The 266196-nt window shown below is 36.7% G+C and overlaps 3 protein-coding genes and 1 non-coding gene across 10 annotated transcripts; 2 read left to right on the forward strand and 2 right to left on the reverse strand.

Annotated features, from left to right (window-relative positions):
• Positions 1 to 8288: 8288 nt before the first annotated feature.
• Positions 8289 to 137709, forward strand: HERC4 (HECT and RLD domain containing E3 ubiquitin protein ligase 4). 4 transcript variants are annotated; one of them, XM_045842334.1, is made up of 26 exons: positions 8289 to 8646; positions 9969 to 9999; positions 10463 to 10767; positions 30595 to 30754; positions 34603 to 34679; positions 38000 to 38221; positions 39303 to 39394; positions 48433 to 48563; positions 61333 to 61493; positions 73124 to 73200; positions 73518 to 73642; positions 74509 to 74568; positions 74678 to 74789; positions 75548 to 75737; positions 77178 to 77350; positions 87606 to 87725; positions 99983 to 100006; positions 102131 to 102229; positions 105840 to 106007; positions 106233 to 106376; positions 120125 to 120291; positions 120929 to 120995; positions 123445 to 123527; positions 127488 to 127671; positions 135614 to 135716; positions 137036 to 137709. In XM_045842334.1, the coding sequence occupies exons 3-26, from the start codon at positions 10542 to 10544 to the stop codon at positions 137242 to 137244; spliced, it is 3174 nt and encodes a 1057-aa protein (XP_045698290.1). In that variant the 5' UTR covers positions 8289 to 8646; positions 9969 to 9999; positions 10463 to 10541; the 3' UTR covers positions 137245 to 137709. The 4 variants fall into 4 exon arrangements, with proteins under 4 accessions (XP_045698290.1, XP_045698289.1, XP_045698291.1 ...); XM_045842333.1 differs by having other exon boundaries at positions 8289 to 8453; XM_045842335.1 differs by lacking the exon at positions 99983 to 100006 and having other exon boundaries at positions 8289 to 8453.
• A 3390-nt stretch (positions 137710 to 141099) lies between these two features.
• Positions 141100 to 172689, reverse strand: SIRT1 (sirtuin 1). 2 transcript variants are annotated; one of them, XM_045842337.1, is made up of 9 exons: positions 172229 to 172689; positions 170812 to 170925; positions 168585 to 168826; positions 167133 to 167285; positions 157837 to 157984; positions 156760 to 156839; positions 155453 to 155639; positions 148331 to 148894; positions 141100 to 143200 (listed from the first exon to the last, which is right to left on the reverse strand). In XM_045842337.1, exons 1-9 carry the CDS (start codon positions 172605 to 172607, stop codon positions 142872 to 142874), a joined length of 2196 nt encoding a protein of 731 aa, XP_045698293.1. In that variant the 5' UTR covers positions 172608 to 172689; the 3' UTR covers positions 141100 to 142871. The 2 variants fall into 2 exon arrangements, with proteins under 2 accessions (XP_045698293.1, XP_045698294.1); XM_045842338.1 differs by lacking the exons at positions 168585 to 168826; positions 170812 to 170925; positions 172229 to 172689 and adding an exon at positions 158518 to 158642 and having other exon boundaries at positions 167133 to 167228.
• A 25197-nt stretch (positions 172690 to 197886) lies between these two features.
• Positions 197887 to 241852, forward strand: DNAJC12 (DnaJ heat shock protein family (Hsp40) member C12). 3 transcript variants are annotated; one of them, XM_045842063.1, is made up of 6 exons: positions 197887 to 197912; positions 198061 to 198167; positions 208893 to 208971; positions 220656 to 220795; positions 234726 to 234930; positions 241285 to 241852. In XM_045842063.1, the coding sequence occupies exons 2-6, from the start codon at positions 198090 to 198092 to the stop codon at positions 241377 to 241379; spliced, it is 597 nt and encodes a 198-aa protein (XP_045698019.1). In that variant the 5' UTR covers positions 197887 to 197912; positions 198061 to 198089; the 3' UTR covers positions 241380 to 241852. The 3 variants fall into 3 exon arrangements, with proteins under 3 accessions (XP_045698019.1, XP_045698018.1, XP_045698020.1); XM_045842062.1 differs by having other exon boundaries at positions 197901 to 197972; XM_045842064.1 differs by having other exon boundaries at positions 197901 to 197925.
• A 22639-nt stretch (positions 241853 to 264491) lies between these two features.
• On the reverse strand, positions 264492 to 264573 carry TRNAS-UGA. Its single transcript has one exon. It is a non-coding gene; the product is annotated as a tRNA-Ser (tRNA).
• Between the last annotated feature and the right edge of the window lie 1623 nt (positions 264574 to 266196).

Below are 266196 nucleotides of genomic sequence, written 5' to 3' on the forward strand. Positions count from 1 at the left end.
TTTTAAAATATATTTTATTGATTATGCTATTACAGTTGTCCCATTTCTCCTCTTTATTCCCCTCCACCCTGCACACCTCCTCCCACCCACATTCCCCCCACTTTAGTTCATGTCCATGGGTCAAACATATAAGTTCTTTGGCTTCTACATTTCCTATATTATTCTTCACCTCCCCCTGTCTATTTTCTACCTACCATTTATGCTACTTATTCTCTGTACCTTTTCCCCCTCTCTCCCCCTCTCCCTCCCTTGTTGATAACCCTCCAAGTGATCTCCATTTCTGTGGTTCTGTTCCTTTCTAGGTGTTTGCTTAGTTTGCTTTTGTTTTTGTTTTAGGTATGGTTGTTAATAATTATGAGTTTGCTTTTATTTTACTGTACAGATTTGTTATCTTTTTCTTAGATAACTCCCTTTAACATTTCATATAATAAGGGTTTGGTGATGATGAACTCCTTTCACTTGACCTTATGTGGGAAGCACTGTATCTGCCCTTCCATTCTAAAGGATAGCTTTGCTGGATAGAGTAATCTTGGATGTAGGTTCTTGCCTTTCATGACTTGGAATACTACTTGTCAGCCCCTTCTTGCCTGCAAAGTTTCTTTGGAGAAATCAGCTGATTGCCTTATGGGCACTCCTTTGTATGTAACTGTCTCCTTTTCTCTTGCTGCTTTTAAGATTCTTTGTCTATCTTTAATTTCAGGTAATGTAATTATGATGTGCCTTAGTATGTTCCTTCTTGGGCCCAACTTCTTTGGAAGTCTCTGGGCTCTCTGAGTTTCCTGGACTTCCTGAAAGTATATTTCCTTCACCGGATTGGGGAAATTCTCTTTCATTATTTGGGGAAGTTTCTTGGTCTTCCTTCTCTCTTTCTGGAACCTCTATGTTTCAGATGTTGGAATGTTTAAAGATGTCCTGGAGGTCCCTAAGCTTTTCACTTTTTTCAATTCTTGTTTCTTCATTCTGTTCTGGTTGAATGTTTCTTTCTTCCTTCTGCTCCAAACCATTGATTTGAGTTTCCTTTACTGTTGGTTCCCTGTAGATTTTTCTTTATTTCACATAATGCAACCTTCATTACTGCCCAGGTCTTTTTTATGCTGTTGAAGTGAGTTCCTGGAGCATCCTGATAACCAGTGCTTTGAACTCTGCATCTGATAGGTTGGCTATCTCTTTGTTGCTTAGTTGTATTTTTTTTTGTGGAGCTTTGATCTGTTCTTCCTTTTTTTCTGGTCTTGGTGTGCCTATTACTAGTAAGGGGTGGAGCCTTATGTGTTCACCAGGGCGGGGCAACCCACATCACAGTTCTGTGACACTGTCTGAGGGGGAGGGGTCAGTGAGGGAACAGTGCTGCTTGCTCCACTCTCTGCTGGCTTTCAGTCACTTCCCCTGCTTCCCACAAGCACACTGGGCCCTCCTGGTGCTGATTCCCATGTGGGTGGGTTTGTGTGCATTCTAGGACCCTGTTGGTCTCTCCAACAAATTGTCCTGTGAGGCTGGGAGTTTCTCCCGCTGCTGCCTCAACCTGCACAGGTGTTTTCAGTCCGAGGTTTGAGGCTTTATTTCCCCGCACTGGAGCCCTGGGTTGTGAGGTCTATCTCGCTCCCCAGGTGTTCCTCCCAGTTTATCTGCATGCGAATGTGGGACTGCCTGGTCTGCCAGTCTTCCTCTTGCCATGAGTCCTCTCTGCCCAGCTGCCCATCTCCTCCCTTCCTACTGGTCTGGATGAATGTGTCTTCTTTAACTCCTTGGTTGTTGGACTTCCATACCATTCGATTTTCTGTCAGTTCTGTTTTTTTTTGTTGTTGTTGTTGTTGTCTTTAAATTTGTTGTTGTCCTTCTTTTGGTTGTGTGAGGAAGCACAGAGTGTCTACCTATGCCTCCATCTTGGCTGGAAGTCCCCCCGATTTCATATTTCTGACAGCTAACTTAGAGCTTTCCAACCTCAGATATCTTTGTAAGACCCTTCAAAATCAGCAGCAACAAAATAATTTTCTACCCAAATGTTTGACTATTAAACTCCATAGTTGAAATTCCTCCTCTTTATTGCTATTTTAATTTTTTCCTTTAAAAGAAAGACACAGACTTAAAACAGATTCATATAAATATAGATCCCACACTTCATACTGCATTATTTTGGTAATGCTCTCATTATCAATTAGAACTTGCAGGATATTCCTCTTATTATTGCTGTGGGATAAAATGAATGTTAAAGCATAGTTTATGATACAGTTGAGTGTTTTGTTTTTTAAACCAATTTTTATTCTTTACTGACACACGCACACACACACACACACACATACAAAACAGGGCATCTCGAGCACTTTCTCTGTTCAGAAAGTATAGTAACACGAGTACTCACACTGTTATTTCAAAGACATGAACACATCCCCACATACTGGTCAAGGGACACATTACATGTGATTTTTCAGACGTATGCCTGTTTCAATGCCAGTTGAATTTCTAATAATTAGGGGATGAAAAACAAACACAAAGAAGTTATAAAGAGTTATAAAAAGAGCATTTAAAAGTTTCAGTAATTCATTATATGAACATTACTACTGTTTCATACTGAGATGCTGAGAAGGAAATTGCAGCTAAGAAGTAAATTTGGAGCAGGAAAGGAAGTTAATATAATTGTGTGAATGAAAGTTGAGAAGGATTCTATAATAGATATTCACTATTATTATTCTTTATGTGACACATTAAGTGGCATATATCATAACAGATAACATCAGGTCAGTAAACTACCAGTGACCCAGAATTCTTGCCATTCTCTGATTCCCTAGAAACCATCCATAACAACCCCGTTAACCCCATCCCCACAGTGTGTCTTAAATCTCCTTTCTTCACTTTATCTCTATCACAACCACTTTAGTTCTCACCACTATTCTCTATTTGGGTTGTTGAAAAGCCTGCTAAATACATCTTCCATTTTGACCCTCCTGTAATTCAGCAATCCTATCTAACTCAGCAGCAAACACATATCATTGTTGCCCTTACTCCTAGCATAAAACTCTTGAATAGTATGTAGAATAAAACTCCTTACTGTGCCCTCCTGGATCTGGACTCCGACTGCCTATCAATGCCCCTGTGCTCCGTCTATATTAATTTTTCTTTCAGTTCCTGGAAATGCCAAGTTCTTTCTTCTCTCAAGGGTTTTGCTTTGCTCCCTCCACCTAGACTGTTTTCTCACCCCTCTCTTCACAGGGCTTGATCCTTCTCTTTGTTCTCATTTTTAGAATGCCACTCTAAGTTATTGATTTAAGCCATCTCCTATCATAAGCACAGAGACAGAAGATTAGTGTACTCCAGTCATCATTTGCTGCTAGAAAAGAAGGTCAGCTTAAGGTCTCATACACTTCTGGCCCACATGCAGAGTAATGGTCCAAACCAGTGCTGTGTGCCCCTGGGTAATGGTCCAGCTTTTCTTTATTCATCTTCATAGCTGGTTGGAAGCAGATTCATATAAAGATTGTGAAATAGGGTATGGTTATTATCTCCCCAGGGAAAAGGGCTTGGACCTGATGAGGAGATGGGGTAGGTGACAAACTCTACTGCTCTCTGTGGTATTCTTAGTTTTAATAGCAATTCCTCTTTGAGGCCTTCACTCTATTCAATTTCAAGGACTTTCTCTATTATTCTCTATCTCTACCCCTTGTCTGTACCCTTAGTATTTATTAAAATTTGAAATACTTTTATTTCCCTGCCTAGTTATTTTTTTCAAGAATTGGAAAGGCAGCACAGAGTAAGTGCTCAGTAAAGACATATTGAAGCATCTCACAAAAGATCTGCCTTGCATACATTTCTTAATGCTGAAGCCATAATGCTAGCTCAAAAGCCAAGGAGAAATGACAATGGGGCCCATAAGACAGGGGATGAAAAGAGCAGGACTCCTTAGTTCTTAGGGATTAAGTGAGGGACTAAGAAAGTGAGGCCATGCAACTGCTTGGTGAAATGGGGGCTCTCACCTCAGATAGCAGGAGTGGGCAAAATGATTAGAGGAGACTTTTCCAGTTGTCTAGTCAAGGTGAAACCCATGATTTGTGGCGACTGGTGACAAATTATTTTGGACAATACCATTCTGTCCTTTCAAAGTTAAGAATAAAAGGATTAACCTTGCCACTCATCCCATTTCCCCATTGTTGGAACCAAGATTCTTTTAAATGTTTGCTATTAGAAATAACATTACAATGAAAATCTTTGTTCATACTTTTATTTTCCTGCTTCTGTTTTTATCTATCCCTCTTAGTAGAATTGGGAGAGTGGCACACAGTAGGTGCTTAATAACTATTTTTAAAATATATCTTGTAAATTCCAATAAAATATATCTTGTAGAGTCCAAGAAGTGATATACTGTATTTTTTGGACTATAAGACACACTTTTCTTTCCCCAAATTTGGAAGGAATAATGGTTGTTAATGCTGCTGTTGAGTTCTGTTTACATTTACATTGGTGAAATATTATGTTATTTATGTTATTAAATATTTTATCACATTTTTTCCTTCAAAAATTTTTTTCCTATTTTCCTCCTGTAAAACCTAGGTGTGTCTTATGGTCTGAAAAATATGGTAATACAGATAGCTTAGTACAATATATCACAATAAATATTATTAGTATTATGAACTCTTAAGTGAAATTAACTGTTTCCTGAAATGTATTGTCAAATATATTTATTAAAGGACTGGTAAATTACAATGCTGCCAGCACCATTAATTAATAATTCAATAAATATTTTTTTTGGCACATGCTGTAGACCAGAAATTATATATATATGTTTGGTTATCTGTTTTTATTTATTTTTACATATGTAATATATATTTATTAATTATACATTAAAATACCAGGTAATGTAAATGTATATAAAAGAAAAAAAAGTAGTACAAGATTATAGAGAGTGAGGGGAGAGTTTTTGGATAGGTTAGGGAAGACTGGAGAGATGATACAAGAAGAGAACTGAATAAAGGAAGTGAGATGAGGTCCAGCACAAACAATATAGCTAGATGGAAGGGAGCAGCAAAGGTAAGAGTGGGTCAGAATGAATACCTACTTTAGCGGTGTCTCAACAGTCTGAATGCTACCTTTTGTGATAATGTAGTAGGTAAAAAAGTATTTTATTTTGTTCTAAATTAAAATTATGTCATTATTGGTGATACAGAATACTTTCCCAAATGTTCTTTTATTCTTGTAGTTCACAAGAGATGATATTAGTAATAATGACAGCTATCATTTATAAAACACTTGCCAGGTTTGAGGCACTGTACATGTTATCTTACTAAATCCCCATAACAACCCTGTGAGATCTGAATTAACATCCCCCATTTATAGAAATTGTACTGAGAAGAAATTTTCTGTAAAACAGATCATTAGCAAATGTCTGTGGTTGTATTCGAGAGAATAGGAGAGAGGTCTGTGGTTGTCTGTAGACTCAGGTTCTGAATCCAGACAAACTAGTACCAGAGGCCACACTCCTTATCAATCTCATGCTGCTTTTATGTAGCAAATTTCCACCCCTCTTATCTTACAGTCATCTCATTTTAAAAATAATCACAGGCTATTTTTTAAGATCTTACACCACCGTTTCATAGATTTATAAGGTTAAAAGGGACATCTAGAAACATCCATTTCACTTTCTATAAGTAAGACCTATCTCTAAAAATATTCCAGAGGGAAAAGCATTTGAGATCTTGCTTTTGGAATAAGTTGTCAGTTTTACTCAAATGAACTCATAAAAATTCTCTACCCCTCAAAAAAAAAAAATTCCAGAGAAAGATGCACCCAGATGGCAGAGACAGTTGTCCACCAATTCAGGCTCTCTCTTCCATAGTATAAAGTAGTACCTGGGAACTCATAGATTGTGTCTCTGTTCCCTTGCCTCTAGGTATATAGTACTTGCTAATGTTATATGTGAAGAAGTAATATGTGGCACCTTCCAGATAAGGGTTTTAAAAAGCATCCTCTGCTCTCCTCTCCTCAGGTTCCTGGAAATCACCTTTCACTCAGTAGGAACATCCACTTGACCTATTAAGAAGGTAAAAAAAAATAGCTTTACTATGTTAAGTCACTCAATTTTTAGTATTGATTTGTTGCACCATCAAGTATATATCTCAAATCCCGTAACTTCCTCTTTAATAATATATGAGGTCTACCTGGAAAAAGTCTAACCATTGTTAGTATAACAAGAATGGTTTGTGCTGCTACATCCATGTAACCTGGCAGCCAAGGAGAGTGGATTGGAATGCCCACATGAACTAACATCCTCACTGTACTAGTCAGTGGTGGGGGTGGAGGTGGGAGGTGCCCTTTGAGTGAGCATGTGTACTGTGTGGCTGTCACATTGAAAATGACTGAGGGAGTAGAGCAATGAATCTGCATCAAATTTTGCATTAAGTTTAAACATTGCTCTGCAGAAACTATTCAGATAATTCAGAAGGTTGCAGCTATGGGCAGCTGGTGATTGGCAGCTTCATCACATCACGCCCACTCATACATGTCTTTTCGTGTAGAGTGCTTTCATGAAACATCCAATCACCCAAGTGACTCAGTCCCCCTAAAGCCCAGATTTGGTGCACTGTGACTTTTGGCTTTTCCCAAAACTAAAATCACCTCTGAAAGGGAAGAGATTTCAGATTGTAGGTGAGATTCGGGAATATACAACTGGGCATCTGATGGTGATTGGGAGAACGGTGTGAGGTTCCAAAGAGCCTACTTTGAAAGGGTTTGACGCTTCACTGTCCCATGTACAATGTTTCTTGTATCTTGTATTTTTTTCAATAAATGTCTCTATTTTTCATATTACATGACTGAATAACTTCTGGACAGACCTCATGTTTTGAGGCATCACGTACTTAACATTAAAAGAGAACAAAAGTCCTATAAGGGCAATGAAGCTATCGAAATAGGAATAAAGTATGTTTTGTGAGTATTCTCACCACTCCCGATGTTGAAATTATACTTTCTTTCCTTAAGCATCTTGTAATTTTTACACTTATTTCTGAAACATACTGTTGTTGATTGAATTGGGTCCCCCCAAAGAGATTTGTTGAAGTCCTTATCTACACTATCTGAGAATCTGAGAATGTTACCTTGTTTGGAAATCGGGTCTTTACAGATACAGTCCAGTTAAAAAGAGGTCATAAATGGATTAGAGTGGGCCTTAATTCAATGACTGGTTTCCTTTGAAGAGGGAAATTTGGACACTAGATAATGCTCAGACTTGTTGAGACAAACAGGGAAGAAAGAACACCATGTGGAGATGGAGGCAGAGATTATAGTGAATGCCAAGGACTGTCAACAACCACTGGAAACTAGGACAGAAGAATGGAAAAAAAAATTCTCTGAGAGCCCAAGAGGGAACCAGTACTGCTGCTACCTTGATTTCAGACTTCTGGCTCCCATAACTGAGACAATAAATTGCTATTGTTTTAAGCCATCCCCTTTGTGGTATTTTGTTAATGGCAGTCCTAGGAAACTAATACACATACTTATATACATTCTAGCACATACTAATATGAAATATACTTTTCAATGAGATAAAGAAATATGACCTATTGTGGAATTCTTTCTAAGGTTTCAGCATTCATTTTGAAGTCACAGGTTCTAACAAAGTCTAACATATATAACCAAAAGCGCCTTCTTTTAAGTTTATTCTTTTTTATGAGATTATGTTAAGTAGACTGGCCTAGGAAATCCAAACTTTGTTTTTATAAAGCACGGGCTGTAGTCATACACACTACTTAGTTTTCTCTGAATGAAGATTTTGTAATGTTAAATTTATCTTCCAGGGAGAGAGCAGAAAGTGTTGGCAGCCCTCGCTATATCAGAAGCCTAACTGCTGGTGTTGACATTTAATGCCATTGCTATGAATATACCTGTCATACTCAGATTAACTCCAGCTGAGGCAAAGGGATAAAATAAAAGGCTTCACCCGCCTCATTACTATATTTATATTTCACCTGCTACTTAAAATTCTCTTTGGAAAAAGGCAGAACAAGATAATAGACTGGAACCTATGAGTAGAAAGACAAACCGAAAAACCACGAGATTTTCTTCACTAAAAGGACGCGTTTTTACAAAACACGCCCGCACCATCCTTGGTCTACATAACCTCCAATTTAGGTATTTCGCTCTTGCCTCTCAAGGGAACGCAAAGGAGCACACCACGCAGGCGCCCGAGGCGGTGAGCCCAGGCGGGATTCCGGCGCAGTCGCGCGGCCGGGAAGTGGGCGGGCTTGTGCGCTTGCTCTGTGGCTCACTTCCGGCCGACCCCTCTCCGCTCCCCCACCCCCGCCTAGGCACCTCCCCCTCTCCCTTCTCCCCAGTCTCTCCCCAACTCTACTCTCCCTTCGCGCGGTCCTACCCGGTCGGCTCCTGTCCTTCCCCTCCTGCTCAATCCAGGTCGCTGACGGCTGTCTCTGGACTGGACAGTGGTGGCCGCCGCTTTTCTCAGAAGGAACCCGGTAAAGTTTAACAGAAGCCGGGGAGGGGAGCAGTGAGCAGCGGCACCGACGCCAGAGGAGCCCTGCCTGGTGTTAGCCGCCCCTGGTTAAAGGAGGGAATCCGAGCACTGGAGACCTGCCTGTGCTGCCGCGCTGCGTCGCTTTCTGGGGAGGCACCTCCGTCTCCCAGGGCTTTCCAGCCTTGAGGGGCCGGGTGAGTCCTTGCCCCAGTGGCTTCGGGGGCGTGTGACGGCTTTAGGGATGGGGCAGGCCAGGCTGGGCGGATACAGGCCAGCCAGGCGCAGGGTGCTTTCTCAGCGCTTCCTCGTGGTGGGGGGCAGGGGACCAGGCAGTGTCGGGGTTCCCTGGCTGGGGGTTGGAATGTCGCACATCCCTAGGGGAAGGGCTCCCTAGGACTAGGGGCCACGGACGTGCCGAGCCTCAGTCACTAGTCTCCGCGACTTGAGAGAACTGGCGGCTGCGGTAGTTGACTGGTCGACCCGCGAGATTGGGTGTGTGTAGAGTTTTTCTCTCCTCTGGTCCTCCTGAGCTGATCTGTGTGGTTGTTCGGGGAATATAATGAGAATAAAAACTGCTCCTCATTCCCCTACCTGTTGCTGGTGTGTGAACGCGTTTCTTATACCCCTTCCGACTTTCTAAAGAAGAGATTGGTTAAACCTCGTGCGCTCAAATAGAAGGGTATTTTCCTGTCCTCTTAAAAAACGAAACAAAAACAAAAACAAAAAAAACAACAAAAAAACAGAGACAATGCAAAGCTCTCGGGAACTATCAAGTTCTGATGTTCCAAAAGACTGAAATCAAACTTCTGTGACTGGATGGGGTCATGGAATGGGGCAGCTTCACCACTTGCTAGCCCGAATGTAGGAAAGTTGGGTTTCGAAACTTCTCAGGCTCTGAGTAAGGAATGTGGGTAACTGCTACGGGAATAAGTTTGACTTCCTGTAATTGTATTATTTAGTAACACTTTGTGTTTAAAGATCTGTGTAGATTTAAATGAAGTGGACTCTTGTTATCTGTGCCTTTACAAACGAAGAAATACTCTGTACTGGAAAGTTCTACGCATTTCGCCACCAAACTACCAATGGCCCAGCCCCCATCCCTATTCTTGAAAAATCGGCAGTGCTGGGTTACTTGCAGTTTTTTTCCATCTTCAAATAATTGTCTCAGAGGTATAGATAGATATTGATTGCCCAGGGGAAATAGTTTTCAGTCACAGTTACCACTCGTAAAAGAAAATGTTGAATTTTGGGAGAATCTTCGTATTAAACTGCATGCTTGCTTTTGTGAATATTGTAATTACATACATTGATTTAGTTTTAAAATTAAACTAAATTTTAGTGAGGTCGGAGGTGTACTATTTTTTTAAAAAATATGTATGGTCTTCGGAGGTGATTGTCTTAAGATCAAGGCTTGACAAGAGAAGTTTTTTCTAGGGTCTCAATATTGTCTTGAATAATTGGAAGTCATTTTAATTGTGGGAAATTTAAAGTTTCTATTATTGGTTTTCTATTACAGATAAGAACGTCAGTTTTCTGTTGATGTGGAGGTAGGTATTATTAGAAGGTTTAATTATGTTGTGACTTCAGAGAGATTTCAGGGTTTTTATGTTTCTGTAGGTTAAAATTTTTCACTGTAATTATTTGACTGTTGAAGCAGTGAACAGATGTCTTATTTCTTCCATTGAAATTGTTTAAAGCAAAAAGAAAAAGATTAATTTCACGGAGGTACTTAATATTTGTAGTAAATTATTACAAGATAACAAAACGTAAAAACTTAAATTTTACAAAGAATAATGGAGAATGATATATTTTCCCTAAATATTTCTATATTTTAAATTTTTTAAAAATGAAGCTGATTGTTTTTTGAAACCGAATGATACTTAAATGTAGCATATTATAAAATAGATTTGATGTTTAGTCCATAGTGATGATTGTAACCTGGCTCTTGAAAGAACAACAATACATCATCTTTCCTTGTAAGTTATCTTAACTTTTTTTCTGTCTCCTCAGACATAGGGATACCTCCAACTTTCCGGTGTTTCAGAAGGGAGTTTTTTATTGAAACTGGAAGACCTAAAGAATTATAAACATGTTGTGTTGGGGAAATGCATCTTTTGGACAGCTAGGTTTGGGTGGAATTGATGAAGAAATTGTATTAGAGCCCAGAAAAAGTGACTTTTTTATAAACAAAAAGGTCCGAGATGTAGGATGTGGACTCAGACATACTGTGTTTGTTCTGGATGATGGGACGGTATACACATGTGGATGTAATGATCTAGGACAGCTGGGTCATGAAAAATCCAGAAAAAAACCAGGTAAGTTGAACATTTTTTTGTTTGGTATTTCTAATAATTACATCATTTAATTTTGAAATGTCAAATAATTTCTCTAGTCCTAAAACCCGTGTTTGTTTTTTTTTTATCAAGTTTTAAAAGCAAACCAGGATTTAAATACATCCTTTACATTTGCATACCTCTAAGTACTTTAAATAGTTTGTGGTTTCCTATTTTAACTACTGCTATTTTAAATTCTTATTGTATGAAGCTTTGGTTTCAGAACATAATTATGGTGATGTAAAACAAATAGAGAAAACCATTCTGCATTGTTTAGATTTTGGAACAGAGAATATAGAATATATAGTATGTAGGTCTTTTTTTTTTTTTAAGAGTTTATTTATTTAGTTTTAGAGAGAGGGGAAGGGAAGGAGAGAGAGGGAGAGAAACATCAATGTGTGGTTGCCTCTCATGTGCCCCCTGCTGGGGACATGGCCTGCAAGCCAGGCATGCTTCCTGACTGGGAATTGAACTGAGACCCTTTGGTTCACAGGCCCATGCTCAATCCACTGAGCTACACCAGCTGGGGCTGTAGGTCTTTAACAAGTACTGTTCAGTCACCCTGGGCAGATTTTAAATACATAATTTGTTGTTTTCCATACATTAGAAAGAAAAAAATTAATGTGAAAGCATTTTACTTTTCTAAAATATATCCTAATTTTTCTATTTTTCTCCTTGTGGTAATATTTTAAATATATAATTTTATTTGGCTTAGTTTGAAGTATTTTTTATTACCCCAATCATCTAGTTTCAAGTAGCATCATTGGCTGTTAAAAGTTTTGTGATTATGAGATGTCCTTATTTTGTAGTAGTAGCTGTACAAACCAAACTGAAAATAATTTGTGGGGTAATGAGAATTTTGGGGAATATAGTCACATTTTATGCTTTCCTGGCTATACATATTTTACTTTATTTTTTAATTTTTACTTAACTGATTTTAGAAACAGGAATGGGGAGCAAGAGAGAAAAAGAGAAAGAGAAACAGAAACATCTACCCATTGCTCTACTTACTGTGTATTCATTGGTTGATTCTTGTATGTGCCCTGACTGGGGATCATCCCACAACCTTGCTGTATTGGGACAAAGATCTACTCAACTGAGCTACCCAGCCAGGACCAGGCTATACATATTTAAAAATCAAATATTACTGCATTTACCAATATAATTATTATGTGAATTTTACTTTAATTTTAACAATTAAAAATTAACTGTTAAGGTATAAATTCAGATAAGAATGCAGCTGTATTGATTTACAGCTTCTTTTAACTTCAACCTATGGCACTTAAGTCTTTTCTGTGGCAGTTATTTTTCTTTACAATGTCATTATTTAATAGGTTTCTAGTGTTAGTTTACTTTTGAGAGGTTAATGTAGGTATAAAATATTAAGGTGTTAAATTAAGGTATGTTATTCATCTTTTAAGTGGTGATACCACTTACCGCTATGCCAGACTTCACTCTTCTATCTTGTAAAAATACATCCTTTCTTGTTGTCTTAATCTCTTTTCTTCTGCCTTAATTTGTAATATATTTTTTTTGGTAATGATGCTTAACACAGTAGGTTTAGTTATTGCAGAACTCAAGGTAGATGTCAGCTTTCTTGTACTTTAGCTCACTAAGAATAGTTTATGGGATCTTACCAGATTTTCATAATCTTAGGCATGAAGGTTATGGTGGCAGGTGGGTATGGATAGTAATTTACTAATAAGTATTTGTTAATCATTGCTAGAGACAGGTGAATCCTTTACCTTTTTTTGCTTAGGTTGGAATGCTGCCTCAGGTTGAGATTTATGGGACTGTTACTATTCTTATATTTAACATGTCCCATAGAAATAACTGAACATATCTGTGTATTACTTTAGTAATTCTGAGAGGCTTCAGGGTAAGTAGAAAGTACAAAGCCAGCATACAGAAATTGCCAGTATAGTTACTGAAATTTACTAAGCTTTAACATTTTTAAATCTTACTAGACACCTATTCTATGTCTAGGACAGAGGTAGACACTGAACAAATAGTAGAATTATTGTGTGCCTGGAACAGCTTTTAACTCTACAGGTGAGATCCTGAGAAATTTAACTAGCTAGAAGAAGCTTCTTTGTGGTCATGGTGACATTGTGATGATTGCATTGTGACATTTAAGTCACCCTGTTGCTTCATCCTGGAAGCATTATTTGGTAATACAAGATTGGGAGGGTGGGTTTACCGAATTTATGATACCTCATTAGGATTGTCACATTTTGCAGGGTACATCACAGTCTATGATACAGAGAAATGAAAAGCATGGACTTTGTGAAAAATTTAGAGCCTGGGCTGGGAGTTAAGGCACACATAATTGAAATAATTGGAGAGAATTGAAATTTGACATGATGTTATACGTAACTTGAGTCTAGGAAATTTAAATGATGGGAAATGTCATTGTGGGATAGAATTGAAAGATTTCTGGGAAAAAATGAAATCTTAAGTTTAATTTGATCATTAATCACATAAATAGCCAGAAAATAAATCTGAGGCTGGAATAACTTAGTGTTTTAGAAGAGGATCCTGATTCTGAGAAAAGCTTTTTATTACCAGAAGTCCAGGTTCAGTGGTATATTGAAGTGTACCTAGGTTACAGAGGTAGGAGAAAGTAAAAGTTCAAAGAGAGGTAGCTACTCTGATACAGACTTTTAACTTCAGATTTGAGGTGCTTTAGTAGAAAATTTTACTAAAATTTACTAAATGCTTTTAACCATAATCATTTCCCTTTGAAATAATTTCTTAATGGTTTAAATGTATTCCTTCATACCCTTTTTAAAAATTGTGAGTTTGAGGACTGAATCAGAAGATAAGTTCTTATTTCGTTGGTTTTAAGGTCCTCTGGTAATTGAATGAGTCATTGAATTTTTGGGCTCATGTTACAAACGGTAATTTATTTCATCAGCTTTAAACTTGTATGGAGGGAGCTAAGAATTATTTTCTTACAGAGATTGGCTTTCTAACCATAATAAGTATTCAAAAATAAAGAGAAAGGAGGCCTCAAACATTAAGAATTGAGATGTTTTTGAGAATCATCATAACCTACTGGAGGACTTGGCCTTACAGTGTAGTTAAATCGCTTTGACCTATTACCTTTTTGGAGAGGTTTCCATTTGAACTTTTTAGAAACCACATAGGAATTTTCCTTACTATACCAAGAGTGCAGATTATGTCCATGTTCAACTCTGTTCTCTCGTATATGTTCTTGCTATCACTACCAGCTCTTCCTCAATTACTTCCAGAGAAGTGAATGAACATCAACTGGTATTTCACTTTCATGTATGTATTTTTTCTTCATAAAAATTTTTTTAACTTTTTTTTTAGCTAGTGGCTCTCAGTTTCTTAATTCATAATTAACAGGTAACTATATTAAATCTTCAGTATGCTAGGCCAGTACAGCTAAATTAGTAGTTTTATTTTCATACTTCCAAATTCATTTCTAAAGATTTTAAGATAACATAGGAAGTATACTTCCTTTAACTAGATCATTTACCCACTATATATCAAATTGTAGGTATAATGTGACCATGGTCCTAAATGTGTTTTGCACATGTGTTTTCCATGTTCCATGTAAGAAACAATACTAAATTATTTCATGACCATAGTTTATAAATAATGTGATATAGTTATATTAAAAATTACTCTTGATAGCTTTTTATGGCTTGGAAAATTCAAGTAGATTATCTCATTTAATCCTCATGACAGTTTTATTTGGAAACTGGGGCAGGTTTTATGGTCCCCATTATACAGATGAGGAAACTGAAGTTAAGAGATTAAGTGACTAACCATTACTAGATTAGCAAATAGGCCACTCTAAATTCTATGGTTTTACCTTGATCCCATAGAGTTTTCCCTCTGCCATATTTAGAAGATAGAGAATACATATTCACCTAGGGAAAAAACTAGTCTCTATCAGTATTTTAATATAATTCTGAGAGTTAAAAATTTTTTTAAAAGTTATTTTATAACTAAGGTTATATACAGTGAAGATAATATTATCTTCCTCATATACCCCCATGTGTAAATTCAAAGAGAAGCCATTTTAGGAACCATATAAGAAGGTTGAGGGTTCTATTTTAAATATGTAATATTACACCAACACCAACTAAGAATTTAAATATGTATATTTTATTTTTGAACCAAAGGCTAACTTGATTAGCAAAACCAGCAATAGAATTTGGAATAGTTATCATAAATCTTACTGTAGTTTATGCTCAACTCTTCTATAGAAGATGTAAAGGTTATGAGCATCAATTCTGTTTCCTGTATAGCCCAGAATGGTAATTTATACTGTTGGGTTGTTCCAATAAAGTATTTTGATCACATTACTTGCTTGCCTTTCTTGCTTCATTTTCTCACCTGCTCTCCTTGTTCACAAAACATAAATCTATTAGTGAACTCCTTAAAAACCTATGGAATTTAAAAAAAATATAGGAAAATAAATATAAATATGGAAAATAAAATTATTCACTTAAGAGTGTATTAAAAATACCAAATTATTCCACGTATTTCTTATTGAATCAAAAAGCATGTAATACCAGAGAAGCTCACTATGTTTTATAAATCTTAATTTTAACTGTACCTTCTAAGGAAGAGAAAGATATGGATGATATATGAAGACTAGAGAAAAGTAATTACCTGAGTCAGGAATGGAGGCTTGCTTTGGACACTTTGAGGAAGGTTAGTGCCCAAGAACCACAGTGTCAAGGGTAGGAACAACAATCATGATACAAACAGAATACTACTGTTAGATATATAATAATACTTTACTTTGTGTAGGACCCTACATCTGAGGAATTTCAAGAGCATTACACAATAACTCATGGTTCCTTTCAAAATGCTTGTGACTCAATTTGCAAGAATTATCCTTACCTTAGGGGATAAATTTACGGAGAAATGGCAGCACAAGTTGGTAAGTAACTTGTCAAAGCAGCAGATGACTGGTGAACAGCTATAAATTAAATCAGAATTTAAGTCTACCAGTCTCCTACCTTATTCATTAAATTGTGCTTATGTTTATAATTATTTACAGTAATATCTTATATTTGAGGCAGAACAAATATTAATGCACAGATTGTTTCTTTGCCATTTTATTTGATGGCTTATTGGAATCGGTATTTTAAAATACCAAGATCTTGCATTGTGATACCACTTTGATACTTCATTATACCCTTGTATGGTATGAAGAACAAAAAGCCTTTTATGTTAACACCCAGTATTTTCACTTTTCTCTTTTATATGTCATATTCTGTATCCCTTTATTATCTAATGGTGTGCTGTGCTACTGTCCAAGGTCCAGAGTAAACTGCCAGACATGATTGATTTGGTGGCTAACTTTGGACCTTGGATTACTTATGTTATATCAAGTCTGCCTTGTATCTCTGTGTGGAATGCATTGGTTTGGTGAATGCTTTATAAAACCTTTAACCCACAGAGAAAACAGTAATAGCAGTAGTTGTCTAATCTGAGCAGTTTTATGAATAGAGGCTTTTTAAAAGGATTTGGAAGCAATGATTTTTCTCTTTGTGTTTGGTATATTGGTATTTGTATCTGATTGGAAGTGAGCCATATGCTTTCCTTGAAACAACCAGGAGTATGGTAGATTTTAGTTTCACAGTTTGGGCATTATTAAGGATTCTTGTTGCACATGACAGCCTCGGTGGTCTAGTTTCTGCCATCTCCTTAGTAAGTATTTTTAGGGTTCTATGTCCCTGATATTCTATACAAATGTAGCACTGTTGAAGATCATTTGTCACAAACCCCATGTATTTTTAAAATTGCTTTGAATAAATAAATTAAGTCTCACTTCATAGATATTTAGTTTTCCTAGGCTACTATAAAGCATATCAGGTACTAAGGGATACCTATTAAAGAAAACCTAATGGAGAAAATGTATTCAGCTATTGTTACAGGTTGTTTTTGGATTAGGATTGTGTTAGTAGGTAGAAAAGTGGGGAAGCATTAATGCAGAGACTATCAAAGAGCCCATGGTTTAATTCTTTTCAGCTTCTATGTATTTTTTTTCCAAGCTGATGGAATGTAAAAGATAATAATTATTTTTATATTGAAACAAATTGGGTTAATTACATGCAGGAAAAGTCTGTGCTGTGTACAATTGTATTGTTGGAGTTATTTTTGTTAAAAGGGAAATTTCTTGAATTTTGGTGGCTTTAGACTCTAAACTATAATACTTTATTTACATGAGATTCCTTTATTTTTCTTTCATTATAGCATGGCAGAATTTCAGTTCAGCTTTTCTTGATCATAAGTAAAACATTTTAGAATTCTTTAGTAATATATTTTTCACATTTTTAAATATTCTAATTTTTAGTATCAAAATTTAGTCTCATTTTATTCCTTTGGAAGTGTCATACTATTCTCAAATAACACATTTTTAGTTTTTTTCAAATTATAAAAGTATTACATATTTTTGGTAGAGAATTTGAGAAATAAGGAAAGTAAAAATCAACCATAATGCTATCGTGCATAAATAGATGCTGTTGTCATTTGACACTTTTTCTATACTCAGAGATGATTGATTATAGACCAGAAGTATATTCTTGTATCTCAACTTCTTTTTCAGTAACAGTTGAATAAAAATTTAGTATTTTCCCATGTTTTTAACTGTTTAGGGATGTTATTAATGATAATTTAACTTTTGCTCACTTATATATACCAAAATTTGTCCTGATCAGGTGGCTCGGTTGTAGCATCGACTCATACACAAAAAAGTTGAGGTTCAATATCCCGGGTTATGGGCTCAGTCCCCTGTTGGAGTGCATACAAGAGGCAGCCTATTGATGTTTCTTTCTTTTTCTCTTTTTCTTCCTTTCCCTCTCTCTTTCTCTCTCCCTTCCTCATATCCTCAAGTGAGGATTAAAAGAAAAAAAAGTACTAAAATTTGTGTTCTCTTTTTTGAATTTATTTCAGGATTTTTCCTATAAGTAATGTTGTATTGACCATATACATAAAATTAATCTTTATTTGCTTGTATGTTTATTTCTTTAGGAAAAAGAACATCTTCAATGTTAGCAAATGTAGAAGGAATGATAAGTAAATTTATTTAAAAAATTTGAACACAGTTGTGCCTCAATTTACAAAGTTGATAAGTTCATAAGAAGATATTTGCAAATGGAAGTTTAAGAAATGTTTTTGACAAACTTTTGAGTATCATGTGATGAGTATCATTTAAAGATTTGGAAGGGAAGATAAAACAAGTGCACAAATATAAGTGCATATAAATATAAAATGTGCTAAGTCTTATAAGATACATAAACAGTGCTGTGTAGAGATGAATATTTTAACTTTTGGGATGGAATGGATTATAGCTGAGTATAGGAAAGACAGCATACGATCTGGAAGGCTATGTAGTATTCAAGGAGGAAAGAAAGGAGAGTGCTTTATAGGTAAAGCAGCTTAAATGGCACTAGCCAAAATTGAGGCTTGTTAAGGGAATAGTAGTCCAGTTACCTGAAATGTCTGAGAATAGTGAGCAAGAATGTTTAGAAAGCTAAAATTGAGGTCACATTATAGAATTAATCAAATTAGGGAGTGAGAATTTAGTTTGTAATAGAAATTATCATGGTTTTTATAAAGCAGGGGAGAGGATTTGGAGGTTAATTATTTAGGTTATAGTAGTAGTCCTTTAAAACAAGAAGGGAGAAGGTAGATCGAGGAGAGATCAGGGAGGCAGAAAAAAATGGACGGGTTTCGGTAACCAAATGGAAGTGAACAATAAGGGTAAAGGGAGGAGCCAGGTATGATCCTAGGTTGAATTCATAGTCGGAAGAGGGAATCTAGGAAGAGGAGGGTTAACTGCTTTGTATTAGGAGAAGAGAGAAGATTGGGTGAGGTGAATTTTATTTTGAACTTGATAACAATATTTATTGACCAGTAAGAACTTCAGTACTATAAGTGGGGAGACAAATCGGGGCTAAGGGCATAAAATGTTTTTCTAGTTTTGTTTTATCTTCAAAGTAGGCTAATATTCCAACCATAAATTATTCCTTGGCCCCAACCTATCAAGTAATTAATAACCATTAACAATACCAATTTTGTACTTTTGGGAGACTTTAAAGTACCTGGTAATATAACAGCTTTATAAATTGAAGGTAACTTAAATGGTTGTCCGCTCTATTTCATCTCTTTTATAAACTTGAATTTTTTTATATAGATAAATTTAAAACATTTATTTGCCAGGTATCATCTGTTAGCCTGCTTATTTGATTTTTATGAACAGATTCATTTCATATTCTTGCTTAACTAACACAAACCTATATAGTTAGTTATGTTTGACTTTATGACTTTCATGGTTTACTGGAAGACACAGGATACAATCACATAGAAGTTGCTTTTAATCCCATTGACAGCTGAAATACTTTACTGTAAATTGTATATGTACTGGTATGTACACAAGAACTCCTGGGGAATGTGTCATCTGAGATACACATTCTGCTGTTGCTTCTTGATAAGGAAATGGGAGTGGGAAAACGGCAGGGTCAGGCTAGAAGAGGGACTAAGGAGCAGAATTAGAAGCATCTGAAAACAATTAGAGGAAAGTTGAACTGTTTTACCTGTTATTTGAAGAAGTTTGTGATTTTTTCCTATTTTTTAGTGTGATGTGATGAAAATAAAGTAGAGCTTAATTGTTTTTCACAGTTGATTCCCCGTATTTGTCAGTTAGCACAGGTAATACTTTCAGATTTCTGATTCAGGCACTCTAATAGGAATGGACCTCAGGGAACTACATTTATCTTCTGAGAAGTAATTATGGAAAAGACTGACAGATTGGTATTACCTTTGGCTAAAGTTGGGTCTTTTCCCATACACATTTGGGGAATAGCCTCTGCAACTGGGAATAGGGGGAAAAGGGACACTTAGAAGTTATTATGAAAATGTAAAGGCAGAAGAAAGATACAAATCTCATAATTTGAAAGAAAAATTTAAAAAAGAATCCTCACTGGAGGATATGCTTTTTAGAGTGAGAGGAAGGGGGAAAGAGAGAGAGAAACGTGGATGCATGAGAGAAACATCAATCTGTTGTCTTCTGTACATGTCTGGACTGGGGACTGCACCTGCAGAACCTAGGTATGTGCCCTCACCGGGGATTGAACTTACAACCTTTTGGTGTATGGGACAGACTTCAGCTAACTGAGCCACTTGGCCAGGGCAGAAAGAAATTTAATAATGAGAAATATTACTTAGAATATATTATTTAGATATGAGAGTGCCACTGTTTAAAAATAGTAACAGTACCATTTTGTGCCAGGCACTGTGCTGAATCCTTTAGGCCTTATCCAAAGGTCTTAGAATCACCCTACAAAAGTACATATTATCTTAGTTTTACAGGTGAAGGAAATACAACTTCAAGAGGTTGAATGACTTGCCCAAAGTCAAAATTCAAATATAGTGGAAACAAGAACTGATTAGGTGTCAGTAGCAAGAAAAAGATAAAATGACCTAGTAATAACTGAAGAAGTGTGCAGGACATGTGAAGAAGACTTGGAAGAACTCTGCAGAGTCACACAAAACTTGAACAAATGGAAACCACATTTGTGGATAGGAATAATCAACCTACATAAATCTGTCAGTTTTCTCTAAAAATTAATTTGTCAAAATTTCACGCAATCCTAATAAAAATACCAAATAGTGGTTTTTGGGGGAATGAGACAAATTGATTCTCTGATTCATCCAGGAAAACTGAAAAATAAAGAACAGAAATAATATATATTTTAATTTAAAGCCTTTATAGTTTAAATTACCTCACAAATAGATATAATAAACAAATAAAACAATATATAAAGCCCAGATAGAGACCCAGATCACCAGAAGTCAGTGGGGAAAAATTCAAATGGGAGGTATTCAGTAAATGATCCTGGAATAAGAGCATTATCTAGGTAATAAAAAAGTGAAGTAATACCTCACTTCAGGAATATATTTGGATACATTTCAAATGAATCAAATATTTAAATGTAATGATTAATGTGCTCAAAGACAACATAGACATACTTATTTATTATTTTGAATTGAAGAAAACCTTTCTAAATTGTGAAGAGGCATAGATAAGAAAAGCTACCTGAAAGTAAGAGTAATTTTGTTAGATAGAAATCATTGTAAACAAGGTTAAAAGACAGATGGGAAAGTGTTTGTGACTCATTACAATCAAAACATGAAACTCCCAGATATAAAAAAGTGCTCCTAAAAAATGGTGAGATAAAGAGACAACAATGAAGTAGCAAAATGGACAGAAGATATGAACAGGCATTTCACAGAGGAAGGATATAGGAATGGCTCTGAAACAAATGCATACTCTTCATGCATATACAACTTCATGCATATTAAGAGAAATGCAGAAAACTATAATGAGGTAACACTTTTTCACATACCAGGTTAACAAAAGTCCTTAATACAGTCTGTATGGTGAGACTTTTAATTAAAAAGTTTTCATAGGTTGTTAGTATAAATTGAGAAATATTTTTATGATAAATTCTTTCTCCAAAATGTCCAAGAGTATAACTCTTGCTTTGATAGCTACATTTGTATATGTACAAAGCAGCATTACTACAACATTGTTTGTAATAGCAAAACATTAGAAATAGCCATATGAGTGACTATCTGTTGGGAACTGGTAAAATAAATTATGGTCTATTCAGTCAATGTAAAATAATGCTATATAATTGTGAAAGGAATGGAGTTCTTTGTGTACTACTATGGAAAGATCTAGTAAGTAAAAAGAACAAGATGTCAAACATTGTGTAGAAACAATATTTTGTATTAAAAATATGTATATACACACATACATATATGCACACACATTTGTATTTGATTATAGATACATAAAATTACCTGTAAGGATACATACAACTAATAACAGTGGTTACTCTTGGTGCAGAGGTAGGATAAGAGATGAGAACTCCATTGCTAAGAAAGTGGGTGGTAGACTCAGATTTTTCACTGCATACGTTTTTAAAAATACATATATGACACTTTATATATATAAAATGTGTGTGCATATATAAAATATCCATATATTTAAAGGGGTAGTGTCTGGAAATAAGAGTATTTGGATATAAATCCTGCCTCTGTTACTTTTTAGCTGTGTTATCCTGGGCACATTGCTTAGTCACTCTGTGCCTGTATTTTCTCATGTAGAATTAGGATAATCATGCCAAACTCCTAGGGTGGTTATAAGGATTAAGTGAGATAACACCTGAAGTGCAAAGAACAATGCCTGGCATGTGATGAGTGCTCAGTTAATGTTTGCTTAAAAGAAAAAAGCTATTAATACTAGAATGGGAATTTAATTTTGAGTCTGCCTTATGCTGAAGTGGGTAATATGCTGTTGGTGTATTTGCCTTCAGATAGATAATACATCTTTTCATTTACAACTGAAATTCAGGTATTTAATCCAAAAAATAAGTGCTGTCCTACCATGTCCCAGACATTGTGCTTAAGCATGAAAGTATTTAACTTTAATCTTCAGTTATTCTGCCAAAATTGTTGGAGCTTGTATTTAAAAATTATGTCAAAAATGTATGTTTGTCACACTTAGAGGTAATGCTATATTGGAGCAAGATAAAAATGATTTGGGTTTCTTTAAAGATACCATGATACAGAAAAAATAAAAGAATAAAGTATGCCTTTTTTTTGTCCTGCTGAGAAGCACATAAATACTGAAGTTCAGATTCATCATTTATTTTCAGAAATATATTTAGTGATAAATAATTAGAGGATGTTTTAGTCTACTCAGGCATAACAAAATAACTATAGTCTAGGTGACTTAACTAACTAACATATTTCTCACAGTTCTTGAGGCTGCAGGGTCCAAGATCAAGGTGTTAGCAGATTTGGTGTCTGGTGAGAACCCTATTTCCTGGTTCCTAGAAGACAGTCTTTCTCATTGTGTATTTACATGGCAGAAAGGCTGAGGGTGTTGTCTGGGAAAAGGTACCCATCTCATTCACAGGGGTTCCACTCTCATGATCTAATCACCCTCAAAGCTCACCTCCTAATACTGTCACATTATGGAGTTATGAATTTTGAATTATGGGAGGGCACAGACATTTAGTCTGTATCAGGTATATTTTGTATACTGTATGTTGAGGAACATAGGTGCTTGAATCAATTCTAGTTACTCGTACTTTAAAATCCTGCCCCTCACAGAAAGATGTGTTTGGTAACATCTCATTTTACTGTTGTAGCTATTTTGACAACAGTGCCTAAATTTATTTGCTTAGCATATAAACATTGTGAATAAACAGAGCATGTACTTTGTAGATGGTGCTTGACTGGGGGAGAAATTTATACATCAAGAAAGACAGATAGCCTTGGCCAGTGTGGCTCAGTTGGTTGGAGTGTCGTCCCATGCTCTGAAAGGTTGCAGGTTTGATTTCTGGTCAGGGTGCATACCTGCATTGAGGGTTGGATCCCCAGGAGAGGCGCGTTTCGGAGGCAACCAATTGATGTTTCTATCTCACATTGATGTTTCTTTTTCTCCCTCCTTCTGTCTATAAAGCAATGAAAAAAAAAGTCCTGTGGTAAGGATTAAAAAAAAGAATGACATATTTCTGAGAGTATAAAACTGATAAAATATAGAGAACAAAAAGAACATTTTACATGGGAACCATTATACTGTAAGTTACCTATCTTAATCTCTCTAAAGTAAACTGCAGAAAGCAACTCCTTGTCCTTGTTTATTAATGCTTTTTGAATTCACTTATGTTCAGACCTTAGTTAGATTCATCTTAGAGTCCACTTTCTAGCCCATAGCACCAGCATTGCCTCAGTTGCCAAAACTTATTGGTTCTGTTCTTAGTAACTCTCACGTTTCATTTCCTTTGCAAATGGCTAAATATGTGACCATCAGCTAGTTACTTGCATTCCCTCCTTTAGTTCATGTCCATGTGTCATAAGTTCTTTAGCTTCTACATTTCCCATACTATTCTTGCCCTCCCCCTGTCTATTTTCTACCTACCATCTATGCTACTTATTCTCTGCACCTTTTTCCCCCTCTCTCTTCCTCCCACTTCCTCCGCTAATCTTCCATATGATCTCCATTTCTGTGGTTCTGTTCCTGTTCTAGTTGTTTGCTTAGTTTGTTTTGGTTTTGTTTTAGGTGTGGTTGATAATAATTGTGAGTTTGCTGTCATTAAAACTATACATGTTTTTTATCTTCTTTTTCTTAGATAAGTCCCTTTAACATTTCATATAATAAGGTTTGGTGATGATGAACTCCTTTAACTTGGCCTTATCTGTCCTTGCATTCTAAATGATAGCTTTGCTGGATAGAGTAATCTTGGACGTAGGTCCTTGCCTTTCATGACTTGGAATACTTCTTTCCAGCCCCTTCTTGCCTGCAAGGTCTCTTTTGAGAAATCAGCTCACAGTCTGATGGGAACTCCTTTGTAGGTGACTGTCCCTTTATCTCTTACTGCTTCTAGGATTCTCTCCTTCATTTTAATCTTGGGTAATGTAGTTATGATGTGCCTTGTTGTGTTCCTCCTTGGGTCCAATTTCTTTGGGACTCTGAGCTTCCTGGACTTCCTGGAAGCCTATTTCTTTTGCCAGATTGGGGAAGTTCTCCTTTATTATTTGTTCAAAAAACTTTTCCACTTGTTGCTCTTCCTCTTCTCCTTCTGGTACCCCTATAATTTGGATGTTGGGAATGTTTAAAGGTGTCCTGGAGGTTCCTAAACGTCTCCTCATTTTTTTTAATTCTCGTTTCTTCATTTTTTTCCTGTTTGGTTGTTTCTTTCTTCCTTCTGGTCCACTCCATTGATTTGGGTCCCAGTTTCCTTCCCGTCACTATTGGTTCCCTATGCATTTTCCTTTATTTCACTTAGTATAGCCTTCATTTTTTCATCAAATTTGCGACCAAATTCAACCAATTCTGTGAGCGTCCTGATCACCAGTGCTTTGAATTATGCATCTGATATGTTGGCTATCTCTTTGTGGCTTAGTTGTATTTGTTTTGGAGCTTTGATTTATTCTTTCATTTGGGCCTTTTTTTTTTTTTTTTGGTCTCGTTGTGCCTGTTATGTATGAAGGGTGTAGCCTTAGGTGTTCACTGGGGTGGGGCACCCCAGTTGCTGTGTTGTGATGCTGTATGTGAGGGAGGGATCTGCGAGGGAACAATGTGCTTGCTCTGCTCTCTGCTGGATTTCAGTCCCTTCTGCTGCTTCCACCAAGCAAACTGGGCCCTTCTGGTGCTGATTCCCATGTGAGTGGGCTTGTGCACGTTCTAGGACCCTGTGGGTCTCTCCAACAAACTCTTCTGTGAGGCTGGGAGTTTCTCCCACTGCTGCCTCAACCCCCACAGGTGTTTTTAGTCAGAGGTTTGAGGCTTTATTTCCACGCACTGGAGCCCTGGGTTGAACAGTCTGTCTTACCCCCCAGTTTCGCCTGCGCGAGAATGTGGGACCGCAGTGCCTGTGTACAGTACGTTGCCTCGCTGGGTTTGCCCGCTGCCACCTGCGCCCAGGGTCTGCCAGCTGCCGCTTTTTTTTTTTGCCACAACCCCTCTCTGCCCTGCTGCCCCACTCCGCCCTTCCCACCTCCGCCCCACCTACCAGTCTGGATGAATGTGTCTATTTTAACTCCTTGGCTGTTGGACTTCCATACAGCTCAAGTTTATCTCAGTGCTGGTTGTTTTTTTTTGTTTCTAAGTTTTTGTTGTCCTTATTTTGGTTGTGCGAGGAGGCACAGTGTGTCTACCTATGTTTCCAACTTGGCCAGAAGCCCCAGAATCATATCTTAATCTAAAATTATTTGTTTTTATTCTAGTTAGACCATGACTGATCTATGTAAAAACTGCGGCAATAACTTTCTAACTGGTCTTCCTATTCCAGTCCATCCTCCTAATTCAGGATTAATTTTTCTAAGTCATATTTCCTTTTCTGTCTTTTGAATTTGTCCAGCTGAAGTACCATATTCTCAGACCTCTGTGGTCACTGTTGTGAGAACTCAAGTCACATGTTCTGTGTAGTACCAAGTACGGTTACCTGGCATTCAGTAAATAAGTTGATTTACCATGTTATTTTATATAATTATTTGGATAGAAATCTTTTTTACAATGTTAGCTCTTGGTGGGTAGAAACCTTATATTTCTTAAGCACTGTAGTGACATCATTATGGTACACACAGAGGGAGCACAGAGGCTTTTGTTGGATGTGCATGTGGTCACTGTGTTTTATTGGCTATGCCATAGGAAGGGAAGGAAATTAAAACTCTTGTTTCAGTGAGCTTGATGGCCATCAGCTACATTGTAACCAAAAAGTTAAAATTTGAAACTGTTCTAAGAAAGTACATGCTGGATATGATATAGTAAAGTTGATGTGGTCATAAGAAAAAACAAGAATGAAGCTTAGAAGAAGTTTCCCAGAGATCCCAGGGAGAAGGGTCACCGCCTCCCATACAGGGCCACAGGGAAGGAGACTAGGGTAGTCAGGAGGCAAAAGACAGGAGTGCAGGAGAGATCTTAGCCGATGGCATTTGTTGTAGTTTCCTAGGGAAAGGCAAGACTGCGTAGAATAAGACTGGTTAGGATTGTCTAGTTTGATTAATTCCTGCAGATTTTGAGTTACAGGGTTGGTTTGTAGTTTCTTAGTACTTAACCCTGGGATGATTTAGTTAGGGGAAATACTGGCTTGGTATGTGAGAGGTAGATAAGGAGGACATAGCTGTTGGTGTAAACTCTGGATTGGTGGTTTGCATATGAAAAGTGTGCTAGTAGGCAAGTTGTTATCTTTAGGAATTTAGGTAGCCCTGGAAGAGGCCATCTCTTCTGTGCTCTGTAAGTGCTTCCCTCTCATGCCTTGAAAGTTCAGAGCATTAAGAATACAGAAAATACTATTATAATTGGCCCTGTGATGAATGAATGCCAAATATGAATAAAGAATCTTAAAAAAAACACTCAGAACAAAAACTGCTGTTAAATTGAGGGTTTATTCTTGCTGGTATTCACTAATTTCAAGAGGTTAATGTCATCTTTCAAAAGTCAGAATCATAAATACATTAATTACACATTCAGCTGTTTACATAAAGAACAAAAAAGAAGGAAAACTACTTGTAGATAGCCAGAGTTGACAATTTAGTATTTATTTTTTCAGTCTTTCTTCTGCATATATATTGTGGCTGTGTGACATTTTGAAAACAAGAATTGAGTTACATAGTACCTCTTTAATTTATAATAAAATGCTGTCTGTGAATGTTAAATTTTTAGAGATGGATAGAATGTTAAATTTTTGTATTGCTCTTGTGTGGAGTTTTTCAGAGAGGAAGAAAGAGGAAACATTTATAGCAACCAGTAAGGCATGGTAGGACAGAGGATTTTGAAACTTAAGCTCTGGCAGTATTACTAAGGAGTTGGAATGGTGCCTCTCTAAATTAGTTATTTAATAAAGTATATTTCTTCATTTCAGAATTGTTATCAACATGACTGTGTTTGTTGGTGTTCATTACAATATTGTTTTTTAGACCCTATAACTTGAATATAAAACATCAACAGAAATTTTTGTTTTCTATGTAAAATATTAAAAGTCATTCAAACTTGGTTAGAATTCATTGTTTTAAAATTAATAATATGTGTAGGACTTCATTAAACTCACAGACTGCATTAAAGGTTAAAATTGATTGTGGACTTAGATCACACCTGGTAATTGTACTGTTATATCAGATAGTTATTGATTTATGAATGAATTGTGTTTCAAAAAACTTTAATATTTTTCTTTGCTTATGAAAATATGCCTAGATATCATAAATAAATTTACAAATTTTCTTTAAAACACATCATACCTAAGTATAATATTTTATTAATAATTGTATTTAACTGACCTGTATAATATTTTTTAATAGAAAAATTAATTTGAGTTTTAAATTTGGATGTCAGAAATTTATCTGCACCTTTCACCCATCCTGGCTTGCTTAGTTCTCTTGATTTATCAGTTCCAGAAAATTGGGGATAGATGTTTGTGGGCAGCATTTAACTTTACACATCACATTTTAAAGACATACAGTACCTGACTATAGCCTCTGTTTCCTAGGTAAGGAACTCTATATCACTCCAAGTTAATTATTTCCCTAGTGTTTTGATTTTGGGGAACAGAACATTTGTTCCTGTGAGGTTCAGGGTCATTTTATAAGATGGGGGCTTTCATACCTTACAAATTTATTTTCTTCTGGTCACCAAAATAATGTATGTACTTTATATATATTTTAAAGCTATAGAAATGTGTGATCTAAAAAGCGGAAGGCACTTTCCCTTTTGCATTCTAAAGATGGCTACTAGTACTTGTTTATATTTTCATGCCCTTTACACCTGTGTTAAAAAATACAAATTTACGCACATTGACGTAAAGGTCTGTGGTTTGCTTGTTATTTGATATATTTATCTTTTCATGTTACTATGTAGACATTCTTTTTGATAGAAGCATCGATTTTTATTACATGGCTATTCCATACTTTATTTACCTCCCCATTACTGGAAATCAGGTTATTTACTGTTGTTTTTTCCAAATTACAAACTATGGTTCAGTAAACATTGTTTTACAGTGTATAATAAATTTTGAAAAACAGAGTTTCTGGGTAAAAGGACATACCTGTTTAGAATTGTAATACATGTTACAAAATTGCCCTCTAAAAAACTTTTTATTTTTTCTTAGTTTTTAAAGATTGTTTAGAGAAATGTTTCTTAGGCTATTTTTTTTTTTTTTGCCATTTTTTAACTCTTTGGTGTGGAAATAATAACGTAATTATGAACTAGAAACTTCTGAATTTCAAAATCAAGTTTATTTGTGATTGAGTTATTCAGAATAAGTTAATTCTTCTGTGGATTGCCTTTATTTTTTGTTTCATTTTTTCAGTTATAGTTGACATGCACAATATTATATCAGTCTTTTCACTGCTTTTAGTTAGTTTCTTTTGCTATAACAAATTGAATTTTCTCAAATGGGTACATGGAATCTCTTCCTTTTTTCTCATCTCAGGACTTAGCTTAAGTGTCAGTGTCTTCCAAAATTCTTCGTGGTATCTTTCAAGGCTTTAATAATTCCTATGTCCTTTTTGTATATCTTTATCTTAGCAATTTAATCAAAATCTTTATCCCACCTGTTTTTCTATAGACTAAACTTCTTGAGGGCAAGAATTCTTTTTATTTATATTTGTGTCTCTAGAGCTTGGAGCACAAGAGTTATTATTATTCTTTAGTGAAACAATATTATTTAGTGAAACAGTATTCACAAAATATTGTTTAGTATGAATGTTTCTTAGTTTTTTGGATTTTTGCTGCCTTTAATTTTATAGCCATTGTTATCTAATTTAGGTACTCTCATTTGTTATTGTTTAGCCAACCATTCTTATTCACTCCTGTTGTCATCTTGACATTTTCTGCTCTTTACTAGTTTCCCTTGAGGATTCTTTTGGAGAAACACTGACTTATTTCTGGGGCCTCTGTGAGAGAGTATAGCACTTCTGTGTTTTATTTCTTCCTTCATATTAAGATTTATTGGAATGTTTTGATGTAAACAAATGATACCATACTTCTAAGTCCTTTATCTTAATTTTTATGGGGACTATATGTTATATCTTGTTTTCATTTTTTTGTTTTTGTATGTTTCTGCAATATAATTTTATAAAAAACATACATATAAAAAGTGAGAGATGAGTATAATGAACTTCCACGTACTGTTCAACAGCTCTTGTTATTAACTCATGTAGTACTTTAAGGTAAGTACTTAAAATACCATTAGAGTTGTACAGATTCCAAGATGCTATCGAGGGCTGACCTTGCACCCCAAGATGCAGGTTAGTAATCAAGATACAATTTGAATTTCTTCATATGTAGGGATTTAAATCTCCTTGATGCAATCTGTTTCATTATTGAACATTGACATTTGTACACAGAGCTGAAATATGCTTCTGAAGAAACTCTGATTGTTTCAGTTATAACAACACTTCAACACGAGGCTTTCAGTTTATTGAAGACAGAAATTACAGCTTTCTTATTAAGCTAAAAAAGTAATTTTAAATGGCATCTTAAAAGCAATTTGAAGTGGTACTACTAAAAAAATGATAGACGTTGCACATCCTAAGACTAAGGAAACAATTTCATTTTGGTTACTCATTTGACAGTGGTTACTGTCAGTCTTATGAAAGGCCAGTATTTAGAATTAATTCCAGGTGTAAAACTTGAGCATGTTTTAACTACATGTGGAGCTTTTATATCTTTGATGTCAAAATGGCAGCCCACAACCTGAAACATATTTGTTATGGTCACACTGCCTTTCAGTTCTCTCCTCAGTATATCCAAGTAGATGGTTTATTTATGAGCTCTCTAAAATAATTGTTTCCCATCAGAAATGCCAATTCAGATTAGTATTTCATTAAGTTCAGAATCACTTCATAGTAGTATCTATATGGTAATGTATGTGTCAATTACAGTTTTATTATGAAAAACAGCCCAGGTTATTTAAGTGATTTCCTTTTCAGCTAGACCCTTTTATTGGTAATGGCTTGGATGAAGAGCCCTTTCTGAGAGAATTGTTATAAACCCTTAACATCTTCTTCCAAATTTAAAAGTCACTTAATATTCTGAGTTGATTATTCCCTATGATGTATATATGTATTTACCACAATGAAAATTTTGTATGGAACATACTTGTTAGATTTGTCAGAATAACTGAAATTATACCTAGTCTGTATTTCAGTATTTCCTTAGCTTTTTTATGCAAGGTGAAGATTGTGTTTTATTCTTATTGGTAGTTCAAAACTAGAATATAATGTCTCTCTTTCTGATTTCTGTAGAACAGGTTGTTGCCCTGGATGCCCAAAATATTGTAGCTGTTTCATGTGGAGAAGCTCATACATTAGCACTAAATGACAAGGGCCAGGTGTATGCTTGGGGTCTGGATTCTGATGGACAACTTGGCCTGCTAGGATCAGAGGAATGTGTCAGAGTACCCAGGTAACAAAGGTGACCAAAAAGAGGTCTTTAATAATCTTATGTCATAAATTTATTATTAAATTATTTTGTATACTTTGGGCCTATAAGTGTTGACAGCTAATTATCATTTTTGAGTTCTTAAGGTTACTGGTTAGATAAGAATTCAGTCATGTTCCACTTTTTTATATAGCAGTGACCATGATTTATGTTCACTATTAAATTCATCATAGAATTATTTAAAAATCAAAAAATAGACAGTGCTTTATTAATGTTGTCTTCCATATTTGCATAGGATATGACCACTGTTTTAATATTAAAAATTATAAAAGCATGAATATATCTAGGCAAAAATATAAAGATTTAAAGAAAAATATCCAATTTCTTATAGATAAATAATACACTAACTCATGCTTAGTTTTTAAAATTATACAGATTCTTACCACCTTAAACTCTTGTTTTGTCTTCCTACTAATAACTGCGGGGACAAAGAGAACTCTTCAGGGAATGAAGGAATTAAGCTAATTTTAGATTTATTTCAGGTAGCACTTTTTAAACACACTTAGATATTTTATTTTTAATTTCAAATTGATGGTGTTTGTTTCAGTTTAAGGAATACAATGTAACTACTAGGATAAAAATATGGAGCACAGTACCTACTATATTTCAGAACAGGAAATCTTATCATTGTTAGAAATGAGTTTTGTTTTTTTTTTTAAACTAGGAAAGCTAGCTCCTTTAATAAGTTTATAACCTTCCCTATGTTATAACATATTAAAGTATTTTTTAATTTAGTTTGACATTTTATATTTGTTTTAGTAAGGGACTATCTGTTGAGACTTGGCTACATCACAATCACCCACATTTTTTTATTGAACTTATAACTGAATTACACAAAACTCAACAAATTTCTTTTTCCTTATTTTTTCTTGTGATAACATATAGTACTTGGCAGGGTGGTAAAACAAACAGCATTCCCATTGTACTTTTAATATCTCTTAATGATGGTTCTGTTGGGAAAAAAATTTTCCTTAAGCTAAGTAAACTGAATTTTTTAGTCATTTCAATTTTTATTTCTTGCAGAAAATAGTAATTTGCAACCAAGTGGTTATTGGCTAGATAATACAAAGCATTCATAGAAACATAGTGACCTCACTTTGTCATATCTCTACTCATTTTATTTTCTCCCACAAGTAATTGTTGTAGAATGGGGTTTTTAATTTACGATTTTAAAAATTTTGTGATTTTAGGGTTGAAAAAGGATTTTACATGTTAGATTTTCTAAGTTAATGTTCTCAAAACCATGATTCATGGCAGAGCTTTCTGGTTTCCCTCATTTTTATTTCACTGTTCTCTTAATTCTCATATTCACATTTTTGTTTCTGTTCACTTTTGGTATAAGGGATTTCAGTCAATCAGTAGATGTTTAGTAAATGGTAAAGAAAGCTAACTTAGGAAAGAATTTTATTGTATCACAATTTATTTGAAGGTTGCCCAATAATAAATTAGGTATTTGTGACTTTACTAGTTTATGAACCTACATGGGGATCTGAAAGAGATCTTACTTGGTTTAAGTCCTTTGCTTTAAAAATCACTGTTTTTATAGTTGGTAAACATCTATATTAACTTTAAGCTGTAGTCATTTTTCCTGTTCAGGCTCATTCATTTTTCGTGGACTGATCTGATTTATTGTGACTTACAAATAGTTTTTACTAGTGTTTTCATGTTTTAAAGGTCAGTTTAGTATTTCAGTAGAAACATTTTTTTAATGAAAGACTGCTAGTAATTTCTTTTTAAATTTTAGTATCATATAATTCTTTAGATGGAAAGCTTTTTTTTAGATGCTTAGAGGTGTCAGCCAGCTTTGTAAATTTCATGTACATTTTGAATAAAATATGTATAGAAGATGAGGAAACTCAAATATATTTAAACAGGTTTTTAAAAATTACTGTTATGATTTTCCTAAGAGTGATTAGAAATGTGAAGATTTACTTTAGGCTGTACTTTCTTGAGAATAAAAATCATTTTTATACCAAAAGATAAAGAGTACATAAATTAAGGGGTATTTTAAAATTAAGGAAGACTGTAACATTAATAGTAAATAGATTACTTGAAGCTCTTAGTTTGATAATCTTTTTCTACTTGTGATTTTGTTATGTTTTGAAATCATTACTTCTTGGAGAAAGACTGAAACTATTCAATGTTATTGGTCTCTATAGACCTTAACTTTTGGCTAGTTATTTCTTTTTGTGTAGGATATTATACCTCTTTTTTAAAAAAGGTTAAGCCTGATTTTACTGTCTTAGTTTAATTTAAGTTGAAATACATACATTTCCATGCAAATTTAGAAAAAATAATTGCTTGTAATAAAGTTGTAGTTTATTAAAGTTCTATTTATTGGACATATGCAATAAATATTATGACAGGAAGGTGTGATATGATCCTTGTGAGAATAGCTGTTTTCTGTTCTATAGAAATTAAACCTCTTGGTCAAGAATAAAATTCATTTTCTTAATTTTACTCAGTTTTAAATATGTATTACAGTAGTTGTAATCCAAAAGCCTCGAAGACTGTACAGATTCACTTTTAACAGTATATTCATTGCATACTTTTTTGCAAATCACTGTGGTAGTTGCTAGGGATTCTGTGGATATAAGACACATAGTGTTTTATTTGGTCTTGCAAATTGTACTTGATTAATTCCTCTTTTTGCATTGCCAATGTTTGATTTTGCTAATTGCAGAAAAATGGTATTTTGCTACTTTTTAATATCTGAGGGTGTGTTGGATACTACTAACTTGTTGGATTCTGCTAAATTGTAGCACTACAGCTTTTAGGTTTTGTAGTTTAAGAACATAAATCCACTAAATAAAAATATTTTTAATACAATAATATGGGATTAGAGTAACTCATCTTTCTCCTGCTCAAAATTTGATTTGCTGAAGCTGCTTCCCGAAAATCATGAGTATCGACTCTCTGGTCAGAACTTGCTCCGGACTTTCATTTGGCAGAATCAGGTCAGGTGGCAGTATCAGGTAAAGGGAAATAAGAACATTATATGTTTCCTTCCCACTTTTTTTTTAAAACATTCATTCAGTAAAAACAGTAGAATGATCAGGTAAAGGGAACTACTTAATGAAGAACCTGGGATATTTGATGCAGAGTTACTTGATTTTTGTATTATTTTTAAAATTAGCCTTTAGAATCACATTGCAGTAATGGGAAAATCAGAAATGGGAGAAAAAAAGAAACTATAAAAATACAAGGGAAAAAAACATGACTGGACACATCAGTGATCCTATTAATTGTGAATTGATTAAATTTCCCTAGTAAGGAATTGAATATCAGTGATTCAGATGTAAAGAATAGCCCAAAAGGAATAGATTTCATAATGTGAGAATTGGTAGTACCACATGATAGGAATGTTCTTAAGGAACTTGATAGAAAAGAAAATATATTAAACTAGGCCAGATATCAATATTAGACAAATTAGATCATGTACAATTGTTTTATAAATATATTGCAAGTTTTATGTGCTAAGCTAAAGATATTTTAAAAATTTTGGTAATGAAAGAAAACTTCTAAATTGTAAAAGCATTCTGAGGGGTATTTGAAGTGTGTGCATAGTTTGCTTAAATGTTCTTTCAAGGTATTTTCTCATCCCACTTACTTTTTTTCATATCTAGATTTAGTTTACATATTTTAGCATAAATTTTTGGTAAATTGGGCTTGTGTAAATAACACAAACTGCTAGATTGGTAGGAAACTATACTTATGCATAGTAGGTGGTCAGTGAATAGTATATAAATAGTGTTCAGGATATATTTATTAGATGAAATTAATTAATCCTGATCTCTTTTCTTATTTTCTAGAAATATTAAAAGTTTGTCAGATATCCAGATAGTACAGGTTGCTTGCGGTTACTATCATTCACTTGCACTCTCTAAAGGTAAGCATTGTTTATCTTTCCTTTTCCCTTTTTTAGTTTTATTACTTGATACTTCAGTTGAGCAGAAAGTCCTCCAAATTTGTTTTTCTCATTTAAGATTGTTCTGGTACTTGATTGTTTTTATTTCCACATACATTTTAGAATTAGCTTGACAGTTTTTACAGACACACAGACCACTAGGATTTTGGTTCGGACTGCCTTGCCTCTTACAAATCAATTTGAGGAAAATCTTTTTTTTTTTAATATTTTATTTATTTTTAGAGAGTGAAGGGAGGGAGGGGGAGAGAGAGAGAGAGAGAGAGAGAGAGAGAGAGAGAGAGAGAGAGAGAGAGAGAGAGAGAAAGAAACATCAATGTATGGTTGCTGGGGGTTATGGCCTGCAACCCAGGCATGTACCCTGGCTGGGAATTGAACCTGCGACACTTTGGTTTGCAACCCACGCTCAATCCACTGAGCTATGCCAGCCAGGGAGGAAAGTCTTTATAATACATAGTCTTTTAGTTTTTGAATCTGCTAGAGCCCTCCATTTATTTGAATCTTGTAATTTTTCTCAATGGTATTTTGTTGTTTTCTATGGAGTTTTACATTTATTAGGTTTTTCTGCAGGTATTTGATTTTTTTGTTGTTATGAATGGTGTCATTGTCAAATTATGTATTGCTAGTATGTTGATGTGAATAAGATAGATTTTTTTTTTGTCTAATTGTTTCTTTAGTCTGTTAAATGCTATTCCTTCACAGCTGGGAAAAGCTATAACTTGCCTAATCTCATTGGATCTCACAGATAAGCTTTTTATAAATAAAAGCAGAGAAGGCCAAGATTCCTGTTAGCGTTATTGCTTTCCTTTCTTATTCATTTAATTTTTTCATCAGCCAGCTAAGGATTGTAACTTGGGTTAGTAAAGAACTTGCCATATATTTGTATTTTACCATTTAAAAAATAAGCCCCAGTGGCTTCTCAAGTAATATTGTATTATTATTTTCATTCATTAAATGTCTGGTGAGGCATCTTGTGAACAAAACATTAGACTAGAACTATAGGGAAATACCGATAAGTTAATAGACAGTGTTAGAGAGACCATAGCATCTAGTGGAAGAGGCAGATATTTAAATAAATAGCTATAGATCAAAGCAGAAAAAAATACCTACTACTCTGGTCAAGGTAAAAGTAAAATGCTAGAGGTATGAAGAAAAAAGTGTAATTAGTTCCAGCCAATAAAATTAGTAACTATTAGGAGAGGATTGATATTTGATGATAGCCTTGAAAGATGCATAGAATTTATTCTGAATTGGAGAAGTATTTAGAAATATATAGCTTGTGGAAATGTTGAGGGTTGGCTAAGGTGATAGTAAAGGTGTAGAATCAGGAAAGTATTGTCTTTATTTGAGTGCTGATGTGTATTTTCATATGGGTATTGTGAGAGAATGGGAGACATACTCGTACTTCAGCTGAAATTGAAGTAAAGACAAGTCTGTTACAAAGGGCTTTAAATGCAATATTAAGGAATTTAAACTCCTTTAGGTAGTGGGAGGCTGGCATCCCTGTAGTCATTGTTACTTTGCCAACTCCTTTTTTTGCCCCTTAATCCTTACCCAAGTACATTTTTATTGCTTTTAGAGAGAGAGTGATGTGAGAATGGAACATCAGTTGGTTGTTTCCCATATGCACCCCGAATGGGGATCAAACCCACAACCCAAGTACGTGCCCTGACCAAGAATCGAACCTGCAACCTTTTGGTGTATGGGGCAGTGTGCCAACCAATTGAGCCACCTGGCCAGGGCACTGACTCCTCTTTTGATATTTTAATAGGTAGATCCAAGATAAACTTAAACTCAGAGGTTTAACTGTTGAGGGCAGTTTTTTATCTTGACTCATAGGTAGGTATTCTTTTGCCTTGTTCAGCATTATGTTTAGCACAGTATCTTGTTCATTTAATGAATTTCTTTTTTGATTACGTGGTATGAACTAGGCACATTAGGGTGTACGGTATGAAGTGGTAAGCAAGTATACTGTCGGTGCTTGTGGTACAGTCACACAAATAGCACTGTAACTACATACTATGAAAAAGGACTGTAAAGAAAAAAGTTTAGGATATTTAGAACATGTACAGGGGAACTGAACTTAATCTTGGAGATCAGAGAGGCTTCCTGCTGGGAGAAAGTAGAAATGAACTAGACAAAGATGAGGGGAAGGTTTAGTTAGTGGGAACAGCAAGTGTGTGAGAAACAGGCATTGGAGAATGTAAAGGAAGATGAGTATGGCTAGAGTATAATGAAAGAAGAGACTGGTATGAAATGAGTTTGGAAACAGATCACACAGAACCTTATAACCCTTATTAAAAGTGTTTATACCAACAGCAGTGAGAAGGCATTGACATATTTTTTCAGATGAGCAACATTATCAAATCTGTGTTTTTATAATATTTCTATGTGTATGTACAAATGTCTGCTAGTATGTGCATAGAATATTTCATGAAGTGTACCTATCAGTAATATGTATGAGTACTTGTTTCTTTGCAGAGGAACCAGGGATCTAATTTTGGAGGGACACTTACTTTAAGTGAATACTATTTTATAGTATGACTTTTAAAACATCAGTTGTTAGTGTATTGATTATTATTGTCATTTATTTAATAAAAATAGATAAATGCCTAAAGTTGCAAAAGAGGGTGACAGTGGGGGGCATAAGTGACAAGCAGACAAAACTATTATAGGAACCAGGTGAGATGGTGGTGAGTGGATCTATTTGCTGTATTTTTCTTTAGAAAGAAAACTGTGTGTAACTTGGTGATAGGTAATAGATTGATATGAATCTCTGCATGAACTAAGAGAGTAGTATTAAGGATGACTCCCTCTGTTTATGACTTGTGCTACTGAATTAGTTATGATATCATTTACTGAGATGGGGAACACTGGGAAGAAGTGCGGGTATGGGAGGTAAGAAGAGGGTCATGAATTGAGTTTGGGCTATACCAAGCTGGAAGTGCCTTGAAATATCCAAGTGTAAGTATCAGGTAAACAATTGGATACATGGGTTTATTGCTCAGAGGAGATGTCTGGGCTAGATATTGAAAAGAGATGGTTCTTTCCTGAGGAGCATAACATTATGTAACTTAGCCATTCATCACTAAAGTTACTCAACTTAAAGGGTACTAAATACAGAATGTTCTTCTAGGTAATATATTTTGTATAAGAAATAAACAATAAAGAGGAATATGTATTTCCATCTGATGAGAGGAAGAATATCCCAAAATAACTAATGATCACAAAGTAAAACTTCGTGTTTGAGAAAAATTGTTAATTTTATGATTTTTGTTTTACAGCAAGCGAAGTCTTCTCTTGGGGACAGAATAAATATGGCCAGTTGGGTTTAGGCATTGACTGTAAAAAGCAAGCTTCACCACAGCTGATTAAGTCTTTGATTGGAATCCCTTTTATGCAAGTTGCAGCAGGAGGAGCCCATAGTTTTGTACTCACCCTTTCTGGAGCTATCTTTGGATGGGGACGCAACAAATTTGGTCAACTAGGTCTTAATGATGAAAATGGTAGGTTCTCATTTTTATAGATGTACTTTTAAAAAGAGATGATCTTTTGAGAAAGTTCAATGATTCTTAGTGTCAGAAATGTATTTAAATCTTCCCTGATAGGGAGGTGGTGACGTGAAATTAATTTAAAAATTCCATTTGATAATAGTTTCAGGGGGTGGTAGAAGGCCAAAAGATACCATTTTATCATAAAATAAACTAGAAAGTTTAACGGCACAAAAGTTTTTGCTGTTGGATGTTCATTAAAAGAAAGTTGAAAAATGTTACTTCAAGTTGGGAACCTCCTCATTGGCCAGCATTGATGGAAAGAAGCAATAAAATTATTCTTGAAAGTAACATGAAGTGTTAATCTGTTTGTGATTTTCAAGGAAATATTTAAATAATCTGAGTTGTTAAATTACTCCAGTTTGGGTTTCACTTTTAACATTGGTGCTAGAGTCTTGGAAATATTTTAAACTTAAAAGATTATAACTACTTCAAACTAGTTGGGAACTTGGAATTGATTTTTCATAACTACATTAGGTCAAACACCAGTATTTGAAATACAAAAACTAATTTCATGAAGTTAACATAATTGTAATGACTTAAATGGACAAAAGTGAGTTGTTGATCTAGTAACTGGTAATGATAAGCAAATAATACTCTCAAAAAAGAATTAAAATTTTTTTTTCTGCATAAGAAAAGTAGATTAGGGCATTATATCTCTTCTAGAAAAAAAGCAGGGAAGTATAATTTTCAAACTTTTAAGCAGCATCCTGTGAGATTAATTATCATGAAGTGAATATAAAGTATGATGTGTATGGATTAGAAGCAGTCAAATGGTTTTTAAATTTCATGGTTGCTGATTGGCATTCAAGCAGTTTAACACTTAAACTACTCTTTCAAATCCCTTCTTTATCACAGTAGAATAGAAAGGCCTGGGAACCTAACTTAGTAGGCTTGTAGTGCAAAATTCATTGAGCCTTGGTTAACATTATTTAGTCATCACTGTTCATTGAGCCTGGGAAGCTGTAGAGGAAACATACTTTAGAAGGTTTTTAATTTAAAAAGTTTTGTTAATGTCTCTTGTTGGAATTTTCAGATAGGTATGTTCCTAATTTATTGAAGTCACTAAGAACTCAGAAAATAGTTTATATTTGTTGTGGAGAAGATCATACTGCTGCACTTACCAAGGTACTGTACTCTTATAAAACCTTTTTATTATTGTGCGTAGAAGTTATTTCATAATAAGTAAATGTTTTCATAATATGTACATTAAAAGTTGAGTGTTACTGATGTCTAAAGAAGTTTATTTTGGAAAAAGTACCTAGGTTATTATTTGTTCTCAAAAACAGTTTACCTTAAATTTCAATTTGTTTTATGTTACGAGGTGTGAACTATATTATATTCTCTTAAATGTGATAATATATATTGTTGAGTTTCTTGGCTTTATGTGAAATACTGGTTAAATAATATTTTGAATTAAAGAATCCCATTTAAGTTTGTCAGGCTTGCCATGCTGTGCATATCAATCCCACTTATGTATATCTCTGCCTAATTTTAATTTAGCTCCCATTTGGCTTATAAATATTGTACAACAAGTAATAGAGGGATTATTTGTTATTATCCATAGGCTAAGTATTATGTAAGCAGCTATAATGAACTTTCATCACAGTGTTGTTAATGGCTTTAACTCTGACATCTTACTTTATTGGGTATGTGCCAGTTAAGTGTCAGTACTACGTAGTACTTTCCTAATGATTAGAAGTAAAATGAAAATAAAACATTAATCTTTACCAGGAACATTATTTATTATAGTCATGTTAACATAAAGGAAATGGCAAGTTTTCATTGGCTAAATTAGAAATTAATGTTTTTGCTTTTTCTTAATCCTGCATAGCAGATAAAATTGGCAAGAAAAATATTCTAATCTAATAAACTATAAACTCTAGTAAAATTCTAATCTTATAAACTATATAGAGTTTACAAAACTCTGTATAGTCCCACATTGGAATTTTAGGAGGATATGAATTATTCTTTGTCATTTTCAAGTACTTTAGTGTACTCATTTAAAAAATACTATAATGACAATTATTAAAGTTAATTTTTTTTAAGCAAAGTGGTTCTTTTTTTTTTTTAAGATTTTATTTTATTTTATTTTTAGAGAGGGAAGGGAGGGAGATAGAGAGAGAGAGAGAAACATCAATGTGCAGTTGCTGGGGGTTATGGCCTGCAACCCATGCATGTACCCTGGCTGGGAATCGAACCTGGGATACTTTGGTTCCCAGCCTGCGCTCAATCAAGTTAATTTTTAAAAAATTTTTATTGCCCCTTAGTAAGGAAGTTTAAAATATATACCTGCTGATCTCATTACCATAGCTTATTGATTGTTATAATTCATATTACAAATGTAACCACTAAAATCTTACTAAATTATGTTGTCAAGTTATAAGTTTTGGTCATTTTCTTTTCTCATTGGCATTTGGAAGAAATAAGACTGCGTTGAAATAATAGTAAAAAATATTTTTTCATATCATTCCTTGGGGTTAACTTTGTGGTTGAAAGGTTCACAATGTTAATGCTTTTAAAATTTAACCTTTCAAATAATTATTCATCTTATTTTCCTAGGATGTACAACCATATTTATTGAGCTTTTTAAAATGCTAATTCTGTTAATCTCCTGTATTCCTTTCTGTAAAAAGTAGCTGGTGATACTTATTCACTGGAGTTTTGGGAGGTATATTATTATTATTATTATTATTTTAAGATTTTATTTATTTATTTTTAGAGAGGGAAGGGAGGGAGAAAGAGAGAGAGAAAGAGAGAAACATCAGTGTACGGTTGCTGGGGGTCATGGCCTGCAACCCAGGCGTGTACCCTGACTGGGAATCGAACCTGCAACATGTACTTGCTTTATAGTTTTGACTTTGGAACCCAGAAACTATTATAATAAAAAAGAAATATATATATGCATTTTTATATAATTTAACATTTCTTAAAACTTTAAAATAAAAACAACTAGTGACACAACTACAGAAAGAATAATTCTTTCAGGTTATTATAAATTAAAATATTTTGTTGTATATCACTAGTGGGAAATAGCCTGAGAATAAACAATGCAGAAAGAAATGTTAAACTGCATTCTGTAGTCTTATTGTTAGTAAAATTGGTGGTATCATTTTTTAATATATAGAGTAAGATAAAGCAAATAAGTACTTATTTTACTGTCATTAGAAACTGATTTCCAGTTTCAGAGAAAAGAGATATAAAATGGTTTGAGTTAAATTAAAATCCTGTAATCTAAAGATAAGAGGTATCATTATAAACTTTTACTTTTTTCCTTTTAAGTATATGAGAGGCCATGACCATTTTAAGGTCCTAGAAGTAGTTAACAATGTACAATCTGGAAGCAGTAAACATTCCTTGATTTTTGTAGACTCCACACTCAAAGGGCTTCTAGGTAAGAATAGTCTTTGGCATTGTGCGTTGCAAAAACCCAAAAGGTCATGTCAGAAGAACAATTTGAAGACACTTTCATTGATTTACAAAAAGATATAATGACTGAAGTGAATGGAAATATACCAAATGCATAAAAACCCATTACTTTATAACTATACTCTTCCCCAAATTAGTAAAAAGCATACTTAATTGTTTATCTTTAGAGGTTTCTAGGACAACTCATTTTTCTAAAAATTAGTAGAGAAGGATTTCTTCCACCACTTACTAGCAAATTGTATTTCAGAGTAATTTAACAGTTGATGAGTTAAATTCTCTTTGGAAGAATTCCAACTAATAAATTCAGAAGAAATAAAAGTAGAAAATCTCCATTTTTATACATTAATTAAAATTAATTAATTTTTTTAAGAGAGGAGAGAAACATCAGTGTGTGGTTGCCTCTTGCTTACCCTGCACCAGGAACCCTACTCATAACCCAGGCATGTGCCCTGCCTGGGAATTGAACCAGTGACCCCCTGGTTCTCAGGCCTGTGCTCAACATACTCACCCACACTAGCCAGGGCTCCAATTATATATTTTTTATTGAAGTAATGGATCTAGGTCAAGATCAAGCAATGTTAAGCTTAACAAGGATGGATTAGGCTAAAAACACATGGACTTACTTTAAAAAAATTATAGTTGATACACAATTTTTTATTTAGACCTACTTATTATTTCAAAGTATATTTTACTGATTATGCTATTATAGATGTCCCATTTTTCCTCCCCATTATTCCTCTCTGCTCTGCACCCCCTCCCAACAGCATTCCCCCCACCCCTTAGTTCATGTTCATGGGTTGTACATACGAGATCTTCCCCATTTCATATACTATTCTTAACCTCCCCTTGTCTGTTTTGTATCTACCATTTATGCTTCTTATTCCCATACCTTCCCTCCCCATTCTTCCCTCTCCACCTCCCTGCTGATAGCCCTCCATGTGATCTCCATTTCTGTGATTCAGTTCCTTTTCTAGTAGTTTGCTTAGTTTTTGTTTTAGGTTCAGTTGTTGATAGCTGTGAGTTTGTTCTCATTTTACTGTTCATAGTTTTGATCTTCTTCTTTTTCTTGGTTAAGTCCCTTTAACATGTCATATAATAAGAACTTGGTGATGATGAAGTCCTTTAACTTGACCTTATTTGGGAGACACTTTATCTGCCATTCCATTCTAAATGATACCTTTGCTGGAGAAAGTAATCTTAGCTGTAGGTCTTTGCCTTTCATGACTTGGAATACTTTTTTCCAGCCCCTTCTTGCCTGAAAGGTCTCTCTTGAGAGATCAGCTGATAGTCTTATGACTGCCTCCTTTTGTCTTGCTGCTTTTAAGATTCTGTTCTTATCTTTAATCTTGAGTAATGTAATTATGATGTGTCTTGGTATGTGCTTCCTTGGGTCCAACCTCTTGGGGACTCTCTGAGCTTCCTGGACTCGCATGTCTGTTTCCTTTGCTGGATTGGGTCATCCTTCATCATTTTTCAAATAAGTTTTCAGTTTACTGCTCTTCCTCTTCTCCTTCTTGCACCTCTATGATTCAGATGTGGGAATGTTTGAAGTTGTTCTAGAGGTTCCTAAGCCTCTCCTCATTTTTTTGAATTCTTGTTTCTTCATTCTGTTCTGGTTGAATATTTATTTCTTCCTTCTGCTCCAAATTGTATTGAGTCTGGTTTCTTTCCTTTCACTGTTGGTTCCCTGTATATTTTTCTTTATTTCACTTTGCCTAGCCTTCACTTCTTCCTCTATTTTGTGACATACTCAACCATTTCTGTGAGCATCCTGGTTACCAGTGTTTTGAACTCTGCATCAGATAGGTTGGCTACTTCTTCATCACTTCGCTGTTTTTCTGGAGTTTTGATTTCTTCTTTCATTTGGGCCATATTTCTTGGTCTTGGCGCTCCTGTTATGTTGTAAGGTGGAGCCTTAGGTATTCCCCAGGATGGTGCAACCCACTTTGTTGGGTTTTGGTGCTGTATGTGGGGGTGGGGTCTGAGAGGGAACAGTGCCACTTGCTGGGCTCTGGACTGGCTTTCAGTCACTTCCCCCACTACCCACTAGCAAATTTGGGCCCTTGTGCTTATTCCTGGATGTATGGGTTCGTGTATGTTCTAGGACCCTGTGGGTCTCTCCAATGAACTCTTCTGTGAGGCTGGGAGTTTGTCCTGCCACCACAACCTCCACAGGTTTTTACAGATAGATTTTTGAGGCTTTCTTTTCCCATGCTGGAACACCCTGGGTTGCATGGTCTGTCTCACTCCCCAGTTGTTCCTCCTGGTTCATCTGCACGCAAATGTGGGACTGCCCAGTCTGCTGGGTCCTCCAGCTGCTACCTTGCCATGTGTCCTCTCCTCCCCAACAACCTGTCTCTGCCCCTCCTACTGGTCTGGATGAATGGTTCTTCTTTAACTCCTTGGTTGTCAGACTTCCATACAGTTAGATTTTCTGGCAGTTCTGGTTGTTTTTTGTTTATAAATTTCTTGTTCTTTTGGTTGTGTGAGGAAGCACAGTGTATCTACCTATACTTCCATCTTGGCTGGAAGTCCTAGATCTACTTCTTAACATTACCATCCAGACATGCTTTCTGATGTTATGTAATAAAATAACCAGGAAAATTTGAACATGTTTTCAGTATTAAATGATACTGAGAAATTAATAGTAAAGGCATTTATCAGGAGGATGTAGCAGTTGTACTTATATAGCACTCATCAAAGGAACATCCAATTATATTAAACAAATATTAATAGGTTTTAAGGCAGAAATAGACAGAAACACAGTAATTGTAGGGGGCTTCAGTAACCAACTTTTAGCAATGGATAGATCATCCAGACAGGAGATCAATAATGAAATATTGTATTGAACTGCACTTTATATCAAGTGGACATAACAGATATATACAGAATATTTCACCTAGCAGCAGCAGCAGCATATACATTTTTCTCAAGAACACAATGGAATGTTTTATAGTTGATACATGTTATGTTAGAAAACAAGTGTGAACAAATATAAGAAGGTTGAAATCATATCAGTTAACTTTTCTAGCCAAAATGATAGGAAACTAGGAATCAGTAACAGGAAAAAGGCCAGAATATTCGCAATGTGTGGAAATTAAAAAGCATACTCCTGAATAAGCAGTGGGTTCAAAGAAGAAATAAAGGGGTAATCAAAAACTGTCTTGAGAAATGAAATTGGAAACAGAGCATACCTAAACTTATAGGATGTAGCAAAAGCCCAGGACCTGATGGCTTCACTGGTGAATTCTACCATTTAAAAAACAATACATGCCAATTTATCTCAAACTGTTTCAAAAAATGGAAAAGTAAGTAAATATTCCAGACTCATTTTATGAGACCAGCTTTATCCTGATACTAAAGCCACACAAAAACACTATAAGAAAAGAAAATTACCAGTGTCCCTGGTAAACATAGATGCAAAACTCCTGAACAGAATAGTAGCAAAATCAAATCGAACAGCATGTTATAATGATCATATACTGTGATCAAATGTGATTGATCCCTGGGATGAAAAGATGGTTCAGTATCTGCAAATCAATTAGTGTCATAAACTCCATTAATAGAATGGAGGATAAAAATCATCATCTTAATAGATGCAGAAGAATTTGACAAAATTCAGCAACCTTTTGGTAACATTGTCAACAATTTAGGTATAGAATGAGGGTAACTCAACATGATAAAGGGCTTAAAAAACCAGAAAACTAAAAAATGGGTTCAGTAAAGTTGCAGGATACAAAATCAATATACAAAAATCAATTGTATTTCTATACAGTAAGAAAAATCTATCAGAAAGAGAAAGTAAGAAAAGCAGTATCATTTATAGTAGCATAAAAAATACTGCATTGGTTAAAACAGTGGTCCCCAACCTTTTAGGTACCAGGACTGGTTCACTCGCTCGCATGCCTGTTGCTCACCTCTTCCTCTGTGCAGCCTGGTCTGTGGCCCAGCGGTTGGGGACCTCTGGGCTAAAAGGTTTGTTAGTTTTTTTCCCAAAAGATAGCTATAGTAGTGCTTTGTCATCTTTAACTGCATTCAAAACAATTTTGTTAGATTGTATTGTGATTGCTGTCACATCAGCATGCATTTTTAAAAGATTTTATCAAAATTGGTAAATTTTTGTGTAGCCATTTTAATATTGAAAGTTGAAGAAAATAAGCAACATTTTCAGCATATTATTTTTAATTATTTCAAGAGAGGTAAAACACAACTGAATTGCAAAAAAAGATTTGTGCAGTGTATGGAGGATGTGCTGTGAGTGATCATATGTCAAAAGTGGTTTGTGAAGTTCTATGCTGGAGATTTCTCGCTGGACAATCGATGCTCCATGGTCGGTCACATAGACCAGTTGAAGTTGAAGCTGTTAAATCGAGACATCAGTTGAGAACATTCAGCGTTCTACCACATGGGAGATACCCGACATGCATATCCAAATCAAGCATTGAAAATCACTTGTACCAGCTTGGTTACGTTAATTGCTATGATGTTTGGGTTCCACATAAGTTAAGTGGGAAGAAAAAGCCTTCCTGACTATATTTCCATGTGTGATTCTCTACCCAAACGTAATGAAAGCATTCTGTTTTTAAAACAAATTGTGACTGGTGATGCAAAATGGATACTTTACAGTAATGTGGAATGAAAGAACTCATGGGACAGTCGAGATGAACCACCACCAACCACACCAGAGGCTGGCCTTCATCCAGAAAAGGTGATGTTATGTATATGGTGGGATTGGAAGTGAGTCCTCTATTATGAGCTCTTTCCGGAAAACCAAATGATTAATTCCAATAAGTACTGCTCCCAGTTAGACCAGTTGAAAGCAGCACTCCACAAAAAGCATCTGGAAGTATTCAACAGAAAATGTAGAGTCTTCCGTCAGGATAACAAAGGACTGCATGTTTCTTTGATGACCAGGCAAAAACCGTTAGAGCCTGGCTGGGAAGTTCTGATCCATCCACCATGTTCACCGGACATTGCACCTTCAGATTTCCATTTATTTTGGTCTTTATAAAATTCTCCTAAATAGAAGAAATTTCAATTGCCTGGAAGACTGCAAAAGGCATTCTTTGGAGCAGTTGCTCAAAAAGATAAGTTTTGGGAAGATGGAATTATGAAGTTGTCTGAAAGATGGCAGAAGGTAGTGGAAAAAAACGGTGAATATGTTATTCAGTGAAGTTGTTGGTGAAACTGAAAGATGTGTTTTTTGTTTTTACTTTAAAGCCAAACAAACTTTTTGGCCAGCCTAGTACATAGGAATAAATTTAACCAGTGCGGTAAAAGACCTGTGCACTGAAAACTGTGGAAGACATTAATGAAGGAAATTGAAGAAGATGCAAATAAATGGAAAGCTATCCCATGTTCTTAGATTGGAAGAATCAGTAATATTAAAATATGCATGCTACTCAAAGTGATCTACAGATTCAGTGGAACTCTTATCTTGATTACAGTGGAATTTTAAACAGAACAGACAATTTTAAAATTAATATGGTATCACAAGTGATCCAGAATAACCAAAGCAATCTTGAGAAGGAAAAAGCTGGAGACATCACACTTCCTAGTTTCAAATTATATTATGAAAAGAATAATCAGAACTGTACTGACATAAAAACAGACACATAAACTGTCAAAAAGAATAGATAGTTCACCAATAAACCCACATACATAGGGTCAACTAATCATCGACAGGACACCAAGAACACACAATGGCAAAAGATAGTCTTTAATAAATGGTACTGGCAAAACTGGATCCCTAGCTTGCACTACTCATAAGTAACTCAAAATAGAATAAAGACATAAATATAAGACCTGAAACTAAAAAACTCTTAGAAGAAAATATGACAGGGAATCCCTTAGATGTTAGTCTTGGTAATCATTTTTTGGATATGACACTAAAAGGAAAGGTATCAGAAACAAAAATGAAAATGAATGGGGGACTACATCAAACTAAAAAGGCTATTGTAAAGCAAAGAAAACAGTCAATAAAATGAAAAGGTAACCAATGGAATGGGAGAAAATATTTGTAAATCATATCTGATAAGGGTTAATAATAAATATATATTGTCTTTAATTTTGTGTATTTGAAATTTTCCTTGGTAAAAGTTTAAAAAAAATTTACTTGCATAGCAATATGTATAAATATGCTATTAAATGATAAAAGTGGGATATAAATTGTATAATAGCTAAAACTATGAAGAAAAACAATTAAAAATACTAATTGTGCTTGTGATTACTTTTATATATATAACCTCTAATCTAGTTTCATACTTTTATAATACAGGTTTTAAAGACCATTTATATTGTGTGCTAAAATAGCTATATTTGTGCACTCTGGTTGCATATATTCTTTGCACAGCTTTTATGTTAAAAATATAACTAGTTTGAAAACCGAAGATGTCATTTTAATGGTTTTGTCAGATTTTATAGGTGTGTACTTGGGATTCAACAAGAATATAATAATAATAAAAGGAAATACAAAATTGTTAGTATCTCTTTAATGATGATTTTATGTATAATGACAAGACCATAATTAAATACTTTAAAAATATGTGAAAATATTTAGCCATGAACCTGGAAGTCTTTTCGTTTTAAAACATTTTACCTTAAAAAGTCAGGTATCTGTTAAAATTGTGAAAATGATAAAAGTAAAAATTAGCTCCATTTTAAAGATTAATTTATTTTTCTGAAGATTATTTTCTTTTTTCAGACCTTCTAATGATAAAAGGTTTTGTCTTTTTTAGGAAGGTGGAGTGTTTACTTTTGGAGCTGGAGGGTATGGTCAGTTGGGTCATAACTCTACCAGTCATGAAATAAACCCAAGGAAAGTTTTTGAACTCATGGGAAGCATTGTGACTCAGATTGCTTGTGGAAGGTAAGCTGTTATGTAAGAGTATTTTGATCTCTCTAACACAATTATTTAGGTACTTAAAAAACAAACCAACCAGAGATTTTCTTTTTGACACCTGTTATATCATGAATTCATAGGGAAAATGTCCCAACAGCTCAAGCTTCTTTCCATCGATTCTCACAAAGTTTAATTCTCTGGGCAAGGAGCAGGCTGGCACTTCATTTGAACTCCCAAGTACCTTTTCCTTTGGCATACTTTTCTTTTTGAAAATTTTCCTTCACATGTTTCAGGAAGCTCTCTCAGCTCTTAGAGTACTTAATGTGTTCAGCACATACATTAATTCTCTTTGCAAGAAGAACCAAGCCCTTGTTTGTTTACAACAGTATCAACAGCATACTGGGTAACACTGTAGACTCTTCCATTTTTGCCATTGTAACATTTGTGCGACATTCCATTTTGAACAGTGCCCTTCCCTTGATGTCTACAATATCATTTTTTGGGTAAATTTCCATGTACAAAGGAACAACTTCATGTTTTCTAAGAGCCCTAGCGAACATAGGGGTGCCTCTCCTCTTTCCCTTTGTGTTGGTCGTTTTTGCAAATTAGTAGAAGATGGCAGTTACAAGTGAAAGTAAGGATTTATTTTTAATCCTCATTCAAGGACATGCTCATTGCTTCTCAGAAAGAGGGGAAAAGAGGAAGAGAGACCCCCAACCTAGGCAAGTACCTTGACTGGGATTTGAATCTACAACCTTTCAGTTTACAGGATTACACTCCAACCAAATTACTCTGGCCAAGGCAAGGATTCCTTTTCAATGAGCTGTTTAGTAGTCTAGAGATCTAAGATTTTAAAAATAATTCTCCTCTAAATGCCTGATTTTCAGCTGAGGAGTCATAGTAATAGGAGAAACATCTTCTATACGATTATTTCACCTTTCTTTACCTGAGGCAAGATATTAATGTATGTGTAATACTGTATTTATTGTCTGTAGCATCACGCTTGAAGGGAAACTATAGATTCATCTTTGTTTGTTTTCACCTCCCTTTTTTTAATGAATGAGGGAATTGACCAATTAATTATTTAACACATAGGATTAGTTAGTGGTAAAAGTTGAATTAGAATACAGAACTCCTGATTCCCAGTTGTTGGGAGTAAATAGATGAGTCAGAGCTTTGAAATTGAGCTTTACCTTCAGTTTTTTAAATTAGGTAGACCCAAAGAGGCAAAATGTGCTTTGACTAGTTAACTCAGTTTGAACATGTTGTTTAAGTTTTTTCTACCTATTAGGTGTCCTTGTGCAATATAGATTAGTTTTGCCAACTGTTAGCTTCAGATACAGGGATCACACTGTAGGTAGCCTTTAATGAGTTTTTTAACATCATGTTTACATGATTATCCATATGTGTGTAGCTATGGCTCCTCATCACTACGTATCATTGCTGCATTTTATTTTATGATATACACATAGCCCTGTCCTGTGTGGCACAGTGGATTGAGCACTGGCCTGCAAACCAAAAGATTGCTGGTTAGATTCTTGGTCATGGCTGTGTTGTGGGCCAGGTCCCTGGTTGGGGGTGTGCAAGAGGCAATGAATTGATGTTCCTCTCCCTCTCTTTCTTACTTCCTTTCCCACTCTCTAAAAACAAATAAATAAAACCTTTAAAAATAATTATATGCATATATAATTATGTACTCATTCTATTGCTAATGGACATTTGGGTGCTTCCGATTTTTGGTAATTACAAATAATGTTGCTTAGAATATTTATTGTGCGATATATATAAACCTTTGTATTTCTGAAGAATACCTGGAATAGAATTGCTGGGTTGTAGAGGATACTTAACTGGAATTTTGTGAATTAATGTCACACTGTTTACCAAAATGGTTATGCCACTTTTTTGTATATTCTCATTAGTATTATATGAGAATTCCTGACAGTATCTTTGTCACTATTTGGTATTTTTAAATTTTTGAATATGTAGTATTATTTAATCATGATTGTAATTTGCATTTTTATGATTTATAGGGATTGCATTGAATCTGTAGATCACTTTGGGAAGTATTGATATCTTAACAATATTAAGTTTCCCAGTCCATGAATACAGGATTTCTTTTCCTTTATTTATATCTTCAGTTTCTTTTAGTGATCTTTTGTAGTTTTCATTGTCTTTTACCTTTTTGTTAATTCTTGAAGTATTTATTCTTTTTGGTACTATTGTAAATGGCACTATTATTGTAATTTTCTGGATTGTTTGGTATAGTGTATAGAAATGCAACTGAATATTGCATGTTGATTTTGTATCCTGCTTTGGTGAAATTTTTATTAGTTCTAATAGTCTTTTGTGTGGAATCTTAGTTTTCTACATACGAAGTCATATAAACTGTATACAGAGGTAATTTTACTTCTTTTTTTATTTAGGTACCTTTTATTTTCTTTACTTGCCTAAGTGCCTTGGCTAGAACTTCCAGTACCAACTTTATTAGAAGTGGTCAAAGTAGGCATTTTTTTTCCTTGTTCTTGATTTTAGAGGAAAATCGTTCAGTCTTTCATTACTGAGTGTGATGTTTGCTGTATGTTTTTCATGTATGGCTTTTATTATGTTGAGTTAGTTTTCTTCTGTTCCTAGTTTGAAGAATTTTATCATGAAAGAGTGTTGAATTTTGTGTTTTTTTCTGCATTAGTTGAGGTGATCATACCTTTATTCTGTTTATGTTGTATACTACATTGATCAGTTTGTGTAGGTTGAACTATCCTTGCATTACAGGAATAAATTCTGCTTCATTATGCTGTATAGTCTTTTTAATATGCTACTGAATTCATGTTGCTAGCGTTCTGTTGAAAATTTTTGCATGGGTTAATGGTCTATAAGGGATAATGATCTTTAAGGGATAATGGTCTATAGTTTTTTGTACTGTCCTTATGTGGTTTTGATATTAGGGCTATGCTGGCCTTGTAGAATGAGTCAGAAAGTTTTCACTCCTTTAATTTTTTTGGAATAGTATGAGGAGGATTGGTGTTCTTAAATATTTGATAAAATTCACCAATGAAGCCATCTGGTATAAGGCTTTGTGGGAGATTTTTGATTATTGACTCTGTCTTTTTACTAGTTATAGGTCTATTTTGGTTTTCTTTTTCTTTTGATGTAGGATTAGTAGGTTTTGTATTTCTAGTAATTTTTTCTTTTCATCTACATATGAGATCTAATTTTGTTGGCAAATTATTGTTTATAGAATTCTTATGACCATTTGTAGTTCAGCAGCATTGGTAGTAATGTCTCTATTTTCATTTCTGATTGTAATAATTTGAATCTTTTTTTTTAGTCAATCTCTTGCTAAAGTGTTGTCAAACTTTGTTGATATTTGCTAAAGTGTTGTCAATTTTGTTTATATTTGCAAAGAGCCAACCTCTGGTTTTGTTGACTTTGGCTATGTTTCTATTCTCTTTCATTCGTTTTGGCTCTAATCTTTATTTTTTTTTAACCTGAGGAAAAATCATAGTTTAATACGTGTACGTGAGGAATTCACGTAGGTATGAAAATTCTAAAGACAGTGATCAGACATTTTGGACAAAGGGGAATGGAGTATTAGATTTCCGAAGTGGGAATGGGAGTGGAAGTGGGACACCCGAGGGAGGAAAATCCTTGCTGGGCGACTCAAACAGTGGGACATGGGGTGTTTAGCTTACAGGCACCTGCTTACCATAATTTCAAATTAAGCTAAGGCGACATCCCAAGACCTTCCTTAAGCAGATCTTGAATCTTAGATCTCTGTCTTGAATCTCTTGGGATCAGCTCTAATCTTTATTACTTCCTTTCTTCTGCTGTCTTTGGATTTAGTTTATTCATTTTTATTTTTAGGTCCTTAATGGTAAAGTTGGGTTTTTTATTTGATATCTTGTATTTTTCTTTTTTAAAGATTTTATTTATTTTTAGACAGAGGGGGAGGTGGGAAAAAAGAAAGGGAGAGAAACATCAATGTGTGATTGCCTCTCTTGTGCCCCCCACTGGGGACCTGGCCCACAACCCAGGCATGTGCCATGACTGGGAATCAAACCACTGACCCTTTGGTTTGCAGGCCAGTGCTCAATCCACTGAGCCATGCCAGCCAAGGCAAAAATCTTGTTTTTTAATGTAAGTATTTATAACTATAAATTTCCTTTTTAGAACTGCTTTCCCAGCATCTCTTTAAGTTTTGATGTGTTATATTTCCATTTTTATTCATCTCTTATATTTTTAAGTTTTCACGTGATTTCTTTGATTCATTGGTCCTTTAAGAGTGTGTTGTTTAATTCCACAAGTTAGTTTATTTTTCGGTTTCCTTATGTTATTGATTTCTCATTTTACCCTGTTTTGTTTGGTTGTAGAAGATATTTTGAAGCTATCTATCTTTTAAAATCTATGATACTTAATTTCTGACCAACATATAGTCCACCCTGGAGAATATTCTGTGTGCATTTAAGAAAAATGTGTGTATGCTGTTGTTGGGTTGAGTGTTCTGTTAGAAATAGCTGGTTTATTGTTTTGTTCAAGTTCTGTATTTCCTTACACTTACCTTCTGCCTGGTTGTTCTGTTGTTGACAATGAGGTACTAATGTCTCAAATCATTATGGTAGAACTATATTTCTTCCTTCAATTCTGTCAGTCTTTGCTTCATATATATTAGTGGTCTGTTACTAGATATATAAATGGTCTTAATTGTTTTTATCTTATTGCTGTATTGAGTCTTTATGTTAATATCTAATATCCTTCTTTGTGTCTTGTAAATCTTTTTGGACTTAAAGTTTATTTTGTTTGATAAGCGTATGGCCACCCTGTTCTCTTTTAGTTATTTGCATGGGATACCTTTTTCATCTTTTTCCTTTCAACCTGTTTGTGTTTGGATCTAAAGTGAGTCTGTTGCAGGTAGTATAATAATTTCTTTTTAATCCATTCTGCCAAACTCTTGACAGTTTATTTGCATTTTTTTAAAGATTTTATTTATTTATTTTTAGAGAGGGAAGGGAAGGAGAAAGAGAGAGAAACATCAATGTGCGGTTGCTGGGGGTCATGGCCTGCAACCCAGGCGTGTACCCTGACTGGGAATCGAACCTGCGACACTTCGGTTTGCAGTCCGTGCTCAATCCACTGAGCTACGCCAGCCAGGGCTAGTTTATTTACATTTAAAGTAATTGCTGAGATGTGTGGACTTTTGTTATTTTGCTATTTGCTTTCTGTGTGTCTTATTTTCCTCATTTCCTGAATTACTTCTTTTGTATTTAGTTTATTTTTTGCAATGAAATGTTTTAATTCCCTTCACATTTCCTTTTCTGTGTTTCAGTTCTCTTTGCATTTCGTATATTCTATAGCTATTTGTAGTTACTTAGGGATTACATTTAATATCTTGAAGTTATAATACTAATTCAAATTTATACCAGGTTAACTTCAATAATATACCAAAATTCTGTTTGTACAGTTCTTTTCCCACCCCCTTTCAGTTATTGATGTGCAAGGTAAATTATTTATACAATTATTTGGATATAGTGTACCCCCAAACAGAAAGTAATCATTTTAGGCAATAATCTCTTAAATTAAATAGAAAACAAAAGGTGGGGAAAAACAGAAAAGAAAATATGGAGTTATAAACCAAAGTTACAATAAGACTAATTTTTGTAATCACACATGTATTTACCTTTATTGAATTATTTACTTTATTTTATAGCTTCAGGAAAGGTTTTGCTGGATATCAGATTTTTGGCTGAATGTTTTTCTTTCAGTACTTTGAATACAACCCTTTATCAGATGTATTGGCAAATATGTTCTCTTATTCTGTGGGTTTTGTCTTTATTTTCTTGATGGTTTCCTTTGCTGTGCAAAAACTCTTTTATTTGATGTAGTCCAATTTGTTTATTTTTTCTTTTGTTTCCCTTGCCTGAGGAGATATATCAGGAAAATACTGCCTCAAGCACTGTCCAAGATTTTACCCCCTTTATTTTTCTTGTAGGATTTTTTGAGTCTTAACATTTAAGTTTTTTGTCCATTTTGACTCTATTTTTGTGTGTGGCATAAGAAGATAGTCTAGTTTCATTTTTCTGTATATATCTGTCCAATTTTCCCAACAACATTTATTGAATAAACTATCTTTAGACCGTTGTATGTGCTTGCTTCTTCTGTTGAATAATCATTGACTGTAAGGGTGTGGGTTTACTTCTGTGCTGTTTATTCTGTTCCACCGATCTGTGTGTCTGTTTTTATGCCAGTGCCATGCTGGTTTGAGTGCTATGGCCTTCTAGTATAATTTAATGTTAGATAGTGTGATTCCTCCAATTTTGTTCTTTCTCAGTGTCACTATTGCTATGCTAGGCTTTTTGTGGTTCTGTATACATTTTTAAAATATTTGTTCCAGTTCTGTAAAATATGCCATTGGAATTTTGACAGGAATTGAGTTGAGTCTATAGATCGCTTTGGGTAGCATGAACATTTTAATGTTGATTCTTTTAATATGCATGAACATAATAAGTGCTTCCACTAATTTGTATCTTCTTCAGGTTCTTTCTTCAGTGTCTTATAATTTTCCATGTACAGGTCTTTTACCTGCTGGTTAGGTTTATTCCTAGGTATTTTATTGTTTTTGTAGCAATTGTGAATGGAATTATTATCTTAATTTCTCTTTCTGCTAGTTTGTTATTGGCATATAAAAATGCAACTGATTTCTGGATAGTAATTTTGTATATTGCTACTTTGCTGAATTCATATATCAGTTATAGTACTTTTCTTGGTGGAATCTTTAGGGTTCTTTGTGTACAGTATTGTGTCATCTGCAAATACAGTTTCACTGCTTCCTTTTCAATTTGGGTGCTTTTTTTCCTTCTTCTTGTCTGATTGCTGTGGCTATGACTTCCAGTACTGTGTTGAATAAGGGATGAAAGCAGACATCCCTGTCTTGTTTCCGATCTTAAGTAGAACACTTGTAGATTTTGCCCATTGAGTGTGATGTTGGCAATGGGTTTGTCATTGCTTTACATATTTAGGTGCTCCTATGTTCGGCGCATAAATGCTCACTAAGTTTATATTCTGTTGTTGGATTGTTCCCTTTGTCATTATGTAGTGTCCTTCTTTGTCTCTTGGTTTTAAAGTCTAATAATTTGTTGGGTATAAGTATTGCTTCCTTTCCATTTGCAGGGAAGTATTTTTTCCATCCCTTTACTTATTGTCTGTGTGTATTTTTCACACACAGACATAGGTATGGGTCTTGTTTTCTTATCCATTCAGCTACCATTTGTCTTTTCATTGGAGCATTTATGTCATTTACATTTAAAGTGATTATTGCTTGATATGTATTTTTTGTCCTTTAATTTTTTTAACAATTGTTCTCTGTCTTTTTTCTATTTTTTAAGCAAGCCCTTTAATATTGTTGCAGTACTGGTTTGGTAGTCACAGACTCCTTCAGCTTTTTCTTGTCTGGGAAGCTTTTCATGCCTTCTTTACCCTGCTGGGAAAAGTAGCCTTGGTTGTAGTTCCTTGCTATGCCAATCCCTTGTGGCCTGAAATGTTTCCATTGAGAAATAAGATGACAGTCTAATGGGAGCTCCTTGTAGGTAACTAACTGCTTTTCTCTTGTGGCCTTTAAGATTCTCTCCTTGTTGCCCTGGCTGGTGTGGCTCAGTGAATTGAGTGCCGGCCTGTGAACCAAAGAGTCACTGGTTCGATTCCTAATCAGGGCATATGCCTGGCTTGCAGGCCAGGTCCCCAGTAGGGGGCATGTGAGAGACAGCCACACTTTGATGTTTTGTTCCCTCTCTTCTTCCCTTCCCCTCTCTAAAAGTAAATAAATAAAATCTCTAAAGAATAATATATCTTGTCTTTATCTGGATTACGAGAATACAAGTGATTTAAGGGAAAAAAAAGATTCTCTCCTTGTGTTTAAGATTTGCCATTTTAATTATGATGTGTCTTGGTGTGGGCCTGTCTGGGTCCATCTTCTTTGGGGCTCTCTGTAATTCCTAGACTTGTGTGTCTTTTTCCTTCACCATGTGAGAGAAGTTTTCAGTCATTATTTCTTTAATAGGTTATTGATCCATTGATCACTCTCTTCTCCTGATAGCCCCATGATGCAGATACTATGCTTCCTGTTGTTGCAAGGATCCTTTATTTTTCCTCATTTTTTAAAATTCGTTTTGCTGCTCTGCTTGGGTGTTTTTGGTAACTTGTCTTCCAAATTGTTTATTTGATCCTCTGTTTCATCTAACCTAATGTTTTTCCTTCCTGTGTTTTATTTATTTCAGATAGTGCATTCTTTATTTCTGACTGGTCCTTTTTTATGGTTTCTATATCTTTTTTCATAGTTTTGAGCATCCATATAATCATTACTTTAAAGTCTATATTTGATCAATTGCTTGTCTCCATTTCATTTAGTTCTTTCTCTGGAGAATTCTCTTGTTTTATCATTTGGGGCCTGTTTCTTTGTCTTCCCTATTTGGCTGCCTCTGTATTTGTTTCTGTGTATTGAGTAGATCCACAAAGACTCTGGTGCCGTCCTATGTCAGATGTTGCCTGTGACTGGGCCCTGGGTAACCTGTTTGGAGTTGTCAGTAATCCATAGCTTGTGGCTCCCTCTGTTGATTCTGGATATGTGCAGAAAGAACCAGGCTGTGCCACTTACTGTTGTGAAAGGGTCAGCTAAAGTTTCAGAGCACCCAGAGATTTACCACCCCCTGCAGGCTCTCTGTTAGGCTTAATCACTGAAGGTTCCTCCAGCTGTACTCTATAGCAGCCAGGCTTAAGCTCCACAGGGTGGAATGAGAGGGTTTCCTGCGGGTGGGGCTATTGCTTCTTCCTAGGCTGATGCCACGTGGAAGGCAGTGCTTTGCCTGAGAATGGTGGCTTCTGCAGTATGGGGAATGGGTGAGCACAGAGATCCTGGCAGCTGACCCTTCAGCTCTCCCCCTAGAGCTACCAGCCCCAGACTCTCCTCCCATGTCTCCAGTCCCCTCTGTCCTCCCTTTGCCATAGTGCAGGGCAAGTGGCTGCAGATGAAATTTTGTGCATTGGCTCTTTAAGAGGCTGTGTGTGTATTTAGCTCTCTCTCTCTGGCAGACAAAAACCCCCCTGCTTTTCATAGCTGGATGTTATTTGGGTTCCTTTCTCAGTTCTGGTGCTATAGGCTGGGGAGTCAAGTTTGGGGTTTAGGGGAACCTTCCTGTCTCCGGCTGCTGAAGTATGCCTCCAGAACTGAAGCTGCCATTTGTGGGAGCTCAGCCAGCCCTCTTGCTTTTCTGTACTTCCTACCAGTCTCTTTGTGGTGATGTGTTTTTTTCCATAAGTCTTTGGTTATAAGGTTTCTCTCTAGCCTAGTATTCAGGATGATTTGTCAGTAATTTAGTTTAAATTCCGTATCGGTCCTGGGAGGAGGTTAGTGTAGCTTCCACCTACTCTGTAGCCATTTTGGATCTTCAGAAAGATTTTCATCAGTGTTTCCAGTTGTATGTCAGTTTTCAAGCTTGTCTTTATTTCTTGGACATTAAACGACTATTAAACGTAGATGACATAGTTCTAGATTCTTGTATTTGATAGTTTCAGTATCTGAAATCTGTAGAGGTCTATTTCTATTGTTTTTTCTTTCTGCTGGATTTTGTTCATGGTACTACGTATTTTTTATGCCAGTTTTATGTGCTTGGCCATGTGTTTGAAAAATGGGAATGATTTGATAAAACCTTTCCTCTTCCCATATTGAATCAGAATCTATTATGAAAGGTAAAGAAAAGCTCAACATATAAATGAGTGGGAGTGATAGTATCAGAATCTTTTTTAGGTTATTAAAGTTATACATGAATGTATAGATCCTAAAGTTTAGCAAGTTCACTTTTTTCTTTTTTATCCACCTAATGGATACTTCATGAAAAGATTATAAAGCAATATTATTTAACTTTGTATTGGGGGAGAAATCTTGACCAGTTTGACTTTTAGGCATTTAGTACTATAACAACTATGTATTATTTCCTTATTGAATAATTGTCAGTAAACCTGAAGGAAACAGCTAGGGTACACCAGAAATGTAAATCCATCAAGAAGATGATCTAAAAGCAAAAGGTTTCAAATTCCAGTAATATAATAGAGTGTTTTTGAGCTATAACATGATAAATGAAGGCTTAAGATAGTTAAGTCTGTTCTTTGGGTCTCAATGCTAATTTCATGGGTATAATTGTTTGGAGAGATTTTTAGAAATATGAATTGTTGCGTAGGCTCACTCTTGGGTGATTCCAATATGTAGCCAAGATGAAGAACCACTCCTTTAGTAGACCAGTTTGGGGAAGAGTTTAATGAAATAATACTGGTATGTTCCTTTGAGGATGTTACACTGTCTGCTTCCTGAATGAGGCAGACTGGGCATTGTTAAGTCCTTTAGCCAGAGTAGTTTGTTTCATATGTTAGGATTCCATTTAACATTTCATTCTTCAAAAGAGTGTCCTTGGTTAAAAATATTTTGATTGACCTCAGCTGATCTGGCTCTGAGGTAAGATAGTTGGTAGATTATACTTCGTTTTCCAGTAATATGACAGAGTGGGTAACTTGAAAATCCTTTTGAATCAAAACACCTTTTAAGTAACATAGATTAGTTTGCCAAGAAGAGAATTTCACAGAGCAAAAACAGAGAAATCTGAAAACCATAGCTGTTAGTTTGAGCTGACTCTGGAGCTGCCCTGAAAGAATTTGCCAATCTAGATAATATATTAATTAGCTTATATTGTTAAACGAACCACTCCAAAATGTAGTGGCTCAAAACAATTACTTATTTAGCTAATGATTTTGTGACTCAGTATTTTGGACTGGGTTTAGCTGCGCAGTTCTCATTTTAGCTGAACTTTGTTGATCAGCTGATGATCAGCTAGAGGCTGGATAGTCTAGGGTGGCCTTAGCTAGAACAGCTTCTGTTCCAGAGTGTATATCCTCATTCATCGGTTAACCTTGGATTATTTTTATGGTGGTATAGAGCAGGGTTCCTAAAGAGAGAAGGCAAAAGTGCAAAGCTATTTGTGAGGCATAGGCTTAGATCTAATATGCTGTCATTTTTGAATGTCAGTTCAAAGCAAGCCAAAAGTCAGAGCTCAGATGTCAGGCATAGAGAAATGGATTCCCTGTCTTGGTGGGTATAGGGAAAGAAATAATCTTGGCCCTTTTTGTAAACAATAGACTACAGATGGCAAAGAGGTTTAGGTCAGGAGATGAGACCTGAGAACTAATAGAAGCAGTAGTAAGGCCTGAGAAACCATTTTCTCCCAATAAATCTACTTCATGGGGAGTTTACAATGAAATATTCCCTTGCTAGCATAAGGAGACTTTTCTGTCCTTGGCCTCCTTTCTGTTTTGGATCTCCTCTGAGAATTTGTAGCTACAGGATGACTGCCCGAAGGTAGGTGTGGGGCTTGTTGCTGTAGTCCTGAGTTGGTGTATATGTATGATATTTCACAATATATAAAGGGCTTTAAACGAAATAACAGGCTGGCAGATTTGAAAAAAAAACCTAGAAATGAGATAAAACATAGTCATTAAAATTTAAAAATTCAATTGATAGTTAAAGCAGTAGGTTGGACACACGGCTAAAGAGAAAAGCAGCGATTTGAAAAACAGGTCCAGAAGTTACCAAATGGGTGTGGATAGAAAAGAGAGTAAGAGACTAATAGGATATATTGAGAAGGTACAGCATTTGTCTAATACTATCAAGAAGAGAATTGAACGAATGGGAGAGAAGGTTTTTACAGAAATACTACTTAAGAATTTTTTCAATTCTTAAGCTACAAACCCTGAGATTGAGGAACACAAGACCTGAGCTGGGTAAATCTTGTTAACTCATTCCTAAACAGACAGTAGTGAAACAGCAGGAGTTGGATTAATGGGTTTTCTTTAGCTCCAGTTCCTTCTACTCTGCTACCTACAGAGGGTCTCAGTACACACATACAAGGATCAGTTTCTTTAGAACAGTGATTTTCAACCCTTTTTATCTCATGGCACACATAAAACTAATTACAAAAATTCTGTGGCACACAAACATGGTTTTTGCTGATCTGACCAAATAATAGCACCAGAAAGTTATTGTGTTGACTGTTGTCATTTTTTAATTTGACAATCAAAGGTAAAAGAGGTCAGTGCCCCTGACTCAATAGTTGGGTATTATATGTTTTAAACATTCTTGTGATACAGCAGTGTGCCCCTTGCCTGAACACCAGTTGAAAATTGCTGCTCTAGAAGAAAGGAAATCTTGTTTTATCATGCATTTCTTTCTCTCTCAGAAGGAAATCACATGCATACATACACACACAACAGACACACACACAGTATGCAAATCTTCTGGTTGATAACTGAATTACTTGCTGAGTCCTTATCCTCAGACTTATGAGTGGTGCCCAGATAGTGGGCTGTCATGGACCATAGCTCTAGATTAGAATGTGATAGATAGGGAAAGGAGGCAGGGGAAGGGAGGGGATAAGGAAGGGACTTCCTTGGACAACATAGTTAGATGCTATCTTCAGGGCTAAGTCATGTGTTATAAGGGATCTCAGTGTAGATCTGGACCTTTTTAAATTTGGACATTTGTGGAAATTTTCTGGACCATGCTTGTTCATTCTGCCTATATGGTACAGACTTCATGAGTGTAGGGTAAGACTAATAAATATTTTGTACAGAATATTTTAGAACTATAATGGTTTTACTAATTTATTTTTGAAAAGGAAAATTATCAGTTAACATTCGCTTTGCTTTCTAAATGTGAATTTTTTAGAAGGTAACATTAAGTCTCAGGTTTTCTATCATTTTACTCTAGGCAGCACACTTCTGCTTTTGTTCCTTCATCAGGACGAATTTATTCCTTTGGACTTGGTGGTAACGGGCAGCTAGGAACTGGTTCAACAAGCAACAGGAAAAGTCCTTTCACTGTGAAAGGGAATTGGTTCCCTTATAATGGGCAGTGTCCACCAGATGTTGGTAAGTTCTGTTATATTAAAGCTTTACTACACACATTAGAGTTACTGTTAAAATTAGAATTACTGTTGCTTAGTTTGTTTATGTTTGCTTATATGTGTAAGGGAACTTGGAATAAAAGTGGTTTCAGAGGCTTGGACATGTGGGAACTGGGTGGTGGCTAGATGCAAGTGGAGAGGAGTATTTTTGGTTTTTATTTTTAATTGTAAAAATTAAAAACATAATATATGTAACAAAAGTGTATGAACATAACTTTTTTAATTGTTCAGTTCAGTATTGTTAAGCACGCTTGCATTGTGATGCAGCCAATCTCCAGAACTCTTTTTGTTTTTGAAAATTAAAACTTACTTATTAAACAACAACTCTCCATTTATTCCTCCCACTGGCTGGCAGCCACTCTGTTCTTCATTTTGTCTCTCTGAATTTGACTTGATCTAGGTACCTCAGAGCAGTGGAATCGTGTAGTAGTTGCCTTTTTGTGACTGGCTTATTTCATAAACTTAGTATAATCTTCAGATTCATTTGTGTTGTAGCATTATGTCATATTTTCCTTTTTAAGGCTAAATAATATTATGTGTCTATACCACATTTTGTTTATTTCTTCATCCATTGATGGACAATAGGATTGTTTTCTCCTTTTAACTGTTGTGAATAATGCTGTCTTAAATACAGGTATACAAATATTGCTTTGAGACCCTGCTTTTAATACTTTTGGGTATATATGGGACTTTAGAATTGTTCACGTTTTCTGTTTCGTTTTTTTTTTTGAAATATTAATGTATTGCCTCTTTAAAATATTAAAATTTGCCTTTTATATCCCTACAGCTTTAGCCAAATATATAATTTATTTTTATTGTATTATTCTTTCAATAGAATTGGTTATTTTTCATTGTTACTAATTTATTCCTTAAAGAATTTGCAATATTGAAGGGCTATTTTCTCATTCACGTTTTTTGACACGCTACAGCCAAAATGTACTTGCATGTATATATGTGTAATATGTTTCCTTTACCATCCTAAACTATTCTTCAAAATTGTTTTCTTATTTTATCTATGTCTGGTTTTCTTTGGAATTTTTCTCTGAGTTGTGGGACTTGAGTCTGTTGAGACTTTATTTAGTGACGAGCTTACTATGAGGATTGACATTTGAAAGGTTCATAACTTTTTATTATGACTGATTTCGAGGATTCTTTTTTATTTTTGTTAACTAAAAGTCTATCTCAATTATGGTTCTATTTCGTAAGGTCAAAATATGGTACTCTTTTTGCTTGCTTTCTTTTTTTTTGTTTTGTTTTGTTTCTCTGTTTGATATTTGTATTTCAAATATGGCTTCATTTTCTCCCTGCTACTCTTAGGTTTGGACATGTATCTGTTTCAGTAGTAGTGTTCTTTTGTCCTCAGCAGCATGTTGGTGTTTCATCATACCAGTTCCTTCCATAAAAGGCACTAATAACCTAACAAAGAGATTGTATGTTTTAAAGCCACATGGATATTGTAAGGAATCACGTATTTTGTTTTAATAATTTGTCGCTTAGGAATGCATATTGTCACTTTTGAAGCTATATCTTGAAGTCATTTGCAGTGGGAAAGGAGATGGAGTTTAAAATCAATCATTTTGCTCTAATTTAGTTTTATCAAAAAATTGTTGATTTCATAGTAGTCAAAAGGTGCAAACAACTGAAGTGGCCATCTACAGATGAATGGATGAAAAATTGTGGTCAAAATCAAAAATTGAAAAATCAAATAGCAGTCAGCCATAAAAAGGAATGAAATTTTGATATGCTACAACATGGATGAACCTTGAAAACATGCTAAGTGAAAGAAGCAGACACAAAAGGACAAATACTATAATACTTCTCTTATATGACGTTCCTAGAACAGCCAAATTTATAGAAATATAAAGTAGAATAGAGGTTACCAGGCGAGAAGAAGGAGAACAAGGACTTGTTTAATGGGTGCAGAATGTCTGTTTGGGATGGTGAAACAGCTCTGGAGATGAATCATGATGATAGCTGTACAATATTGTGAATGTACTTAATATTGCCTGACTGTGTGCTTTAAAATGGTTAAATCGATACATTTTGTTATGTATCTTTTACCACTATATATTTATATATAGCATATATAGAGGTTGGGGCAAAAGTAGGTATACAGTTGTAAGTATGCAAAACAGTTTATTCTTATTATTTATTAATTATTGTATTATTTTCCATACAGTTGTAACCCTACTGGTGCCTCACCCTGTATAATAGTTGATCATTATGTTGCACTATATTAAAGCTGTGTAGCATAAACACGAGTTAAGTGTGAATTTAATTTATCAGCCCCTCCAGAGGTGAAGCCTGTGGCCTCCACCATAAATCACATTGCTGGCATTAACTTATCTGAGGTGGCCTCAAGGCCACAGGTAAACAACACTTTAAACAGGACATTCCAAAGACTTCAAGAATATTTCCTTGGAGTTAGGCAAAGGGCAAACCTTTCTTTAGCAGGTGTAAAGTTTGGGGAGCTCTATTAGTTTGCTAGGGCTGCTATAACTATATGAAATGGGTGGGTAAAACAACACGAATTTATTGACACAATTCTGGAGGCTAGAAGTCCAGGATCAAGGTATTGGCAGGGTTGCTTCCATCTGAGGGCTATAATGGAAAAATCTGTTTCATGTGTCTCTTCTAACTTCTGGGGGTTTGCTAGCAATCTTTGGCATTCCTTGACTAGTAAGTAGATCTCCGCCTTCATCTTCATATGCCATTCTTTCTATGTGCATATCTGTGTACCAGTTTCCCACTTTTATAAGGATATCAGTCATGTTGTATTAAGGGCCCACCCTACTCCAGTAGGAGCTCAACTCAACTAATTACAGTCTCCAGCAACCCTATTTCTGAATAAGGTTACATCCTGAGGTATTTGGGATTAAAACTTCAACATAAGAATTTTGGGGAGATAAATTTAACCCATGACAGTGTCTCAGAGCTCATGATGAATTAATCCTTCACTGCATTTGGGGCCTTGTAGACATTATTTTTTGAAATGACTTGTCATACCAGATTCAACAACTATCATTCAGTCAATTATGAGAGAGGTACAAACAAATTCTCAATGAATCTATGTGAATAACCATTGGAGAGCCAGTAAGAGTTTGACTTCTTATTGAGAGCTGGAGATCAGCAAGGATCAGATGTATGTCAATTAAAAAAATGATATTGTACACTGGAAACTAGTTGACTCAGTTTTGCATATATTACAAAATGATAACCACAGTAAACTAGGGTTTAACACCCATCATCTTAGGTATAATTTTTTCTTATGATGAGAATTTTTAAGATTTACTCTCTTAACCTTCAAGTATGCAGTCTAGTATCATTAACTATAGTTACTATTCTGCACATTATTTCCCCATGATTTATTTATTTTGTAACTGGAAGCTTTTACCTTTAGACTTCTTCACCCATTTTGCCCACCCCCTCCCTTCCTCTGGCGCCCACTAATCCATCAGTCTTCTCTCTGTATCTGTGAGCTTTGTATTTGTATTTTTCCCCAAGATTCCACACGTAAGTTGACATGGACTCTGGCTCACAGTGTCTGTGGCGTTATGGCTGAGAGGAGACAAATTCACACGGACTGCCAAGTACTGTGGAGGAAAAGGGATGGCATGACCACACTCGCAAGGGGAGAGCACCCCATCCTTTGCCTAGAGGGACTTTTATTGGCTTTAATTTGCATAGGAATACAGGGCGTATTTGGAAAGCTCATCAATCGTCAGGCAGTAATGATCAAATAGATAACATTCAAAGAATTCTGTGGGCCTATTTTGAGTCAGGGTCAAATAGCTAAAGGGCCATAAAACTTTGGGGACACAAACTTATTTCATTCTTGGACCCTTATCATTTAGATTGAGGATATTAGCAAAGCAGGTTTCACAGGATTTTATGCATTCTTTCTTAGGCCTCATTGCCCCAGGGAACTGCCCTTTCCAATACAGGGCCACACCTACCTCCTGCATTGTTTCAGGCTTAGGTCAAGCAGGGGAAGTAAGGCAGCCAAGAGATTAAAAGACTTCTTGCAGACAGAATGAGGACTGAGGCTATGTCAAAGCCGATGAGGGAGGGTCCATCACCCCCTTTTTCTGTAACCCCCCAAATCCTTCCCTGAGGGCCCCTTCATGACCATACCTGTCTTAGGTTGTCCCTCCCTTGAGGAATCTTACCCATTATTGGCTAACCAGTCATACACTGGGGGCCAGGCAGGGTGAAGTAAAAGGAGTAGAGGCAGTGCCCCTGCCAGGGAGATAAGCTTTGTCTTCTTAGTGGCTTATGGTCCCAAGGTCTCTCACTCAGCCTTAGCCCCATGGCTAAGGGGGGGTTACAGCTTCTGAACCCCCAGGCAGGGCGGTTCCTAACATAAGCGAGATCATATGGTACATGTTTCTCTCCATGTGATTTCACCGAGTGTAATACAAAGGTTCATTCATGTTGTCACAAATGGCACGATTTTCTTATTTATAGCTAATATACTCCGTTGTGTGTGCCTGTGCATGTGTATACATACATACATACTATATTTTGTGTATTAATTCATTGATGGACACTTAGGTTGCTTCCATAACTTGGCTATTGTAAATAATGCTGAAATGAACATGGGAGTGCATATTGTTTTGAATTAGTATTTTTCCTTTTGATAAATACTGAGAAAGAGAATTGCTGGATCATATGGTAATTCTGTTTTTAATTTCTTGGGAACTTGCACTGTGGGTATACAAATTTACATGCCCACTAACAGTGCACAAGGATTCCCTTTTCACTGTGTGTTTGCCAGTACTTGTTATTTCTCTTCAATAATAGCCAACTTAATAGGTGTGAGGTAATATCTCATTGTGGTTTTGGTTTGCATTTTTCTGCAAACCAAATAGTGATAATAGTGATGTTGGACACCTTTTCAGGTACTTGTTGGCCATCTATATGCCTTTCAATGTTTATTTAGATCCTCTGCTCATTTTTAAATCTGATCATTTGTACTTTTGCTGTGGATGTGTTTGTTTTTTATATATTTTGGATATTAACCCTGTATCACTAACTTGATTTGCAAATATTTTCTCCTTTTCCATTGGCTGCCTTTTCATTTTGTTGTTGATGCCTTTGCTTTTGCTGTCAAATGAAGAAAAAAAAGATACTTGAGCAACAATTAAATAAAAAAAAAAATCACCAAAGCCAGAGTCAAGCCACTTGTGTTTCTCCTAGGACAAGTTTTTAATCCATTTTGAGTTAGTTTTTTGTGTATGGTCTAGCTTCATTCCTTCTCATGTTGCTCTCTACTTTTCCCAACACCATTTATTGAAGAAACTCTTCTCTCTTATTAATCTTAGTTCCTTTGTTGTGAAATAACTGACCATATACTCGTGGCTTTATTTCTGGGCTGTTTTGTTCTACTGATCCATGTGCCTGTTATGTTAATACCATACTGTTTTGATTACTGTAGTATTGTAATATAGTTCAACCCTGCCTTAGCTCATGGTTGTCTCTCAAACTTTGTGATTGTCCAAGCAGTCTATTTTATTTTTAGTGGCTTCCAGTAGTTGAGGGTGTGTCAAGACCTGTCAGTACCTCAAAGTGGAGGATCTCAGTCAGCACCTAGATTCAGGCTAATTGGAAGCCAGACCTTCAGGCAACAGCTGTAAAGTATGCAAATAGTACAGTCCTGTGGGACTGCAAAGTGTAAATCCCATTGGCCACCAGAGACAGGCAATCTAGAGGTATCCCTGGGGCAGCAGCCACAAAAATCAGGGGCACTGGACAGCAGATACTCTAGCAGTATTGGGCAGATACCAGTAGACTTGGAAGGAAGGCAGGAGAGCACAAGGATGGTATCTACCAGTGTCTATCCCCAGAGATCACTTAATAGATCCCTAGATGTGTTCTAAACCGGAAGCCTGCCCCTCAGGCTGAAGCTCCAAGACAAGCAGGTAGGCCTTTTTCACAGAAAGTCTCGGTGTATGTGTCAGTCTGCTGTTTGCACTGTTCACTGGGGGTGGTAGCCAGCCAAGGACTGTCTCTAGTTGTTACAGTTCATGGGACCCAGGAATGCAAACACCACTGTCCACCAGAGCCAGGCAGTCTTGCAAGGGGTGTTCTATGCAGCAGCCACAAAAACCACAACACCAGATCTGTTATACAAGTTCCCTTCTGAGAGATACTAGTGCCCTGGAGACCAGCAGAGAGAGAGCATGGAGATAGGGCTCTGGAGAGGAGTACAGTAGGCTGTTTGATGTGTGTTTAATTAGAAGCCTGCCTCCCAGGGCACAGCTATGAAACTAAGCCAGTAGCCTTTTACAGAAAGTTTTGGGTGCCTTGGCCTGTTGCCTCTTTCTGTGTCCTGAGGGTGGTAGCCAACTAAGAATTCTTTTCTGCCTTATAGTCCTGTGGGATCTGTGAGCACTGGGCCTCAAAGCCGAGTGACCTAGAGGTGTTTCCTGAGTAGCAGTCTTAAAAGTTGGGGTGCCAGATGAGGATATAAGATCCTTTCTGGGAGATACTGGCAAGCTGAAGAGGGTAGAAAGACTTACCATTTTTTAAATGTTTCATTTCGGCTTACCAAAGCAAACTTGACAAAATTGTGAGTTAGGTAACCTTAGAAGGACAAAAAGAGTAAAAAAAAAGTATACATTATTGCAAACAGATAAGCATAATAAAATTTTCTGCATCCTTCATTCTTGTGGAATGAGTTCTTGTTCTGTTGGATATTGGGTTAGCAGTTTCATAAAACTGTTGTCTTTTTTAAAAAAGAGAAATCTTAATTGTTTTGAAATTATGTAAGCCATGTCTCCAGAAGCTTGTTCCCAAGTGTCTATTCTTTGAAGTATTAAGTGGGTTTCAAATACCTGGCCAAGTCCTTTTTCTAGGGCTCTGAGGTGGTCCTTTGAAAACACAACTCTAGCCTGTAGCTTATAGGAAAGCCTTCAGGCAAGCATCAGAGTTAAACAATCAGTAGATGACAAAAGCTTGAAATGACTATGGCTAGTCAATTTGATACTGATAATTGTCAAGTGAAAAGATCTGATGAAGGTTCATAATAATAATAATGACTGACAGGGAAATTTGGTTGTTTCTGTGGCATGCAAAAAAATATTTAAAAAGCTTTTTAAGCACAATGTTTTCTAAGGATGATGATTAAACCTATTAAAGAAGTCAGTGGCTTTGGCATCTGATTTATAAATGTGGATGAGTATAACTTTCTATAGATGAAAAACTCTTTGAAATATAACATAATAATCCTGAGACCTAATGTACCAGTAATAAATTCAGGAATATTAAGTAAAGAGATTCAGTGAGTTAGGCATCAAGCTTAGACGTCTATATTTTTATAAAACTTTGTAAGTCTGAAATACATCTCCATTTGAAAACCACTGGCTAGAAGATGTTAAATAAGAATTAAAGCAGTAAGAGAGTACTAGAAAACACTTCAAATAAATTAATAATAACTGAGATTAGGACTGAGAGCACTGTACCACTGGAACTTTGATAAAGGAAAATTTGACAGAACTGTTTCATGAGTTTTGAATAGTGTTTCCTTAATTATACATAAACATATGGAAAGTAAGGACATTGACGAATCTCCAGGAACTTCTAAAACGGCTTTGAAATAGTTATATTAATTGTATTTTACCATATAAATTTAATGTAGGGAAGGTTGAGTATCTTTTCTGATGGACAATTCTTCCATGTAACCTTTATAATAGTAAAATACCAAACAGACTTATTATTTCTTGCACTTCTTACATGTTGAAAGAAACCTTTGTGATTCTTCAAGGCCTCTGTGGGACATCCCAGAAGTAGTTTCATTAACACATGAATGTCTTGGAAAATTTATTTTTCTATATTTAGGATCTGATTTGCAGATGTATGTTAGTTTGCTAGGGCTGCCATAATAAAATACCACAGACTGTGTAGATTAAAGAACAGAAATTTTTTTTCTCACTGTTCCTGGAGGTTCAGAGTCCAAGATGAAGGTGTCAGCAGGTTTGGTTTCTTCTGAGGTCTGTCTCATGGGCTTGCAGTTGACTGCCTTTTGCTTGCCCTCACATGACTTTTCTGTGTGCACATTACTAGTGTTTCTTCCTCTTATAAGTGCCCCAGGCGTGTTGGATTAGGGCCCCACCCTAACAACTTCATTTTACCTTAATCACTTCTCTAAAGGTTCTATCTTCAAATACAGCCATATTCCAAGGAACTTGGGGTTAGGGCTCAACATAAAAATTTGGGGGGAACACAATCCATCTCATAGTGGAAAGGCAAAAATAAAAAATGTCATGAGAGGAGATTTGAACACTTTATTGAGATATAATACTTGGTTACCTATTTTATCCAGGTGGCAATAAAATATTTCAAAATAAACGTAGATAGTAATGTGATTTAAAAAAAAACTTTAGCTCTTTAATGAGTGAAGAATCTTTGTTCTTTTTTCCCCTTAAATGCAAAAATGAAGTCAACATAAAGCATAGAAAATTATTCTATTGAGACACAGAATTTTTGCTATGGCTCTGATTCCACAAAAAATACAGAGTAACATTTTATATTATAGGTGAAAGCATTAACCAGTAAGTCACAGGAGCATACCCTTAAAAAACGAGTGAACTTTGCTCAAATATTATAACACATTTTATAGCTTCTTCCAGAGTTGAGTGTAAACTGAGGCAAATAAAATTCACTTACCATGCTGTGTCTTCAGTTATGCTCTTTCATATTCTGGAACAAACTGACACTTGCTTCAGCATAGTCAAGCAAAATTACTTTATTCGTAATACTGAGATATCTGTGTTAACGTGAAGTGCATTTGTTATTGCTCATCTTGAAATAAATTAATATTTTGTCAATTTCTTTATTTTAAATTCTAACACAGTATATTGAGAAAGACTTGTAGAACACTTGGGATAGGGAAGAGTGCCAAAAGTAGTTAGTTTTGTATTATAGGTGGAAGGGTTGTAGTGCCTTTTTATAATCTTAAGACATCACTCAGCCCTGGCTGGCGTAGCTCAGTGGATTGAGCACGGGCTGTGAACCAAAGTGTCGCAGGTTCGATTCCCAGCTAGGCACATGCCTGGGTTGCAGGCCATGGCCCACAGCAACCACACATTGATGTTTCTCTCTCTCTCTCTCTCTCTCCTTCCCTTCCCTCTCTAAAAATAAATAAATAAATCTTAAAAAAAAAAAAACCACATCACTCATCTGTGGAGAAGCGAGAATTACTTAACACATGAAAGTGGGGGGTGGTGGAAGTCAGTTTAGATGCTAACCTAAAAATATACAGTAGAATAAATTATAGATGGATTAAAAAGTTAAATGTAAAAGATTAAGGTAAAATAATTCTATGATTTGAGGATGGGAAGAGCCCATTCAGCATTATGACAATGAAATTGATCATAATGAATGAGATAAATACATTTGATTAAATGGAAAAAGAAATCTTCTGTAAGACAGAATTACACAAATAATTATTTAGGAAAATATTTGTAGCAAATACAACCTAAGGTTAATAACCTGAATTTTTTTTTTTAAAGATTTTATTTATTTATTTTTAGAGAGGGAAAGGAGAGAGAGAGAGAGGGAGAGAGGGAGAGAGGGAGAGAAACATCAATGTGTGGTTGCTGGGGGTCATGGCCTGTAACCCAGGCATGTACCCTGACTGGGAATTGAACAATAACCTGAATTTTTAAAGTGTTCATAGATATTGGTGAGAAAAACCAGAAGATACTTAATAAATATGACAAACGTTAAGACACCAAATAAGTAAGTTAATGGAAATTCCCAGAGAGGAAATTTATGTTGCTAAAAAGCATGCAAAAGTTATTATTCTCTTAAGTATCAAGAAATGCAAATGCAAAAAGCAAGAGGATAATAGTAAATAAATGGAAATGATTAAACATTAATCCTTTCTTTCCTATTGCAGTGTAACAAATTGTGTAGTATATAGGAGAAAGCTAATGGTCCAGCTAGAAGATACAGAAGTAATGTTAGCATATCATCATTTTTCAACCCACAATGAATTAATGATCTTAGCATGGTGAATGACTGGTTTGCTAACATCACAAAAAGAAACCTAACCACATGTTATGTGTTCCCTGATGGAAAAACAGCCCCATCATCACTACCGTGTAATAGTTTTTTTTGAAATAACCAAACTCGAATTAAAGGCTCTCCAGATCCGACTACCAATTTATAGGAAATACAGAAGACCCCTCCAAAAAAAAAGTTAGGAGAAAACTTGTAGATACAGTCAGCAAAATCCCATCTGCAGGAAGCTGTATGGGACATATGTCTAGGTTTTACAAACTTTTTTTGAGTAGTAATTAACAGGAAATTAAGGAGAATAATTTTTGATGCCTTACTAACAGTCTCTAGAAACCCATTCATGTACTGTACATTAGTCATCTGTCCTCTTGCTAATATGGAAGGCAGAATTATATTTTAGCAGTGAAAGGATAACATCCTACTAAATGTTTTGAGGAAGTGAATGATTTCATGTAGACTTGTGAGAATAATGTAGAGAAAAGATTTTTTAAGTTGAATGATCAGTTTATTTAATATTTTAGATGTACCCTTTTAATCTGTTCTTAAAAGTTGCTTTTGGCCCCAGAACATTCTGTTACTTGTAGAAAGTTTGGTTGTATTAATGTGAACTCTTAAGCTGTTACTGTGTTCTGTGCTAGGTAAATATTTTATATGATGCATTTTAATAAATAATTATGTACCTTTATAAATAAAATGTGTGCTTGGTAGGTGAGAATAGTCAAGGAAATTAAGATGTGGCCCCTTCCTTAAAAATTTGTAATTCTATAGCGACCATGATCACAAATAATATGAGGTGAGGCATCATTAGTCAACTAAAGGGTATAGGTTGGAAATAGGATGACAGAAATGGATTATATTTGGAAATAACTAGCCTTAAGTTATAATATGGAGCTTTGGTGTATTGGTATGTGGTACTCTAAACTATCATCAGTGTTTCTGATGATATTCTTTCCATTTTGAGGAGAAGAGTCTTTGAATATCTTTTTGTAAAGGAACTTTATTGCCCCTTCTTGTACTTGTACTGAATGTACTTACTAATTTTTATATTTTTCAACCTGATTTAGGTTTATTAATAAATAGTTGCCATGAATGAGCTGTGTGTTATCTTACTTTTATACAGCTATAATCAAAGAAAATGATTTTGTATTATGAAGTATTTACTCAACTTTTAACATTTACTTGTTGTCATTCTTTTTAAAAATAAACATTCTTAATTTTTATTTTCTTCTGAACTTTCATACATTTCATTCAGTTTTTACATCCTCTTCAGTTTAAAATTGTTCAGATAATAAAGGTAGACTAGAAGACACCAAATTTTGTGTGTAGGCCAGAAAAAAGACTTGTAGATTTACCAAATGCTGCCTATACTTGTGGGATCATTTAATATTTGTCACTTGGTCAGTCTGATTTCCATAGCAATTAGAATATTACACTGCACTTATCCATTGAGTCCATGAATGGAAGGTCTAATTAAGCTAGATGAATAAGAGAAAATCCAGTAACATATTTGATACTTTGAAAAATGTGATACAAATCTTGATTCTTTTTTTTTACATTTTATTTTTATTACAGATTCTGAAGAATATTTCTGTGTAAAAAGAATTTTCTCAGGTGGAGACCAAAGCTTTTCACATTACTCTAATCCTCAGGTAATAGTAATCATATAAATAACAACTAAGCTCAGATAATTTTAAAGAAACTTTTAAACCCATATTAATGTTCCTTATATGTTATAAAGTAATTGCTGTAAATTGTTTTTCTCAAGTTTACAAAATTCTGATCCATTTAAGATTTTGTCGCAGGTGTTTAGTAGATATTTACTTCTGTTTTTTAAAAAATCAAATGCATAGTATAATTATATGTCTAGGTTTCAATGACAGGAAATCACTTTCCTTTAAAATAAATTTTTATAAATATATAGATATCTCCTCCTTCTGCTGACTAATCTACTTGTTATAAAATTTAGAACTGTGGGCCACCAGATGACTTTAGATGTCCAGATCCTTCAAAGCAGATCTGGACTGTGAATGAAGCTCTGATTCAAAAATGGCTGAGCTACCCCTCTGGAAGGTTTCCTGTGGAGATAGCTAAGTAAGAAAAGCATTTTACCTATACAAGCACAACCTCTCACACAGGCACAGCCTCTCTACTCTGGTAGAGCAACCTAAACTCAAGAGTTTTTGTTTAAATAAATATTTGATTAAATATTATATGCTGAATGGTTTATGTACAGAAGTTTAAATGTCTAGAATTTCTATAGTAATGGATATTTTAAGAGATCTTTTATCTATGTTATATTTCTTTCATATACATAATGAAATGTGAAATTACTTTAAATACTAAATAAAGCCACTTTAGATTTGGATTTGAAATATGTTTTTTTCTAGCCTCATAGTGGTGACTGTCTTAACTTTTATACTCCCTGGAAGATTTGAGTATTACTTTTTGAATATTTTGCTTCTAGACAACCTTGTACTTAAAGTTTTTCTAATTGTAGGTTGTGTTGGTGTGTTTGGTATGAGGGGCTGGCTATATGTGATAAGAAGTTTTTTTATTCTAGATTGGTTTCTTCTTAAACTAAATTCTTCTTAAAAGCCCAAAGAGTAGGCTTCAAAAAAAAATATCTTCCCAGATTGGATTTACCATAGTGTGGAATTAAAAAAATTAAATATGCATGTTTTTTGAAAAATATTTTTTAAAGGAACATCAAGATTTGTTCAGTGAGTCAGGATGAAAGTAAAGTAACATATGAGAAACTCAAGGGTATAGAAGTTACTTTTTATTTATCAGGAATTATTTAATCAATATTTAATAATTTTAAAATCCTCATTTATTTTAAGTGAGTGTTGGTTAGAACAATGCTTATAGCACTAAATAATAGGTTAAACATGGATTTGAATTTTTATTAAAAATAAGGCAAACATTTCTCATTTTGTGATCTTTACATTACTTTTTAGTGAAATAGATGGAACATTTTCGTCTTCTGGTTGTCTAAATGGGAGCTTTTTAGCTGTTAGGTAAGTGGTAATTCTTTGATATACTGAATTTTAAAATTTATTATAGTAAACAAGAAGTGAAATAACTTTAAAATTTTATTTTATTATTTTTTCTCTTTCTTTTTAATAGCAATGATGATCACTATAGAACAGGCACCAGATTCTCAGGGGTTGATATGAATGCTGCTAGGCTCTTATTCCACAAACTTATACAACCTCATCATCCTCAGATATCTCAGCAGGTTTGTTTTTAAGTTACTTTATATTTGTATTATGTACCCTGTTGAAATTTTTATTCCATGTTACTTTATGTTTATAAAGCTTAATTAACTTTACAGTTTTATACTCTTCATTATGATGCACTTTCTCTGATTTTATTAAATACATAAATACACAAGGATTAAAATAAAGTTTTATTTCAAAATTTGTAATTTACCTGTCAGGTATTTGTAAATCTTTTCAGATGTCTGGTACAGACCCTTAATGGTAATTATCAACATTATCCAACATTACCAACTTGGTTAAGTCTTTATATAACTGTAGAGGTGGAGAGTTTTTTTTTGTTTGTTTTATTTATTTACTTCTGGAGAGAGGAGAAGGCAGAAAGCGAGAAACATCAGTGTGTGAGATATACATCTATTGGTTGCCTCTCTCACACCCCCAACCACGGACTTGGCCTGTAACCCAGGCATGTGGCCTGACTGGGAATTGAACCAGCGACCTTTCAGTTCTCAGGCTAGCACCCAATCCACTGAACCATACCAGCCAAGGCTAGAGGTAGAGAGTTTAAATGAGACCTACATGTGAGAATTCTCTCAGTAATGCTTAGACATCAATTTTTATTGTACTCCAAATTACATTCACTGATTCATTGCAAGACTTTTTCTTTCACTATTTCATGTTTGCTGTAGTATAAGATTATCTTTCTTTTTGTTTCCATTTTTTGGGAAAAGTACATTTATTTTAAATGAAGTAGGTTTTACTTTTTGTCAAAATATAGGTGGCAGCTAGTTTGGAAAAGAATCTGATTCCTAAACTGACTAGCTCCTTACCTGATGTTGAAGCATTGAGGTTTTACCTTACTCTACCAGAATGTCCTCTGATGAGTGATTCCAACAATTTTACAACAATAGCAATTCCCTTTGGTACAGCTCTTGTGAACCTAGAAAAGGCACCACTGAAAGTACTTGGTAAGAATTCTAATATTTTTTTTCTTTTATAACCTTTTCTCTTTATGAAAATGCTTTGAAGTTCTTACAGTCTTGCTGTTTGAAATTTTGCTACCCTGCTTATTTGACATTGTCTTAGGGGAACAATAAACCTGTTCTTCCTTTTGTTGCTTTTTTTCTAGTCAATCTGATAGTTGTTGGAGGTAATGTTAAAATATTAATCAAACACAGTAGCAGAGACAGTATCAGGAAAGATAAAAATTGTTTTTCATATTCCCCTCCCCCATTTCCTCCAGAGTGATCATGCTATTAAAGAAGTAAAGGAGGAGGAAGAATTAAAACTGAACACACATGGGTATTAAATCCTCCTTGAACTCTGTTAACCCTTTGTCTTCTATTTCCCTCACTTGCTAATTTCCTGATGTTTATTTCTCTGCATGTAGATGAGATTCTGCTACTTATCTCATCTTAGAGTTCTTTGTGTGCTCATGATTTTTGGTCTAAACTTTTCTTACCCTAATTTTTCTAATTGTAAAGATTTCATTTCTATCTCCTGGCTGCTAAAGTTTGCTTGCTACAGTTGCCCCAGTGCTTTCCTTTCGGATAGTTTTTGTTAGGTATGTGAAGCTGAGATACATAGAAGTAATAAAATTAGTACAAGAATTTTTAGGCTGTAGGTTAGCAGAGGAAGCAATAAGTAAGGGGTAGAATCCTGGAATCCTAGAGAATTAGCTAGTAATAGAAGAGTGAACTCACAAGGTTGTTATTCCATGTTGTCAGAAGTTTTTATATTCTTTCTGTCTGCTTCATAGGATTGTGGTATTTGTAGTTAATAACAGCAAATAGTGAATGTGGGGAAGGACAGACATGTTATACTTTGTATTGTTCCGCTTCTCTATTTGATTTTCCAGAGTACCTTGCATTTTAAAGGTGGTGCTTCACAGTATTTCAACTTTGTATTGAAAGATAAAGTTTGGAAAGATCTTTAAGTATTGGAGCAATACAGTTTTAAAATGTTTTGTTTAAAAATTAAAATTCTAATTTCCAAAGCACTTTTTAATAACTGGTTTTAATATTAGGAATAATGGTGAGGTTTTTAATTCATTTAGGAAATAAAATATATAAATTCAACAGACCTTTATTTTTGCTTTCTTTTCCTTTTTATTGAATTTATTGGGGTGGCACTGGTTAACAAAATTATACAGGTTTCAGGTACATAATCCCACAACTCATCATCTATATATTTTTGTTTTTGAGAGCTTTTAGAACAGTATTCTTTAACTTGAGGGTGAGGTGAGGTCTGTAAACCCTAGAAATGTTACATAAAATACTGTGTCATGTGTATCTTCCTGGGATTTTCAAAGGGTTAAGAGCCACTGCTTTAAAAGAAAAGTCAGTATTATTTTGAAAATCATGATTCTTTAAATTCATTTTATTTGTGTGTTCACCTTTTAATAACAGAAAACTGGTGGTCAGTACTTGAACCTCCACTATTCCTCAAGATTGTAGAACTTTTTAAGGAAGTTGTGGTACATCTTTTGAAACTCTACAAGATTGGCATTCCCCCTTCTGAAAGAAGAATTTTCAACAGTTTTCTTCATACTGCATTAAAGGTTTTAGAAATATTACATAGGGTATGTCCAATAGTTTATTTTACTCTTTCCCCATTCCTACTAACAGATCAATGATGTTTCTTTTAACATTAATATATTACAGATTTAAATTGGCATAAAAGATACATAGTAGAAATTTGAAAAAGTTATCTAAATTTCTCTTTTAAAAGATATAATACATCTGTATTTTGCAGCTTTGGTCTTATTTGACTTTGTTAGGCATTTATGGATAACTTGTCTGTAGTTGGATAGAACAGTAGTGAACTGATGAATTAGAATTCTCTTTATATTTTCTTGTGAAGAACATAATGTTTAAATATGTTTTTTAATACTTATATGTGGTTATCATTTGAAAAGACTGAATTCTTTCCTGCCGTTCCTCTCAGTGTAAAGTAATAGTACATATTAAAGGATACTTGTAGCAGTTAAAGTTATATGAAGAAGTAGTCTCAGCTTTTTCATTAAAGATGGATTTGAGACATCCCTGACAGCCGGTAGGTATATCTCTATTATGCCATTTGGTGTTCTTGAGATGCGGTTTTCTTTTTGAGAGACATGACTTAAGGGAGAAGCTTATGTTTCTAGCCTCAAAAATGACTGAAAAACCATATGAACCTTTACTCTTTAGGTTCCTCCCCTTAACAACTTCTTTAATGTTTTCAGATGCTTCTTGCCTAGTACTGAGGTAAATGATAAGAGAATAAAGAAGTTCTGTTCTCTCTAAGAAAGAACCCTTATGGAGCATTTAATTTTCCTTTTTATTCTTTTAGTGAAGTTCCTGTGTATTTTCTAAATGACTTTTTGAAATTACTTTTTCTATTGTATATAGAATGTCCCAGATTCCTGGGGGTGGGGTATTTCTCTTTATAATCAGGGGGAAATGATAGCCATTTCTTTCCTAGGAAACAAGTCATTCTTACGTTTGCTCTTTCCAGAACAAGCCTTTCTTATACCATTTTAGGGTTAACTGGATTCTGCAGCAATCTGCTGTTAAGGAGATACTCAGACTTCATGGGATGATCCTCTACTTTCTATATGCCTTTTGTCTCGGATTCAAGAGATTAATTAGATTTCTCTTTCTTCTGGACTCCCTTTTCATATTCCAGTGAAACATTGTTGTCAGCCGGACCCTATTCCCAGATAATTATTTACTCTTTTCCTTCCCTGTTTATGTACTTATCTTTATTACTCCTTTAAGTAAATATATAGGATCTGGCACAAATAATGCCCCCTCTTAATCACAAAATTGTTTATTAAAAAATCATAAGCACATGATTTTGTAACATAATATCACACTCAAGCATACCATATTACATTTTAGGCGAGATGTTCAAATTAAAACTATACATTAATACACCTATATTATTACCCTACCAACCACATTCAACCACCTTACTTCTGCTGGACCCTATATATATTGCTTTAGCTGTATCTTTTACTGCAAGTAAAAGAGAAGGTAGAAGAAGAGGAAGGAATTGAATCTTTTGTCTTTTATAGTCACAGACAGAGCAAGTAATTTTTAATTTCTTTGCTTAGCCCAGAAGCTTCAATCTCCACTCAAGAATAACCCTTACAGGGTTCCATCTTCAGAGACTTTTTGATAGAGCCATGCTATATACTATAATCCTAGGTTTTCTCTAGCTAAAAGGGAAGAGAAAAGAATCTTCAGTAGCCAGGATTAGAATATCCTTTGTATATTAATTCATGTGAGCACTTTATATACATTCCTCATTTAACTTTTTAAACTCTGTATGGTTGATATTTTGCTTCTTCATCTGAATGTCAAACGTCATAAACCTGTAAGTAACAGAGTTGAAATACAAATCCAAGTCAACTTACAAAATGTTTGAGGCTTCCAATGTACTTTTGTATTGGCAGATACAGTAATATAATATGTTCAAAAGGGGGTTTGCTTTTATTTTATTCCCCTAGATCTAGTGGTTCCTATTTCCATAATAGGTGATAGTATTAAAGATCATGTTTCTCACTCCATTTGTGTTGTTCCCTATCCTCTATAATTTTGAACAAGCTTTCTCTTTATCACACATGCAAATGGAGAATTATCTATAGAATAAGGATTAAAATACTGGCCTAATAGTTTCCCATGATTGATGTATTTAAATTACAATATATGCAATTACTATACCTTCATACAGCAGTGATTTTTGTTACCACCATTACTACCACTTGGAAAGGAAACTGCTATTTTTGACTTGATTCATTGGTGTGAATAGAAACTAGATCCTTGTTTGAAATTTTATATACTTAAAAGCAGGATGATAATGATACCAATTTCTTAAGCATCTCTTACTGGAAGTTCTTAGAGCTGTCACTTACCTTTCTTCTGCTCCCTATTTTGGAGAAAACTTTCTTTGGTTCTAATCTGCCATTAGTGGATAATCTTAGAAATTAACCATTAGGGGTGATTTGTTTTCATCTTTAAGTGAAACCCACGTTGCTTATCAGAAACTTGTTTTTTCAAAAACATTTATGGCTGACAAGTATATGTATTCATTCTCTCTGCTCCATGGTTAAGAAATAGGAGAAGTTTCCTGAAATTATTTCCTTCTTGACCTGACCCTAGAGCAGGATTGAACTAGAGAACTAGATTGTGTTTCCTAACTATTTTGGGGTATATGGATGACTTGTTCCTCCCTATGCCATGTCCTTTGGAAAGTTTTCGATTAAAAATCATATCCAGTGCCCCAAATGGCATAAGAAAGAAAGTTTTGGTACCTGCTGTCAGGAATGAATGTATTACCAGATAAATGAGTTTACTGGCGAGTAATTGGGTTATTTAGTAGTTTCTGAGTTTTCACATAGTACATCATAGAGATACTGATATTCCTAACAAAAAGACTGACTTGACCTGTATAGCCTAATTGCTACATATCATGCTAATCTTCTAAATGAGTGATTTTCAAAAATTATTTTTCCAGGAACCCTTAAATCAAACAGATAAGACACACATCTCTGCTTACCATATACCTACCACCTTTGAAATGAGGTTTATAAAGTAGAATGCTAAACTGTAATTAAAATGTGAGATAAAAGTATTGTGACTAAACATATCATTTTATTTTGTCCATTGCAGTCAGTATACTGAATGTACAGGTTATTTTGAACTATCAGGTGATTTCTTCTTTAATTCATTTTACAAATATTTATTGAGTGCCTACTATGTGCTTATCATTGTATTAGACATTAGGGATACAGTGATAAGTAAAAGATGTGATTTCATTTAAGAATATAAATTTAGAGTGGTTGTATACATACAAACAAATAAGTATTTATAATATAGTATGATAAGTGCTAGATTAAGGAAAATGAAGGGTGTAATACATAGGAGAGCACGTAACTCAGACTTAAGGAAGGCTCCCTGGATAAAATAATGTCTACTATATAATAATGTCTACATCATATCTACTGTACAAATATATTTTTATATATTTTTTAAAACTCTTGATTTTTATATGTAAATCTATATACACAGGTCTGCTGGAGCGATCTGTTCAGAGTCTAATTTACCTATTTTTATAGCATTGTTAACTGATTTTCTCTTTAGTTGTTAAATCACTGTGACTGAATTAACAGCCATAATTTTTCCCCTTGTCTAAGTTTGATTGCTGTTTGTCTGTTCCTGAACCATACTTGGTTTCTGAATTGTTAATTTTTATTCTAACATAGTATTTCTTTTCAAAAACCTATATGCAGGATATACAGAATACAAACACTGGTTGCTATTGGTGAAAGAAACTGCAGTTTACATTTTTAAATCTAAAATATTTAAAATAAAGAAAAATGTGTATCAGTGGTCAGTGGGATGTGAATCATTTTCTACAAATGTCACTACATTTTAAGAGTCCAATGTGATAAAAAGTTAGTGTGTATAAAGTCATATGCTGCTTAATGAAGGGGATGCATTCTGAGAAATGCATTGTTGGGCGATTTGGTCATTGTATGAAAATCATGGATGTCACTTAACAAACCTAGATGGAATAACCTACTACATACCTAGGCTAGTTGGCATATAGTGTGCTACTTCTAGGCTGCAAGCCTGTACAGCATGTTATTGTACAAAACAGCATAAGATTAAATTAAAGCACGAGAGGCTATGGTGCAATCAAGAGATGTGGTAAGCTGGAGATGTATGAGGAGGGATGCAAAAAGTACCCCAGAATTAATTTTCTGGAGGGTGAGCCCCTTCTATTACAGGCTTTCCTTACTAGGTGAGTGTTCTAGGAACCCATCTGTACCAGTGTACCAGCTGACATTGTGAGAGGATGTGTTTGGCTTCAGTGAATTTTTTTTTGAGACTCTTTCAACACATCTGCCCATTTCATGAAGGGTGATGCACTTGCTCACACCTCACTGAGTGTTCAGCAGTTTTTGATAAAAAATGTCAAAACCTCTGTGCCCCACCTTTCTATTCATCCAGTCTCTTCCTGAGCTACTTTTTTTTTGTTTCCCCAAATGAGAAAAGTTCTCAAAGGGAAATGTTTTGCCGATGTGGAAGAGGTGAAAAAAAAAATGGCAGAAGCACCAAAAGACATCTAAATTGACAAGTTCAAAAACTGAGCAGTGGAGAAAACTGCTTCATAGGTGTATTGCATCAACTGGAGAGTACTTTGAAGGTGACTGAAGTTTAAATGTGAAGTTTAAATGAATAAGTACACTATTTTTTTATAAATAAATTCTGGGGGGGGGTTGGTGCCCCCCCCATATGAGGTTACTGCTGATATACCAGGCTTGCTGTTTACAGCCAACTTTTTCTTTTTTAATAAGTAGGTAGACTACACTGTAAAATAATGATAAAAAGTGTGGTATAGTAAATACATAAACCAGTGATATAGTCGTTTATTATCATTATCAAGTATTAACACACTATAGGAAATTGATGTGCTATACTTTTATACAACTGGCAACACAGTAGGTTTATACCAACATCACCATACACATGTGAGTAATACATGAGTAAATCAGTCACCTATGAGGGCTACCATGTCTCTAAGCAACAGGAATTTTTCAGCTGCCTATAATCTTATGGGACCATCATTGTATATGCTGTTTGTTGCTTACTGAAACATTCCTATACAGTGCATGACTGTATTTATGAACATAAATATTGGTGGAGGGAAAGCTAAGGCATTTTTTTGAGTAATTGTGTATATTTTCATTTTCAGTAGTAAGAGTTTGACTAAAGACTCTATCTAGGTCAAGGGTTTGCAAACTGTTCCTGTTAAGGTCCAGATAATAGTATTTTTACAATTTGCAAGTCATGTGGTTTCTGTACAACCATTCAATTCAACTCTGCCTCAGACAGTGTATAAATAGATGGGCTTGGCTGCTTTACAATAAACTTTATTTACCCAAAACAACCTAAGTAGGATTTTGCTCATAGGCTGTAGTTTGCTGACTCCTGCTCTAAGATCAAGGTTTTGGTTTTTTTATTCTTTTTTCTTTTTTCACAATTATATATGTATTTTTTAATTTTTAAAAATATTTTTCATTGATTATGCTATTACAGTTGTCCCATTTTCTTCTCGCCCTGTACCCCCCTCCCACCAGCATTCCCCCACCTTAGTTCATGACCATGGGTCATACATGTAAGTTCTTTAGCTTCTCCATTTTCCATACTATTCTTAACCTCCCTATTTTGTACCTACCATTTATGCTACTAATTCTCTGTATTTTTTACCCCATTTCCCCTCCTCCCCCTCCCCGCTAATAACCCTCCCTGTGATCTCTATTTCTGTGAATCTGTTCCTGTTCTAGTTGTTTGCTTAGTTCATTTTGTTTTGTTTTGGTTTTGATTTTTTATGTTTGGTGGTTGTTAGTTGTGAGTTTGTTGTCATTTTACTGTTCATATTTTTGATCAACTTCTTTTTCTTAGATAAGTCCCTTGAACATTTCATATAATAAGGGCTTGGTGATGATGAAGTCCTTTAACTTGACCTTATCTGAGAAGCACTTTATCTGCCTTCCATTCTAAATGAAAGCTTTGCTGGATAGAGTAATCTTGGATGTAGGTCCTTGCCTTTCATGACTTGGAATACTTCTTTCCAGCCCCTTGTCTGCAAGGTTTCTTTGGAGAAATCAGCTGATAGTCTAATGGGAACTCCTTTGTAAGTAGTTGTCTCCTTTCCTCTTGCTGATTTGAAGTAATTATAATGTGCCTTGGTTGTGCTTCCTTGGGTCCAACTTCTTTGGGATTCCCTGAGGTTCCTGGACTTCCTAGAAATCTTATTTCCTTGGCCAGATTAGGGAAGTTCTCCTTCATTATGTTTTCAAATAAGTTTCCAATTTCTTGATCTTTCTTTTCTCCTTCTTCACTCCTATGATATGGATGTTGGAAGGTTTAAAGTTGTCCTGGAGGTTCCTAAGCCTCTCATTTTTTTGAATTCTTGTTCCTTCATTCTGTTCTGGTCGAATGTTTGTTTCTTCCTTCTCCAAACCATCGATTTGAGTCTGATTCCTTCCCTTCACTGTTGGTTCCATGTACATTTTTCTTTATTTCACTTTTCATAGCCTTCCCTTTTTCCTCTATTTTACGACCATGCTCAATCAGTTTTGTGAGCATCCTGATTACCAGTGTTTTGAACCCTGCATCTGGTAGGTTGGCTATCTCTCCATTGCTTAGTTCTGTTTTTTCTGGAGCTTTGATCTATTCTTTCATTTGGGTCATATTTTTTGTCTCAGCGTGCCCCTTATGTAATAAGAGGTGGAGCCTTAGGTGTTCACTAGGGCGGGGCCTCCCAGGTCATTGATTTGTGTTGTAGGTGGGGGAGGGGTCCGAGAGGGAACAATGCCAGTTGCTCTGCTGTGGGCTGGCTTTCAGTCACTTGCTCCTCTACCCACTAGCAAATTGGGCTCTTCTGGTACTGATTTCCCAGTGGGTTGGCTTGTATTCATTCTTGGACCCTGTGGGTCTCTCCAACAAACTCTCCTGTGAGGCTGGGAGTTTCTTCTGCTGCCTAAAACCCCACAGGTTTTCATAGTCAGAGATTTTGAGACTTTTATTTCCCTGCACTGGAGTCCTAGGTTGCTAGTTCTGTCTTGTTTCCAAGTTGTTGCTACTGGTTTATCCACAGGTAAATGTGGGACTGTCTGGTCGAACAGCCACTGCCTTGCAGCTTGTCCTCTGCACCTCCTACCAGTCTGGATGATTAACTTTGGTTGTTGGACTTCCATACAGTTTGATTTTTTGACAGTTCTGATTACTTTTTGTTTTTAAATTTGTCGTTGTCCTTCTCTTGGTTATGTGAGGAGGCAAAGTGTATCTACCTACACCTCCATTTTGGCTGGAAGTTCTAAGAGCAAGGTTTTGATCTCCAGGTATAAACTATCTTGGAAAAGCCAAGAATAGTAGTTTTACTCTGGTCCATTCCTCTCATAGTTACAAATTAATCAGACAGTGAAAGAACAAGCTCCAAGTGCTTTTGTCAGTTTATAGAGTGAATACAAGTTTCAACTTTGAAAATGAAAGCAGTATTATTAATAAGTCCTTGTTAAACTGGGTTATTTGTATCCTCAAGAGTAAGCCACAGGATCAAGCATTGATTATACTTGATGGCATAATTTTAAACATTATTCATAAGAGGAAACATATGTTTTTACATGTGTATTCTAATATGAAGTATTCTAAATATAGCACACATATATATGTACAAATATTCACATATTTTTGTGTATGTATATATGATAGTATCTGTTTCATAGCGTTTCACAGACTAAATGAGATAATGTACATGATATCTACTTAGTAAGTGGTCCTTAGTGATAGCTATTTTTTTATTAATGCAACATAAAATCTGAGTGGATTTTAAGGTAAAATCTACAATTGAGTGAAAACTTAAAGTGCTATTAGAAGCATGAACTATATACATATCTATTACTCATTTTGCTTGCTCTTCCATTCATCTCATGTTCCTTGAGCACCTGATTGGACACAGCACTGTCTGGTAGATTCAGGTACCTTTACTAGATGATTCCTTTTGTTTCTTTTCAAACACTGCTTAGTTGGTTTAGTGTGTTTGTATGATTTTTAAAAACATTATAAACAATTTGTTTTGTTATTCTCCATAGGAAATTTAGCTCATTTAAAAAAATGTTTTAGATGAACCTACTTTATTTCTTCAGTGGTTTGTTTTCTTCTAAATGTGGCATCTAAGTGTCTGCATTTGTCTCTCTCTCTTTTTTTTTTCATTCTTTACTTGTCCCTCACCTGCCACGCACAGCTTTAGTTGTCTCCTTTAAGGAAAATGGTTTTCAATTATATGAGGCAAAAGTTTGTCTTGAGCTACCTGACAGGTTTGCCATCGTTTTAATCTAAAATAATGGTTTAATAACAAATTTCTCATCATTCCCAGCTCTCATTTCTGCCTCACCAAGGTTTCTTTTCTGCTTGTATGTATGTGCTTCCAGCATTTGTTTCCACTTACTCAGGCTTGAAAGTTTGAAATTGTCTTTGACTCTTTTCCTGTGTTCTATATCCAATTAGCTACCATAAAATAAAATTCTTATTATTTTTAGATTTACTTAATTTTAGAGAGAGGGGAAAGAAAGGAGAAAGAGAGGGAGAGAAGCATTTGTGTGCAAGAGAAACATCAATTGGTTGCCTCTCGAACACCCCCAACTGGGGACCTGGCCTGCAACCCAGGCATGTGCTCTGACTGGGAATCGAACTGAGCCATACCAGTCAGGGCTACATTCTTCCTTATTATCTAGAAACCTTGAATCTTTAATTCCTGATTCAGTTCCCTACCACTAGCTTCTTTACTCATTCTTGAATATACCTCACTCTGCCAACAGAAGAATTTGCATAAAATATCATTGATTCTATCACTTGTTGACTTTAAAACCAACCATATATCCTCAAGTATCAGCTTTTGGCACAGTAATGTTCTGCAACAAAACACACTGAAACTGATTGGCATACAGTAATAAGCGTTCTCATTCCTACCGTAATGGGCCCTTGCTTCAGCCTGAAAGTTGGCAGAGGACAACTTTCGGCTGATCTAGACAGGGTTTAGCTGGGCTTCTCTCCAGGCTACATGTTGGGTCCAGCTCTGATCCTTGTGCCTCTCCTTCTCCTTGTACCATCAATTTAGCTGAGGCAGGTGTATACAGATTTTTTCTCCTTTTGTTCATGCTGTTTTCTCTTCCAGGAGTGTTCTTCCTCACGCCTTTTTGAAGTCCTTTCCATTCACTTTACTCTCTTTAATTTTTATCATTCTCTATACAGAAGTATTGAAATACACACTCTCTAATTTTTATTGCCCTGTTTACAGAAACATTGAAATACCAATAAAATAGATACCTATGTGTCCTTCATTCTAGATCCAGCCATTGTTAACATGCTGTCACATTTGCTTTATAAATGTATGTATACTGTATACTTTTTTCTTTGAATCACTTGAAAGTAAAATCCTCATATACCCTTTAATACCTCAGAATTCATTTTCTTGGGCATTTTCCTACATAAAGGCAATACTATTTTTCTCAAAGAAATTAACTGTGATTCTGTAATATCTAACTATCTAGGCATATTTAGTTTTCTTCTGTTGTACCAAATATGTTTTTTATATCGCTGCTTTTTATAAAACTGGAATTTAGTCGTATTCATTTTTACATTTGTTGAGTCTTGTTGATCTCTTTCTGGCCTGTGAATGTAGTATATCTCTTACTTAGTTCTTTCTTTATTTATTTTCACCTGAGGACATGTTCACTGATTTTAGAGAGAGGGAATGGGAAAGAGAAAGAGGGAGGGGGAAACATCTACCAGTTATCCCTTGTGTGTGCGTTTACTGGAGACCGGACCCACAATGTAGGTATGTGCCCTAGGTATGGATCAAACCTGGGAATCAGTTTACAGGACAACACTCCAACCAACTGAGCCATACCAGCCAGGAAGCGAAACATTAGCAATTCTTATTGTTACTTAAGTCCCATTCCCAGCCAGAAGTCCTTATTGTTTCTAGTTTATATATACTATATGTATTTTAATGATACATACCTCATACTGTTTGGTGGTTATATAAAGATTTTTCATTTTTACTGGGTTTTCAGATACTGAATGCATATATCGCATATTACCAGTCTGTTTTCCATAGCATTTAACTAGTATGTTGCATGTAGTAGGCACTCAGTAAATTATTTTTAATGGGAAGAGAAAATTAGCTAAAAAACATCAAGCCTTTTTCTACTAAAACATTTTTCAGCCTGTTTCAGGTACTAGTTAAGTTTAATGTTAATGAAACTTTTTTTTTTTTTGTAGGTAAATGAGAAAACGGGGCAGATTATACAGTATGATAAATTTTATGTACATGAAGTACAAGAATTGATAGACATAAGGAATGATTATATCAATTGGGTTCAGCAGCAGGCGTATGGAATGGTATGTTTCTTGTTGCATTTTATGATTTCATTTTTATGTATCATTTGTCCTAATATAAAAAAATTGCTTGTTTTTGAAATGCTAAAGTTTTTTTAGAGCTTTAATACAGAACTTATTACCGAAATAAAAATACATTGTAAAGGAGCAGTCACATGTTATGCATATTTGTAAACATTGCAGTCTTATATCAAAGCCAAACCAAAAAGATAGATTACACTTTTCTAAGAAAAAAGCAAATTTGACATGGATTTATTTGACCTTATTTGTTTTCAGTGTGATTTCCTCTTAATTCTCAAATGTTGAGAATACTAGAATCACCAATATTAGAAATCTAAGAATATACAGTGGTGGGTAAAAGTAGGTTTACAGTTGCTTGTTTGGGAAAAGTCTTGCAGGTTATGATAATTACAATAGCTTTATTAACTCAAAAGAATGTCACTCACAATTATAACCCTACTTTTGCCCACCCCTGTATTACTGAGATCCCTGTCAGAACTAGCAGAGGAGAGTTGTAGGACTATTGATTCTGTTTTTTATTTATTTCCCCCTTTATGTGTTTAATTTTATTTTTGATTTCTTGATGTACATCCACATCTGCATATACTTATATGTGGCTAAGTCTTTATTAACTGGACATTTAATGTCCCGTGAAAATAATAGCATAGTCTTATAAAACTTGAATGAGGCATGCAAAATTTTAGAAGTGGGTAAGCAGCTAGATATAGAACAGTCAGGTTTAATACCCTGGTTTGCTAAACATTGTAGTATACTTGAGGCCATCTATTCCACCCCTTAAGCAGACCATTTAGCATTATGTCTAGCAGTTCGAAAAGGGTAAGTAGTCTTTTTATTGCTTGCTAGGCACGCGGGACAAGCTCCCTGTGGATAGTCAGTCTGTCAGTTTATTCACCAGCACCTTTAATAGTGTCTGGAATATGTCTAGTAGGCATTAAAAAAGTCTTACAGTTTTCTAATGGCAATGTGGTTAGTGCATGCTATTTTTAGGATACTCTCAGCTATAGGTATCAGGTCACTTCTAGAATATCTTTTGCTTCCCTCACTTGGGTAAGGATTGGGAGAGATTTGTTGATCCAACTCTCACTCCCTCGCCCCACCCTGCCCTGAATCACTGGGAATCCAGCTCAAGTTTATAGTTATACAGATTTACGTATACTCATTTGCTCATTCAACAAATGCTTATTAGAGATCCCATATGTAACAGGCATTTACTTAGGTGTTGGAAATACAGTGATGAACCAGGTAGTTAAGGGTCCTGTTCTCATAGAATTTATGATCTATTGGGCAAGATGGGCAGTAATCAAATAAGACAAAAAGTATTAGTTAATAATATGTACTTTATATAGAGAGAGCATTAAAGAGAGTGTAATCAAGACTGTATGATTTCATGCAGTTGGGTAATCAGAAAAGTCTTGTGTAATGAAGTATGAGCCATAATCTAAATGTTAAAAAGCAGCTGTGTAAGATAGAGTACAGAGAATTTCAGGAAAAATGAACATCTAGTAAAATACCTTGGGTGAGAAAAAGCTTGACTTGTTTAAAGGATAGAAAGAGGGCAGTATGGCTAAAATACAGAGTGGGAAGACTACTGGGAAAAGACAAAAGAAGTGGGCAGGTGCCAGATCATGGAGGTCCTGTAAATTAGGGTCAGGAACACATATTTTTTCTAGGGTGTTGTGGTAGGCCATTGGAGGGTGGTAAACAGGGGGGATTATAATGTTTTATATTTTTAAATAATTGTTCTATCAGCTCTATGGAGATTGGAGTGAGGAGAATAGATCAAAAATGAAAGAGGGGAAACTAGTTAGAAGATTGTTTTAGTTGATTGGGAAAGTAAAATGATTGGTTTGACTAGGATGGTGGTTGTGTAAATGAAAGAGAAATGGACTTGGAATACCTCTTGGAAGGGAAAGGGACAAGAATTGCTGATGGATTGAAGATGAAATGAGGAAAGGAGAGAAATCAACACAGGAGATTAAGGAGTGGTGGGTAAGGCAGGAAAACTAGGAGAGAGTTGTGGAAACCAAAGTTAAGTGCAGGAAAAACTGTTGAATGCTGTTGAGAAATAGGATAAAATCATAGAATTGTGTGATGAATTTTGTTACATGGAAGTTATTGGTAACCTGGCTAATGCTAGTCTAGGGTGAGTCATGCTTAAGGGAAATTTGGAGGTAAGGAATAGAGAACAACAACCGTAGGCAGCAGGAAATGGAGAAGCCGAAGAACTTAAATGTACTACCTATGGACAGGAACTAACGGGAGGAATGCTGCAGGGAGGAGGGGTGCAGGGAGGAGGGGTGCAGGGCGCAGGGGGATAAAAGGGAGAAGAAAATGGGACAACTGTAATAGTATAATCAATAAAATATACTTTTAAAAAAGTTCTGCATTGTAAAGGAAGGAGTAAAAATAGTGAAGTGGTAGCTGGAGTCCATAGACAATAGTTCTTTAAGAAAGAAGATACTTGACCTTGGGAAAGTTTTGAATAAATATTTCCTCTTCCCTATTTAAACTAAATCTTTCACTTAGGCAAAGCTTTTCAAACTCTTTCTCCATAGCACCTCCCCTGAAGAGCAGGGGTAAACCCTGTTTCTTGCGGTTAAAAGTCCTTAGAAAGACTTTTTTGAAGTCTTATGTTATCTTCTTAACTGACACAGATTTTTGGATATAATACAGGGATTGGCAAAAGTAGGTTTACAGTTGTTCCTATGAAAACTTATATACTACAAGCATTAATAATACAAGAATAAACTGTTTCATGTACTCACAACTATAAACCTACTTTTGTCCACTCATGTATTACAATGAAAAAGGGATTTAAATGATTTACCATTAAAGAAAATTGAAGCTTCATAAATGAACTTTGTTCCAAGTTTTGCATGGAAACCCTAACCACCACCTAGAGTAGTATAGGTCTTTGAGCAGTGCTTTTGAAACTGGAGTGATATGTGGACCCCTTTTAAAGTAAAATAATTTCTTTTTGTTGTTTTTTTTTTAAAGATTTTATTTATTTTTAGAGAAAGGGAGGGAGAAAGAGAAGGAGAGAAACATCAATGTGTGGTTGCCTCTCATGCGCCCCCAACTGGGAACCCAGGTGTGTGTTCTGACTGGGAATCAAACTGGCGACCCTTTGGTTCACAGGCGGGTACCAATCCACTAAGCCACACCAGCCAGGGCTGAAGTAAAACAATTTCTTAAGAAGCCCTGTGTTCGTTTACACTACTTGTGATTATTTTGTTTAAATACATACAAACTCTAAACTAGTTCTAAACTCCTGGTGCTTAGCTTTTAAAAGAACTCTTAAACCATAACAAATTCATAAATTATATATAACACTACAGGTTTAAAAATAAGTCTAATATTTAGTGTGGAGGAGATTATGTTCTGATGATCAGGAATCTCAGTTCACACCAAAATATGGTAAAGAAGCATTGTAAAGTAAGTGTGCCAGGGTTCGAATTCTATCTCAGCATTTATCAGTCTGTGTTCTTGGGGAAGTTACTTAATTCTTTGTCTGTAAATTAGAGATAATAGTATCTATCTTTTGTAGTTATTGAGAAGATTAATTGATGTGATCTATTGAAAGTGCTTGTGGCAGTTCCTGGGGCATAGTTAAATACCGGTAAAATGGTGGTTATTATTATTTGCTGTCTTAAACCATACCTTGTCAGTAGCTTCTGTTCTGAGGTGTCTGATAACTTCTCTTACCATCTTTCTCTGTATGAACTACAGTGAAACATTTGCTTTTAGGATGAGATGTGATGCTTATTTGGCCTTCACTCATCAAGCATACCATGTACGAAGTCCTAGACATAGAGATCATGCTTGGTACTAGTTTGATTATAATCACAACCATTGATACTGGTATTATAAATGGATTATCTGAATTTTAGATTTTTTAAATCAGTTTTTACCAAATTGTTCCTATAAAAACCTACAATTAAAAATTCTCCTGGAGCAGTCATAGAACACTAAGAATATATCCCCTAGGAATCTACAAGCCCAGTTTTAGAAACATCATCCTAGAGGGTCACATCATCTTGGATCACTGTGAATTAAATCAGATGTGCTTTGACATCTGAGTTTATATCTAGTGTATAGGTCATAAACCACTTGTATTCTTTGCATATTAAGAGAATTTCCAATCTAATGGGATTTGTTTTGTTCTGTTTTATTTTTTTAAGTTAGCAGTAATCTTGTGCTATGTGGAAAAGCTATGGTTTGATTGTTTGCTTTTAGGTTTTGCAGGCCTGTATCTAAATTCTTTTTGGTATGTAGTTTAGGTGATACCAGATTAAATTTCTTAGGAGCTATTTCAGTGCTACTGTTTCTGGTAAAGGAAGGCAGTTGGGGGACCACCTTTTTATGTCTTGGTTTTTCCTCTTTGCTTCTTATTCTCTTTGGATCTATGGTTGCTGTACTTGAGAATTGTCCTCTGTTACCCTGCTGTTTCAACCATATGCTTTTTTTTTTTTTTTCCAGATTTATAGACACTGATACTAAATAGGTGATTGTGACAGTTTCCAGTTGTTCCTTATTTACTTTGTTCAGTGGGTTTAATATCCTGTTTTACAAATCAGAATCCAGAACCCATATCCATACATGGGTTCTTCTAATCTGTCTCTGGGAATAGAAGGCTGACAGTTTACATTGAAGGTCCTTGTGCAATTCTTACACAGTTCATTAATTTTTATTATGACATAGCTTCCCTTTTTTTGAGAGAGAGAGAGACTTCAAGGCACTTTTACATTTCATATTTACATGTTAAAGAGTTTTTTTCTGGAGGCTTTTAAATAAAATTCATATTTGCATCACTAATCTTAATACTGAGTTGAATATTATGTTGACTCTATAAATAAAGTCTTAAAGAATCTATCCTAAGGGTCCTAACATGCTATTTTGTGATGATACAGATGTGTATATATGTGTTCATATATACATAAATGTGTGTATATGTATAATAAACATGCATATGTATACCATTATTGAACAGAACTTATGATCTTGAAATAATTCCATTGCTTCAGTGTGAAAGTTTAAAATATTCCTTGTTAGAACATAATTACTATGAATTATGACATATGTGTATAAGTTTTATTTATACACACATATCTTTACATTGTTGTAAACAGTGTAAGAAAATTATTTTACCTTTTATTATATTTGTCTTTATTCCATAATCTGTTGATTTTTTTTTTTCCTTCAGTTACTTTCTTTCACAGTTAAGGATTTTAAGAATCTAGCAGGCATACAGGTCCTTGATTCCTAACCAGGAAGCTAATTCTGTGTAGTTCTTTGCTTTTCATGTAATATCCTTTTGTACTAGTGAGACTTCTGACTATATCTCATCCCTTTCCATTTTCTCAATCTTTTTCACCTCTTTCCCTTTACATATTCTCATTAAGTTTTGAGTTAATCCTCCTACTCTTGCTGGTTACTATATAAGCATCTCTGTTTTAGTTGTTTGTTTACAAGACTCGGATCTTGATGTATAAAACTTATTCATTTGGATTTGTTTTGCTTTTTATCTGTTTTTCTACCTCTGCAATAATCTCTGCAATAATTTTGGCAAAACAAAAGGACACATAGGTTCTCTTTCTCCTCTTACCTTCTGCTATTTGATGATCTTTCTCTTATACTTTTTAAAAGTATGTTTTATTGATTATCTTATTACAGTTGTCCCAATTTTTTCCCCTTTGTCCCCCTCCACCTGGTACCGCCCTTCCCGCCAGCAATCACTGCCCTTAGTTCATTTCCATGAGTTGTTCATATAAGTTCTTTGGCTTCCTCATTTCCTATGTTATTATTAATATCCCCCTGTCTATTTTGTACCTACCAATTATGCTTCTTAAACTCTGCACCTTTCCCTCCATTCTCCCCCTCACCCCTTCCAACTGATAACCCTTTAAATGATCTTCATACCTATGATTCTGTTCCTGTTCTGGTGATTTGCATATGTGTGTATATATTCATTTATTTATTAGATTCAGTTGTTGGTAGTTGTGAATTTGTTGCCTTTTTAATGTTCATAGTTTTGATATTTTTCTTAAATAAGTCTCTTCGACATTTCTTGTAATAATGGCTCAGTGATGATGAACTGCTTTAGCTTTACCTTGTCTGAGAAGCACTTTATCTGTGTCTTTCCATTCTAAATTATAGCTTTGCTGGATAGAGTAATCTAGGTTGTAGGTTCTTGCTTTTCATGACTTTGAATACTTCTTGCCAGTTCCTTCATGCCTGCCAAGTTTCTTGTGAGAAATTAGCTGATAGTCTTACAGGTACTCTTTGTAGGTAACTCGTGCTTTCTCTTGCAGCTTTTAAGATTCTCTCTTTAGCCCTGGTTGATGTAGCTCAGTGGATTGAGTGCAGGCTGAGAACCAAAGGGTCGCCAGTTTGGTTCCTAGTCCGAGCACATGCCTGGGTTGTGGGGCAGGTCCCTAGTGGGGGCACGTGAGAGGCAACCACACATTGATATTTTTCTCCCTCTCTTTTTCCCTACCTTCCCCCTCTCAAAAAATAAGTAAATAAATAAAATATTTTTAAAAATAAAAAGATTCTGCCCTGGCTGGCGTAGCTCAGTGGATTGAGCGCGGGCTGGGAACCAAAGTGTCCCAGGTTCGATTCCCAGCTAGGGCACATTCCTAGGTTGCAGGCCATAATCCCCAGCAACCTCACATTGATGTTTCTCTCTCTCTCTCTCTCTCTCTCCACCCCCTCTCTTCCCTCCCTAAAAATAAATAAATAAAATCTTAAAAAAAAGAACATTTAAAAAAAATAAAAATAAAAAAAAATAAAAAGATTCTCTCTTTAACCTTTAGCATTTTAATTATGATGTGTCTTGGTATGGTCCTTTTTGAGTCCAACTTGTTTGGGACTCTCTGTGCTTCCTGGACTTGTGTATCTATTTCCTTCACCAAATTAGGGAAGTTTTCTTTGATTATTTTTTCAAATAAGTTTTCAATTTCTTGTTCTTCCTCTTCTCCTTCTGGCATTCCTATAATTCTGATGTTGGCTTTTTTTGGAGATGTCCCAGAGTCTTCCTATACTTATCCTTATTTTTTTGAACTCCTGTTTCTTCTTTCTGTTGTGGTTGAATATTTATTTCTTCCTTATGTTCCAAATCATTGATTTGAATCCTGGTTTCCTTCCCTTCACTGTTGGTTCCCTGTAGATTTTTCTTTATTTCACTTAGTGTAACTTTTACCTCTTCTTTTATGTTGTTGCTGTACTCAACGAGTTCTTTGAGCATTCTGATCACCAGTGTTTTGAACTGTGCATCTGTTAGGTTGGTTATCTCCATTTTGTTTAGTTCTTTTTCCTGGGGTTTTGTTCTGTTCTTTAATCTTGGCCATATTTCTTTATCCCCTCAATTTGTCAGCCTCCCTGTGTTTGTTTCTGTGTATTAATTAGGTAGAGCTGCTTTGACTCCCTGTCTTAGTAGCATGGCCTGTTGTTGAAAAGGCATCTATAAGTTGTGTGGGGTAGAGCATTAGGCAATGCCAGGGGGGACCAACCCTGTTCACTACTTTGTAGCTTTGTGTGGGGTGAGGGTTCAAAGAGGGGACTGTGCTGTTGTCTGACTTTTGAAGATTTGACTGGCAATCTCCCCTTTTCCAGTTACTTCACCCACTCCTCGTATATGAGTGGAGCCCTTCTAACTGTTGCCCTGGTGTTGAATCCCAGAGTGGGTGGGTTTCCATACATTTTAAGACCTGCTGACCCTATAAGTGGAGTTTTCTGAAATCCAGCAGTTTCTTCTACCACCCCAACCCCACTGGTTTTTATAGCCAGAAGTTACGGGGATTTATCTCCCCAGTGCTGGAACCCTGCACTGTGTGGTCTTGCCTGGGGATGGGATCGCTTGCTCCCAAGGTGTCCCTCCCGATTTTTATCCATTGCACATGACTGTGGAACCACCCATGCCCCTTCTGCCACCACTGCCTTGCTGCACCACACTGCACCTCTCCACCCGTCCGGATGAACGTGGTTTCTTTAAATCCTTGGTTGTCAGATTTCCGTACAATTCTATTTTCTGACAGCTCTGGGTGTTATTTGTTTTGAGATTTAGTTGTAATTCTTTTTGTGGTTGCATCAGGAGGTGAAGTGTGGCTACCTATGCCTCCATCTTGACCAGGATCTCTCATACTTTCTAGGTACTAACTCAATTGTACATTTCCTTACCCTCTTTTATTTTTGCTCTTAAATTGTTTATAAAAATAACTTAGTGGTTACTACTAAGCTCTTTTTTAATTTCCTTTCTTATACTTTGAGTTACTTATTATACATATCAATATGTATCTAGTAAAATTTACTAACTTAGGATAAAATTTAGAAAGGTTTATACTGGGTCTGTGCCTGTTTGAATTACTATAAGATTCAAGTTAGGCATTTTTTAAAATGCATGTTCATTTATTTTAAGAGCTGTGTATACCTATGGAAGACTTTTCAGATATAGGTGGGTAAATTAAGATATTTGGTAAATGGGTTAGCTTTTTTAAATGGTTTTTGATATTACATTTTTTGTCATATGTCTTACTTATTCAGTATTAACTGTACTGTGCATCTAAGTCATCAGTGTATTTGTTCTGTGGCGTTAAGTTGTTGTACTTCAGCTGTGGGCAAGTTAGTAACCTGACATATTCACCAGCAAACTAGGACTATATCTGGGGAGACCAGCTTTGGGAAGATACATCAGTACTTGATTTCTTGAGTTTGAGTTTTTCCTCATTGAATAAAAAGAAGAAATTAAAGTACATTTGTGGTCCCTTGCAGCTAAAATATTTCTCAGAAAAGTTGGTTGTTTTCAAAGCTCCCAGTTATTTCTAATGGTAATAATATTTTGCAAACTCTTGGATTGATTCCTTACACATTGGGTTACCAAATCATATTTGTGTGTTTTTTCATTTCCTTTAAGATTTAAAAGTATCTTTTTATTTCTGTTTAGCCACCAGACCTTTCATATTTATTTGAATTACTTCAATAATGTTGTTATTCTTTCTTTGTACCATCTTGGAATAATCCTGTGTTACACACTTAAATCATGATGACACCAGCAATGGTGTGGTGTTTTGCCACAAGTAATTGGTTGAAATTAAAATGTGCTGGGAAGCTGCATCATTTTTGTGTATAACCCACTGGAACCATTGTTAACCATTGGTGTTAAAGGCCTTGGTGAAATCTGCTTTAGACCATGAGACTTTTGTACATTCCTTCAGGCCTTTCTCACTCCATCTTCTAGGACATTGAATAACCTAACATTAGGCCTGCTTTGACTCAATTTCAGGGTCCCCACTCTGAAAACAGTCAAAAGTTAGTGCTTGAATATGTGGATTTGGAGCCAATAGTAGGTCACGCATTGAATGATATGTTGAATTTTTAGCAGTAGACCTTTAGTTGACTTTATATGTTTTATATTACTCTGTTCCAACTCCTCAAACCCCTTTGTTTTCCTTTTAAATTTTCCTTGGAAATACTACTTTGACTGAAATTTGCAACTAGTATAACAACTACCTCACGCTTTTGTCTAAGATACTAAACCCTTAATTGAAATTTTTAATAATGATTTTAATGTGGTTGTCTATTTGATGCCTCTCAGATAAATCATTTTGCTTAATGTCTAGTAGCCTCTCTTCTTTGCTCAAGTTTTCCACATGCCTCATTTCTCATATTCCCTCCAATTCACGTTTCTCTTTACAAACTTAGTTCTGCTTTGGTATGACTTAGCCACACTATAAATTCTAAAGTAACCTTATCAGCTTCCCGGTACATAATGATATGTATAGCACCTTTTATTTATTTATATGCAACAATAAAGAAATAGTGCATATATATATTAATGCTTTATTACTTAAGAATGAAACCCATCTCCTGAGATAAAACTGCCTTGGTACCTAGTGTAATTATCCACAGGCCTAGGTAGTCAGAAAATATTTAAGGTGTCTCTTTGCCTATTTAGACAGTCTTAGTAGTAATAGCACTTTAAAAATATCTATACTATATAGTATATACTATAAAAGGATTTCAGATATCCCTGTTAAATTGCTTTCAAATTAAACTGAGTGTAATCTAAAGGGCTTTTTTTTGCAGAACAGCTTCCAGATACGTTCTTGTTAACACTGCCAGTAGGTACTTCTGTGTAGCGATAACTTGGTACTCTGAATTCTTTGAAAGAAACTATTATCAACAATTAACTTTCTCAGGATAGTCATATTGTTGTATAGTCATATTTTGCATATGCTTATACTGCTTTGGCTTTATTTAGCACCGTGTAGTGAGCGAACCCCAAGTCTTTGCTAATATTTTAAAGCCCTTCAACGCATGTGAGGATTTAGCTAACTGCCAAGTTATAGGGAACAGTCCACACAAGACTGCTCTTACTTCTGATATCAATTGCAAGTAGGTATTAGAACCACTCACTCGCAGGTTCATTAATTTTTTACAAGTCTTCACAGAACTCACTGAAAACTATTATACTGACGTTAACAGTTTATTACAGGGAAAGGATACAGACTAAAATCATCCGTGCGAAGAAGTACATAGGGGGAGTCTGGGAAAGGTACCAAAGGCAGAACTTCTCTTTTCTTCTCTGTATGGTCATAGACAAGTCATTTTCCCAACATTTATGTGTGACAGTACTCACATTGTGGTTTCAACCATGGAAGCTCAGCAGAACCTTGGTGCCCGGAGATTTTATTGAGGCTTGATGGCATACTGCCCATGTGGCTGACCTTTAGTCTCAAGCCCTTCTGCAGGCAGCACTGATAATCACATGGCCCAGAGCCCCCAGGTAAACAGACAGTTCTATTAGGAGACATTCCAAACATCTCTACATCACTTGCAAGTAGTAGAGGTCAGAGTCAGACCTCTCTTCAGGTAAGATTAATTCTTCACTATACAAACTAAAGTCTGCAAATTTATGAACATTTTTGGAGATTCTAGCACTACTTTTGAGTCTACACCCTGAGCATATGTGTGAAAGCTTTTTACAATGAAGTGTATGTTTCTGTTCCATGAAGTGGTAAGCTTTCATGATAATTGCCATTATTATTGGTTTGGCCAAATAGTCCATATGGTTTTTTCCATAAAATAAAAAACATATTTTGCATTTTCACCAATAAGTTTACTTGGATATTCTGAGTGTGTTCCCTGTGTCTCCTGCATGGTATAATGTTGATCATTCTCAATTAATTTGCTGATTTGATCTCTGTCAACTTCACCTGGTCTACCATACCATGGAGCATCATCCAGTGTGAAAACTCCAGCACAAAACTTCAAAAACCACTTTTAACACGTTTTATCAGCCACAGCACCTATGGCACAGATCTTTTTTTTTGTTTGTTTTTTACATTTCAGTTGTGTCTTCACCTTTCTTAAAATAATAAAGCATAGTATGCGAAAATGTTGCTTATTTTCTTCCATCTTCAGTAGTGAAATGGCTATACAACACTTGACCAATTTTGATTTTTTTAATGACAGTGGTTATGACAGCTTTCACAACACAGTCTGTTGTAACAGCCATCACAACACAATCTAGCAAAATTGTTTTTCATGAAGTTAACAGCAACTAAGCACTACTACAGCCATCCTATGAAAAAATTTTTTGGACAACCCAATATTTCCTTCCTGAATATCTCTTTCTCCGTTTCTTCTTTCTACTTATCAATCCTTTTGCCCTGTCCTTTACTTTCTATTTTAAGCCAATTTAGTGTTACAGAACCCTTAATATAAGATACCTATGTTTTACTGGTTATTTCTGAAAAATAAAAACAACTTATGACTTAATTTCTCACTTTGTTACATTTTACCCTGCTAACCACGTTTCAAACATTTTATCATGATTAACCAAGTGTTAAAGTTTGAGGATTATTTTTTCCACTTGCCAGGTAGAAAAACTGAGCCCTAAAGTTATTTCTTCAGGACCAAGTTAGGCTAGGATTAGTTTCCCTGTTTTGCCTAAATTATTCATATTGGGTGCTCGGTCGCTAAAACTAAGTTTATTATGTTTCAAGCCTCAATAATTTTATGATCACAAGGTACCCGAAACAAAAGTGTTACATTTAGAGATATATAAGGTACATGTAGAAAGGGTAAGTTTTGTTGTAGGTATATTTTGTTCTACTTCATTAATTCAGTATTATTCTGTAGCAAAATATATGAAATGCTACATTGAATAGAAATAGTTAAAGCTGGACACTAACACTGCTCTTTCCTCATTATTGTTACATCCTGCACTGCTGACTTAGGATGTCAATCATGGATTAACTGAGGTAAGTTTGGTGTCACAGTCTCATGTTCAGAGTAAAATATACTTCGCTTTGTCTTAAGTGGTAGGAGAGCTATAGGTTCTTTGTGCAACTTTGAAACATATATGTAATTATTTATAAAAACGAAGGTTTAAAATTGTGCTGTGTAGCATCTCAGAGGAATTTTATGAATAAAAATAAAATCCCTGTTTTAATTTAACATTACACCTCTATCATTCCTTTCAACAATATTTACTTACAATTAGTTTGTTTTCCTGAAGTCTTCCAGCTTAAAATTGAATGTGTTCTTAGAATATTAAAAAACACACTTTTAAAATTTGACAGATGCATACACAGTAAACATTTTATGTTAGAGAAGTAAAATCTTCAATTTTTAAAGTAATAATTGATGAAATGGTCATAAAATTAAATAGATTTTTGGTATGATTCTCTTCCTCACTTTGCATTACGTAATCAGCAATCCTAAGCCTATTTTTCAACACTTAGGAATGTTAGTACTTCTTTTATACTTCTGTTATGGGCTGTTTTGTTCTTTTGGTTTGCTTTTTTCCCACTTGAACCAATGAAGCATTTGGAGTTAGCTTCAAATTATAGGCCTAGAATTGTTTCCTTGTCCTCAGATAAAATTATCCAATATAGTTGTGGACTTTGCGAAGAGAACTTTAGAATAATCACCTCAGTCTTTTGGGGTTTGAGAGTAGTGAAATGACTTTCCACCATTAACAGCTAGTTAGTGACACAAATACAGGATGGTGGTAGAAACTGTCATGAAATATAGTGAAAAATAATTTACTGTAAGGTTAAGATAATTCAGGTGTTGCTTTTAACAAAGTGTTGATACTCTGTACTGATTGGGTATTACTGCATTATTTCATTTTTGGTGGCCATAGTTTAGAGAGTGTTAGATAAATTGAAATACATTTAAAAGAAGGCAGTTGCGATGCAGAAGAGCTGGGAACCATATTTTCAGAATGGCTGAGAAAACAGAGTATTTAGTGTAGAAAAAAAGACAATTTAGGGAGAGAACATGAGGGCTTGAAGTATTTAAACCATATATACTTCCCCACAGAGGCAAAATGATGACTGAAATAAAAACAAAGTGATGCACAGTGATGTATGAAAAATGCAGATTCAGACTAACTTGAAGAGCTTTTCAAGCATTTACAGATAACTGGTCTGTTTTGTGGTGTATTAAGTTTTCACTGGAAGCCTTATAGCAGGGGTGCTGGGTCAGGGCTGGCACAAATATACTGCTTTGTTGGGTAGATGGTAGGAATACCTCCTCCTCCATCATCAACAGTCAGTGACTGGCAGTTCATAGCTCTTTGTATTTTTGTGCAAAATTCTTAGTAATCCGTCACTGCATTACCTGCAAGGATAAGTAAGTATAAGATGGCTAATGTTTGATATAATATATGTCATAATCTCCCAATTTTAAAGGTTGACAGAATATAATAATACTAGTGGTGTTTATTTTGTATGTTAAGGGAGCATATTGTTGGACTCATTAATGGTGGCACCCTAATGGCCTGCAGTAAATATCTGTTAAATGAATAAATAAGTAGGTTGCTTTATCATTGGCCTCAGTTGCTAGAGTAGCCATAGCAGATAAGAAGAACTAAGTACTTAAGATTTAATTGGGGGTCCCTAACTTTTGGATAATTTGCAATCTACTTCACTGAAACTTGGAGTTAATATGTTAAGGAAAAGATACTTGCAATTTATGATTGTATGGACTCTCAAGAATAATTTCCTCCTAACGTTGGAAATTGGGTTATTCCAGTGCCCTGATTATCACTAAATATGCTGTATAGACATACCTTATTTTATTGTACTTTATTGTGCTTCATTGATGTTTCATTTTTCACAAAATGAAGGCAAGACTCTCTGCCAGCAAAAATATGACTTGCTTTATTGTGATACTTGCTTTATTGCAGCGGTCTGAAACTGAGCCTGCAATATTTCTGAGGTATGCCTGTATTTAGAAATAAGCAACATGTTTTATTTGTAATTCCTGAACAACATACAATGAATAAATCAAGAATATGGTCAACTTTACAAGAAGTGACAGTAACTATAAAAAATGTAATCAAACCAATTTGTACTAAGTTAACTTTTTATTTCCAGTTGGCAGATATCCCTGTTACAATCTGCACATATCCATTTGTATTTGACGCCCAAGCAAAAACAACTCTGTTACAAACAGATGCAGTCTTACAGATGCAGGTAAAATATTGTATAATATTAATCTGATTTGAGAGTGGATTTTGGATGGTTTTTATGAAGTTTTTAAAAGCAGATGTTTGAAATTTGCTTATAATCACTAATCTTTGGGCTGTCTTGTACCTGTGTGGCCTGTCTTTTGCAGAGTACCATTGGTTCCTATAAAGAGGACTGTTGCATGTGACATGTATAATCTTATGAGGGCTACTTACACATATTTAAATGAAAATAGAATAATTTAGCCTTTTTCCATTATATATCTAAAAATGGTATAAGCCTCTTTCATTAAGAAAATATGCAGTCATTATAAATAATTTCACTAGTTTACTTGATTGACTGTTGGTTTGTTTCAGGTCTTGTTTCTGATGTATCCCCTATTTATATACGTGGTAAACGATGGAAGGGACTAGAGGTGAAATGATGTGAAAGTAGGATGCATTTGATCGCTTGTTAGAAGGACGATTATGAAATGTCATTAGAAAGTTTTAGTAAAAAATATTTTCCTAAGCTTGATTGTCTCTTCCTTATCCCTGTCCTTTCTTCCCCAGCTCCCTCTTTTATGTTAAGCATTCTTTTATATATAATGAGGATTTTTAAAACTAGTTTACATTATGACTTTGAAGGGCTATAGTAAGATTACTTTATCATTTCAACCTCTAAGTAAAACAGTTCTTCAATGGAGGTGTAGGTAGATATACTTTGCCTCCTTTCACAGCCAAAAGGACAACAAAAATTTAAAAACAAAAAATAACCAGAACTACCAGAAAATTGAGCTCTATGGAAGTCCAACAATCAAGGAGTTAATCATCCAGACTGGTAGGAGGGGCAGAGATGGACAGCTGGGTCCAAGAGGACTAGGTGGCGGCTGGTGGACCAGTGGTCCCACATTTGCCTGTGGATAAACCGGGAGGAACAACTAGGGGAAGAGAAACAGAACGAGCAACCCAGAGTTCCAGTGCGGGGAAATAAAGCCTCAAAACCTCTGACTATGAAAACCTGTGGGAGTTGCAGTGGCAGGAGAAACTCCCAGCCTCACAGGAGAGTTCATTGGAGAGACCCACGGGGTCCTAGAACATATACACACACACCCACCCCTGGGAATCAACACCAGAAGGGTCCATTTTGCTTGTAGGTAGTGGGGAAAGTGACTGAAAGCCAACCCAGAGCTAAGCAAGCAGCATTGTTCCCCCTCGCATCCTTCCCCCACATACAGTGCCACAACTCAATGACTTGGGTTATCCTGCCCTGGCAAATACCTAAGGCTCTGCTCCTTAGTACATAACAGGTGCTCCAAGACAAAAAAGTATGGCCCAAATGAAAGAACAGATCAAAGCTCCAGAAAAAATAGAACTAAGTAATGAAGAGATAGCCAGCCTATCAAATGCAGAGTTTAAAACACTGGTAATCAGGATACTCACAGAAATGGTTGAGTATGGTCGCAAAATAGAGGAAGAAGTGAAGGCTATGAAAAGTGAAGTAAAGGGAACCAACAGTGACAGGAAGGAAACTGGGACTCAAATCAATGATTTGGAGCAGAAAGAAGAAATAAACATTCAACCAGAACGTAAGGAAGAAATGGGAATTCAGAAAAATGAGGAGAGGCTTACGAACCTCTGGGACAACTTTAAACGTTCCAACATCCAAATCATAGGTATGCCAGAAGGAGAAGAGAAAGAGCAAGAAATTGAAAACTTATTTGAAAAAATAACGAAGAACTTGCTCATTATGGCAAAGGAATAGACTTCCAGGAATTCCAGGGAGCCCAGAGAGTCCCAAAGAAGTTGGACCCAAGGAAGCACACACTAAGGCATGTCATAATCACATTACCCAAGATTAAAGATGAGATAATTTTCAAAGCTGCAAGGAGGAGACAGTTACCAACAAAGGAGTACCCATGAGATTATCAGCCGATTTGTCAAAAGAAACCTTGCAGGCAAGAACAGGCTGGAAAGAAGTATTCAGTCTTGAAAGGCAAGGACCTACATTACTCTCTCCAGCAAAGCTATGATTTAGAATGGGAGGGCAGATAAAGTGCTTCCCAGGTAAGGTCAAGTCAAAGGAGTACATCATCACCAAGCCCTTATTGTATGAAATGTTCAAGAAACTTATCTAAGGAAAAGAAGATGATCAAAACTACGAACAGTAAAAGGACAACAAACTCACAACTATCAACAAGTGAACCTAAAAACAAAAACAGAAACAAACTGAGCAAACAACCAGAACAGGAACAGAATCACATAAATGGAGATTACCTGGAGGGTTATCAATGTGGAGAGTGGGGTAAAAATGGGTGAAAAGGTACAGGGAATAAGAAGCATTAATGGTAGGTCCAAAATAGTTGGGAGGGCTAAGAATAGTGTGGGAAATGGAGAATCCAAATAACTTATATGTACTACCCATGGACGGGAACTTAGATGGAGGAATGCTGGTGGGAGGGAAGGTGCAGGGCAGAGGGGAGTAAAGAAGAGAAAAAAAATGGGACAACTGTAATAGTATAATCAATAAAATCTATTTTAAAAAGTTTCTTGAGTTTCTCTGGTACAGAATATCTAATGTAAGACTAAGGACAAAGGAGAGGAGGAGTAGAGACCTTGGGCATTTAATATTCTAAAAATGCTTTACAAATTTAACTCCTTCCTCAAATGTTGATAGCTATTTTTATTCCTTTAAAATTAATGCATAGTTGATATTCTAAATCCCTCCAGATTTAAATAATAGGTACAGGGGGTGGTTATTTTAGAGATATAATTCTATTTTCGTCAGCAGACAAAATTAAGTAAATTAAGTGTTTTTGTAGGGTTCTTGACTAACAGCTCATAAAACTTTTTTTGGCACTCTTTATTAAAAACAGTAAGCTAATCACTTGGTGCCTATAATATAGGATATTCCATTTTAGAACAGGAACAGGGAAAACCATAGGAAAAGAAGAAAGTCTTTAAATGGTGAAGGCCAAATGCTTGCTTTCTAAGTACATATGGTGATCACTCTACCAGATGAATTTCTCTAATACCTCCTTATTTAGACAGGCTGTTTCTTACTCTCTTTAGAGTTTTGTTTTAATACTGGTTTTATTTTTTACCTCACTCTCCATCCCAGTTCTCTTTTGAGAAACAACAGTGTTCAGATTTATCAGTATTATAGTTCCATGCCTACATTTTTTTTTTAATCTTCACCCGAGGATTGGATGAAGAAGAGAGAAGAAGGGAGAGAGAAACATCAATTGATTTCCTCTCATACATGCCCTGACTGGGGGGTCAATCAGGGTCAAACCCATAATTTGGGTTTGTGCCCTGATTGGGGATCGATCCTACAACCTTTTGGTGCACAGGATGATGCTCCAACCAACTGAGCCACCCAGCCAGGCTTGCTTAATGGTATCATTAATTATATGTTGATATAAAAAATTCAAAAGGATATTTTTTATGCTCTAAACACAGTTTATTAAGCTCTTTTACTGTGGTAGATACTGTGTTAGCTGCTATATGAATTCATTAGTATAGGAATTATTATAGGGATTATAGGGTATCTGATTAATAGGTAGAGGTTGGTTTGTTTAGTCTCAAGTAGCTTCTTTGTAGCATTGCTATTACAATTTTAATTTTTTCTTTTCTAGATGGCTATTGACCAGGCCCACAGACAGAATGTCTCCTCTCTTTTTCTCCCAGTTATTGAATCTGTGAATCCCTGCTTAATTCTAGTGGTACGTAGAGAAAATATTGTAGGAGATGCAATGGAAGTCCTTAGGAAAACAAAGAATATAGACTACAAAAAACCACTCAAGGTAATTTGACTTTTTTTATTATGTAGTTGGGACTTTCATTTAGAAAATATGTTTAAAGTTTTCCTGTTTGTTTTTTGTGTATCTTTGAAACTTAATAAAATTATGTACTTTAAATTTTTAAAAAAATTAATTGCTGAACATTTATTTGTAATCAATAGCATGTTATGAGGTCTCCAGAATATAGTTTCATTCTTTACATTCATTGTTTATATTATGCTATCTTAGGTTATATTTGTTGGAGAAGATGCTGTTGATGCAGGAGGGGTACGCAAAGAATTTTTCTTGCTCATCATGAGGGAATTATTGGATCCTAAATATGGCATGTTTAGATATTATGAAGATTCCAGGCTGATTTGGTTTTCTGATAAGGTAAAAACCCCAACCATCTAAATCACCTCTATGTATATGCCTGTGTATCTATACCTATATGTATCAAGTTAACTCAGTAAATAAGAATTCTTAGCGTGGGCTGGGAACCAAAGTGTCCCAGGTTCGATTCCCAGCCAGGGTACATGCCTGGGTTGCAGGCCATAACCCCCAGCAACCGCACATGGATGTTTCTCTCTCTTTCTCCATCTCTCTCCCTTCCCTCTCTAAAAGTAAATAAATAAAATCTTAAAAAAAAAAAAAAAAAAAGAATTCTTACTGGATTCCTCACATTATTTGATTCTGAAATTGGCTGTATTACAAATCAAAAAAATCACAAGCTTTGGGCTCAGAGTCATCAAAACACATTAATACTTACAACACATTTCAAATTAGCAAAATAAAATAAGTTAGGGAATGGCCAGCCTGAAAATGGTGTTGACTTTTTCATCTACTGGTTTAGATGTGATGATTGAATAATAATTACCAGATTAACTTTTCATCTGGGAAGAATTTATCATTAGGGATTATTGATTTCTCTACTTTTATCACTTAGGGCAGTGGTAACTACTTAACAAACTACAGTCTATGACCTAAGTTCTTCCCAGCACATGTTTTTGTAAATAAGGTCATGCCCATTTATTTATCTATTTTCCATGGCTGATTTCTAGGTACAACTGCAGAGGCAGAGTTAAATAGTTACAAAAGAGACTGTATAGCCCAAAAAAGTAAAATATTTATCATCTGTCCCTTTACAGAAAGTGTTTGCTGACCGCTGATTTAGATACGATAAATGAAATGAATGATTCAGTTTGTAGAACTTGAGTTGAAAGAAATTTGAATAGAATATTTACTATTACATTTAATATTTACTGTTATTATTCATAATGCATTATTTATTCATGTGTGATACCAGCATTTGTTGAAGATTGGTGCTTATATTGGTCCTCAGCAGATTGGTTTGATTTTTGGTTTTGTTCATGGATTTAAACATTTAATATTTTTAATTAATTGCAGTTATATCTTTATTGATGCTTACATTATTCCATCTTTGTCCAGGGAGAGCTCTTCTAGTTGGCACCTGAGTCCTTTGACACAATCTTGATACTCTTTATAGCTTCCTTGCTACCTAGTGTACTTGGTATGATAAAATGTTCCAGACTTACACATTTACTGCCTAGCAGTACCAACATTATGATAGCTGAACATAGTTATTAAAAGTTGTTTTGCAGTTTCTTTTGTCTGTTGCGTATACCCCCAGGAGAAATATGCAAAGGGCAGTGTTTGGATATCACTTGAATTTTCTGTACTCTATTGTCATACCATGAAATGGATAAATACTTAGGTTAACTTGTTTAATTTTAGTTTTGATTTTTAGGGATTACTTCTTTAAATTCAATTTATTTTTATAATTACATAAAAATATTTACATAGTTCTAAAGTCAAATCTATAAAATAAAATATCTAAGAAGTCTTCTGTCTCTACACCTTCCGCCTTATTTTTCTCCTTCCTTCTATGGGTAATCTTTTTAAAAGAAATATTATGGCTTAGCCTTTTTAAAAATAAATATAAGTACATAACAGTGTGTATATCATTGTCAGTCTCCTGGTTTTAACCATGTTTATTTAAAGTTTTATCATTGGGGAAACTGAATGAAGGGTACATGAGAAATCTCTGTATTTGTGCAATTTAAAGTATTATGAAGAAGAGATTTTGAAAGTTCTTTTAGAATCATTTTTACTTTACAGTGGAATAAGATGCAAAGTCACTAGAGGGTTGGGATGAGAGAAGGAAGGGTGTTGAAAGTTCGAAGAGAAAGGAGAAGTGGCAGAATAATCACTTCAGGGAGTGGGAAAATAAGTTGACTGTGTAAATAAATATAGGATTAGACTGGGAGCGTTGGAGGACCATTTGTAACTTTCATTCATGAATTTAAAGTGAGACCAGTTAACGTGATTATGTTTCTTTCTTTAGTCATGTTTTGCTGCAAAAGGTAAGGATGAAGCAGACAGTTGATTTTATTCAGGTTGGGGTTATAGCAAGTGAATATAAACAGGAAGGGCAAGGAAGTGATCATCTTGATGGTTCATGGAATTTAAGCTTTGAAAGGAGGAAAGTGTGAGGACTTCATTGGGGGTGGTGATGGGGTTAAAAAAAATAGTGGTGGGGTCAGTGGATTGTAGCTGCTGGTGGAGTTCAGTTGTGTGAGTCAAGTTATTAGGAGACATGAGTTATAAAATAAGAAATGAGGCCCTGGCTGGCGTAGCTCAGTGGATTGAGCGCGGGCTGCAAATCAAAGTGTCACAGGTTCAATTCCCAGTCAGGGCACATGCCTGGGTTGCAGGCCATAGCCCCCAGCAACTGCCCATTGATGTTTCTCTCTCTCTCTCTCTCTCTCTCTCTCTCCCTTCCCTCTCTAAAAATAAATAAAAATAAAATCTTAAAAAAAAAAGATTCAATCACTTCATTGCTTATACAAAAAAAAGAAAGGAGAAAACTAGGAAATTTAAAAAAATATTTTAAAAAGGTAAGAAATGATGGTTAAATGGGGAATGCTTGAGATTGGAGGGTTACAGTTGAATGTAATATGTAACTGTAGGAATGGGTGTGTGAGATGTGATGGAGGACAAGATTGTTGGAAATAAGCAAGTCAAGAAGCTGAGAGGCTAGTGTGTTGCATGCCCTTTTTGACTGGATATTAAAATCAGCAATAATGGCAGGAATAGTGGTAAAGAAAGAAAGCATAAAAGGGTGCCAAAATCTGTGAGTGAGGGAACTATGGGAGGTCTTAGGTGATTGCACAAGGTACAGTAGCAGGGGATGTGGTCATGTGTTTCAGAGGAGCTGGGTGTTTTAGAAAGGCAAATAAATAGAAGGAAGTCTAGAAGGAGTGGAGAGCCAGAATACCTGCCTCTAGGCCCAATCATATGAGAGGTTGAAAGAGAAAAAAGACACCATGTCTGTGAGAGCGGAATAGGGTCCTTAGGAGACAGTGTTGTTTGTTTAGAAAAAAGGGGAAGGAAAATTGAAAGAAGTTTAGTAGGATATGGACAGTTTTCCAGTTGATAGATTGTGAGTGCCAGAGCAAACAGTGAAAGGGTTTGGTGGAGCAAGGACATCTGTAATATCATGCCAGATTTTAGGACCTATCCAGTGCCACATGGAAGTGGGATTAGGGATATCCTTTGAGTTCCGGAGCTTTTTGATAAAGAGGCGTGTAAGACATGGTGGAATAGTCCTGATGGCCTTTGAGGTAGGTGGATAATCTGTTTAAATTGTGGTCTCCTTCCTGGCACTGCTATTTTAAAGCAGTTTGTAGTTATGTAGCTGTAGCATATAGAATTTGAGAGGGTACCCAAGATGGAGTTCCATCCTGCTAGGAATACAAATTGTTCAGTGGACCTTTATTAAGTTCTGCAGAGAGGTAATGTTTTGAGACCAGGAGAGGGCAGTCTTCAACATGCATCTCTGTGAGATGAGACATTTTCAGTTATATCTTGATTTGGTCAATGGGACCGCCACAGAGTGCTTTTGTGTACATTTGACATGTCCCCATTGTTCTTTAAGTATTCTTTACATTTGGTACAATGAAATGTTCCCAGTTTATCTTATGTTTTCTTCAGCCTTGGCATTAGCCATTTCTCTTAAGAGCTGTGATTTCTCCCAGTGGAAAATGGTATTTAGGAATCACCTCTGGATGCGAGGTATAATTTTACTGCCAGGGAATTGTTGCTTTCAGTTTCTCACAACAGACAGAAATAGGAACTTTGTATGTATGTGTACACACATACATACCTGTCATGGTTTTCAACCTGCATGGCTGTATCTATGTATGTTGAAAGTCATGAGGTATATACTGTTAGCTCTAATTCTGTGCAAACACCACAGAGTTTATGCTAGCTTTTCTCCTTTTCCATTCTGTGTGGCAAATTACCAATGAGAAACCTAACAGCTATCATCTTTAAGATATTTGCTCAATATACCCTGTATGTAGCCAGTGTTGTGGCTACACTGGCCAAAATGCTAATCCCTGACAAGGGGAGGGAGAAAGGCAGAGAGGGCTGTATGTTCTTTCTTTTCAAAAATATTTATTTATTTTTAGATAGAGGGAGAAGGAGGGAGAAAGAGAGAAAGAAACATCAATGTGTCGTTGCCTTTCTGTACCCCCTATTGGGGACCTGGCACACAACCCAGGCATATGCTCTGACTAGGAATCGAACGAGTGACCCTTTGGTTCACACAGGCCACCACTCAAGCTGTCACAGGTTGGCTGGTGAGCCACACCAGCCAGGGTTATATGTTCTTTTTTATTCTAATTTTTTAAATAAGGTAAAATGCATATAACATTAAATTCACCATTTTATGAATTTTAACATACACAATTTGGTGGCATTTAGTACATTCTCAGTGTTGTGCAACCGTAATGCATCATGAAATGTGCTAGAACATTTCATCATCTCAAAGAGAAACATTAAGCAGTTACCCCCCATTTCCTTCACCTTCCAGTCCCCGACTACCACTCCTTTACTGTGTATGGATTTGTCTATTCTTGATATTTGCTGCAACTGTAATGAAACAACAGTGTGCCCTTTTTTTCTCTGGCTTCCTTGTTTCTTTTAATAGCTGAATAATATTCTAGTGTCTGGATATACCACATTTTGTTTATCTATTTACAACATTAACTGATGAGTATTTGGGTTGTTTACCTCTTTTGGTAAAATATTGTGAATACTGTTGTTTTGACCACTCGTGTATTGTACAAGTTTTTGTTTATACACTGCTTTGCAATTATTTTGGTTATATACCAAGCAGTGGGATTGCTGGGTTATATGAAAATTCTGTTTGAGGGAGCACCAAACCTTTCCACAATGGCTGTACCATTTTGTATCTCATTCAGCAATATATGAGGATTCCAGTCTCTCCACATTCCTGGCACCAATGTTTGCTGTTTCCCTTTTATTAATATATATTTTAAAATATATTTGTTTATATAATATATATTCTTAATAATATAGTGGGTGTGAAGTGATATCTCATTGTGGTTTTGATTTGCATTTTAGTAATGGCTAATGATGTACTTGCCTGGTCATTGTATATCTTCTACAGCAAAATAACTTTTTATTTAAAAAAATATTTTATTTATTTATTTTTAAAGAGGAGGAAGGAAGAGAGAAAGAGAGGGGGAGAGAAACATCAGTGTGTGGTTGCCTCTTGCACGTCCCCTATTGGGGACCTGGCACACAACCCAGGCGTGTGCCCTGACTTGGGATTGAACCGGCAACCCTTTGGTTTGCGGGCCAGCCACTTGTCCACTGAGCCACACCAACCAGGGCAGCAAAATGTCTTTTTAATTGGATAATTTTCTTTTAAGCATTTTTTTATGTATTCTGGGTACTACACCCTTATCAAATACATGACTTACAAAAATTTTTTGCCATTCTGTGGGTTATATTATTACTTTCTTGATAGTGTCCTTTATACACTAAGGTTTTAAATTTTAGTAAAGACTTAGTTGTTTTTTTCTTTTGTTGCTTGTGCTTTTGGTATCATAATAAAGAAACCATTGACAAATTTAAGGTCATGAAGATTTAACACTGGGTTCTCATCTAAGAGTGTTCTAGTTTCAGTGATTATATTTAGATCTTTGATCTATTTTGAGTTAATATTTGTGTATGGTGTGAGGTAAGAGTTCAAATTCATTCTTTCCATGTGGATCCCTGATTGTTCTATTGTTTGTTTAAAAAAAACTATTCTTTCCCCTATTGAATACTCTAGGCACAATTGTTGAAAATTAGTTGACCATTATGATTTATTTCTGAACTCTTCAGTTTTATTCCAGTGATGTATATTGTCTAAGCATTTGCCAGCACCTCACTATCTTGTTCAATGTGCTTTGTGGTAGGTTTTCAAATCGGAATGTGTGTCTTCTCACTTTGTTCTCATTCAATATTGTTTTGACTATTAGGGGTCTCTTGCAATTCTCTATGAATTTTAGCTTTTCCATTTTTGCTAAAGAAAGACCATTGAGGTTTTGATAAAGAATATGTTGAATCTCTAGATCACTTTGGGAAGTATTACCATCCTAACAATATTGCCTTTGAGTATGTGAACATGAGATGTCTTTGTATTTATGTAAATCTTCGATTTTTTTCAGCAGTATTTTGTAGTTTTCAGTGTATAAATTTTGCACTTCCTTGGTTAAATTAATTTGTATGTATTTTGTCCTTTTTGATGCTCTTATAATGGGATTGTTTGTTACTTTTACTTTTGGTTTGTTTATTGCTAGTGTACAGATATACAGCTGATTTTTGTGTATTGATCTTGTATTGTGTAACTTCGCTGAATTCATTTATTAGCTCTAACAATTTTTTTGTTGCTTCTTTAGGGTTTTCTGTATTTAGGATCATGTCATCTACAAATCCAGGAGATTTCATTTTACTTCTTTCTCTCCAATTTTGATACCTTTATTTCTTTCTATTTCTTTCTATTGAGTAGAACTTTGAATACATTGTTGAATACAAGTGGTAATAGTGAGCATGCTTCTCTCTTGTTCCTGATCTGAGTGGGATGTTAGCTATGGATTTTTTCATAAAACCCTTTCATCGTGTTAACACAGTTCCCTTCTATGCCTAGTTTGTTGAATGTATATATATATATATTTTTTTTTTTTTTTAAGATTTTATTTATTTATTTTTAGAGAGGGAAGGGAGGGAGATAAAGGGAGAGAAAAAAACATCAATGTGCGGTTGCTGGGGGTCGTGGCCTGCAACCCAGGTATGTGACCTGACTGGGAACTGAACCTGCGACACTTTGGTTCGCAGCCTGTGCTCAGTCCACTGAGCTACGCCAGCCAGTTGTTGAATATATTTATCATGAAAGTGTTGCATTTTATCATATGCTTTTTCTGCGTTAGTTGAGATGATCATATAGTTTCCTTCCTTCCATTAATGTGATATATTACATTGGTTGATTTTCATATGTTCAATGACTTTGCATTCCTGGAATAAAGCTCACTTGATTATGATGTGTAATCCTTTTCATATGCTGCTGGATTAGGTTTGCTACTATTCTGTTGATGATAAATATTTCCATCCTTATTTGTAAAGGATACTGGTCTGTAGTTTTCTTCTTTATGTATGTGATGTTTTTGGTTTTGGTATCATGATAGTGCTGACTTCATAGAATAAATTAGGAACAGTTGACGCCTCTTTCATTTCTTGGAAGAGTGTGAGAAGGGTTGGTGTTAATTCCTACTTAAAGGTTTGGTGGAATCTGGCCCCAGTCTTTACTTTTTTTTTGGAAGGTTTTTGATGAGTAGTCAGTTTCTTTTCTTGTAATAGGATTTTTTTCTTTTTTAATTATTCTCTTTTATTTACTGATTTTAGAGAGAGGGAAGGGCAAAGAGAGGGAAACATTCATTTTTTCAGTTCCATTTATTGATTGCTTCTGGTATGTTCCCTGGCTGGAGATGGAACCCCCAACCTTGGTTTATCAGGATAATGCTCTAACCAGCTGCAGAGCTATCTGGCCAGGGCTTTGGGGTTTTTTGTTTAGTTGTCTTTCTTTTTTCTTTCCTTTTCCTTTCCCTCTCCCTCCCTCCCTCCCTTCCTTCTTTCCTTCCTTGATTTCTCTAATTCTTCTAGCATCTGTTTGGTAGTTTATGTGTTTCTGGGAATTTGTGTATTTCATCTAGATTACCTATTTTGTTGGCGTGCAATTATTCATAGTATTCTCTTACTGTTCATTTTATTTCTGTAGGTTGATAGTAATGTCTCCACCTCCAATTCTGATTTTAGTAAAGTGAGTCATCTTTTTTTTTTTTGGTCATTCTAGCTAAAAGATTTGTTACTTTTGTTGCTCTTTTAAAAGAATTTGTTTTTGGTTTTAATTGCTTCTGTGTATTGTTTTTATTCTCTATTTAATTTTTCTACACTTTATTTTTGGATTTTATTTATGTTTAGTGAGAGGGAAAGACATGGAGAGAAACATTGATGTGTGAGAGATTTGCCTCTCACACGCTCCCAACTGGGGACCTGGCCCTCAACCCAGGCATGTGCCCTGACCGGGAATCGAGCCTGCGACCTTTCAGTTCACAGGCCAGCACACATCCACTGAGCTACACCAGCCATTTATCTTCACTTTAATCTTTATTATAGTTATCCCTTGGTATCCAAGAAAGATTGGTTCCAGGACCTCTGTGGGTGCCACGATGTGTGGACACTCAAGTCCCTTATATAAAATGGTGTAGACCAATTCATATAGCTTAGCCCTCTATATCCGCAGATCCTTAATCACCGATCAAAAACACTGTTTCAATCTGTGGTTAGATGGAAAGCCCTCAGATACAGAGAGCCACCTATATTTTCTCCCTCTGCTACCTTTGGGCTTAATTTGCTCTTCTTTTTGTGGTTCCTTGGATAAATTTTTCTTGAAACACAGTGCTTTCCCTCCATCCCATAAGTTTGTGTGTGTTGTGATTTCACTTTCATTAGTCTCTAAGTATTTTCTGATTTTCCTTGTAATACCTTTTTGACCCATTTGTTGTTTAAGAGTGTTGTGTAGTTTCCACATCTTTGTGAATTCTCTGTGAGTTTTCCATATTTCCTTCTGTTAACTGATTTCTAATTGCATTTCATTGTAGTCTAAGAAGATATTTTTAGTGATTTAAGTCTTCTTTTTTTTTTTAGGGGGGGGTATACCAGTTTGTTGTTTTACTTATTTATGTTTTCATTGGTTGATTCTTATATGTGCCTTGACCTTGGATTGAACCCACAACCTTGTTGTATCAGGACTGTGCTCTAACCAGCTGAACTACCCAGCCAGGGCCTAATGATTTTAGTCTTTATAAATTTATTGAGATTTATTGCTACTTAACATGTGATCTGTCCTGGAAAGTGTTCTGTCTAGTTGTTAGGTCTAATTGATTTATAGTGTTAAGTCCTTTATTTTCTTACTGATCTTGTGATTGTACCCATTACTGGAAGTGGCGTATTAAAGCTTTCTGTTACTTTAGAACTGTATTTTTCTTCAGTTTTTTTTCCGTTTTCTTCATTTTTGCTTTATAAATTTGATGCTGTATTGTTACGTATATTTTGTATGTAAGTGTTATATCTTGATGAATTGACACTTTTATCAATTTGTTGTTTTTTTCCCTCTTGTGACAATATTTGACTTAAAGTCTTTTTTCACTCAATTCTCTTTGGTTATTATTTACATGGAATATATTTTTACCAAACTTTTACTTTCAACCTAGTTGTGCCTGTCACAAGGTGAGGCTTGTAAACAACATATAGTTGAGTCATGATTTGTTTTCTTTTGTAAAACCATTTTGCCAATCTGTGCCTTTTTCTTTTTAAGATTTTATTTATTTATTTTTAGAGAGAGGGGAATGAAGGGAGAAAGAGAGAGAGAAACATCAATGTGTAGTTGCCTCTCACATGTCCCCTACTGGGTACCTGGCCTGCAACCCAGGCATGTGCCCTGACTGGGAATCAAACCAAGCGACCCTTTGGTTCACAGGCTGGCACTGAGTCCACTGAGCCACATGAGCCAGGGCCCAGTCTCTACTTTTTGATTGCAGAATTTAATTCATTTACATTTAAAGTCATTGGTGATAAGGAAGCACTTCTGCCATTTGCTATGTCATATTTCTTTGTTCTTCAATACCTCCATTACTGCCTCTTTTTTGGTGTTTGATGTTTTTTCTAGTGTATTGGTTTGATTTCCTTTTCATTTTCTTTTCTGTATATATATGTTACTTTCTCAGTGGTTGCTCTGAGGGTATCAATTAACATCTTAAATTTAAAAGTCTAGTTTGAATTAATATCAACTTTGCTTAAATAATATACAATTATTGAAGCAATATTGTACAATATACAGAGCTGATTCTAGAACAGCTCTGTCTTGTGTGCCTATTAATATAGACTTATATAAGCATTAGTTTATGTGTGTCTTTTAAACCATAGAGTTACAAATCAAAAATGCAATAATACTACATTAACTTTTATATTTAACCTTTGTAGCTACCTTTACCAGAATTCTTTAATTTTTTTGTATGTCTTTGGGATACTGTGTGGCATCCTTTCCTTTCACCCTACAAATTTTAGCATTTCTTGTAGTGAAGGTCTAATAGCAACAAACTTCCTCATTTTTTTGTTTATGTAAGATTTTCCTGGATATAGAATTCTTACTTGCCAGTTTTTTTTCTTTCAGCACTTTAAATATGTAATTCCACTGCGTTTTCATATGCCTGGATTCTGATTAAAAATTAGCTGTTAATGTCATTGAGAAGCTCTGCTATGTGATGAGTTGCTCCTTTTTTGCTGCTTTCCGTACTCTCTTCATAGTTAGCTTTCAACACTTTGAATATAAGGTGCACGGGTATGGATCTCAAGCTTCTCATGTTTGGAGTTGGTTGCGCTTCTTGTATATTAGATATATGTTTTTCATCAAATTTGGGAATTTTTCAACCATTCCTTCAAATATTTTTCCCTCTCTTTCTTTCCTCTCTTTCTGGAACTCTACTATTTGTGTGATGGTACAATTGATGGTATCCCACAGGTCTCTCAGGCTCTGTTCATATTTCTTCATTTTTTATGCTATTATTTTTCTAAATAGATAATCTGAATTGACTTATCTCCAGGTTTTTTGATTTCTTATTCTGCCTGCTCAAATGTTCTTTTGTTGTACCCCTCTAGTGATTCTTTTTATTTCAGATATTGTACTTTTCAGCTCCAGAATTTCTATTTGGTATCTTTTTATAATTTCTATCTCTTTATTGATATTCTCTATTTGATGAGACCTTGTTATCCTGCTTTTCTTTAGTTTCTGGGGTTTTTTAAATTTTATTTTATGGTTCTTGAGCTCTCTGAGCATATTTAAGATACTTGATTTGAAGTCTTCATTTCATAAGTCCAATATCTGGACTTTCTCAAGGGCAGTTTACATTTCTTTTTTTCCTGTGAACTGTGTTTCATTATTTTCTTTGCATGCTTAAGAAGTTTTTGTTGAATACTGGACACTTTTTTGTTTAACACAGTTTCTTGTTTGTTTTCCAAAGCACCTTTTATACTTTCAGTTTTCTTTTGTCTTTTCTATTGCAATCCTTGGCTTTTTATTCACCCTTAAAGAGTGTGACACTGGAAAGCTACCTAGGTACTTTATGTTTATAGTTATCTGCTTAATGATTTACAGGTGTTATTCAGAGCGATCAAGTGGGGGAACCCTTAAATGTCAGCATGTGAAGGTTTTTAACCTGTGAATGTTCAAGAAAAGTTGTAGCCTTGACTGTCAGTGTTTATAGTAGTGTTTGCAATAACTGGAAAGAAAAGCCAGGGTTCTTATTGGTCACTGTATAGACCTTTATTTGATCCCTTTCATCAGCTGTCTCAGATTCAGACTTTTGTTCCTTTTCTCCAGAAGTGGCAAAAGCTTTCTACCAAACTCCTACTTTCAGTCCCACTCTAATGCCTTTGACTTTCAGAGTTTTATGTTTTACCACCTAAGCTTTCTGGGCTACCTCTGACTTTACAAATATTGATTGGTACTTCCAATTCCTGAGCCTGTGGTACCTATTAGCTTGTTTTTCATTGGCTTTCTTCTTACAAGCTACTGTTGCAGTTTTTCTGCTTTACCAAATCACTTACCGGCCATTTACCTATTTCTTTATATTTTGATATATTAACATCTCTTTGGTGCTATTGAAACCTTCCCCAGCCCTGGCTGGGTGGCTCAGTTGATTGGAGTGTTATCCCATATACCAAAAAAAAAGATTGTGGGTTTGATCCCAGGTCTGGGCATGTTTGGGAAGCAAGTGATCAATGTTTCTCACATTGATCTCTCTCTCTCCCCCCACCTCCCACTAGTGAACAGAGGATTTAGAAACAAAAAACTCTCCTCTGTTTTTCTTCTTAAGGGTTTTTGCCATTTATCTTCCTTTATTCTCATTTAAAGGGATTTTAAAGGAAAAGATAGATAGTAATACATTAGGCAGCCTTCCCTACTTACAAAGGACTTTATACACTTAAGTGCACTGTTAGAGATCACAAAGGAAAAAGATTAACTTGACACTAAAAAATATGAAATTTATGCATAACAACCATAAAAAGCTTATGACAGGATATATGTAACAAATGTGACATGTGGTAATGCCCCTAATATATGAAGAATTAAAGTACAAATATATAAGAAAACACTAAAACATGAAAAGATAAATGAGCCAAGTACATGAAGAGGCAGTTTACAAGCACACAAAAATCCCTAATTTTCAGTATCACTAACAGTCAAAAATATATACTAAAGTCATTTTTATAAAAACATGTGTTATATATGTGTTTGTGTTTTTATAGTGTGTATATGTAGGTAAAAATATAGGAAGATAGGCATTTTCCTGGGCTACAAATGGCAGTATAAATTGGAACAGTTGTGAAGGAAAACAGTTTAGAAGTATGTTAAACCTTTTCACTTTGTAATTCTTCCTTACAATGAGAAGTTCTCCTAATGAAATATTCCAAACTATGGACCAAAATATATGCAAAAATGATGCTTGTCTTATTTTAAGTATTATTAACTAGTTAGAATAACAAACATTTATTAAGCCTTGTCTATGTGCTTTTGGAAGTGCAGTAAAAGCCTTTTATAAACATTATCCCATTTAATCTTTACAACCACCATGTGATACAAATAATACTTTTATATTGGAAAACACTGAAGCTAGATGGTGAATGAGCCATATCTGGAGCCCCAGATCTACTTAAAACAACTGTTTCTCTTAACTGGCACACCTCCAGACTTTTCTGTGACTGTGTATTCTCTAAAGATGAGGAGAGAGGTGGAACAAGTATTGTATTCAGTGTTTTAATAATCTAAATAGTGAGCCCTGGCTGGCGTAGCTCAGTGGATTGAGCGCAGGCTGCAAATCAAAGTGCCGTAGGTTCGATTCCCAGCCAGGGCACATGCCAGGGTTGCAGGCCACGGCCCCCAGCAACTGCACATTGATGTCTGTCTGTCTGTCTGTCTGTCTGTCTCTCCCTCTCTCTCCCTCTCCCTCTCCCTCCCTCCCTCCCTCCCTCTCTCTCTCTCTCCCCCCTCCTCCTCTTCCCCTCCCTTCCCTCTCTAAAAATAAATAAATAAAATCTTAAAAAAGAAAAAGAAGAATCTAAATGGTCAGTTACAGTAAAATAGTTACTTTAGCAAGCCATGGTACTTTTGTATGATATAGTATGCAACCATTAAAAATCACATTCTGGAAGAATATTTAATGATGTAAGAAAATACTTGTAAGTAGAAAAATGAGAAAGCCTTAAATATTTGTTAATATTATTTTTCTGAACTTACAGTAGATAAAAATAAATTGAAATGTTGTTAAATGTTTCTGAGTTGTTTCATGCTTTTTTATTTTCCCTATTTTGAATGTTTATTAAATCAGAAAAAGTTCAGTCAATATTTATTAATTTAATGTTTTAATGATATGGAAATATTTATATTTCTGGGGAAAAGGCTAGTTATATGTATAGTATCTCAGCTAGATTTTAATTTTGTCTAGAGAACACATTGGATGAAGGTGTACAAAAATACTAACAGGGATGTATCCCAGGGACATAGGAATGAGAATGTACTTTTTTCTTATTACTCGTTACTTTTTCTGTATGTTCCAAATTTTCTATTACATGTATTTGTTTTTGTAATAATAAAAAAAAATTTACTCTTCGAACTTAGAGAACATATTTACTTTTTTTCCTTATATTTTTAGACATTTGAAGACAGTGATTTGTTCCATTTGATTGGTGTTGTCTGTGGATTAGCAATTTATAATTTTACTATTGTGGACCTCCATTTTCCTTTGGCTTTATATAAGAAACTGCTAAAAAAGAAGCCATCCCTGGATGATTTGAAAGAACTAATGCCTGATGTTGGGAGGTTAGTTGTAAAAAGTGGCAAGGGTGGGGTTTAGGAAACAAGGAATATATATAGAAAGCTTTCCTTTTAGGAATAATTATATTTTGTTGTTCTTTTTTAATTGCCAAAATAAAAGTTGTTCTAATGAAGGAAAGCCCAATGTGTTACTTGATCCAAAATTTTCTACTGACAAACTTAAGAGGTATAAAACCATCTGCTAAATTTTTAGTGGTTTAACAATATACTTGGTGAATCTCAAAGTATTGAGCCTTAGGAAGGTGTTCCCTGAGAGTAGTTAAATGATATACTTGGACCTTGATCGCCTTCATGCCTAACTGGAATATGTAAAATATCTTTTTATTTATTACATAAAATGGAATAAAAATTGTATATAAATAAGGACAAATGATGAAAGTGGGTGGATACATGGCCTTTGTATACTGAGGAAGAGATAAAAGTCTTAGAATGATTATTTTACCTTCAGCATCATTTTTCAGTTTGCTATCGTACATCTGCCATACTGAAACAAATAGAAAAGTACAAATTAATAAAAGAATTTTATCAAAAATGAATGTGAATTATGTGCTTACTCATAAGCAAAATAGTCCAAACACCCAATAATGTTTTACCTAAAAAGGAACATTTTTTTGTTTTGCAGAAGCATGCAACAGTTACTGGATTATCCAGAAGATAATGTTGAGGAAACATTTTGTCTTAATTTTACGGTAAGATGGAAAGCCATAGGGTAGTCTGATTATTCATCATCCCTTTTGTTTAACAGTTGTGCCGTATGGCATTTCTTTATTCTGATGGATGGAGTTCTTCAAGAACCCTTTAGCTAACATTTATTGAGCATTATCGATATGCTAGTCCTGGTACATGCATTATTTCATTTAATCCTCATAACAATCCTATGAAATTGGTATTATTATCCTTATTTTACAGATGAAGAAAACTGAAAACAATCATTACATGTCAGAGATAGTATTTATACCCAGCTCTGTGACTTCAAAGCCTATGTGCCTTATCATTATGCTAAACATCCTTACAAATATAGGGGTCATCTTTATTCAAGTGTTCATTTTTGAGTCTGCAATTACAAAAATGTTAGAGAAGCAGAGATTATTGTAACATGAGAATATTCACTAATGAATTTACCATTTAAAAGATGAATTTCCACCCAGATACCCTTTCTGCTTCACATTAACATGTTTCTTGGCCCATTTTGCCTTTCTTACTGTTGGCTGACGTACATAATAGAAATGCACATACATCGAAGTATTATTTGGAAAATGAAATTGCAGATCTTGTAAAAGATGCAGAAATGTGTTAATTTAGTGAAAGGAATGTTGAACAACTAATCCAGTCACTTGCAGAGCTGTTGACAAATCAGGATCTGGCAAAAGTAGACTAGTTGACAATTAAGGAAGAAGAAAAAAATCAAGGATTATGATAAGGCAGTTCAGAAGGGAATGATTTGAATGTTATAAATTAGACTCTTGGAAAAAGATAAAACCTTTGGGGCCTTTTTAAAAACCTTATTTGCATATTTGTTTGTTTTCCTCCTGAACAGTTCTCTTTATAATCTTACGGTCAAAGCTGACAAAAGATACCATATTCTGCTCATAGAATTTGCCAAAAAAATTATGTACCCCCTCATAAAAAATTATCTATTCTTTGATCTTTTTAAGAATTGGCACATGGTACAATTTTAAGAAAATTGGTTAGGTTTAAGGTAAAATAAATAAGATAAATAAATTTATCTCAGTAATTGTTTATGTGAAGGAAAAAAATATTCCCTGGACTTATTCTTTCTGTAACTATGAAATTTTGATTCCCTTGTTCAGTTAATTCACTTATAAGCATATAAGTTGTCTTTAAATCTTTATTAATTATCTCAATTGACTTAAACATTGATTTTCAAGCAATTTAATTTCTAATTTATCAATCACTGAGTTTGTGAATGCTTAGTATATCCAAGAACTATCATAATTAAAACATTCCCATTTAATCGTAATTAAAACATCTCTCCATTTCTTTGGAGAGATTTTTAGTGGCTCTTTATTGCTTGTTGAATAATAGCTTTAGAGTGGGCTTCAAAGACATTTGTAATCTGCCTTTCTAACTTTCATTGTATTCTTCCATTCATACCAAGTTTTGTCATATCACAGTTTTCTTTCACATACCCCACTTTCCTGGTTCTTAGCTCCATACATTTTTCAGAACTTGATACCGACTTTCAGATCTTTCCTTTTGTTCAATCTATATGCTCAGTTGGAAATTCCACCCTTCCCAGTTTTTCACAGCCCTTGCTCATTCTTATAGATGCTTGTCAAATGACACGTCTTCCTCAAGATCTTCCATGCTTCTCCAGTCAGAAATAGGTTTTCTTTTCTATGTGGACTGATAGCATTTTGTTCATGTCTCTATTATAGCATTTATTTTATTATGAGTTGTTTACACATCCCATTTCTTCTCCTTTACTAGATAGTAAACTCCAGAGCAGGGATTTATCTTTTATCATCTCACTCCCACTATAGTGCTTTTTAAATAGCAAGTACTAAAAAACATTTTAATAGAAGAAGATAATATTCCAAAAAGAGGAAATAGAGAAAAGATGCAAAGGTGGAATAGTAATATTTATAGGAAAGTTAGCAAGGGAAATAAAAAGTTTCAAAATAACCAACTGTCTTTATAAAACAAATTAATGGCATAACTGGAAAAATCACCTGTGCCCAAGCAGGCAACAGGACCAATAGGAGGAGTGCGGGACTAGCAGCATTCCAGTGGGGAGAATGCACAGCTGGTCTGAGCTGAATGCATTCTGACACTTGAATTCTATTACTTTTCCAAGGAAAACAAACTTTCTAATATTTTACTCCTGTAATGACCAGTCTAAAGTTTTATGCACAATAAACACTCAGTTTTCTATTCTTCGCTAACCAAACACTTGGTAATTTGTAGTTATTTAGTCTTGCTAGGATTTCAAACTACTAGAGAAGATGAAAATTTGTAGATATGACTTCATACAGAATTCAGTAAGCTAATAGTAGGAGAATTTTACCTCATTTATTCTTATATTTAATGAGGGAAAGGTAGACTATAATAATAGGTTATTAAAATAATCTAATAAATTTTGGGTCTGACATTGACTTTTTTTAAAAATTTAAATAGATCACAGTTGAAAACTTTGGTGCAACAGAAGTGAAAGAGCTGGTTCTAAATGGTGCAGACACAGCTGTTAACAAACAAAATCGGTAAGTGAATTGTAGCAGCATCAGTGGTAGTAATAAGATTCAGGAGGCTTTTTTTTTTTCTGTTTTTAGAAATGTGTCACAACCTTAAGTTTCTACTCAGATAAAACTTAACTTTTTTAATGATCAGTGAGGAAGTAATTTGCCTTTTGCTCCTGAAATCCCTTCAAGATATTAATAAAGGGTTAAAAAGACCATAAACAACAAGAAGAGAAGAAAGAGGAGAAAACAGCAAACACATTTTTGGAAGCCAGAAGACAGTGGTAACTAACTTTAGCCAACTAGAGGCAGGTATAACTAAGATGGACTGCGAGGAACCAAGAAGGCATCGAGGTCATATTGTAGAATAAAGACTCTGGAATTGAGAGTGAAAAATATGTTAGAAAGTGAATGGGCTGTGGGGGAATGCTGGAAACAGATAGATTAGCTGTTGAAAACAGCAGTTAGAAACCCATTTCCTTTATCACATTAGTAGCCTGGAAACTTCCCCTCTCTGACCTGAGCAGAAGATTGGAAATTTACCTTCTGGAGAGATTAAAGTAAAGGTACTGTGGGTTTGAGGGCTGTTAGATGCAGCCAGGGACAAGTGACTGAACTGAAAACAGGGAGTTTGGGAGTCTACAGTTCTTTCTTACATTCCTATGTGGAAGAATCCTACAATATATAGTAGGATTATGCCTAACTTTTAAATGTGAATGGATAGCCAAAATTCACTAGGCATTTAAGGAAAGACCAAAACGATCGGAAAGAATTTCAAGTAAACATAAATAGTGCAGGATGAAGAAAGTGAAATCGGTATCCTCAAAATGATAAGAATAGCATCCATATGGGTACTATTAAAAATTAAAAATGGAATGAATGCAATTTGTCAAAGAAATGGTACTGAAAAATTTTCCAGACCTAAAGTTCCTTTTAAGATTGAAAACATGGAAGTGAAAAAAAGATACATACCAGGCAAAGTACATGAAATTTGAAAATTCTGGAAAAATGGGACCCAAAAAGACTTCTGGGGTGGTGGGTGGTGGCGGCGGGGGGGGGGGGGGGGATAAAACAGACCATATACAAAGAATTAGGGTCAGAATAACAGACTACTAATGAATGACACTAGAGGTAGAAGATCAAAATTCTAGGAGAAAATGATTTTTATTTTAGAATTTTATATTGAAACTATCAAGTGTGTGAATGTATAAAAACATTTTCATACATGCAGAGTCTCAGAGAATTTCCTTCCAATGCATTTTTCTCAGGAAGTTACTGGAGGATGTGTTCTACCCAAACAAGCAATTAAACCAAGAAAAAGGAAGACATAGGATCCCCCAAAATAGGATCCAATATAGGAGAGAGGCAAAGAGGATTCCTTCTGCAGGAACAGCAGTATGTAGAAGGAGTACCAATCTGGGTTAGAACAAGAGGGTGGAGGGCTTCAGGATGTTTTGTCTTCAGGAGAAAAATGCAGTTGATGCTACCTAATATATTTGAATGAGTCCAGAGGAGGTCAACAATTCTGTTGAAGTTGGGGATGAAGTAGTGAACTAAGGGAAACAAAAGTTGTTTTTAAGAAAAGTAAGGTAACCACTGAATACTCTGTAGCTTAATTGTGAATAATATTTATTATAATAAAAATGTTAACAAGGAAGATTGAACCAAAAATAGTTATAATGGGAACCTTCTGGGAGGCAAGGTGAGAGTAGGGCAATTAAATAAAAGGTAAATCCTGCCCCGGCTGGTGTGGCTCAGTGGATTGAGTGCAGGTCTGCAAACCAAAGGGTTGCTGGTTCAGTTCCCAGTCGGGGCACATGCCTGGGTTGTTGGCCAGGTCCCCTGGTGTGGGGCACGTGAGAGGCAAGGAAACATTAATGTTTCTCTCCCTCTTTCTCCCTTCCTTCCTCTCTGTTTAAAAATAAATTTAAAAATATTTTTAAAAAAGGTAAATCCTCACTTTTTCACAATAGATACTCAGTTCTTAGATATTATTTCAATTTGAAAGGTCAAAGAATAACAATAGAACTGTGTTGTGGAAGTTTGAAGGTAAATACCAGGAGGAATAGCAGAAAGAGTTAACAAATAGTTGCCTTTGAATAACAGGAATTTCTGATGGAAAGGTGTAGGACCAGAGACCTGCTTTGTTTTCTTCAATTTGGTTATAATTTTAATAGCTTAATGGCTATTGCCAGGAATTTCATCCCAATGATTATAATCATGATTCTGCTCCTTAATTTAGTAGTTGATGTTTCCTTGCCCTAGTCTCCTTTTCTGTAAAATGGGGTGGTAAATGGTACCTACTGCATAGAGTAATTTTGAGGATTAAATGAGGCAATAAATTTAAGATGCTTAGAACAGTACCTAGCACATGTATGTGCTCAGTAAATGTTGGCTGTTAGAATTATTACTGTTTGACATTTTTAACTGTATATATATCTTACTTTGATAAAAATGAAGCTGTTTCTAAAATAATGTGAAACAATTAGGTTTTCTAGCTATTTTTTTTAATACTGGCTTTGAAAAACTTACTATGATTTTAAAAGATTTTTTAGCTTTTTAAAATCTCTAGTGTTGGACTAATTCTAAGTTTCTAAATTATTATTTCACGTAGATTACATACTTAAAATAATTGAAAGCATCTTGATCTTGTACTACCAGTCCTACTTATATAGTGAAAGTGTTGGAGACAAAAATGTTAGCACATAAAGCAATTTAATCTTTTTTGCTTAAGGGACTTTTAAGAGATGTAACTAGTATAGATAAATTTGACTCTCTAATTAGGTGAATTATAAGATTATTCATTACAAAATTGTTTCTTCTCATCAGAACCTAATCTATTTTATATTTTGCAATGGTGTCCTTTAACCCTTTTTTCTCTTTGTAAATTTAGTTTGGAATTATGATTTTCTAAGAAAATCATCTGTAGATGACTAAAGTTACCAGTATTTCCATTTGTAGAATCATTCTTTTTAATTTGGAAGATAAGACTGTAAAATATTAAAATCCTCTAGTACCCATTCTCATTATTTATTTGACCAGATAGCTGTATAAAGTGTTTGTAGCTAACAGAACAAAATCGAATAAAGTTGTAATTCTAATTACTGGGTTAAGGGACTTTTCTTTTTTCTTTGCCATTTCCTTTTGTATCACAAAAGGCAAAAAACCCATCAGAACTGTGTGTGTGTACACACATGTATGTATATACACATACATACATTTGAAAAGAAGCTGCGCTTGTTATCTCTAATGATTATCCTAAAGGAATGCTTAATTTTGCCCCTTGGTGTTGAGTTTTTAAAATAAGTTTTTTCCCAGAGTTCTTAAAACCCAAGGGAAACAGACCATGTAGTATGTCAAAAAGCTTGACTCCTAAAGCTCTCAGTTCACAGATTGCTCTTTTTAGGGATGCATGTGGAGTGATGCATATAAATTGTAAATAATTAGTGACTATTTTTAAATTATTTTGATAACCATTTGCATTATCTTTCTATTAGGGAATGACATGTTTCACTTAAGAATAGCCTAAGAATGCCTGTGAATTATTGATAAGTCTACATGTCTCATAGATATACTAGATTTTTGTATAGAAAGAATTATAAACTTCTCTATAAAGAATTTGTTCCAGCCCTGGCTGGCGTAGCTCAGTGGATTGAGCGCGGGCTGGGAACCAAAGTGTCCCAGGTTCGATTCCCAGCCAGGGTACATTCCTGGGTTGCAGGCCATAAACCCCAGCAACCGCACATCGATGTTTCTCTCTCTCTCTCTCTATCGCCCTCCCTTCCCTCTCTAAAAATAAATAAATAAAATATTTAAAAAAAAAAAAAAGAATTTGTTCCCTTTGAACCCTATTCATACTTAATCAGTTTTGTGGATAAGTATCAAAAAGGACAGGATCACTCATAGTTTTAATAAGACTACAATATGTATTCTCCTTTAAAAATGATTTTTATATTCTTTGCATATGTGATTTTTCATTTCTAGGCAGGAGTTTGTTGATGCTTATGTGGATTACATATTCAATAAATCGGTGGCTTCCTTATTTGATGCTTTTCATACGGGCTTTCATAAAGTCTGTGGAGGAAAAGTCCTTCAGCTCTTCCAGCCTAATGAACTACAAGCAATGGTTATTGGAAACACAAATTATGATTGGAAGGAACTAGAGAAGGTAGGGGGAAACACATCTGTGATACTGTTTCAATGGAAAGGCAAAAGGAAAACATGTCTGTTGATAGAATTTTTGTCGTCTTATTTGTTGTTTTCCATTTTACACTGTTACTGCCCCTATTATAGGAAAACACTTTTACTCTGCAATGCATGTGTTTTAATTGTGTATGATTTAGATAGCATTTTCATATTTGTGGTATTGATGGTGTTTATATAGAAAAATATCATCTATGACAGGGGCTGGATAGAGAGCCCCAGCTAAAACTGAAAGCTAATACCGTTAAGGTAGCTAACATGAAAAAAATAAAATACTAAGACAACAAAGATACACAGAACATTGGGAACTCTCATACATTGCTGGTGGGAATAAAAATGTTATAGCCACTTTGGGAATAGTTTGCAGTTTTCTTATAAAGTTAAACATATACTTACTACATGGCCTACCAGTTCCAGTGCTAGGTATATTAAGTTATGTTTACACAAAAATCTATAAATAGCCCTGGCTGGTATGGCGTAGTGGATTGTGCGCTGGCCTGACAACCAAAGGGTCACTGGTTCGATTCCCAGTCAGGGCACATGCCTGGGTTGTGAGCCAGGTCCCCAGTGGGGAGCACGTGAGAAGCAATCACACATTGATGTTTCTCTTCCTCCCTTCCTCCCTTTCCCTCTGCCTAAAAACAAACAAATAAATAAAATCTTTAAAATAAAAATCTATAAATGAGAAGAATAGGGAGTTGTTGTTTTAAATGGGTACAGAGTTTCAGTTTTGCAAGATAAAAAGAGGTCTGGACATGGATGGTGGTGATGGTTGCACAAGAGTGTAAATGTACTTACTGCTCCCAAACTGTATGCTTTAAAAGGGTAAGGAGAATAAACTTTATGTTTGGTGTGTTATACCACAATGTTCCTAACATTATGTTTTTAGAAATTTTTAAACAAGTCAAAAACTGGAAACAGTGCGGACAGATGTCCTTTGGTAGTTGAATGGATTAACAACCTGTGGTATATGCACACAATAGAATACTATTGAGCAATTAAAAGGAATGCACTATGGACATAGGCATTGGCTGGGATGACTTTCAGTGTCCTAATGCTGAGTGAAAGAAGCCAGTCTCAAAGGATTACATACTGTATGGTTCCATTTATATGACTTTCTTGGAAGGACAAAACTGTCAAACAGAAGTGAGGGGTGAAAGGAGTGTGTAACTGCAGGGGGTTACACAAGAGCATTCTGTAAGATGATGGAACTCTTCTAATACCCTCTTTGTTGGTGGTGGTGGTTACATAAATAATGTTTACATGTGTTTAAAGGTCATAAAAATATATACACACCCAGAAAAAATCAATTATACTGTGTAATAATTCATATAATACATTTTTTAATTTAAAAAAATTTAGGACTTCTGGTTGGATATAATGGAATAAACACACATCTGTCTTTGCTCACTCCCAGAATCTCCCTAGAATGACAGTGAAGGAATAGAAATAGAAATACTAAGACCAAGAAAATTTTTAAAAAAACAGTGAACAGGAGAAAAAGTAGTTTTGGGAAATAGGTGGATGAATTTATGAGTGACCCAGAGGAAAGAAGATTGAATTGCGAACCTTTAGAGGGACAGAGTTATCAAGATGCAGCCTATTTCATGTTGCTGTAATGGCAGGGATGTGGGGTTGAACTAAAAGCAATAGAATTACTTTAAAGCTAATTTAAGGAATTACTGGACCCTTTGTGTTCCCTCTCCTACCCAACCAAAGACAACTCTGGAGAGAGGCTTTAGAACCTGGGGGAACGAGGTAGAACTAAGGGTGGCACTCAGAAAGGTGGTACCCAGGCTTAAGTCCTCCAGGAAAGGAATGAAGATTTCTTTTGAGGGATAAATTGATCTGATTAAAAGAAAGAAGAAAGCTGAACTCTATGGAGATTCCCAGTAGACATGGATCCTACCTCCAGGCACCTGGAAATGAAAACGATATAATTGCCTCTCATTACACTTTAGATCCTACAGTTTGTCCTTTGGTCTTATCCCCTATTATTCTTTAACTTACTCTGCTTTAGCATTATTGGCTTCTTTGCTGAGTTTAGAACAACCCTCCAATAACATTCCAGTCTTGGGGCCTTTCTCTTTGCTATTCCACGTACCTGGAATTCTCTTCACCTTGATAACTCCAAATGGTTCTCGCTCTTTGTGTCTTTATACCTTCTTAGAGACCTTCACTGGATAATTAACCTAAAGTAGCATATGTACACACATTCTGTCTCCTTTCCCTGCTTTATTATTATTTCACTTTATTTTTTAATTAGTTTACATTCAGTATTATTTTGTGTTAGTTTCAGGTATACAGCATACTGGTTAGATAATCATATACTTTACAAAGTGTTCCCTCGATTTCTCAAGTACCCACCTGACATATACAGTTACTGACTGTATTCTCTGTGTTGTACTTTACATCCCTGTAACTGTTTTGTAACTAACAATCTGTACTTCTCAATCCCCTGTACCCTTTCACCATCCCCCAACCCCCCTCCTGCTTTGTTTTTCATTAAAATTTGACTTAATTGTCTCTACTGTCTGTTACTTGTTACCCCTCACTATAATGTAAGCACCATGAACACAGGATTTTTTGTCTCTGTTCCCTGCTGTGTTCCCATAGCCTAGAACTATTTAAAACCTTGCCTGATAGAATTCATGGAAGTATTCACTCAATGAGACAGTAGTTTTTAAATCTATTTCAGTATTCTTATATTTAGTATACTTTGTATTTTTCCATTGTGTATCTTCTGATTCATTATAATTTTAGTGACTTCAAATGCTCTGTCTTCATCAGGACTATGTACACAGTTCTCCAGAATCACCTAGAGGTTTAAGAAAAAGGGAAAAATCTTTAGCCATCCTCGCCCTGGCCCGGTCCGGGTCATTGGGTTGGGGTGTCGTCTTGTATACCAAAAGGATGCAGGTTTGATCCCGTCAGGGCACATACCATATTTTGCCATGTTTAATGCGTGCCTGCATTTTTGTGCACATCATACATGGATTATGTCATCATTATACCTGTGTGTAATGCGCATCCTTATTTTTTCCCTCAAAAATTTGGGCGAAAAAGGTGCATATTATACATGGCAAGATATGTGAAACCTAGGTTGCAGTTTCAGTGCCCAGTTATAGGGTGTGTATGGGAGGCAGCCAATCAATGTTTCTCACTTGATGTTTCCCTCTTTTCCTTCCTTTCTCTAAAATCAATATACATGTGCTTGGGTTGAGATTGGAAGAAAAAAAAAACTAGCCATCCTCCTTTTTTTCCCCACTAACATGCTTACAGAATTTAATTCAAAGAAGTTAATATAGTAACTTCTATAATTCAAGCCATTTATCCAAATTAAATTTCTGCAAATTCCTAGCAAGTATTTTGTAGATTTCAAAAATTGTTATTGAGATAATCATGGCTACAACTAGAGGCCAAAATTCAAGAAGCCCATTGGCAAACAGGTTTTGAACTATTGCTGGCTGCCTAATACTTTGCATGAGACTAGGGGGACAGCAGTATTCATATTGACATGTGGGTTTTGCCCTCTAATAAGAATATGAAACATTAAATTGTTGAACTGTGATAAATACAGAGGAATAGAGTTTTATTGAATGGTATATCAGGAACCTAAGCTGGGCTACACAAATCTAGGAAGCCTCTTACTCAATGGTAACTTTCAAAAGGTAAGGACTTGGTTCAACTGCAGTTTCTCCAGGGCCCCAGACTTTGGCTAAAATTCATTTAGTATTTCTTGAACGATTCAGGTGACATTTGATCTGAGCTCCAAAGGAAAAATAGAAATTAGCCTGATGGACAAAGTAAAAAGAAAGATGTTTCTGAAGGTACTTGCTGACTAAGTAGTAAAAATTAAAGCAGCTCTGGCTTGATTTTTTAAAAAACACTCCCCAGTATAGACTTAATTCTCTTTCCTCCCTATGACTCTTGTTTCCTTAGTGCTAATATTTTTTAAAGAAGTTGCTGCAAATTACCTGAAAATTTAGTGGCTTAAAAATAACATTGGCCCTGACTGGTGAGGCTCAGTTGTTTGGGCGTTGTCCCAGAAAGTGAAAGGTTGCTGGTTCAGTTCCCAGTCAGGGCACACACCTGGGTTGTGAGTTCAGTACCACACCTCACCCCCTTCTACTCCGTCAAGGTGTATACAAGAAGCAAACTATTGATGTTTCTCCCCCTCTCTTTCTTCCTCCTTTACCCTCTATAAAAAATAAACAATTTTTTTTTTAATTACAAAAAATAACAGTGGACATTTATTGTCTCACACAGTTTATGTGGCCAGAATTTCAGGAATGGCTTAGCTGGGTGGTTTTAGCTCAGGGGCCTCTCATGAGATGTGTAGTCCAGATATTGACCGGTGCTTTAGCCATCTGAAGGCTTGATTGACCCTAATTCCCCTTTCAAGATAGTTTACTGTTAGCTAAGCCCCGTATCTTACCATGAACTTCTCCATAGGGCCATTTGAGTGTCCTTAAAATGGCAACTGGGTCTCCACGAAGTGAAGTGATCAAAAAGAGGTTGAAGTCACAGTTTTTCAATATCTAGCCTCAGAAGTCATTTAGCTCTCCAACATCCTAATGATTACAGAGGTCAGGTCTATTCAGTGTGGAGGGCAATGCGCCAGGGCATGAATAGCAGGAGGAAAAGACCTTGTGAGGTCATCTTGGAAACTGACCACCACAGAAAATTCATTAGTGGTGTTCTTAGCACTGCTTTTTTGAGGGAAGATGGAAAGGAAAGTAATGAATTTGACTCTTCATGAATATAGGAAAAGAAAAATTTTTATAATTACCACAAGTAATTAATTCAATATTGAACTTTAATAACCCATTAATATTTGTGTAATTCTAGTTTTTCCTTTAGATATTTACTTTGGGAGATAATACAATCCTGTGATGTTCCTTGAACTGGTGGAAACGACATTTCTGTCGATTCATACACATTGGGTTGGCCACAGTTGGTTTGCTTTTTCTGTAAGATGGCTCTAGTAGCACTTAGTCATCTTTAACTTCATGCAAAACAATTTTGTTAGATTATATTGTGACAGCTGTGATATCAGGGTGCATTTTTAAAAATCTTGTCAAAATTGGTGAATTTTTATGTAGCCATTCTTTAAGTCATATTTTATTGATTATGCTATTACACTTATCCTGATTTTTCCCCCTGTACCCTCTATCCAGTGCCCCCCATTCCCTCAGGAAATCCCCCCACCGTTGTTTATGTCCATGGATCATACGTATAAGTTCTTTGGCTACTCCATTTCCAGTACTTTACTGTACAATCCCATAGCCATTCTGTAACTACCTATTTGTACTTCTTAATCTCACCTCTTCACCACTCTCCGTCTCCCCCCTACCCATTTGGCAACCTTCTGGTAACTTCTTTTCTCTTGCTGCTTCTAAGAGTCTCTCTATATCTTTAACCTTTGGCCTTTTAATGATGATGTGTCTTGGAATGGGCCTCTTTGCATCCATCATAATTTGGTCTCTCTGTGCTCCCTGAACTTGTATGTCAATTTCCAGTTTCTTGCTCTTTCTCTTCTTCTGGCGCCCCTATGACATGAATGTTGGACCTCTAAGTTGTTCCAGAGGCTGTATATACTATCCTGTTTTTTTTCTTCTTCTTGTTCTGATTGGTTGTTTTTGCTTCCTTATGTTCCAAATCATTGATTTGATTCTTGGCTTCATCCACTCTCCTGTTATTTCCCTGTAAATTGTTCTTTATTTCAATTAGTGTATCCTTTGTTTCTGACTGAATCTTTCCTATGCTGCTGAGGTCCTTACTAAGTTCCTTGAGCATCCTTATAGTTTATTGAACTTTGCATCTGATAGAGTGCTTATCTCCCTTTTGTTTAGGTGGGGGGTTTTTTTGTTGGTTTGTTTTTTTGTTTTTTTGTTTTTTTTAGTTTTGATCTGTTCTTTCATTTGGGCCATGTTTATTTGTCTCTTCATTTTGGCAGCTTCCCTGTGTTTGTTTCTGTGTATTAAGTAGAGCTGCTTTGACTCCTTGTCTTGTAGTCTGGCCTAATGTAGTAGGTGTCTTATAGGTCCAGTGGCACAGCTTCCTCTATCACCAAAGCTGGGTATTTGAGGAGTGCCCTTCACGTGGGCTGAGTACACCCTCCTCTTGTAGTTGAGCCTTGGCTGCTGTTGGCAGGTCATTGAGGGATTTATCCAGGCCAGTCAGCTGCAAGGACTGGCTATGACCACTGACCACCATCCTCCATCATCTGTGGGGGATCAGCTGTGCAGGGCAGGGTGGTGGTGCTTCACTGTGGTCTGTAGCTATCCACTGGGTACACTGGCCCTGGGATTTCCTGGGGTGTGCAGGCCAAGTTCAACCCTGCTTGAGCTGTATAGCAATCTGAGATGGCTGCTACTTGTTCTGGGCTTGGAGATTCCAACACAACACTTAGCTGTGAATCTAGTGTGGCTGCTGCTAGGGCTCACTGACGCCAGCTGTTGCTTGTTTGATAGGATTTAGGCGCCAAGACCAGCCATTCATGTGAAGCAGCAGCTTGGGTCGACCTGTAAGTTGGGTGGGGCAGAACCTTCATTGATCTCCAAGGTTGGACAGTGTTAGCCAGGTTGATGGAGCCTTAGATATGGCACCAGCTTGCACATGAGTTGGGGGAGGGTTTGGCAAAGGAACAGGGGTCTTTGCTCACCTTGATGCCAGACACTTCAGTGTCTCCCAGTGTATCACTGGTTCCTTTCAAGCTGCTACCCCAGAACTGGAGCTCAGAGTTGAGTCTGAGTAGGTGAGACTGTGTGTGGGTTCTTTAGGAGGAACTGCTTGAGACTCCAGAAGTTTCTCCCCCCGACTTAATCCCTGCTGGTTTTTGCAGACAGAAGTTGTGGGGACTTACCTTCCTTGCACTGGAATCCTGGGTTGGGGGAACCTGGTGTGGGTCTGGGACTCCTTGCTCCTGAGATATCCCTCCCAAATTTTTATTCACGTGAGTGTGGGATCAGCCCATATCTTGTCTGCACCCCTTCTTCCAGTTTGGATGGATGTGGTTTCTTTAATTCCGTGGTTGTCAGATTTCCATTCAGCCCGATTTCTGACATTCCTGAGTGATGGTGGTTCTGTATTTTAGATGTAATTTTGATATGGTTGTGTGAAGAGATGAGCCGCATCTGCCTACGCCAGGGGTATCAAATTCATTTTCACCAGGGGACCACATCAGCCTCACGGTTGCCTTCAGAGGGCCGAAATAATTTTAGGACTGTACAAAGGTAACTACTCCTGTTAAGGAATTGAAATTTCATTTGGCCCTTTGAAGGCAACCACAAGGCTGATTGTGGCCCCCGGTGAAAATGAGTTTGACACCCCTAGCCTACACCCTGTGTGGCCATTTTAACATTGAAGATGGAAGAAAATGCTCAACATTTTTGGCATGTTATGCTTTATTGTTTCTAGAAAGGTAAAAATTCAACTGAAAGGCAAAAAAAGATTTATGCATTGTATGGAAAAGGCACCGTGATTGATTGAACATGTCAGGAGTGGTTTGCGAAGTTTTATGTTCGAGATTGCTCCTTGTACGATGCCCCACGGTTGGGTAGACCAGTTGATATTGATTGTGATCAAATCGAGACATTGAGAGCAATCAACTGAGGGAGATAGCCAGAATACTCAAAATATTCAAATCAGTAGTTATTGGTGAAAATGGAAAATATGTCATTTTACAGAAATAACTAAATGGACTTTTTGGTCAACCCAGTATTTTCTTCTTTCCCCTGGAACTAATAGTTCCCAATCACAAAATGCCCAGGAAATAAAGGCAATCAGCTGAATTGGAGGAGCTCAAACAAATGGACAATGTTTATGTGCCAAGGAAGTGAAACCAGTTTTTCAGGTTCAAAACTAATATTCTCTCAATACTAATAAAAATGTATTTCTTTTAGAATACAGAATACAAAGGGGAGTATTGGGCAGAACATCCTACAATAAAAATATTTTGGGAAGTATTTCATGAATTGCCATTGGAAAAGAAAAAACAATTTCTGTGTAAGTATTTCTAACCATTGTTTTGTGAGAGTGCAGTCTAATATTAAGTCAGTCCCATAGGAGATTGATTTACTTTGGTGGATAAGGTTTTTTTATAGTATTATTCCACAGTCTTGTTTACAGTGTTTTATTTTGCCTTCAGAATAGAATCGGTTCTTTCAAATGAAAAGTGTAATACTGATTACAATATACTAGGGTTGGAATTATTCCTTTTAGAAAAAGATCTTTCTTTGTTGAGTTTACATTCATTTTCTCTCTACTTCTGCACCAAAAATTTGGGAATTTCTGTAGAAAATGGAACATTTGCAGGACTTGGTTCTTATAAGTCTGCATTTTAAAATCTATTAAAATCTGTATACTAATTAAAATTTCACATTTTTAAATAAAGCTGTCAGAATTCATGTAATCTAAATCATTAATATGCCCCCTTTGATACTCCTGCTATTGGCAGGAGTATTTTTGTCAGTCTTTTCTTGACAATTGAAATGAGAATCTTGGTTAAATTACTTTGCATATTCTAAGGATGACAAGTCATTCTTATGTGGTATGAGTTCTGTCAGTTACAAATATTTGTCTAAAAATGACTTGTCACCCTGACTGGTGTGGCTTATAGGCTCGAGCACTGGCCTGTGAACTGAAGGGTTGCAGATTTTCTTCCCTGTCAGAGCACATGCCTGGGTTGCAGGCCAGGTTCCCGGTTGGTGGCATTCAAGAGGCAACTGATCAATGTCTCTCTCCCTTCCTTCCCTTCTCTTTAAAAATAAAATCTAGCCCTGGCTGGCGTAGCTCAGTGGATTGAGCGTGGGCTGCGAACCAAAGTGTCGCAGGTTCAATTCCCAGTCAGGGTACATGCCTGGGTTGCAGGCCATGACTCCCAGCAACCGCACATTGATGTTTTTCTCTCTCCATCTCCCTTCCCTCTCTAAGAAATAAATAAAATCTTAAAAAATAATAAAATCTTTAAAAAAAATGACTTGTCAGAACAAACAGAAAATCATAATCCAGACTACATTTTGTATTTGATTATATTATAAACTAGTTCTGAACAGCTATTCCCAAAACTCCCAAAACATTTTTGTCAGGGACAAGAGTCATTCATTCATCATTTATTAAACATCTTTTTAGAAAAATATTGTGTGGCTATGTCACAAAATTATGTTCCAATTCTGGAGGTAGGCTTACACATTAGAGCAAATGTCAGTGGAAAGCTTTGCTATAGTGACCATTGAAAATAACATACATACATGTATATACTGTTTTTTTTGTTTTTTTTTTTTTAATGAAAGTGGTTGGCTGAAATGCTTTTTTTTTCTTGGCAGTATTTTTGACAGGTAGTGATCGCATTCCTATTCTTGGTATGAAGAGTCTAAAACTAGTCATCCAGTCAACAGGAGGTGGTGAGGAATATCTCCCAGTTTCACATACCTGTTTTAATCTTCTGGATCTTCCAAAATATACAGAAAAAGAAACTCTACGCTCTAAACTGATCCAAGCTATTGATCACAATGAAGGCTTCAGTTTAATATAACTTTGGCATTATAACTAGTTGTTCAGTTTACTGCAAAAGCATTAAACTAGTTGTGTTTTTCTTGTGGGGAATGATTTCAGTGAGGTGACAGAGGGTGGCACTATTTTAATTCTTACTTGCAAAATGTTCAGTGCTATAACTATTCATGAAAGCCAAGAAATAATAAAGGAGACCTACAAATTGTGTTAATATTAAACTTACTGTACAGAACCATGGATTTTTTTTTGCCAGCTACCAATAAACATTCAAGTATTGTGAATACATTGAAGTTTTACTAACATGAATTTTAAGAGTTTGCATATTTCACAAATGATCTGATGTATGAGTGCATGGAAATATTGCTTGATTTTTCTTCAATCAATGGGTGAAAAACTGTTAACCTTGGCCTGCAATAGTCATTTGATTATTTTTTCATTTTGTAAATAATGTTAAGTTTTGTAATAAAATAGTTATGTTCTGATACCAGTACAGTTTCTATGGTTGTAATTGAACTGAACTGACTTTTTGACTTTTAAGGGTTAAAAATTATGATTTAAATCTTATTCTAAGAGCTTTAAAAGCAAAAAAAATTAGCATGGTGAGAACAATCTTTGCTTTTTCGCTAGAATAAATGTCCTTGTGCAAACCTAAATTATGGATATTAGTTATCTAAATAACTTGTAGTTCTTTCCTGTTGTGAGAGATGGGAGGTTATCAGAAAACCTAATACTTAGTAATGGAAGAACTTTGTCCTACAATTGCCAGCAATAGAAAAACATTGGCTACTGTTGACAACCAATCACTGGCTTATAGGTTTCAAAACTATTGATGCTGCAGACTAGTAGGTAGTCAGAATTCTCAGTGCTTTAGAACTATTTCCTTGAATTTTTAAGAAACAAATCTTAGCAATTTTATGGTGCTGATGCTTAGTTATCTCCTGTCATTAAATTGTAAGTTGATGCAACACATGTGACTTTCTGCTATAATGCAAATATTTATTTTTTAAATTTATAAAAATATGCTGTGAAAACTGTTCAAATAATAAAGATTTATTGGTTTAATAATTAAATTTCCAGTGGTTCTCATACAAGATTCACAATTCTTTAAGAGTAATGTCTCAGGGAAGGTCTCTTAAATTTTGGATTATTTCCATCCCCATACAAATTTGGCTATTTTATAGAGGTCCCCAGGTCTTATAGCTATAATTTCAAAATCTAAAACAACTCTTGAAAGAAATGTGCATGTCTCATTTTATAGGAAAACCTGGTCTGAATTGTTAGTTATTTATGGTATTAAATGGGACTAAAGGGGATTGTTTGCACATTTTATTGTGGCACTATTAATGTGATAACTTGTCTTTGATTTAAATGCTGCTTCAGACCTGTATGGGGTGCTCCATAATATATGTGATTTAAAAGATTTTTTAACATTCATAATTCCAAAATGTAAATGAGCCCAGGATTTTTGGAGAAGAGATTGTGGATCTGTACTTTCTAGTAGTCTAACCTAAAAACTTCTACTGGTGATCTATGTCTTTTTAGATAGATGGCCCTAAAACAGTATTTTCACCTAAGGTAATTTTCCTCAAAATGGCATTCTTCCCTATGAAAATTATTCCATGTACCTCATATTAATGCTGTTTCCCTGTGCATCCTTTCCTTGAAGATAGTGATTATTCACATCAAAAAAACCTATGTGTGTACCAGGTGCTATTTGGTTCTTTAGTAACCTCAGTATGCTATGAAGCTGATATGTGAATTAGCAGTCACTTTGGATCAATACAGATGGAGTACATTGAACAAATATTTTAATAAGGACCTGACATCATATCTGGAAACTCAGGACAGAGGTTAATTTGGTAAGTCTGATACTCTTTTTCCTCCCTCTGTTGCTGCAAACACACAGTAATATTAACAAGGATATTAGTGGTAGAAAATTAAAATCACTGACAATTTTTCAAATACCCACTTGCATTTTAAAGCTATAAGAAAAATACCTTGAGCTTTGTAGACCAGTGTAGAAAGTAGGCAAATAGTTCACACTAAATTTTAAGGATGATTATAGAGTTGGTTAAACTTGAAAATATTTAGTCTCCTCACAGATTTAAGAGCAATCATCTTTGTAGCTCCTGTCTTGAGTGTAGTAATTTTAACCAATAGCCATTGTTCAGACTTGAGAAAGCAGTAGAACCAAGACATGGCTTTAAATTGGCATGAAATAAAACCAGGATGCGGGTTTTTAAACAGAGTATCAGCCTTCCCATAGGGTCCACTCATAAAGGACTATTCATGGGGTTCATTTCTACTAACAACCTTTTGGCCTTCCTGACATGATTTCATTGCATTTAGTTTAACAGAAAGCCCTAAATCAAAGTATAGGGTCCGGCAGAAGTAACGCCTGCTTGAGTGTGGTTGGCAGGGTAATGATATGGGTGTAATAATCTAATTTTAATTTGAACATTTCACTGAAAATGTTGTATGGTGACACTACAGAATTACATGCTTTTGATTTTGTAATAAAAAAGGGGGGCTGTTACTTGTGTCAGACCCTGTATAATATGCATAGGGTAGTCTTGCCCTGAAGAGCATACAGTGAGCCCTCTGAAAGCAAGAGAAAAGTGTTCCGGTTCTCAGCTTCTTCTCAACCTTTTGCACTTTGGCCACCCAAACCCATGGTAGTTTCTCCTTTTGCTAAAGAATTCACTCTAGTTCAATAGCCACTTGCTCTTGCCAGTGCTAATTAATGAACTATTTCTAGAGATAAATTGGGAATGGTCTCTGTTTTATGTAAGTTGGCCTTCCTGTTACGCCATGGTAACTTCCTTATTCCTTTCCTTTCTCAACCCTTGCTATACTTTTGAATCACCTGAGGTTACTTCAATACTGTGCACAACCCCCACCTTATGCCAATTAGGTTTTTCTCCCTCAAGGTGATGCTCAGTAGGTTATACACACTTTTAAGTTCTCCGTTGAGAGCTGTTCCATATTTCTGCTAGCATCCTAGCTTGAGTTTAAGGCTTAAATATAATTCATTTCTGAGTGGAGAGATTTTGGTGTGCTTACCACACTCCCCTTTTAAATTACAAGTCTAGGAGTTGAGCCTTGTTTCAAGTAAATAACCAGGTAATGCTTAATAGGTAGAGGATGTAAAACACCACTGATTGAAGGAACACTGTTATTCTGTAACATCTGAGGTTGGTATTTTGCTGGTAATTTTTCTAGTGCAAGCAGGATATAGCAGAGCAGAATACTTTAATTCACTTCAAAAGTTTGTGGGGGGAGGAAGGCAGGAGACCTGAGAGCAGTCAAGGTTTATTCATTACATACACCTTTTAAGGGGTGTGTTCCTATTCCTGGCCTCTTGAGTGTAGTACTTTGAAGAATTTGAATGGACTAAGCAGGTATCCAAGGTCATTCTCAAAAAGTCCATACCCAATATGGTTTGTAGTCATTTTTTTGTCCATTCCTTCTTGCATGAAGATTTGGAAGATCTAGCACCAGGAGACTAATTTCACATAAAACCTGGATGCTTTTATAATATGGGCTCTGCATTCACTACATTTGCACCATTCCTTGCTGTGCACTCCCAAGTCTTTATATATCAAGTTTTTCTTAGGCTCTGCCTTTTCTCCACATTTTTATCTATTAAGGCCCCCAGCCTATAATGGTTGAAATACAATTTTGAAACTTTTGGTGATGAACCAATTGCTACAACCCAGCACTATCAGTGTTTGCTTAAGTACCATTCTGGTTAGACCGTTATAAAGTGAATGAAGAAATTTACTATGAAGAGAAAGTATCTAATACAGTCCTTAAAGCTGTACAAACTCTGGAAGATTTTTAAATTTTATAACTTAAAAAATGTAAGTTAATGGGAAAAAGGTCAAATGACAATTTTAATAGACTTTAAAACAGTGTACAAGTATAAAACACTGGTTTTGTATTTCAAAAGTTGGAGGAAGATACCCAGTCATTAAACAGTCTACAAAACATATGCCAGTAGATTACATAAAAGACTATGTACAATATAAAAAGAGCTGAAAACAGTCTTCACTGTAAAAATAATTTAAAACAAATTTTTCAATTTAAAATATTGTATCTATAGCACAAACACATCATGCAAATGAAAAACTAAATACACTGCATTCTGTAGTGTAGCCAAATTCAGATTGAGACAAATAGGTCGGGAAGTGGCCATTCAGAAAAATTTTTTTCTCTGGCAATAATGGTCCTAGCTGGATTTTATGCTTAAAGAACAGCTATATTTTCAAAGTTTTTTAAAAAAATTGTAATAAATACCAAAGCAACATAGGAATATACTTTATAATTTGGGAGTAATGTTGGGAAAAGTCTGGAAAATAAATGTTTAGTGTGCAATTTTATAAAGTATGAACTTCTTTGAAAGGCTAGAAGCTTCTGCAGCTGAAAAAGTTGATCTCTAGTTTTAAGGCAAGCTAAGCTTTTAAATAAAGACACAGATAGGAACTAATTTCATTCATTAATTATTCTGCTATTACAAGTTACGTCATGTTTATCTCCTTAAACTAGGCTAGCAGTTTGGTGTTTATTGCACCAAATACTCCCAACAGGAGACATGTACTTACTGGCTGAGTTACATACTACTTTGGAACCATACTCCAGGACCTGTCACTCTCATCATCTGTGGAGAAAAGCAACAGTCCATAATATTACACTCTCCCCAAAGTACCATTATTATAGATCATAAAGGCTTTTGCATATTCACATCTTGGCAGTTTAATACTTGTGGAAAAGGATCAATGTAGGCTCTACCACAGTGATAGGTATTTAAACAACAATGGCAAAAATTCTCAAAACTAAGGGGACTCAGGCAGGCACTATTGTTTCTAAAGCAATTGAAACATTTCCAAAGCATTTATTTGTTTTACAGGTTGGTTTTATGAGCCAATATAGACATTTCTACATGTCCACAGGAAGTACAAAAGCCATCTTCACTTGAACAATACAGTATTCCTGAAACTCTTAGCACCAAGTCTTACTTTAAAAAACAAAGACAACCGAGTGCTCTCCCACATATTGTTGACTTCCTTCTACTCACATTGCATGTCATGAGATTTTTTAAAAGTTAGCTGCCACAAGTTTTGGAAAATGCCAGTGTTTAAAAATAGGTAATTGTGCTAATAAAGAATCAAAAGTTTAGCAGAACAGAGATTTGAGAATTTCAAACCATTCAATGTAACAAAGAAAAATGTGAAAATACCATTCTTTGGTCTAGATAAGCTGTTCCCTTTACATTAATTTAACATTCCAATGGCTTTTGAAAACTTTAAAATGTTGAAACTCACTAAACAAAATGTATAAACAAAATTATATATACATATGGGTGTATCATACAAATGAACCTTCAAAAGAAAATCTTGACCAAGAGCAGATTAAAGATACATAGTACCTTTCTTTAAAAAAAAAAAAAAGTTAGTGTTGAGTGTACAAGTACAGAAATAAGGAAGTTAAAAATTACCCATAGGAAAAAAACAATCTATTTTACTAGTCTATAAATATCACACCTTTCTGGTTTCCTTTGTTCTATCGTGTTCACAAGTAAACATTCCTTTTGACATGCTAAGTTCCTAATGCTGGTGGAACAATTCCTGTACCTGGACAACTACTACATTATGATTTGTTTGACTGATAGTTAATGTCTGTTGCTTCCTGTTTCATAGATACAGCATCATTAACTGCCTCCTGATCACCTCCATCAGCTCCAAATTCTGTTCCTCCAGCTCTCTCATTAATATCAGCATCATCTTCCAAACCATTGTAAAATTCTTCAATTTCACTTTCGTCCTCAATGGGTTCTTCTAAACTTGGACTCTGGCATGTTCCACTATCACTATTACTGCCACAAGAACTAGAGGATAAGACGTCATCTTCAGAGTCTGAATAAACCTCAGCACCATGGAAAATGTAACGATTTGGTGGTAAAAACAGATATTGATTACCTGGAATACAGTAATAAAAGAAATGTTATTTCAGTTTTGTAAGACTAACTCAGTTTGATTGGGCAGTCTGGATTAAGTGTAGGTTCCAGCTCTCTTTTACCTGAGTAGTATTAGTAGATGCTGTTATTACTATAGTGATGTTCAAAACCAAGTTATAGACTCAGTACTGGATGGAAGACTTAGTTCTGCTACTCACCAGAGCTTTGTAAATTTGGGCAGTTATCTCTCTGCCTTAATTTCCTCATCTGGAAAAAAATAATTTCAACAACCCTATGAGGTAAATGCAGAGAACCATGTTCAATGAAGGTTACTTAACCAACTCCTTTGAACAGATTTGATGAGGATGAAGTATCCAGCCTATCCCATATTAGATACCTAATTCATGTTAGCTGAATATAGCTTCTCTAAAGCACATATGCTTTCAAAGCATATTAATTAAATATTTTATTTACCTTTGCCTATTATAAACCTAATACTCGTCAGTATGGTTTCACCACCTATTCTAAGTTACTGGGTTGGCCAAAAGTTCATTTATTTTCTTCTGTAAGATGGCTTTTCTATGTCTGTAACTACATGCATAACAATTTTGTCAGATTGCACTGTGACAGCTGTCATATCAGCGTGCATTTAAAAAAAACAAAAGTGAATTTTTTGTGCAGCCATTTTAATATTGAAGGTGGAAGAAATTTTTGGCACAATTATGCTTTATTATTTCAAGAAAGATATAGACAACTGAAATGCAAAAAAAGATTCGTGCAGTGTATGGAGAAGGTGCTATGACTGATTGAACATGTCAAGAGTGGTTTGCAAAGTCTTGTGGTGGATATTTCTCATTGGACAATGCTTCATGATTGGATAGACCAGTTCAAGTTGACAGCAATCAAATCAAGACATTGAGAACAATCAACGTTCTACCATGAGGGAGACAGTAGCCAACATACTCAAAATATCCAAATCAATAAAGTTATTGGTGAAAATGAAAAATGTGTCTTATTTTACAGAAAAAAGTAAATGGACTTTCTCGCCAACCTGATAGTCTATAGACACTGGCATCACCTGACAGTTGGTTAGAAATTTAAATTCTCAGGTGTCCTGTTCCACCTACTGAATCAGAACCTATTTTTGTACAAGTCCTAATACACACTGAAGTGAGAGAAAGGAGCACTCACCTAGCAGTGGATTTTGACCTTTTGCCCCAACCCCTCCCAAATCACAGTATGAGGTTTGACTTTTAGTTAAGAAGAGCTCCCCACCCCCAAGCCATAGGAACTCCAGGTCAAGAGCAGCTCCTCTAAGATGTTCTAATGACCATCAATTTGCATATGTTAATACTAATAAAGTTTTTAAAGTTTCAGCTTGGTCAAATTTGGTTTGGGTTTAGCTTCTTTTGTTTACATTGTAATTTTTAACAATGCATGGGGACCCTAAACATTAATGATGAAATGTTTTTTACCCTTAAATTCACAGGAACAAATAGCTTCTAATCTAATTTTCACACATAGGTGTTACATTACACCATATCCCAAATTCACAAAAGCCTGACTACTACAGAATATATCTGCAGTGATGTGCCATCTACCAAGCATACCTTAGCTTCTCTTTAAACAGGTTTTCAAACTTTTTTCTTTCCCATAATGACCCAGCCAGTTCTCACACTGAAACAACCTAAATGTTGACAATTATGATCAGAAGCCCAAAACTGATTTCACAATCCCCTAATATATCACAAGTTACAATGTAAAAACCACTTATTTTCTTGTTTCAGAACAACAGAGTGCTCTTCAGTTTTCTAAACTACTACTAAACCATGATCAGAGGAGGGAATCAAGAACTTGTATTATAGCTCCTAACAGAGAACCCCATCTGGTACTTCCTAATAGGGCCCTCTTTGAATCATACCTACTCAGTCTCTTAAGGGATCCCAGATCCCAGCACATGGTTGCACTGAACTTTTCTGTAGTTTGGTTTCTTTGAAAAATGCCTTATTCTGTTCTGGGCTCTCACAAAAACTGAATCATCTTCACAGTCCAAGCACCCTATGCCTATTTTTCCACTCTTGTTGGAAAACTCTTGTTTTCCACTCTTGCAGCTATCGTAACAAATTTACTTTTACCTCACATATGCTCCCACTTCTCCTTTTCAGCCCAACTTCACAACATAAATTAGTGGCAAACTAAAATGAGTGAGTCAAGTCAGGTGGTTACTTGGTTTTAACAGCTACAATTTTACCCTCTTTCCATCAGTTATCTTTAACTTGTCACAATGCTGTGAAGTATGTGCTGTTTTATTTCCATTTTACTGATTTAAAAGGTGAGAGATCAAATGACTTCACTTAAGGTAGACCTGAGACAACTTGTGTCTAATTCCAAAGCCTGTACTTCAAAGGATAAGTTGGTAGAGTAAAGCCAAAACATAACACCAAAGAGAGGTCTCCAGATTTAACCTTTGTTCACTGGGGCAAAGAATTTTGTAGGTTTGGCCTATCCATCAAAAAAGATATTAAGAAAAAACCTCCAGTGCAAAAGCCTTCCAGTGCATAGGCAGACTTAGTATATCAGGGGTGTCAAGTTTTTTTCACCAGGGGCTACATCAGTCTTGTGGTTGCTTTCAAAAAGCCGAAATAATTTTAAGACTGTATAAATGTAACTACTCTTTAACTGTTAAGGAGCTGAAATTACATTTGGCCCTTTGACGGCAACCTCAAGGCTGATGTGGACCCCGGTGAAAATGAGTTTGACACCTGCTGTATATGGTAGAGACTTAATATTACCTGACTAGATGAACAGTAATTTTTCTACTGACTCCTATGCCACATTTGCAAACATAAGCATTATCCTATGCTAGCTCTACTTAATGTTCAAGACCAAAGTCAGAAATTAGGGGGGGCGGGAAGTTTGGAAAGCCTTCTATATAACCAGATCCACTCTGTGTAGCATCTACTTTTACATACACTTATTTTTTAAATCACCTATTTTTGTAACAATACACAAACATCAGTAGATTGATCACTGTGCCTCCAGAACTTGCTAGTGCCTAGTATGTAAAAAGCCCAAAGGCTTATTCAAATGAAGAAAAAAAAAAAAATCATTTACAGCAAATGATCAGAACACTTAATACATTCATCTAAGATGTGTGGTCAGTTCTCTGTATGGTGAGTAGAATGGGACTTAATAATTTAAGCTGTATGTTCAAGACTGCAGCATCTAGGTTAAAGAGTCTGTTTTCGGATTGAGCGTGGGCTTCAAACCAAAGTGTCGCAGGTTTGATTCCCAGTCAGGCCACATACCTGGGTTGCAGGCCACGGCCCCCAGCAACCACACATTGATGTTTCTCTCTCTTTCTCCCTCCCTTCCCTCTCTAAAAATAAATAAATAAAATCTTAAAAAAAAAGTCTGTTTTCTACTTTGATTCAATTAGGATTTTTCACCAGATGTTACTTGGACTTAAATGGTGATTTCCAAAAAGCAGAAAGTGATTTTACCTATGTTAACACTAATTGGTAAAGACTTTCCATGTGGCAACAGGTTAGATGCAATTCCTTATAATTAATGGATAATTAGATGTTTTCTAGATCTGAGACCAACAAAGCATAATGGTTAAAGGGGCAGTCTCTGGGAACTGGAATGCAGTTTGCTTCTTCCAAATCCTAGATGCTACCTTGCATGGGGTATTTAACCTCTATGGTCCTCGGATTTTCCACCTGTAGCAGAGATGTAGTAATAATGGGTTGGCAAAAAAATCCATTTACTTTTTTCTGTAAAATAAAAGACATATTTTTCACTTTTACCAATAACTTTATTGATGTGGGTATTTTGAGTATGTTAGCTAGCTCTCCCACTATTGGCTTCTAGTGGGTAGAGGCTAAGGGTGCTCAAAAGTACCAAGAAACTTCGCAAACCACCTTCTACATTTTCCATCAGTCACAGCACTTTCTTCATACACTGCACAAATCCTTTTCTAGTGTTTCAGTTGTGTTTTTATCTTTCTTGAATAAAGCACAATATGGTGAAAATGTCGCTTATTTTCTTCCATCTTCCAGTATTAAAATGGCTGCACAAAAGTTCATCTATTTTGGTAAGGTTTTTTAAAAAATGCACACTGCTATGACAACTGTCACAATACAATCTAACAAACTATTCTGAATGAAGTTAAAGACAACCAAGCAATACTAAAGCCATTTTATGAAAAGTAAAGGAATGTTTTAGCCAACCCAATAGTTCCTACTTCATGGGATTAAAATCAGGTATTGTTATAAAGCAGCTGACCCACAAAAGCACTGACATCTCAGTCATCATTTCTACCAGCTAAATCTCTTACCAGACAATGGCAGAGCACTCAATATTTCGCAATTTTCTTAATTGTAATGCTTACCTTCTTACTTCCTAGAGTACCACAAGGTACTAAGCATACTTCACACACTATTTCTTCCCCATATTATTTTAAGATACCTGTAGGAGACCATTCTGTGTGGCATGGGCCCAGCTCTCAGTTGGAGATGCATAGGACCCACACCCACAGATAGGTTCTCCCATGGGGAATCAGGCCTGCAATGTGCCTAGGCCACTTTGAGTCTTGCTCTTGCTAAAAAACTCCCTCACCCTGAATTGAGGACATTTACTGCAAAGTAACTTCCTAAAATCCATGCTAAACCTTCCAAGGATGAGTGTAACCAGTTCAACTACTTTTCCCTTTTCATTTACAAATGTCTCTCTCCTATGATGTGATTAGCAGCACTGGCTCCTTTGTTTTCTGTAAAAGGTAACCACCTAAAGCGAACCTGTGCATAGTAAATGAGGACAATCATGTAATGTGCCAAGAAACCCAATAAAGGCCCGTCATGGCAAGGGCCAAGGTTTTTGCTCCCCTTGAGAGAAAAGCCATGCTGTCCCTTTTCCTCCACCGGACTTGTAGTCCGTGTGAATGTCTCATTTCATCCATAATGACATGGACACTGTGGGCCGGAGTCTGCATCAGATACCACTGTTTATCTTTCTCTGGCTAAACTACTCAACTTTGTAATGTTACATTTAGCTGCATAAAGCTACCCTACCAACCAACCTGTCAAAGTTACTCATTTCTTGCAAATATTTTGTTACAATAGTTATACCTTCTAAAATAGTAGTTTCTTACCATCAAGCCGTTTACTAATTTGCTCCTTTGCGAGCTTGGATGGCCAGCACTTTCTCACGGTTTCAGCTACTGAAGTTCTTTCATCCTTCTCCCCAGTGCTGGAGCCAATGCTCTTCAAATCTGGGCTCTCCAACTGTTCTGTAACACTTTCAGTGCTCCTAGTAGAAGTCTGTACTACCTGTGACTGTTCTTCCATACAATCTTTTGATTCAGACATATCTGGATCATCAACATTACTCTTTGTTGCTTGGTCTAAAAGTGTGACAATAACTGAAGAATTTGGTGGTGAAGTTCTTTCTGGTGAACTTGAGCCTTCTGAAATATTAAGAGGTGTGGGTGGCAACTCTGACAAATGTGCCAACTCTTTTTGTGTTCGTGGAGGTTTTTCAGTAATTTCTGAAAGCTTTACAGGGTTGCAGCATAGTTTGGCATATTCACCACCTAACCTATGACACAATTCATTAATTATGACATCACAGTCTCCAAGAAGTTCTACGTCAAAATGCAGATGAGGCAAAGGTTCCCTATTAATTAATATCTGAGGCACTTCATGGGGTATGGAACCTAAAAATAGGGTAAAAAAAATAAGAGAAAAAGGGAAGGAGTTAAGTAAGGTAATAAAGCTATAACAAATGCACTATGCAAAAATCTAACATGCTCCCAATACCAAAAAAAGAAACTGGCCACTAATCCCTAACTAAGCCATTAACATTCCTCAAGCTATCAAGGTAACAGATGAGCAGTTAAGCATCTTTCATAAAATTTCAGGTTCTGCTTCTGTCACCTGGTTATCTCTGAGCAATCTTAGATGACTTTTACTCTGCCTCAATTTCCTTTCCTATAATGAGGATAACAGTACTTTTCCACAAAGTTGCAGTGAGGATTAAATGAGTTAATGTATTTGAAGTGCACAAAAGAGTTCCTGGCACATAATGAGTGATTATTTTACTGAAATAGCTCCTGATATTAGGGGTGTGGGGACTTCCGGTCAAGGTGGCAAACCAGGCAAACTTTGAGCTTGCCTCTTCCCACAATCAGATTGAACTTAAAACTAACTTATAGAACCATTACTGAGAACCACCTAAAAACTAGCTTAACCTAATTCCTATAAGAATATAAAGAGGCCACACTGAAGACTGGTTGGAAGGGCAGAGACACAGCACAGGCAGGTCCCAATCCAGAGGAGGGATAGCTCTACTGCAGAGGTCACCCTTGAAGAGCAAAGGGTCCAAACCTCACATCAGGCTCTGCAGCCATGCCACCAGTGCCAAAAAGAGTCCCCATTAACATCAGACTGTGAAAAGCAACGGGGATTGCATCTGAGAATGATGAGAGTTGTGAGGGACAGTGGTGCTTCTCTTAAAGGATCTGTGCTTTAAACTACAGCACAGGGGCAGCAGCTTGAAAAATGCCAGGGATGTATGGGGAGGAGGTAAATTGATTAACATCAGGGTTAGGGCTGGAGGGGCAGGCATGACAGTCAAGTTTCTCCAGAGACATAAGTGCTAGCAGGCACAGTTACTCCTTTGTTGAACTCACTTCCCACAGCCCAGTGTAGGCAGATGCCAAATCCATGTTCTCCATTAACCTAACAATGATCACCTAGCCCAGTGACTCTAAGACCCAGTCCCACTCAACTCCCTTGCCTGTCCAGAGCTTCTCCTACTGGCTCCTCCACACAAGTGGCCTGCCTCAGTTGATACTACAAACTTGCCCCAAAATTCAGAAACCTCACACAAGTGTTGGCTGGCCTCAGCCCGTGTTACAAACTCTCTCAAAGGTCCACAAACCCTACACAATGCATGCAGCAGCCAGCCTTGTCATGCACTGTAGTTCCTGCCAAGTGGCCCCTAGCCTAGCACAAGTGCAAACAGTTCAACTTGCATTCTAACTCCCATCAGGTGGCTGCAGGCCTGGCTAAGTGGTGGCCACTCTTTGTAACTTAGCTCCAACTAAGTGGCCACAAGCTTAACATAAATGGCAGCTGGGCTCATCTCACCACAATGCCCACCAAAGGGTGCCAGGCCTGGCACAACCTGCAGCCAGTCTTGGTTCACAGCACAGCCTCTTCCCAAGCACCACGCCTAGTACAAGAGGCAACAAACCACAGATCACGTCATACCTCTACCAAGCTGCCTCAAGACCAATACAAGCCCTGGCTAACCTACGCCTGCACTGGAGTCCCTCCTAAGAGGCTCCAGACCCAACACACTTGGTCGGTTTCAGACCACAGAGCCCCACAGAACAACTCCACAATTGATAAGCCCAAAGGGTGGCCTCAGCTGGCACCAGAACCATGATGAAGTGAGTTCCACTCCCTGAGGTCAGCCCCTACACAACAGCTCACGTGCTGTAGCTGCTGCTGCGCCTCACAGCTAGTCAGCCTGAGGGTCAATGCCACCCACTTCCCTGCCAGCAACAATGAAGTACCAACTACAACAGGAAGAAAGACAGCCCACACAGGGTATACCCCTGGGGTACCCTGCTCAGGTGACTGAGGAGACTGTGTCATTGGGATCCACAAGATACCTACCTAAGGCCACTCTGTCAAGACTGGGAGATGGCCCTGGCCAGGTAGCTCAGTTGGCTGAAGCATCACCCTGATATGCCAAGGTTGCAGGCTCAATCCTCGGTGGGGCACATATAAGAATCAACCAATGAATGCATAAATAAGCAGGACAACAAATCAGTGTTTTTCTCTCTCACTAAAATCAATTGATAACTAATACACAGAAATGGAGAGTCAGCCAAAATGAGGAAAGAAACATGTCCCAGTGAAAGAACAGAACAAAATGGAGACAAGCAATCTACCAGATACGGAGTTCAAAACACTGCTTGGTTATAAGACTGCTCAATGAACTTAGGAAAGCAAGATCATCTGAGTGAGAGCTTCAACAAAGAGACAGAAAGCATAAAAAGAGACAGAAAACAAAAACCCAATAAAAACTGAAGGGTAACTTCAATGTAGATTACACTAGAGAGAATCAACGGCAGATGAGATGAATCAGAGAATCAAATAAGCAATCTGGAAAGCAAAGGTGGGGGAAAAAAAAAACACCCAACTGTAACAGCAAAAAGAAAAAAGATTTTTAAATGAAGATAGTTTAAGGGGCCTCTGGGACAACACCAAGGATACCAACAATTTGCACTATTGGGGTCCCAAGAGGAAAAGAGAGAGAGCAAGGGATGGAAAACCTATTTGAAGAAATGATGACTAAAAACTTCCCTAACTTGACAAAACTAGACATACAAGTCCAGGACCCCAGAAAGTCCCAAACAGTTGAACCCAAAGAGGCCCACACCAAGACACATCATAATTAAAGTGCCAAAGGTTAAAGACAAAGAGAATCTTAGCAGCATCAAGAGAAAAGCAGATGGATACCTACAAGAGAAAGCACAAGAGATTGTTGCTAATTTCAACAGAAACTTTGCAGTTGGGAAGGGAATGGCACAAAATATTCAAAGTGATGAAAAGCAAAGACATAGAACCAAGATTACTCTACCCAGCAAGGCTATCATTTAGAATCAAAAAGAGCTAAAGAGCATATCACACAACAAAAAGCTCAAGGAGTTCATCACCACCAACCAATATTATAAGAAATGTTAAAGAGACTTCTTAGGTAGAAAAGATAAAAAATATGAACAACAAAAGGAAAAAATATCTCACCGCCGAAGGTAAACACATAAAAGCAGTGGATCAACCAATTATAAAGCTAGTGAAGAGGTTGAAAGACAAAAGTAGAAAGAGCATGTATATTTACAATAAAAAATTAAAAGGAAAACACAAACATACACACACAAAGGAAGAAAAAAGTGGAGGGGGTGAGTAAAAATTGTAGTGATTTTATTTTTTTAAAAGGTTTATGAATTTTTAGAGAGCAGGGAAAAGAGGGAGGAAAGGAAGAGAAATATCACAGTTGCCTCTGGCACACCCCCAACTGGGGACCTGGCCTGCAACCTAAGCTTGTACTCTGACCAGAATTAAACCAGTGACCTTTTGGTTCACAGGTTGGTGTTCCATCCACTGAGCCACACCAGCTAGGGCTGTAATGATTTTAGAATGTGTTCAAACTTAAGAGCCATCAACTTAAAATAGCCTGCTCTAAAAGTAGGTGGGTACTGAAGTACAAGGTAAACAGAGAGAACTACAAAAACAGAAAACAACAAAACAGCAATAACTACATAGCTATCAATAATTACTTTAAATGTAAATTAAGTATTCCAATCAAAAGACAAGGGTGGCTGAATGGATAAAAACAAAACCTTTATACATGCTGCCTACAAGAGACCCACTTCAAATCTAAAGACACACACAGACTGAAAATAAAGGGATGGAAACAGGTATTTCATGCAAATTAAAAATGGAAGGGAAAAAAGCTGAAGTACCAATACTTCTATCACAAAACAGAATTTAAAAGAAAGGCTGTTAAGCCCTGGCCGGGTGTCTTGGTTAATTGGAGCATCATCCCAATATGCCAAGATTGCAGGTTTAATCTCCAGCCAGGGCACATACAAGAATCAGCTGATGAATGCATAAATAAGGGGAACAACAAATAGATGCTTCCCTCTTTCTCCCTTCCTCTCTCTCATAAATAAATAAATAAATAAATAAATAAATAAATAAAAACAGAGGCTGGAACAAGAGACATAATGATAAAGGGAACCATTTCAAGAAAATGATATAATTTGTAAACATCAATGCTTCCAATGTAGGACAACCTAAAACTATAAAGGGAGAGATCAACAGTAATACAGTAAAGTACAGGACTTGGACATCAATGGGTAGGTAGATCATTTAGACAGAAAATCAATAAGAAAAGTGCCTTTAAATGATAGACCGATGGATTTGGTTGAGATTTTTCAGGACATTTCACCCAAAAGCAGCAGAATGTATATTCTTTTCAAGTGCACATGGGTTATTTTCCAGGTCAGACCTCTACATTTAAGAAGACTGAAATCATATCAAACATCTCTGACCACAATGGTATATACTAGAAATCAATTACAAGAAAACCAAAAACACAAAACAACAAAAACAAAAAAACACATGGAGGCTAAATAACATGCCAGTACAGAATGAAAGGATACCTTAGATAAATGAAATACAATGGCCCCCAAATCAATGGAATACAGCCAACGAATTCCAAGAAGGAAATTCATAGCAACACAGGCTTACCTCCAGAAACAAGAAAAGCTTTAAATAATAATCTAACCTTACACCCAAAGGAACTAGAAAAACAAGAACAAAGACCAAAGTGAATAGAAGGAAATAATACAGATTAAATTGGAAGCAATGCAATGTAATCTAAAAATACCAAAGACCAATAAAAAACCAAGAGTAGGTATTTGAAAAGATAAACAAAATCAATAATCCTTAAAAAACAAACTATAACCCTTGAGCCAGATTCATCAAGAGACCAAATAAATAAAATTTCAAAAATCAGAAAGACGTAACAACTGATACTACAGAAATACAATAAATTATGAGAAAATACTACAATTATATGCCAACAAATCAGACAACCAGGAAGAAATGGATACATTCCTAGAAACATAAGCTACCAAGACTGAATCAGAAGAAACACAAAATCTGAACAGCCTGATAAATACTAACAAAATCTAAACCAGTAATCAAAAAAAACCCTTGATAAACAAGAGTCCTCAACCACATGCTTTCACAGGTGAATTTTCCCAAACGTTCAGAAGAATGAAATGAATACATATACTTCTTAAAACTATTCCAAAAAATTGAAGAGAAGGGAAAGTTCCCAAATTCATTTTACAAGGCCAGTAGTACTCTGAAACCAAAACCAAAAGCACTACAAATAGGAAAAAAAAGAAAACTATGGACAATATCCCTAATAAACACAGATACAAAAATCTTCAACAAAGTATTAGCAAACTGAATCCAGCAATATAGTAAAAAACCATATACCACAACCAAGTGGGATTTATTGCTGGGATGCAAGGTTTGTTCAGTATCTACAAATCAATTAATGTGAACAACCATAAACAAAATGAAGGATACAAATCATGATCATATTGCCTTGGCCGGGTGGCTCAGTTGGTTGGAGCATCATCATTTACAACAAAGGATGAGGGTTCAATTCCCGGTCAGGACACATACCTAAATTGCGGATTCAATCCCTGGTCGGGGTATGTACATGAAGTGGCCAATTGCTGTTTCTCTCTCTAAAAGTCAATGAACGTTATCATTGGGTGAAGGTAAAAAAAAAAATCTCTGCCTTATCTTTAAGGAGGAAAAAAATAAAGGAATTTCTACATTAAATTTTCATGTTTTATTTAATTACAAATTGTCCTATATTGTAATTAAAAGAATTTCAGTTATTTAAGGAAGACGGAGTTACACTGCTAAAAGTGACTACATATAGTGTAGGAAAAAGACAGAATTAGACAGTTTAAATCCTTGTTTCTTCCAAGTGTTTACTCTGGCTGCCTATTTGATTGCTGCTGTAGGAGTCTAATTTAATTCTCTGGTTAAGGGTTTGATATTCTCTCCTTTTCTCCTTCCTTCATTTTTTAGGGCACACCTGATGCTAGTGAGTTAGTCCCTTTACCTTCCTCCTCTCCCTTGCTTCCTCACTAGAGAGAGAAAAAAAGGTACAACAGCATGTATTAAGGAAATATTCCTGACAGCAATAAGGACTTCAACTGTATTTGAGCATTTTTATACACACAAACACCCTTACGGATAAAGTATACCACAAACAACAATTATGACAAGGCATGATTGTTATTTTTACAAATACAAGCCAATCATTCTGAATCCCCAAATGCTATCTTATACAGCATGTTATACTTCTATCAAGCTATACATTTTAACTTAAAGCTGAACTGTTTCCCTTTATCTTAATTTTTCATAGACATCAGAACCTGCCATTATTTTTGTTTTGACACTGCTCTCCCCTCCCCACCCCACCAAAAGTCTGAAAGTCTTCATGAACAACAGCACCTAAAAAATTAAGTTTAGTTCTTCACCTCTCTTTCAGAAACAGAGTAAGATCACTGGGGTCAATTCGATTGACCCACAGGGGTTGTGACAGACTCACAACCCATGGTGATATATATGGAAATATTCTCTAAAAATCATCACAAACTTACTTGGAATTAGTGCTACTGGTCTTACTTTCAGGGAAGACCCAATGACAATGAGGAGATCAACTTCATCTTTGTCATACTTCATGGCTCTATGAAACTGTTCTGGTAAATTTTCACCAAAAAAGACAATCTCTGGTTTCATAATAGCAAGTGGCTCATCAGCTGGGCACCTGGGACATCGAGGAACCACCTGCATGTTTCAGATTTTGGATGAGGTCGGGAAGAGAAGGGAAAGCCCAAGTTACAAACAGTCAACATTTCCACACTTCGTAAGAATTCCATTCAAAATCAAAGAGAATCAAAGAAACCAGAAAAGCTGTGAACAACTAGCAGGGAAACTGGATACAACCTAAACATCAATGTCAGTTGTCACTGAACATCTGCTTATTAACACACAATGAAATAACAATGTTGCTATTATCTGTGTATATTATATACCTGTACAAACCTACATTTGATATTCAAGGGTTCACTGTATATTAAAAGAACCAGCATGATGTGTATATATGTATACACATACACACTATACAGACTTAATCCCTTAAAAATAAGTTTGTAAAACACAATGATTCCATTTTAATATACTATCCTCCTCATAATTATCTATGATTACATATGAAAGTAAATAAATAGAATTTATTTCTGGATGGTTTTTATTCTTTGCCTATTTTCTTGTATTTTGGCAGTGAGCATAAATGAAATACCTTTTGCAGTAATTTTTTTAAAAGAATTACCAACCTACTATAAGACTGTGAATCTAAAAGGCACTAAAAACAGACAGTAAAGCTCTGGCTGGTGTGGCTCAGTGGACTGAATGCCGAACTGCAAACAAAAGTGTTGCCGGTTCAATCCCCAATCAGGGCATATGCCTGGGTTGTGGGCCAGGACTCCAGTGCCCATGGGGGGGAGGGGCACATCCAAGAGGCAACCATACATTGATGTGTCACTTCTCTTTCTCCCACCCCTCCCCTCTCTAAAAATAGATAAAATTAAAAAAAAAAAAAAACCAACAAAATAGAGAGTAAGGAGAAAAAATAATAGAGCAACACCTCACTCATAATCTGGGTTTTTATTTTAGTCTTCAATATTAAAGAGCCAATTTTATGGTTTTAGAGACATTATGGACCAATGTTTTCAAATTCAAGTATTGAAAGGTTCTTAATGTATTTGACCAGAATTCCCAATGATAACACTCTCTTTCTGGATATTTCTGTGTCCTATAAATACTTTCAGAAAAAAAAGGTTTGAGGGGTAAAAGAAGAAAAAAAACAGAGACATGCACAATGCCTAAAATATGGGTGATAGATTACCTGATTAAAAATATCTCCTCTTACAGCTTCACAGTCAACTTTGTATTTACATATCAGGCAAGATGCTGCTGCAAAGGAACCTAAAAACAACCAACATGTTATGTGTTTTATTTAAGTACGTTTGCCTTTATTAAACATGCTACAAAGGTTAGAATATAAAATAGCCTAACCAGAATTTAGATTATTTAAAAATGATAAGAGATTCCTCAGGAGAATCTAGAGGATGAACAATTAAAATGCTTATATAATAAATAAGGAGAGAATCCAATCATCAATTGATGAGCTGTTGATACAATGATGACTCCCCTAAAGCTACTCTTTTCAATAAAATAAACAAACTGTTCCAGAGCTAAAACTCTATCAGATTGGAAGGTTACAACAACAATGTATTGCCTTCGCTTAATTGACAGTTGTGTTTTAAAAACAGTTTACATACATAAAGAAATGTTCTGTTCATACTTGTGCTAGCTTGAAATATTTGAATTCTGTTCACCTGAACTACCCAGTTACTTTGGTTTCATAATCTAAAGATGTCATTTTCTTTTCCATACATAGCTAATATTACTTTCGTAATCAAGAAAGGTTACTTAAGCCCTGGCTGGTGTGGCTCAGTGGATTGAGTGCCAGCCTGTGAACCAAAGGGTCGCTGGTTCGATTTCCAGTCAAGGCACATGCCTGGGTTGTGGGCCAGGTCCCCAGCAGGGGGTGCACAAAGAGCAACCACATACTGATGTTTCTCTCCTCCTCTTTCTTCCTCCCTTCCCCTCTCTCTAAACATAAATAAAATCTTTAAAAAAAATTACTTAAAAGACTTTAATGGAATGCAACTGCTACATCTTTTGAAATCCCAAAGCACGTTGATTTCTGATGTTTCATACAATAAAGTGTCAAGGCTAATAATACTTCTGGTTTCGATTTTTTTGCATTCTACTTTTCTGATTTTATCTACAATGAAACATCAACATCAATAACATAATAATAAAGCTCAATCTCCATTCCTGGATGGCAGCCTCCTTTCTAATCCTAAATTTTCCTAGAAAACAAAACTAACAGAAAGCAATCCTGAAGTTTACTAACCATGACACTGAATTATCCTTTGGATTCCTGCAACCTGTTCCAGTGTATCTATATTCTGAGTGTAGTTGCGAAGTAGTTTTCCTTCTTTATCTGACAAGGCTATGAATTTGTGACAGAGAGATGGTTGGAACTGTCCAGGATATATTTCCTATATAATGCAAAAGCAGAAAAAAGATTACTTTTAAGAAGTAAGTACAACAGATGTCATATATTTAGTTTTAACAACAACAACAAAAAAACTACCAGTGATAATCCCCCATGTATAAATAATTTAAAAACTACATGAGCATCTCAAAGCATCTAGATGGGTGCAACGCACACTTAATGAAAGGATTGTGATATAAAACTCAGCAATTAGTGAACCAGGCCCCTTGAAGGAAAGGATAAAGTTGACCCATAAACATCTCTAATAAATGTTAACAGATATTTTAATAAAAGTCAGAGGAAACAGTAAGGATGTATCTAACTTTTGTTGGCTGCTAATTCATGGTTTTTGTTTATTTTTTTTTTTAAAGGAAAAGGGGAATAGTTTAAACTGAAATTAAAGATACCAAAGGTATGGTGACTTTTTAAAACTAAAAAAAGGTACTGTCAACATACGAATATTAAAATGTTTTGATTCATCATTCATTATAAATATCAACCTGTTGGAAGTTTAAAGCTAAAGTTTTAATTCCTTACCAAAATTGTTTTCCTTCCACTGCACAGGCACATACTGGTATAGTATAGAGTTGCTCATGAATGCTGAGTTGCTGGATTTTGTGTGTGTGTTTTTCCCCCCAAATAATGCTTCAATGCTGTTTCTTCTTTAAAAACAAAGAATTCAGATATACACATGGCAAAAAGATCAGAGAAAAAGTATCAATTTTGGTCCTCTCAACTTTTGACAGTGTTTTTTATTTCATTTAGTAAGTGATTATGGCAAAGGAAGTTTCTTCTCTACTTTTTCCATTAAAGTAGTGATGCTACCTACTTCCTTACCATCCATTACAGCCTCTAACCTATTACAATGCTAGCAAAAAACTAGACACAACCGCATGTCCATCAATAGGGGACCAACCGGTTGTAAATATATGGTACCATCCATAACAGTGGAGTATGAGGCATTAAAATTAATAAGGGTGGTTTGGATGCACTGACCTGAAAGATGGTCCATGACATACATGAAAAAAGCAAATTAGTCACTGGTGTTTTGTTTTTACTGTTTTGTAAGCAAAAGTGGAATATGCACATGTATATGTGTTCACATAAACATCAAGACAGGAAGGATACAAACAAGCTATAAACAGGTCGGGGAACTTCCACTTCCAATTATTATACAAAAAAGTTTAACAAAATTATAGATGACTTTACTTTTAACCTATTTAATTATTTCAAATTTCAAAAAACTACAGGGATACCTCTTGAGCAATCTCCTTATAACACTACCACATACATGTCCATATGCTGCTGAAAACTGTTATACAAAAATCCACAAATTTGGCCTCACATTCAAATTTTTGTCATGAAATTTCATGAACTTTGCAATTTAAAAAATAGCTAATGCATAAAAAGGAAGTAACAAATGAACAGCTTAACAAAGCTAACGTTTATTAAAAACTGAGAGCTACATTGTGTTCTACGTCACTGTGTTGTGCTATACTGTCCATTGTTTTAGCCCCAAGGTGCTTTGTTCTAGTATATTCATATTTACATTTAGAAGATTAAACACCGTATTATTTTATTAGAGCTCCCTCTGGAAATAGCTATTCTAGTGTTTTAACAAATACTAGAATACGCTAAGCAACAGATAAAATAAGATCTATAGTAGGAAGAAATGTGGTAACAGTATGCCAAACAAAACAACAAATGACCTCCAGAACAGAGTCAGGGAGCAAGACTCTAAGACGCCAAGACTCCACACTACTGAAATGAATTTTGTGTGCCTTTTTCCCCACCCCCTCTTAAAAGGAAAGGTAAGAAGCACAAAGACATATAGATACTAGATTCAGCTCTACACTCCAGTTTCCCTTCATGTCCAAATCGTAACTGTTCAGGGTAGTTTAGCCCTTAAAGTTATGAATTAATTCCTGTAGTTGGGAATCATATTTATGAGGTTTTGTTTCATTTTATAAGCCTAAATTTTACATGTTAGAACCCAAGTGATGTAAATCCTAACTTTATTTTCTTTCAAATATACAGTGGACCATGTCTAAATCATTAGGTTTAAATATTGTATTCAAACTAAGGAACATAATCTAAAATAATGAACAAAAATTGTTCTGGACAGACTGTTTTAATAGAAACTACTTTAAAGCAGGCTCTTTATGAAAAGTTGCTGAAAAACAAATGGCTGAGGATAAAACTTAGCTAAAGTATGGTTTAATTCTTCCATGTTGGAACTGTGGCATGCTAGCCCTGTTCTAAACAAGACAGGCTACCCCCAAATTTGAATATCCTCAAGACTTGTTAAGGAACCAACATGTGGACTGGGCCAATATGTTATTGCCAAGGCTCAAGACACTTTTTTAAAAAGCATGTTGCTTCCACACAGCTGTGTGCAAAAATATACAAACAACCCCGTAATTGTCCATAGGCAAGCAAAGTGGTCCAAACTAAAGCTTAGAATTACCTGCGATAGTGAGTTTTCATGAGGAAATAATGGCTCTCTGCTTGGTTTCTTCTCAAAATTTCTAGCAATATAAATGAGACCCCAGTCAAAGGCAGGGATATTAACCTCTCAGAAACAAAAGGACTCATCAATATGTGAGATGCCACTATTTGCTAATATCCACCTCCTCTACAGAGCAGAGGGAGGCAGTAAGTAGAGTCGGTAATAAACTACCTAAAATCTCCATGCAGACAAAAAGAGAAGTGAAACTCCATTGATCCTGGTTAGGAAAATTCTCATAGTCCTTTGTTTCATTCATTCCAAAAAACCACACTTGAATAAGCTATTCAGTATCTTACCTAATCAGCACTTACAAATTATGGTCACCTGACAGAGAAATTCAACTGCTTTTCTATTTTTTTTTTTTTTTTCTTAAAAGTCTGGCTCCTTGAGTCAAGGTTCAGCAAACTGTTTCCACACAGGGACACCAGGCAGTAAATGTTTAAGGCTTTGCAGGCCAGGAAGCCTTTTGTCCTCCCTATGGTCTCTGTTGCAATTACTCAATCTTCCACTGTAGTGTAAAAGTGCCACAGACAATACAAAAATGAATAAGCATGCTGTCTTCTAATAATGCTTTATTTATGGTCACTAACATTAGAATTTTCATATAATGTTCATATGTCATAAAAAAAACTATTCTTTTGCTATGTTTCCCTCTCACTTAAAAACTTTTAGCTCATGACCTGTACAAAAACAATGGGCCATATACAGACTGAGGCTATAGTTTGCCAATCCCTGTACTAACTTAACACAATAGAATTTCAATTAATTAAGCTGTTAGTTACCATTTAATGAAGTTTTAATGTACTAGACATAACAGGAGCAATTTAATAGAATGCTATATAGATGAGGCTGAGGGCTGGGTTTTTAAATTTTAAAAGCTTGCACAGGAAAACAAAGAACATATGACAAAGCTCTTAGGTCATCCACAAAGCAGATCACATTCACTACCTGGCCATACAGAGAAAAGATTTGCTAACCATGCTGTAGAGTACATACCCCCTTTTGCAGATGAAAAAACGAAACCACAATAACTTGTCAAAAGTCACAAGAATCAGTAAGTAGCAGAGCTATCATTCAAACCTTGTTTTGACACCAAAGTGTGGCTCTTAACCACTATGTAGTACTTTTTCAGTGTTTGATCCTTCAGCCTCAAGTTTCATATTTTCCTTTAGGCTGTATCATTTCTGTTATATACTGCTAACTAGTCTAATATGTATACTGCATTTTCCACATCTTCATGGGATTACTGGAGGCTACAATTCCAATCCTCTAACATGAAAACACTCTTCAAGAATACATAATGTTCCCATAAATCAGTAAAATAAAAACATCCCCTGGGACAAAATATCTAAGATCAGATGATTCAAGGATATACACATAGCCAGTAGTAAAAAGCAATCCTTCACATTAATATATTAAAACAGAACATTAATGAGAAAAGATGCCATATTTTTCTATTAAACTGGTTTTAACTGCCTTAAAAACTCGTTATCTCCATTAATAGAAGACTGATTAAATACATGTGGTGCAACTATAAAACACTCTACAACCTTTTCATAAAAATAAGTTATATCTGTTAAGTGCCATTATGAAACTATTTCCAAGAATATTAAGTGGGGGAAAAAACAACGTTCAAGAAACAGGTGTATAATTCTGTTAGTAATCATTTTTATCCTATTTCTCTAAGATTTTATTTTTATTTTTTTAGAGAGAGGGGAAGGAGGGAGAAAAAGGGAGAGAAATATCGATAGGCTGCCTCACACACACCCCCTCCGGGGACCAAACCCCGCAACCTAGGCACATGCCCTGTCAGGGAATCAAGCCAGCAATGCTTGGCGGAATGACACCCTACAAACTGAGCCACACCGGTCAGGGCAGTCATCATTTTAAAAGTATTACTAGAAATTTACAATAATGACCCTCTGTTGCCGCCCCCCGACCACCACACACAAACAGGTTTACTCAATTTTTTCTTTCCTCTGGAAGGCCCAAGAAAACATGGTAACCTTTGAGGAAAGAGATTAGAGATAAAGAATATTAAAGAAAGAGGCCAACTAGTTTATATATTGTACTGTTTAAATTTCAATTTAAAACATATTCATAATACATACACACATACAGTTCTTTAAAAATATTTAAATGCTAATAATGTATGGCGGAGGACTTGAGGGAGGGTTAGGGTTTAGGCATGCTTGATCAGCCTTCTCATACACTTCTGATGGGAGTGTATTTTATTAACCTTCACAGATGGCAATACAGCAAAATATTATCAGGACCCTTAGTTTCCTTTTCAGGAGTTATCCTAAGAACACTGGAAACACACCAAAAAGGATAATCAAAGCAACACTTTGTAACAACAGAAAGTAGGAAATATTCAAATGTATACTTGCAGGGTTAGTTTTGTTTCAGTATACCACTTGAACACTATGACAATATAAAGTATTCAAGTGTCTGAGAGAAAAAGTTTATTAAATAGAGAATAGTACAAACCCAAATCAGTAGGAAAAAGAGCCCATTTTTATAATAAAAATGCAACATATATCCAGCTATAATACTTTATACTCATTTATACATCTATAATCCACATATAATCAGTATTAACATATTATTTTCAGGTCAATAGGACTGAGGCTATTTGGGGTAATTTTTAAAATTTTTTTGGTAATGAACTGACTTTAAGATTCCTTAACTTTTATAATTATATAATCTGGTATGTTAACACATTATCAACAATGTGAGAATTTATTGAAGAAATATAAAGATACATTTTTGGAATTAAGTAAAATTCAGTTCACATTTTCCCCTCTACTTTTTCTTGAGTTTTAATCAGTTTTAGGGGAAAATATTCACTGAAATACAGAGAGCAAATACACTCTTTCCACAAAGTCTTTTAAAAAAAAGTTTTGTTTCTTTTTTAACTGACTCTTAATACAACCAATCTTATCAGCATCAGTCAATTATCCTAGACTCCTGGGAGCCCTTATTATGCAGCAGGATGATGGTTCAGGACATGGCTATACAGCTTTAACGCTGGCCTTAATTGTTCTTGTGTAAAAAATTTCAAAGTGGTAACACAGTTAGGCACACTGTATTACAATAGTGCTCAAACAGGGAGCAATTCTGCAGGGGTCACTTAGCAATGTATGGAGACATTTTTGATTGTGAAGACTGTGGGTGGGGGTGTTAATGGCACTTAATGGAAGAGGGATGCTGCTAAATACTCTACAATGCATAGGACAGTTCCTCATAGCAAAGAACTACCCACAGATTGAGAAACCGCTCTAATGGGCCAGTAATCTCTTTAACACACCTCTCCATTACTTGGAATTTCCAGTCTCTAAATGAAATCTAAGTTTCTTCTCAGTAATTACATACACTTAAGGAAATTCCTTCCTTCCAAAATGTCTAAATTTCACTAATAGCTTCTATAATCATTTACTCTCATAACTAGCAAAAAACATAAACCATCTTAAACTTTCTGCCTAGTTTAGCAACTGGTAGAAAATTTTAGATCATTAGTATTTTATTCGTTATATTTTATGAATCTAGTAATATAACAATATTTACATATCCTCCCCCATCTTCCATTTTTTTGGATATTGTACTTCATCATTTCTTGCCCTTACTTATTTCTCCTTAACCTTTCCCCCCAATTATTTATTTTTAGGCCCAAGAACAAATCAGTCTCTTCTTCCTATTACTATTTAAGTCCTACTTCAGCAACTAGATGCTTTCTTTTAGGCAGTTCCTAAAGTGAGAAGTATAGTACAACAGTTCTATGTAAGTAGTAGTTACAAACGTGTTTTATTTATATTAATTTATTTTTAGTGAAAGGGGTAGGGAGGGAGAAAGAGAGGGAAAGAACTATCCACCTGAGACAGAAACCACTCAGTTGCTAGGCACATGCCCCGACCAGGGACTGAACGCACTTACCTAGGCATGTGCTCTGACAGGTGACTCTGCAATTTTCTGGACGATGCCCAACCAACTGAGTCACACTGGTCAGGGCATAAAGGTTAATTATTTAACTCTTTGTTTTTTAAAGATTTTATTTACTTATTTTTAGAGAGGGAAGGGAGGGAGAAAGAGAGAAACATCAATGTGTGGTTGCTGGGGGCCATTGGCCTGCAACCCAGGCATGTGCCCTGACTAGGAATCGAACCTGGCATGCTTTGGTTCACAGCCCGCACTCAATCCACTGAGCTACACCAGCCAGGGCTTTAATTATTTAACTCTTAACATAACTGAAATGAAAACTCTGGAAAATAATCAGGCAAAATTAAGTTTATATGAACTTTTTTCATTTTATTAATAAAAATATACATAAATTTAAAAAAACTTTTATGGAAAAGTGAAAAATACTTTTCACTTGGGCCCTTTCTTCTCCCAGGTGGTATATAATCTATACACAGTGATTAAGAACACTGTAACACATTAACAGTGTGCCATTTTTATTGTAACTCACATTTTACTTCCTCTTATGCTCTACCTAGATTTCTATTAAGTGCACTTTTTAAAGTTCTTATAATTTCTCTTTATCATTGTAATTTTGAATTGCTTCAACAGATTCTCAAATCTAGTTTATGCTACTAATGAATACACAGTTTGTGTATTAGACAACTAAGTTTACAATCTTTCTCACTTTGCTATTTCTATTCTCAGTTACCACTTTTTTCCAAGTGTCAGGTTACTACTTTACTGAGCAATTTAGTACACACTGAAGTGGTAAGAGGGTGGTGGGGACTGACAAGTTAGTTTGGGCAACGTGTTTTATTTCCTCTCAGAACACAGAATTACAGGCCCTAGGCCTAGTAGCTCAGGTGGTTAGAACATCAACCCTATGCACAAGGCTGCAGGTTCGATCCCCAGTCAGGGCACATACAAGAACCAATCAATGAATGCATAAATAAGTGGAACAACAAATTGATGTTCCTCTCCCCCGCTCTCTAAAAATCAAGAAATTTTAAAAAACACAGAATTACAAGTGTTACTAACATTTTATAAATGGCCTAGTGAATTGAGCATTTATAATCATATGTAAGCTCAAAGTAATTTCTAGTTACTTGCTATCTTCTAAAAGTTTTAATTTCTGCTAACTAGAGCTGTTACAATGCCAGTGTCTTAGATTCAATTCAAGAAACCTATCACTAAATATTTCATTGGTCTGCAAAATCAGGCATTGGTACTACTAGCACCAGTAAGTTTAAACAGTAAATCTTCACTAATTCATACTCCCACAATTAAGAAAAAGAAAAATTTTTAAAAACTACTTTTACATTATTTATGTAATTCAGTGTGAACCAGGTGTCTGTTTTAAAGGCTAGATATAAATAATCATCATTACTTTATGCTGATATAAAGTAAAAAGTTCAAAATTTTCACAAGTTTTATGTTGGACAGAAAAATTACAAATTCTCTTAGGAGCCTGAAAATTTCTCAAATTGAGCTTTCAGTTTTAGTAATTATTTCATATTCAAGAGACTTAAATATGACTTCCACATTTTACTCTAATTCCTACTTAACCACACTTGGCTGAAACAAAGTATTTCTTCAGAGACAAGTCAAATTAAACTCCATTATTCTGAATTAGCAGAGCTTTTCCTATAGTTATGTAAATAAACCACATGCTTTGGAAGTAGCTGAGGTTATCCTTTAATTAAAATTCAGGTTCATTTAATTTCTAGATTCACTAAAATTAGTCACTAATACAATAGCCTCTTTTTCAAATATACTGAAGCTCAGCAATAACAATTTTACAATTTCTTTCCATAAGACTAAACTATGGAGAAAAAAAAGTTTTCCAATGACTAAAATCTCTTGGGCTATGGTATAATGCAGCAATATTCAACCTTTTTCATCTCATGGACATATAAACTAATCACAAAAATTCTGTAGCATACCAAAAATGCATTATATATTTTTTGCCAATATGAAAAAGAAACAAAACAAAAACAAACAGGTACAATTTTGATTCATTCACACAGGATGGCTTGGCTATTCTTTGTTGTGCTGGCTGTTGTCATCTTTTTATTTGACAATCAAAGGGAAAAGAAGTCAGTGCCTCACAAAATAGTCAGGTACTGCATGTTTTAAAAATTCTTGTGGCACACCAGTTGAAAATCACTGGGATAGCCCTATCGGGTAGCTCAGTTGGTTAAAGCACTGTCCTGATATGCCATGGGTTGTGTGTTCAATCCCAGTAAGGGCATATACAAGAAAACAACCAATGAATGCATAAGTGAGTGGAACAACAAATCAAGGTTTCTCTCTCTCCTCACCCTCAAAATCAATTAAAAAAAAAAAAAGAAAATCTCCAGTATAATGTAATGTATTACCAAGCGTTGTATTCTACAGTTGAGCCACCCAATAGAAATATAATGTGAGCCATGTATGTAATTTTAAATTTTCTAGTAACAATAGTAAGAGCATGAAACAAAAGCCCAAACTGGACTATGCAACTCTAGAGATTCTAGAGCAGAACAGAGCACTCTTGACTAAAATGCAGCCTTAGAATCTTCTCTGCCCTTAATCACAAATTTTCAGGCACATCCTCATGTGTTAAGATCTGGTCAATATAAACCATACCAAAGCAGATGTTAAAATCTTTATGACTCAATGGGACAACTAGAAGAGTTCATAGTACCTTTGCAAACTTGAAGAATGGTCTTGGATCTTTTCTGAAATATTCAATATCAAACATTGCTTGAGGATCTGGAAGATCTGGGAAGTCTACTGCAAGGCGAGCATAAATACCATCTCTTGACCTGAAGTCAGGTATTCCACAAGAAACAGAAACCTGCAATATGTATGGCATAATTTGTATAATTAAATCTTCTACCTCAACCTTTATAATTGCTCTCTTATACATTTAGGGAGGGGCTGAGAAATGTTTTAAACTTCTTTTGGGGAACAGAAATACCACCCTATTCCAATTTAAAATATGAATAAAACACTCCCAAAACAAGTATAACTAAATCCATCAGAGTCCATTCACAATGGGGAAAGGAATTTTAAGTCAGGCAAATTTCAAACCTTCAAGCATTTAACCAACAAATTAAAGCAACAGCAATTTGACTGAGAAGAGAGTAAGTAATTTCAGTTATTTTAACCAGAAAGAGGGCAAGAATTTCTATTATAGTCAAGTATTTCCAAAGAACTTCTCATCTGGTCAAGGGCCTACTACTTCAAAAATACTAAACTTCTGTCTTTTCTTTAAAATATTTTGTTGTACAATATTTCAATTCTTAATGTTTAAGAATAGATTTAGACACTATGCTTTTTCTACAAATAAACCCTGACAATCAAACAGAGATTTCAGTATTACCTTTTTGTTTCACAATTCTACCAGTGTCGACTCCACTTTGACCTCAGCATAAACCAAACATGTCTAAATCATGCCTGGGAGCAAAGTACTACCATTGTTGATGATCATTTAAGATTAAGTGACATATCCCCCTTAACTCAAAAGGGCAGAAAGCAAGACTGAATTTTACTCCAGCATCACTCTGGTCCCCAACAAGCATATTTTGTATTCAATACACAAACACAACAACAGCCTTACATAGCTAGTTAACTGCAATCTTATAGGCAGGCAAATAATGTCAAGCCATCACAATCATATCACCTTAATTTAAATGGAGGGGAGGTAGGAATCTGTTACCTTCCTAACACTAAATTCTTTACTTGTGAACATCAATTGGGCTCCTGGTTTCCCTACGAAGATGGAACAAATACCCAATTTCTCCATCACACCCCGACACACTTTAATGCAAGCAGAATTCTCTGAATCTCCTTTAGGACCTGTGGTGTAATGTAGGTAAAAGTCTTGCCTTAATTCTGTATACCTGCTGTACTAATAAACAGAAACAAACCATTTTTAAGGTTGTTAGAGAGGTTTTTAAAAACTGAACCAATTTGGCAACTGCTTCTGCATTCCCCATTTAGCCATTTCCAAACAAAAATGCCCATTATCATGTAAGGATATATTCTTCTACACCAGAAAAATGTTTAATTGGCGTAAAAAAATGTTAAAAGGCGTAAGAAAAAACATTTGCCACCTCCTCCTTTTTACCAGTGTTTTATACATGTTACATACCCCAGCTCCAGTTAGAACTATTATTTTTTTGCATTCCTGCAGTAATTTCACAGCATCTTCAATTGTATTAATATCTTTTCTTTTTTTCCTTTTTGGTGGTTCTGAAAGGATATTAATAACAATCTGCCACAGTGTCATATCATCCAATTCAGGTGGAGGAATTGTTTCTGGTAGTAAATCTTTAAGAATTGTTCGAGGATCTGTGCCGATCATGAGATGTTGCTGAACAAAAGCATATGGACCTATATTAAGAGGGCAAAGAATTAGATCAAATCCATATCCAAGTAATTAAAAATCTCATTTATTTTCTGAAGTAATGAATTAGCAATTTTTAAGGTTTTTTAATCAAGTAATAAAGTGCATTATAAAGTTATTTCATTCTCACAACATTCTCAGAGCTAATGCAGTATCCCAATGAAATTGGAAAGATCCAATCAAGAGTTGGGTCTGCCCCTTGAACCATAAAATACAAGAGTTAAATTTTGATGGTTACAATCCAGAAATACACAATTCCTAACAGGAGTATGTACAAAAGGGTTCTACAAATATAGGAAAGATCCTACCATCCCTAAACCTCATGCTGTTTATCATTAAGGGCATAGGGAAAAGAAAATCTATATATCTATTTAAGGAAATTTATACATAACTACCACCTTATTAAATTTTTTCCCGTAATATTTAATTTGATCTTAACCCATCTCTCAAAATTATATATATATATAGCTGATATTTTAAGCATTCATATTTCTTTACCCTGACATTTCTTAGATCAGTTTTCTAGCTTGAGAAAACCAAAAATACAGTAATATTATAGACACTAAAGAGGAACTAATCACTATATTTAAGTAGTCAAGAATAAAAGCACATTAAGAAAAGATCATTTTCAAGATGGTCATGTTGTAACTTTGGTATAAATACCTAAGAGTGTTCTCTACTGCTGCAGTAGATTTACTTTTGTGAGTACACAAAACACAGAATTTATTCTTGTGTTATTACTAATTATTATATCACTTATTTGTATCATAACTGTAAACCTACTTTTGCCCACCTGTGTACTTTCCCATATCATCCATATAGTTAAAGATTTACTTGCCCTGGTGGACATAGCTCAGTGGATTGAGCGCAGGCTGCGAACCAAAGTATCGCAGGTTCGATTCCTAGTCAGGGCACATGCCTGGGTTGCAGGCCATGGCCCCCAGCAACTGCACACTGATGTTTCTCTCTCTTTCTCCCTCCCTTCCCTCTCTATAAATAAATAAATAAAATCTTAAAAAAAAAAAAAAAGATTTACCAAGCACAAATTACGTGCCAGGAACTTTTATGGGAACTGACAAAATAGTATACAAATCATTAAAAAATCCCTGTCCAAAGCCCTGGCTGGTATAGCTCAGTGGATTGAGCGCGGGCTGGGAACCAAAGTGTCCCAGGTTCGATTCCCAGCTGGGGTACATTCCTGGGTTGCAGGCCATAACCCCCAGCAACCGCACATTGATGTTTCTCTTTCTCTCTCCCTCCCTCCCTTCCCTCTCTAAAATGAATAAATAAATAAAAAAATCCTAAAAAAAAAAAAAAAAAAAAAATCCCTGTCCCCAGCAGGGCTTCTATTCTAGTATAGGAAATACAACAATAAAAAAGTTAAGATACAGAGCTTGTTAAGAAGTGATAAATGTTAACAGAAAATGAAGACTAGGAAGTGAGAAAGCAAGTTACTCTAACTGGAGGAAGAGCGTTCCAGAGAGGAAACAAGTGAAAAGGACCCAAGGGCCTGAGGTACAAGTAGGACTTGGTTGGGAAATACAAGAGGCCAGCTTCCATGGGCCTGAGTTGTTTAAAAACAAAAACAGGCCCTGGCTGGCACAGCTCAGTGGATTGAGTGCAGGCTGCGAACCAGGCATCGCAGGTTCGATTCCCAGTCAGGGCACATGCCTGGGTTGCAGGCCATGGCCCCCAGCAACTGCACATTGATGTTTCTCTCTCTCTCTCTCTTTCTCCCTCCCTTCCCTCTCTAAAAATAAATAAATAAAATCTTCAAAAAAACCCCCCACAAAAACAGAAGCCCTAGATTTTTCCTATAAAAAACATAAGTTGACATTAAATCTTAGCAAGAACCTAAGGAACCTCACCACCAGGTTACAAGGGGGCAGAACACTATATTTTTGGTTGGCATAACAGTCAAATACAAAAAAAAACCCACCAGCATTTACTCTCTAAAGCTGTGAAACCATACCTATCCTTGGCCTTGGAGTCCAGTCACTAGAGCTTGCATGTGAGGCTCTATCATCCTCATCACTTTCACACGAATGAAAACCATTTGTGATTATTTCATCACGAAACAGGTTGTCTGCAAAAGAAACCAAACGTAATTCAAGGCTGCTAAAACAATCTGCATCTGAAATGTATGAAGCTCTGTAATGGTTACAATGTACCGATTTTCACTGAATAAAACACTTAACATCCTACAGCCTGTGTAAAGAATGCTTACTGGGTCAGCTTGCATGTTTCATGGACACAGAACATCCTCATCTTTAGGAATTCTAACCACAATCTAAAAGTTTCAGTTCATCAAAAATCTAGACATAATTTAAGTCTACTACGTCCAAATACAAAAAGCAGTAATCTAGTTAGACTGGATTTATCAATCACAAAATAATGCAACTCATAAGAATTGTCCAACATTTACTGAAATAAAAAGTTGTCGAAGTGAATTCACAGCAATTTGCAATTCTCTAAACATATAAGCATAGCTTTGCCTTATTCGTTTCCCCTATTAAACATTTCTTAAAATGAGAAGTCTTTTGACGAATATAGTCCCTAATGTACATGTTTCTATACATTCGGTCCGACAACCCACTGATTAGATTTACTTATGCAAATATTGATAGAGACGCGCATCTATTCAGGCCAGAAACTCCTCAGATCGAAAATAAAATACCCTCAAGGATGACCTGACATATACAACTAACATAACTGATTTACTATACCAGAAAAAAAGTCAATTCGTGTTTCAAGGTTACATACACACAAAGAATTATTCCTAATCTAAAAACTGTTAGAACGTTAGAGGAAGAATACTATTCATATAAAGTACTGTAAAAGTACTACTACTCTCCCATGCCCACTATTAATTGCACCAGGAAACGGTTTTTAGAAACAGCTGTGCTCTTGAAAATTTAAGACAAATGTAAAAATTAAGATTCTCGGAAAAGAAAGGGAAGCGTCACAAATTTGTACAGGTGTCGGTCGATGCAAAAGTCAAAAGTTGCAGATTTTAGTGTGCTGGGGTGGGGGTGAGGGGTGAGAATGATGTTTAACAAGAGCGAAATACTAAAAGGTTAGGAGAAGAAAAGAAACTTATTCTAAAAGCTACAAGAGCTTCGCAGCCCGGCAGCTACGCAGAGCGCCAGGCCGCGCAGAGGAAGGCGGGGCGGGGAGCGGGAGGGAGAGAGCCCGCGGCCGCTCCCGCAGCCCTGCCGGCAGCCACGGAGGCCCGCAGCTGAGGGCGGCGGTAGGGAACGGACGCCGCGGAGCCAGCCCTGAGCCCCCACCCCCTCCCCAGACACCCCCAGCCCTACCCCACACCAGAAGGGGCCCTGGGAGACGGAGGAGAGGGGATGCGCAGTCCCTGCCGCCCGCGTCCAGCGTACCTCGGTACTCAATCTCCGCCGCTGCCTCTTCCTCCTCCTCTCCCTCTTCGTCTTCGTCCTCGTCGTCGAAGTCGTCGGCCGGTGGCGGGTCCCGGGATAGGCCCTGTAGGCCCGGCCCATTGTCTCCTATTCCGCCTGCCGTCGCCGGGGCCTCCTGCTCCCCGCCAGCCGCCGCCCGGCCGTCCCCGGCCACCGAAAGCAGCTCATGCTCAGGGGCTGCCTCTTCGGGCTCGCCCGGGCTCCATCCGAGGCCCGGGACGTCTCTCCGCGGCCTCTTGCTGAGAGGCTCCCCGGTGGGCGGCGACGGGGCCTCCCACTCGGCCGCCACCGCCGAAGGGGAGCCGCCGGGCTGAAGGGCGAGCGCCGCCTCATCCGCCATCTTCAAACTGCCTCTCTTGCCCTCCTCCCTCGCCTCCTCTCCTCCCGCTCGCACTCGCGGCGCTGGCGCCCCCGCGGCTCCGGCTGCGGGAGATTTAAACCCGGTCACGTGACCCCCCCCCCGGCTCCCCCGCCTTCCCCGGGTCTCCCGCCACCCCAGCGGGCGCGACCACAACAGCGCAGGTCACGTGGCGGGCGGTGGCGGCGGCGGCGGCGAAAGGCAGGAGGGGAAGCCTGACTGCTGCAGCCCCACCGCTTGGCGGTGGCTGGGTAGTGCAGCCAAAGTCGCCCCGTTCTCAACTTCTCTTTCCTGCCGTCCTGAAATCACTGCCGCTGGGATGGCTCAAGTTTTGTTCCGTGTTGCGTGTTTCCACTTCTGTCACACACCTTGTCTGCTCTAGGTTTAAGCTAAGGGTTAAAAACGTAGTCCGTGAGAGGCGTTAAGGAATGAGATTGGCCAAGGTTACGCTGGATGCTCACTTGGTCTTGGTAACCGTTGAATAGAGGCAAAAAGACACTCCTCACCCTCCTCACACCATTCTGACAGCTCCGTTGGCTCCTCCTTCTCCTTGCTTCTCTTCTTGGCTGATTTTCTACCCACTCCCTGTCCCTGATAGCAGTGGATTTTCAACCTATGTGCTGCAAGAATTTTTGACACATGCAATACCTAATTTTGTCAGGAGCACTGACTTCTTTTCCCTTAGGTTGTCAAATTAAAAAATGGCAACAGCCAACACAACTGTAGCCATCCTGTGTGAATGAATCAAAGTTACACCTGTTTCTTGTCAGATTGGAAAAAAAAAAATGTTGTATCACAGAATTTTAATAATTAGTTTATGTGTGCCATGAAATGTAAAAGGTTGAAAATCATTGACTTAGAGGGTAGTGGGCATTGTCAAATCTGTAAAAGCATGTGCCCTCCTTCCTCTGAAGACCCTTGCCCAGGGAGGATTCGAATCAGCCAACCTGCTTTCTGGTTCCAATTTGAGTCCAAATGTTGTGAATGCCCTTCTGAGTGGTCTTCGTAAAATAGCCAGGAGAGCACGGAGTGAGCAGGATGTGGCCCCTATATACCTCAGTAGGGTTTGAATTACGATTTGAGATCCTTCCTTTCTAGCTTGAGCAATTTATTTAGACTTTCTAAACCCATTGGTAATAACAGGGAAACTCAAAAGTTAAAGATGTTAGACTTAATTGTTATGCTTAAGTGATTAATGCATGTGGAAAGCTGTTATTCCAGGAACTGGAACACAGGACCTAAGTGACTCCAGGAGATTGACAAGCAATTCAACCTTCCTGCCCTAGGAGGTTTGCAAGTGGTGGAGATGGTAGCTGAGTTGTTGATCAACATATAAAGAAGTGCTAGGAAAATTGCTGGGGACTGTAACTCTTATCTAACTAACTGCTTTCCAAACCCCTTTCATACCCATTCTTCTCCTTATAAAGTCAGTTTGAGATGAAGTGAGATGTTAAGATGGTTTTTCAGGGTCCATAACCTGATATCCTCTCAGATCCCTGGCATCTAAACTTATTGGTTCTGGTAGTGACAGGCAGCATGAATGCTGGCTTTTCCATTTTCAGTAATATTGTACCTATTTTGTAGGAGTTATAGTGAGAATTAAGAGAGATAACCAGATGTAAAGTGAGGGGTACATAGTAGCTCAAAAATTAGTTTCTTCCTTACTTGAAGCCTCTCTAATTTGTACTTTCCCTGACATTCCAGGATCCTGTCATTCCATGTCTAGCACTAACTAAGGACCTGTTTAATACTTGGCAGATCTAGAGCCAATGCTTGGTAAGGCATCTACATCTGAAGCATGGCAATTCCATCCCCTTAAAGTATCTCTCCAAGCTTATAATAAACCATCCCTTCACCTTAACATGTATGAACTTAAAAAAATTACAATGTTGGAAATGTATCTCTAAGATCCTATCTAAGTCTTTGTACCCAAATTAAACTGAGAATCTCCCTATAAAACTGGTCACTTTTCATCTCTGGAAGAGATGTTCTCTTTTTTCCTGGAGTCATCTTTGAAGTGTTTCTTCAGACTGATACTCTCTATCCAATCAGTTACCAAATCCTGTTCTCTTCTCCCTCCCACACTCTCTCCAACACCTAACTTCACCGGCACTTTACCCTTCCTGGTGTCATACTTGGCCCTATTCTCTTTCCACTTTATCTTATCCTACAAAATATCTTTTAAGATTTGTAAAATTTATTTTTAGAGAGAGGGTTAGGGAGGGAGAAAGAGAGGGAGAGACACATTGATCAGTTGCCTCTCACACACCCCAACCCGGGTACCTGGCCCGAAACCCAGGTATGTGCCCCAACTAGGAACCGAACCAGTGACCTTTTGGTTCCTGGGACAGTGCCGAACTCACTGAACCACACCAGTCAGGGCCCTGCAAAATATTTTACAAATGATTCTAAACAACATTAGAGGGGTGTAATACATGAAATGTTGAGAGTCAGTATCCCATCAAAATAGAAATGAAATTCCCACCTTTTTTTGAAAAAGATGTTAGCAAGCTTACAGACAACCTTTTTCTTTCTTTTTTCCTTTCTTCATTCACTCATTCATTCATTCATTCTTCATTCCTTCATTTATATATTCATTCATCCTCCAAAGTAAATGTGGAGATATTTTGGGTTGTCACAACTCAGGGGAGACTGTACTACCAGCAGATGGAGAGACCGGGTATACTGCTAAATGTTCTACAATGCAGAGGACAGCTGCCCACAACAAAGAATTACCCAGCCAAAATGTCAACAGTGTCAGGTTGAGAAACTCTGGCTTGGAGTTTCAACCACACAGGGAAAGTGGTACTGGTTTGGGACTCTAACTGACAAAGATTTCCTAACGGATGAGAGGGCAGGTTTTTATTAGCAAGGCCAGGTTGCAAAGTAGCATAGGCAGTGATCTTAAAACTTTGGTATTTAGCAGCAGAATCCATTTGTTGAATGATCTCAACTCTATCATAAAATGTAAATACATTTCCTTTAGTAGTAAAAGGACTTCCACCACTCAATAAGAAAAAGATTGATAGCCCAGGTGAAAAGGAAGAGTTCAGCTCACCAAAAAGGGCATGTAAGTGGCTTTTAAACATGTGAAAGATGTAAAACTTCACTCATTGTAAGAGAAATACTTATTAGTCTATAATGAGATATCATTTTCACATATCAAAGTAGTGAAGAACCAAAATTTGATCATATCTTGCATTGGCAAGGATGTGAAGACCCAGGCCCACTTGTATCAGGATAGTAGGAGTATAAATTTGTACCCTATCTAATGCAAATTTGGTGCTATCAAGATGTAAAATGGATGTTCCATATGTACAAAATGACATATACAAGCATAGTCATTGTGCCTTGGCTTATACTTGCAAAAGGTGGAAAATACACTAACTGTCCATTAATGAGGAACTGGTTAAACATATAAACAGTACATGTGTTTATATGTGCATAGATTGTCACTTAAACTCAGGAAGTAGGTGACAGAAGTTGCTCCTAGGGAGAGCAAATGGGAAACTGAATGGCAAAGGTATAAAGATTTATTTTTACTACAAAACCTTTTTTGCCTTTTGAAGTCCTCACCATATGCATCATTGCAAATCATGCATGCATGCATTCATACATCATACATTACAGGCACAGTCATCCCTTGGCATCTTTGGGAGATTTGTTCTAGGACCTTCCACCCCACCCCACTGTGGATACCGAGACTCTATAACACTCAAGTCCCTTATATAAAATGGCCTAGAACAGCCCTGGCTGGTGTGGCTCAGTGGATTGAGCACCGGACTGTGAAGCAAAGGGTTGCTTATTCGATTCCCAGTCAGAGTACATGCTTGGGTTGTGGGCCAGGTTCCCTGGTGTAGGGTGATGTTTCTCTATCTCTTTCTCCTTCTCTTCCCCTCTGTCTAAAAATAAGTTAAGTAAATAAAATCTTTAAAAAGTGCTTATTACTACACAATAAAATAAAATAAAATGGCCTGGAACAATGCGTATAGTTGTTCCTAGCATGGATTTGAAACCTGTGGATATGGAGAGCTGAAAGCAACGCTGTTCTGGTTGAAGTAGACTCCCTGAGTTTTTACCACAGTATTTCTCAGGACATCACTGAGGTGATTTAGGGTCCCAAAAGAACATAGTAAAAGCCACTGTCATAGTTGTGGTAGGGTAGACTAATTGCTGTAATAAATAATCCAAAAATGCCAATGGCTAAATGCAACAAAAGTTTATTTCTCACTTATACAACAATCCTTCAAGTTGTTCCTGGTCAAACAACACTCTGGGTCAACTTTCCTTTAAAAAAGTGACTGAGAGACCCTTGTTCCTTCACTGCTGTAGCTCTGCCATTGGACAGGTAAAGGAAATGTAACATCTGTTGGAAGATTTTATGAGCCAGTCTGGAAAGTGACACTCACTATTACCACTTCTCACATTTAATTGTCTAGGAACCAGTCACGTGGCTACACACAAGAAAGCCTGGGAATTGTACCATTCAGGGAGACAGAATGGAGTTGAAAGCAAATAGAAGACAGTGACCAGCACTAACATGTGATCTAGCTGTGTGCCAGTTTGTCAGCTGGATCCAGTCATTATAAGTCATGAAGGATCCATCTCTTTAATGGTGTCTTTTGATGAATAGAATTATTCATTATAATGCAGACTAATTATCAATCTTGTCTTTTATATTGTGTTGTTTTCTTTTTTATTGAGATACAATTAAAATATAAATTGTATTAGTTTTAGATGTACAACATAATGATTTGATATATGTATATATTGTGATTATTACCTGAATAAGTTAACATTACTCACTACACAGTCACCAATTTGTGCATGTGTGAGGAGAACTTTTTAGATTTACTGTCCTTCAACTTGCAAATAAACAATACAGTACTGTTAGCTATAGTCACCATGCTGTACACTACATCCCCAGAATATCTGTGCCTCTTAACCACCACTACCCATTTTGCCTACCTTCCCACCCACCCTACCCCTGCCCTTGATAACCATCACTATTGTTCTCTGTTTCTGTGAGGTTTTGTTTTAGGTCCACATATAAATGATATCATACAGTATTTACATCTGTCTGACTTACTTCACTTGGTATAATACCCTCAAGTTCCATCCAAAAATGGCAGGATTGCCTTCTTTTATTTCTTAAAGATTTTATTTATTTATTTTTAAAGAGAGGAGAAGGAAGGGAGAGAAACATTGATGTGTGAGACAAAGAAACATTAATTGGTTGCCTCTCACACACCCCAATCTATGCATGTGCCCTGATTGGGAATCGAACTGGTGACTTTTCACTTTGTGGCATGACACCTAACCAAGCCACACTGGTCAGGGCAGAAGTTCCTTCTTTTTTATGGATGAATAATACTTCATTATTTCTTTATTCATTCATCCATTGATGAACACTTAGGTTGCTTCCATGCCTTGACTATTTTTAATTTTTAATTTTTGAGAAACTTCTATAGTGGCTGCTGCATTCCCAACAGCGCACAATGGTATAAGAGTTTCCTTTTCTCAACATCTTTGCTAACATTTGTTATCTTTTATCATATTGATGATAGCCATCATATCTCACTGTGATTCTGATTGGCATTTCTTTGGTGGGTAGTGATGTTGAGCACCTTTTCCTGCACCTCTCAGCCACCTGTATGTCTTCTTTGGAAACTGTCTATTCAGATCCTCTGCCCATTTTTTAATTGTATTGTTTGTTCTATTTCTTATTGAGTTATACACATTTTTATATAAATATTCTGGGTATTAACCCCTTATCATTAGATATATGATTTTCAAATATTTTCTCCAATTCTGTAAGTTGTCTTTTCATTTTGTTGATGATTTCCTTTGCTGTACAGAATTTGTATTAGTTTAATACAGTCCCATTTGTTTATCATTCTTTGGCTGTGACTGTTCAGTTTTCTCAACACCATTTGTTCCCCATTGCATATTCTTGGCTTCTTTGTCATAGGGTTTCTTGTGTTTTATAAGTTACATTCTGGGTTAAAGTCCTTGTTAGATACATAATTTATAAATATTTCTCCCAATTTGCAGCTTGTCTTTTATTCTCTTAACCAGGTCCTTTACAGGGCAGAGATTTTTAAATATTGATGAAAATCAAGTTATCATTTTTTCTTTTATGACTTTTGCTGTTGGTATCATAGCTAAGAACACTTTGCTTAACCCAAGGTCACAAATATTTTCTTTCATTTTTCTTCTGAAAGTTTTATAGTTGTACACTTAAGTCTGTATTTCATTTCAGGTTAGTTTTCGTATGAAGTATATGACCCATAACTTATATGGGTCAAGGTGCTTTTGTTTTGTTTTGTTATTTTTTACCTGTGGATATTGTTGAGGACCAGAACAGGCCACCCTCAAAATGTCCTACAATGGCATTAACATATTGATCATTGAATAATCAAATTAAAATCCCTTGAGAAGTAGCAGGAGTGGGAGAAACTCTTGACTGTCCTTACTCTGTCTAACTGCAGGAGATAAATCTCCTATGTGAAAGGTGTTCTCCCCTCATCTGGAAAACAGCCCTTATTGCTTGAATTAAAAAAGCTCAAAACCTAAAAGTCTATATAAACAAATTTTATTTCTTTTCTACTTTACTGCTTTGTTTAAATTCCTCATTAATGCATACCTAAACCTTGCTTAAATTCCTTTATAGTAAACACTAACTTGTTTTTGTCCTGTCAATTTCTCACAAATTTATTGATTCATTATCTAAAAAGTATTAAAGGTACCTGGTTCAATCTTTTCTCGGATTCTCATTTTCTGATCAGAGCATTATGTTAAGACCTCCCCTGCGCACATATTAAGTTGCTTTTTTCTCCTGTTAATCTAGTCTTGTGTCAGTTTTATTCCTTTATTAGTAGTGCAGCCATAAAAACTAAAGAAGTTTAGAGGAGGCAATTTTCTACTTCCCCGACGATATCTACTGTTCCATCACCATTTCTGTTTTTTTCAAAATTGATTTTAGAGAGAAAAGAATGGGGTGGGGGAACATCAATTTGTAGTACCACCTATTTATGTTGTCATTGGTTGATTCTTGTGTGTGCCCTGACTGGGGATCAAACCTGCGATCTTGGTAGATTGGGATGACACTCAGTACCAGAAGTTTTGAAAAGTCTTTTATTGGTCACATATCTCATATCTGTGCTGTGAAAAATATATATTCACATTGATATTTAGTTTAGAAACAACTTCTGTTGGAAATATTTCTTCTGGATTGAGTTATTGTGACCATTATTACTACTACACAACCTATCAAAGTGACATTAGTAATATAATTCTGACAAATAATTATTAAGAAAAATATATTGGAAGTGCATGCCTTAATAAATAAATGGGAGTTAAAATTTTTCAATTGGTTTACATATCTGTGAATAAATGTTAGTTATTAGTAGAATGAAACAGTGTCAGCATCAATCAACTCTGAATAGGCAAGCAATCAATGTTTCTCTCCCTCCATTCCCCTCCCTCTAGAAATAAATAAATAAGTAGGATTTTTAAAAATCCTATAGATTATACATTAAATAAATGATTTACAGAAGTTTTTTATTATTATTTTAATCATTGTTTAAGTAAAGTTTTCTCCCCTTTACTCCCATTCCAGACCACCTACCCATCCCTCCCATTTTCCCCTCCCATTACCACCCTCCCCCTAGTTTTTGTTCATGTGTCCTTTAAATTTGTTCCTATAAACCCTTCCCATTCTCCCCTGAAATTCCCTCCCCTCTCCCCTCTGGTCACTGTCAGCCTGTCCTCTATTTCAGTGTCTTTGATTGTATTTTGCTTGTTTCTTTGTTTTGTTGTTTAGGTTCCTGTTAATTTACAGAAGTTTTAACATGTGAGATGACCTTATGAAAATGTGTGATTAAGTGTATTTTCTGTTTCATCATTATTTTTATTGAGATATAATTGACATAGAACATTAGTTTCAAGTGCTCGGCAAAAGATTCAACATATCTATATAAGAAAATGATCACCACAGTAAGTTAGTTGCTATCTATTACCACACATAGTTACAGTGTTTTCTTGTGAGAAGAACTTTTAAGATCCCTCTTAGCAACTTTCAAATACACAACAGGATGTTATTCACTCTGGTCAACATGCTGCATGTTACATCCCCAGGACTTACTTTGTAACTGAAGATTTGTGTTCTTTGACCACCTTTAAAATCTTTCCCAGCTGCTTTTAGTAACCCATTTTATATAATATATCCTTATAAAATGCTTTCATAATAGTTATCATAGTGTAAGCCCTGGCTGGCGTAGCTCAGTGGATTGAGCGCGGGCTGTGAACCAAAGTGTCGCAGGTTCGATTCCCAATCAGGGCACATGCCTGCGTTGCAGGCCACGGCCCCCAGCAACCACACATTGATGTTTCTCTCTCTCTCTTTCTCCCTCCCTTCCCTCTCTAAAAATTAATAAATAAAATTAAAAAAATAATTATCATAGTGTACATTATTTTTTGTTCTTGACAAATGAAAACTTTTTCTGACAGAAATAAATAGAATTTTGTCAATTAGGTTGATAATGAGGACTGGTTTTCCCAATCAGATTATGTGGTTGACATTTTCTGTGACTACACTATCCAGTAGAGTAGCCATTAGCCACATGTGGCTACTGAGCAGTTTAATGTGGCTACTATAACTGAGGAATTTTTATTTATTTTATTTTGAGGGAAACTCACAGGGAATTTATTTATTTATTTTTTAATTTTTAAAGTATATTTTATTGATTATGTTATTACAGTTGTCCCAGTTTTTCTCTTTTTGTCCCCCTATGCCTGGTACCCCACTCCCCTCCAGCGATCCCCACCCCCACCACTTAGTTCATGTCCATGGGTGGTGCATGTAAGTTCTTTGGTTTCTCCATTCCCATACTACTCTTAACATCCTCCTGTCTATTTTGTACCTACCAATTATGCTTCTTAATCTGTGCACCTTTCTCGCATTCTTCACCTTCCCCCTCCCAGCTGATGACCCTCCACATGATCCCCATACCTATGGTTTTGTTTGTGTTCTGGTTGTTTGCTTAGTTTGTTTTTGTTTTTATTTTTTAGATTCAGTCATTGATAATTGTGTTTGTCATCATTCTACTGTTCATAGTTTTGATTTTCTTTTTCTAAAATTAGTCCCTTTAACATTTCATATAATAAGGGCTTCATTCATATAATGAATTCCTTTAGCTTTACCTTGTCTGGGAAGCACTTTATCTGCCCTTCCATTCTAAATGATAGCTTTGCTGCATAGAATAATCTTGGTTGTCAGTCCTTGCTCTTCATCACATTAAGTGCGTCTTGCCAGCCCCTTCTTGCCTGCAATTTCTTTTGAGAAATCAGCTGACAGTCTTATGGGAACTCCTTTTGTAGGTAACGTGCTGTGTTTCTCTTGCTGCTTTTAAGGTTCTCTCTTTATCTTTAACCCTTGGCATTTTAATTATGATGTGTCTTGGTGTTGTCCTTTTTGGGTCCAACTTGATTGGGATTCTCTGCGTTTCCTGGATTTGCATGTCTATTTCCTTTGCCAAACTCCTACTGGTCTGGATGGATGTGGTTTCTTTCTTTCTTTCTTTCTTTCTTTCTTTCTTTCTTTCTTTCTTTCTTTCTTTCTTTCTTTCTTTTCTTTCTTTCTTTCTTTCTTTCTTTTTCTTAAGATTTTATTTACTTATTTTTAGAGAGGGGGAAGGCAGGGAGAAGGAAAGGGATAGAAATATTGATGTGTGGTTGCCTCTTGTACACCCCCATCTGGGGACCTGGCCTGCAACCCAGGCATGTGTCCTGACTGGGAATTGAACCAGCAACACTTTGGCTCACAGGCTGGCACTCAATCCACTGAACCAAACCAGCCAAGGCTGGTTTCTGTAATTCTGTAGTTGTCAGACTTTCATTTTATTTGATCTGATGGTTTTGAGTACTGATTTTTTATATTTTAGTTGTAATTTTTATGTGGCTGTGCAAAGAGGTGAGCCATGTCTGCCTATGCCACCATCTTGATTGGAAGATCTCATTTATTCTTTGAGTTTTATTTTATACCAACCCTTTTTATAAGGAGAGAAAAAGTGTATGTGAGGGGTTTGGAATTCAGGGAAAATGTTAATCAGATAAAAACTGCAGAGTTCTTTCATCTGTTGACCACTGATTCTTTACCTGTCACTTGGGCTTTGGAGTCTCTCCCTGGAGCATAATGGCTCAGATACCATCTAATTGCTTGCAGTCCTCCTGGCGCACACAGATGGAATGGCTTATGGTCTCTTGGAGTCAGGATGGGTCATACCTTCAGTTCCTGAAACAATAACTTTTTACATGCATTAATTACTATACTTACTAACTATTACTTAAAACAAAAAATTTCCAACTCTTGAGTTACCTCATTGAGATGAGATGGAACCCTCAGATTACACCTTGAATGCAGCCTGTGCGACCTTGGGTGCCAGAATCAGTTAAACTCTGCCAGCACTCCTGCCCAGTGTAAACTGTGTGGTAATAAATGTATGTTGTCTAGAGCTTCTAAGTTCATGGCTCATGGTAACTTTGTATGGAACACAGAAAACTAATGCAGATGGCCTGTAGTAAGGGAATAAAACTTTTTTATATGATTTAATAAAACGTGTTGTAACTATAGTATTTAATAATCCACACAGAATCTAAAAAATTATGTAAAATTGTCATTTGTATGTTTTATCCAGTGTCAAAAAGTCTTGAAAATTTTGGTACTCCAAGGAAACTTTCTAATTAATTTATTAGACTCGGTCTTACTGGTACTGCTTCAGCTACTCGGTTGAGTTTTCTTCCCTAGCTAATGACGCATCTTGGGGATTAGTACCTTAATAGATGAAGACAACTTTTAAAATTTAAATTCATAATTAAAGCTATTTTAAGCCTTTTAATGTTTCTTACTAAAGCCCTTTGCTTTCCCCAGACTTGCCTTCATGAACAGTATATTCTTGGTCAATAGTCAAAGGATAAAAGAAGTTATTAAGAATCGCTGCCACTCCCATTGTTGACACTGATTTCGGAACATCCCAAAGTCAACATAACCTCTTTATAAGTCAGTGAACCACCCTTACCAAAAATATGTTTAAATTTGGGAAAGGCAGGAAATTGAGGAAGATTTAGGGCATCTCAATTAAATATTAATGGCTGCATTTCCAATTGTCTGTTTGTATGGCATCTTAGAGAATCCCGCACTTAGGACACTGTTACACAGCAGTGATACTCAGGACAGAAGTGGGGAGTGACTTTTCTTTGTAAGAGAAATGCTATTATGAAGGGGAAATAAGGAAGGATAGCCTGTGTCATAATATCAGCAGCATAACAAGACCCAGTCAGAAACGCAGGATACACTAATTGAAGTAAAGAAAAATTTACAGTGAAACAACAGTAGAGTAGATGAAGTCACAAATCAAATCAATGACTTGGAACATAAAGAAGCAAAAAACAAACAAACAAAAAACAACCAATCAAAAGAAGAAGAAGAAAAAGAATCCAAATAAATGAGGATACTGTAAGCAGCCTATGGGACAACTTCAAGCATTCCAACATTCACATTGTAGGGGTGCCAGTAGGAAAAGAAAAAGAGCAAGAAATTGAAAATCTATTAAAAAATATAATGAACACTTCCCTAATTGGTGAAAGAAATAGACATGCAAGTCCAGGAAGCACAAAGAGTCCTAAACAAGATGGATGCAAGGAGCCTCACTCCAAGACACACCATCATTAAAATGCCAAAGGTTAAAGATAAAGAGAGAATCTTAAAAGCAGCAAGAGAAAAGGAGTTACTTCCCTACAGGGGAGTTCCCATAAGATTGTCAGCTGATTTCTCAAAAGGAACTTTGCTGGCTAGGAAGGACTGGCAAGAAATATTTCAAATCATGAAAAGCAGGGACCAATAGCCAAGGTTGCTCTACCCAGTAAAACTATTATTTAGAATTGAAGGGCACATAAAGAGCTTCCCAAGCAAGAAAAAAACTAAAGGCGTTAATCAGCACCAAATTATTGTTGTATGAAATGTTAAAGGGGCTAATTTAAGAAAAAGAAGATCTAAACTATGAACAATAAAATGGCAAAAATACGTATTTATCAACAATTGAGTATAAAAAACAAACTAAGCAAACAGGAAGAACAGAGACAGAATCAGGGATACGGAGAGGGTTTTGATGGTTGCCAGATGGGAGGGGAGTGTGGTGGAATGAGTGAGCAAGTGAGGGGATTAAGAAGTACAAATATGTAGTTACAGAAGGCCATGGGGATGTAAAGCACAGTATAGGAAATGGAGAAGCCAAAGAACTTATATGCATGATCCATGGACATGAACAATGCTGTGGAGGTTGCCTGAGGGAGTTGGGGATGCTGGGTGGAGGAGACAGAGGGGGGAAATATTGGGACAGTTGTAATAGCATAATCAATAAAATATAATTTCTTTTTTAAAAGTACTGTAGGTAGGAGCTTGATGATTCCTTTGGTTCTAGTCCCTCTAGTGGTAATTAGAAGGCAGTGCTGCTGACCGTCTCCAAGCACAAGCATCCTGCGAGTGAAAATATCTTTAATGGAACTCTGAAGCAAGCAGAAGCTTCCCCTTCCCCTCACCCCAGAAGTTTGAATTCTTGAAATTGTGTAATCCTTGCCAAATAGTGGGTAAGGAAAACCTAGAAATTGCTACAGTGATTGTTACACTCACATACTGTATACCATGAGGCAGGGCCCAGCAATGTCTTTAGATTTTAAAATTAAAACATGAGGAAAATTCTCCAGTTTGGTTGTCTTGCAATGACATAACTTAAATATCCAGGCTCTGGTAAGTATCTCTTCTGAGCTTCTCTCAGGTTTATACCAACCTGTTTCCTCCCCACCTGGATAAGCTATGTCTTCCTCCCCTTGGTCAGCTCACCTCTCCTACATAACTTCCCCAGCAATTCACTTTTCCTCCACTTTAGCTAACTAATAGCTGACATTTAGAGTGCTGTCACTGGGAACCAGATGCCATGTTGACCCATGTCACCTTTTCAATCCTCAAATCAACCCTGTGAGGTAGGTGCTATTATCCTCCTCCTTTTACAGATGGAGAAAAGCAACCTGAGGTATAGGGCCATACTTAGGATGGTGGCTGGTAAATGGTAGCTTGGAATTGAATAACTGTCTGACTTTCAAGCATACACAATTAAGCAGTAATCCACACTTTAATGCTTGCTTTTTATTTGGGTATTGATTATATATTTTAATCAATGTAGATCACGGGTCGTAAATTCAGATATGTATAGAGGCCAGGATATGAGTACAGAGAGCTATATAATAGTCTTTATTTTCTCAAAGAAATTATATCCTCTCTCTCTGTTTGTTTTTACCTTGAGAGTACATTTATTAAAGCTGAGAACAGTGAAAAATAGGAAAGGCTTAGGGCAGAGGAAGCAACAGGGAGAGCCTAGGTGGTGCTCCAGAAACATTTTCAGAAAACAGTGAGCCAAGGCAGGGCCGTTTGCTTACTGAAAAGTCAGAGGGAAGCGGACCTTGGAGGCAGGGTCTGGCAGGAAGCCCGAGATGATTAGCTGCTGCCTGCTGATCCCCTCGTTTCAAGTCTCATCGGGACCCTTAGATTTTGGGAGAAAAGATAAAGATACATGCCTGAGGAAGAAAGACGCAGGTGTGCTCCCGAGACAGCCTGCTTGTCCTCTCATTTTTCTTGAAACATTGGGGCCTTCTTGCTTTATCTTTTGTTGTTCTACAATTGTTAAAAATAGGCATCAAGAAATAGTTCACTTTCCTCCTAACTCTGTCGTAAGAAGGTAAGTGATAATGCCTGGCAGCTGACACTTGGCCTCAGCTAGAGAGCAGCAACAGGAGTTGGGGGACTGTGACAAGACCCATCTAAAGGGGAGATTCTCAGCTCAGCTCCAGGCCAATGTTGCCAGTGGGAATGGCAAAGTGAACCCCGATTGTCAGAGCTTCCTTTTTTTCAAATGGTGGTAGAAGCCTGAAATTTTATGTAAAATTCTCCCAAGTTTAAAATGTTGTCAATTAATTCACAATGTTTAAGGAACATGGTTTGATAGGCCTAATCTGTGACTCACAAATTCAATCTTGTTTTTTTACATTGCAATCCCAGTTCCTTCAAGGAACAACTAAAACAGACTTTTCTATCTCTCACAGTGCTAGGCACGTTATCATGTAAGCAAAGATTTTTGCTGGTTCATGAAGCTACTCATGAGTATTATTCTGTATTTACATTTCAATCTGTTTAGCAAACATTCATTTGGCAAATTGGGCATTCATATAATCATGTGGTATCTATGAATTCATCATTGACTCAAATGGATTCTTTTAATTTATCAAAGAGGACTGGGATATAGAAATTATTCATTAACTGTTTCTTGGTTTTGTTCCATTAATATTTCCTGTGTATCAGATGAATGTCATTGGTTGAATATATCTTCCTGTACATTAGAATCACTGGGGAAATCTTTAAAAAATAACCATGCTCCACCCCCAGAGATTCCATTTTTATTGGCCTACAGGAGGGTCCTGGCATTAGCATTGTCAGGTGATTGTAATATGTAGCCAACCTAGAGGATAATTGGTCTAGGTTCTAGGAATCAAGACATAGGTCCAAGGGAGCATAGTTTTTTAAAAAATATATTAATTTGAGAGAGAGAGTGATTTGTTGTTCCACTTACTTATGCATTGATTAATTGCTTCTTGTATGTGCCTGTAACCTTGGCATATTAGGATGACACTCTAACCAACTGAGCTACCCAGCCATGGCCAGGAGAATTACAGATCTTACACCACAAGTTATTTCATGATGATTTAGTCCAGTTTCATACCCTTAAGTTACCCCAAAACTACCATTGTATCTGATTTGACTATATTACTGTCAACCTTAAGAATGAAACAGCAAAAATTAGTAAAGCAGAAGTTGAACTTATTTGGGAATAGCACAGGAATTGCAATTCAGGACATGCAAACTATGGTAAACCACTGGCAAGTCCAGAGACAAAAGGGAAGCCGGCTTTGAGTTCCAGGAGAAAATTGGGGAGGGTTGTCTTGAACAAGAGGTCATTGGTGGGGAATGAGAGTTTGAGGCTCTGGCACTTTCTTACTGGGAGCAAGGAATTACTATTGCTGAGGAAAGAAGATGGTCAGCTGATTATTACTGAGACAAACAGGGAGGGGTCTTCCTCTTCCTATGAATTGTATAAACTGCTGATACTGGTTAGGTAAGTGCAATGACTGATATGAGCAATACATGGGAGCTCTCCCTTCGTGGCTTCCTGACTCCAGTTTGAATGAGCTTCCCTTTGTTTATTTTCATCTTACTAACACACTCTACTGCAATTATTTTTTGAGAAAAGGGGGAAAAAAAGTTGAAATGTCAGGGCCATATATAAGTGTTTGTTTCCTGAACATAATCAAGTGACTATTCAAAGAATTTCATTCTGTTTAAAACTGTTATAGTAATAGGAGACACAAAGTAGTAACTTGGCTTATTCCTTTACTAACAAAGAGCAACTTAACCACTTTTCTATGATTAAAAATGAATTATTATTTTTAAAACATTTTAGGTAGGTAGATATACTGTGCCTCCTTGCACAACCAAAAGAAAGACAACAAATTTAAAAACAAGAAACCTATTATTATATGAAATGTTAAAGGGACTTAGCCAAGAAAATGAAGATGATCAAAAATATGAAAAGCAAAATGACAACAAACTCACAACTATCAACGATTGAACATAAAGAAACAAAAACAAAGTAAGCAAACAACTACAACAGGAACAGAATCACAGAAATGGAGATCACATGGAGGGTTATCGGTGGGGAGGGGGAGGGGAGGGAATGGGGGAAAAGATACAGGGAATAAGAAGCACAAATGGTAGGTACAAAATAGACAGGGGGAAGTTAAGAATAGTATAGGAAATTGAGAAGCCAAAGAACTTATATGTATGACACATGGACATGAACTAAGGGCTGGGGAGTGCTGGTGGTGGGGGGCGTGCAGGGTGGAGGGACATAAAGGGGGAGGGAGTGGGACAACTGTAATAGCATAACCAATAAAATATATTAAAAATAAAGAAAACATTTTGATGTTTTTCGATTACAGTTTACATTGAATTATTTTGTATTAGTTTCAAGTGTATAGCATAGTGGTTAGACAATCATGTACTTTAGAAAGCGTCTCCTCTGATATTTCCAGTACCCACTTGGCACCATACATGGTCATTACAATATTATTGAGTATATTCCCTATGCTGTACTTTACATCCCCATGACTATTTTGTAACGATCAATCTGTACTTCTCAATCTCTTCACCTTTTTCAAGCAGTCCCCCCAAACCCCTCCCCTCTGGTAACCATAAGTCTGCTCTTTGTATCTATTTTTGTTTTGTTTGTTCCTTTCTACTGTTCTTTAGTTTCCACATGTAAGTAAAATCATATGATATTTGTCTCGCACTGACTTATTTCACTTAGCATAATCCCCTCTAGGTCCAGCCATGCTGTTGAAAAATGAATTATTTTTTACTTATTTATTTTATTATTGTTCAAGTACAGTTGTCTCCATTTTCACCCCACCATGTCCCCCCGCACCCATTCCCACCTCCCACTCACAAACCTACCCCTTTTAGCTTTGTCCATGTGTCCTTTATACATGTTCTTTGATGGCCCTTCCCCTATTATCCCTCTCCTATAGAAAATACACAGTAGAAATTTAGAAGGTATAAAATTACACAAATATGGGACTGCCCAGTCTGCCAGCTGCTGTCTTGCCAATTTGTGTGCAGACAAACTGGAGGAACAACTGGGGAGCAAGAAAGACCAAGCAACCCAGGGTTCCAGCATGATGAAATAAAGCCCCGAAACCTCTGACTGTTAAAACCTGTGGGGATTGCAGCAGCAGGAGAAACCCCCAGCCTCACAGAAGAGTTCATTGGAGAGACCCACAGAGTCCTAGAATGTACACAAACCCACCCACCTGGGAATCAACACTAGAAGGGCCCAATTTGCTTTTGGGTAAAGGAGGAAGTATTGAAAGCTGGCCCAGAGCCCAGCAAGTGGCATTGTTCTCTCTCAGACTCCTCCCCCACATTGAGTGCCACAATGCAGCAACATGGGTTGCCCCACCCTGGTGAATACCTAAGGCTCTGTCCATTACTACGTAACAGGTACATCAAGGCAAGAAAATATGGCCCAAAGAACAGATTAAATCTCCAAAAATAGAACTAAATGATGAGGAGATAGCCAACCTCTCAGATTCAGAGCTCAAAACACAGGTAGTCAGGATGCTCACAGATGGTTGAGTATGGTCACAAAATAGAGGAAAAAGTGAAGGCTATGAAAAGTGAAATAAAGCAGAAAATACAGGGAACCAACAGTGAAGGGAAGGAAAACAGGACTCAAATTGATGATTTAGACCAGATGGCAGAAATAAACATTCAAGCAGAACAGAATGAAGAAACAAGAATTCAAAAATAATGAGGAGCACATCAGGAACCTCCAGGATAACTTTAAATATTCCAACATCTGAATCATAGGGGTGACAGAAGGAGAATAGGAAGAACAAGAAATTGAAAACTTATTTGAAAAAATAACGAAGGAGAACTTCCCCAATCTGGCAAAGGAAATAGACTTCCAGGAAGTCCAGGAAGCTTAGAGTCCCAAAGAAGTTGGACCCAAAGAAGTACACACCAAGACACATCATCATTACATTAGCCAAGATTAAAGATGAGAGAATCTTCAAAGCTGCAAGAGAGAAGGAGCGAGTTACCTACCAAGGAGTTCCCATAAAACTCTCAGCTGATTTCTCAAAAGAGACCTTGCAGGCAAGAAGGGGCTGGAAAGAAGTATTCAGTCTTGAAAGGCAAGGACCTACATCCAAGATTACTCTATCCAGCAAAACTATCAATTAGAATGGAAGGGCAGATAAAGTGCTTCCCAGATAAGGTCAAGTTAAAGGAGTTCATCATCACTAAGGCCTTATTATATGAAATGTTAAAGGGAGTTAGCTAAGAAAAAGAAGATGATCAAAAACTATGAATAGTAAAATGACAACAAACTCACAGCTATCAACAACTGAACCTAAAAAACAAAAACCAAAATGAACTAAGCAAACAACTAAAACAAGAATAGATTCACAGAAATAGAGATCACATGGAGGGTTATCAGTAGGGAGGGGGAGGGGAGGAGGGGGAATAGGCAAAAGGTACAGGGAAAAGGAAGCATAAATGGTAGGTGCAAAATAGATAGGGGGAGGTTAAGAAATAGTATAGGAAATGAAGAAGCCAAAGAACTTATGTTTAACCCATGGACATAAAGTAAGGTGGCAGGGTGGGGGGAATGGTAATGGGAGGTGGGTACAGGGTGGAGGGGAATAAAAGGGAGAAAAAAAATTGGACAACTGTAATAGCATAATCAAATATATATATATATATATATATATATATATGATCCAACAGAACTTCTGAGCCCCTTCCACCATGTGAGGTTACAATGAGAAGTCACATGATCATGGTGCACCCTGATCTCAGATGTCCAGCCTCCAGAACTGGGAGAAAGAAATGTCTGTTGTGTATAAGCTACCTGGTCTATGGTATTTGTTATTTTAAAAAAAAAGTACAGTAAAATTTCCCTTCCATTCATGTCCTTGGGCCCTCCCTGAAGGCAACTAATTTTATTTTTTCTTTGTATCTATCTTTCCAGAGGCATAGTGACTAAACTATTACATCATAGTTTAATCATTTTTCATTTCTGGCTTCAGATAGGAAAGTTCAGTCACTCAATTTTGAAAGATCCTTTAATATTTCCTTGAGAATAAAGACACTACAGTCAGAGGGGGAAAGAATGATCCACTGTAAAAATATCACAGCTTGAAAAAAAAGGATCTCACAGGTCATCCCACCCTTTGCTATTCCAAGTGTGGTCCCTGAATCAACAGGGACTTCACCTGGGGATTTGTCAGAAATGCAGAATCTCAGACCTCACCCAGACATCCTGGAGCAAAAGTTGCACCTTAACCAGATCACCAGGTGATTCGTGTGCACCTTAAGATTACTCTGGACTCTCATCTTCCTTCACAAATCAAGAAAGTGTGGCTCGTCAAGGAACTGTGGAAGGCTAATACAGAAATCAGGTTTACTAACGGCATTGTCAAGTGCATTTTCTAATATGCCAAACTTCTGACTAGATAATCTGATGTGGTGTTTTCATTCATTTCCTTCACTATGGGCTTTTGGAGTCACATACAGCAAAGTTCATATCCTAGCTTTACCGCTGTCACATAGTAGGAGCTCGATAATAGTAATTATACTTCCTGTTGTTATTGTTTTTTTAAATTAATAAACTTTATTTTTGCTTTTTAGGTTCACAGTAAAATTGAATTCACAGTTCTCCCAGGACCCCACACACAACACGCCTCACTACTGATACACTATTATTAACAACGGGACTACTAGCATTTATTATTGCACCTGACTAAAACTTCAAAGCAATGTTTCAATAGCCTTTAAAGAATCATTTACAAATTCTATTGTGTCTGACTTAATAGGAAGTCTGTTTAAACATATCCTGTTCTTGTTTCAGAATGCTGGTTTGCTCTGGCAGCCAGGGAGAGTGAAACGTAAGCGAGGCTAATGTCCTGGCCAACCCCGTTTTCTTTCCCCCAGGTCTCATGCTGAAAGCATGAGTCTCGAGCAGTAGACTCTGAGCGGGCACTGAGAGTTAGCGGTTATGACTGAATAACCACTAACTAGTGCGTTAACTAAGCACACCGCCCATAACTAGTTTCCAGGATCCCCGCGCAGGGAGCCGGGGCCGGGAATAATGGTTGTAGGCTATTTCTGGAGCATGGGCTTAACTTCTTGGAAGCTCGGTTTCGGTGAACCTTGAAGGAAAGCATGCAGATTTTGTTTTACAAGACAGAAATATGGCAGGAGACTGGAAGGAAAAGTCAGGGGCAGAAGATCTGCACGCTTTGGGCTCTTGAGTCCGCACGGAGCCCACCTAGGGGCTGCTTAACTGCTGTCCTCGCTCAGAGAATCTGGGACTTGCAGGCTCTTACCTCCTGGCCTATCTACTTTTCTTCTGACCCGAATTTTACTTGTTTCTTTCTTCCCCCCTTAAATCTACTAGAGAATTGATACAGCAATAATTTTAAAAAGGCACTTCCGGAGGGACGTTTCCTGGAGGCCGGAAGTAGCTGTAACGTCATGTGTCGCCCTTTTACACCTTTCCCGCGATGCCTCCTGGGAGTTGTAGGCCTGGGTCGACGAGGCTTCCCGTGAGGGAGTTAACTGGGCGGATTTAGAGGTCGGGTTGGTTCTGAGGTTGTGCGTCTGACTCACTTCGCTTTAGGTACTAAGAGTTTTAACTCTGTTAAAAATTTCACTTGATTTATACCACCTATTTTGTGGTATGTCTTAAGGTTTTCTTAAGCGAGTGTATGTAAATAAAACAAATGACACGTGCTGATTTAAAATACTAAAAATCATAAAGAAGGCAAAAGTGGTGGGCTGACTACGCTGACTTCATACAGTTCCCAAAAGTATAAACTAAAACTAAAAGCCTCTCTTCTGTACCTGCCCAGCTCCCACCCTTAAAAGAAAAACACTTATCTGCTTCTTAAAGAAAAAAAATTATAGGTGCAGAGGTACATGATATTAAAAAGTACACAAAGAGAAAATGTCATAATACTTCCCTCAACGTTCCTTTTTCATTTGACAATTCATTCTCATTCCATAGATACCATGATTTATTCATCCACTACTCTCTTCTGAACCCATTGAGGGACATTTTGGTTGTTTCCATTTTTTTTCTGTTGGCAGTGATTTCTTTGAACATGTTTTGGTGTAAATCCTCTGGGTAAATTCATAGAGAAAAAAGTTGCCCAGGCAATGAGATATAAATGATTTATAAAAGTTGATAAATACTACCAAATTGCCAAATTGCACCAATTTACACTCTCATCCAACACGTATGAACGTTCTTACTTAGTCATTTCTGCTTTAACATTGGATAATATCAAACGTTAGAAATTTTGCTTTTCTGATAGATGAACAACTTATATGTATATGCATGCGAATGCATATATACATACATATGTATGTAAGTGCTTAAAACGAATGTGCAGACATAATACACTGTTACCAGTGGTTTTCACTAGGAAAGAAAACTGGTGGTGGGAGGGCCAATAGTGGAAGGACACTTACCTTTTTTGCCTACCCTTTTATATCTTAAAAATTTTGTACTATGTGCATGTAGTGCCCATTCAAAAAAAAAAAGTGGGCCTAACTCTCAAATTAATGGTTTAAACGTATTCGTCACTGTTTTCCTGTTTTCTTTCCTCCAAAAGTACTCGGCCACTGCATTAATCTTTTTAAAGCTCCACTTACAACATGTTACATGCTTGAGAAGCTACAGTAGTTCCTCATTGCCAACATATGTGTGCAGTGTCCTCTGCCTGATCAGCAAGACTCCCTCTCCACGGGCCGGCCCAGGTCTCATCGCCATTCTAGACTTCAAGGCTTTTCTCTCTAATTCACTCGGTTGTAAGGTCGTTTTCCACACCTTTGCCTGAACTGGCTATCGACATTTTCATCTTTCTATGACAGCTTGTGGGTGTGGCCCCTTCCTCTTTCTTTTCATTTTATGAGAAAGCTTCAATGGTTCCTGTTAGCTTTTTCTTGAAAACCACACAATTTAGTATTTGATTATGTAATGTGCTAATGTTTATTTGAATTGATCTTATATTCTCAACCAAATCAATACACTAATATGGAAGCTGTGGTGACTAAAGCATATTCCTACTCAAGGAACAAGGGTCAGAATTCAGCATTGTGTCCATTGCACTGTGACTCCTAAGCAAGGAGTCATTCGGAAGACACAACAGTTGGACCGATCAATCAGCCTGGACAGTGGCCAAGACACCCAGGAGAGGAGAAGTTTGTGACGGCAGGATTCATTTCTTTCAGCAAATAAATTGGTATGTGGAGTTTGACATTTTGCAGTTTTTACTTTCTTGTTTTTTTATTGCTTTTTTTCTTATTATAAGAATAATATATGTACATCTTGGCAAATGTAGATAAGTAAAAAGCATAAAATATAATCACCTGTGACCCCATTATCTAGTGACAACTGATTTATTTTGGTGTATATACTTTCTCATATTTTCTAAATATACATACAATGTAAATTTATAAAGCTGGAATCATACTGCGCCTACTTGTAAAATTTTATATTTTTTACTTTTTAAATTGAGATAAATTTGATCATATGACTTATACTCAGTAACATGCATCGGTCTCAGTGCTCAGTGAATTTTTACATGGTACATACTGTTTCTAACGGAAATGTGAAAATTTCTCAGGCATGTTTCTACATCACTTTCAATGACTATATGGTATACTGGAGAGTATGAGAACATGGTGGTTCAGGAAAAAAAGCCTTGAGTTGCATTTAATACAATAAAGCATGAGTAAGTATTTACCAAAATTCTTTTTGTAATTTTCTTTTTGTTCTTCAGAACAACATTAAAGCATTGTCCTGACAGCTCTCAGGATGGAGAATAAAGGAGCAATACTTTTTATTTCTGGTCAAGGTTGTCTAGTGTTTGAGGAAATTCATGTCACTTTTCTTTTTAATTGTGGTTATATATATGTGTGTATATATGTGTGTGTGTGTATATATATATATATCATAAATTTACCATTTTAACTCTTTTAAGTGTATAGTTCATTGGCATCAAGTACATTCACATTGTTGCACAACCATCACCACCATTCATCTTCAGAACTTTTCTCATTTTTCCAAACTGAAACTTCATGTCCATTAAATACTAACTCCTCATTTGACCCTTCCCCACAGCTCCTGGAAATTTTTTCTCTATGAATTTGACTCCTCTAGCTAACTCATTTAAGTAGAATCATGCAGAATTTATCCTTTCATATCTGTCTTATTTCACTTAATGCCTCCCAGGGTCCTCAACATTGTAGCATGTGCCAGAATTTCCTTTCTTTTTAAGGCTGAATAGTGTTCCATTGTATGTATATACCACTCTTGATCTATTCCTAAGTCAGTGGATGCTGGGTTGCTTCTACCTTCTGGCTATGGTAAATAACGATATTATGAATATGGGTATACAGAAGTCTGTTCAAGTCCCTGAATTCAAATCTTTTGAGTATGTACTAAGAAGTGGAATTGCTGGATCATGTAGTAATTCCATGTTTAATTGTCTGAGGAATCACCATCCTGTTTTCCATAGCAATAACTTTACATCATTTTAAGACCATGTCTAGTTATTTTGGTCAGGATTTTGTGATACCCAAGTAGGTCTCCAAATGCCTCAAGGAACATGAAATTTCTAAAACAAAATTAATTACTTTATTTAAAAATTCCATATATCTTTTTATTTTATTTTATTTTTGTAATTTTTAAATTATTGTTCAAGTACAGTTGTTTCCATTTCCCCCCCATCATGCCCCTCCACCCCACCCATTCCCACCTCCCACCCTTGAACCTACCCCCTATGGCTTTGTCCATGTGTCCTTTATCATGTTCTTTGATGGCCCTTCCCCTATTTTCCCACATTATCCCTCTCCTCCCTCCCCTCTGGTTACTGTCAGTTTGTTCTTTATTTCCATGTCTCTGGTTATATTTTGCTTGCTTATTTGTTTTGTTGATTAGGTTCCACTTATAAGTGAGATCATATGGTATTTGTCTCTTACAACCTGGCATATTTTACTTAGCATAATCTCCAGATCCATCCATGCTGTTGTGAAGCAGAGGATTTCCTTCTTTCTTTCAGCTGCATAGAATTCCATTGTGAAAATGTACCATAGTTCCTTTTTTAAAAAATTTTTTTAAAAAATTTTATATATTTTTTTAAGATTTTTATTTATTTATTTTTAGAGAGGGAAGGGAGGGAGAAAGAGAGAGAGAGAGAAACATTAATGTGTGGTTGCTGGGGGCCATGGCCTGCAACCCAGGCATGTGCCCTGACTGGGAATTGAATCTGTGATGCTTTGGTTCACAGCCCACACTCAATCCACTGAGCTACGCCAGCCAGGGCAAATGTACCATAGTTTCTTGATCCACTCATTTACTGATGGGCACTTTGGTTGCTCTCAACACTTGGCAGTTGTAAATTGTGCTGCTATGGATATTGGGGTACGTAGGTTCTTTTGAATTGGTGTTTCAGGATTCTTAGTGTATAATCCCAGTGGTGGAATTGCTTGGTTAAAAGGCAGTTCCATTTTCAGTTTTCTGAGGAAATTCCATACTATTTTCCACAGAGGCTGCACCAGTCTGCATTCTTACCAACAGTGCACTAGGCTTCCCTTTTATCCACAACCTCTCCAGCACTTGTTGTTGATTTGTTTACGATGGCCATTCTGCCTGGTGTGAAGTCCATACAGAACTTTTAGCAAGAGAGGATATATAATGAAGGATTAGTAAAATTGGTGTTTCAGTGCTTTATTTCTCTTCAGAAATAAACCTTTAAATAGGTGTACATAGGTGGGCTGAGTGAAAAAGTATTTTTTCCAAGGTGATAATTTATGGAGGAATTTAAAGAGTTAAGGCAGTTAAAATTTTGTGTACTCTCACTACTCACTTTCTTCTCTAAATCCTAGACCTGACCTCCATTTCCTAGGGCCAGAGTGAGCTTAAACACAGATTCCCTGCACCCACTCCAAACCAGACACACTCCTGAAACTGGAGCGAGCCAGCCCAGGAGAAATGACACACAAATCCACCCCTGTCCCCATACAGTTCTCCTCACTCCTTTTTTCCTTCACTACTTAGATGTTTGCATGTTTCTTGTTTGCCTCCCTCTGTCAGAATGTAAGCTTCCTAAGAACCCAGACTTGTTTATCATACCTTTCCTACATTCATGCTAGGAACAAAATCAGTCCATAATAAATATCTGCTGAATGAATGAGTGATCAAGTTAATGAAAATTTGCTTCCCTAGTCTATTTCCTTCTATCCAAACTATTAAAAAAATTCTTGATATTCTAAGCACTCAGAAAACCACCCACTTCTCATATTAACAAATCCTAAGATTTTAGCATATTGCCTCAAGTTTTCTTTTGTCACTTAAAAAGAAGGAAAAATATATAGGAGATGGCTCACTTGAGCAATATGTAAAAATGGGCAGCCTTTGTTATCCACAAGAGGAAAAGTTCATCTGAATCACTTATATAAATCCAAACTACAAATCCCATGTAGCACTGCAACAGCTAAGTACGAGGTCTTTTTTTCTTTCTTTCTTTCTTTCTGTAAAGAGCCAATGGAAGGTAGTTTACAAAGGTCTGGGGTGACATCTGGTGTATTGACTGTGTCCAGCCTTAAATCTAGTTAGTGCAGTTTGGAATATGCTGCTGTAGATCAGATTTAAAAAGGCTTTTCCTGTTAATTTGCAGCTCATTGTGCCTCTTGTTTCAGGGTCAAGAAAAGCTGATTTAGTGATCTAAATGGACGCAATACTGAATTACAGGTTGGAAGATAATGAAGATTACTACATGCTACTGGGATGTGATGAACTATCTTCGGTAAGACAATGGATAATGCTGTTCTTTTTCACAACAGTATTTCAAGTTTTATTTAAGATTTTAACTTTGAAATGTTAGTTACATTGTCTAATAACTTAATCTTGTATTATTTTAAAGCACTTTTGGCTCAGAGAAAGTTAAGGATTTAAAGTGCATTTGATCTTTACTTGAATAGTGTCCTTTTGCAATTTTATGGACACTTCTGATTAAGTATATGTGTTCTGGTACATGACCATAGACTCTATTTCAAATATATTAGAAATAGATATTTGATATTTGATATTTTGTTGTGATTGCTGTTGGCTGTGTTTCATAGCATACATAAGCTATAGCTTTATTATCATAATTTATATTATAACTGAGATGAAATGTAATTATCTAGTAATTAGTAATTTTTAAATGTTTTACTAAAATATGTACTTTTATGTGAGTGGCTAAATTATACAAACCAGGAAGCATCCTTTTATGTTACTATTTCAAATTGTGTGAGAGAAATTACTTGTTAAAAAAGTGACTTCTTACATAAAACATGTGAAAATTCTGTATATATTCACTTGATTTATAATGGAATAAGGTTTAAAATGTCCCCGAAGACAATGATAAAAGTTGTAAAAGTTTTTTGAATTGTGGAAAACATATATACTTCTGCCTCCCAAGGGTAACACTGTTAATGTTTGATATATTAATCTTCAGCCTTTTTTCTATACATATGTTTGAAGACATGTTTGGGAAGATATATATACTTATTGATTCCTGCTTTTTACCCACTAACATCGAAACAAGGATTTCTCCATGCTATGACACATTGTTCATATGTATTCTAATGACTGCATAATTCTATTGTACTACAATTGATTATTCTGTTATCGTTAAATATTTTATTTATTTCCAGTTTTCAATATTTTAAATACTGTTGAGATGAATATGAAATATATTTCAATTATATTATTAAGTATATTCATATTTTATATTTTATAAGTATATATTTAAAATCTTATTACTAAAGTATAGCTATTAATATTAAAATATTTTAAAGCAAAATATTTTTCTATTTTTCTTTGTTTTATATGGCTGGAGTTTAATAATAAAATGTACTCTGGAGAATAGAATGTGATATTCGACACAAAGAATTAAAATCTTTATCATCACTCTGAGGATTTGTCTTAGGTACCTTGTAGTTATACACACACGCACCAGGTTATAATGCTCTTTCAGGTGCATATTTCTCCTTTAGGATAATATGTTATTCTTGTTTACTTTGGTAGTGGTTTTGCTTATGACAACTGAGAAAGTTTATTACCATTTTACCATATGTGTTATTTACACCTTGGATTCTGCTAATGCAAAATAATTTTTGAAGGAATTATTTAAAATCAAAGGAACAGTCCTGACTGGTGTGGCTCAATTGGTCAAGTGTCATCTTGCAAAGCCAAATGTTGTTGATTCCCAGTCAGGGCACACATCTGGGTTGTAGGTTTTGTCCTCCGATGAGGTGCAGATGGGGCACGTGCAAGAGGCAACCTTCACACTTAAAAAATTTTTATGCCATTTTTGAGTATTTAGTGTGACATTCTCTTTACTTGATTTGTATTGGCTTTACTTCAAATATTCCTTGATTTAATGCTCTAAAAAATTGATGATAACTACTCTATACAAAAACAATTTAGGAGTTATAATTTCAAATCCACTTGATATTTTTATTCTTATAACAACTGAGTTGAGACACATAATTCTTTTGCTTTAGTACTTACAATGTACAGCCTGTGTTAGGAATTAATTAAATGACATATTTAAACTATGAGAGGATTTCCATGCTATTGAGTAGAAAACAAGTTACTACCCCCCACCCATTTAAAAAACATTTACAAAAGTTTGAGTCCAAATCAGTTAACTTTTCCTTCCTACGTTAGATTTTACACAGAAGACACATGCTATAAATCTTCTCAAGTCCTTACTGATGCAGACACCACACACTAGTGGTGTAAGGCATTCTTTCTGGTGTGAATTTTATTTGATATTTAACATTTGGTCACCATTTTACAGTAATGATAAGAAGACTTCTTGACTTCAAAGTTTCATGGACTTGAATATTGAACATAAACTCATAAAGGAAAACACATTTTTTTCTAGTTCTTTTGCTTATTGACCTCAGACCACCTAGGTTTAAATCTTACTATTTACTAGCTGTGCGACCTTGGGAAGATTACTTAACTTTTCTATGCCTTGGTTTCCTAATCTGCAGTGGTGATGATAATAGCACCCATCTCATAGGGTCATTGTGGGGATTAAGTGAGACATGGTGTACAACATAAAGTGCTGAGAATGGCGCATGGCACAAAGTAAGTTGTTGTTTTTGTGTTGTGGGTGTTGTTTTAGTACAGTAATACTTGGAACGTGGTAAATTTATCCTTATTCTGTAATTCACATTATTTTAAAACATTCTCGTTATTTAAAAATGATTTTAATAGATTTGTTAAGCACAGTTTTAGGTTCATAGAAAAACTGAGTAGAAGGTACAGAGATTTCCCACATACCCCCTCTTCCCTTTCATGCCCCCCTGACTATCAACATCCCTACAAGAGCGATGTACTTGTTACAACCAATGAATCTCCACTGATACATCATAATAACCCAAAGTCCTTAGTTTACACTATGATTTACTCTCTGGTTTGTATATTCTCTGGGTTTGTACAAATGTATAATGACATTTACTTATCATTATAGTATCATATAGCGTCGTTTCACTACTCTAAAAATTCTCTGTTATGCCTACTGGAATAATTTTTGACTTACAGAAAAAATTGCAAAAGTAATACAGACAGTTCCTGTATCTAAATCATTCAGCTTTCTTTAATGTTAACATCATACTTAATGGTAGTGCATTGATCAAAATCAGAAAATTAACATTAGTAAAAGAGTATTGACTGAATCAGGGGCCAGCAAGCATTTGTGTGTGTGTGCGTAGAGGACCAGCTATGGTCAGGACTAGGAGGAAGCAAGCAGGGTGCTTACAATAAACACTTTAAGAAGGCACTAACTTTCAGAGTTGAGCAAGTGCAGAAATCTGAGAGAGAAAGTGTACTTCCTGAAACCCAGGTGTTTAGCTTTTCTCATTATGTTGCTAATAGCAAATATTTTAGACTGCAAGACTTATGGTCTCTGTCACAACTATTCAGCTCTGCCATTGCCAGAAAGTCACTATAGATAATATACAAATGAATGGCCATAGCTGTCTTTTAATAAAATTTTATTAAGAAAACAGGTGGTGGGGTCAGATTTAGTCTGTGGACCTATTAGTCCACCCTTGATCTAAGGTATAGGTCTCATTCCAATTTCATCAGTTTTTGTACTGATGCTCTTTTTCTCTTCCAAGATCTAAGCCAAGGTCCTTTTTACACTTAGTTATCCTGTTCCCTTTGTTTCTTCCAAGATGATAATTTCTTATACCTTCCTTGTCTTTCATGATCGGGACACCTTGAAGCATAAGATCAGTTATTTTGCAGAATGCCCCATAATTTTGATTTGTCTGATGTTATCTTGTGAATAGATTGAGGTTATATGTATTGGCAAAGAACACTGCAGAAGAGGTATAGTGCTTTTCTCGGTGTATCACGTCAGGGGTACATGATTCTGATATTTCTTTTTTTAAATTATGTATTTATTTATTTTTAGAGAGAGGGGAAGGGAAGGAGAAAGAGAGGGAGAGAAACATCAATGTGTGGTTGCCTCTCATGCACCTGCTACTGGGTGCCCAACCTGGCCTGCAACCTGGGCATGTGCGCTGACTTCAAATCAAACTGGCAACCCTTTGGTTTGCAAGCTGGTGCTCAGTCCACTGAGCCACACCAGCCAGGGCTGATCTGATATTTCTTTCTTTTTTTAAAAAATATTTTTAATTGATTATGCTATTACAGTTTTCCCATTTTTTTCTCCTTTTATCCCCCTCTGCCCTGTCCCCCACACCTCCAGCTTCCCCTCTCCCCCTTAGTTCATGTCCATGGGTTGTACACATAAATTCTTTGAGTCCTCTGTTTCCTATACTATTTTTATCCCTCCCCCTGTCTATTTTATGCCTATTAATTATACTTCTTCTTCCCTGTACCTGTCCCCCTCTGCTCCTCCCTTTCCCCTCCCCATTGAAATCCCTCCGGGTGATGTCCATTTCTCTGGTTCTGTTCCTGTTCTGGTTGTTTGCTTAGTTTTTGTTTTCATTGTTTTTCTTTTCCTTTAGGTTCATTTGCTGACAGTTGTGAGTTTGTTGTCATTTTACTGTTCATAGTTTTGATCTTCTTTTTTTTAGATAAGTCCCTCTAACATTTCATATAATAAGGGCTTGGTGATGATGAACTCCTTGAACTTGACTTTATCTGCCCTTCCATTTTAAATGAAAGCTTTGCTGGACAGAGTAATCTTGGATGTAGGTCCTTGCCTTTCATGACTTGGAATATTTCTTTCCAGCCCCTTCTTGCCTGCAATTTTTCTTTTGAGAAATCAGCTGATAGCCTTATGGGCACTCCTTTGTTGGTAACTCTTTTCTTTCCTCTTGCTTCTTTTAGGATTCTCTCTTTATCTTTAATCTTGGGTAACTTAATGATGATGTGCCTTGGTGTGTTCCTCTTTGGGTCCTACTTCTTTGGGACTCTCTGGGCTTCCTGGAGTTCCTGGAAGTCTATTTCCTTAGCCAAATTGGGGAAGTTCTCTTTCATTATTTGTTCAAATAAGTTTTCAATTTCTTGCTGTTGTTCTCTTTCTGGCACCCCTGTAATTCAGATATTGGAATGTCTCAGGTTGTTCCAGAGGTTTGTAAGACTCTCTTCACTTTTTTGAATTCTTGTTTCTTCATTCTGTTCCAGTTAGATGTTTATTTTTTCCTTTTGTTGTAAATCATTGCTTTGACTTCTGGTTTCCTTCCTCTCACTGTTGGTTACCTGAATATTTTGCTTTATTTCACTTTGGGTATCCTTCATTTGTTTTTTCATTTTTTGACCAAGCTTAGTCAGTTCTGTAAACATTTTGACTACCAGTGCTTTAAATTCTCCATCAGATAGGTTTTCTCTTCTCTCTGGTCATTGCTTAGTTCTCTTTCCGAGGTTATGCTCTGTTCTTTCATTTGGGCCATATTTCTTTGTCTTGGTGCACCTGATAAGTTGTAAGGGGGTGAGGCCTTATGGTGCGGACTCCGGCCAGCAGAGTGCATGGTGTTGTGGATGCAACGAACAAATGCATACGGATTACAGAAGTCCTTTGGAGAAAAAGGAATGGCACAGCCACTCTCTGAGAGAGAGTGCACCTTGACCCTTGCCTGGACAGGCTTTTATTGCTTCCTAATAGCATACATCAAAGAAGGTTCTCATTCGTTATGCTCAGGTTTGCTTTAGGTGATTACTTTTTACAGATAACAAAGGAAAGGATGTTACTGATTACTTCTTACAGATTGACAAGGAAAAAATGTTGCAAATGCAAAGGAACAATAAGAGTGATTGGTGTGGTTACATTCCGTCCTTGGGAGAATTAGTTAGCGCAGACTTCAGGAAGTTACTTTGAAGATATGCAGTAAGCATTTGCTGCTTCAACTCAGGGTGAGGGAGTTTTAGCAAAAGCAAGCCTCAAAGCAGCCTAGGTATAACGCAGGCCTGGTTTCCCACAGAAAAGCTGATCTGTGGGTTTGGCTTCGTGTGTGCCAACTTGTGCTGATGGGTTTTCCGATAGGGTTGGGCTACATTTGCCATTTCACTTAGATAGGTTCCCTATAGCCTTAGGTATTTGCCCTAGCAGAGCAACTGTCTTGGTCGTGCTGTGGCGCTGCCTGTTGGGGAGGGGCCAAGGAGGGAACAGTGCAGTTTGCCTGCCCGTCCCAAGTGCACTTTCCAATGGACTCTCATGTGAGACTGGGAGTTTTTCCCACTATGGCAACCGCCATAGTCCACAGTCAACTCTGAGCCTCAGTTTCTCCTTCAGCCAGCCCCTTCTGCTCAGTCCGCCTCACCACAGTTTTTCTGAGTTGGCCCATGCGGTCCGTTGCCTTACTGGTTTGGTTGTTCTGGCTGATTTTTTTCTTTAATTCCTTGGTTGTTGGAGTTCCATTCAATCTGATTTTCTGGTGCTTTTGGTTGTTGATTGATTTTAGATTGGTTGTTATCCTCCTTTTGATTGTGCAGGGAAGCGAAGGGTTTCTACCTACACCTCCATCTTGGCCGGAACTCCTGATTCAGATATTTCTTACTGACCTTGATCTCTTGGTTAAGGTGATGTCCGTCAGGTTTCTTCTGCCAGGTTTTTCCACTGAAGGGTTACTATTTTCCCTTTGTAATTAACAAATATATTGGTGAAGATTCTTTGAGACTATAGTGTTTCTCCTCAAACTTTCACCTATTGATTTTAGCATCCTTTGGCAAATCTTGCCTGTAACAGTTAGTGCTAATGTGTTTGCTTAATGGTGACTTTCTATTTTCCTCATTCATTTTACATTTATTGTTTGGAATTCTCCTAAAAAAAGCCATCTCTTCTCTCATCTTTATTTATTTATTTAACTATTTTTGTCATTGTGGATTATTAGTTATTGTATTTTATGGGTTACAACTCAGTACTATCATTATATATTTTGTGGCTCAAATTGCTTTTTTAGCTCATGCTTTAATTAATTATCATTTGATTACAATGATGTAGGATGATCTCTCATGGAATTTATTTCATGGATATATCTAATATCTGGAGTTTTGTGTGGGAAATGCTCTTTCAAAGTAATTTAATTGAAATGATGGATACTGATTAACCCATTTATTAAAATGAGTTTTCTCTTTTCTGTAGTATATTCTGTAGCATATAAATTTCCACCAGTAGAATCAGTTCATTTTTTTTTTAGTGACTAGATCATAATTTTTGGAAAGCTCCTATTACACTACAGTCATGTTATTTGAAGAACATCTGCAAGTCCATAATCAAGTATATATTCAACACTTGACATCAGGCCAGTGCTAGAAGCATTGGGGGAGGGGGCAGGCAAAACAAAACAAAACAAAACAAAAAGGTAAGCCATGGTATGAATACATAAGGAACTTAACATCTAGGTGAGGAGCCAAAGCTAATACATGGGAAACGATTTGAGAACATGTAAGTACTGTACTATGTGGTACAGTTGACATGCGCAACAGGAATTAAAGAGAGAATATCTGAAAAGACTTGAGAGAAGAGATGGGGCTTGAAATGACTTTATGAAGTCATAATTTAGATGCTTGGTGGGAGAGACAGAGGGTATTTGTGTGGCCAGGGAAAGCTAGACAAGATCTGTTCAAGGGGAAAGCAGATTAGTCCCTGTTGCATACTAGAGTATTTCCTGGTGCAGATCAAAATATTGTGCTAATAGGATATGGAGAATGTAAGTTTTAAAACTTAATTTCTAAGATTAATGTATATTTGGTAAAGAAATATAGAGTATGAAGAGAGCACAAAGAAAAATGTTAACCGAGATGCTTAATATTTTGGTCTATGATGTATGCATGCCAATTATGTGTATATATACATATGCTTGGTCTGTGTATTATGTAAATAAGTACATGCATACATGCATATATATTTATATGTGTCTATTTATACGTGTATGAAATCAAATTGCCTGAACTCAAATCCTGGCCATTTGCTAGCTGTATGGCCTTGAGAAAAGTATGTAACTTTTCTACGTCTGGTTTCCTAATTTGCAAAATGGGAATAATAATAGTACCACCTCAGAGAGTTGTTGTGGGAATTAAAAAACATGCTGTATGTAAAATGCTTAGAGCAATGCTTGGCACATAGTAAGTCTCAATAAATCTTAGCTATTATTATCATAATTATATATTATATAATTTCTTTTGAGATAAAAATATGGATTTATACTGGAAAAATACTTGTAGCTTACCTTTTCTTACAGAAATGCAATACATAAATTATCTCAGATTTTTAAAAGATTTCTACTACAAGAAGATTTTTGGCAAGATTTTATTTATTCATATTTAGAGAGAGGGAAAGGAGGGAGAAAGAAGGAGAAACATCAATGTGAGAGAGAAACATCAATAGGTTGCCTTTTGTAAGTGCCCTTGAACCCACAACCGAGGCATGTGCCCTGACTGGGAATTGAACCAGCCACCTTTCACTTTGTGAGATGATGTCCAATCAACTGAGCCACACTGGTCAGGGCAACAAAATGATTTTTTAATGACTGCAACACTTTCCATCTTATGGCTATATTACAGTTACCTTTAACAAATATCTTATTATGGACACATAGGTTTTTGTTTACAATGTATAGCATGAACCTTCTTACAACTAAATTCTTTTCCCACCTCTGATAATCTCCTTAGACCAATTCTTTGAATTGGAATTGTTGGATTAAAGAGTATGAAAGAAATATATATCCCAATTGTTTTTAAAGGCATTTGCACCAGGGGTCATACTGGTCATTATCATTCCTTTGATGTTTTGATTTATTTGAGTACAAGTAAAACTGAATGTTTTTGCATGTTTACTGGCCAACAGGATAGGCAGTTTTCCAGACCACTGAACATGAGCTCAGAAAGTCAGGATTCAGTGGACCTTGAAATGGAGGGCCACCTGCTCATGGCTTGCACTTGGCAGTGAGCACGTGGGTGGGGATGCCAAGAGATTAATATTAATAGAATGTATCTAAGACAAACTAACCACTTTACTAGTTAGTTTAACCAGAACGAGCCAATGTAAGAGATTTATGATGAACTTCTTGACTGTAAAACTATGAAAAGTAATGAAAGGCATGTATGGACTATTTTTAATTTTTAAAATATGAAATTGGCAAAATATAGAAGATATAAAGAAGAAACTAACAATTGTGTATATCAGCACTACTGAAAATTAACCATTTTGACACATTTACTTCCAAGGGCTAATACTAAAATGTTTCCTAATGGGATAGGAATCAAAATATAGAACAGTAAAAGTAAAGCCCCAAATTTCTATCTTTGATAGATAGGTATGATTTTATCCATGTATGTTATTAAAATCCCCCAAGATATGTTAATATTCAAAATTTTAAATTTGAAAAACAAGTTTTTCTCAATTTCCTTTGTTATATAAGCACATTATGGTGTCTGATGGTTAAAGGGAACACCCAGGAAGAAGAAACAATTGATTACAGTTCTTAACAGGAAGTCTGTCTCTTCCCATTATTCCAGGAAGTCCTCAGTAGAAGCTTAACAAGGAAAAGAATAAAGTTATTAGTTTGGGCTTTATACATATGCATGTCTAATGCAGTCTTACTGATTATACAAGTGAAGACATTCTTTACAAGAACTGATTAAGAGTGATATGAAGCTGATAAATATATGTTTTTCCTCCCATGAACCTTATGGCAATATTGGGCTGAGCTGCTCAAGAACTCTATTTTCAAACAAGAGGTAATTCAATTCACTTTTATTAATTAGGTCCCTGAGCCCGAAGAATTCAGCCATATAAAACAGTGGGAAAGATGTTTGGATTTGAAGCCCAACTGCTTACTTAACAAAAAACTTAACTTTTTAAGTAACTAGATAAATGACTTCAGACAAGTTACTTAACCACTGACATTTAATAATTAGCTATTATTATTGAGTTTTTAGTATAATCAGGCTTTGTGTTAAATACCCTACTCATATTATTTGTGTAATGTAAATATGAGGAAACCTAGGCAATTAGAAGTTGTATAAATTGCCTAAAATCTCAGGATAGAGCTGAGATTTAAAATGAAGCACTCAGATTCCAGAACCACGTAACCACTGTTGTCTTCTGATGTTGTCATTGCAATTATGATTAATAAAACCAAGTCTTGATTATTACTGATAATAAGGATTAGATGGGTGAGTGGAATCAAGTGAAAGCATAGATGGCCCTCAAATATAATTCTGGTTTGGGCTGAAGATTCTGTTTTCCCAGTCACAATCTCTAACCGAGCTGTCATTTGGTAGTGGAATGATCAGGTTTGAATTATGTCCTTTAAAAAAATTGTGAAATTCTTAGTGAAACTGAAAAAGGCCAAAGGCAGGAGGAAGAAATTTTATGATTGATAATTTATAAACTGGACAGTCATCCTTGAATAATGGATGGTGACTAAGCATCTTTTTTTAAGACTTTATGTATTTATTTATTTTTAGAGAGAGGGGAGGAAAGGGACAAAGAGAGGGAGAGAAGCATCAATGTGTAAGAGAGAAACACTGGTCGGTTGCTTCTCCTATGCACCACCTTGGAGGACCAAACCTGCAACCCAGGCATGACAGGGAATCAAACTGGTGACCTTTAGCTTTTCAGGACAATGTCCAACAAACTGAGCCACACCAGTCACAGCACAAGCATCTTTCGAAGAACTCAGGTGTATGAACACATCTTTTATGCATTCTTAGGATAAACCTATCTGACCATTTTTGACATTTAAGTACATTGAGCTCATAGGTATCTTGGGCCATTACTTAAATACAGTGACACATTAAATTGTCATCATAGACCACTCTTTGGATAATGGGAATTAATCATCATAAAAGCCCCATTAATGGCTTTTATTGGATACTTTCTAAATTTTGTTATTGAGGAAATTATTTCTTAGAGTAAAAAGTCAAAATACAAATATAAAGATCAAAGTGAACAGTTGGGTTGATCATGGCTGTTTGGGGAAGGACCGATGTCCAGCCTCTTCCTTCATGTCATTTAGTTTGGACTCTTTATTTTAAACATTGATTTTTGTTTTAGGTTGAACAAATTCTGGCAGAATTTAAGGTCAGAGCCCTGGAATGTCACCCTGACAAGCATCCTGAAAACTCCAAAGCGGGTAGGTATTTACTACCTGTTTCTCATGAAAATGAGCCATTTGAATAGAAACTTAATTTTATTTTCTCTATTATTTTTTAAATTATTTTTTTATTCAATGCCAAAGAATGTTTTTGCACTATTGGATGGGAGGAGGGAGAGAAAAGTGTAGAGTCTTTTCTCTAACAGTAGTCATTTAACATCCATTTTTCTTTCTGGTATAATGTGCTGCTTCATGATTTACATTGTCCACTTTGTGCCTTATTTCACTAGCATTGGACTGTAAACATAACCTAAGTATGTTTGTAACCAGATGGTTGTTTTGATAAGAACTTGCTGCTGTGTTTTCTTCATTTTAAGGACCTGAATATGTCCATATATGATATATATCCATAGGTATGATAATATATTCATACTTTTGTATTTTCCTTTATGATAACTTGAATTTCATTAGTGTAACTTTAGACATAATTGCCTATGTAGATCTTATCTTGAAAAAGAACCAACAAACTAATAATCCTTCCTTGACCTGTCTCCCTCCTGCCGCTCCTTCCCTTTAGAGCCCAAGTTCTTGAAGAAGAAGTCCACAGTTGATATCTTTACTTAATACACCCAGTTGTCAGTTTGTCCCAATCTGACTTCCTCCTCACCTTTCTTGGAAGCTGTTCTTATAACAGTCACCAAAGACTTTTTGGCTGCCAAATCCAGTGACTGATTTTTTGTCCTTACCTTCCTTGAGCTTGCATCAGAAGTTGGCACTGTTGACATGTTCTCTTTCTTGAAACACTCCTTTCTCTTGGCTACCAGGATGTGCACTCATGCTTTTTCCTCCAGCCTCTTAGGCTGCTCTTCTGTCATCTTTGTGACTCCTTCTCTACTGCATTAAGGTTTCCTCCTAAACTCTCCTCTGGGCTTACTCCCCTTTTGTCTCTGGAGTCTGGTCTAAGTCTGTGGCTTCAATCATCAGTTCTTTGTTGATGGTTCCCAAATCTATCTTAGTTCTTGCTCTTCATTTTCAGACTATAGTTTCAACTGCCTCTTGGCAATCTCTATTTGGAGACATTTCAAAGTCACCTGTCAAAAACTGGACTGACTCATTATTCTCCTCTCACCCTCTCTAAAATCTTGTTCATTTTTTTTAATGTTTTCCTATCTCAGTAAATGGAACCACCATCTCTTCAGTAGGCTAAACAAAAACCTTGCCTTCCTCCTCTCCACATCTGGTTGGTGCTGGTGATTTACCTTCCATATCTCTCTCCTCTTCCCCCCATCCTCATAGCTACTATAGTAGGTCACCTTCATTTCATGCTTGGATCCTTACGGCAATCATTGAATTGCTTCCCACTGGAGATAGTGATTTTTCTTTTAAATAAGGGAACAAAATAAAATATTTAGGATGTGTAAAGAATACCAAAACAAATGCCCATGTAATGTACCACTTAGCTTAAGACTTTACCAATGCAGTTAAAATTTGTTGTGTATTCATACTCTGATTTTATTATCAGGGTAGGTAATACTATCTTGAATTTGATGATTATGTTTGCTATATGTGTATACTATAGGTGTGTGTATAGTATGTGTATTTGTACAATTTTTCAATAAGGAAAATATTATGATTAAAATCTATCTGTAACTCCACATTGCACAAATGGTAAAACAGAAACTCCTCTTCATTAAAAGATGTTTCCCTTCCTAGGACCTGACAAGCCAGAGAAGAGGCCCAGAGTCATGTCTGCGTTTAGCACCTGTGATTGTTGGGGTGTGGGTGGGTGTGGGCATGGGTGTGCGAGAGTGCACAAGTGTTAAGGAGTTGTGTGTTGCTCATGTTCTGATTTTGGGGAATTTGTACTTGGTTGGTCCATACAGTTATGTATGTCATAATAATGATTTCACTCCTGTGATATTTTTTATCAAGTGTGTGAATAAATATCTAAATATTGGTATAAAAAGTTTCCCTTATCTTAAAGCTCTTTATTATATTTTTTTCTAGAAATCATTGATCCCTTTGATTTGTATAAACCATTTTCTAATATAGGAAGTCACTTTTTTTTGTTAAATGCTTAACTATTACTTTTGCTCATTTGATCCCCCCCCTTTTTATTAAGGCATAACTTTTTTAAGGCAACATGAACAAATCACAAGAGTAAAGTTGATAAATTTGTGTGTATGTATAACCAGTTTAACCACTGGTATAGTGTGCTGCTTCAGGCGAAGATGAAGATCATTTCCAGCACCCCGAGAAGTCCCTTTTCATGTCCTGTTCAAGTCAGCACCCTCTCCCATCTGTGGATCTCTGTCATCATTGACTAGTTTTGAATTTCATATATATCCAACCATATAATACATGCTGTTTTTGTGTGTGCGTGTGTGGCTTCTTTTGCTTTACCTTGCATTGGTGGTATTTATCCATATTGCACGTGTAGCTCTTTATTATTGCTGGGCCTTTAGGTACAAACCCATCATGCTGTGTCCTCGCCATGTCTCCATTTTCATTTTTTCTCCACCACCATGCCTACAAGTCCATGTTTTAGCTACTTGGAAATACCTTGGTTCCATAAGGTGCTCTGTTTTCTACTCTTCAGACCTTAGAGCCTGCTGCTTTCTTTGCCTGGAACCCTCCTCCCGCCCCCCAGAGGCAAGTAAACCTTCCTTGCCCTGCAGTCACTCTCTGGCTTCAAGTCTCAGCTTAGCCATCACTTCCTCTGGGAAGTCATGTATGACTTGCAGAGCTCTTTATATGTCAGGCAGCAAACTGTGATCAGGACACCTCCCTGTTGCTTGTTTACATATTAGTCATACTGGGAGCTCAGTGAGGCAGACCTCCTGCTTATCTTGTTCAGCATCTACCACAGAGAAGGTCTTTGCACTTTGTGCAAATAAATTCTTGAGTGAGTGAATGAATGAGTTCATGAACATTTTTTAGGAGATATTAATTACTTCCCTGAGCTGGAGTTAATATTAAAATAGGTATCTAACTTGAAAGTATAAACATCTGGTAAACACTTAAAACCAGCTACCAGCCCCCGGGTTATTCCTTAACTTTTTTCCCCAGTGAAGTGCAGCTTTGAGTTGTTTCTCTGTCCCTGGAAAACAATTTCTATTTGGGATACATGATGAATCACTGTGCAATCATTGCTATTTCTAGTTGCCATAGTGATGGGAGTTTTCACATATGGGCTACCACAGAGCTTCTTATTCAGAGAAACACTGCACAGTGTAAATATTGTTTAAAATGAAGAGGTACACATACATCAATATCTTCGTTTGTCAATCTTGCAGTTGATAGATGACTCAACCTTTTGGTAGAAATTGTTTTCAAATCTGTTTAAGCATCCTCTTACTCAATTTGGATGAATACGACTTTGTGAAATCTAAGTGGTTCTTTACATACTTGAAGAAGGATTAGGGCTTCTGATAAAACATGTTTTAAGATGTTAAAAAAATTCACCCAGATGCTGAATTTTGGCCTGGCAGAAATCCAGAATACACTAGAAAGATTTTGAAATGTATTTCATCAAAGTGAAGAAAGACTAACTTGTTGAGTAACTGTAGATGGGAGAAATTAAATACATACCTTTTGGGTCCACTAAATATAGTCTCAACCATTGCCATTGAAATTACTGAGTTGTTAGCATGATGGAGTAGTAGATATGAACACAGGTTTGACTGTCTGGATTGCTCCTACCTCCCACTTCCAAACCATCTGATCTTGGGCAGCTTTTCTGAGCCTCAGCATTCTCACAGGTAAATGGGTAGATGAATAATATTACTACACGGGCCTACCACTAAGAGTACATGAGGTGTCCTATGTGCTGGAAGAGCTCAATGTGGCAATTATGATTCTGTGGACTTTGTTTTCTTGTTTTTATGCAACACTATAAGATAAAAATTTAACAAAATGGGATGCTTTTCTTTTTTTGTAAGTAACCATTAGAGCATTCTTGCTTGCATTTAAAGTTACTTTTAAATCTAAGGCTTTTGGAAACCCCTTTTCTCCAGGTGTGGGTGATGGAAGCAGGGCAGGTTGTGCTACACAAATTGTGTCACTGAGCTCCAAAGATCCTGCCTGCCCTTCATGCCAGTCCTGTGTATGTATGTGACAGTAACTGTTTCAGGCCAATGCTTTAAAATGTGCTTGTCTTTGACCCTGAAAAAAGGGGTCAAAAGTTTTTTGAAATGGTGTTTTTGTTATTGATTTGTGGTCTTCAAAGACATATGGATATTTGAAGGGTATCTCTTTGTCCCTTGCTGGTATCTTTGAATGTCTCATTGTTTTCCTACTTCAGAAACTCTTCATTGCTTCTTTCCCTCAGAATAAAAGTAACATATAGTAATAAGTAATATTGGAAGTGAAAGCCTGCTCTTATCTCTCTCTTTCAGAGAACCGCTGTGACAGTGTATTTGTCTTCAGACTTCTTTCAAAGCATATTCTGACATCATATTATTATTATTTCTCAAGTAATTATAAGTGTTCTGCATTTAAAATGTGGTCATAATAATACAAATTCTATTGTGAAATATGAGCTTTCAAAGTAGACCTAGGAGTTAAGTCAGAATGTCTCTCAAAGATCCCAGCCTCATTTGCTCATATAAGCTCACAAAATGAGATCTTTCTTCCCAGAACTGGTAAATATTTATCTTGTGTGATTCATTTGATTAGCTGATATGTTAAAGGAGAAATATAAGCCCAAACCCATTTTTATTAAATGTCAGAAAGAGGATGGAACAAGGAAAAGGCCACTTAACGGGAAAGATAAGGCTTCTTTTGCTTTTGCTTATCAATTGTTGTTGAGGGACTGACATCAGAATCAGCCCAAGCAGGCTTCTTTTGTTCTGGATACTCTAGAAAATAGGCCAAAAGTAATGTGCAAAGAGAAGGTGACTCATAAATAAATATGTAAATCTTTACAACCCCTACTCTAGCAGTAGCTGGCATGTGCTTTTGTGGTGATAATTTAATGAGCCTTTTATTCCTTTTGGAAAAAGTGACATCTCATTTATACAGAGAGACATTTACACAGGGAGACATTTACATTGTCATCAGCAACAGGAAGGATTGTTCACTGCAGCCAGCTGATATGACAAGATGCTTTTATTGGTTTTCTTTGTTTTCCTGGTTTCAATGGCCCCATCTTTAGGCTCTCCGCTTTAACTCATTAATTGCCACCTCAGTGGTGATGTTAAATAGTGAATGGCCTATTAGGTACCTGTGCTGTCCAACCCTGGAGCAGGGTCCTTGGGTGCTCTCTGTGGCAGGCTGCAGCTCTGGTTGCTAAAGGAACACGTGAAGTGGTGTGTTTGGGGGACTGGGAATCAGGAAGGTCAGCTCTTTACCAGTTGGGGCACAGAAGCATTTCAGTGTTTTCACAATTGGTATGGAGGTACAGTTAGTATTCACTACACTTTTGCCCAAACACCTGTTTTAGAGGATTTTGACTACTTCCCATAAGGTATTTTTAAGCACTATTAGGGTAATTTTACTTATTTTTGCAATAATACTATTAAAATGTTCCCAATTCACAAAATGTTATAAGGGTGTGTGTGATTTATTAGGTGCTTAGAGCTCAGGGAATAGCACTATGTGATTATTGTTGTGTTCACAGTCAAGATGGAAGGCCCTCACGCATGCACGTAGTGAACAGACATTTTCTGAGCACGTGCTGTACTGTTCCCATGGAAGGGATGCAGCAGAGAACAAGAGATGAAGTGTCCTCTTGGAGTGTATATTCTGGTAGACAGATTGCAAACAAGTAACTATATAATGTGAGGGGGTAAGTACTATAAAGAGAAGTTAAAAAAAAAAAGCCCTGACTGATGTGGTGTGACTCAGCTGGCTGGAGCTGGTCAGGGCACATGCCTAGGTTGTGCGTTTGGTCCCTGAGTCCCTGGTCAGGGCACGTGCGAGAAGCAACTGATTAGTGTTTCTCTCTCACATAGAGGTTTCTCTCCCTTTCTCTCTACCTCCCTCCCCCTCTCTCTAAAATCAATAAGCATGTCCTCGGGTGATGGTAAAAAAAAAAAGAAAAGTAAACAGAGCAAGGGAGAGAAAGGAATGGGGCTGATGGGGTGAGCACCCATTTTGTGCAGTGTGGTCAGAGAATACCCCTTCGACAAGACAGCCTCTGAGCCAATATCTGAGGGAAGTCACATGTGTGCCTGGAGCAAAGTGTTCATGGTAGAAAGGACAGAGGACAGCAAGTGCCAAGGCCCTGCCTGAAGCTGAAATGCTGTCAAGGAACAGCAGGGAAGCCACTATAGCTGCGGCAAAGGGAGAAGGGTAAAAGCAGAAGGAAATGAGGTCAGAGAAGGAAGAGGGTAGTAGAGGGTAGGCAGAGCATGTCAGGCTTACTCGTCATAATAAGAAGTTTTAGCTTTATTCTAAGAGAAATAAAAAGTCAATGGAAGTCACTTTGGGCAGAGGAATGAGATTATGTGACTTATTTTTTAAAATATTACTCTAACTGCTGTGTAGAAAATAGACTGAGGAAAAAGCAGGGAGATCAATGGGGAAGCTACTATAATAATCCAGCTAAGATGGATTGTGGCTTTGACCAAAGCAGTGTCAGTGGAGGTGGTAACAAGAGGTCAGGTGTTGGGTATATTTTATTTTATTTATTTATTTTTATTTTCTATTTATTTTTTTATAGAGAGGGGAAGGGAGGGAGAAAGACAAGGAGAGAAACATCAATCAGTTGCCTCTCGCTCGCGCCCTGACCAGAGGCTGAACTTGCAACCTAGGCTTGTGCCTTGAGGGGGAATCAAACCCGAGGCTTTTCTCTTTGTGGGACTTGGCCCAGCCAACTGAGCCACACCAATCCGGGCAGATCTTGTGTATATTTTAAAAGGTAGAGCCAATGTAGTTTGCTAATGCATTTGAACTGATGTGTGAGAGAAAGAGAAGAGTCAAGGATGACTACAAGTGTACAGAAAGCTAATGAAATATTTCCTTACTCTCCATACAGAGCCAGCCTTGCCTCTATATTTCTATTTATCACATTGTATTAAAATGAGTTGTTTTTATGTCTGGTTCCTTACTAGGCTCTGAGCTCCTCAAGGGCACAACCTGGATCTTTTTGATGAATGATGAAGTTTTTATTACCCCTGGAAGTGAGGGAGAAAGTGAGGATTAGAGTGAGGATAAGAGGGTAACATAAGAGGGTAACATGCATCGCAGGAAAGGCAGGAAGGCAGGAAGGCAGTCAAGTGCAGAGCAGCAGCTGGGGAGCCTGGCAGGCTTGGGTTTGATTCGTGGCTCCATTACTTGGAGCTTCCAGACTCTGGGCAAGTTACATTAACCTCCGTCAGCCTTAGAGTCTATAAAATGGAAATAATAATAGTAATAATTATATCTACATCATAAGATTGTTGTAGAAAAAAATAAAGAAACCCTGTACTCATTAGCAATTACTTCTCATTTTCTCCTGCCTCATTTCTGGCAACCACAAATCTACTTACTATCTCTATAGATTTGTATATTCTGAATATTTCATATAAATGGAATCTTATAACGTGGCCTTTTGTGAGTGGCTTATTTCATTTAGCATAATATTTTTAAGGCTTATGTATGTTGTACCATGTATCAGCACTTCATTTCGTTTTGTGGCTGAATGATAATTCCATTACGTGGATATACCACATTTTGTTTATCCATTTTTTTGTTGTTGGACATTTGTGAGTTTTGAGTTGTTTTTGCTTTTTGGCTAGTACAAATAATGCTGCTATGAACATCATTATACAAGTTTTTGTGTGGACATATTATTTCAATTTTACTGAGTTTATGTAGTTGTCCCTTGGTATACATAAGGGATTGGTTTCAGAGCCCCTGTGGATACCAAAATCTGTTGTGTAAAATGGTAGTATTTGCATATAACCTAATTATATTATGATTATAATACCTAATACAATGTAAATGCTATGTACATAGCTGTTTTACTATATTGTTTAGGGACTAAGGACAAGGAAAGACTTGTGTACTTGCTCAGTACAGATGTAACCATTGTAGGCTTAAACATAGTACATGTCAGCAACAATATAACATTTTTTTCTGAAAAAATTTTTTTTAAGCAAGTAGTTTTTTAAAAAGATTTTATTTATTTTTAGAAAGAGGGGAAGGAGGAGAGAAAGAGAGGGAGTGTAACATTGATGTGCAAGAGAAACATTGATTGGTTGCCTCTCGCACACCCCCAACTGGGGACGTGGCCCTCAACATAGGCATGTGCCCTGTCCTGGAATCAACTGGCATTGGTTTGTGAGACAGCACCCAACCCACTGAACCACACCAGTCAGAGCTTCTCTGAATATTCCTGAGTCACAATTGGTTAAATCCATGGATGCTGAACCTGGTATACAGAGGGTTGACTGTACTTACAGTTGAAATTCTTGGGCCATATGGTAACTCTATATTTAACATTTTGAGGAACTGCTGAATGGTTTTTCAAAGAAGCTATACTGTTTTATAGTTTTCTGTAATTAGTTTTCCAGTTTCTCATTAACACTTCATATCCTCATTAACACTTGTATTTATCTTTTTATTTTAGCCTTTCTAGTGGATGGGAAGTGGTGTCTCAGTGTGGTTTTGATTTGTATTTCTCCAATGACTAATGATTTTGAACATCTTCTTATGTGCTCATTGGCCACTTGTATATCTTCTCTAGAGAAATGTTTATTCAAATCACTTGCCAATTTTAAAAGTAGGTTAATGGTCTTCTCATTGAGTTGTAAGAGTTCTTTATAAATTTTAGATACAAATCTGTTATCAGATTTATGATTTGTAAATATTTTCTCCCATTCTATAGTTTTTCTTTTCACTTTATTAAAGTGTTTTGAAGCAAAAATTTTAAATTTTGATGAAGTACAATTTTCTATTTTTTCTTTTATTATTTGTGATTGCACCTACAGTGTCATATTTAAGGAACCATTGCCTAACTCAAGGTCACAAAAATTTACTATGATATTTGTTTCTCAGAGTTCTGTAGTTTAGCTTTTGCATTTAGATCTATGATCCATTTTGAGTTAATATTTGCATGTGATGTGAGGTAGGGATCCAACTTTATTCTTTCATATGTGGATATAAATTGTTCCTGTGCCATTCGTTGAAAAGACTGTTTTTCCCAACTGAATTGTTTTGATACTCTTGCAGAAATCCAGTTGACTGTAAATGTGAGGATTAACTTCTAGATTCTTAATATTTCATTGATTTATGTTTATCCTTGTGTCAGTGCCACAGGTTTTTTTTTTTTTTTTTTTTTTTGTTACTGGAGCTTTGTAGAAAGTTTTAAATTAGGAAGTGTGAGTTCTTCCAACTTTGTTTTTACCTTTCAAGATTATTTCGATGATTCTGGGTCCCTTGCATTTGCATATGGATTTTAGGATCAGCTTGTCAATTTCTGCAAAAAAATGGCAGCTTATATATTGATAGAGACTGTGTTGAATCTGTAGATCACTTTGGGGAATATTACCATCTTTGCAATATTAGGTCGTTTGATTCATGAACATGGATATCTTTCTACTTATTTAGCAATTTTAATTTCTTTCAACAGTGTTTATAGTTTTCAGTGTATAAGTCTTATACTTCTTTTGTTAGCATTTTTCTAAGTATTTTATTCTTTCTAATGCTACCATAAATGGAATTGTTTTCTTAATTTCATTTTCAGATTGCTCATTGCTAATATATAGAAAAATTGATTTTCACATATTGATCCTATATCCTGCTCTATAGAAAATTTTTTAAATTTATTTTTTATCTTCATTCCAGGACAGGCTTATTGATTTTAAAGAGAGGAAAAGGAAGGGAGAGAGAGGGAGAGAAACATCACGTGAGAGAGAACTGATTGTTTGCCTCTTGTATGCAACCCAACCAGAGACCTCCAACTGAGGACTGATCCCACATTCTAGGCATGTGCCCTCACTGGGAATCAAACCTACAACCTTTTGGTTTATGGGATGATGCTCCAACAAATTGAGTCACACCAGCCAGGGCTCTACGAAAGTTTTAAGTTCACTGAGGGGCAGAAGTGACATTGGAATTATTTCCAATAGGACCATGAAAGGTTTCTATTGTATGTCATATGGTCAAATAGAGCAGTGCCAAAGTGTTGGGAACCGCCCTGCCTGGTATCAGAAGCTGTAACCCCCGCCAAGGCTACGGCTGCGGGAATGGCCTTGAACCATAAGCCAGCAAGGAGACAAAAGCTTATCTCCCTGGCAGGAGTGCTGCTTCTGCTGCTTCATTTATAACTGAACCCCAAAGCTTGGTTGGTTAGCCAATGATGGGTAAGATTCCCCAAGGGGAGATGACCTAAGACAGGCACGATCACATGGGAGGCCCCCAAGAAAGGACTTTGGGGGCTACAGCAAAAGGGGGTGATGGACCCTCGCTCCTTGGCTTTGACATAGCCTGAGTCCTCATCATCTGGAAGAAAATCTCCTTATCTCTTGATTGCCTTAGTTCCCTTGCTCCACCTAAGCCTGAAACAATGACAGGGTGGTGCAAATCTGTGCTGAAAAGGGCAGGTTCCCCGGGTGATCAGGCCTAAGAAAGAATATGTAAATTACTGTGAAACCTGCTTTGTTTAGAATGCTCTCAGTTGAATGAGAAGGGTCCAAGGAAGAAGTAAGTTTATTCCTCAAAGTTTTACAGCTCTTTGACCCTGACTCAAAATAGGCCCACAGACTTCCTTGTTATCTATTGTTTGATCCTTACTTCCTAGCAATGAGTAATGAGCTTTTACCTGAATTCTTATGCAAACGAAACCAATAAAAAGCCTCTCCAGAGGGGGAATGGGGCGCTCTCCCCACCAGGTAGGGTGGCCAAGTGGCGCGCTCCCCAAGTGAGGAGTGGCCATGGCGCCCTCCAGGAGAGAGGGTGGCCAAGGTGCTCCCCATGTGAGGAGTGGCCCTGCTGTTCCTACTCCCCCACAGGACCTGGTTGTCTCTATGTCCCTGTGTCCCTCTGTGTCTCTGTGTTCCTGGTTGTCTCTGTTTCTTGCATTTCGACGAGCCATCCGCAGTGTTCCATGATCACTGCTGGCTGGTGACCCACGCATCACCAAAGCTACCAATTATCAACCATCTACCATGGTATTTCCTGTGCTTAACACCTTCCAATAACTTCCTATTGCTCTTATAACAAAAAACAGAGCAGAATCCTCAGCATGACCTCCAGTGTCCTGGATACTGGGTCCTTGTCTACTCTAAAGCCCCATCCCTCATTGTTCATCTACTGGCCCTGTGTTCCCCAGACACACTGGCATTCTCTCATTTCACTAAATTTAGATGCCTTAGGTATTTTTATTTATAATTTTCCTTAAGCCTGTTCACTACCCTCTCTGAAAACTACTAGAAAAGGTAGTTTTCTTCCTAGCAGACAAAATTATAATTTTTCCAATGTTTGTAAATGTCTATCCCACTAAATAGATCATGTCTATTGTTTACACCTGTGTCATCAGCTCCTGGCACAGCAGCTGGCACATGACAGGAGCTCAGTAAAGGGAGTGGATAAATTGTGAGCCAGGCACTTTACATGCATAATCTCTCTTGTCCTTGTGATACACTCTACAAATGAGGAAACTAAGTTTGAGGAGGTGAACTGGTTCAAGGTAACACAGCTGGTAAGTAGCAGAGACATATTCCAATGAGATCAGTATTATTGTTTGGGAGTTTAATTCCTCCAAGAGAGAAGTCCTCATCTTTTGATTTGTTTTCCAGTGGAGACTTTTCAGAAACTGCAGAAAGCAAAAGAGATTTTGACTAATGAAGAGAGTCGAGCCCGCTATGACCATTGGCGAAGGAGCCAGATAGCAATGCCATTCCAGCAGTGGGAAGCTTTGAGTGACTCTGTGAAAACGGTAGGTTTCCCTCTGGGATAAAGTGAATCTGTGCAGCTCAGGCTGCCCATGGATTAGATTTACACAGTAGTTCAAAGAGTCAGCAGGGACTAGAAGGGAGAAGGTCAAGAAGGTGGTAGAATTGGATAGAACTTAATCAGTGTCCACAATATCCTGTGAAGGGAAATTCAATGAATCAGTGCCAGAAGAGCCTAAGACTATGTTTGTGAGTCTCTTTGGCTGTTTGATTTGTTATATACACTCCCCATTATTGTTTACTGTTTTATACATCCTGATACCTGAGCTTCTCAAGCTTCTCATATAACACTGCTGAGTTTTGAACAACCATCTTTTTAGTTCATATCAGCTTGTTCTCTTCTCGAGGCTTATAAACTCCATAAAAAAAAGGGGTCTGATTAATCAAAGAAAGCTATAAATTATTTGTAAATTATTTTTGTTATAAATTCTGATGAGAGAATTATTGGATAGTTGTAGAGGGACTTTAAATCAGTGTTACTTTTTTCATGCCATTAAAAAAACCCTAAATATCAACATAATCACCTTACATTTTAAAATTATATTTTACTGATTATACTATCACAGTTGTCCTGATTTTTTCCCCTTTGCCCCCTCCACCCAGCACCCCCTACTTCCTCAGGCAATCCCCCATCATTATACATGTCGTATAAATTCTTTGTCTAGTGCATTTCCTATTCTGTGCTTTACATCCCTATGGCTATTCTGTAACTACCTATTTGTACTGTGTTATGTGTTTTATTTTGTTTTTATATTGACCTTATATATTAGAGAGAAAATGTAATTTTAAAGGTTTCTACATCCTAAGCATAACATTATCTAGTTTTTTTTTTTTCTACAGGGATACTTTTCTATGACATGAGACTTAGAATACAGAAGTTATGTTATAGGCAAGTCTTCAGGGGTACTTATTAGAATTAGGCTACAAAATAATTCACATCTTTTGAATCACAACCTACCAGGATTATATTTAAATTTCATCCTTAATAGTTTTGTTTTAAGAAGACTTGAACAAATAGTTTTTCCATTGATAAAATATCTGTAATAGTAAGGGAAGGTCTTTGAAGTAATGGGGGAGAACAATGCAAAACTCTCAAAGTATGTAGTTAAAGCCACTCTACATAAAATGTAACCTGTTTTCTTCATCTCATTTTGGAGTAAGTGTATATTCATATGATTTCTTTAAGTGGGTTATTTATTTATTTATTGTATTTTTTTCATTACCATTCAAGTGGGTTAATTATTTATGAAGAACTAACCATATTATTATTAAATATATAGGGTGGGGTAAAAGTAGGTTTGCAGTTGTTCATATGGAAAATAATATAATAATACATCATAACACAAGAATAAATTGTGTGTTTTGTGTACACAATTGTAAACTTACTTTTCTCCTATCTTGCATGCCCCAAATAACTAGAGTGAACATTTTTAAAATAGTAACTTCACATACCCAAAAGTAAGATTTTTTTCCTTTCACATTGTGTATTCCCATAATTCCTTATTGGCAGTGACTAAATAAATATTGTTTTCCTACCTCTGCATAGCCATATTTCCACTTTTCTGTGTGTGACACAGTATAACTATAATTGAATTAGTGACCCTTGCTATTCTAATGCTTTTTACAAAGGATTTTATTTATTTATTCTTATGGAGAGGGGATGGGAGGGAGAAAGAGAAGGAGAAAAACATTGATGTGTGAAAACATTGATTGTTTGCCTGATTGGTTGCCTGATCTGTTGCCTCTTGCACATGCCCTGCCAGCCGACCCACTGGCAACCCAGGCATGTGCTCTGACTGGGAATAGAACCAGCAACCTTTTGCTTTGTGGGATTGATGTCCAATCAACTGAGCTACACCATTTTGGGTTTAATGCCTTTTGACTTATTAGTTCATTTTTCTTGATGATCCACTGAACTCTTTTACTTAATTTTAATCACTAATAAGGAGTTAGCTGTGGATTAAAAAAAAAAAAAACAACCCTCCTTGAAGCTAGAAACCAACCCCAAGGAAAAAACTCAAAAACATTCATATTCATGGAGATTAAATAGTATGCTATTAAACAATGAATGGATTAATAATGAGATCAAGGAAGAAATAAAAAAGTTTCTGGAAATAAAGGAAAATGAACACACAACAGCCCAGGACCTATGGGACACAGCAAAAGCAGTCCTGAGAGGGAAGTTCATTGCAATACAGGCCTACCTAAAAAAGATAGAAAGATTTAAAGTAAACAGCCTAACCCTACATCTACAAGAACTGGAGGAACAACAACAAATAAAGTCCAGAGCAAGTAGAAGGAAGGAAATAATCAAGATCAGAGCAGAGTTAAATTACATAGAGACTAAAAGAACAATTCAAAGGATCCATAAATCTAGGAGCTGGTTCTTTGAAAAGATAAACAATATCAACAAGCCTTTAAGACTCATCCAGAAAAAAAGAGAGAGGACCCAAATAAACAATCAGAAATGAAAGAGGAGCGGTTACAAATGATAACACAGAAATACAAAAGATTGTAAGAAATCACTATCAACAACTATATGCCAAGAAATTTGAAAACCTAGGTGAAATGGAAAGATTTCTAGAAAAATATAATATTCCCAAACTGAATCAAAAAGAAGCATAAAGCCTGAACAGACCAATAGCAGCTGGTGAAATTGAAGCAGTAATCAAAAAACTCCTTGCACACAAAAGCCCTGGACCAGACATTGCACAGGAGAATTTTACAAAACATTTAAAGAAGAGCTAACCCCTATCCTTCACAGACTATTCAAAAAAATCCAAGAAGAGGAAAGACACCCAAAGTCTTTATGAGATCAGCATGATACTAATCCCAAAACGAGAAACAGGCACAACAAAGAAAGAAAACTACAGGCCAATATTGCTGATGAACATACATATTGAAATCCTCAACAAAATATTGGCAAACCACATCGAGCAACACATCAAAAAGATCATATACCATGATCAAATGGGATTTATCCCAGGGATACAAGGATGGTACAATATTCACAAATCAATAATTGTAATACATCACATAAACAAAAGGAAAGACAAAAACTACATGATCATATCAATAGATGCAGAAAAAGCTTTTTATAAGGTACAACATCCATTTATGATAAAAACATTCAGCAAAGTGGGAGTAGAGGGAGCATACCTCAACATAACAAGGACATATATGAAAAACCTACAGCCAACATCATACTCAATGGGCAAAAACCAAAAGCTTTCCCACTAAGATCAGTAAAAAGACAAGGATGTCTCCTTTTACCACTTGTGTTCAATATAGCATTGGAAGTACTCGGCACAGTGATCAGACAAGAAAAAAAATAAAAGACATCCAAATTGGAAAGGAGGAAGTAAAACTGTTATTGTTTGCAGATGACATGGTAGTGTATATAGAAAATTCTATAGACTCCACCAAAAAACTACTCAACCTAGTAAGTAAATTTGGCAAAACAACAGGATACAAAGTCAATATTCTGAAATGAAAGGCATTTTTGTACATTGACAATGAAATATCAAAAACAGAAATCAGGAAAAAATCCCATTTGATATGGCAACAAGAAAAATTAAGTCCCTAGGAGTAAACCTAACCAAGGGGTAAAAGACCTGTACTCAGAAAACTACACAACACTGAATAAAGAAATTAAGGAAGACAGAAACAAATGGAAGCATATACTGTGTTCATGGATTGGAAGAATCAATATCATCAGAATGTCCATACTACCCAAAGCAATTTATAGATTCAATGCAATTGCTATTAAAGTACTAATGACATATTCCACAAATATAGAACAAACATTTAAAAAATTTATATAGGACCATAAATGACCCCAAATAGCTGCAGCAATCTTGAGAAAGAAGAACAAAGTAGGAGAGATCACAATACCTGACATCAAACTATATTATAAGGCCACTGTAATCGAAACATTCTGGTACTGGCATAAGAACAGACACATAGATCAATGGAACAGAACAGAGAGCCCAGAAATAAACCCATGTCTCTGTGGTTAATTAATATTTGACAAAGGGGGCAGAAGCATAAAATGGAATAAAAATAGCCTCTTCAACAAATGGTTTTGGGAGATCTGGACAGCTACATGCAAAAAAAAATGAAACTCAACCACCAACTTACACCATACAGAAAAATAAACTCAAGATGGATAAAAGACTTACATATAAGATGTAACACCATAGAAGTCCTAGAGGAGAACATAGGTATGAAAATCTCAGGTATTCCATGCAGCAGTATTTTCACTGATATGTCCTCTAGAGGAAGGGACATAAAGAGAAGAAGAAACAAATGGGACTTCATCAAAATAAAAAGCTTCTGCTTGGCTAAAGAAGCAAAACATCAGTAAAATGAAAAGGAACCAACTGTATGGGAAAATATATTTGTAAATGATATCTCAGACAAGGGTTTGATCTCCAAAATATATAAAAAATTCACATGACTCCACTCCAGGAAGACAAACAATCCCATTAAAAAATGGGCAATGGACCTTAACAGACACTTCTCCAAGGAGGACATACAGAAGGCCCAGAGACATATGAAAGGATGCTCAGCACCACTAGCCATCAGAGAGATGAAAATTAAAACCACAGTGAGATACCCCTTCACACCAGTCAGTATGTCCATCATAAAAAAATTAGCAAACAGTAAGCGCTGGTGAGGTTGTGGAGTAAAGGGACCCCTAGTACACTGTTGGTGGGAATGCAGACTGGTACAGCCTCTGTGGAAAATAGTATGGAATTTCCTCAGAAAACTGAAAATGGAACTGCATTCTGACCCAGCAGTTCCACTGCTGGGATTATACCTTAAGAATCCCAAAACACCAATCCAAAAGAGCCTATGCACTCCAATGTTCATAGCAGCACAATTTACAATAGCCAAGTGCTGGAAGCAACTTAAGTGCTCATCAGTACATAAATGGATCAAAAAACAGTGGTACATTTACACAATGGGATACTACATAACAGAAAGAAAGAAGGAGCCCCTACCCTTTGTGACAGCATGGGTGGAACTAGAGTGTATTATGCTAAGTGAAATAAGACAGGGGGTGAGAGACAAATACCATATGATCTCACCTGTAATTGGAACCTAATCAACAAAACAAACAAGGAAGCAAAATAGAACCAGAGACATGGAAATAAAGTAACCAGAGGGGCGAATGGGGGCAAAAATGGGGGAAAGAAGGGGAAGGGTCAAGTCAAGGAATATGTATAAAGGACCCATGGACAAAGCCAAAAGGGGGTGGGATTGAGAGTTCGAGGTGGGGATGGGTGAGGCGGGAGAAAAGATGGTGGGAAAATGGAGACAACTGTGCTTGAACAACAATTTAAAAAAAAAAGAAAAACCCTCCGAATTCCTGCTGTACTTTATATTACTGTTGTCTTTCCATTAAATGCTAATTTCTTTTCTCCAAACACATAATTTTTGCTTTGAATTTAGCTTAACTATGAAATGTTTGAGGTCTTACAATAATTACATTTTAGATCTTACTGACTGCATCATTTGTCTTGTTGGCAAAATTGAAATAGTATCCAGGGCTAGCATTTGGTTTTGGATTTATTCTTATTATGGTACAAAAATGATGAGATGCATATCTTTCTACTTTAAATCAGTAGTGATATTTTTTTTGAACAGTGTTCTTTGTTTGGGCCAAACATTTTTGTTTTCGACTTGCTTTTGTTTTTCTTCCTCAGTGGACTTTGAATCCTGTATGCCAAGTTTCATGCATTTTCTACCTTTTTTGTTAGATGTTCTGTAAATTTCTTTTCATTCTTTTCTGTTCTCATCCACACAGTGACATCTGCATGTGAAAACCTCTCCTCTTTCTGCAGCTTTTTAATTGTTGCTCTGTATTTGTTCATTTCATTCATTCATCCTTTCACATTCACCACTCCATAAAAATTAGTAATTGTCTACCTACTATTGTTCATCACCTAATAGGTTGTAGTTTATCCTTTTGTAGTTAAACATCATCACTAGGCTGTTTGGGAGATATATATAAATAACTTACATATATTATTATACTATTGTATAATATATTATAACATAATATATAATATTAATATAATAAAATATTAACATTAATATTATATACAATTATATACAATTATATATATATTATACATGCCATTCTGACAAGAAAATGGTTATAACATAGGATAGGTAACATTTATCTAAAAGATATAAGCATGTTTGCTTGCCCTACACATTTATACAGTGTTAAATCTCATAAAATCTCTACCTTTCACATCATCAACCCTGTGTTTCTGTTTTTTATTTAAGCATTATAATCCCTCTTGAAGAAAAAGCATTGGCAGGGAGCAACATTAGTTCCAGTACCTTCAAGGCAGAACAAATCACACTGTGTTTTTTGCAGCATCACACATGGATTCATTATTGCAGGAATTCCCTTTGGCAGAATTCCTCAAATGGCACAGTTCTACCATCTAAGAATGATGAAACTGTAACTGATATTTTTTTCTCATGCCAAGCAACTGTCACTTCACTAGTTATTCTTCTTTTTAGAAGTTTCTCTTAATAGTGTAATTCGTACAAATATTTTAAGAATTCATTGAAGTCAATGAATGTTTTGAAATTTAAATTTAGATAGTGATATTGGTTAAAAAAAAAGGATAATGGGGTGAGGGTTTCTGTAACCAGGGCTTTTGGGATCTTGGGATAACTGGAAAATAGATGCCCTCCTAGCGCAAATCGTAGGGAAATTCATCATTACATGCTGAATGGCTTTACCCCAAGGGATTCAGGGTATGAATGGCTGTCCCTCTAGCTCCAAAATATAAGGAAGAATACCTTTGGGATGGCTGTGGGAAAGTGGTAGCAGCAAAGCTACAGTCCAAATAAAGCTCTGAGAAAAATTCTCCTAAGCTGTTAAAACTGCCCCATGTCACATGAATTGTTCTGCATTTTATAAAGAGTTAAATAGAAACACAGTTTTGACGAATTGATTGTTTGACAAATTGATTGTTTCTGGGAGGGCTTGCTGGGGCTACCCATCACCCTCACGTGTACCTGTTTGCCTGCTGTTTCTGTCTGGACAAGGTGTCCTTGGGACGAGTCCAGCTGGCTGCAGATTGCCAGGGAAGCTTCCTATTGTTCCTGTGGAGCCACACTTTCCCTGGCAGATGGGATGCAGTTCAACACCATCTGTGCTTATTCAGAGGCAGTTTGTCCTAATTGGATGTTATCCAAAAGCAGGTCAGAAATCACCCAGGCAAGTTAAAAAAAAAAGTACTCATGGAGATCCAGGATAAAAATAACCCATCAGTCTTGGACATTGTTTAGCTGATCCATGGCTCATCCGAGTCCATGGATTTGTTTTCTTATTTGTCTCAATATTTACTGGCACATAGACAACATATTTTTAAACTCCAATGTTGAGCAAGGTACAGGATTTAAGAAAATGGCTTCCTAGATAAAAAAAAAAAGAAACAAACAATCCATTGAGGAAAGCTGGTAAACAAGTTAATTGAGAAGGCAGAACAACAACATAGGGCAGTGACTTTTGCACCCAGGCTTGGTGTCTGTTTAGTGTTAGTTCGCTCCATGCACACAGTGATTTTCTGTCTGGTGCAGTTCATTATTTTTCTTTCCAGACTCTCCCCAGCCTAGTATTCCTCTTTGTCTCTATCAACTGCTATAATCTGATATGTTTATTGATGGCCATTCTATTGAACTGAGTCACTCTACAATAGTTTGCTTCATGTTAAATACTGTGCCCAACTAATACCTTAGTGGAGCTGAGAAATAATTTCCGTGAACACGGAAACGAGTGACCAAATTGTGCCCCAGCAAACCAGGCTGTTTAGCATCGCTCTTACGTTAGAACTTTGATTGAACTACAAATCAGGAGAAGTGCCTGTATGAGTTTGATATAGTTTGGATTTTTTCCCTTGGGCATTTCATTAATTGGGATCAGCAGAGATGGGGACTGATAACAAAATGTATAAAGGGAATGGATGAGTAAGACTACTATCTCAAAATATCTTTTCACTAAGGGCTTTGAAAGCATTTACTATAGGTGAGTCATTAGTCCTCACTGCCCATCTACAGCACGCTATAGGCACTCTCATTCAAGAGAGAGGTGCTGAGGCATAGAGTCAATATGTCGTGTACAAGCCATCTGTGCCACTTACAGCTCATATTTTCAGTTCTCTGGACCCTGAAGTCTTGATTTTCTTACTCCATTTTTCACTAACCTTCCCAATACTCTTTCCCCTCCACAGAGGAGGCCACTGGCCAGCTTTTTCTAATCTGTGCATGTGCAAAAAACTCAAGAAGCCAAACAAACACAACAACAGAACCAAACCAAGAGCAGGTTATATGTTACACCCACTGAGGCCATTGACTCTATTTACAATTAACATTTTTATTTTGAAATAAAACTTAAAGAAAAATGCATAACATCTACATTTACAATTTAGTAAATGGTTGTGAAGTATATAGTTTGTGTTGTCCCTCCCAACACACCCATTACTAGTACCCAGAAGCTCCCCACTTGTATGGGGAGGGGGAAGGAAAGTAGATTTACAGCTGGTCAGATGGAAAATAGTACAACAATTAATAAATAAAATACAAGAATAAACTGTAGTTTGTGTACTCACAACTGTGAACCTGCTTTTGCCCAACCCTCTATATTTTGGCAATCATAAGTGCATTTAACTTTTAAAATCTAATTTTTTCTAATTGTACATATTGTTGCGAAAATTTTCTGAGGTGGCCTGAAACCAACCTCCTAAGGAGGGTGGGGCTGAGAGACCCAATAAAGAGGCTGATAGCTTTAGAATTGAACAGTTTACTAAGGGAACTTACGGACAGAAGCAGAGTTTTGGGCAGCATCAAGAGTTTGGATGTCCGTACCCAAAAGGGGGCTTGATTTATGTATAGCTTTTAGGAACAGAGCCAAGTGTCACCTGCTTGGTAACAGCTGTGTGCTCTAAGGTAGCAAGCAACTTAATGGACTACTTACCTATGCAAAAATATTCCTTCAGGTGATTCTGGGCCCACCCCTCCTGGGGTGAACTGGAAGTCACTGAGAGCAACTGCTTCTTAAGATGATAGGTAGGTCAGTCAGGTGTTATAAACCATTGCACTTAACACACACACATATAATCTTGTCATAGAAAATTTGGAAAACACCAAAAAATATAGAAATAAATAAAAGAAAAATAACTTTATAACCCTGCCATCCAAACGTAGTCATATTAACATGCATTTCCTTTCACTGCTCTCTCCCCTTCATTCGTTAATGTGAGTGCCAATTACATTGAGTGGTGGCAGAAATTGCATTATGGGGTAATTCTTGGATCTTGGGGTGAGTGGATTGATTATTTTTGGAGAATAACGCTCCCTTGCAGTTGAGAAGAGAGGTTGAAGACAGGAATGTTACTGCACAGTCATGTGGGATTCTGCTGCCCACTGCCCATAAATTCCAGAGGCAAGGTTTGGTGAAAAAGGAAAGGAGTTTTTTATTCAAAGGCTATACAATACTGGAAGAATAATGTGCTTCTGCCTCAAAGCCCATTTCCTTTAAAATACCCGAAGACAAATAACTCCTCCAGCCTTTGCCAGATCAGTTTAAGGCTGTGCCTGGACTTTCTTCTCCTATTTAAAAATACTGCACTTTTGGATATGTGGCTTAGCTCGTTCCTGGTCAAGCTTCGACTTCTTTCTGGAGTTTATGCGCTCCAGCATAGGACTTGCCCTTTCTTCCAACCGCTGCCCACCGGCTCAGCACCTGCACCCTGTCCCTCTGGCTCGCTGGTGTGTCCATCCATGTGTCTGGCCAAGCAGGGCCGCGCAGTGCCAGTCGCCAGCACTGCCACCACTTCTAGTGTTGGAATGGGTGCGGACATGCTATCAGACCGTGAGGTCTCCAGGGCCCACTGGCCCGGGAACACCTGGGTCGCTGACCCCCCACCAGGAGAGTGAGGGGAAGGAAAAAAGTGACAAGTTTTTACACACCCTCTGTTTAAATCTCCGACCCCCAAATCCCATGCCAAGTGGAAGTGTCCAAATTCCCAGCCGATTTAGGGTGGTACAGTGTCTCTGCCCCTACTCCTGCCGCCATAATCTGGAAGCGGGTAGGAGGGTCTTTTCACCTGTTCAAACATTTCACTAGCCTGGCACAGACTGCAAACTTCCTTCTGCCGTATCACACTGCGGTGCTCTGTTGCTTGGGCAACGCATGCTGGCGCCAGCTTGTTTACAGTTGCCTGCGGCAGCGGCCTCCTGCAGCCCCTCCCTTCTCCTCCGGGGGGAGGCAGGCTCTTTCCTGCCACCTCGGGGTTCCCTTCCCCACTTGGGGCAGGGCAGCCTTTCGTGCTGCCTCGGGGTCTCTTTCTGCCCCCAGTGATCTAGCCAGATCCCTGTTATAGGAAAAAGCAATTACACCGGTTGGATTAGGGCAGAAGGCTTCAATATATTTATGATTTTAGGGTGTACACAAGACCACATTACCCTTCAGTCTGTCTATATTTTATCTATATGTATCTACAAATATATTCACATATTTACATTTGAATATATCTTTTAGCATAATTGAGATATGTTATTTTTATGATCATTTTGGCTATTATTCATTAACATCCTGTCATTACCACTTCCTAATTTTCTTTAAAAATTGTGATGAAAAGATTTATTTAAAAGATTCCAAGAAGGCATTTTACTCCATTGCATTTCTCCTTTCTTCTTGGAGATATGCTTCTCCTGGCTCCTTTTGAGAGGCCAGTATTAGCTCTGGTAAGAATTTGTGGTGTCTCTAAACTCTTTAAGATGCTGCTGTGCTGATGGACTCCCCCACTCCCACCCCACCCCCATACCTCATATCTTTGCAGGGAAACCAGTGATGGCCACTCAGCCTTATAAAGCAGGGTTTAGGTTCTGAAAAAAAAAAAAAAAGTTGGTGAGACAGGTTGGCCACGGATGTAATATTCGGCTACTGCCTCCCTACGTTGTTTTGTTTAAACAGTTTTGTTTAAACAAAACTGGGGTCTTCTCAGGCAGAAGTTGGTAACCCCAACATTTTAAGAGCAGTTGAAGTGTGCTGTAGGTGAAAAGCGAGATGCCCCTTGCGTCATGGGGAACATGCGTAGCTGAGGTGGCCGCTTTTGTGGTTCTGACACAGTTTTAAAATGTCACAACTCCTGAGCTAGTTCAATAAGCCTTGGACTTCAGGAAATCAATGTTTTGTTTTGATTTCTTTGCTTTGTTTTCTCCTTGCCCCTGCTTTTATAGCTCAGGAAAGCAGTATTCTGGATATCAAGAAAATAAACCATTATATTTAGTATTTTGATTGACAGCAGGGCTAATTATTCTAATTGAAATATTCTTGACACAGCAAACTCTTAATCTCTCTTCCTCACTCTGTATTCATTTAGTCTTCCTCCCTTCTTCCACCCATGTATCCAATTTTAAACATTTTTATGGGAAAAACATATACAGGACACAAAATGGAAAAGGTACAAAAGGGTCTATGGGGAAAAGTAACTCTGTCTTTGACCTTTGTTCCTCAGTTTTCTGACCTAACAAATCCTTCCATTTTGCAAACGCATTTTGATTTTCCCCTTATCTAGATCCCACCATACATAGCCAGAGTGACTCTGGCAAAATCACACAGTTCAATCATTGGGCAAAAGACCTCTCCCAGCATATTCAACATAATTCTGTGATCCAGGTTTCTGGGGAGATTTTTCAGGGGTCTTGGATCTTGTGTATGTCTAAAAATATAAAAGTTGTACCAGAAATCAATGGGTAATACCCAACTATTGATTTATGACCACTGATTTTTTAAATTTCTAAATTAAAAATATAACTAAAACACCTCCGTTTAAAAAATGAACATAGTACAATAAGATGTGTAATGAAAAGTGAGTTCATCCTGATCCCAGACCCCAGTTCTGCTCTTCTCCCCTAGAAAGCCTCCATTGAGCTTCCTGTATTTCCTTCCAGAGACCTTCCATACAGTGTACATGCCCACATTCACAGCATCCTTATGAAAGTAAATGGGACGATATTTAGAAAATTCTTATTGAGAATAACTGGACTTGGAAAATTTCTCATAAAGTGAATTCACCGCCCTGGCTGGCGTAGCTCAGTGGATTGAGCACAGGCTGCGAACCAAAGTGTCGCAGGTTCGATTCCCAGTCAGGGTACATGCCTGGGTTGTAGACCATGACCCCCAGCAACCGCACATTGATGTTTCTCTCTCTCTCTCTCTTTCTCTCTCCCTCTTTCTCTCTCTCTTCCCTCTCTAAAAAATAAATAAATAAAATCTTAAAAGAAAGAAAGAAAAAGAAATATTACTGCTTCTTTAAAAAAAATAAAGTGAATTCACCTAAAGTTAGAACAAATAGTTCGTAGTAAATATTGATCTGCTTTGAGCCATGTGTTTTCTTTCTTTCTTTTTTTTTTGTATCCTCACCTGAGGATATGCTTATTGATTTTAGAGGGGGGAGAAGGGAGGGAGAGAAACATCAATGTCAGAGAGAAACATGTATTAAGAGAGAAATATTTATTAGTTGCCTCTAGTATGCCTTGACTGGGGACCGAACCTGACCAGGAATCGAACCCATGACCTTTTGGTTTATGGGATGATGTTCCAAGCAACTGAGGCACACCAGCCAGGGCCCATGTGTTTTCTTTTCTTTTTATTTTTTTTTAACTTTTTAAAAATTGTTGTTCAAGTACAGTTGTCTCCATATTCCCCCTACCACTGCCCCCTCAACCCCAGCCATCCCCACTCATATGTTTTCTTAAAGAAAAGATGTATAATCCAGAATTCTAATATTTTTATTGCCAGAATTCTAATGCTAACTTTGCATTGCTTATGGCTGAATGGAAGGTCACAGTAGCAGTTACAATAGTTACAATAGTAGTAGGTTTAATCTCTCGCCTTACTCAAGACACATAGTCTCAGTTTTTTGGTATTAAAATACCCATAACATAAAACTTACAATTTTAACCATTAAAAGTGTAAAATTCAGTACTATTAAGTACATTTGCAATGCTGTTCACCCATCATCAGTATCTAATTGCAGAACTTTTTCATCACCCTCTCCCCCAGCTCCTGGTAACCACTACTCTGCTTTCTGTCTACATGGATTTGTCTATTCTGGGTATTTCTTATAAGTGGAATCATACCTATGTGGCCTTTTGTGTCTGGCTTCTTTTATTTAGCAATGTTTTCAGGGTTTATCCACTTTGTAGCACTTTGTTCCTTTTTATGGTCAAATAATATTCCATTGTATGGAAATACCACATTTTATTTACTCATTAGCTTGTGGACATTAAGGATGTTTCTACCTTTTGGCTTTTGTGAATGAGCATCCATGTATAAGTTTTTCTTTGAACATATGTTTTCAGTTCTTTTGGGTATATACTTAGGAATGGGATTGCAGTCCATGTGGTAATTCTGGGTTTCACTTTAAAAAAAAAATTTTTTTTTAATTTATTTTTAGAAAGGGAAGGGAGGGAGAAAGAGAGAGAGAGAGAGAGAAACATCAATGTGCGGTTGCTGGGGGCTGTGGCCTGCAACCTAGGTATGTGGCCTGACTGGGAATCGAACCTGCGACACTTTGGTTCACAGCCTGTGCTCAATTCACTGAGTTACACCAGCCAGGGCTGGGTTTCACTTTTTGAGGAAACATTTAATTCTCTGAATCTCTCTGATGCTGGCCCTTTTGTTCTGTACCATAATATGGATTTTTCCTTCTATCATTAGTCTTCCAAATCAGGGAAGATTAATTAATATCTGGATTAATTGATTAAAATCCGGTTAATAGTCAAGCTTAACATTCTGATCACTAGCATTATAACATGTTAAACTTTAAATATAGAAAACTGTATAATATTGACTTTATACATCTGCTCTTAATATAGTCAATGCACTGGGCTGTCAGAGGTAAAAAAGATCTAATGCTGGAAGAAACTGACCAGACTCATGCCAGCAAGGCTGAAAATGAGGAACAGAATGAGCAAAGAGGAGTAAAGAAGGAGGAGCTGGGTTCAACCACAGAGAAAACGGAGCAAAAAGAATCTGAATCCTTGGAGAACACATTCTCCCCACAGAATCCAAATTCTTCAAGTAAGTCATGTCATATTGCTTTGCAGACAGAGAAGGTCTGAGTCTTGCCAAATTTAAGGATTGGTTTGGCACCTTAAAAGATACTTACTTAGCACTGACACAAAAACTAGAAGATACAGTCTTCAATATATTTCTGGCAAAGGAAATTGAGATATTTGTGGGAGTTGTCTTCCTCTCCACTGCAATAATGCTAGCTCACATTTATTGGGGGGTGTTTACTATGTGCAGGGATGTTTTACAGAAATTATTTTACATCTGTTATCTCATTTAATATTAATTTTGCATATATTACTTTATTTAATCCTCACTACAAGTTTGTGAGGTTGGTGTCAACATTATTCTCTTTTGATAGATGAGAAGACTAAAGCCCAGGGAGACTGAATGATTTTCTCAAGGCTAAACAGTTTTTATGTGGCAGGGCAGGGGTCTGAGCTAAGGTGGTTTGGCTTTGGTCTGTTTCTAAGGCACTGTCCTATCTTTGAGAAGATACCTTAACTGTAAGTAGCTCTGTAGATACTCTGAATCCTTTATAGACCCACTGAAGCAGGGTGTTAATGAGGTTGAACTTCTGGCTCCCAAGCTACACATCCTGACTCTACTACTTATTATCTGCATTACTTGGTAAAACTTACTTCTCTAGGCCTCAGTTTCCTCATCTAAAAACTAGACATCATAATGGTAACTTCTTATAGATTTATCATGAGGATTCAATGAGATCCATGCAAAATGCTTAGCACACTGATTTGCCCATAGTAGAAGGGCCCTGAGTAAATGTGAACTACATTTCTAGCCATCCACTGTGTGTCCTATACGGGTAGGTGTGTTATGTACACACACTGTGACTGTCCTTCAAAATCTTCTTTGACTTTCAGCGTTGTGATACAACACCCTAATAAATTTTAGCCTCTAAACAGAAGAGTCCTGAACATTCTTGAATATATATTCAATAAAAGAAGATAATTAGATTGTAGTGAATTATAGTCTTTCTTGAAATAGTCACTTCAAATCTCTTTGTGGAGAACTTTTTAATACTCACTACTTGCTGGGAATAAGAATTCTTAGAGTTTGACTCAGGTGTCTCTGCTGGTTACCCCCAAAATCGTTTTGTAGTCTGTATGTTGACTACATCAGCCTTATGACTGATCAAAGCAGAAGAGGGAATGTCAGAAAAACAGTTGTAAGCAAACATACACATGAAAACACCCACTCACACACACACAGGCAAACATGCAAATATTTGTCCATTCAGCCTTGAAATGTTCAGATCTGTCCCTCTCTAACCCCAAGTGCCAATGAAGAAAAGGGGTTCTATGGAAAGTAACCTCACAGGGTGATCTGATCATAAATTCCTAACCAGACAAGTCACAGTGGGTAGTCACATCACAGGCCCATAACTTCTTTAGCGAAAGGTTCATCTCTACTTTAAGCAAGCCCTGTCCATTGCTTCTGTGCCTCTAGGTTAACAGACCTCTGAAATGCCTCTTTTCAGACCCCTTCTAAACCGTGACCCCCCTCAAGAGAGCACATATTCTTAACCTGTAATCCAGTCCTCACCTGCACACAGTTTTTCTTACATTCCCTCCTTAACCTCAAATGCATAAAAGAAACTACAAACTGTTATTCTGGGAATCATTTTTCTGTCTGTTGAGACCTTGCTTCCAGGCATGTCCTCTGTTTAACTCAAATAATGAATTTTTATAAAAATTCTCTACACATTTGGATGTTCTTATGTTGACAAGAATTAACCTCTCTGAGTTTTCTTATCTGTATATAATAGTTAAAATTCTAGTTGCACTTCATAAGGGTAAGTCTTTGGTATAAATTATTAACATCTTACAGTAACTGATTAACTTAAGCAGACTTTTTGAGAAGTAAATAACTTAATATATGTAAAATATTTAGATCAGGCATATCATTTTTTTAAGTGTCACATTTTATTATTATAGGACTTTTCCTTAGACCCTTTCATTTAGAATTAACTCATTGTTTTTAGCAGCTGGTAAATATTCCACAGCGCAGATATATCATAGTTTACTCAGGATAAATTGTGATGTCAGTTTGATGCCCTCACCTCTTGTAGTGTATGTATTCTCTTACTGTGTTTGAGGAATGAAGTGGAGGGGCTGAAAGGAGGGAGGAGCAGTGTTCTGAGAAGGTGTTTGTTGAAGAATAAGAATTATGAAGTTTTGCCAAAAGCTGCACTTACCAGTGATTTTTTAATGTTGTTTAAGAGATTATTGGCTCTTCTGAGTAGTGCCTTATAGTTGGAGTTTGATATACCAAAGTGCAATTGCATGATTATTTGTAATTTCATTTGAGTGTAGTGTAAATTTTTGTAATATCAGCATTTAAGAGATATTATTCATGTCACCTTAACCAAACCCTGAGAGGCTTCTCACATAACTTTTCAGCATATTTGTTAATATCCTCAGGCAATGCTTAATATTTACTTTGGAGTTTGCCTTTTAATGCCACTTCTGTGATGAGCAGACATCAAATAGTTCCTATCATCTTCTGACTTCATTGCAGCCAGTAAAATATGAATCCTGGCATCTGAAAACAGGAGTGCGAGACAATCTCACCTCTACTCCTTCTGTTTATGGAATAAATGGTTTCTGATAAATACAGTCAAATAGTTTTGTGGAACATTCTGGAATAAAAACAAACAAACAAACAAACAAACAAAAAATAAAATGTAGCAGAAGCTGTTGGTGTGCAGTCTTGTCCTCTGGGCATCCATCTACCTTCCCAGTTTTCCAGCCCTGTGGCTTTCAGTGCAGGGCTCCCTCTGGCAGGGGGGCCTGGCTGGCAGCAGATGAGGTGTGAGAGAATGTGGTCAAGCAAAAGGAAGAAAATGCAACTGACAAACTTACCAACTAGAGAACATATCGATTACTGATCTTTAGGTTATTTTTATATGTTGCATACAGGACCATACAGTACATATTTTGTGTGTGTTTTTCAATTACAGGTTGTCAGAAATATATCTCCTTTTGTGCTTTTTTCCCAAATGGAAATTCTGTAGATTTGTTTTCTCTGATAATTCTAAAGGAAGTGCAAACAGATCCTGTTTACCTGAGATAACCATTATCAACTATTCTGTATATATTTTTCTTTTTTTAAAAGTATATTTTGTTGACTATGCTATTACAGTTGTCCCATTTTTTTCTCCCCTTTATTCCCCTCTACCCTGCACCCCCCTCCCACCAGCATTCCCATCTCTTTAGTTCATGTCCATGGGTCATACATATAAGTTCTTTGGCTTCTCCATTTCCTATACTATTCTTAACCTCCCCCTGTCTATGTTGTACCTACCACTTATGCTTCTTATTCCCTGTACCTTTTCCTCCATTCTTCCCCTCCCCACTGATAACCCTCCATGTAATATCCATTTCTGTGATTCTGTTCCTGTTCTAGTTGTTTGCTTGGTTTGTTTTTGTTTTATTTAGATTCAGTTGCTGAAAGTTGTGAGTTTGTTGTCATTTTACTGTTCATAGTTTTTGACCATCTTCTTTGTCTTAGATAAGTCCCTTGAACATTTCATATAATAAGGGCTTGGTGATGATGAACTCCTTTAACTTGACCTGATCTGAGAAACACTTTATCTGCCCTTCCATTCTAAATCATAGCTTTGCTGGGTAGAGTACTCTTGGATGTACATCCTTGCCTTTCATGACTTGGAATACTTCTTTCCAGCCCCTTCTTGCCTGCAAGATTTCTTTTGAGAAATCAGCTGACAGTCTTATGGGAACTCCTTTGTAAGTAACTGTCTCCTTTTCTCTTGCTGCTTTTGAGAGTCTGTTCTTATCTTTAATCTTGGGTAATGTAATGATGATGTGCCTTGGTGTGAGCTTCCTTGGGACTCTCAAACTTCTTGGACATCCTAGAAGTCTATTTCCTTTGCCAGGTTGAAGAATTTCTTCTTCGTTATTTTTTCAAATAAGTTTTCAATATCTTGCTCTTCCTCTTCTTTTTTAGCACCCTGTGATTTGGATGTTGAAACATTTAAAGTTATACTGGAGGTTCCTAAGCTTCTCCTCAATTTTTTGAATTCTTGTTTCTTCATTCTGTTCTGGTTGAATGTTTATTTCTTCCTTCTGCCCCAAATTGTTGATTTGAGTCCTGGTTTCCTTCCCTTCACTGTTGGTTCCCTGTATATTTTTCTTTATTTTACTTTGCATAGCCTTCACTTTTTCCTCAATTTTGCAACCATACTCTATCACTTCTTGTGAGCATTTTGATTACCAGTGTTTTGAACTGTGCATCTGAGAGCTTGGCTATCGCCTCATCACTTAGTTCTATATTTGGAGTTTTGATCTGTTCTTTCATTTGGGCCAGATTTCTTTGCCTTGACACACCTGTGACTTTGTAACGGGCAGAGCTTTAGGTATTTGCCAGGGCAGGGCAACCCACTTTGCTGCATTGTGGTACTGTATGTGGGAGAGGGGCCCGAGAGGGAACAATGCCACTTGCTGTGCTCTGGGCCCAATTTGTCACTTCCCTTGCAACCCACAAGCAAATTGGGCCCTTTGGGTGCTGATTTCCAGGTGAGTGGGTTTGTGTGCATTCTAGGATCCTCTGGGTCTCTGCAACAAACTCTCCTGTGAGGTGGGAGTCTCTCCCACTGCTATAACCTCCACGGATTTTTACAGAGGTTTTGAGGCTTTGTTTTCCCATGCTGGAACCCTGAGTTGTGCAGTCTATCTTACTCCCCAGTTCCTCCCTGTTTATCCACACGCAAATGTGAGACTGTCTGGTGTGCCAGCCACTGCCTCTCCTGGTCCTCCAGCCATCACCTTGCTGTGAGTCCTTTCCTCCCCAGCTGCCCATCTCTGCCCTTCCTACTGGTCTGGATGAATGTTTCTTGTTTAACTTCTTGGTTGTTGGACTTTCATACAGTTCAACTTTCTGGCAGTTCTGGTTATTTTTTGTTTTTAAATTTGTTGTTGTCCTTCTCTTGGTTGTGCGAGGAGGCAAAGTGTATCTACCTATACCTCCATCTTTGCTGGAAGTGTCTCTGGGTATATTTTTCCTGACTAGATATTTAGATAATATTTGAGATAATATTTTAAATATCAATAGAAGCATATTTTATTTATTATTCTGTAAACCTCCTTTTTCATTAGCAATATTATAAACAAAAAATGAAAAATTCATACTTGTTTATTGCAGAAAAATAAGAAAATACAGATAAACAAAAAAGGTATAAAAATTAAAAACACATCTATTACAACTATGCAGGGATGACTACTGTTAACATTTAGTGGTAATTCCTTTTAGATTTTAAAAATATTTTTTACGTAAATATTCATGTAAATAAGAAATGTAAAAATGAGATCACACTATCTAAACTGTTTTTTTAAAGATTTTATTTATTTATTTTTAGAGAGGGGGAAGGGAGAGAAAAAGAGGGAGAGAAACATTGATGTGTGGTTGCCTCTCACACGCCCCCTACTGGGGACCTGGCCCGCAACCCAGGCATGTGCCCTGACTGGGAATTGAACCGGTGACCCTTTGGCTCACAGGTTAGTACTCAATCCATTGAGCCACACCAACGAAGGCTGTGTAAACCATTTTATAACCACCTGTCACTTAGCAATATGTTATGAGTCTTTTTCTGTGACCGTAAATACTAAAAAATTGTTAGTCACTATATCTGGTTAAAGCCTTTTAACCAGATTTCTATTGCTGAAGACTTAGAATGTGTCATGATTTTTAAAAACATTTATTAAAGGTATTATGATAAAGCATCCTATAGTTAAAACCCTTGAGCACATCCATGATTATTCCCTTAAGATAAATTTCTAGTAGTAGAATTATTGTGTAAGTTTATACATTTTAATGAGTTTGGTATATTGCAAGCTGACTACCAGAAGAGTTGTGCCAATTTATACTTCCTCTAGTAGAGAAGGAAACTGACCTTTTATCTAATTTAAAACAAAGTTGTTTCTTAGGCTTTAAAAAAAAATCCTTACTATCATGGAATAAATTATTTGTAGTTCCAGAGGTCCTTTACCATTGACCTTTTATTTTTGGCAGTCTTTTGAAACTTGTTTCCAATTCTTTTGCAGGCGAATTGTCAAAATTCCCACCACTGGAGGCATCTATAAGTATCTTTTTATTATTAAGTTTAAGCATGTGAGATCCCCTCATCCATATAAACTAAGTCCTGTTCATAAGAATTCAGAAGTCTGCTTAAGTTAATCAGTTTCTATAAGATACTAATGGTTCATACCAAAGACTTACCCTTACATTTTATTTCTTGCAGTGAAGTCTTATCAGCAAAATGTTTTACCCCCCTGACCTCTTTGTTTTTACCTCTGATTTAAAAACCTTTTCTTCTATCCTTTAAAGGTTTTTCAGATATGAATTATTGGCACCTTCGTTTCCGCTGGTCTGGTGGTGCTCCTTCAGAACTCCTGAGGAAATTCAGAAACTATGAAATATGAAATGTCCCTTCTCCGTTGGAGAGAGAGTGAGTGAGCCAGACCGTTTCCTGTGCTGCCTACATGCAGTCTCTGTTCACATCTTTAAAATGTCATGTTTATATGTTATGTCTGGGAATTGCTGAGTACTGATTGATTCCTCCATCCTTGAACCCATTCTCACAATGTGTTTTCTAAATGAAGAAAATTTCGAAAGACAAGTTTCTTTTAATATTTGAATAAATTAAGGCTCTTGGATCCAGAGTGGATTATATTATGAGTGTTCTCCTGTTCATGTTATTTATAGAAATCCATTAAAAATTGATCTCTGTATTTAAATATTTAATTGATGTATGATGATCTCTATTAGTGTTGGATGTACAAGAAATGTTTTCTGACTTTGGACTTAAAATGAAATGTGAAATTACTGTCTTACCCCCATAGAATGAAATAAATAATTTTCCCAAAGTTCATAATAAATGTATAATTCAACTGTATTTTGAAACAGGTATTTTGAACATGTATTTTACTTTAATTTTAATAATCATAAATTTAAAAAATTATTTGAGCAAATATGTTGCTACTAGATTTCTTTTGTTAGGTAGCAAGTGATTAGAAATTTATTTTCTTACAGTTTGAAGGCTAGAAATCTAAGATCAAGGTGTCTACAGGTTTGGTTTCTTCTGAGGCCTCTCCCCCTGGTTTGTAGATGGCTGCGTTCTCCCTGTGTCCTCACATGGCCTTTTTCTGTGCATGTACATCTGTGGTGCTTCTACTTCTTGTAAGAACATCAGTCATATTGGATAAGGGCCCTACCCTAACAGCCTCCCGTTAACTGAATCAACAATTTATTTATTATTATTTTTAAAGATTTTATTTATTTATTTTTAGAGAGGGAAGAGAGGGAGGGAGAGAGAGAGAGAGAGAGAGAGAGAGAAAGAGAGAGAAACATCAATGTGCGGTTGCTGGGGGTTATGGCCTGCAACCCAGGAATGTACCCTGGCTGGGAATCGAACCTGGGACACTTTGGTTCCCAGCCCGCGCTCAATCCATTGAGCTATGCCAGCCAGGATGAATCAACACTTTAAAAACATTATCTTCAAATTAGATTATATTCTGAGGTACAGGGAGTTGGGGACTGCAATATATGAATTTTTGGGGAACACAGCTAAGTTCATAATACATTTGAAAACTTTTTTTTAAACAAACACAGTTCCCTTACTTAATTGGTTCCCTTAATTTTATTTGAATTTGTTCCCTTAATTTTATTTGAATTTGTATTGTTTTGTCAAATGTGTTTAGAGAATTATTTATATGAGTATCTTACCACTTCAGTAAAATGTGATTTGGCATTGTTACTACATCTGCAAATTTTACTTTAAAAGGAAAATAAATGCAAAAATATAGCATGTTAAATTAATAAAATGAGGCTTTGGATTACAATTTCTTGTCATAATGCCTGCCTGGCCCAGGTATGTACCCTGCCCCTCCACCCCCCCCAAAAAAACCCAAAACTGGATTGAATAAGTGAATTTTTAAACCTAAGAACTCCAGTTTTAAATTTTTCTCTTCCTTCTCCACACCAATACCTCCCCCCACCAGATTGTCTAATTTACAGTATTGATGCCTTTTAGTGACTTGCCAATGGGAAAAACACTTCCATTCCCATGGTCCACTCTGCTTCTGTTACAGATGGATATCCTAGTTGCTGACAAGGCTGAACATCAGCTCTCATTTACTTTTCTGTCTCCCAGGAGGTCTGAGGGCTCCAAATAAGACATGAGGAAGAGCTCCACTTGAATGGGGATTTATGATGGGCCAAGCTTGCGCTAAGCACTTTATGTACTTGATCCCATATAACTTAGTAGGAGACCTTTTATTTTTAAACACTTAAATGCTCTCCTGAACTCAAAGTTTAAAAGGCAGGGGACTGTGCTTTGATAATACAGTTGTTTTCTTTGAATAAAAAAATAAAGGGAGAGCTGGATAACTTTTCTTCAATAATTTGTTTGAATTTCCCAGTGTATTCAGTGCAACCACAGTTGTACATATGTGTAATAGCACATTTTCAAAGCCATTTAATTTTGGATTTTGCCTCAACTTCATGACAGAATGAACTGATTATAACAAGATAATTTTAGATAAAGGTTATTAAGCTCTTAGCTCTAAATGCTGAAGATAATTAGTTTCTCTCAAATTTAATATTGAATGAATAAATGAAGTGCATATTTCTTGACAGCATTCTTACGTGAAAACTACTGTACTATCGTTTGTGTAGGATAAAAAAATGCTTAAGTCATGTTGATGTTCTCAAGTAGCTGATAATTTAGTGAAATAAGACAGGTATCTGAGTTTTGTATAAAAGGAGCATGTTGAATTAGTGTAAGTTTGTAATGTGCTTAGAACATGCCTGGCACATAGCGTTATGTGTACTCATTACTATTCTTACTACATATAATTATGTGTTAAGACTTGTGATAGTCAATTGACAGAATTATGGCTTCCTTCCCTCCTCAATCCCTTCCCCCTAAGTTTCCATCTGAGAGGCACTGTTTCTTGCATATCTTTCTATAGCTATCCTGTACATTACACACATAGATATGTTTCTGCTTTTTTCTTAATACAAATGGGAGCACACTATTTACACTACTACACACCTCCCATTTATTCAGTTAATGCTGGAGATTTTTCCATTTTTAGTATGAGTGCTTCTTTATTCTTTTTATGTGCTTCATGGCATTCTATTGTGTAGATGAACCATAATTTAACTTGTCCTCTATTGATGCTTTTTGAGGTTATTTACAGTTTTTTTTTTGTATCTGTGATCATAAGTAACACTGTAGTGAACAGCTTTATACATACTATTTCTTGTATGTGAAGTATACCTGTAGGATAAATACCTAGTACTGGAATGGATAAACAGATAAAAATATATGCATATATACTTATATATATGTATAAACATTTGATTACCAAATTCTTAAACAAATAACAGATGCAGCTTAGCAAGTTTCAGAGATCTTAGGGTCATTGGATTGGAAAACCCAGAAAACAGTGCTTGTTCATCGGGATTCTTGCCTTTAGGTTTTTTTTTTCCACTCTGGACTAGACTTTGTTGAGTGGCTCAGTTTGGCATTGTGCTTATGGAATAATTTCCCCAGCACCTCCCATAACTCCTGATACCAGCGCGTGCCCAAGATATAAAGCAATAATAAAAGCAGAGTACACTTTTTTTCTGGTACTTTCTATAGAGACAGGAAGAGAACGGTGTTTTTTCAGTGTTATGGCTTCTTGCCTTCTGGGTGTCCTAGAGTGCTGAAATACAATTCTGAAATAGTTTTGCTCTTTTAAGTTAAATGACAACTCAACAGAGCATTCTGGAAAACCTAGGCAGAATTCACAATTTCCTAGGATCCCAAATAGCTTCTGGTCGCCAGTGGATATATCCCATCCTGTCAAAAAAAAAAAAAAAAGCCCCTTGATGAACAAATTAGAAATGCAAAAAACACTGCAGATATTTCTCGCAAAGAGAGAGCTGGGTGAGGGGAAGATAAGATTGTTTTCCTGCTTATGAATTTTCATATCTTCTCTGTGCCCAGATCTGATGGTGGTTACAAGAACAATCACAGCAGCAAGGGCGGATGACTAATGCAGTTATTGAAAGGGTCTTTAATTTCCTGGAGGCAAACACCATTACCCGCCATCTCCATATCATAGAGGAGAGATGCCAGGGCTACTGGGGAGTTAGTGATGAAAGAAATTATAAAACTGATGCAATTACTGAGAAAATGATTAAATGTCTCTCAATGAAAGGCTTCAATTCCTTTCAATTTCAGGTTTTGTGATATGCATCAATGTGGCTGTGTCTTCCAGGATTATTACTTCTTGACTTTCTGTGTCATCTCACCCTCATTGTAGGAGAATATTTTGCATCAGTTTGGACATTCTCATCTTTTCTCTTTCCACCTAGGCTGTTTTATTTTTGCTTTGCTGGTTTCTTATATTAATTAGCTGCCAAGAGTGAATGTTTCCATAATGGAACCTAGGTTAGGTTTGTGGAGAACTGGATCCTAACTTACTTGGGATTTAGGGAAAACTCAGTTTCTTCTGCCTGTGGCTGGAAATAAGAATCCCCCTTTCACAGAACACAGGCTCTTGGCCCAGGACCAGGTCCAGAGTTGGTCTGTTTAGGGCCTCCCAAGAGTCGGGATGGGTGTGGGAACTGATGAGGAATGTGCAGTCCAGAAGCAGATGTAAAGGATTAGTGAGAAAGGGAAAGCAGAGAAAGGATGGGGAGCTTGTGCTTTTAACAACTCTTCCTAATAAGTTTTCATTTCTTACCATTCTTTATAAAAAGGGGGCAAAGATAGAAAGAGAGAGATTATAATTAAGTAGGTATATTTATGTACATCAGCTTCAAACACCTCAATTATCTTTTTACATTTATCTGAATTTGATGCCATTCTTTTTTTTTTTTAAAGATTTTATTTATAGAGAGGGTAAAGAGGGAGAAAGAGAGGGAGAGAAACATCAATGTGTGGTTGCCTCACACATGCCCCCAACTGGGGACCTGGCCTGCAACCCAGGCATATGCCCTGACTGGGAATCGAACTGGCAACCCTTTGGTTTGCAGGCCAGTGCTCAATCCACTGAGCCTCACCAGCCAGGGCTGATGCCATTCTTCATAGCATCCCACCTCTGAAGACAATGGTGATCTGTCTTCAGAGTAAAGTATATTAAATAAAAATAAACCATGTTAAATACTTTCCAGCTTGTTAGGGCATTAGGGGAGGCTCTAAAAAAGGGTCTAATCATCATATCATCATCATCATCATATCATCATCATCATCATCTTCTACCTTTAATGGTTTTCAAAGCATTTTCTTTCTTTTTTAATCTTTATTTTTTTATTGTTCTTTAAGTACAGTTTTCTGCCTTCCCCCCAACCTCTCCCCACCTCCCCAGCCCTCCTGCTTCCACACCCCCTTGTTATTGTCCATGTGTCCTTTATAATTGTTCCTGTAAAACCTTCACCCTTTTCCCCCATTATCCCCTCCCCTCTGCCCTCTGGTCACTGTCAGCCTGTTCTCAATTTCACTGTCTTTGGCTATACTTTGCTTGCTTGTTCATTTTGTTGATTAGGTTCTTGTTAATGGTGAGATCATATGGTATGTGTCTTTCATCGCCTGGCTTATTTCACTTAGCATAATGCTCTCCAGTTCCATCCATGCTGTTACAAAAGGCAGGAGCTCCTTCTTTCTTTCTGTTGCATAGAATTCCATTGTGTAAATGTACCACTGTTTTCTGATCCATTCATTTACTGATGGGCACATGGGTTGCTTCCAGCACTTGGCTATTGTAAATCGTGCTGCTATGAACATTGGGATACATAGGTTCTTTTGGATTTGTGTTTCAGGGCTCTTAGGATATAACCCTAGCAGTGGAACTGCTGGGTCAAAAGGCAGTTCCATTTTTAGTTTTCTGAGGAAATTTCAAAGCATTTTCTCAGAAATCTTAGTTGAACTTCTCAATTAACCTCATTTGGTTGAGGAATCTATAGCCTTGTTACATTCTTAAAACAATAAAATGAAAAACATTATTTTATTATTTAAAAAAATCATTGGTTCTCAACCTTGAAATCTCCTGGGGAACACAAAACCCCTGGTGCCTGGGTCCCACCCCAGAGGTTCTGATTTAATGCATCTGGGTATCCCTTCCGTGTGGAGATTTGACAACGCCAGGGTAGTTCTAATGTGCTTGTAGGGCAGAGGACCACAGTGGTGTAAACAAATAGAGGTTGTAGGTGAAATGGTTAATATCTTGATGGTTCTGTGTACATTTAAGAGACTGGAGCTCTTCCTTCTGTGCCACCAGTTATTTCTGGGAGTCCCCATGACCCCAGGGGTACTCCATTTGGGCTTTCAAACAGGTCCATGCTCTGCAGCAATGCTTTGCCTTTGCTGGGTTCTCCCTAGTCTTTGTCTCCAGCCCTGAGGCCTCCTGAAGCTCCCCCTGATGCCATTGCGAATTTTGCAGTATGGAAATTAAAAATAGTTTAATATTGAATTGGTCAATATGGAGCTGGGGAGCTTGTGCTCTAAACAAACTAACTCCCGGTGATGTCTACGTTTCAGATTATGTAGGGCAAAAATCAGAAGACATCATGGGTTAGGGGTTCAGGGCTGTGCTGGGAGCTGATTGGTCCGAGGTGAGGTAAGGGTAATCATTTCTCCAGGTCTTGAGGACAGACAGCTCTGAGGTCTTTTCTGCCCCCTATGTCTGGTCTCATGGGGAAGTAGCCGGGGGCTGTCCACCTTGGGGCTCAAGAACTGAAACACAACTTATGTTATTGTTAGACTGCCACAGGTCCAAACTGTGTGACCATTACTCAGGTCCCGACTACTGTCTTCTGCTGCCTGAGGGGTTGCTGATTATATGGGTGAAAGACTAGGTCTGTGAGAGGTATATATATCTATATATACACACAGATATGCACACACATACATATACATACACATATACATATATAACATATATATACACATATACGTGTACAGAGGGGGTATGATTTCTAGACCTAGGATTTAAAACCAAATGTAATAGAAGTCATAAGGACCCTTGGTTTCACGAGTGGTTACAGATCCTGACTGCATGGAGCACAGACAACGCTCTCAGACATTCCTTCTCCTCTCCTACCCTGGCCTCACCTGAACTCCTTTCCTCCCCCAGCTGAGGAAATAGGAACACCTGGGCAGATGAGTGACAAACGGTTCTGGAGGTGTTTGTGTTGGCGGTGGGTGGGGGATGTGCCCCACCAGTAGCAACTACCTAAAGATGTTCAGTTTTAGAAATTCCATCAGTGCTCAGACAATAAAAATGTGGCACTGAAAGGATTAGAAATAGAAGCTTATCAAGGTTGTTCACCAGACAGTAATAAAAGAGGAATGATGCACTGTGTGAACATAGGCAAGTCTCTTGCTTCTCTTAGCCCATTTCCTCCCCTGTAAAATGAGGAAATTATAAACTGAATTTTATCAGGAAATAAAACAAATCCAGGAAAATTGTGAATCAAAACCAGACTTTTGTGGTTTTCATTCTCTCTTCTGTTTTGAATTCAAGGAATCAGAATCTGCACAGTAAGGCAAGGGCAGTCCACTGACAAACACCTGTGGGCGTGCTGTCCATGTTGTGATCTGGGCAGTTCAGAGGGAGGCTCTGGAGACAGCACTTGCCCCCAGCGCAACCTTAGGCAAGTTCATTAACCTCCTACTGCCTCAGGTTCCTCACCAGTAAAATGGGATAGTAATTACCTTGATGTAGGACATAAATATTAACTATTTACAGTAGCAATTAGGAAAGAAAATCAGAGAATTAAGACTTTTTTCCTTAACACTTTCCCAATTCTCTAGAATGAATGGTGCTACAGCATCCAGGCACTTTTTACAAATGCAAACTATTGGACCCTGCCCAGACCTACTGAATCAGAACCTGTAAGGGGTAAGGTCCAGGAATCTGTTTGGAATCTCCAGGAGATCCTTATTTATGCTAAAGTTTGAGCAGCACTGTTCTAGAATCTTGCTTGCCAAACTGGTCCAAAGCCCGGAATCATTGGCATCACCTGGGAACTTATCAGACATTCAGAATCTTGTGCCCCACTCTGGAACTGCTAAATTATAATCTGTATTTTAACAAGATACCTAGGTATTTCTATGCAAATCAAATCTGGGGAAACACTGTTCTAGAACTGTGTCTTTAATACAGTAGCCTCTAGCCATATGGGGCTATTAAAATTAAAAATAGAGACAGAGGGGACTTTCACTCAAGATGGAGGTGAAGGTAAATGTGCTTCACCTACTTGCACAACTACAGCAAAAATTACAACTGGACTACAAGACAAATATCATCTAGATTTGTCAGAAAATAGAGCTGTGTGGAAGTCCTGCAACCAAGGATTTAAAGAAGCCACATTCATCCTGATGGGTAGGAGGGGCAGAGACACAGGGCAGTGTGTAGAGGTGAAGAGGCATATCATGGAAATGCAGAGTGGTGCAGAGTGGGGCAGAATGGGCAGTCCCACATTCACACGTGGTGAATAAAAATAGGGAGGGATACCTTGGGAGCGTGTAATCCCAGCCCCAGACCAGCCCACCCAGACAGAGGTTTCGGTGCCAGGATGATAAGTCTCCATAACTTCTGGCTGTAAAAATCAGTGGGGGGTGGGGCAGTAGAAGAAACTTCGAGATTTTCAGGAGACTCTTCTTAAAGCACCTGCAAAGATCTCAGAACTTATGCAAACCCACCCCCTTTGGGATTCAGCACAATGTGGCTAGTGGTTACTATATTAGACAGTTAGATTACAGAATATTCCCATCATCTCTAAAGGTCTATAAGAGAGTGCAGCTCTATATTAATAATAATAATAGTGATAATAGTTTTTATTTTTTATTATTATTATAGTGACAGAACATCTAGATGGAACAGATTGCCTGGGACAAGGGTGATAAACTAAAGTTTAAATGAGCCAGGCAGGTGAAGTAAATGAATGAAGTAGGTCAATTATAAGAGAACCAAGAGCACAAATGCAATGGTAAGTGGCCGGTGACACTCAACCTCCATGTTGGGCTAACAATACTGGGGACTGGGTACTGGGGACTGTGGTAACCTGGGAAAAGCATCTTCAGATCCAGCCAAATGTTACCATGAGGCTGCTAGGCCCAGTCTACGCTACCCCTAATTTTGTCTAAGAAGCTAGAAATGTGGCTCTGGCTGGGTAGCTTGGTTGGTTAGAGCATTATCCTGATACGCCAAGGTTGTATGTTTGATACCGGTCAGGGCACATACAAGAACAAATCAATGAAGGAATAAATAAGTGAAACAACAAATTGATGTTTCTCTCTCTTTTTCCTTCTCTCTCACTCTAAAATTCAATAAATACAAATTTTAGAAAAACTAGAAATCTGGATTTTTTTGTGATTCCTAAATTTTGGTTACTAAATCAAAATTTAAAAAATGCTATGTTGGCCAAAGAAACTTCCTGGAGGCCTGATTTGCCCTTGGTGTTGTGATCTGAAAACCAGGCTATCTGGTTCTCCATTGCCAAGGTCAGTTGTTTGCCTTGTGTATATCTTCCTTTCTGCTTCGATTTCATCTTTCTTTTGTTTCAATCTCATTTTTGCTTTCCCTTTTCTTTTTTCTCCTCTTTTTTTTATTCAGTAAGCATTTATTGAATGTTCTTTTTTTGTTTTTATTTTATCTTTTACTTTTTTAGTGGTTTTATTGTTTCATTTTTTAACATTTTTAAAATTGTTGTTCAAATACAGTTTTCTGCCTTTTCCCCCTACTCTTCCCCACCACCCCAGCCCTCCCCTCCTCCCTCCCCTGTTTCCACCCCTCTTTGTTATTGTCCATGTGTCCTTTATAATTGTTCCTGCAAACCCTTCACCCTTTCCCCCTATAATCCCCTTCCCTTATGTACCACTATGCTACAGATTCAGGATACGAAGATGAACCACCACTAGCCCCCCCATTCAGTGGGAGGCCCAGACAGGAGTACAGATAATGACAGTGCAATTTATGTTGTGTTGCAGTGGAGACATGTCCAAAGCCCTAGGAGTGGTAAGTAAAGGAGTAAGCCAACTTTGAGGAGGATATGTGAGTTGGGTTTTGAAAGATGTGTAGGGTTCTCCAGGCTGAAGGGCTGGGGTAGGAGCAGGAGAGCATATTTGTAGTGGAAAGGATAGCTTAGGGATGTGATGGTGTTTCAGAAAAAAACCCCCAAAACTGGGTGACTGATGTGTAAGTTACATAGTTATTTATCAGACTTCCTTGTTCTTAAAAATCTGTTTGCTCACCACTCCCCACCACTGTTGGAGCCACTACCCCTACCCCATGGTTCCTCTCGCCACAGCCTTGTGGCTTCTAGATCCAAACCTTCCTGCATCCCGCTCCACCTCCTGATTTCTTTTTACCCTCTCCTCACTCCTGCCTAGATTTCCCTCTATCCACTTAACATTCAGAGTTCCTTTGACATACCCGAAACCATCCGGTGCTCAACCAACCAGAGGGAGAACAATGATGCTAAGATTGTTAAGCCACCTGCTAGAAAGGTAGTTTAAATGTCATTAACTCTGAAGAGGTTATTTGGATCCTGACACAAACAAAAGGGTTAAAAAACTGAGAAATTTATGAACTGATTGAAAATTTGAACATTAACTAGATATTAATGGTTAAGATTTTTAGGTATGATAATGGCATTGTGGTAATGTTAAAACAAGTCTTTACCTTTAGGGATGCATCAGATATTAATAAATAAAATAACATGCAGTCTGGGATTTGCTTCAAAATATTTAGGAAGGAAGGGGAAGTGGGTGAGATACAGGTAAAACAAGGTTGGCTGCGCACTGGTGATTGTTGAACCTGGGTAATAGGTAACTAAGGATTCACTATAATAGCCTATTTCTGTATATGTTTGCATATGTATAATGTTGGAAATACTCTATGTGATTGGTTGAATTGTGTTCTTTAAGAAGATAGGTTAAAGTCTTAGCCCCCAGTACTGCTGAATGTGACCTTATTTGGAAATAAGGTATTTTCAGATAAAATCAAATAAAGATGAGGTCTTTAGGGTAGGCTGTAATCTCATATGACTGGGGGAGATTTTTTCAGCTAACTAATGTTTGATGAGTAAGCCAAGAATATTCAATACATAACTATTTATTCGTTAATAAATAGTTTCTTCAATAAATGATGTTGGGAAAACTGGAAAACCACATGTAGAAGAATGAAACTTGATCCCTATCTTATACCACTCACAAAAATTAACTCAAAATGGATTAAAGACTTAAAGTAACACGTGGAGCTGAAAAAACACTTAGAAAAAAATATATAGGAAAAACTTTGATACTGGGTTTGGCAATGATTTCATTTGGATATCAAAGGCACAAGCAACAAATACAAAATTCATATGTGGGACTACATTAAACTAACAAACAATGAAAGAAACAACCAACAAAATGAAAACACAATACATGGAACAAGAAAAAATACTTGCAAATCAACTCCTGATAAAAGTTGATATATAAAGAACTCATATAACGTAACAGCATAAAACCAAATAATCCAGTTATAAAATACGCAGAGGAACTGACTAGACATTTTTTCCAAATAAGACATACAAATGACAGACAGGTACACGAAAAGGTGGTCCATGTCACTAATTCCCAAAAATGCAAATCAAAACCACAATGAGGTATCCTCTCACAACTGTTAAAATGGTTGTCACAAAAAAGATTAAGCAATGCATTGGTGAGAATGTAAAGAAAAGGGAATTCTTGTGCACTGTTGGTGCACAAGAATGTAAATTGATATAGCCACTATGGAAAATGTTATGGGCGTTCCTCAAGAAATTACGAATGGAGCTACCATATGATTCAGAAATCCCACTTCTGGGTATAGATCCAAAGGAAATGAAAATAAGATCTCGAAGAAATAATTGCACTCCCATTGTTACCTGACCAAAGGGGTCCATTTGCTTGCGTGCATCGAAGCCCAATCAAATTCGAATAGTAATTTGCAGCCAAGAAAGTAAGGGTCTACTATCTGAGGACATGGCACCAAGCCTGGAGTCACTGGTGAGCTAGTGAGTGCTCAAAGACCTGGCTCCTGGGTGGCTTCCAGGGGATGGGTTACATAAGGGAAAAATCATTAATTAGGGTGGCTAAAGGAGTTGGGCTCTGCTGACTGGCTGGGGCCTGGGCAGGAGTAGTTGATCCTTGTACCAGGTTCTGATGGCAGCCATAGTGTTGTTCTGTCTGGACATCATTGACTCCTTCTCGGGGTCAAGAGGTCTTGTTTTTGGTCTTGGCTCTGCCATTTCCTAACTCAGAGATGGTAGGCAAGCAGTTAAATACAACAAATTTATTTTCCCCTCAGTAGAGTAAGAGGGTTGGGTTATGTCACAAAGTCTTCCTTGCTCGTCTTACACTGGCTCAGGTGCTTCTACAGCACCTGCACTCACCTGCAGCTACTGTAGCGTGGGTCACACCATCTTGTCCTTGGTTACCATCTGGCACAACCACAGGACTGTGAGCTCCTTGAGGCAGGGACTATCTTGTTCGCTACTTGACCCTCTGGCTGAACCTCTGGCCTCACAAATACTATGTGCTCAATGAACACAGCCTGCCACAACAACACTGTATTCATGGCAATCTGTATGAATGTATGATAACAATTCAGAGAACTAGAGAAGAAGCCATTTGTCTGCATCTAACTGTTTTAACTCTTCACCCTGGGCCCTGCCAGGTACTGCTCTTGTTTCCTATTTGGGGATCAGCCTCTCTCTGAGAGTACCCCTCTCCCCACCTAGGGCTGTGATCTCATTGTGCTGACATTGGTTATGCGTTTGGTACAGTGCCCAAGACTGTGCCGAGGACAGCTAAAGTGCTTGCTCAGGGGGAGATTTTGTGTGTGTGTGTGTGTGTGTGTGTGTGTGTGTGTGTGTGTGTGTATGTTTAAATTTTTGTGCCTTTTAGTGATGAGACTTAAGCCTTACAACTGGTTTCAGAGAGGAAGCAAGAAAGTGACATAGAACTATGGGTGTTTAAGAAGGACTTGTTAATTCAAGGAAGACATCAGAACTGTAGACATATGCGTGAAGCCCTGAAGTAAAATGAGCCAAGGAAAGCACTTTAAACACATGTAGTAAGTTGGTTTCTGCAGTGAGTATGGAAGGAGATCTTTCTTAGGAGCAATTCTATTTCTGGATAAAGGAGGATTTCACAGTGAGGAGTTACCATGTGAAAAATGCATAATCTGATATTCAGTAATTTTAGCAGAGCTATACATCAAAACTTTGGGATTTTGGTCAACTAGTCTTAGAAAAAGCCTAGCTAATTTCTGTACAAGTTGATTTTAGGATCTTTTCTATTTTAAACTTCTTATACTTATCTAAGCAGAATTTTTGTCTCATTTTTCAAAATTATCCAAAGTAGGTTCTACTTATACTAAAAACTGATGGAAATATGTTAAGGAAATGTAAAGATTTCCCCCTAATAGTATGTGTATTCTCATTGTCCCCTAAAAAATGTTCTTCAAATCTATCAACTCCAGTTACCATTCCTTAGATGGCCACAGGATGGCAGCCTTAGTCTAATAGAATGGTTCCTGCAAAAGCATTTGCTAGTTGCTGTGATGTTCCAAGAACACTCCAGATCTGGTTGCTTCTTTACCTCTGCACCTCTACAGTGTGGTCAACTAGTATCCTTGTCCACCACTGACATTTCATGAATAAAACCCAGAGGAGCCTGAAAAAATCTTAACCCAGTGGAAGTGTCAGGGGGAACTCTTTGTAAAATACATGATTGTCTAACCGTTATGCTATACACCTGAAACTTACACCAAATAATATTTAATATAAACTGTAATTGGAAAAAAAAAGGAATTTTAACCCAGCAATTCTGCAAGTAGCTCAGGTCAGCTTGCTGATGTCAATGCTGTGTGGAAGAGAAATACTTTTGTTCACAAAGGGCCATTTTTTGTCTGAAACTTTGTGGTCAGAAGCAGGATTGATTTGGAAGCTTAGAAGTATATTTTAGGATGTTAGGATATAGAGGTTAGGAAGGTATTACAACACTGAAAATGTAAGTAAGTACATTTGCAATGTTTTGCAAAGTACAATTTACAATGCTTTTGTAAGTAAGTAAATGATGTTATAATAAATTAAGCGTCACTAGATGGGATCCTTTCAGGGTAAGGACCGGCTGTTTTGTTGGCCACTGTATCCCTGCATAGAAAAAAGCTGCCACGCCCTGAGTACCTTCTCCAGCTCATTCTGGCCTGATTTACACCATTTCCCCCACAATGACACCTTGCAGAATGGGCCCAGATGAAGCCCTTACTGGGCTACACTCTTCTCCTCCCCATTCCTAGCCTCTTTCTGCCTCTACTTTGAATATTTTCAGTATAAACTTACTTCCTATCCCATGGATCTATACCAGTGTTTCACAAAATGTGGTCAGGAGACACCTCTGCATTTCAATCATTACATAAAATGTAGATTCCTGGGCTCACCTCATATCTTCTGAATCAGAATCTCTAGCAGTGAGGTTCAGGGATAGTGTTTTCAATAAGCTCTCTTAGGTGACACTTCTAATGTTTGATGATATCTGATATATAAAAAGAACTTCCCACAGTCTTGGAGCCTGGTGGGTCAAATAACATACTTCCTTAAAAAACCTGTCAGGTAAGGAAAGGGAGAAAAGATAATAATGACAATAATAACAACAATAATAATGTCTAGATCATAACAGACACACATGTATCTCAGAATCAGGCAGTCAGTGCCAGCTATCTTCAGTATCTCCCAAAGCGGGTGCTAAACTGTCATGTTGCCAACACAGAATGGAAAGTACTGTGAGTTAATTACTGTCATCATCTAGGCTGCATTTAGTTTGGCACCCATTATTTTAAAAGCTGGAGCAGGGGAAAGAAGGGTTCTAGGTGAGGGGTGGGTAAATTTTGTAATCTAATAGAATTATATACTCTCCCCCCAAATAGATATCAAGACCATAAATCCTCAGCTTGAAATTCATTAGCCTCTTTCCTTTGAGATTGCTGTTTTACTGCCATGATGCTCAATTGTTTTCAGTTAGGATTCCCCCAAGGGTCAATTTCAGCAGCAGCTTTAGGAACCAATAGCTGATACTGTAGAAAGTCAGAAATTAAACAGCAAATAGAGCTAATAAACAAACATATGGTAAAACATAGAAAGTCTAGAAGTAATCAAAGAAAAGCAAATTAAATGAAAACAAGGAGTGTACTTACCTATTAAATTAGCCAAAAAAAGTTGCAAGTGGTAACAGTGCAGCTCAGGGTTCTGTGATGCCAGCTGCCTCATGCACCACCGTGGGCACTACCAGGGTACCTACCAGTCTTTAGCAAGGCCATTTAGGAATACGTATTTAGAGCCAGACATATGGACAAAGTAAACTGTCCATATACTTTGCTTTAATATTCCTATTCCTTTAGTATCTACATCCCTAAGATCCCTCTTTTATCCCTCTTTTATCTCAAAGATGTACATCACACCATTATTTAATATTATTATTTAGAAGAAAAGGAAGTAGCCTAAGTATGCAACACTTGCTTCATTAAATTTGATGCAGCTACTGTGTAGTCTCTTATACAGCCATTACAAATCATGATTATGTAGCCATAGGAGCAGCAAAAAGCGTATGAAATGATTTTAATGAAAAATATAGAATATAATATATACTATATCATTTTCTGTGCATCTCTGTATGTTTGGAATAGTCAAGGGCTTAATTTTTAATGTAACTATATATTAAACTATAAATATATAGAACAGGAAGGAAATGTGTCACAGTGATAAAGTTGGAGCGTTAAAATGCTGGATTATGGATAATTATTTTTATTTGTTTCCCTAGTTTTGTGTAAGGAAGAGTCCTGGCTATCTCTTTGTGCCTCTTCACCCCATTCTCTGCCCTGTCTCCAGTGGCAGATGCTGACTGGTTGTGTTTTGCCAATGGGGAGGCCCAGTGAGAAGGCAGAGGGAGGGAGAATAGGGGGGAGGTGCAGCCCCATCCCTGCAGGGACCCCCTAGCACTGTGTGTCCCCCAGAGGAAGGCCATTGCTCCTCTAGGACAGCCCTCTCCTCAGAACTTTCTTTTTCTGAGATCTGGGGGCTCCTCCCTCCCATCTTGGGGGTGGCGACACTGCTTTCCTGTCCCCTGTGTTTCTATATACCCTTTTCATACCTTTGTCAATAGTCTCTTTATTAAACCTATTGAGAATTGTCTTATACTGAGCGTGCTTTCTGTTTCCTACTGAGCTACTGACTGAAATTGTCTCAATATGTCTTCTAAAAACTCTTTTATTTTTATTATTTATTTATTTTTAAAGTGCATCTTTTTATTTTCTGTATTTCTGATGCTTTGACATCTGGGCAGACTGTCCCTTGCAGGGCTAGCCAATTTCTAAACACAGTAAATAACTCACCTGCAAGGTAACAACTTACCTGCAAGCGTGCCCTACAAATGCAATGAAGCAGTCTTGAGCCCACATCCTCACCACGTCCTTTCTGGAGCTCTTACACTCAGGGCCACTGTGCCCTGCCCTACTCTCCCCAAGGCCGGGCACCAGAAACTCGGGACAACTCTTACGCCCCATATTCTGTTGCCATCATCCAGATGAGCCAATCCTAAACTTACTCTGCCTCTTGTGCTCTTTCCTGCAGACACCAAATACTCTGGCCCAATGTCTGTCCCCCTTGCTTTCTCAGTCTCAGACAGACCTGGGACAGATCTGTGCAGCCCTGTATCGACCCCTGGTGGGAAAGTTCACTTCTTCCCTTGGGAATGGTAACAAATGACCTTTTCAGTGGCAATCTTCTCTTGATCTGTTGGCCTCGCCATACCTAAATGACTACATACAAGCAGTTTGATAACTTTACCAATTTTAAAAAGTGGATAGCACGCACCAGAACCTGTGGGATGGCAGAAGGGTCGTAGCTGGGAAGTGTTACAGTTTGTGTGGTGGGTTTTTCCTGGAAAGATGAAAATCTCTTTTTATTTCCCCAATAGCCAAACATTCCCTCTAATGAGGAGTTCTCAAATGCTGTAGTAATAATAATAATAGATAGTAAAAAAAAGAGTAACTAAAAAATTGAAATATGAAGATACAGCCTAGTCAGTGGCAGGTTGGATATTTTATAGAGACAATCTTGAGAAAAATGGTTAGATGGTTATCTTTTTTAAAATGAAGCTAAAGAAGCAGAGGGAGAGAAACAGAATAATTTAGAAAGACATACTACTTGAAGGTGGTGTTAATGTATTAATATGTGTTAGAAATGAGCGGCTCAGGAAGCATCAATCTGCCTGAGCAGCAGTCATTTTTCCAGCCTGGATGAATGTAAACCAAAATCAAATTGTCACAAGTAGATCTGAACGATATATTGGCTAATTTTCACGGCAAAAGCTGGGACAGGAAAAGCAATAGATAAAAGCATCTCTGAACTTCTTTGCCTGCATTTTAAAAAGAAATTAGTTTCTAAAATGAATCTACCCTCAAATCAGTCCTGCAAAGGAGGTGGGACTGTGTCATGATATACATGTACGTGACATAGGATAGTAGGAAGCCAGGAAAATTCAAATTCCTTGGCAAGTGGAATGGGAAAGCTGAGGCAGAGAGCTGATTCCAACTGGCCTCGTGCAGGACCCTGGCTCATCTGCCTTCTTCTCCCTCATGCAACCACTCCCTTAAGTATTAAGACAATGAGGTTCTGATCAGCGTAAAATAACCTCAGAAACAAAGCCCTGGGTTGGTTGTCCACAGAGACTGACGTTTGGTTAAATTAGAGTCATCTAGGCCTGTCGTGTTTCAGCTCAGGCCTAGAAGAGCAGCAAAACCAGACAAAGTGATGCCATGACTGGCATGAGGACCAGATGCAATGACTAATGACCCCCTACCCTAGCAGCAACCAATCAGTAGAGACCATGACCATGAAAGGACACACCTGGACAACTGATGAATGTTCTATTGAGATCTTCCTCTGAGACCTCCTCTAAATTTCTTGCCTTTAGAAAACAGATAAAAACCTTCAAGATGAAGGACCCAGGGCACGCATGCTATCTCTCTGGAGCATGCCTGTACCTTACCCCGCACTTTCTTTCCTTATGTGCGTGTCCTTTGCTTTCTTTCTTCCATGCTGCTAGGGCCCTTCTTTGACAAGTATAGCTTGTTTCCTGAGTCCTCGCAGCTCAGCTGGCTCACTGGGCCTCTGTGACTTTTTTTCTAAAAGGCTAAATAAACTCCTTGCACTAGAGTTCTTGGCTCTGAATTCTTTCTTTGCTGAACTCAAGAACTGAGGTCTAACACTGCCACTAACATAAATGCTAAAAAAAAATTCACCAAATCATCCATCTCACCCCTGAACAATTCTGCAAGCAGAAGCAGTAATTGAAAGCGAGTCTCAGGGACTTCCCACCTCCTCTTAGTCTTGTAAGTAATCTTTGTCATTCTGCACGGAAGGTTCTAGACTTGCATTCTTTTGAATAAATAATTTTTAAAAAGATTTTATTTATTTATTTTTAGAGAGGGAAGGGAGGGAGAAAGAGAGGGAGAGAGAGAAACATCAATGTGCGGTTGCTGGGGGTCATGGCCTGCAACCCAGGAATGTACCCTGGCTGGGAATCAAACCTGCGACACTTTGCTTTGCAGCCTGCGCTCAAACCACTGAGCTATGCCAGCCAGGTAGACTTGCATTCTTTTGTAACTCCAGTCTTTGTTGCCCCTTTTGTGAGCCAGAGGCAGTGAGCACTACATCCTGAGAGCATTTGAGCTAGAAGAGGCTGTGGTTATGAAAATTATTACTGGAGCATTTAAAATTATTAATAAAAACTCCAGGAAGCCTAGTAGTTGCTGGGCAGAATATGCAGGTAAGGAAAGGGAAGAGGAAACAGAGGGAAGAAGGGAAAGGACAGGTTCCAAGAACTGACTCATTTGAGGTAAAAAACATGTACTTTTATTTCTGGACCTTCCTGTTCCTTAGAAATGGAATAGATTAGCATGGGGAGGAGTTTCTCTTTTCTTTCTAGGTAGGGTATTTGTGTAGACTATGATTTTATTTTATTTATTTATTTGTTTATACTTTTAGAACTGTTTGACCACCATGATTTTTTTGTGCCCAAGTTCTGGTATGTGACAAATTGCTGACCCCTTTATCCCAATGTTACATGAGACTGGATTGGATTGAGATTCCTGCTTTAGAAAATGTCATTCATACAAGATTTTCTCTGAAGCAGGATTTTTTTTTGTGGGGGGGAGGGGAGGTAGAGTCAAAATATTGAAAACAACTTGAATGGTTATCAGTGGTGATTTAGTTAAATAAGTTACAGTTCATTCCTTCCGAGGCTGTGAGCTCTACCTATAGAGGGAATTCAAGTTAGAAGAGGCTAATTTAAAAAGAAAGATTTTGTTTATTTTTAGAGAGAGAGGAAGGGAGAAAGAAAGAGAAAGAGAGAATCGTTGATTGGTTGCCTCTAGTATGCGCCCCGACCATGGACTGAACCCATGACTCAGGCATGTGCCCTGACCGGGAACTGCACCAGTGATATTTTGCTTTGTGGAACAATGCTTAACCAACTGAGAGCAGAGGCCATTTCTAATAAAAAAGCTCTTTATATAAAAATATATTTAGTATATATTTTTAAGTAACAAAAGAAGGTTCAGAACATTTTGTATAGTATGCTAACATCTGTATAAAAATCAGTATGTTCTTGCTTGTGTGTAAGAAGGCACAAAAGGAAAAAATGAGAAAATAATAACTGGTGGCCCAGGAAGGGGACCTTGGTGGTAGGAGGACAGGGGTTAGAAAAAGACACTATGATTTTGAACCATGAAAATATATTCCCTATTCAGTATGCAAATTAATATCATTTAATTAAAAATAATCTCTGTTTTATTGCTCTTTCTATAAAATTGGATTCCTGATGTTTCAATTCTTGGCCATTTCTTTTGCATATCTGATGTTCCTGTTAGTTTTTCTGGAATATTTCTTGATCATGGGACAGAAAAAGAGAAGCATAAATTAAATTTTGCTTATAGGACAAATTTTAAACTTTTTATGTGTGTGTCCTCAAGTCTTTGTGTGCTTTGGGGGGTATATGTATGTGTGGGGTATACATGTGTATGCATGTACATGTGCACATTGGTGCATGTGTATATTCCTAATCAACCAGTAGGGAGAAGGTAAGTTTCCAGCCAAGGGTGCCAGTGTGTGAAAGGGCCAGGAATTGCTAGATCTGCAATTGGGATGTGGGAGTGTGTAAGCCATTTTAACTGCTCTTACGGAGTTATGTTGGGGAGCAGTGTGAGGGAAGGTTGAAAAGATACTGGAGCCAAATTATGAAGGGCCTTGGCAGTGTGCTAGGATTCCTGAGCTAGGAGTTTGGCCTTTACTCCGCTTGCCACAGGGATCTGCTGGGGATCTGTGAGCAGGGGAGAAAGGGGTCAGGTCAGTGTCTAGAAAGAGGCAATGGTGGTGGGACCAGACAGACCTCTATAGTCCAGAGGACCTAGAGAGAAGGCTCGTCTAAATCAGATTTTCTTTTTCAGGGACAAGATATTTCATATTCATTGATCATTGACACATATCTGTGTACTGACTCATATTTATTTATTCCTTCATTAAAAATTTATTGAGTGCCTTTTCTGTGCCAGGCAGGGGTACCAAGATCAGGGACATGATCCCTTGATAAATTTGCAGGGAATTTACCATTTAGAAGGAAGAGAAGCAAACTGGCAGCAATAGTTTGATGTGATCCTTGCTATACTAGGATATAAAGAGGGGGCTTCTGAGTCAGCCTGGGGGATTGCAGGAATGCTTTATCCAGAAGGTGATGCTTGGAAAAAAAACCATGAGTTTTTCCAGCAGGTGACAGTGGATTGAGGAGGGAAGCTATATGTGGTAATTGGAAGGAAAAAAAAAAAGAAAGAGAGGGAGAAAAATTGACTAGGGCTGATTTAATTAGAAAACTTACTGGGAGGGTATCAAATAGTTTGTTGAATTGTTGGGAAGGCTGCAAAGCCAATTTTGGGAATTTGGACAGCAGTAAGCATAGGCTAGGCAAAGTCTAAGATTATGGCCAAATGATGCTATAAAACCAGCCTGGGGTAGATACTACTGTCAATGCTTCTGGACAACTGTAAACCCCAGTTACAGACCTGCTGCTGCTGCCTTTAGCTATATCTGTGGTTGCCATTATGGCCTCTGCTCTCTACCAGAATGGATCCTTACCTCTTTACATGAACAGCTCTGACTGAAATTTGGGGTTGGCACATATGATTGGCTGGGCCTAGGTCACATGATGCCTTTGTAGCTGAAAGGAAGTCATTGAAAGCAGTTACCAGGCTCTTTCAGCTTCTATTATGGAGATGGGGGAAAGAAGGATGGATGGCATCCTCACACCTAGATTCAAGGAGAAAGCAAGTCCCCTAAATAGGAAGAGGGTTTGAATGATGGGCAGCCCTCTTCTCCTAATGAAGGGAGAAAGGTGAAAGCAAGAAAGGACATTCCAGATAATTGTGTGTGAAACTGTAAAAAGGTTCAAAGGCATGAGCCAGCATACAGTGCTAGGAGGCCTTCTCATAACTCAAAGCAAATGGCAGATAAGGAAAGGAAGGCAGGTAAGACAGAGGACTTATTTTGAAGGCCTTATGCCTACAAATTTTGACTTTCTTCTTAGGGAAGTATGGCATATACACTTGGTTGCTCACTCAGTTTCCATCCACCTTTGTTACCAATGGAATTCCAGTTTAATATGGGTGGCAATATACCCAGGTAAACACACTTACTGCCCTAGATTCCTTGTAGCTAGTGGTAGCCTTGTTACAGAGATCAAGTAAATAAACATAAACTGAGAGTTCTTTGTCTCTCCTCTTTCTACCTGAACATGGATGTGAGGTTCTGGAGATATAGCAAACATCTTAGGACAATGAGACAAGCAGAGGATGAGGCCTAGGCATTAAAAATGGCGGACCTCTGATCCTTGTTCTTTCTGAGAATTGCCTACTCCCAGGTTTGTAAGAAACCCCAGTGTGGTTGTCACTAGAGTTGGGTTTTCTGTTATTTGCAGCTCAGCATGATTCTGACTGAAAGAGGGAAGGAGACCAATAGGAAACTAATGCAATTATTTATGTGACTGGAAGGGGGGCAGAGAGGTTGGGCTTGGCGGAGAGGATGGAATTGAAGATGTGAATGTGGTGAGTGTGTATGTTCAGCTAAGACTCAAATGGGGTGGGGGCTGTGTGGGGAATGTGCTTCAGGTATTACAGGAAACTATCTCCAGCTTTGGGGTGTTGGGGAACTGGCAAGGGCACCTGGAAAGCATGGGGTGGGAGGGGGACGATGAAAGTAGACAAAAGGCAATCAAAAGGGGTGTGTAGGGTCTCCAAGACTAACCTCACAATTTTCTTTTTCTTTTGTTTTAATCTGTTAATCTTGAGAGAGACAGAGGGAGAGAGAGAGAGATGCAAACATCAATTCGTTGCTCCCCTTATTTACGCATTCATTGGTTGCTTCTTGTTTGTTCCCTGACCAGAGATGGAACCCTCAGCCTTGGGGTTATCAGGGACAACACTAACCAACTGAACTACCTGGCTAGGGCTTCTCACAATTTTCTTAAAAAAAAAAAAAAATACAGGGTCACCCTGGCCAGATAGCCCAGATAGCTCAGTTGGTCCTGATAAGTCTAGGTTGCAGGCTGGATCCCCCATCAGGTCACATACAAGAATCAACCAATGAATGCATAAATAAGTAAAACAACAAGTTAATGTATCTCTCTCTCTACCCCTTCACCCCTCATCTCTTTCTAAGATCAATAAAAAAAATACTAGGTGCATATATGATAGAAAACTAGTTAGGTAAAACACTATCTGTTAAGAAAATTAAAATCCCACCACCCAGAGATAATAATTACTGCTAATATTTGGTTATTTCTTTCTAGCCATAATTCATTCTCTTTCTTTCCCATTCTTGCCACATAAATGAATTGTTGAATAAAAATGTGATCATAAAATAAATTGTTTTTCAACATATCTAATTTTTTGCATTTGGTAATGCATTGGGTAGGCCTACTCGTCATTATTAGCATTTTACTGGCTACTTGCATAGTGTTCCATTATGTGGACGTAGCTATTATGCTTTAGAAGTCAAGCTTTTAAAAGATTTTTATCTCCCATTTCATATCAGTTCTGGACGTGGTTGAGGAATGGTGGAAGGTAATTCTGGGATGAAAGAAGAGGCAACATTTGCCTTGTCATCAGTTTTAGTGAGATGATAGCTTGTTTAGGTTGTGACAGCCTAAAAACTTCCAACACTATATTAATTTTATTTTGCGATGTTACTCTTCACATTGAGGAACAAGATTTTAAAACTCTTAGTTTACTGTTTAGAATAAAGGAAGACTTTTATCTTCAGTGTAGACAGCGTTATGTTTGCAGCACTGATGTTTATTGGCTTTTCTTTGGCACACGGAAGTTTTTTGTAGGCGCTATGTTGAGCTAGGTTATCAATTCAGGGAATATAACAAAAACACAATAAAAGAACAAGCCACCCGCTTTCGCAGCGAGCAGGGTTCGAACCTGCGCGGGGAGACCCCATTGGATTTCAAGTCCAACGCCTTAACCACTCGGCCATCGCTGCTACGGAGAAAAGAGGGAGGCGGAGACACTTTAGTATAGTAATAACTATGCGCACGCGCACCAGGCCCCAAAGCAGGCGGGGCCTACAAACTTCCGGAATTCGGTTGTGAGAGAGTTGCCCGTAGCTGAAGGTTAGGTTGTAGGAACTTGGTCGTGGACGCGAAGAAATAATAGAAACTCTCTAAGAAAATTCCTTTAAATAGGTCGTAGAAACTTCCCCTTGGCTACTTTCCGGAAATCACAACCGTGTTCGGCTTCCAGTCGCTGACCTGGCTTGTGTTTTCCCGCTTCCCGGTTAGGTCAACGAGAGAGCTGTGAAACAAAGATCCGTCCGGTGTGGTGCTGCGACCCGCGCCCTGGAAAATTTGTGCGAGCGGATTCGTCCCTCCAGCAGGATTTCCCGCGCGGGTTGCGTTGCTTTGAGCCCGCCTCTTTTTGCGCAGTTGCGGGAGGGGGGTGAAACTCGAGTCGTCTGCCCGCTGCTGGTGGGCTCCCTGTTCGCACGCTCCTGACGGTGCTGTTCTTAGTGCTTCTCTTTTCCCCAGTGACCCCTTCACCGCCGAGCCCTACTGGAAGAGATCGGGGCCCAAGTGAGGTCTCAGCCTTAAATGATGGGACCTTGGAGGTGGTTTGAGAACAAAGTTCTGCGCGTTAGGTGTGCATTCTATTTTTAAATGCCATTAACACCCGCCCTTGTTGAGTGTAATGACTTCATTAGGTGCTTTACTTGCATTATTTCCTCAAAGCTGGGAAAGCCGACTGGGTCTGTACCTCCTTTGCGCACCTCAGGGAACTGAGGCACTGCGTGAGCCGCGGCTCAAACTGTGGCGCGGCTGACACCCGGGCGCACAGGGCGCACGCGCAGTTTCTACGGGATCTTGTGGGGCAGCCAAGCAGCTGGTTCTGTGTGTTGATGGGCAAATTGGGCAAAACGATAGGTGACCTTTACTAGTTTAAATTTCTAAAACTGTGCATGGGAAGGTCACCGTTTTTCTCCTAATGTTGCAGTTCATATTAAGGGAGGCAGACAAATAGACCTTTTGGAAGGCTGGGTGTTAAATGACCTCACTCGATAGCTGTGTGAATTTTCTTGAAACTTTTCAAAATTATTTTTCTTATGTTAAATATGGTGCTAAGTGTCTAAGTAGATTTAATTGTGGAAGGGGAGCAAGATACCTGAGAATTGTAAGAGTTAGTTTTATTTAATTTAAGATGGTTAATTTTAGAAATTTTATCTGTTTGTTTTAAATTTAACAGAGCTACACGAGTGATCCCAGTTTCTCTGTGAATACCATATGGGAACAAAGTTATGTATGAACTTTTCCAATAGATATTAGCTAACAAAAAATATTTTTTGCCTTTTTATCTTGTTCTTAGATTTACATGTGCTCTGAGATAACCTGTAACTTAATCTTTACTATTTTATTAGTTGTATCTTGATTTTGAAACCTTTTTAATTCCTCTGTGCAATTGAATGAAAAACTCTTTCTCTTCCTCTTAAAAAAGAATTTAAAGTACAGCTGTGTTCTTATTCGTAATGAAAAAGAGTGGGAATGAAAGCATCAAACAGGATTTCACCACTGAATATTGTGATGTGACTGTAGCAGTCTTATATTTGAAACTC

This window comes from Phyllostomus hastatus, unplaced genomic scaffold (genome assembly GCF_019186645.2).
Source record: "Phyllostomus hastatus isolate PE091 unplaced genomic scaffold, TTU_PhHast_1.1 phas_contig_38, whole genome shotgun sequence".
Taxonomy (NCBI): Eukaryota; Metazoa; Chordata; class Mammalia; order Chiroptera; family Phyllostomidae; genus Phyllostomus; species Phyllostomus hastatus.

Coding starts and splice junctions, on each gene's coding strand:
- HERC4 (XM_045842334.1), top strand. CDS start 10,542: ATGTTGTGTTGGGGAAATGCATCTTTTGGACAGCTAGGTTTGGGTGGA. Junction 73,643..74,508: donor TTTCCTGTGGAGATAGCTAA/GTAAGAAAAGCA, acceptor ATTACTTTTTAG/TGAAATAGATGGAACATTTT. Junction 87,726..99,982: donor AGCAGCAGGCGTATGGAATG/GTATGTTTCTTG, acceptor CTGCTGACTTAG/GATGTCAATCATGGATTAAC.
- SIRT1 (XM_045842337.1), bottom strand. CDS start 172,607: ATGGCGGATGAGGCGGCGCTCGCCCTTCAGCCCGGCGGCTCCCCTTCG. Junction 170,926..172,228: donor GGCGGAGATTGAGTACCGAG/GTACGCTGGACG, acceptor TTTCTTTTGCAG/ACAACCTGTTTCGTGATGAA. Junction 156,840..157,836: donor AAGGATAATTCAGTGTCATG/GTTAGTAAACTT, acceptor GGTTGTTTTTAG/GTTCCTTTGCAGCAGCATCT.
- DNAJC12 (XM_045842063.1), top strand. CDS start 198,090: ATGGACGCAATACTGAATTACAGGTTGGAAGATAATGAAGATTACTAC. Junction 198,168..208,892: donor GATGTGATGAACTATCTTCG/GTAAGACAATGG, acceptor TTTTTGTTTTAG/GTTGAACAAATTCTGGCAGA. Junction 208,972..220,655: donor TCCTGAAAACTCCAAAGCGG/GTAGGTATTTAC, acceptor TTTGTTTTCCAG/TGGAGACTTTTCAGAAACTG.